Raw genomic sequence first — 288,358 nt, 5'->3', positions numbered from 1 at the left:
TACAAGCCTCCTTTGTAAAACAATGCAGTGTTGGTGCACTAGGGAATGCACGTACCTCCACTTGTATAAATACAGGCCTTTGGTATTTATATAAAAAGTTATATTCACAGAATGAAACCATAATTAAATTGAATCATTGTTCCCTACTGGAAATGTAATTTTCGAAAAATAACTCGGTTAAGCAAGTCACAAAAGTCGAATGAGTAAGTAAAACACCTATAGGTTATACACCCTTTAGACAAGTTAAATTTACTTCGAAAATCTGTTGGTTTTACGCCCCATCAAGTCAGACAGGTGGAATAAGGCAGGGATCGTACTGAACGTGGGCTTCATTAAGAGCCCCTGCATTTGCCTGGTCTGAAAACGAGTAACCACGGGCTGAGGTCAGTGAGGTTCGAGCCCACCGTATCCCGAATGAAATCTGATAGTACACGGCGCGAAATTCGCATCCATCTAGCTCGGTTTATGCAGAACAAGTCTATTTTTTAACTTATGTACTGATACAGGCCTTCACAGTCAACAAGTAATAACGCTGTATTTCCTTCTAATTAGGGACTGATAACTTTTCACGTGATATATACAGTGGGCTGTATCAGTCCGTCTTTCAAGGATAATGTTACCATAACCGGGATGCTTGGTGTTTCTGTAGCAAGGAAGCAGACTTGGAGGTTTTCGTGGCTGTTAATCGTTAGTCTATACCCACGAGACCCTGCACTTGAACATGCAATCCGAACTTTTCAGTTTGGAAGTAACAATGCTTGCCCGGTAGCGTAGGTGATAAGGTAGCGACGCCCATTTCTCTTTCTGGGTACTGGACCCAGAGTGGCCTTTCACCATGTTGACGTTATTTTCTCTCGACGTAGTGACTGCAGTGTTGTCCTAGTCCGGATGTGCATTCTAAAGCTCCCCCCCCCCATACACGGTAAAACAATTTGCGCAACAAAAGGTTTGTGCAACGTCCTGTTTCCTCAAACTTTCGTACATACACGTTGCAATGGTTTGTGCAAACCTCAGTTCATTTTTGAAATTCTCGGTTCTCGGGAGAGGTTGTCCGACACACAAGCTGCTTGCGCCGCGATCGCTTTGTTTGACGGGAAAGAAAACAACAAAAGGAAACACAAACAGAGAATATGGATGAATGAATGGTTGAAAAGGGGGAGTGATTTTAGCCATGACCGTTTAGTAGCAGAGGTGAAAATAAGTTCTTCGAACGGTTGCAGAAACGTTTGATTAGCTACTAGAAATGATCACACCTTTCGTTAAAAAGAAAAGTACAGTCATGAGGGAACCAATATCAGTAGAACAGAGATTTTTAGCCACTTTGATGTACCTTGTAAGCTGCGAATCCTTCGAAGAGCTGAAATTCCTAACTGCCATCGCAGCCCATGCCCTTGGGAGAATAAATTTCGAAGCATGCAAGGATTTGATTTAGGTTGTGAAAGGATACATCAAGGTGAGTGATAACATAGAAAATTTTCAAATAAGTCGCAAGTGAATTGCAGAAAATATTAACAAAAAAAAATTAAAGTTGAAGGTTCTACAACATGACAATGCAAATATTTGTTCAATTTAGTTCAATGCAGAATTTTAAATTCAAAACAGTGTTTACAATTACACTCTGATGAGGAAGAATGAGTGTTTTGGTACGCACTAGGGCCCTACCTGCTTTGAAATCATTTCCTTCATCTTCTCCACCAGTTTCTCATACGCCGCATCTTTCATATTCCTAATTTTATACACCTCACACTTCACTTTCCACAGTTCAGGCAACTGGCGATAAACTGAGATGAACTCTTGCCAGAATTCTTTCTTACCGTTTTTTGCCATTATAAACTGGACTCAGGTATATAGAGGAAAGGTCTTCACACGACCAACTGTCGTCAGGCACTGCCATAGACGTTCAAACCGCTTGTCAAGCAGAAAGTGTTGCGCAAATTATTTCGGTCTCTTCCGATTTGTTTCTAACAGTTGTGCAGCAAGTCAATCCGTGCCATACACCATCAAAATGTTTGTGCAAAACACTTTGTTGCCCAAATTGCTTGACTTAACTTACTGCGCTGCGTAGTCATTAGACTGACATGGGAGCAATGTTTTCTTCTAGGCGACATCACGTGGTTGATTCTAGAGAAAAACACTATTTCATAATATTTCAGCTTAGAACTCAGCATGGCATGAACTATACCAACAGATTTTCCTTCTAAGTGACACATGTGCTACATTGTCACAAGGCGCAATGATGATTAGTTATTTTCTTCCTGAAAGTCATTGTGTCATTCTGGCTGCTCCCTTCTTTCTCCCCACCCGATACCTGAGCTTGCATTCTAACGGCGATAACTCGTAAATGTTCATTAACATTGCATACTGAAAAGAGTATTTTATTTATGTTTTGGCTTTCACCAATTAGCGTGCCTTAATTTATAATATATACATTGTGACGAAGTGAAACTTTTATTGAAATAAACAAAATTGTAATGTTAATGACGACACAAACACACACAGAACCCCCAAGCCAGTGCAATTAAACAATTAATTTTAAAATCCTCGACCCGGCCAGGAACCGAACCCAGGGCTCCTTGAAACAAAGGCTAATGCCCTAATCAAGTAGCCGGACAAAGGAGTATTGTTATCGTAAGAATAAACTGATACCCAATATGTGATTAACGTGGTGTGGTCTGTGAGGCTGAGCAGGGTTTTACGCCCTTCCCTACACCTCATTAGGGCCAGCCATCCATTTGCTTCCAGTTTTGTTGTGCTCTGATCTAGCGAGTTGGCCGTGCGGTGAGAGTCGCCCAGCTGTGACCTTGCGTGCGGCAGATAGTGGGTTCGAACACCACTGAACATGGCTTTCCGTGGCTTCCCACCAGACAAATGCTGGGTCTTTGCCGCAATTAAGGCCACGGCCCCTGCCTTCCCTATCCCATCACCACCATAAGACCTATCTGCATTGGTGCGATGTAAAAAGAATGTTCTGCTCTGAACAACAATTTAAGCTTTGTTGTACTGTACCTCATGAAATGCAAGTACAATCCGTATAAAGATCCTCTCAAATCAGTTTCATGGCGCTAAGTTGTTCGTGTTATTTTCTACCGCTACTGTGTTTGCACTTTCCTTACCTTTTTAGGGATTCAAATTGAGAGTGTGGAGAGCCCAGATACTTCCGTACTGAAAGGTGTCTCAATATATAAATTGATAATTTCATCTCAGTGAAAAGGGAAGCTAGGAATATTAAAAATTCATAATACTGAAGAGGCTTCGATTGTGAAAAAGTGTCTAGTGCAGTAGTTCCCAACCTTTACCAGTTGACGCCCCCCTTTTCGGATAAGGGGGGCATCGCGCCCCCTACCGCGTCGCTTCTATAACCTCTCCGGTAAACTGACGTGGAGGATACGGACCTAACCTAAAGACACTACGTTATGAATTATTCCATTATTCAATTATTTATGAAAAAATTACATGAAGTCCGCGCTTTATATCTATGACGTACTAACTTCATTTTAGCACAATACAAAGAACACACTTTTACAATAAATCCTTAAATTAGTCAACAAATGTCAGTGAGAGGGTTGACACTGTTTTCTCTTGGTAGGATTCGGTATGTTTGGTTTGATATTTGACAGAGCACCGCGGAGATCACTTGCAACATCAAGCCGACAGCGCTGCTTTGTTTTTATGACACTCGGCGTTGAAAATCCTAACTCGCATAAATATGTCGTTGAAAATGGGACAATGACACGCAATGCTACTTTGGCTATTTCAGGATACACTGCAAAACAGTTTACCCAAATGTTGCCCAATTGTAATATTTTGTAATCACCTTTTAGCTTTGAATCACACTTCAAATCTATGGCTTCTTCTTGAAGTTGTGGTGGCAGTGCTTCAATGTCAATGGTGTCCGGCTCCATGGCTAAATGGTTAGCGTGCTGGCCTTTGGCCACAGGGGTCCCGGGTTCGATTCCCGGCAGGGTCGGGAATTTTAACCTTAATTGGTTAATTTCCCTGGCACGGGGACTGGGTATATGTGTCGTCTTCATCATCATTTCATCCTCATCACGACGCACAGGTCACCTACGGGTGTCAAATCAAAAGACCTGCACCTGGCGAGCCGAACTTGTCCTCGGACACTCCCGGCACTAAAAGCCATACGCCATTTCATTTCAATGTCAATGGTAAACGGATTTCTTGTTAACATCCAAGACCATTCATATGACGAGATGTCAGAAAGTAGAAAATGAATTCTTGGGCCAGGGAATCCAAATGTGACTGAATTTGAACCGTAAGTTTATTACGATCACGTTCATTTTCCGACAAAATTTCATTAAGGTGGTGAAAGGATGAGAAGTTGTTCAAATGAAGCCGGCGTTTCCCTAACTGTATCTTTTTCAGGAAAGCTCTGATGGCATCATAAGCAAGCAAAATGTTGGAGTTTTTGTCTTGGAGCTTTAAGTTCAAACTGTTCAAAGCTTCTAAAATATCGCCAAGATATGCCAATGAGACGATAAAATTCGCATCAATAAACACTTCATACAGATCGTTCATAGCTTCACCAAGAAGAAAAAATTCAACTTCAGACTTTAATTCAAACACTGAGAGAACATGTTCCCTTTTGATGGTCAGCGAACATCTGTGTGGAAAAGGAGAGTTTTGTGATCGGCTTGAAAGTCAACACAAAGGGCTTCAAACAATCTTGTCTGTACAGAACTTTTCTTCACAGACTTCACAATTCTTATAGCGAATTTTAGAATGCTATTAAAATCTTGGGGCAAGGTTTTGGCCGCCAAAGCCTGTCTGTGAATTATACAATGGGTTCCCATGATGTTTGGAATTTTTATCTTTGGCCAATTTGAGAAACCCAGAAAGTGACCCAATCATAGCAGGTGCACCATCCGTACACACACCCACTACATTTTTCCAGGAAAGTCCATGTTCATGGAAAAAACTATCGATGGCAAAAAACACATCACAAGCTTTCGAATTTGTTTTCAAACATTGGGAGAATAACATTTCTTCTCTTAAATTTCCACTGTCGACAAATCGACAATATACAGTCTGTTGACAAGAATGGGCCACATCGGTTGTTTCATCACACTGAATTGAAAACACTGGAGATGCTTTCACCTTCTCCAAAATTTGCATTTTAATGTCTTCTGACAGTTCTTGGAGTCTGCACTTCACTGTTTTATCAGAAAGAGAAATTTTAGCCAATTTCTGCCGACTTCCTTCACCCAAAACTATATTTACTGCTAATGGCTTTACTAATGTTTCCCCAATTGTATGTGCTTTTTTGTCTTTGGCAATCAGAAGAGCTAGTTCATATGATGCTTCCGCTGCTTTCTCATTTTCTTGGTTAAAAGTAGCCGATGAATCTAATTTTATACGTTTTTGGTGAGTTGAGTTTAGTTGCAAAAAATTCCGTGGGTTTGTCTTTTAAGCCTGAATGATTCGTGTTTCAATGTTTCTCCAAACGCACAGGCCTCATCGCATCGTTACTCAGAATACGGTGGCAGATTACGCATTGAGGTTGTTGTACTCGGTTCCGTTCAACGACTGTGAAGCCATATTTAATGTAGTCAACATTGTACAGTCTCTTCTTGGACATCGTTATCAATTTTTTAAGGTCACAATATTAAATAACACAATTCACACAGTCGCACTGTTACAGCGAAGCATACACAACACTCACAATAAACAACTTGACAGACACGTCCACCGCGAAAGTATACGAGGCACAGAATTCGCAGTCGAAGGGCCTGGCCACTGATGGTCTATGGGCGATGTGTTGTCATGGCCATTACTGCGCCATCTCTGATAGGACAGTTGTGCTATGTAGCTCCCGCCAATTTGACTGTAAGGGAAGAATAAGAATGTGTAGGGGTGGGAACAGAGCGTTCAAAGACGAGCTACCCACAGAACGAGTGTATATGCCGCAGAGTGAGCGGGACGGAGGAACTTCCACTGCATATGTTGCTTCTGAAACTCCGATATTCTTTGTTCTTCAGAGTTAATGTCGACTCCTGACTGTAGTAACTTATTGCCAGTTAAGATCTTTGGTAAGAAAGTGTCACTGTTTCATTAATTGCTGTGGTTAAACATTAATTAGTTGTAGCCCAAAATACCAGTAGGCCTACATAGGATTTCACGCTAGCCTTGAAAGCCTAGCATGTTGTATTAAATAAATTTATTTATAATTTAGGTTACTATTATTGCCTTATCTCCTGTTGTTCTCGCTGCTAGTTCAATTTGATATAATACCGACACTTATACGAGTACCTCCTTCATGTAATATATTTTATGAGAAAAACCTTGTACAGTATGTAACAATAATACTGGAAAATGAAAGCAACTACTACATCGTTGATGAGTTGAAACTTGTCGCATATGGTCATAGTTTACTTTCAAGCAAGTAGGTCCACAAAGTATGCAATTAAACGTGCGTTGAGTGGTCTTGTTCCCGCACCTGCCCTCATGCTTTATTTTGCTCCTCACAACACAGCAAATTCCTTATTTCACATCCAACCTCGCGGCTCCGCAGAGGTTTGTGCTGACAGTTGACAACTACCAGTGCTTTTCAACGATTGACTTCGCGCGACAATCACTTGGAGAGATTCGACATAAAATTGTAATATTCGAGTTAAAAAAATTAATTCGGAAATCACTTCAACCCCCGCCCCCCAGGTTGGGAATCCCTGGTCTAGTGTTTATGACGACTGCTCTGAAGATTTTTTCGTCCTCTGAGAGACCATGACATCCAATCTTCAACGAGTTAGTTCGTTTGCAAGGCGGACTTAGAATGCAAGACTTCTGTGGACGTTGCGGGTCATAATTCGTCATTTTCCCGGACCTGATGCTATACTCGAGGAAGCAAACGAAGTTGAAGTGGGCCCTGTGTATGTAGTATACGATGATGCTGTATTTATAATATTAAACTAGCAGTATTTCTTGTACTATTTTCTTTCCATGGAATCGTTTGTTGTACTCTTGTTATTGTAGTTGTTGTTGTTGTTGGGTATTTATGTTTAAACTTAACTTTATTATCACTTGCAATGTTAAGCTAGTAGTAAGCTGAACCTAGAGTATTGTAAGCCGTAGTGTCAAGCACTGGAAATACTTAAGTTGTGTGTGAATTTGTATAGGATGATGCTGGATTTATAACGTTCAACTAATAGTATTTCTTGTAATGATTTCTTTACATGGAATTGCTCGTTGTAATCCTCTTATTTTAGTAGATGTTGTTGGGTATTTGCTATTTGCTTTACGTCCCACCAACACATATAGGTCTTATGGCGACGATAGGATAGGAAAGGACTAGGAGTGGGAAGGAAACGGCGTGGCCTTAATTAAGGTACAGACCCTGCATATGCCTGGTATGAAGATGGGAAACCACGGAAAACCATCTTCAGGGCTGCCGACAGTGGGGTTCGAACCCAGTATCTCCCGGATTCAAGCTATCACGCTATTTTCAGTGGCCATTTCCATCGGATATTTCCCAATTGCGATGTTAATACTACTACTACTACTAATAATAATAATAATAGTTAGGATTAATGCACAATGCACGGCAAGTAATATTACGCTTGGGAAAGTGTAAAAGTTGGAAATAAAAATAGGCCCTAAATGGTGAAGTATAGTGCAAAAGCAGACTTCATAGAATAATACGATTAGCATGGAATCTTGGAAAGGTACGGAAACAGTCACTGCACCTGTAAGCAAGTGATCAGGAAGAGTTGCAAACGTTATCGTGGTATTTCATTGATTAATATACCAGCTGCGGTACACAGTGGGTGCGATCGGTATTTGAGAGCAGGTTGGATCACCCCAGGTGATTGATAAATACTATGAAAGGAATAGATAATTACATCTGTGTTTCGTAGATCCAGAGAAGGCATATCACAGAGTACCTAGAGAAAGATGTTAGCCTACCGGGGGATTATGGGGTTAAGGACAGATTATTAAAAGTAATGTATGTTGACAATTGGTCTACTGTGAGAATTGATGGTAGAATGAGTTCTTGGTTCAAAAACATTCTAATAATTTCCGGCACAATATTACATTTACGAGTGCTGAGTTGTTCTTGTCTTAATAACCCTTGCAGTTTAAAAGGTGAGACATTGGTGGTGAGTACCTAACAGCGAACATGACCTAACTGACTGGAAGAAACAGCCCTACATTAAAAGACATTTCTCTCCCGAAGGTACAATACTGAATTTGTATGTGCAGGTAGTACGTCCACTCAATTTTTAGGATTCTCCGGTTTCATACTTTACACTTTATTCTCCAGTTTATTTCCTTTGACCCGGACTTCTCCGTGACGGTTTACAGTCTTAAGGGATAGTTTTACGTGTTGCTTTAAATTCCTTGTGCCCATTTTTTTAACAAGGGTATACGAGTTTGAGATCCCCACGACAATGTGCATTCGATAATTTTATATCAATCAAAGGTATTCAGAGGTTTCCAGCGTTGTAGAAAGGCCTGTTTGTTCAACGAAGGCCTGCAATAATAAATGTAATGTTAGGCTACAGTGATCCTCCGACACTCATGCTCGCCCGCCACTCACTAGTGATAATGTAATTAACAGCTTGCTTCAGCTGGTTGGACCTTATCATAGCAAACTAATGCACCATTAGCTGTCTACTGGCTTGATGAATATGGTGTCCCTAACAGATAACGGAAACATACGAGCTAATACATTCATGAACTGAAGATTTTACAAGCATGAATCTTCAATGATGCTGACGACATGATTCAGTTTTGAAATGTACTTTAAACTGACGTTGAAAGCAATCAATGATGTATTACATAATAAGTAATCCATCAGTTGATTTATGTTCACTCAGAAGGGAGCTTGCACGAGACCAATTTCTATGAAACTTGGTTGGATGATCATTTGACATACCGTACCTTAAGTTTAACGCCAATAATAATTTTGGTAAGAAATGAACGGTAGAGCTGAAAAATAGCTGGGAGTTTAGTTGATGATGACGCCTACGTACTACCGAATTTTCAAGACACATTCCTCACTCGATGGCCTAATAACTATCCATTGTTGTCCTTCAGACTGGTCACGCCTCCCAGCCACATGTGGATATGCAGTGTGTTTGGGAAATGTTTACTTTTCTTGTAAATATGTGTGTTGGTACATGTATCAAACAGTTGAATGTTAATAAATATGGTGTTAGAAGATACATTCCCAACATTGGTCCTCCGGCCTGGATGTGGATTTCAACGGCAAACTCCATGAACATGGAAGGTTTTGTATTTACATGGTATCAAAGGATATAATCTAATCAAATACTATTACTTACTGCATCAATTTCCTGAAACATGTTGATTTTGTGTGTGTTTTCAATGCATTGTCTTCGATATTTCGATGATGACATCTACAGTAGCGTTTACGAACTAACCTATACCAAAGAGAATAAGTGACCTGTACAAAACAACTGATCGCACATCGTAATAATGACAAGTAGCGTCATCTAGTGTGGCACATGAGAACTAATATCCATAGCACGGTAATTCCAACACGGTTACATTCGTGCCGCATAAATTAGAAGGCGTAAAATAGACGGAATTGATAACTTACGTAAAGACGACACCAGTCATAATATTAATCTTTATAAATGCAACATGGATCTCGATAAAAAATAGAGCTCTAATGAAGGAAAGATCCGTTCTTAAAGCCAGTTTAACACGCATACAAAGCTTTGTGAGCTCAGAACTTGATACGGCAGACACAACGTTAATCGAAGTAAAACTGAGTAGGCTACTTTCTCTTAAGGAAGATTTCAAACACATTCAAACTGAACTCGAGCTAAATGATGACAAAAATATCTATTCACATATCGATTACCACCAGGAATTCGAAAATAATGGCAATCTTCTGGAAGCTAAGCTTAGAAAGGCTATCATTTCCCAGACTTCACATTTAGGTGACGAAGTATGTTCTCTTTCAACCAATGATGTAGGAAGGCGAATAAAATTCGCAGAAATCAAGCTCCCTACATTTGACGGTACATTAACAACTTGGCTTCACGTCAGGGACACCTTTTAGAACCTGATAGTTAATAACAATGATCTTTCAAATGTTGATAAGGTTCATTATATATTATCCTCGCTTAAAGGAGAAGCCAAGGATGCTATTAGGAATATTGGCATTTCAGACTCCAATTTTACTGTAGCTTATGACCTTTACATTACATTACTTGTACTTCTAACACGTTAGACAAGGTCCAGATGTATAGTACATTACTTGTACTTCTAACACGTTAGACAAGGTCCAGATGTACAGTACATTACTTGTACTTCTAACACGTTAGACAAGGTCCATATATACATTACATTACTTGTACTTCTAACACGTTAGACAAGGTCCAGATGTACAGTACATTACTTGTACTTCTAACACGTTAGACAAGGTCCACATATACAGTACATTACTTGTACTTCTAACACATTAGACAAGTTCCACATATACAGTACATTACTTGTACTTCTAACACGTTAGACAAGGTCCAGATGTACAGTACATTACTTGTACTTCTAACACATTAGACAAGTTCCACATATACAGTACATTACTTGTACTTCTAACACATTGGACAAGTTCCAGATGTACAGTACATTACTTGTACTTCTAACACGTTAGACAAGGTCCAGATATACAGTACATTACTTGTACTTCTAACACGTTAGACAAGGTCCAGATATACAGCACATTACTTGTACTTCTAACACGTTAGACAAGGTCCATATATACAGTACATACATTACTTGTACTTCTAACACGTTAGACAAGGTCCAGATATACATTACATTACTTGTACCTCTAACACATTAGACAAGTTCCACATATACAGTACATTACTTGTACTTCTAACACGTTAGACAAGGTCCATATATACAGTACATACATTACTTGTACTTCTAACACGTTAGACAAGGTCCAGATATACATTACATTACTTGTACTTCTAACACGTTAGACAAGGTCCAGATATACAGCACATTACTTGTACTTCTAACACGTTAGACAAGGTCCAGATATACAGTACATTACTTGTACCTCTAACACGTTAGACAAGGTCCATATATACAGTACATACATTACTTGTACTTCTAACACGTTAGACAAGGTCCAGATATACATTACATTACTTGTACTTCTAACACGTTAGACAAGGTCCAGATATACAGTACATTACTTGTACCTCTAACACATTAGACAAGTTCCACATATACAGTACATTACTTGTACTTCTAACACGTTAGACAAGGTCCATATATACAGTACATACATTACTTGTACTTCTAACACGTTAGACAAGGTCCAGATATACATTACATTACTTGTACCTCTAACACATTAGACAAGTTCCACATATACAGTACATTACTTGTACTTCTAACACGTTAGACAAGGTCCATATATACAGTACATACATTACTTGTACTTCTAACACGTTAGACAAGGTCCAGATATACATTACATTACTTGTACTTCTAACACGTTAGACAAGGTCCAGATATACAGCACATTACTTGTACTTCTAACACGTTAGACAAGGTCCAGATATACAGTACATTACTTGTACCTCTAACACATTAGACAAGTTCCACATATACAGTACATTACTTGTACTTCTAACACGTTAGACAAGGTCCATATATACAGTACATACATTACTTGTACTTCTAACACGTTAGACAAGGTCCATATATACAGTACATACATTACTTGTACTTCTAACACGTTAGACAAGGTCCATATATACAGTATATTTGGAGGGTCCAATAAATAAAATCCCTAAGTCCGTTTTTTCAACTTTTTAGGAAATGAAATACAATGTTTCAAACTTAGAGAAAATCTATATTTTTCACTTCTGTAATCCAATTTTCTGTTATATGTAAATATACATATCAGCTATTATTTAAAATAACTAAAAGCTCTTATTAGTAGTGAAATATCTATATATAAAATAACTCGTCCTGATTGACTGACTGACTGACTGACTGATTCATCATTTCCAAAACTACTGGACATTATGAAATGACATTTTGAGGATACATTAATAGTTCAATGTAGGTGCTCTCTAAGGGGGGATTTTTTGATATTCCGTCGCTAAGGGGATGGAAAGCGGGGTGAAATTTTAAAATGAGTGTATCATTATCACAAAACTTTAATAAAAGTTTACAGATGTAAAAATTGGTACTTTGAGTCTCCTTTCAACATAAGCATACAAGTATTTTTTTGTTTTCGGAAAATACCAATAGGAGGGGTAAAAAAGAGTGAAAAAAGGGTTGAATGCCTTTATTGAGGACACTTATATCTCAAAAACTGAATATATTGCAAGCCTGCAATATGGTATTTGGGATCTCCTTTAAAAACCAAGAAACATGTATTTTTTTTCTAAAATCCAATTAATGGGAGGGTGAAAAGGGAGGGGGTGAATTTTTAAAATGAGTGTATCTTTACCTCAGAATTTTAAAAGTTTATAGATGTAGAGATTGGTATTTAGAATCTCCTTTAAAAATAAAGAAACGCGTGTTTTTTTTTGTTTACGGGTGTGTGGAGAGATGAAAACGGAGATTAATTCCTTTTACTAGGATACATATATCTCAAAAACTAAAGATCTTACAGTCGTGATAATTGGTATTTGTAAGATCTTTTAAGGAAAGGGGCACTCTTTGTTTCTGGAAAATTCACTTCAGTGGGGTGTGAAAGGAATTGAAAAATGAATCGGTTTTTTCGAGAAAATTATATCTCCAATCTAAAGGTTACAGACATGGAAATTGGTATTTGGAATGTCCTTTAAAAATCAATAAACACGCATTTTTTGGGTGGGAGGGATACCAACTTAACGGGCGGGAGTGGAGTGAAAAAGGAGTTGACTTCTTTTCATGAGGATACTTATATCTCAAAAACTGAAGATGTTGTAGACATGAAAATTCGTATTTGGAATTTTCCTTCAAAGTAAAGAAGCACGTAATCATTTGCGTTTGGAAAATCCACTTAAGGGGGTGAATTAATTGGTAAATTAGTTGAATTCTTTGTATGAGGATACTTATATCTCAATAACTAAAGATGTTACAGACGTGAAAATTAGTATTTCGAATCACTTTTAAAAATAAAGGAACACGTATTATGGGGGGGGGGGGAATCTACTTGGGCGGGGGTGGTGAAAAGGGAGTTTAATTCATTCTCATGAGAATACATGTACCGGTATCTCAAAACTGAATGTGTTACAGTGGTGATAATTGGCATTTGGAACCTCCCTTATAAATAAACAATAATTTTTTGTTTTCGGAAAATTGCCTTAAGGGGGAGGGTGAAAGGAAGTGAAAAAATTAAATCTTTTTATGGAGAAACTTAGATATCAAAATCTTAAGGTTACACACGTGAAAATTTGTATTCCGAATGTCCTTTACAAATAAAGAAACACGCATTTTTGAGGGGGGGATCGACTTAACGGGCTGGGGTTGAAAAGGAGTTGAATTTATTTTTATGAGGATACTTATATCTCAAAAACTGAAGATGTTAGAGGCATGAACATTTGTATTTGGAATCTTCTTTCAAAGTAAAAGAACACGTGTTATTTTGTGTTCGGAAAATCAAGTTAAGGGGGGGGGGGTGAATGAATTGAAAAATTAGTTGAATTCTTTGTATGAGGATACTTATATCTCAAAAGCTAAAGAAGTTAAAGACGTGAAAATAGGTAAAAATAAAGAAACACGCACTTTTGTGGAGGGGGGAATCATCTTAACGGGGAGGAAAAGGGGGGGGTGTAAAAGGAGTTGAATTATTTTTATCTCAAAAAATTAAGATGTTACAGGCCTGAAAATGTGTATTTGGAATGTTCTTTCAAAGTAATGAGACATGTAATCTTTCGTCTTTGGAAAATCCACTTAAGGGGGTGAATGAATTGAAAAATCAGTTGAATTCTTCGTATGAGGAGACTTATATCTCAAAAACTAAAGATGTTAAAGACGTTAAAATTGGTATTTGGCATCTCCTTTAAAATAAAGAAACACGCACTTTTGGGAGGGGAAATCAGCTTAACGGGTGGGAAGAGGGGGATGAAAAGGGAGTTGAATTACGTTTATGAGGACACTTATATCTCAAAAAATGAAGATGTTACAGACGCGAAAATTAGTATTTGGAATCCTTTAAAAATAAAATTACACGCATTTGTTTTTTTTTTTCGGAAAATGGACGTAAGGGGTGTGGTGTTGAGAATAAGTAAATAAGAAGTTGAAATAGCCTATGTTTATGAGGATACTTTGTCTTAAAAACTGAAGCTGTTACAGACCTAAAAGATGGTATTTTGACTTTCCTTTCAAAATAAAGAAACATGTACTTTTTGTTTTCGGAAAGTCCACTTAAGCCGGGAAAGTTGTGGAAAGAAGTGAAGTAGAAGTTGAATTATTTTTATGAGTATACATATATCTCAAAAGCTGAAGGTGTTACGGACGTACAGACATGAAAACTAGTATTTGGAATCTCCTTTAAAAATTATGACCGACCTCGATAGCTGGAGTCGCTTAAGTGCGGCCAGTATTCAGTATTCGGGAGATGGTTGGTTCGAACCCCACTGTCGGCAGCCCTGAAGACGGTTTTCCGTGGTTTCCCATTTTCACAACAAGCAAAATGCTGGAGCTGTACCTTAATGAAGGCCACGGCCACTTCCTTCCCACTCCTAGCTCTCTCCTGTCCCATCGTCGCCATAAGACCTATCTGTGTCAGTGCGACGTAAAGCAAATTGTAAAAAAAGTAATAAAAATAATGAAACACATAGTTTTTTGTTTTCGGGAAATCCATTAAGGGGCTGAAAGGAATTGGAAAAGCGGGTGAAGTTTTAAAATAAGTTACCAGTATATCTACATTATATGTAAAAACTTACCATGTCGAAGACAAGGAACTTGGTATTTGGAAAGTCCTTTAAAATTACAGGAATATGTATTTTTTTGTTTTAGGAGAAGGCACTTAACGGGGTAAAGGAAGTGAAATATAGTTGAATTATTTCTATGAGGACACTATATCTTAAAACTGAAGATGTTACAGACGTGAAAATTGGTATTTGGAATCTCCTTTAAAAATAAAGAAACATGTATTTTTGTTTTCGGAAAATACACTTAAATGGGTGGGGGGTGAGGGGGGCAAGGCCTGAATCAATGGGTTGAATTCTTTTTATGGGGCACCTTACCTACATCTCAAAAACGGAAGATTTTACAGATGTGGGAATAGGTATTTGGAAACTCCTATAAAAATAAAGAATCATGTATTTATATTTTTGACTTGAGAAAAGACTGTTTCTCACATGTACACTTCTATGTCGCGTGGTCGTCTTAGCCGCAAAAGATAATGCCACAAACACTGTTTACAAAGAATTTCTGGTGTAAATGAAGCTCAATTTTTGGGTGAGTTTTTATACTTCAGGAATTTTCGGATAATGTCTAAGTATAATGCCGAGGAACGATTACTTTGATCAAATTACGAAATCCACGCGAGGGAAGCCGCGGGTAATTGCTAGTAGTTTATAAAATGCAAAATATACTCATGGACTTAGTGATTTTTTGGTTTGTATAATATTTTCCTGTTAATTTTTGGGCTACAAATGTAACTCGTACTCATCCACATCACCCATTTCATCAGAAGTATCAAGACTGGAGTCAGTAGTTTGAAACACACCGCTATAAAACAATCGGTCACTTACTGGCACATACTGGAGCATGTGTTTTAATCCTTCACCTTTCCCTCCTTTATTGGCAAGTACGTTCTGTATTTCTGCTTGGGTCTCAAATTCAGCAGGCTATTCTTAGGTACACCATATCTATACAGTGACACCTCCTTAAGGCCTGTTCCGTTGGTCTCTTCAGATAATTGCATCTTTCCCCCTGCTTGGAAAACGACCCGACGACATTTCGATATACCTGGCAAACTGGGCTTTAATATGCCCCTGTACATTTCCTGATAGTGTGGGACAGGAATGACTCTTTCCTCTTTCCTAGGATCTTCAGAACTACCTGTGAGGGATTTTTACACAAACACAACATCAAAGGGGTTCTTCTTCTAACACTCCTTTACCATTTTCACATCAGGACCATACACTGTTTCCGACTTCGTCTTATATCGCTCGATTGCTCCAAAATCTCAATCAGTAGGTACCATACTGTGTCCTGGTACATGGTACACTATTGTTATTTTATCAAAAATCCTCTTAACACATAGCTGATCTAAATAACAAAAGAGATACCTATTTTTGTTTTGTGAGAATGCTTTATCACAAAAAAAACCAAGATTCCTTCCTGTTGACTTGTAAACATTAATGTAATTCCCAAGACAGGTTATTACTTCATCAGGCCCTTTGCAGCAAAATGTTCTGCATACATGTACATAACGGCTTTGTTTGTCTTTATCCACATCTGACGGTGATAATATTCATCTTGCACGTTTGTGACAGGTAAGGGCAAATTCTTCTGGAAATCGAAGCGAATGGCAAGAGTATCTAGAAAGTAATCGTTTTTCGCAGCACTGAGTTGCTGAAAAAAAGTTTCTGCATTTCTCTGGTGCTGCTCCAAGCACTTCACCATATTTTCTGCAGTTCCATCAGTTCCATCATTTTTGGATGATTTAGCTGCATCAATGTCTTTTTTGTATCTTGTGCAGATATTACACATATCTTTTCTAGGCACACCAAACGATATATTGAACTCAGTCCTAAAAACCCGCCGGAAGATTTCGTATGAGATGACATTGTCATTATGTTCTTGATTGTAAGCTTTATGAAGCTTTGAAGTGTTCATTTCTGGGTCCAAGAACTTCCTCAGCCTATTGTCTGATCGTGCGTAGTGTGATTCTCTACAGGGCAGATTGTCAGTAAAATTTCTAACTTTCTCTAGTGTCTTCTCTTGTGTCTTCTCTAGTGTCTTTCTCTTTTTCTCCGATGATGTTGGTGCTTTCCTCTCATGTCTATTACACTGTTATCTGGTTTCTGCACTTTTGCTACCGGACGATCCCGCTTAATAACAAAAAGAGCAGTAAATGCAGAGAGGCAAAATGAAATTGTTTGATTGTTGTCTACAGTTACAAAATACCTGAAAACTCGCCTAGGACGGGAAGGAATATCAGATACCCTTGGACGATGCCTTTTTCGGTTGAATTAACTGCAGACAACCTTGTAAATATATGTTCTGCTCCGTGTGTAATTGCAGACTGTTAAATCTGTCGTACAACTTTTTCCTGTCAAGCACTGATAATTTACTGGCACACTTGCAGCGGCATGGAGGAATGTTCTCCATTACCCCTTTTCACCCATTGTGTTACTGGATATTTTCCTATTTTGTTACCCGGTTTTTACTTCAAGCTTTCTTTGCTTGTCCACTTACACGTTCTTAACACTGAAAATTAACACTGTCGTTATATTCTCCTTCTGTAACGGCGCTCCTCCTCATATCTGCAGTACCTGATGATCTATAATCAACATTGGCCGTCACATATTTCTTGCTTTGTTGATGAACAGGTCTCTCACGCTCTGCAACAAAAGACACAAGAATGTTTAAGCGTAAATATCACAAAAGATAACCCTTTAATTTTGAATTATGGCAAATGAACTTGGGGAGGTAAGTAATGTATCGCTAAGTGAATTTTCTTTACTGACCTGGTAAATTATCATCCTCTCTTTCTGCAGAAAATACACCAGTTACCATCTCTTCTAACACGTCTGATGCCTGGCTGTTTCCTGTTTCAGTGTACAAGAAAGCCACTCTCTTCCATACAATGAAGAAAATGGAAATTGCAACACCAAGAAGGATTGGTGCTATATTGCTGCAATGTAACATGCAGGACGAGTGTTCTGTTGTGATTCGATGATTACACTTTCAGATCCCTCTATACAGGATGTGCCCACCACGAGCTGCAATACATTGGTGGTGTAAATATGGCCCTGGATCGCTTCCTGAGGAATTGTGGCCCATGCTTGCTGCACTGCACAGGTCAGTTTTCCAGAGTTGTGGGTGGCTGAGGACGGATGGCCAGTTGTCGACCCATCATGCCCCACAGATGCTCAATAGGACTGAGGTCCGGGGATCTGGCGGGCCATTCTAAGGTTGTGATGTCGTGGAGAGCTTCTCTGGAGATGGGTGCAGTGTGAACCCGGGCATTGTCCTGCTGAAACATCCCATTAGCAATGTTCGCCATCATAGGGACAACCACTGGATTGAGTACCCTATCAACGTACTGTCGAGCAGTCATATTGCCCTCAACAAGCACTAATTGTGATTTCACATTAAAGCCAATAGCTCCACAGACCATAATGCTTGGTGTTGGCCCTGTGTGCCTCCCGACAATAAGATCTGGGCGGCCCCTCTCCCCGGTACGTCGGCAAACACGATTCCGGCGATCACTGCGGGCAAAACAGAAGCGCGATTCATCACTAAAGACGACCCTATGCTATTCGTCGACCCACGTCGATCTTTCTCGACACCAGGCCAGCCTTACACGTCGCTGTTGTGAAGTCAATGGAACACCTTCTGCAGGGACACGGGTTCGTAAGCCAGCTGCACGCAGGCGATTACCAGCTGTTTGTTGTGTAACTTGAGTCACCACAGCTGCTCGAATTTGCGCTGCTGTTGCATGGGGTTCCATCCGGGCAATCCGAATGATGCGGCGATCCTCTCTCACAGTTGTCTCTCGCGCTGGGCCTGTGCCAGGTCTACGAGTGTGGGTACCTTCATTTGACCACTGCTGCCATACACGTTGTACCGTAGATGCCTGTCGGCCAACACGTGCAGCGACAGTCCGTAGTGATAATTCAGCCCCACAGAGCCCAATTATTCGAGCCCTCTCAAACGGCGACAGTTGTTGATAGCGTGCCCTTCTCTGTCGTCGAGGCATGTTTGACGGGGAACACTTCACTGCACAGACTGCAAGTCAACTACGCTACACCAGTGTCCGTATACTGGAGTTGATTCCTCCGCGACCAATCACGTGAGGAGACCTGTAGCAACAATCGAATGGGTATGAAACTTTGATCCATTACATACCTACATGGCATCGTTCCATAACTTGAAAATCAACACAAACGACCAATGCATTCATGGTGTTGCAATTTCCATTTTCTTAAGTGTATTTCCATTGTCTTCGTGTTACTGAATAACGGTGGATATCTCCGCTTGCTCTGTAGTCTGTCGCACAGATTCATTGCCGTGTTCTTTGAAGGTGTCCTCAAGGTCTATCAATATTCTCTCTGAACATTAAACCGAAAGATGGAATGTGCTTGTATACAGATACTTTAATAGTCTAAACTTTCAGTAAAACCATGCGAATGAAATGGAATAAAGCAAAACTGTGAGTTTCATGTATATACCTATTTCATCTGCACCTAACACTTACTTCGACATCTTCCTCACTACGCATGGGAGTGTTACAAACACACTACTAAGCAATATTTTACCTCTGACTTGATTGCTGAGCAATAAATGAAGTTGGCAGAGTGTAACTGTTGACAAAAATATCTAGGATGGGAAGACGGAAATATTGGATTTATTTCAATGGATTTAGTGGACGTAGGGATTTCTTTCGTTGCCCTGAGTGAACTTCGGGATTTATTTTGCTGCATTTAGTGGACTTAGTGATTTCTTTGGACTTACAGATTTTTTAAATATAATTACTAGAAAGTACGAATTATACATATGCAAGTTACAAAGATATAGGGTTATTTATCGTTGAAACTGATTGGAGAATTGAAAAGAGCGGGAAATCTTTGTCCGGATACATGCATTATCTCCATTTGTCAAAAAATGGACTTAGTGATTTTATTTATTGGACCCTCCATTTCTTGTACTTCTAACACATTGGACAAGTTCCAGATGTACAGCACATTACTTGTACTTCTAACACATTGGACAAGTTCCAGATGTACAGCACATTACTTGTACTTCTAACACATTAGACAAGGTCCAGATATACAGTACATTACTTGTACTTCTAACACGTTAGACAAGGTCCAGATGTACAGTACATTACTTGTACTTCTAACACATTGGACAAGGTCCAGATGTACAGTACATTACTTGTACTTCTAACACATTGGACAAGGTCCAGATATACAGTACATTACTTGTACTTCTAACACATTGGACAAGTTCCAGATGTACAGTACATTACTTGTACTTCTAACACATTGGACAAGTTCCAGATGTATAGTACATTACTTGTACTTCTAACACATTAGACAAGTTCCAGATGTATAGTACATTACTTGTACTTCTAACACGTTAGACAAGGTCCAGATATACAGTACATTACTTGTACTTCTAACACGTTAGACAAGTTCCAGATATACAGTACATTACCTGTACTTCTAACACGTTAGACAAGTTCCAGATATACAGCACATTACTTGTACTTCTAACACGTTAGACAAGGTCCAGATGTATAGTACATTACTTGTACTTCTAACACGTTAGACAAGTTCCAGATGTATAGTACATTACTTGTACTTCTAACACGTTAGACAAGGTCCAGATGTATAGTACATTACTTGTGCTTCTAACACATTGGACAAGGTCCAGATATACAGCACATTACTTGTACTTCTAACACGTTAGACAAGTTCCAGATATACAGTACATTACTTGTACCTCTAACACGTTAGACAAGGTCCAGATGTATAGTACATTACTTGTACTTCTAACACGTTAGACAAGTTCCAGATATACAGCACATTACTTGTACTTCTAACACGTTAGACAAGTTCCAGATATACAGTACATTACTTGTACTTCTAACACATTAGACAAGTTCCAGATGTATAGTACATTACTTGTACTTCTAACACGTTAGACAAGGTCCAGATATACAGTACATTACTTGTACTTCTAACACGTTAGACAAGTTCCAGATGTACAGCACATTACTTGTACTTCTAACACGTTAGACAAGTTCCAGATATACAGTACATTACTTGTACTTCTAACACGTTAGACAAGGTCCAGATGTATAGTACATTACTTGTACTTCTAACACGTTAGACAAGGTCCAGATGTATAGTACATTACTTGTACTTCTAACACGTTAGACAAGTTCCAGATATACAGCACATTACTTGTACTTCTAACACGTTAGACAAGTTCCAGATATACAGTACATTACTTGTACTTCTAACACGTTAGACAAGGTCCAGATGTATAGTACATTACTTGTACTTCTAACACGTTAGACAAGGTCCAGATGTATAGTACATTACTTGTACTTCTAACACGTTAGACAAGTTCCAGATGTACAGCACATTACTTGTACTTCTAACACGTTAGACAAGGTCCAGATGTATAGTACATTACTTGTACTTCTAACACGTTAGACAAGTTCCAGATGTATAGTACATTACTTGTACTTCTAACACGTTAGACAAGGTCCAGATGTACAGTACATTACTTGTACTTCTAACACGTTAGACAAGGTCCATATATACAGTACATACATTACTTGTACTTCTAACACGTTAGACAAGGTCCATATATACAGCACATTACTTGTACTTCTAACACGTTAGACAAGTTCCAGATATACAGCACATTACTTGTACTTCTAACACGTTAGACAAGTTCCAGATATACAGCACATTACTTGTACTTCTAACACGTTAGACAAGTTCCAGATATACAGCACATTACTTGTACTTCTAACACATTAGACAAGTTCCAGATGTACAGTACATTACTTGTACTTCTAACACGTTAGACAAGTTCCAGATGTACAGCACATTACTTGTACTTCTAACACGTTAGACAAGGTCCAGATGTATAGTACATTACTTGTACTTCTAACACGTTAGACAAGTTCCAGATGTATAGTACATTACTTGTACTTCTAACACGTTAGACAAGTTCCAGATATACAGTACATTACTTGTACTTCTAACACGTTGGACAAGTTCCAGATATACAGCACATTACTTGTACTTCTAACACATTGGACAAGTTCCAGATGTACAGTACATTACTTGTACTTCTAACACATTGGACAAGTTCCAGATGTACAGTACATTACTTGTGCTTCTAACACGTTAGACAAGTTCCAGATATACAGTACATTACTTGTACTTCTAACACGTTAGACAAGGTCCAGATGTACAGTACATTACTTGTACTTCTAACACATTGGACAAGTTCCAGATGTACAGTACATTACTTGTGCTTCTAACACGTTAGACAAGGTCCATATATACAGTACATTACTTGTACTTCTAACACATTGGACAAGTTCCAGATGTACAGTACATTACTTGTACTTCTAACACATTGGACAAGTTCCAGATGTACAGTACATTACTTGTACTTCTAACACATTGGACAAGTTCCAGATGTACAGTACATTACTTGTGCTTCTAACACGTTAGACAAGGTCCAGATGTACAGTACATTACTTGTACTTCTAACACGTTAGACAAGGTCCAGATGTACAGTACATTACTTGTACTTCTAACACGTTAGACAAGGTCCATATATACAGTACATTACTTGTACTTCTAACACATTGGACAAGTTCCAGATGTACAGTACATTACTTGTACTTCTAACACATTGGACAAGTTCCAGATGTACAGTACATTACTTGTACTTCTAACACGTTAGACAAGTTCCAGATATACAGTACATTACTTGTACTTCTAACACATTGGACAAGTTCCAGATGTACAGTACATTACTTGTACTTCTAACACATTGGACAAGTTCCAGATGTACAGTACATTACTTGTACTTCTAACACATTGGACAAGGTCCAGATATACAGTACATTACTTGTACTTCTAACACATTGGACAAGGTCCAGATATACAGTACATTACTTGTACTTCTAACACATTGGACAAGGTCCAGATATACAGTACATTACTTGTACTTCTAACACATTGGACAAGGTCCAGATGTATAGTACATTACTTGTACTTCTAACACGTTGGACAAGTTCCAGATGTACAGTACATTACTTGTTCTTCTAACACATTGGACAAGTTCCAGATGTACAGTACATTACTTGTACTTCTAACACATTGGACAAGTTCCAGATGTACAGTACATTACTTGTACTTCTAACACATTGGACAAGGTCCAGATGTATAGTACATTACTTGTACTTCTAACACATTGGACAAGGTCCAGATATACAGTACATTACTTGTTCTTCTAACACATTGGACAAGTTCCAGATGTACAGTACATTACTTGTACTTCTAACACATTGGACAAGTTCCAGATGTACAGTACATTACTTGTACTTCTAACACATTGGACAAGTTCCAGATGTACAGTACATTACTTGTACTTCTAACACATTGGACAAGTTCCAGATGTACAGTACATTACTTGTACTTCTAACACATTGGACAAGTTCCAGATGTACAGTACATTACTTGTACTTCTAACACATTGGACAAGGTCCAGATGTATAGTACATTACTTGTACTTCTAACACGTTGGACAAGTTCCAGATGTACAGTACATTACTTGTACTTCTAACACATTGGACAAGTTCCAGATGTACAGTACATTACTTGTACTTCTAACACATTGGACAAGGTCCAGATATACAGTACATTACTTGTACTTCTAACACATTGGACAAGGTCCAGATATACAGTACATTACTTGTACTTCTAACACATTGGACAAGGTCCAGATATACAGTACATTACTTGTACTTCTAACACATTGGACAAGGTCCAGATGTATAGTACATTACTTGTACTTCTAACACGTTGGACAAGTTCCAGATGTACAGTACATTACTTGTTCTTCTAACACATTGGACAAGTTCCAGATGTACAGTACATTACTTGTACTTCTAACACATTGGACAAGTTCCAGATGTACAGTACATTACTTGTACTTCTAACACATTGGACAAGGTCCAGATGTATAGTACATTACTTGTACTTCTAACACATTGGACAAGGTCCAGATATACAGTACATTACTTGTTCTTCTAACACATTGGACAAGTTCCAGATGTACAGTACATTACTTGTACTTCTAACACATTGGACAAGTTCCAGATGTACAGTACATTACTTGTACTTCTAACACATTGGACAAGTTCCAGATGTACAGTACATTACTTGTACTTCTAACACATTGGACAAGTTCCAGATGTACAGTACATTACTTGTACTTCTAACACATTGGACAAGTTCCAGATGTACAGTACATTACTTGTACTTCTAACACATTGGACAAGGTCCAGATGTATAGTACATTACTTGTACTTCTAACACGTTGGACAAGTTCCAGATGTACAGTACATTACTTGTTCTTCTAACACATTGGACAAGTTCCAGATGTACAGTACATTACTTGTTCTTCTAACACATTGGACAAGTTCCAGATGTACAGTACATTACTTGTTCTTCTAACACATTGGACAAGGTCCAGATGTATAGTACATTACTTGTACTTCTAACACGTTGGACAAGTTCCAGATATACAGTACATTACTTGTACTTCTAACACATTGGACAAGTTCCAGATGTACAGTACATTACTTGTACTTCTAACACATTGGACAAGTTCCAGATGTACAGTAAATTACTTGGACTTCTAACAGTTTCTGGTTCAGCATCTCCAGCAGTTCGGACAGCGCATTCACTATTTAATGTTGCTGACGCGCAATGTACTTTTTCTTAACTTCTTGCTTCCCAGGTAAACTAACATAATCATATATAAGCTAGAATAATCTGGAACGAGGGCTTTCTTATGGTAATATAAATACCAAAATTAGCCGTGTCGTTCCGAGGGAGAGATGCCGGGCTGAGTAGCTGGCCTTCTCAGATCAATTTGTCGGGTTCGATTCTGGCTCAGTCCGGTGGTATGGTAGCTGAAGGTGCTGACATAGGTCAGTCTAATTTCAGTAGATTGATTGGCGAATAACTGAAACCTCTGCGCGGCAAAATTCCGTCTTTTAGAAAAACCATGAATATTATTATTATTATTATTATTATTATTATTATTATTATTATTATTATTATTATTATTATTATTATCTTGACATAGCCAATTAATACGAATAATATCCTAAACCTTCTTTCTTTACAACGTTAGTTTAATATTTCGTCTGTATTTCAATTGTAATCAAAACTATGATGTTCTCAATGTTATTTAAGTTAATCACGTTGTAATTGGCAGCTAATGTAATATTAAGTGGCTTGTAGAAATACGGCTACAGAATATGTATATATATATGCCGTTTAAGAAATCTCTCCACTTAAATTGGATCAATGCATGTAACTAAGTCTGTATATTGCAAAATGATACATATTCTTAGTTGATTCAAACATACACAGATATAAAAAAAAACTTACCTTAACATTTGATCTTTGAACTCTGCATATAATTACTTCATCAGCAGAAATTTATAACTGCCCATTTCGTCACATATTACCTATAACTGGTCGAGGTTTTCCGTAAATGAACACTTGGACCTTTAGTAAACCGTCTCTGTTACTTTCATAGGAGGTTTATAACAGAAGGCTTGTAATAAGGATGCATTTGAAAAGTGCTCTAAATTCACGTTCGAACCTCTTTGTACATATCAGTTTACTGTTTAGCAGAACTCTCCGTTTAAAAGAATGAACCATCCTCCAATTTCAATTGCTATCAGCTCAATTGTTTTCTATCACTGATATCTGAAATGGAAAAACAGTTATGTAGATATGTAGCTGCTGTATTACGCTAATGGCTTTTGTGCAGCCTTGAGGCAACCAAGAGTTAACATCGCGGATAATTTAATGCTGGATAGAACCGTCAAAGACCTATTGTTGCGTGAGGAATTCCATGCTCACCAAGATAATGAATTGCTGCTCGCCGCAAACAATGTACCGTGGTGGGTTGTCTACGATAATATGCGGAGTAGCTTTGTAATGAGTGCAGTGCTATCTCTATATAGGTGTCTAGTTTCCTGATCGAGTTACCCGCCTCGTAATTCGCAAGGTCCATAACTCTCACTACTGCTTCAGAACGGAGAAACAGGTCGCTGCAGCAACGAACCTCAGGTTACGGTAAATATCTCGTACACTTCTAACTAACCTTAATTCAATAAATACACAGCTTGCTCAAAAATTAACCCGTACAGGCGAAGGGCAAATTTAGAATGGAGCTATCCTCAGAAGTCGTCGCGAAGCGAGTAGTCTGAGGGCATGGAGGTATTTTTGGGATTGGACCAAGCAGATTGCAATGAAACTTGCTTGGATTGTCAATTGAACGTTGCTACACGTCAGCTGTTGTTACACAGGATATCCATAGCATGAAAAAAAGAGTGATTCTGAATGAAAACCCGGTAATTTTGCTCGTTTGTGCTAATATAAGCATAAATCAACAGTATGCAGCCTTATATGTGCGCCAATTCTTCCTTGTACTAATGGAACCTCGTACGTATTATATCTTAGTCATATTTTGTACCACCTCTTGTACATATAGCCTGACGTAGGCTTCCTCGTACAAGAAGCAGTACGTGTGGTCCATCTAACACTTTTACGTATCTGTCAATCAATCAGTCACCGTTGATCTGCATTTAGGGCTGTCACACCAAGTGAGTGGGACGTGCGGTTGTAGTCGTGGGGCGCGTCCCACCTTCAGTAGAACTGAAGATGATTTCTCGTCTTTTCCCATTTTAACACCAGCCAAATGCCAGGGTTCATCTTTAATTCCGGCCACGGCCGTTTGATTCCCAATCCTTTCCGTTTCCCATCCTTTCGTCCCCGAAAACTTTCAATGTGTTAGTTAAAGCACCAGCAAGAGAGACGGGCTGTGGTAGATTACCTCTTATTTGTTTACATAGTATTTTCTTAAAGGGACCAGGGTGAGTGGCAACGACGGTTAAGGCGTTAGCTGTTTGAGCCCAAGCGGTTCTGGCTCAGTGCGGTGGTATTTGAAGGCGTTTGATATACAGAATATGTACAAGGACTCATGCGGGACAACATTCCCACACTTCGGCGTCTCCGAAAACGTGTCACCATGGCACAAGATATCTCTCTCTCATCGGATAGACAGGCCTGCACGAGCTTGAAGATATAGAGAAGGAGTGAGGAGGAGGAAGTCTACTTATATATTGGGAGAACACGATTCAGCGAACATTACTAGGCATATCACTTGCGAACAATTTATGGAGGAGTTTACTGTGAATAGTATCTACCTGTCTTTTGACTGTGAACATTAAAGAATGTACGATCGATTATGGACGAACGAAATTGCGTTTTTTTAAAATACTTATACAGCACTTGTGTCAAGGTAATCATCTTGGTATTCATATCTTACGGCAAGTTTCTCCCGGTTCAAGGCATAGATCAATAGCGTGTAAGCGAATGTGTCTCTAAAAGCAAGTGTTGGTGTCAGCGAGAAAAGAGCTACAATTACAAAGTGGCATACCGTGTGTTGATGGTGAGAGCCGGCATTTGTGTTGAAACGGAAACAGTGGAGGGCAGTTGGTGATCGGGCTCACTGCAAATGGTAGTGCAGTCCTTACTGTCATTTTTCACTGCTTTTTCCATAATCTAGGATTACTGAACGTATATAGGGAGTCTTCCAGCAGTTTTCAACACTGATTGAGTGTGTTGTTATCTTATATGTATTGTATGTTGATGAAGTAACAATGTACAGAGCATAGTTAGGTCAGAATATAGAGAGTTTATTTTCAATTAGTGGTAAAGTTATTGGTGAACCTAGTTTATTAGCTTCCTGGGAGTTAGGTAAGGCCCAATCAGCAGAGTTTTACAATTATATGAACACGACCTGAGTAGAACCTTTTATCCTCTACAGTTTTACTATCGTTATTAGTAATATTATTTTTCTTGTTATTAATATTGTAAATTGAGGGATACAATGTGACCTCTGGTTCCCAACAGGAATTTTCGGCAAATTATAAAGTTATTATTATCAGTATTGTCATTTTTATTCATTTCCTTAAGTTTTATTTAATTTGAATTCACCTAGGGATAATTACATACAATTATGGTACGAAAATTAATATTTTGGTCAATGCAATGTTTGAAGCAACAATTAACGCCCAAGCGTGAGTTGAAGAATTATTTCATTTATTGTATTTATTCATATTTTATATTATTAATATTGCAATTGTCACTCGACACTGGGGCAATAGCGTCCAACAGTAGGGCAAAAATTTATTAACGTTACACTAAGGAGAAAGGTAATGTTTATACCACGGCTAGGAATATACTGGACATATTGAGTCAAGTAACGGTTACGGTTGAACAACAACAAAAACGAATAGTCGCAATCTGGAGACGTGAAATATAAAAAAGTCATCTTCGGCTATGTTCGGCTTTGCACAGGCATCTGGATGCGTTTTAAAACACGATCCATAGTTCGTCCTCATGACATGAACATACATCCAGCTAACACGTAACGCAATGGGCCAGTTGTAGGCTTACAAAATTCATGCGAACTGCAACAGCTAAGTCTCGAATCACGGGGTGAACCGTAATGACGTCCAGCAGCGAAAACGCCATGTTTGGCCGAGCTGTCTGCGATGCTAAATGCTTCACTTCATTCTGATATGACACACGCGTCAAGAATGCAACACCGCAATTTTAGCATTCGTGAGCCAGCTATTCCGTGTCGGGTTTCACCTACGGCCCCTCAGGGATGGCAGGGGACACTGGATGTCTTCCGGACACAAGTTTATGCGGGTTTTTATTTGGGAAGAAGACAACAGACTAGTTGAACATTCACAGGAAAACCCATTCTTAACTAGCTAGAGCTCGTGCACAGGATCAATTTTCTTAGATGTTCGTAGATAATTACGAGAAGCCGGACGCCATTGCAGAAGATCTGCCGCCAAAGAGTCCCTGTTCAATGCACAGTTGGTCCATCTGTGCGCCTTTTGCCGAGGTGAAGATAAATCGTATTTGGGATCATGTGATCTTCTCTGACAAGACTTCTTTCAGTTCGGTGGAGGTCGGATCGGTTTATGTTTACGAGGCAAGACAAAGTGTTCACGCAGTGGCCGCATGTTTGTGCTGTGTTGGGGCTGGAGTGCTTCGTCAGATGGATGATCGTCTCACATCGGATCAATATTTGCATACTTTCTTTCTTAATCCGTTTATCATCCAGGGCTCGTTTCTCCCTCGGACTCAGCAAGGGATCCACTACCACCATCTATTTTATTTTGAGTAGTGACGCATCTACACGCAGGGTCGCGAAAGGGCTAGGATAGTTGTAGTTCTTGTCCTTGTGTAAAGGGGGTGAGTATGAGTACTAAGAAGCAAGAGAAGCTTCATGCTTGTACGAGGAACTACCGTCTTCTGATACTTTTCGAAATTGAAAGACGGCTGCGTGAAACCATGTCCCTTAGAAAGGATCTCTGATGACAACGAAGAAGGTGTAAATAGTGCACCTGCTAACGATCCGTCCCAAAGCACATGATCTGAAAAAAAGTAAGACATCTGTACTGCGCATTTCAATCAATCAATCAATCAATCAATCAATCAATCAATCAATCAATCAATCAATCAATCAATCAATCAATCAATCAATCAATCAATCAATCAATCAATCAATCAATCAATCAATCAATCAATCAATCAATCAATCAATCAATCAATCAATCAATCAATCAATCAACACTGATCTGCATTAAGGAGAGTCGCCCAGGTGGCAGATTCATTATCTGTAGTTTTCCTAACATTCCCTTAAATCATTTCAAAGAAATTGGATATTTATTGAACATCTCCCTTGGTAGGTTATTCCAATTCCTAACTCCCCTTCCTATAAATGAATATTTTCCCCAATCTGTCCTCTTGAATTCCAACTTTATCTTCATATTGTGACATTCCTTCTTTTAAAGACACCACTCAAACGTATTCGTCTACACATGTCATTCGACGCCATCTCTCCTTTGACAGCTTGGAACATACCACTTAGTCGAGCAGCTCGTCTTCTTTCTCCCAAATCTTCCCAGCCCAAACTTTGCAACATTTTCGTTGCGCTACTCTTTTGTTGGATAGCACCCAGAACACATCGAGCTGCTATTCTTTGGATTTTCCCATTTGGTGAATCAAGTAATCCTAGTGAGGGTCCCATACACTGGAACCGTACTCTAGCTTCGGTCATACCAGAGACTTATATGCCCTCTATTTTACATCCTTACTACAACCCTGAAACACCCTCATAACCATGTGCAGAAATCTGTAACCTTTATTTACAATCATATTTATGGGATTACCCAAACGAAGAACATTCTTCATATTAACACCTAGACACCTACAGTGATCCAATTAAGGAATTTTCACCCCATCAACGGAGTAATTAAAACTGAGGTGACTTTTCTTATTCGCGAAACTCACAACGTGACTTTTAACCTCGATTATCATCATAACCTTGCCTGCTGTCCATCTCACAACATTATCGAGGTCATTTTACACTCGCTCACAATCTTGTAACTTATTTATTACTCTAGACAAAACAACATCATCTGCAAAAATCCATATCTCTGATTAAACATCTTTACTCGTATCATTTTTTGTATATGAGAAGACATAAACGTCCAATAATACTCCGTTGATGAATTCTCCTCTTAATTATTACAGGGTCAGATAAAGCTTCGCCTACTCTAATTCTCTGATATTTATTTTCTAGAAATATATCAACCCATTTAGTCATTCTTTTGTCTAGTCAAATTGCATTAATTATTTCCAGTAGCCTCCCACGAACCCCCCTATCAAATGCTTTAAACAGCTCAATCGCGATACAGTCCATCTGACCTCCTGAATCCAAGATATATGCTATATCTTGCTGGGAACCTACAGCGGAATAACCTTTCCTAAACCCGAACTGCCTTGTATCGAACATGTTATTAATTTCGTTAACATGTCTAATATAATCAGAAAGAATGCCTTCCCAAAGCTTATATGCAAGGCATGTCAAGCTTACTGGCCAGTAACTTTCAGCTTTATGTTTATCACCCCTTCCTTTATACACAGGGGCTGCTATAGCAACTCTCCATTCATTTGGTATAGCTCCTTCATGCAAACAATAATCAAATAAGTACTTCAGATACGGTAGTATATTCCAATCTATTGTCTTAAGAATATATCCCCAGAAATCTTATGAATTCCAGCTGATTTTCTAGTTTATAACTTATGTGTCTTACAGTAAACGTCATTGTTATCCTAGGTAAATATTAATACTTCTTCACTCTTAGTCACTTCCTCTATCTGGACATTATCCTTGTAACAATCACTGTTTACATACTGATGAATGGATACTTCTGCCTTTTGAAGATCCTCGGATACACACTCCCCTTGTTAATTAATGATTCCTGGAATGTGTTTCTTGGAACCTGTTTCTGCCTTAAAGTACCTATGCATTCCCATCAATTTTTCACTTAAATTTGTATTACTGCCAATTATGCTTGCCATCATTTTACCCTTAGCTGACGTTTTTGCTAGGTTCGGTTTCCTAATAAGTTCCTTCAATTTCTCCTTACTTCCATAGCCATTTCTAAATCTATATCTTTCCAATCTGCATCTCCTTCTTAGTCTCTTTATTTCTCTCTTATAATAAGGTAGGTCTTTACCATTCCTTACCGCCTTTAAAGGTACACATTTTTTTTCACATTCCTCAACAATTGCTTTAATCACATCCCAGAGTCTGTTTACGTTTTATTTACCGTTTTCCACCGATCGTATTTACTTTTCGAAGACTCCCTCTTGCCTGCTTTATCACCCATATGGTACTGACCATATTTATTTTTAACTATGACTAAAACAGCTTCATTATCACAAATACCATCCATTACTTCGGTTTCTCTGTAGATCTCATCTCGTTTTGCGAGCACCACGTCCAGAATATTCTTCCCTCAAATTGGTCCATCACTTTCTGAATCAGCTGTCCTTCCCATATTAACTTATTTGCCAATTCTTGGTCATGCATCCTGTCGTTCTCATTAACTTTCCATTTGACATTTGGTAAATTGAGATCACCAGCTGCAATAATGATCCTTTCCTTATCGTTTCCCACATAGCTGATTACCTTATCAAAGAATTCTAAATCAGTGTCTGCGCTACGCTTTCCCATTCTGTACACTCCATAGACATCAAAGCATCAAGATTAGCCTTACACCTGGAATTTCATGATTGCCATCTTTAACTTTTTCGTAGGTTATAAAATCTTCTTTCACCCCCTCCTACCATTCCTATCCTATCTCTACGATACAGACTCCAGTTCCGTGAGAAAATTTCTGCATCCATTATATTACTTCTCAGCCATGATTCAATCCTATTTCAATATCTTAAAAGCAAAGCAAATCAAAGCAAAGGCATCTCCGTACACGCCATGAAGGCCCTTGGATGAGTGGAAGATAAAGGCTTCCAATATCCGTGACCTCGGCACTTGGTGGGGTAGAGTGGTTAGCTCTACGCACGGCCGCCTTTGCCCTCAAGAATTAACCTGGTACTCATTTTTTATGTAGATGTAGTGTACCTCAGGGCCATATGCACCTCCGGAAGTGGAAATCTCATTTCTTAAAATTGTCGACTTCCTGACGGGGATTCGAACCCACGTACTTACGGGCGAAGCGAGCACGCCTTTACCGACTTGACCATGCAGCCCCTTATTGCAGTATCTGGTATGTGTATCTATATAAATAAAATTGTAGGGGGTCCGCTGTCTGTAATTTCTTTTGTTTTGCCAATTTTTCAGATATTTATCCGTTTTAGGTCAACTCAAGACCGAATCGGTGGTTTTTACGTTTCGTGTCTGTTTGTTTGTCTGTTTGTCTGTTTGTCTGTTTGTCTGTTTGTTTGTTTGTCTGTTCCACCATCACGTCGAAACGGCTGGATAGATCTCAACCAAACTTCATATTTAGAGTAAACTCATCCCGGGGATGGTTTCGATATGCATATCATTTTAAAATCTTTCAATACTTGGGGGGTTTATAGGAAAACCAGAATGGTTTTTCCACCATCACGTTGAAACGGCTGGATAGATCTCAACTAAACTTCATATCTAGAGTATACTCATCTCGGGGAAGGTTTCGATATGCATATTATTTTAAAATCTTTGAATAGACCGGGGGTTTATAGGAAAACCAGAATGGTTTTTCCACCATCACTTCGAAACGGCTGGATAGATCTCAACCAAACTTCATATTTAGAGTATACTCATCCCGGGGAAGGTTTCGATATGCATATCATTTTAAAATCTTTCAACAGACGGGGGTTTATAGGAAAACCTGAATGGTTTTTCCACCATCACTTCGAAACGGCTGGATAGATCTCAACCAAACTTCATATTTAGAGAATACTCATCTCGGGGAAGGTTTCTATATGCATATTATTTTACAATCGTCGAATAGACGGGTAGTTTATAGGAAAACCAGAATGGGTTTCCTCCATTTTCTCTTATACTATTGATTTTCTGTAAACTTCGTTTACCGTACGTGAAACGTCTCTTCATTATAAACAACTTTCGTTATGTTCATAATTTACCTTACTCTTCACATGACGGAGAAATTTACAATTTTCCGCTGGTATCATGCTCTGCATTGAGTGACCGACAGACCGACAACGAAACTACAGGTTACCATGGCAACGTCTCTGACTGCATGCCAGCAGGGAAGTAACGTATTGCCATTTTCCTCATCATGCTTTTAAATTCGTGGTTGTTCCTTGGGTAGAAGGCAAGAGAGGCGTCAATCGGCCTATCTGCGGGATATTGGCGGAATATCGTTGGATATTATAACCGCCCTCGAATAGATTAAGTAATAACACCATTAGTCATCTTCTTATTATTTGTTTACCTAAGAATCACTGACCTAAATTTCTCCTCTGTTACCGCTTTATTATATCCATTACTCACACTAACATAATTTATTGAGGGGCATTTGATTTTCCAATACATTCACTTGGCATTTACATATTTGTCGTTATCCAGCTGTCCGCAGTTATAATCCATTTTCTATTACTTTCAACTTTCTTAACTGTATTATTTCTTCCTTAATTACGCCGTATGTACGCGAGTGCTACAAACTACTGGATGTATTTCCACGAAGACTCATATTTAGAATACACCGGTCCTTGATAGGTTTTAGGGCAAATATTGTTTCTAAATCCCTGAACTGACTGGGGGTTTATACGAAACCGAAACAGTGATTTTGCACTTCCACAAAATATACACAACCAAACTTAATGGAAATCTACCTACCTTGGTAGATAATAATTTCTAAACGTTTTTTCTCATGTGCATCATTTCGATACGAGGATTAATAAGGGAGATATCATTAACGGACCGTTTTTCTGTACAAGTCCCATCGGACTTAACTCCCGAGCGGGTGCGTGTAAAGCGTACTCCTTACAATTTGAAAACTACTGAAGACATTCGAACCAAAATTTATATTTAGCATCCACCTGTCCAAAGGTAGGTTTTAAACGTAAATAACATTTCATGTTCCGGAATGGACTGGCGGTTTATAGGGAACCGAAATGGTGATTTTACTCTTCCACAACATATACAGAACAAGACCAACCTGACTGGAAATCGACCAAACGTGATGGAATTCCACCTCTAAACCTTTTTTTCATGTGCATTCTTTCGTCAGGAGGATTACTAAGGGAGATATCATGAATGGTCACTTTTGCAGGTTAAGTCCAGCGGACATAGCCCAAAAGGTGTTTTACATGGAGCAGATTCCTTATCTATATAAATCAAATCGTAACGACTGTGTGCCTCTACAGTGACTATTTTGGCGAAATTTTCGTACAGCTTTCCGTTTAAGGGGTAATAATGACCATCTCCATAATTTTTGGTTTAGTTTCCTGAAAGTACTAATTTTTACCCGCCTCGCCCAAAATCCAAATTGCGCCATAATCTGCCAGAAGAAAAAGAAGATAATTGAAATTTGACAAAATTATACGTTTAAGCCTGTAACGAACGGAAAACTTCCTAGATCATTAAATTTTTCACTTTGAATCCCCGAAGAATATCGAAATACGCAGGCAATTTTAATGATGGTGCAGACCTTCGGAAATTCCTATCCTATAACGGATTGCACAATCTCCGTTCAATTTGGAATGATCTACAACCGTGGTCTTATGACTTTTTGCCGTATCTGTATCCCTTTTACGTTTGATTTTTCTCTTTAATCGATGTTAAGTCAATTTGGAATTTTCACATGCATAATTCATACTTTCAATTACTTATATGAAATACAGAATCATTAAACTCTTCACGAAAATTGGCCCACCCAGTAGCCATATGTGAGCCAAATGCTATGTATGTATCCGAAAAGTAATGTAATGTGAGATAATCTTACAAAACCTTTACCCTGTTCCACGTTTCTAATTCAATCTGACCCAAGAATAGGTGACATATCATAGGACCAGCCATTTAGGCCAGTAAATCCGGCGTGTCTTATGGTATAATCCTTTGTCGATATGACGTACGTTTAGTAGCAGTTAATCTGTAAATGAAGGTCTTCAATATTGTAAATACGCATATACTTTCGTATGTCGATCTATATATATTCACTGATGTCGATTTTTAGCGATCGAAAAAGGGTGGGTCTGCTATTGTAATAAGTACTCCCCACACCGACTTTGACTGGCAGTAGGAAAGGGTTCCTTCTCCAACTCCTGTGTAACTGTCATTAGTAAGGAAAGCCTACAATTATAATGAATAGTTCCCTTCTCGATTTGACTTGCAGAAGGCAAGTGAGCATGCAGTTTTGTTTAAAACTCCCCTACCCGATTGTGTTTGGCAGTAGGCAAGGGTGCCTATCATTATAAAGAAATGTCCTCACCTAAAATGTGACTGGCATTAGGCATAGTGGCCTGCTATTTTGATGGAAACTCACCAACTTGGTGTGACTGGCAGTAAGCTGGCTGGAAGTAGGAAAATGGGCCTGGCATTATAATGATAACTGCACAACTCAATTTCGAGTGATAGTAGGGTAATTGCCTGCCATTATAATAAAAACTCCTCAACTGAAATCTGTCTGGAAGTAGGAAGGGGGCTGCCATATTAACGAAAACTCCCCAAATCGATTTTGTCCGCGTAGTAGGCAATGGGGCCTGCAATTATTACGTAATCATCCCAACTCGATTGTGAATGGCAGTAGGCAAGTGAGTCTGCCGCTATATCACAAATCCGTAACAAACACTTTACATTGGAAACAACGTACGGGGAACTCCCCATGCTCTTTCTCGGATAACGCTAAGAGACATGCAATTTTAAAACAATCCTATTTACTGCATGTACACTATTTACTTCGATAACCGAATACAATGTAGAATACCGTAGCGAAGCACGGGTACATTCGCTAGTGTCTATTAAATTTCTTAATTCTACTCCTTTCTTTACAATATTTATACAGTTCAACACTCACATTTTTATGTCATCCATACTTGACTTCCAGATCCCTGTACCATTATCACCTGAATGTACCTCCGGATAACCCTTCTAAGCAAATTTCCTAACTTATGCGTACCACTGCGTTTTAATTGAAGGCTATCTGAGCGCAGACCATCAAAAAATATTCTTTAGTCAATCAATCACCAGTGATCTGCAATTAGGGCAGGTGGCAGATCCCGCATGTGTTGATTACCTAGCCTTTTTTTTAATAATTGCAAATAATTTGGTAATTTCTTGAACATTTCCCGTGGTAAAATATTCCAATCCCTAACTCGCCTTCCTATACACGAATATTTGCCCCAATTTGTCCTCTCGAACTCTCACTTTATCTTCATATCGAGATATTTCCTACTTTCAAAAACATCACGTAAACTTATTCGTCTGGTAATGTCATTCCAGACCATCTCTCCGCTGCCAGCTCGGAACAGCTAGTACCTTTCTCCCCAGTCATATGTGCAACAGTTCCGTAACGCTATTCGTTTGTCAGTCACACAGAACAAATCGAGCAGCTCTTCTTTGTATTTCTTCAGTTCTCAAATCAGGCAGGTACTGACATGTTGTTTTCTGTCACAGTTGTCGGATATTCACCACGTATACGGAACAATGACAACAAGTAATCGGTTCGTATGCCGCATTGAATATGAAAAGTATTCCAGGGGACGGTTTGTTCATCAGATAAGTTTTTTAATCTTCCATTGACGTGTGAGGATAACAGACCCACTGGAGTATCACCAGCAGACGTCAATCCAGAAAAAGTGCTCTGGTTGAAACACTGCTGTCCTGTATAGTAAGACGTCAAACGTATCACATACTTACAATGTCTTTTATGCCAGACAAGCATGCTTTTACACTTTGGTAAATTCACATGTTGTTTTCCACAAGAAATTATTCTTCTCATGGTAATGAGTACAGAGAAAGATATCCTTTACATCTAAAAGGGAGGGGTGTACGAACCGAAACCGTTCTCAAACGCATCACTGGTGAAGGTCAACTGATAAATGGTAGGGCTCGAATGACACTCGAAATAGCAGGCTTTACCAAAGTTTGCTTACCTGAGATCGCATGAATAAAATACAAAAACTCTTCATCCTAATTTATATAGCGATGAAATATAAAGTGACAAGTGACTAATCTCATGTTTTAATCCGTATTGAAATCTGTTGATATACAATAATAAAGTTTTATTATGAATCCACCTGTTCAATATAACATAATGTTGTTACATTTAAAATAACTTCATTAGTTAAAAAGTTAACTTATTATATAAACATTTATTAATATATATCTACATATAGAATATATATGTAGATATATACCCCCTACAATGCTAGAAATATCTATAAGATCCTCTTTTTCTCTCTCAAGTATATTTGTTATTAACATTATCGGGGGGTTATATATCAATAAGTTATTATTAATTAATGTACCTTTAACTTTTTAACTAATGAAGTTATTTTAAATGTAACAACATTATATTGTATTGAACAGATGGATTCATAATAAAACTTTATTATTGTATATAAAGTGACTGTACGTAGGGTGGTCTTTCTCCCGAGAGCTATGTGCGACATAATCCACACAATTGTTAACTCAAAGCTTATCACGAACTGGTATTATTAATACAGTGTAAATTATTTTCGAGATTGCTGAGAGTGTAATGATGATGATGATGATGATGATAATATGAATAATAATAATAATAATCATAATCATAACTGGGCCCTTGGAAGGCTAGAAGGCAAAGGCTTCCACTATCCGTAACCTCTGCTCTTGATGGGGTAGAGTGGTTAGTTGTACGCCCGTCCACCTTTGCCCCCAAGAATTAAACCGGAACTCAGTTTTGATGTAGCTTTAGTGTACCTCAGGGCCATGTGAACCTCCGGAAGTGGAAATCTCGTTCCTTAAATGCGATTTCCTGATGCGGAATCGATCGCAAGTACTTCCGAACAAACCAAGAACTTCTTTACCGCCTCGCTGAGGCGGCCCCTACAAGAAGTGGTACCGCCCGATGAACTGAAATCTCGACTTAGCTGTCATTAAAGCAGTAAATTGCTGCCCGAGAAGATCAGTTTTTCGAAAAGTCTTTTAATTCAAGTATGTCGACCTATTATTGCCATAACACCGATGTGATGTTAGGATAAACTGTTCTTGAACGTACGCGAGCGAAAGTGTAATTTATTAAAAAATAACCTGCTTGTAATTGATGGGGCAGGGTTAAATTCCAGTCCCTAAGCTAGTACTAGAAATACCTACACAACCTAGGTTACCTGGAGCTGAGTACGCCTCATTCCAGACTAGCGATTCTTAATGCAGGGTTTTCTTCACGCCAGGTTACGAGTTCCATGAAAATACACGATATTTTTAAGAAGAGTCCTAACTCATCCGTTGTCTTTCTGTAGTGTACGTTCCACATGAACATTGCTGCAATGTGGTGCCACGGACAGAACTTGGTCACTATACTAAGGCCGCTAGATTTCTCCCGGCCTCATTTGGAATTTCTATGGTGTTTCTATTATTGTGTCCAGCTCCCCGGCTGGACATTGGATCAGGGGTTCCTGGATTCGATTCCAGGTTGTGTCGGGGATTTAACCTTCATTGGTTAATTACGATGCCTCGGGGGCTATGAGGCGTCAGCGCGAAAGACCTGCAGGAGGCCACACGTCAGTATTATTGTATCTTTGTTTTAAGTCAGATCTTAAAATTTCGCATTAAGACATAGCAAACTCTTGTGCAACTCCAAGATTCAAGCCCAGATATCACACTAAATTGTAAGTGTCAAAAGAACAGCTGTAATTTTAAACTCGGGGTGTATCCGAAAAGGGAATGCATTGCACAGAGAGTTTTAATATTTATTTTTTATGCGAAATATTCTTGCATAAATATAAAACTAACGTCATGAACAGCTCTTTACTCTAAGGGCGCAGTAACTCAGGTAGGTTTTAGAGGACGAAAGGATGGGGAAGTACTAGGATTGGAAGGAAAGTGGCCGTGCCATTACTTGAACCGCTTTTACATGGGTGTAATAATGGAAAACCACAGGAAAGAAACTTAAGGGTTGCCGATGGTGAGGTTCAAACCTACCATCTCCCAAATGCAAGCTCGCAGCTATGAGACTCATGGCACGCAGCCAACTTACACGTTAAATGAATCCGAAGACTATTAAATAAACACTGCCGTATTGTGTGCCAGGGTTCGGCCGAAACTGTGTGGAACACTGTAATCGATCCGAGGCTCAGAGGGTAATAATGATAACTTTGTGGCAGTTTCAAACACACCAGGCAAATGAGTGAACTCCACTATAAATTCTACTGAATGTGAACGGTTCCTCTTATAGCTACTTATTGGACTCACGATGATTGATATGGGCTCTATTGTTGTACTCTTTATGATTATCGTGTATCTAGAAATATATTCTCAAACATTCAGTACAGTTCTTTACTTCTGACACCATAAATAGTTTGCGGTAAACATCATCCCTATATCATAAATCGTTAATATTTGTGATCACCTTGTTCAAAATGAACTAAATTTCTTTCTTTCTAGTTCGTTTACAGTCCAGGGTTGGTTTCTTTCCTCGGACTCAGCCATGGTTCCCACCTCTACCGCCTCAAGGGCAGTGTCCTGGAACGTGAGACATTTGGTCGGGAATACAACAGGGGAAGAGGACCAGTACCTAGACCAGGCTACCTTACCTACTATGCTGAACAGGGGCGTTGAGGGGGATGGGAAGATTTGACGGGATAGAAAAGGAAGCGGCCATCGCCTTATGATAGGTACCATCCTGGCATTTGCCTTGTGGAGAAGTGGGAAACCCCCGACTACAGATATCCTCGAGCGGAAACCTCTCTCTCCTCCAGAACTACGGGCACACAATCACTACAGCGATGCAAGACACTTAGGGTAAAAATGTCTCAGCATGTATATAGGGAGAGCCCGAAAAATCTGGATGTTTACAATCCAAAGATCCGATTGGACGGTTTCCGTTAACCATGAAAAGACTCAGAATGGTCACAAATATTACATTATAGCTTAATATAGGCTGATAGAATTAGAGGAAGTTAATTAGGGTTTTCCCTCAAGATGTCTCTTATATATGGATGGTAGAACGATCTAAACATCGAAGAAAAAACTACTACATTATATCCAAGTCCAGAGTCATTAGCAGAGATGGACATAGTTGAGAGCAGCTCATGGAATACACAAAGGGAAACACTGTACCCCCGGTAAAATTATTATTATTATTATTATTATTATTATTATTATTATTATTATTATTATTATTATTATTATTATTATTATTCGTTGTGTTTTCTCCTGTACTGCTCGAATCCTTTAGCCTTTGATGACTTCTTCTTAGCCGCCTTTCGACAGAAATCATAGGCCTTTACTCCTGTAACTTTCATAAAAACATTAAGTCTCCTCATTTAATGCATTTTTTTGCAACTTGCTTTACGTCGAACCGACACAGATAGGTCTTATGGCGACGATGAGATAGGAAAGGCCTAGGAGTGGGAATGAATCAGCCGTAGCCTTAATTAAGGATTAGCCCCAGCGTTCGCCCGGTGTGAAAATGGGAAACCACGGAAAACCATCTTCAGAGGTTCCGACAGTGGAGCTCGAACCCACTATCTCCCGGATGCAAGCTCACAGCTGCGTGCTCCTAACCGCACGGCCAACTCGCCCGGTCCTGATGTAATGTTCACCCTTTTCAAGTACTGGTGCACTTCTTGAAGCCAGTGAGGTTGTGATGTCCACTTTGTTCGCCGTTAAACATCAGTCTTCTCTTTGTCATGCCTACTTATATCCCTTCCATCTTATCGTAGAGCTCCTTCCTTGATCTCAGGCGGAATGCTAAACCATCTCTGAGAATTTCCTTTGGCTTTAGAATTCTTAAGAATTTATTTTATTTTATTCTGAGAAATTCTCATTGCAGATAAGGTTTGTAGAGTAGTTCAGTTCCGTGCCACACATTACACCGGATTATGTACAACTTACGTACTTAAAACTTCGAGAATGTTGAATAGTACATTTCGTCAGAAGTTCGAGTCTCGGCTATGGTGAGTACGTTAGCAGTACTGTCGACTTTTCTGTGGAGACAGAAAATCACGAATAGAAACGAAATTAGACGAATGTCCCCGACATACTGGACCTCAAAATCAGTCGTTTTATTCCACCGTATAGCATTACATCCAAGTTCAGAGGTGTAACGTGTTGCCGCTCCAGTGTGGGAGTTAGGTGGTCGTGAAATAGTTGTCATGCGAGATGCTCAAATATACAGCTCGCAGGAATGGCGGGGGATAGGGTAAAGTGGTTGGCTTCGGGGGACTGATTATAAAGGGGTGTACATTGCTCAGGAGGAGAACATTCGGTTCCTGGCGCAGGGAAGCCGTCCCTTTAGCTCTATGGTGCAACCGTTCTCTCTGGCTGCCACATACGCTTCTGTACTCAGTTTACCGCAGTTTCTAAGTTCCTCCTGGTCTTTTTGTTCGGACTCGACCTGGTTTTACGGCCGGACACTCTTCCTGACGCAACCTTTGTGCAAGGATATTTTCGCCACAGGGTGTTTCTATGGCGATTGGTAGTGTAGTGTGTGTTGATGAAAAAATTGTATTAAAACGAACACTAACGCATATGTCATGAGCCGGAATACTAACCATATATAGTGAAATTCTCGACACGCCGCAAATCGAACCCAGGCTCTTCTGACCCGAAAACTTATATGCAAGCAATTCAGCGAAAGAGCCAGACAAATGAGGAAAAGATTATGATCACAAAATACCTCCCGAAGAATCTACAGGTAACATATCGTCGCTGCCGGGACAAAACCTCCTATGTGAAATAATTTTAGCTTAGAACTTTGGCTGGTAAGGTTCTGTCATCTAAGGTGCAATATCGTGTGCATATTGTCAAGGCATTCTCGCTCTTCATAATCTATATGCTGCGGGTCAGTATATCTCCAAAACATATTATCACATAGGAGGTTTTGTCCCGGCAACGACGATATTCATTGACAACATAATAATAATAATTGTACCGGTTGGTACACCTATACGCCGCACAATTGAATTTTCCGCCTTAAAGTACTCCTCTACAGCTGAAACTCTGAACTTTAAAACTGACTTAATTCAACCGTTTATCAGAAGATGTCACTGTGTTAATTTCGAATGGTTTTTGTTTTCTAATTATCAAGAAGTGTGGACATTCCCTCACAGATGTCTCTACTAAAAACTATGATCATGCACCCTGGCGCGAAGTGAAGGAACTTTTCTTCAAGATATTTCGTATTCATAAGTTTGTTCTTTACTAAATGTTGTTCTTTCATTTGTGGGTTGGCAATATTAATATTTCTTTCCGCCAGTTTTGAAATTAGCCAATCGTAAATTTCTGTAGTTAATTTTCAGCCAATGGCGTCTTTCTTTACCAATGTCGATGTGTTACTCTAAGCTACCCAATAAACGACTGTGGGTGTGTCTTAATCATTCATGAAAGGTCTCGAATCTTCCCCGAGAGTATACAAACTGCTGATTTTTCTGGCTCTCCGCCACTCGTACAACATCTAGCTTAGTGTATGGAAGAATAGCAGGAGGCGGGAAGCGCCTCTTTCATCAGTCAGCAGCCCTTCAAAAAGGTAATGGCCGTTTAACATCTTTAATTTCTTGCTAGCTCAGCAGTTTAATCCTTGGGGAAGGTCCGAAACCGTTTTGATGTAACCTATACCATTTCGATGTAAAATTTTCATGTTACTTTAACTGTAAATCGGGGATAGAGAGTGCCTTACCCTCTCGAGCTCCCCTTCATTTTGATCAGAGGTGACTACGTTTTCATTACCGATTTTCTTCTCTTTCCTAATGTATTAACATTTTCTTATACGAGTCACCTTCCCTAGTGTGGGAATAGCCCCTGTTGAATCGGCTTAGCGCTACTTAGGTTTTTACAAGCTTTCATGTAGGAGTGCAAGTACTCGCCTCTATTCATCTTTGTATTTTGGGCCATTAACTTAACCCGTTTTGTTTCCCTTCCTGCAAAGGCCCAGTAGATTGGGTACGAGATACCCCTGTTTATATTTTTAAGTTCTGCCTTGATGGCAGTTAATTGTAAAGTCTGGTATTGCCTTTCATAGGCTTGAAAGATTGAGAGCGGGTCAGCTCTTTCTGGTATTTTGAAAGGTGCCTCTAGGAGGCTTGACGTTACTAGGTGGGAGCAAGTGCTCCATGGAAGTAGGGGTTTTCTGCCCTTTGGTATTTTGTGGTTGTGAGCTGAGAGCTCAAGGATTGTGAAATTGGGGCTTGAAGCCCAGGATTTGTAAGGACCCTTTAACTTGTACTTTCGTTTGTAAAGTTATAATTGTACCTGATTTTCTTCATTGTTATTTCACCTAGTGAAAATTTGTTAAATCTTGTTGTCTATTGAAAATATAACGTTTATTTACATTTTTTAACTCATCTTTCGGACATGTAGTTAGACCCATTCCAGCCCACACCTTCTATCACCTCTGCTGATCCACCAAAACACGGTAACAATAATAATAAAAATAAAAATACTACTACTACTACTACTACTACTACTACTACTACTAATAATAATAATAATAATAATAATAATAATACATCTTCACAATAGATCTTCATATCTTTCTCTGATCAGTCTGAAAGGCTCTGTAAATGAAGTAAGACCCTCACAATACTCTGTTTCCAACTAGCTTTACAGATTTAGAAAGGGTACATTTCAATTTTACATAATTTTATTCCTTAGAAATCTTACATTGGCATTTAGGCGTTTGTTCCGTCTCGACTAGATAGAGACACTTCGAAAGCAATCGTTCCCGGACTTATCCAACTAGCGTCCCTGCTAATCCCATGCCTCCATACCGTTACTACATTTCTTTTGTCTGAAACCATTATATTTGACAGCAATGTAGAACAACGACAAGATTTTTTGATTCACGGTAGCAGAGCAACTCATTTTAAAAACAGCTAGAATGTGCTGAAATTATCATATACCTTGAAATTTATAAAAGTAACCACACATCTATAAAATGTCAATATCAAGCTGCTATTTGGAGGCAAGACTGGAAGAGACATCTTGGGCGAATGGACAGAAGGATGATGGCAAAAGCAAACCTGTCTGCTGGGAAAAGATATATTGGACCTTGGATGAAGAGATAGTATAATACTTAGTTGCAGGATGAAGAAGATTAAAATACACAGGTATAATTCTTTTCATATTTAGCAGGTGTGATTTGTTTTCAATCTCACAAGGATACAGAATGGATCACAAGTTGTAATATTTCAGTTTATCAGATCACATGTACCTTTTTTGAATTAATGGTCTATAACTCTCTTGTAAATCCCTCACACACCCCAGTTTGAACACCGTGCGTCTGAAGCAAGCCAGTTACTTTTAATCGGACTGTACTAAACTTCTGTAAAGATTCAGGTCGAGATGTGTGCAATATTCGCACTGACTATTTAAAGTAATAATTACATGTCGACATTCACAGAGCTATATAAGATCCCATACTGCGATGGAGCTAGGTAATTTCCTGCTTGTCACTAATGAATCACGGTAAGTTGATTGAGGAGCCGACTTATCTTGGCTACGACGCCCAGATGATTGATGCTCCTTAGGAAGACGACAACTTTTAAAATTGTCCTCTCCCGTGCTTGGAGTGGGAGCTCAGAGTTGTAACCTAGCACGTTCAATAAAGGTGTGCTGGTCATTCTTGAATGGCCAAGGGGAGGCCACCGTTTCAGTCAAGGTAAATGGTGGCAATCAAAAGTGAATGCAAAACAATAGGCGTAGGTGTCTGTAAATACCTGAAATCTTTAGAAAAATATTCTTGGAATTCATGTTGGTATCTTGTTCCTCTCACGATCTATGTTTTTCTAAATAATATTTAATTCTAATCCTTGTTCGTAGCCACATTTCCTTTGTTAACCTATCACATGATTCATATCTCACTTCGCACTAACATAGCCTACTTGAAAAGTGTTAAATAATGATTATCTTTACACGAATAATTAATGCAGACTATTCTTTTGTTTCAGAACCACACTAAGGTCAGTACACTCAACTCTACCGCAATTCGAGGAAAGGCGAAAAATGTGAGTTTTGTCAACATACCAACTGAGAGTACTGTATTTCAAACGTTGACAGCTTAAAGGGAACTGTATGTGAGAACGTAAACTCTGGGTACTCTTAGTACCCCACATTCATTTTTGAGTATCATTGATTAACAGTAGATTGTGCAGCTTAGATCAAGTATGTCAGCGAAATCTTCAAAACTTTCAGATTACAGGATCATAATTAGGTACATTTTTCCAGAATGTACTTTATCAAGCCGTAACGGAAAATGCACTGTAGTGTAGGAGCGCCTAAATTCGTCACGCAAACATACATGCCTACAGTACAATAAGGTTCCTTTCCCTTTAAACAGCAGCGTAGGGAAATAAACAAAACAACTGTTCAAACTCCCAGCTACACATGGATATACAGTCCATAAGAACAATTTTCGTTGTGTTCAGATTCCTATGCTCACGTGTAAAGGAAATCGATATACATGTTGAGCGATTCGAGGGTTATATTGGAATATACGTGGAATCTCCTGTCATAACTACCAGGGAATAACTGTAGGTGTCGACCGTGTGGAGAACAATGCTCATTGGTTCTACTCACAGATGAAAAACACTTAGTGCTTTTGCGAAGGACTGGTGAGATATTACGCGGGAGGAATACCCAAATAGTTTGCTTGTCTCTGATCAGCATAATATATTGATTGCATATTATTCCTAATAATAACCTATTTGTACATTTTCTTGCTCCTATAGTATTTAATTCTCAATAGTGATATTAAATACGGGAAACAAAATTACTGCCGTGTATGTCGTGGTTCCGGTAATTTCTCGTGAGCCATAAGCAATGTCGAACTGATTTATAGGATTCCAGAGAGCCAGTTACCATTTACAGAACTGTTCGATTGAGAATTGTGGAGGAGGTGGGTGGTGACTCTTGGTTTTTAAAGAACCAACCAATGAAATAGTCAATCTAGTCTTCATCTTTCTTCCACTCATGTAACTAGGCCTTTCATTCCAGCAATTCAACCTACAATATTGCAAATTTCGAGGCTTGTGAAGTTAATAGTACCAAGTTATGTCTCCATAACTTGTCTACAAAGCTATAATAAGAATGAAAATTACTTCTACAATTTTCGGAAACCTCAAGTTGCCAGAAATTTTGTAAGAGTCATTATTCAACATGCCAAATAATTCGACTGATAAGACGCTATCGTATTTGAGCACCAGCTCCTTGAAAGCTGGAATCGAACCCACCAAATTGGATTCAGAGCTTGAATTCTCAATAGTGATATTAAATGTGGGAAACAAAATTATTTCCGCAGGAAAAAGAACAAAAATGAATATAAAATAGGAATGAGAATAGTATTAATATGAAAAAAGCAATATCGTATGCTTAACCCGGCTAAGAATAACAATGAGATTAAGATTATGATTAAGTATAATGTTATTTGTTCAGTGAAAAAGAGAAGAAATGCAGCTTCTGTTGGCGTTAACATTGAGGAGCACGGATTGGAGGTATTCAAGCATCCGCCAAATAGTCCGGACCTTGCACCAAGTGGCTTATCTCCTCTCCGCACCTCCGATGAAATTCCTAGGTGGTCAATGTTTTGGTTCAAATAAGGAATGGAGATAGATGGTGTGCAGTTAACGGAGAACGACGCAAACTAGAGTACATTCTAAACCACACTAAAAGTAATTATCCCTGATTTCTCGGCAGAAGGAGGTCCCTCATGGAGATTAGGTTCCTCGGCACTACAACGTCGGATGTTTTGAGAATTTACGTACCCACGTAAGAGAAACCACGCTTCGTCGGAGAAGAGAGTGAGATTGCGATCAATTTCTCCTTCATGCACTTCATTCAGGATCCATTTAACTTAATCTAATCCTGCACAGAGAATCACCCGATTTTGTACAGTTCTAGGCAGAAATTCGCGTGTGCTGAGGACGGCTATGAGATTTCTCACAAGGTATTCTCAGGCGCTGTCCATTGTCTTCCAGAGTTTCTTCTGTTAGCAATATATGCCGTCTTCTTCGCCTATTATAATTAATATTTCCCTTTTCAGAAAATGTTAACTAAAATTTAAATCGTCTCCACGACTTGGAATTAGAAAATCTGGGAATTTATCCTGAAATAATATTCTAACTGCACGAGCACATTCCGCACGGGCGTACGATTAGCAAATAAACACTCGAGGTAGACTAGAATAATTAGACCTATCATTAATATTTCCCATTTATTCTCCCTTCACTTTGCACACCGTCATTGCCCTGACTGAAACACGAACCGGTATGCTCCTCCCTTCCGCAGACTTCTCGGCTTAGTCACCCGCAGCCGTGGTCCAAGAAAATTGGATGACCACGTACTTATACTCCCAGACCTATGAGTTCTATGAATGAAACATTTTGGATTCGGTGTCACGATGGAAAAGAAAATTCCTTGGGAGACTTGACTGATATGCTGAAAAATAGGTAAATCGTGTAGTTCTTGTGCCAATTAAGTTCCACCTCATTAATTATTTGAAATTAATGCTACGCCTTCCTTTCCGATGCGCCCTCGTAGATTTAGTGATTTCGGCTATAGATAGAAATAATATATTTAATGTATCTTCGGAGTTGCTCAATAATGCTGTTGCGAACGATAACAGCAGAGATAGTCTCGTGCTACATTAACTACCAGAGTATCATGCCATGATCCTAGAGTCGAATTCTGGATAATTTGAGCTCAGCAGCCTTGTAAATCTGCGATAAATATTTCCAGAAATCCTCTTTAAAACTTTCGTAAGCGAAATCTCTTTCAGCACCTGACTTGTACCTTAACAATTCCACGGAGATAAATATGTTCATTAATTATCAGTCCTTTTGTACTTACAACGCTTTGAATTAATACGATTTAGTGCATATATTATACGTCACGCAGCTCAATGTAACAAGGGCTGAAAGCCTTAATTTGGTTGATGAGACAATGTTCCGAGAGAAGAGTGATTAACCGTATAGTGGCTGGGAACATTTTTTCCTTCACACAATAACCACAAGCGCCACACATAGCTATATTTATAGCCCTGCAGCCTGTGTACGGTGTAAATTGCTACATGACAAAACTGTGTACTAAATGATGATTGATGGCAACTAAACTCATTATGTGAAAAATTACTAATTTTTTCGGAATTAAATGTCACCTTATTGTGGTACGAATAGGCGACGGATAGGAATAGGAATAATTACAGAACACCTATAATTCGAGAACCTGCATTATATGAGGGGGTACTACGCAATTAGTGGAGGCGAAATGTTTCACAGCATGACTACAGTATTTAGAACAACCCAGTCGCAACGTGTTAAGTCGGTCCCATCTTAGCCCCTCGTTAGAACCGTTAACTTTAAGATACTGTGGTATCCCAGAGCATGTAGATGATTTCTTTACCGATGAAATAACGCCGTTGCTTTTCGGATTGCTGACTTCTGTGACTATCTTCTTGAAAACAACATAACTGAAGAGTGTATGCCCCCTAATATTTGGGCAGAATATCGTAGTTGTTACAGCAAAACCTCCTATCTCCCAATGCTCTTCCTATCCATGCTTTTCCTTAAGATTGGTCTCGCCCCCCAACCATATACGGGTATGAAGTCCATCAGAACAATGTTCCTCATGTTAATTTTCGTATGGTTATCTGTATTTACCGTAACGCTCTGTAGGAATGTGTGTTTGCATGGCAAATTACGCACCCCTACAGTATAATGTAGTTCATTATCCTTCACATTAGCATAAGAAAGTGAACCCAATGAAAATTGTACTGATGGATTGCATATCGATATATGGCTGGGAGGTGTGACCAGTCCGAAGGAGAAAAATGGATAGAAAGAGCATTGGGAGATAGGAGGTTTCTCTGTAACAGCGACGATATACATCCTCATCATACAGAACAACAAACAGTGACGAGACACTTCAAAATAAAATGAACGCAATGATTTGTAGCATGTATCAGTAGGGAAAAGTAACCGGAGGTGGCCCAGGGGCAAATGGGCAAAATGGCGATTACACACGGGCTGTTATGGGACTAACTCCTGGGGGCTGGCACAGGGGGAAGTGGGCACGATTGCCGCCACGCGCTACGACCTCTGACACCCACAGACAAAAGGATGTCATCATCTTATGGAATACTGTCAAGAGAGGCTATTAAAGGGACATCTGGCTTGATAGAGCATGGGTTAGCGAACTCGGGGTATTTAGCTGAGTCTAGTCATGATGTGTGCTAAGCTGTCGTCTATCTAAGCTCCTTGGCCAACTCTTGTGAGGCACTTACGCCCGAGGTGTGGTTGAGCAGAGTAAATGCCACTCCCAAGGATTCGAATGTGGTGCTAACAAACTCAAAACGAAAGAGCTTAAGTCCAATTCAAATATACTCACCCTGATTGAAATGTGCATACGATGAAGGTGTACTGACTACAGTAAATATGAAGACATGTACATCTCAGCAGGAAGAATGACTTTACGATCTAAGCTGTATTTTCCGATCTGGTGTGGTAAAGGAATGCCGACAATGTGTTATGACGCAAGACACCTGACTTGAGAGAAGTCGGAGTCTTTAGCTACAGGTCAAAGCTTGTTAGAGGTGACGTTACGACAGCTCTCGCTACTATGATGACGTCACTCCGCTCAGATCTTCATTTCATGAGGTAGGGTGGAGGGGCAGAATTGCACCAATGGTATACTGCTAGTCGTAAGGGCGACTAAGAGATAGGGGTTAACTCGGGGAGGGCTGTGCTAGGGCGCAGGGACAAATGGGCATACACAGACCCTTATGGGACTAACTCGGTGGAGAGCTGTGCTAGGGCGCAGGGACAAATGGGCATACACAGACCCTTATGGGACTAACTCGGTGGAGGGCTGTGCTAGGGCGCAGGGACAAATGGGCATACACAGACCCTTATGGGACTAACTCGGTGGAGAGCTGTGCTAGGGCGCAGGGACAAATGGGCATACACAGACCCTTATGGGACTTACTCGGGGAGAGCTGTGCTAGGGCACAGGGGTAAATGGGCATACACAGCATCTTATGGGGCTTACTCGGGGAGAGCTGTGAGAGGGCACAGGGGTAAATGGGCATACACAGCATCTTATGGGGCTAACTCGGGGGGAGAAACGACTGAAAGTAGTAGCAGTGGACTCCTTATTTCCGAGCGTGGTTTAGCGAATAGAGGACCTCAAGCTGAGTCTGTCATTAATTAATAGTTTTTAACTTCCTCTCAATAGGGAAACGAGGATTTAGCTGGGTGGTAGATTTTAACTCTTCTGACAAGAGAACAATCTACTACTACAATAAAAAGCGGTTTCCTATACACTCTCATGGAGGCAGCGTACTCGAGGACTATTCGTTTTTCAAGTGTGGTATGTTGATGGCGGTGCTACCCCGCCTGAATTTTGTTAGGGTGTAATGAAGAGATGCAATTATGTGAAGGGGATATCCGCATGCTATCTAAAAACATTACTATAATGACAGCCACGAAGCTTCGGGAATCTCCTGGTGGTGTACCGATTATGCTATGTTAGCAACATACTAGTGTAACAGTCTGATGTGGAAAAAAGAAGTGCATGTGATTAGCAATGTATGTAAAACTCCGCTTACAGATATACATTTTATGCTCTAGCTTAGTCAATTCATATCCAATTAACATCTCAAAGTTGGTTATGTAGATGTAAAAACTACGGCCTGAGAGATCACTAACGGTACTAGATCACAAAGGTCTGTCAATTCTTTGTCCAAAACTTTCAAGGGAAAAATTGTTGTATTCTTCCAATCCATACACATTCACGGAGATGTTTTTTAACCTTTTCAAACTTCCCTATCTCAGATACAACAAGTTTTTCTTGCTGCTATAGGAGCCGGTAGGGGAAAGTATGTACTTCCATGTAAGGATCTGTACTTATTTTATTTCCAGTTGAATGCCTTCAACAGCTGAGAGAGCCCAGTTACTGCCTTTTAACTGAGATTCCTCCACCTCTATAACCATTTTTTTAAACTGAGTGTTAAGAAAATCACACAAATCAGAAGTAAAAATTTGGGTGTATTACGGGTTTTGAACGTTCGATCTGTGATATCTCCTGCAGCATTGGTAAATCTACACTCAGACATAATATTCAATTTCAGTGATTTGTATAAAGACAGCTCCTTGTTAATAATAAAAGTAAACCTATTTTTTGCCTCGTTCAAATAAGAACTTAGAACACCACATGCATCACACTGAAGAAAATAGGACTGTAAACGATCTTCGAAAGAGGTTTCGTACTCAATTATTCCTTTACAAAACAGGTTACGGGAGTTCGCATAGAGACAAAATTATTTTATACCAGACAAATCAATGTCCTATAACAGCTAACCTTCTGTTAGAAGTTTAGAGCCTACTAGAATCTCGTTTAGACTTTATTTGCAACTCTTGCCGTAGTTCCGAAAGTTAGCTCTGCAGAGTTAGGCTTACGCCAGATACACCCATAGCTATCAAGAGGACACATTTAGGCAAATATTCATTTATAGGAAGGGGACTTAGGCATTGGAATAACTTACCAAGGGAGATGTTCAATAAATTTACAATTTCTTTGAAATCATTTAAGAAAAGGCTAGGAAAACAACAGATAGGGAATCTGCCACCTGGGCGACTGCCCTAAATGCAGATCAGTATTGACTGATTGATTGATTGATTGATTGATTGATTGATTGATTGATTGATTGATTGATTGATTGATTGATTGATTGATTGATTGATTGATTGATTGATTGAGTGTTTGATTGATTGATTGATTGACTGATTTATTGATTTGTGCCAACAGATTCTGTAGTATTACAAAGCAGAAACGTGCTCCAATTCGACGATTCAAAGACTGTTCGGGTCGGATATTTGATTTATGTCAATTGTAGCCACATGCACTTTTTTCTCATCAGACTGTTATACTGTCACCTGTGTTCAGGGATGTTCCTACATAGCACAATCGGTACACCGCTAGCAGATTCCTGAAGCTTCGTGGCTGTCATTATCACATATAGTAACGTTCTTAGAAAACATGCGGATATCCTCTTCACATAACCTCATCTCCTAATTACATCCCAATGAAATTCAACATACCACATTATACTTGAGTGGGAAACGCCTAGTCCTCGAGCACGCTGTCTATATGAGGGTGGACAGCAGCAACAGTGTATAGAAAACCGCTTGTTGTTCACGAGCCAGAAGTGTTGAAATCTATCACCCAGCTAAACCCTCGTTTCACTATTGAGAGAGTTAAAAACTATAATTAATGCCAGATTCAGCTTGAGGTCCTGTCATCGCTAAAGAATGCTCAGAAATCAGGAGTCCCCTGGTACTGTGTTCAGTCGTTTCTACCCCCGAGATAGCCCCATAAGATGCTGTGTATGCCCATTTACCCCTGTGCCCTCTCACAGCTCTCCCCGAGTAAGCCCCATAAGGGTCTGTGTATACCCATTTCCCCCCGAGCCCTAGCACAACTCTCCCCCGAGTTAGTCCCATAAGGGTCTGTGTATACCCATTTGCCCCTGTGCCCTAGCACAGCTCTCCACCGAGTTAGCCCCTTAAGGGTCTGTGTATGCCCATTTGCCCCTGTGCCCTAGCACAGCTCTCCACCGAGTTAGCCCCTTAAGGGTCTGTGTATGCCCATTTGTCTCTGCGCCCTAGCACAGCCCTCCCCGAGTTAAACCCTATCTTTTAGTCGCTCTTACGACTAGCAGTATACCATTGATGCAATTCTTCCCCTCCACCCTACCTCATGATATGAAGATCTGAGCGGAGTGACGTCATCATAGTAGCGAGAGCTGTAACGTCACCACTAAAAAGCTTTGACCTGTAGCTAAAGACTCCGACTTCTCTCAAGTCAGGTGTCTTGCGTCATAACACATTGTCGGTATTCCTTTACTACACAAGATCGGAAAATACTGCTTAGGTAGTAAAGTCTTTTTTTTTCTGCTGACTTAGCAAATGTGATGGGATAGTCACCTAATAGGGTGAGGGGCCTCCTCTGGCCATGCGAACTGCAGTGAGACGCCGTGGAAGTGAGTCGACAAGTCCCTGGTAGTCCTCTGGACGCAGCTGACACCAAATCGTTTGAGGAACGGCCGCCAATGCTAGCCTGTTCGTGGGTGCAGGATCCATGGCACGGAGCCTGCTTTCCTGAACATCCCAGATATGCTCGATAGGGTTCATATCGGTGCTCCTGGGTGTCCACTGCAGTCGTTGGACCTCCGCTGCATGTACCTGGAACCATTCCCGGGCGACGTGAGGACGATGTGGCGGCGCGTTTTCGTCTTGAAACACCGCAGAACAGTCTGGGCGCTGGAAGGCCAAAAATGGGTAGAGATGGTCTCCGAGCAGCTTAACATACCACGTATCATTCAAAGTCTCTTTCAGAACAACTAGGGGGTTCATTCTATACCAGAAAAATGCACCTCAGACCATAACAGAGACACCACACCTTCGAGGCAGGCGAGATCCATCGCTTCATGTGGTCTGCGCCATACACGGTGCCTCCCAACCGCATGGTGCAGTTGAAATCGTGATTCGTCCGACCATATCACGTTACGCTATTGTTCCAGTGTCCATCCCTGGTGACTAGCGACAAATGCGCGGCGTTGTGCCCGATGACGGTGGGTTAACAGGAGCACTCGTGTGCGCCGGCTCCCATACCCCATAGAACCCATGTTCCTACGGATTGTCCACTGGGAGACGTGTCTAGCACGGCCTGTGTTGAATTGAGGCGTGATTTGTTGCACCGTAGCCGGTCTGCCACTGTTGACAATCCGTTTCAGATGTCGCCGGTCGAGGCAGGTCGTTCGTCTGTTGTAGACGGTGACACCCGCATTCAACCATTCACGATACACCCTGGACACGGTTGATCGCGTGAAGCCGAATTCTCGCACCACTTCCGAAATCGCACTCCCCATCCTTCGGGCACCGACCACAATACCCCGTTCGAACGGTATCAGCTCACCACGACGTTCCATGTTACATCTGTTACATGCACAGCCGCTGCTCACAAGGTCTCCTATACAACTGCCGCTTGCACAGGGGGCGTGTGGTGCGCAGACAACACACCTGCGCATCAGTGCTCCGCTATCCCATGATATTTGCTCAGTCAGTGTACATGTCTCCATATTTACTGTAGTCAGTACACCTTCATCGTATGCACATTTCAATCAGGGTGAGGATATTTGAATTGGACTTAAGCTCTTTAGTTTTGAGTTTATGTTAGCACCACATTTGAATCCTTGGGAGTGGCATTTACTCTGCTCAACCATACCTCGGGCGGTAGTGCCCCACATGAGTTGGATAGGAGGCTAGATAGAGGACAGCTTTGCACACATCTTGCCTAGACTCAGCTAAAGTCCCCGAATTCGCTAACCCATACTCTCTCAAGTCAGGTGTCCCTTCTAGCAGCCCCTTTCGACAGTATTGCATAAGACGACGACATCCTATTGTCTCAGGGCGTGAAAGGTCGTAGCGCTTGGCTAGAGGTGGATTGCGCGTGGCAGCCATCGTGCCCACTTGCCCCCTATAGTTAGTCTCATACGAGCCCGTGTATAGCCGCCATCTTGCCCATTTGTCCGTGGGCCAGCTCCGGTTATTTTTTCCTGCTTGTATCCAATAGGAACGTTTCAGGAGATTCTGTGCCTCGCTTACTGTATATTAAATGTCACAGAGAAGCAGGAGGTAAAGAGGATTTTATTTCGCTTGTATGAAAGACTATCAGTTTGGTTTAATTTCTATACCACCGAGCCAGTTGCTGGTCGGATTCGGTGACGTAGCCGTCAGCTTGCATTCGAGAGATAGTGGGTTCGATCTCCACTGTCGGCAGGTCTGAAGGTGGATACCCGTGGTTTCCTCTTTTCACATCAGGCAAACGTTGCGGCTGTATCCTAATAAAGGGCACAGTCTCTTTCATCGCCCTATGCTATCGTCGCCATAAGACCTGTCTATGTCAGTGCGACGTAAAACAAAACATCTCTGCTTGACTATGTACATGCTGTTACTTTCCAGAGTCTAGCTAATACCACTAATAAAAATAACAACCATTATCATAATAATATGCAGAATGCCATTAATAATTTTAGTTACAAATATTATTTGTTCATCATCATCATCATCATTATCTGTTTACCCTCCAGGTTCGGCTTTTTCCTCGGACTCAGCGAGGGATCCCACCTCTACCGCTTCAAGGGCAGTGTCCCGGAGCTTCAGACTCTTGGTCGGGGGATACAACTGGGAGAATGACCAGTACCTCGCCCAGGCGGCCGCACCTGTTATGCTGAACAGGGGCCTTGTGGAGGGATGGGAAGATTGGAAGGGATAGGCAAGGAAGAGGGAAGGAAACGGCCGTGGCCTTAAGTTAGGAACCATCCCGGCATTCGCCTGGAGGAGAAGTGGGAAACCACGGAAAACCATTTCCAGGATGGCTGAGGTGGGAATCGAACCCACCTCTACTCATTTGACCTCCCGAGGCTGAGTGGACCCCGTTCCAGCCCTCGGACCACTTTTCAAATTTCGTGGCAGAGCCGGGAATCGAACCCGGACCTCCGGGGGTGGCAGCTAATCACGCTAACCACTACACCACAGAGGCGGCAATATTATTTGTTACCATTCATTAACAGTCCATAGTTTTTTACTATAACTCTGCACTTGGGTGTACTTAAAAGCCCTGGTCTTTTAAGGTAGGTAAGGGTTATTCTGCCCGAAGGCAGGACCGAACCTCCGCAGAGGCCAGTTCCTTTCCGCTCCTCCATTCCCTTACCGCCACCAACAGCACTTGGCAACCCATCCAACTCCTCACCACGCCCAATGTTGCTTAACTTCGGAGATCTCACGGGATCCGGTGTTTCAACACGGCTACGGCCGTTGGCCTGGTTAAAATGGGAAAGAAATGTGTATATTGTACTGTTTTCAACCCAATCTATTAACAGGAAACAAACAGGACCAATTTAGGTGATTTGCTATGGATCAAGGCCACATGCAGGATCGTTTCTGGGAGGCGATCAGGATTTTTTTCCGGAAGGGAGGCTTCCATAAATGAAAACTATGAAGAGCATTTGTAAAGCCCTAATTCATTTATTAATAATTGAATTTGACACAACAAACTTTTCAAATATGTTTTGCAATTCAGCGGGCTAAGTGTGAACATCAATTTGTAACGTTCTCTTGGGCGGCGCTAGTAAAAGGTTGAACCAAAACAGTTTGGAATTTTATATCATGATTTGGAGTGTAAATAACCGAACAAAAATATTCAGCTTAACCCAGCTCATTTTGTTTTCGACGGAGACTTTAAGCCAGGATGCCTTTCCTGACACGACGTAAGGCTTGAAATTAAAATCTTAAGCCAGGTGTAACGGTTGAAATCCCGTTACAAGTATTCACCTGTATTTTTTTTATTCATTGTGCCCAACTGTGGAGCGCGTTTGAACTTATTTTGCACAATATTTCTGCTTCTTTTCTTCCCAATATCTCTTCATTTTTTCACTGTGTTCCTCTCTGCGTGTTTCTGTCCTGCCTGTATTTATTCTTGTTGGTTTCTCTGCAAATTTATGTTTGTTTACTAAGCTTCTAAATTTCATTCTATCTTGAATGGTTTCGTCCTCCTCAATACCCATTTCTTGTAGATCTTCATGAATTTCTGCTAACCAATTGTTGCGGATTTTCAGGGTTAGAGCTAGATTTAGAATTTTCTTTGTCAGCCTGTTGTTATCCAAACTGTGTAGGTGTCCGTAGAATTTTAGTCGTCTCTTTCTGATGGTATCTGTGATTTTTTCTGTGAATTGAAAAATTTCGTATGGTTTCTTTTTCATCCAAATTCCATTTTCGAACTTTGGTACTAGGATTTTCTCTGAGAATTTTCCTCTCTTGTTTCTCAATGCTTTTCATTTGTGACCTGCCGCCAATGATCAGTGTTTCAGATGCATGAAGTGCCTCTGGTTTGATGACTGTATTGTTGTGTCGTAATTTTGCATTTTTTGATATACATCTTTTGTTGTATCTGTTCCATGTGATTTTGTAAGCCCTTTGCAGTTTAGCAGTTCTTTCTTTGTTGGCTTCCTGATTTAACCCTGCTGGCTGAATAATTTCACCTAGATACTTGAATTTGTCTACTTGGGAAATTATTCCACATTTGGTGATTAATGGTTGATTGTCGAATCTTGATTTAGTTCCTTCCAAAAACTGCGTCTTTTCATATGAAATTTGAAGTCCGGTTTTTGCGGCTATTTCATGCAATTTTTCTATGGATTGGATTGCTTCTTGTCTGTTGTTCTAAAGGATCGCAAGGTTATCTGCGAAAGCTAAGCAATCAAGGTGAATTTTGTCTTTAAGAAGTCTGCCAATGTTTATACCTTTAGTTTCTTTTCTCCATTCACGAATCACTTTTTCCAAAACTAAATTGGATAATAGTGGGGATAGTCCATCTCCCTGTCGGACACCAGTTCTGATTTCGAACGGTTCAGGAATTTCTCCCAAGAACTTAACTTTTGATGTTGTGTTGGTCAGAGTTTCTTTAATCAATCCACTCGTTTTCCTGTCAACTTGAAATTCCTCTAGTATGTTGAACAGGGTCTCTATTCTTCTTCTTCTTCTTCTTCTTCTTCTTCTTCTTCTTCTTATTATTATTATGGTGAAAGGACGTGTTTGTATACAGTGCTGTGAGAGTTTCATTTTTCAAGTGGAAAGTGACATTATTGAGGTACAGTTCAGTTATATTACTTAATACTAAGTGAAGTTCTTTGAATTGACATAATAAACATTTCACTCGATACCTGTAAAAGAGTAAAAACTGTGTTTGCTTCATTGTTGAGTTCGTTAAAATTTAAGTCGCCATTTAGTTACCGCATGACATCAGAGATTCTAGTGGCGGAGTAAGGAACGAGAAACAAAACACGGTAGTATTGCCAACTGCTGCATACGTCATGGAATACTGCAAAACGTGCGAGTGCGAACTGCCTAATGACGGTGGCTATGTGGAGTGCAAGGGGTGCGGAAGTGCATGGCACTATGATTGCTCCGCCTTGAAAGAAAATTCGTACCGTGCGATGAGCAAGGACAAGAAAACAAAATGGCGATGTGCTGAATGCAGAAATAAAGTGGACACTAGCAGTAACGCTAAAAAAAAAAGCGATGACTTGACGGACATCAACAAAAAATTAACAATAGTTGTGGACTTGGAAGATGCAGTGAATGAAATGAAGGAAGAACTGAGGGAAAGTGTTAAAGGTCAGAAGTTCATTTGTGAACAGTATGAGGACATTAGGACAGGAATGCAGAGCATGATTAAAACGATAAAGGAGTTGGAAAAGAAAGTGGAGTGTTTAACAGATGCATGCAAAGAAAAGGATGATATAATTCATGAACAGGAAATTAGAATACAAGAACTTGAACAATATTCCAGAAATAGAAACCTTCTGCTACATGGTATTCTAGAGAAAGGTGAGGAAGATGTTGAAGAAATAGCATGCAGAATTGCAGCAGAGCTGGATGTTCCTTTGTGTAAAACTGAAATAGATGCAGCACACAGAGTTCCAACCAGGAAAGAAGGAGTACCCAAACCCATCATAATTCAGCTACCAAGGAAGAAGAGAGACTAAAATCTCGCAAGAAGGAAAAGCAAGACCACCCTTAACTCCAAAGTTATTGGACCAACTGAAGGAGGGAAGGTACTTGTCACGGAGCAACTGTCCCCTTACATGGCTAATCTTCGCTGGGAGGCATGGAGACAGGCGGACATCAAAGGATGGAAGTACGTATGGGTGAAGCAGGGAAAGCTGTTCGCTAGAAAGGAAGAGAAAACTACTCCGGTAAGAATTCTTTCAAAAAAAGACATTGAAAAAATCCAGTAACTGGCTGAAAGTATCAATATTTAATTTTACTCTAGTGTATCTTAAATTTAGTTATGGATGTCAGCTATATTGATAGTTGTAGTTTATTACTAGATTCAAAGGTATATAATAATTGTGATGAATGGCTACAGATGACAAACAAACAAGAAAGTGAAATGTCTCTACTTCATATGAATATAAGATCAATTAGAAAATATTGGGATCAGATGGTTATAATATTAAGACACAGCAGGCCACTGGTAGATGTGCTAATATTCAGTGAAATAAATGTAAATAATGAAATGGAAATTGAGCAGTATGAGTTAGAAGGATATAGTATGCATTATTCAATAAGAAATGTTTCTAGGGGGGGGAGGAATAGTAATTTTTGTCAAGGAAGGGTTCATATTTAAAGAAAAGAAATGTATAACAAATCAGTTTGAAAATTTATCAGGGGTAGTTTGGATTAATGGAACACTATATGGGATCATTATGGCAGTATACAGACCACCTGACTATAATCCAAAAGATTTTGTGGAGGAGTTAGATCTTCATTTACACAGTATGAATGCCAGAAACTTAATAATTATTGGGGACATGAACATAGATATTCTGAAAGACAGCAGAGACACATCCTTGTACAATAATATGCTAGCAGATCATCAGTTAGTTCATTGCATTAACAAGTTCACAAGGGAAGAATATGTAAATGGAAAACTAACACAATCCTGCATCGACCATGCATTGATTAGGAATGTGAAAAATGTAAGAGATTCTTCTGTAATTCAGACTAAAGTTTCTGATCATTATATAATAACTGTACAGATATCACATGATACTAGGTGTAATAAATATGTTCCAAGTGAAAAAGTTATAAATAACATACAGGAAAAGGTGAGTAAATCCATGTTAAGAACAGAAATATAAATTATTGGAAAAGAAATAAATGAGAATATGAGTTCAGATGATATATACATGAAGATTTGCAATGCAGTTAAAAAGGCAACTAATGAAACGAAGTATACAAAAAACCAGAAGAGAAGGAAAGACACTCAACCGTGGCTGACGGGTGCTATAATAGAAAAAATCAAAGAAAGGGACAGACTTTTCAAAAGATGGAAAAGTGCATCAAATTGAAATCCAGAAAATAACGAAAATTTAAGGAGGTTATATAAAAGAATGAGGAATGATATAATAGCTGATATTCATAAAGAAAAAAGAAAGTATTGCAGATTGCAGTTTGAAAGTTGTAGAGGGGACATGAAGAAAACTTGGGAAGTATTAAATGATGTGCTAAGGACTAAAAAGAAATGGACACTAGAAGAAACGGTAAGACATTATTTAGGAAGGCAAGACTCACTAGAAAATATAGTTGATAACTTTTCAAAAACATTTTCAGAACAGCTAGACAAGGTAGTACATGAATGTGGGGTTCAACGAAGACCATTACCTAATACGGAGAGACTTTCATCATTTTTCCTACCACTAGCAAGTACAGCAGATATAGCAAACATAATTGAAGGAATGGACATAAATAAATCACCAGGCATGGATAAATTAACAGTTAAACTTCTGAAAGATAACATAGATATAATAACACCAGTAATACAGAAGCTAATCAATAAAATAAAAGAGACAGGTATTTTCCCACAGGATCTGAAGACTGCCATAGTGAGACCTATTTACAAGCAGGGTTCACATTTACAGTAAGAAAACTATAGACAGATATCTATTCTTCAAACTATAGGTAAAGTAGTTGAAAGATACATTGCTGATCACCTAATCTCATATTTAGAAAAATTTAAAGTAATTGATGAACATCAATTTTTTTTATCAAAAACACAAGGGTACAAGTAATCTTCTTGAGGAATTCTCCAATTTGATCAATGGGAAGCTAAATCAAGGTATGCACATTTTAGCTATGTTTATTGATTTCTCAAAGGCATTTGATTCAATTTCCCATGAAAAAATTATTGCAGCCTTAAGCAAAATTGGGGTTTGGGGTAAGAGGAACACCACTAAAAGTTTTTGAAAGTTATCTGACTGACCGAACGTATAGGGTAAAAATTGATAATATATATGGAGAAATACCTTCTATTAAAAGAGGTGTTCCACAAGGAAGAATCCTAGTACCCATTTTGTATATTATTTTTGTCAATGATATAAGCTCATGTTTTTAAAACTGTAAATATTTCATGTATGCAGATGACAAACTAATTGTATCAGTACATAAAAACCCAAAAGTGGCAGAGAAGCATTTACAAATGGAGTACAACTACTTTCAAGAATGGTGCCATGATAAGGGTCTAATAATTAACACTTCAAAAGAAAAGTCTTGTACATTACTACGCCAAAAATGCAAAGAGAAAGCATTAAAATAACAGGCCATTCAGTTCAGTGCATTCATGATGGTGAACAAAAATCATGCAATTGTGACTATGTAATAGAGAAAGTTGATAACATGACATATCTAGGTATAATAATAGATAGACATTTTTCATGGAAGCAACATATTAATAAGTTGTGTGAAAGACTGAGGCTAAGCTTGTTCAAAATGCAAATAGTTAAGTATATAATACCTCATGATAGCTTAAAAATGGTTTATCATTCACTTGTTGAGTCACTTATGTCATATGGTGTAAGTGTATGGGGATCAGCTTCTGTTACAGACATAAAACCGAGCTCGATAGCTGCAGTCGCTTAAGTGCGGCCAGTGTCCAGTAATCGGGAGATAGTGGGTTCGAACCCCACTGTCGGCAGCCCTGAAGATGGTTTTCCGTGGTTTCCCATTTTTACACCAGGCAAATGCTGGGGCTGTATCTTAATTAAGGCCACGGCCGCTTCCTTCCCATTCCTAGTCCTTTCCAATCCCATCGTCGCCATAAGACATATCTGTGTCGGTGCGACGTTATGCAAATAGCAATAATAATAATACAGACATAAACATGGTACAAATGTTACAAAATCGTATTGTGAAAGCATTCTATTGGTATGAAAACAGAGGAATATTTAGCTTAAGTGAGGATATGTTAACAGAGATGTACCAGAAGGAAAGGTTCTTGAGAGTGAAACAACTTTATATGTACAACATAATTAAAGAAAATTACTGGAAGCCTCAATATAGAATTGTAAATGAACATACACATGGAACAAGACTGAGGCATATAAGTTATTTTCAGGTCATGAGGTACTACAACAAATATGGATCCAGAACACTGCAAGTTGTAGTTCCTAAATTTTTGAACAAGTTGCCCTCAGAATTGACACACTTGAAAACCAAATATCAACTAAAAAACATGTGAAACTATGGATCATAGATAATAAAATTAAAGTTTAAATATTTGTTCATGAATGAAAAATGTACCAAAGACTTATCTATTTTGAATGATACTTTCAGGGATTAAGAAAAACTCACACCACAGGACAAAATTACAATGCTAATATAAATATATATACCTTATTAATGTTGTAAACTGTAAGGATTGCAACAATGTACACAAATGTGAAACAACTACACCGGCAGATAAGCACATCAAGTGCTTTGCAGGTGTAAATAACTGCAAAGATAATGTATAATATCCTACTGCATATTTGCAAATGTGTTTTAGATAAGTTATAAAAAAGGTATAATTATGATCATTATTATTGTATCTGCATTATTATTATTATTATTATTATTATTATTACTATTATTGTAACTGTTATTGTTGTTTGATTCAATTCTATAATCTGATTTCGCTTGTATTCATTAATTATCGCTTGCTTTATTGCATTAATTTTTATTGTGTATATATGTGCGTGTGTTAGCATTAAAATGATGAAAAGTGAAACGAACGGCCTAATATCAGATATGGATATGTTTTGTGAAACCTTTTGACATTGCAACACATGGTGAAATAGTGTTACAGTAACTGGTGAGTCATAGCTCCGTCGCATTTAGCGATAAGGTCATATTTAGAGAGTTTCAAGTTCGCTTGAGGCTAGTTCAACATAATATGTAACATTTGTAGCTGGGTGGAAGCGACATCATATCTATTTTGAGCTCTGACGTGGGTGTTATACCATGTGTCAACTAATGGCTATATTGTTCCCGTAACTAGGTCTGCCGGTGAACAAGAGACACCCCAGGGGTGCTCAGTTCGACAGGATAGGTGACTTAATAAATACAAGTGGCAGGATTTGAGATGAGGTTCGGAAAATAAGAATATTTATATATAGAAAATCATATCACACTTTTATTCAAATAAAATAAAATGTTTGCCATCCTGGTATCTCTGATGATGAAAAATGATCGCTACGTTACGTTAATTTACTGCTGAATATTGATGTGACATTAACAAATGGTATGGTACACGTGACTTAGTTTCCCTAAAATTCTAACAGAGTGTTGAACATAACATTTTCGTTTAGTAAACATTAATTTAATAATTTGAAATTCATTAATCTGAAAAATGAGACTGTTGCCTTGAATTCCTCGAACAATCTGGAAAAATGCATCAAATTTTAATGAAGTGTATAAGATAAAATATTCAAGATTAACAAATTTACTTCTTTTAACAAAATATTAGTGAAATAATGTTCATCAGAATTTTATTAACATCTGAATGAAACTTGAGTTTACTTTTGTTTCTGATAAAGTTAATTCGAGTCGTCGAGTATATCTGTTCAACGTCTTTCCCACTTATCTCCTCGTGAGAACTAACAACTAAATTTACTATGGCGTGGTCATCATAAGAAACTGAACTTAGCATTACGACTCCTCGAAAAAATTATTAAATAGAAAAAACCTTCATCAACGTGGAAATCCTGACCACAACTATGAATAAACACCACTAAAGTGTCACAGATTATCACATCACAAATGCACAAGAAAATGCCTTAGCACTAGAAAATCTTACTAAATTGTACAACTAACTACTGGAAAATTCCAAAAGAAGAAATATTTACAGTATCTACAAGTCACATTCAGGTACTATTCAATATCACCACTCTCCAATAAGTTCATTGAAAAGTGTCGTTGAAAATGTAAAGTTTCCACGTGAGTACGAATTATGGCGATGAAAAGTGAGCTCTCCTGGTTTCGAACTATAATATTATTAGGATATTAAATTGAGGATCTATTTTCCAGACTTAAATAGCTCTGGAAATAGATTTACACAACATTAAAACTTCGAATTACTGACTTCCAAGAGCTATAACAGGATAAGCTTATTCCAAAAATATTACGGCTGAATTGTTTTTTGCTAGTTGCTTAACGTCGCACCGACACAGATAGGTCTTATGGCGATGATGGGACAGGGAAGGGCTAAGAGTGGTAAGGAAGCGGCCGTGGCCTTAATTAAGGTACAGCCCCAGCATTTGCCTGGTGTGAAGATGGGAAACCACGGAAAACCATCTTCAGGGCTGCCGACAGTGGGGTTCCAACCTACTATCTCCCGATTATAAGGCTGAATTATGGAGCACATCGATCGACATGGACTTATCCTTATCATCATCGGAAGGCGTAACTACAGTGACTACACCTCGTATAATATCGAAGATTCATTATCTCACTTCTACCATGATTAACATACATACATACATACATACATTATCATTATAGACTGTTATGCCTTTCAGCGTCCAGTCTGCAAGCCTCTGTGAATTTACTAAACGTCGCCACAATCCTCGATTTGCAACTAGTGTTGTGGCCTCATTTAGTTCTATACCTCTTATCTTTAAATCGTTAGAAACCGAGTCTAACCACCGTCGTCTTCGTCTACCTCTACTTCTCTTACCCTCCATAGCAGAGTCCATTATTCTCCTAGGTAACCTATCCTCCTCCATTCGCCTCACATGACCCCACCACCGAAGCCGGTTTATGCGTAGAGCTTCATCCATCGAGTTCATTCCTAAATTAGCCTTTATTTCTTCATTCCGAGTGCCCTCCTGCCATTGTTCCCACCTGTTTGTACCAGCAATCATTCTTGCTACTTTCATGTCTGCTACTTCTAACTTATGAATAAGATATCCTGAGTCCACCCAGCTTTCGCTCCCGTAAAGCAAAGTTGGTCTGAAAACAGACCGATGTAAAGATAGTTTCGTCTGGGAGCTGACTTCCTTCTTACAGAATACAGTCGATCGCAGCTGCGAGCTCACTGCATTAGCTTTACGGCACCTTGATTCAATCTCACTTACTATATTACCATCCTGGGAGAACACACAACCTAAATACTTGAAATTATCGACCTGTTCTAGCTTTGTATCACCAATCTGACATTCAATTCTGTTGAATTTCTTACCTACTGACATCAATTAAGTCTTCGAGAGGCTAATTTTCATACCATACTCATTGCACCTATTTTCATGTTCCACGATATTAGACTGTAGGATCTGCCATTAAGACCAAGTCGTCAGCATAGGCCAGACTGCTTACTACATTTCCACCTAATTGAATCCCTCCCTGCCATTTTATACCTTTCAGCAGATGATCCATGTAAACTACAAACAGCAAAGGTGAAAGATTACAGCCTTGTCTAACTCCTGTAAGTACCCTGAACCAAGAACTCATTCTGCCATCAATTCTCACTGAAGCCCAATTGTCAACATAAATGCCTTTGATTGCTTTTAATAATCTGCCTTTAATTCCATAGTCCCCCAGTATGGCGAACATCTTTTCCCTCGGTACCCTGTCATATGCTTTCTCTAGATCTACGAAACATAAACACAACTGCCTATTCCTCTCGTAGCATTTTTCAATTACCTGGCGCATACTGAAAATCTGATCCTGACAGCCTCTCTGTGGTCTGAAACCACACTGGTTTTCATCCAACTTCCTCTCAACGACTGATCGCACCCTCCCTTCCAGGATGCCAGTGAATACTTTGCCCGGTATACTAATCAATGAGATACCTCGATAGTTGTTACAATCCTTCCCGTTCCCTTGCTTATAGATAGGTGCAATTACTGCTTTTGTCCAATCTGAAGGTACCTTACCAACACTCCACGCTAATTTTACTACTCTATGAAGCCATTTCATCCCTGCCTTCCCACTGTACTTCACCATTTCAGGTCTAATTTCATCTATTCCTGCTGCCTTATGACAATGGAGTTTATTTACTATCCTTTCCACTTCCTCAAGCATAATTTCACCAACATCCTTTTCCACCTCCCGGTGAGCTTGGCTGTTCGCCACACCACCATGATGATTTCCTTTTACATTGAGAAGATGTTCAAAATATTCCCTCCACCTCTCCAGTGATTCCCTGGGATCTATCATGATTTCACCTGAATTACTCAAAACACTGTTCATTTCCTTTTTCCCTCCCTTCCTAAGATTCTTTATTACTGTCCAGAAAGGTTTCCCTGCTGCTTGACCTAGCCTTTCCAGGTTGTTACCAAAATCTTCCCATGACTTCTTTTTGGATTCAACAACTATTTGTTTCGCTCTGTTTCTTTCATCTACATACAAATCCCTGTCTGCCTCGGCCCTTGTTTGGAGCCATTTCTGATAAGCCTTCTTTTCACGTTTACAGGCTGCTCTCACTTCATCATTCCACCAAGATGTTCGCCTTTTCCCATCTTTACACACAGTTGTTCCAAGACATTCCCTGGCTGTTTCTACTACAGCATCCCTATATGCCACCCATTCACTTTCTATATCCTGAACCTGCTTACTATCTACTGTTCGAAACTTCTCACTAATCATATCCATGTACTTCCGTCTAATTTCCTCGTCCTGGAGATTTTCTACCCTTATTCGTTTGCAGACAGATTTCACTTTCTCTACCTTAGGCCTAGAGATACTTAGTTCACTACAGATCAGATAGTGGTCTGTATCATCGAAAAATCCCCGGAAAACTCGTACATTCCTAACAGATTTCCTGAATTCGAAATCTGTTAAGATATATTCTATTATGGATCTGGTACCCCTAGCCTCCCATGTGTAGCGGTGAATAGCCTTCTGCTTGAAGAATGTATTTTTAACAGCTAAACCCATACTAGCACAGAAGTCCAGCAAACGCTTCCCATTCCCATTAGCTTCCATATCTTCCCCACATTTACCAATCACCCTTTCGTATCCTTCAGTTCTATTCCCAACTCTCGCATTGAAATCGCCCATTAGCACTATTCTATCCTTGCTGTTTACCCTGACTACGATGTCACTCAATGCTTCATAAAACTTGTCAACTTCATCCTCATCTGCACCCTCACATGGTGAATACACGGACACAATTCTAGTCCTAATTCCTCCAACTGACAAATCTACCCACATCATTCGCTCATTTACGTGCCTAACAGAAACTATGTTCCATGCAATGGTATTCCTGATAAAGAGCCCTACCCCAGACTCTGCCCGTCCCTTTCTAACACCCGTCAAGTACACTTTATAATCTCCTATCTCTTCCTCGTTATCTCCCCTTATCCGAATATCACTTACTCCTAGCACATCCAGATGCATCCTCTTTGCTGACTCAGCCAGTTCTACTTTCTTTCTTCCAGAAGCCCCATTAATATTGATAGCTCCCCATCGAATTCCATTTCGTTCGCCAAGTTGTTTCCAAGGAGTCCCTCGCCTGTCAAATGGGAGTGGGACTCCGTTACTCCCATAGGTCCGAGGCTTGCTTAAAATGTTCTGAGCTCGGTCGATTCATGAAGCAGGATGCTGCCCTACTTGCACATAGTCCAAGTGAGGATCTCTCCTCTAACGGGTTATGGACCACCAGTGGATTGTATAGTCCTAGCCGCCTGAGCACAAGCAGGACCACGACTCAGAATATGTCCGAGATGCCCACTCCCATTCCATAGCAACTGGTATCCCGACTCTCAGGACCACTTACTAGGCCACTCAGCCGTTGCCCATGGTTCACGAACTAGGACGTGACTACAGTAACCCACAAACATGAACCATCCATGAGTCTTATTCCCATAAAATTTTTCTCGATGACTAAATAAGCCATTAATAATCATATATCACAGCGCATGTACTTTTAATAATCCATAATCTCGATACGGAATTAATATCCTGATGACATGCTATCATTACCGCGAGGCACGAGTATAAGTTCATTTATCATGAAAATGTTAAAAATATTGGGAAAATATTACCTCGATAAATTTATCTGACACATATTAACTCACTATTATAATGTAATTCGTACAATAAGAAAGGATGGTTCTGATAACACATGGATAGCTTCAACTGATCTGTCATTTCCGAACTCAACAACACGTGGTCAGGAATCAAACAAGTACACGAATTAAGTTTCAAGTCCTATCCCACATATAAGGAAATGCTCAAAGAAATATCGTAAAAATGAAATCAACTACAGACTACAAAGGAAGAATAAGAAGAGAAATAAAGAGCAACAGGGAACGGATATAAATAAGACGTTGCCGACTTAACTTGTACTGTAGTCTTCATGTTGAACTCCTTGGGTCCTCAATCACACATTCTAGGACTGAAATCCTTGCATTTCTCCGATGTTGACGCCGGTCTATCGATTTAGAAACTCATGTTTTAATGTGTGTACTCTCGGGCACGAACTTCCATCTTTTGGCGATGAACAATGTAGAGGTCCTCCTCCACGTTTACACTCTCTGATGATCGCTGAAACTTGTACCCGATGAATTAAGAAAAATCCCGAGCACAATCCTGCAAATTATTGTGAAAAGACACGCACATTTATGAGTTATCTGATATTTTCGACGTCTGTTGGTTACACTAATTAGAGTCGTAGGCTGGCACAATCTGAAGTAAGAGTTGAACACAGGAAATGAGTCCAATATCTCTGTCGATGACAGTATCACCACTGACGTTCTGCGAAGGAATAAAGCTGGCGAAGCGAACGAAGTGACGGAAGTGAGGGAGTTATAAGTATGTGAGAGCTGGTATACGGATGACTTGCTTTAAGTACCGTAGCACTGAATTCGTTGTAGGAAGTGGAGTCAATTCATGTACTGAATTCTTATTGGTTTCAGTAAATAAATTCACCTTAATTTTTGCCGAAATATCATTCAAATTAAAATAAAATTCAGTTACTATTTATCACAATTCACACTTGATATCATTAACACTGTCCGGTCAAATATCGTTATTGTACACCTTCTTAGTTCCTCATATCACGCCATCGAAGATATTACAAATATTTCCTTTGCTATAAATCCAGTGTGACTGCAGACGAATATATTCTAGCTATTTTCATCTCTCGACCACTCTCATTTTTATTTTTTATTTCCCGAATCGGCTAAGCTCCCCCTTCAGGTTAGAAACACGCTATTACGTGGCCCATGGACACACGCGCCATGCCGACAAAGCTAGCCTAGTGGCACACTGACCCATATTTAACTAGCGGAGACCAGCATACGTGCTCAATATATATGGGCTGTATTCTATAGCGGCAGTCATTTGGGTGGTGAGGTCGTAGTCGGTCAGATGAGTTGGAAGGAGGAGCCACAGATGGTTAGTCGGAGAAGCAGTTGGATAGTTCAGTTGGTTAGGAGCAGTTGGTTGGAAGGAGATGAATGGAGAGACTTGCCATGAAGTCAACTGGAGTCAATTGGAAGGAGACGAATTGGGAACAGTGATATGACCAAATTGATTGTATGTTCGGAGTGGGTTTCGTGTATCTGTTCGGTCGAGTTCTTGTAACAGTTAGGTGACAGCCGAATACTAAGTCGTCGTAATGCAGACTAACAGTTATCAGTGAGTTGATTGTGAAGAGTGGATATAATTTTAAGCCATACTGTATCTCGTTTGTGAAACTAAAAACCAAATTAGGCTTCAGATACCTATAGCTGATACCAACTCAAAGGAATACGTCGTAATAACACTCAAAGTTTTCGAGGTAGAGTCAATTGAACAGTGAGGGATATATTTCTCCTTTAACTTTTAAATACCCCTCAAGAGGATTTCAGATTTTATGCCAACATTTTCCTTCAGTTATAATTTCAGAGTTGTATATTTTCTTTTGAATTATCGCAGTGAATCTCACTCGTTAAAGTCAATTTTTAAAGAATATATATTTTGTTTAGTATCAAATGTAATTGATTGTTTCATTTCTATAGTAGCTCAGATAACCTCAAATTTGAATGGGGAAACCGAATGCCAATCTCTTTTTCCCAGAATCTATATGTTATGCTGTCAAAGTCAGCTTATTACCTCGCACCCTAGATATATTCAAGTCTCTCTTTCTATTATCGTTACACCTATTTGTAGCTGGTGCCCATCAACAATTGTATGTGTAAGTAATCATGTAAGTAATAAGTGTGTATACAGAGTCCGATGATTGAGCATTTTATTCCATGATTAATTTAATATTGTTTCATATTAATTCGGTTTCGTATTTTTAAATAATGTGAGTAAACTAAGTGACACAGGATCGACCAGGATTGGAACGTCAACATTCCGTTGTCAGCTATCAGCCTGGTCGCTGGGCTAATTACGCTCCCCCGCAAACACTACGAATAAATAATTGAAAAATGTTGCAAACATTTTTGAAAACTTTAAAATAACAACGTTAACATGATACATATGACACAAAAATTAAAATACTGTATAAGATTTGCAGTAAGTTGTTAAGTATATTCAGAACCTATCATAAATATAGCACTCTTTTTATATGTTAAATTCAATTGTTTACAGTTGCTTGACTTCTTAATTTCTTAATAGTTTCGATTTATTGGGTTCAGTTTTCGAAAATCCGTATATGCTCTTTAAATTAAGCAAGTCGACTTTTTGTCGATATGTATTGTCCCCTTCTTGGTAAGTGGAGCCGTATTGGAAAAGAAAAGTACATAAGGGGTCCGAGTTGTTATTTATCCGATCGAGTGAAACTGTGTATGTCAGGACTGACAATGTTGGGAGATCTAGGGAGTCAGCACACATACATTCTCTATGCAGTGAGTTATGCGACGGATCGACTAGAAGAGACCTGCTTTATACTTTCGTACAGATTACTCATGCGACGCCGCAGACATCAAATATTCTTTAGCTAATTGTAATGCGTGGCCAGATTCTAGTATAGGAAATAAGAGAGCTATTGGCTTCGACATTATGAAAGTGACTGAGGCACGAGCAATGTTAGTGCAACCAATCCCTGTGAAGAATGGCTTGTTTGAATGCAATGGGATTCTATAACACTCCCCATTCTTCTAGCAGGTCACCTTACTGAAATCGGAGATTTCTCCAACCGCTGTTATTGATCGCGGGCAACCACTTTGAAACGACCTTGAATATGTTTTGCCACACAATAGAGTTTTTAGTCCTAACAACGTCACTCTTATGTATACCAACCAGATGGGCGACTGTCTACGCAATGTTGCAATGTGCTCTAACTGTCACGTTTACACACTGAACAGGCCATAAACTGCATTTTTACATGGTGTGCCCATTGACTGCCCTTAGACTTCATGACGAACTTTCCCGTACACCTAATAGGTAACGTTACATTGCATAGTATGTCCCTCCTTAATGAGACTACTACCTCAGAGGATGTACTTCAGGTGCACCCAAAATTTAGCTGATAGAGGTTTATATAAAACCAGCTCCTGCCAACAATGTCGTCTGTCCCTCCCTTTGACAAACTGTGCGTCAACAACAGATAGGAGCTTCGCAGCGCTTATACAGTGGGCACTAGATACGATGTGAAAAGTCCTACAGCCTTATGAACACAGACAGCTGCTTGTCATCAGATTGGGTGGACAGCAAATCTGTCAATTTCCTCAAGGCATGTTTTTAGTAACAGAACGCCAATGTACGCTTTCCCTGCTGCAGAATTGTGAACGTAGTACTTGTCTTCAGCCCTCCCTGCCTCATCTGGACTGGCTACGTCTGCTTGTTAGCATTATCCAGCTGATGGGGACATACAGTTATCGTTCGCTTCATTCACCTCAATCAAGTCTCGCCATAAATCGGCTTTGAGTGCCAAAAGCTTTCTTTTAGAAATCTCTGTCTTTGAGGATGAAAGGGATATTATAATGGTAAAATTGAACACAGACATTGGTGTGAATAATAAGTAATCACGCAATAATCAAGCGAAATCTTGAACCTTGTGATTTTCATAGGTTCAGAACATTTCATTTCCAAAATCCCACACGTATTGGCCCGTATATGAACTGCAGTTCAGTTCATTGGAAAGCCCTGGAAAACAACTCGTTCTTGTAATTCACAAAGATCACAGTTCCCTATTGTATTTTCATATGTATTGGAATTGGACTAGGCCTTCAGCATGCTGTATTTTGTTGACAGAAAGTCTTTCTGGACCGCCAATTCCATTTCCATGATTTTTTACCTTACATTCTTCAAATTCGGGTAACAAATCAGCATTTTTGAGAAACTTGATTATTTCGTTACCTGTCCCACTGTATAAACTTTGAAGTGTATTTAAACTAGAAAAATGCAATGGAAAAGTTGCACGATCACCATAAATAGCCTGTTTATCACAGAGTGTAGCTCATCTTACATGCAAAGCTAAGAGCACTGCCGGCGTCAAAGAGGCTCATTATTGGAAGGTAAACAAAACGGTGTACCAGGATATGTTTCTGAATCTACACTTTCTTTTGATTGTGACTGGAAAGCTATACTGTGCACTGTAAACTCAGCATTTGACACAACCAGGTCAGTCGCACTTGTTTAGAAAGAGAGGAATCATCGTACACATCAAACACAGACTGAATTTCCCGCATCCCTGAAAGTGGTAATGAATTATTTACACAGGAAATATGGATCGTAGGCAAAAACAAGGTCATCAACACCACAGGGCCAACATCTGGCCTTAACTGCATTAAGAAACCAAATGTTGCCACCAAGACAAGTGTTCCATGGACGAGCACCAGTTATCATTGCCTCTCCTGTGTATTCCAGGCTTCTTTATTTCAGGTAAGACATTAAACTAAACTAAAGAAACTAAATAGTAGGTACCAATACTCGAAAATATGGAAATAATGAACCTTGAAGTAGAGAGGACAGACGACGAACGTCTACAGCCAATCAGGGGCCACTGGCCACCACAATTGAGTCCCCATCTACAGCAAAATTCCGAACCGCACCATTGGCTTCTCTATATTGTGGCGATGGACTGACGAAGATTGATATTTGTAGACCCTATGAAATGTCTAAGGAGGCTTCCAACAAAATGACAGGAAGTACAAACTCCATTCGACCATGAGATATTTAGCCGAGTCGTGAAAACTGCTAGTCAGCACTCAAGAATGACTTTGCATACACTGAGTCCCTGCCAATGGCTGTAATTTCCGTTTGTAACACAATTTATTAGGGTTAATTTTATGAAAACATACGGCCATATCACCGTTCGTGGCCTTATACAGTATTATCGAGCAGCGAGGAAAACAATAGGGCCGACGAATCATTGAGGATCACGATACGGAGGCTACTAATAAAACCTGGAGGATGATTATAAGTAGTGAGTGCACCCACAACAAGTGGATACAACGAGAGCTCTCTGCAGACAAATATAAAGAGCGAACCCGCCGTGATTGAGACAGCGTTGCGTCACTCACGAGTAAGTGAACGTAAGCAGTCTCTGACTAGTGCGTTCAAGGGATGGCTAACAGGATTGAAGAGGGAAAGACGGCACTGCGCCTTGAGAAACCTCTACTAGGATAGAAGTTCGATGCACGCCGATGTGCAGCGTGATAGTCTATGACCGTGAGTAAAACTGTATCGTTTGGAAATCTCAAGCGTGAGTGAACTTGAAAATAACTGTAACTAGTAGTTCAACAGTTTAGTGGACAGTACAAAAGATACGTGCCCGTATGATGATTTGTGCTTTTAGGACCCTGATAACCGAACACAACATGATAGCGAAGATGATGGATAAGTAATCAATAGCATAAAATTAATTTACACATGGAATGAAAACATAACGCAGATGTGGAACTCAGTCCATTTAAACTTGTACATAGTACTTCAACTTTTATTTTATTAATAGAACTTCCCCCAAGAGGAGGCTGACACAAAGTATATAAACTACATAATTATTATGTATTCCAAGTCAAATGTGAATTTGATAGAATGTCGCAGATAGACTTACAACGATCCCAATTATCAGATATAAATTTGGAACACAGCATGATATACAGCTCGTCAGATGTAAACATATTAGATCTTTCCCAACTCATCAGTCATATTACGGTGGAAAAATTGTTCGTTACTTGGAAGCAGTTTATATGGTAATTAAAATTAAATGTGAAAGAAAGGAAGAGATTAAAATTGGGACGATAAGGCAGTACCATATGGCTGATAAAACAGGCATGAGGGAGTTTTTAATAAGTAACTATGATCAGTGGAAAAAGGTAAATAAAAGTGTAAACAGACTCTGGGATGGGTTAAAAGCAGTTGTTGAGGAATGGGAAAATAGGTTTGTAACTTTAAAGGTGGTAAGGAATGGTAAAGAATCCACTATATTATAACAGGGAAGTAAAGAGACTAAGAAGGAGGTGCAGGTTGGAAAGAAATGGAGTTAGACATGGCTGTGGAAGTAAAGAGAAATTGAAGGAACTTACTAGGAAATTGAATCTAGCAAAGAAGTCAGCTAAGGATAACATGATGGCAAGCATAATTGGTAGCCATACACATTTTAGTGAAAAATGGAAGAGTATGTATAGGTACTTTAAGGCAAAAACAGGTTCGAAGAAGGACGTTCCAGGAATCATTAATGAACAAGGTGAGTGTGTATACGAGGATCTTCAAAAGGCATAAGTATTCAGTCAGCAGTATGTAAAGAATGTTGGTTACAAGGATAATGTCCAGATAGAGGAGGTGACTTATAATAAAGCAGCATTAAAATTTACCTATGACACTAATGACATTTACTGTACAGTAAGATACAAAAGTTGAAAACTAGAAAAGCAGCTGGAATTGATAAGGTCTCAGGGGATATACTAAAGATTATGTGTTGGGATATAGTACCATATCTGAAGTACTTGTTTCATTATTGTTTGCATGAGGGAACTTTACAAATGAATGGAGAGTTGCTATAGTAACCCCCTGTATACAAGGGAAGGGGTGACATAAAGCTGAAAATTACAGGCCAGTCAGTTTGACATGCATTGTATGTAAGCTTTGGGAAAGCATTCTTTCTGATTATATAAGACATGCTTGCAAAATTAATAACTGGTTTGATAGAAGGCAGTTTGTGTTTAGAAAAGGTTATTCCACTGAAGCCCACCTTGAACGATTCCAGCAAGATATAGCAGATATTCTGGATTCAGGAGGTCAATTGGACTGTATCGCGAATGACCTGTCTATGGCATTTGATAAGGTAGATCATGGGAGACTACTGGCAAAAATGAATGCAATCGGACTTGACAAAAGAGTGACTGAATGGGTGGCTCTGTTTCTAGAAAGAAAACTCAGAGAATTATAGTAGGCCAAGCTTTATCTGACCCTGAAATAATTAAGAGGGGAATTCCTCAAGGCAATATTATTGGACCTTTATGTTTTCTTATATATATATATATATATATATATATATATATATATATATATATATATATATCAATGATGTGTGTAAAGAAGTGGAATCAGAGATAAGCTTTTCGCAGATGATGTTATTCTGTACAGAGTAATAAATAAGTTACAAGATTGTGAGCAACTGCAAAATGACCTCGACAACGTTGTGAGATGGACAGTAGGCAATGGTATGATGATAACGGGGATAAAAGTCAGATTGTGAGTTTCAGAAATATGATATTCCCTCTCAGTTTTAATTACTGCGTTGATGGGGTGAAGGTACCCTTTGGGGATCGTTGTAAATACCTAAGTATTAATATAAGGAAAGATCTTCATTCGGGTAATCACATAAACATGATTGTCAATGTAGGGTACAGATCTCTGCACATGGTTATGAGGGTATTTAGGGGTTTTAGTAAGGATGTAAAGGAGAGATCATATATGTGTCTGGTGGGACCTCAACTAGAGTATGGTTCCAGTGTATGGGACCCTCACCAGGATTACTTGATTCAGGAACTGGAAAAAATCCAATAAAAAAGCTGTTCGATTTGTTCTGTGTGATTTTCGACAAAGGAGTAGCGTTGCAAAAATGTTGCAAAGTTAGGGCTGGGAAGGCTTGGGAGAAAGGAGACGAGCTGATCGACTAAGTGGTATGTTCCGAGCTGTCAGTGGAGAGATGGCGTGGGAGGACATCAGTAGACGAATAATTTTGGGTGGTGTCTTTAGAAGTAGGATAGATCACAATATGAAGATAATGTTGGATTCAAGAGCACAAATTGGGGCAAATATTCGCTTATAGGAAGGGGATTTAGCGATTGGAATAACTTACCAAGGGAGATGTTCAATAAATGTTACATTCCATGTGATGGTGTGTGGTAGGTAGTTGTGTGGCGGTGAAGCTCCCTCAAACTGTGTAATTTCAGTGTGTTATACCTTGTGTATGCAGCTAGAAAGGTATGTACTTTTAACAATTAGCATTTTACTATCAGACTGATAAATACGTGTGCATCGAAATTCTGAAAGAACAGTAAAATTCCAAATAAAGTGAGTACGGATTGTGTAGGTTAGATGTAAACAAAGAGTAGTGAATGCACTGTTACCAACAGACAATATCAAACTAAGGGAGTACTATCGCCGTTGAACTATCGATTCACCGTTTCGCAAGTTCTCCGCTATGAATTCATGTGTAAAATGTGGTAAAACTATTGGCAAACGGAATAATTCACAGAAAATTAAGTGCAGAGCATGTCAGGGTTGGTACCACAGCAAATGTGTTGATTTAACAGAACAGGATGTGGACATTATAGAATCGGAGGGACGGTTATGGAAGTGTAAGACATGCCAGGTTGTAGCCAGTGGTGATAAAGCCCAGGCGCCATCTGTTAGTGATATCTACCAACTACTAGCTGAGTTGAAGAATGAAGTAGCGAAAGTAAAAACAGAGATGAAAAGTGTAAAGACGGAACTAGAGAACGTGAAAATAAAGAACATGGAAACAGAACGGGAACTGGGCAAGAGTTTAGAATTAACTCATGAGAAACTTGACACCGCCGCGGAGCTAATTAAGCAACAATCAAAAGAAATAGCGCTGTGCTTAGAAAACATTGACAAACTGAAAGAGGAGAACCTTCAACTTAAAACGCAGCTTAATAACGTAACATTGCAGCTTGACGATTTAGACCAGTATGGTAGGAGGAATTCCATCGAAATTCATGGAATTCCTGAAACGAAAACAGAAGACACGCTGGAATTAGTGAAGGTGTTAGGTCGAGCATTGGACATTGAAGTGAATAACGAAATGATCGACACCTGCCACAGATTAAAGAAACAACCCCATCAGTCTTCAGCGGGAATCATTGTGAAGTTTGTGCGGAGAACAGATAAAGAAAACTTTATCGGAGACGTAAAGTGAAGAGGAATCTGAACGCATCCCAGCTTGGCTTTCCAAGTAATGGAATAATCTACATAAACCAGAACTTAACTCCTTATCGTAAGAAGATTCTTGGACATGCGCGCAGATTGAAGAATGAGAAGAACTACGCGTATTTGTGGGTTGATCCTTCAGGCAACATAAAGCTTCGCAAGCGGGAAGAGGACCAGTACGTGTATAATCTGAAAACACTTGAAGACGTCAGCAGGTTAAACTAAAATGACTTATCTCTCAAACTCATAATGGACTCTAATATAATTTCCATTTATTATCAGAATGTGAGAGGACTCAACACCAAACTAAATGAATTTTGCGTAAATAGTACCGATTCAGAACATGATATATTGTTAATTTCCGAGACATGGTTGAGTAGTGACGTCAGCAATAGTGAACTCTTGGATAATAGGTATAATGTTTATCGTAGAGATAGAATGGGTACCAAGAGGGGAGGAGGGGTACTTATTGCTGTCAATCAGGAGATCATGTCACAGCAACTAGATGTAAAATTTAAGGATATTGAGGCAGTATGTGTTAAAATAGTGTTGCACCATCATACATACTACATTGTATCTGTATACTTTCCACCTGCCAGTGATCTAGAAACATACTTAACATTTTATAATTTATTTGAATCTAATGAAAAACTTCAAAGCCAGGATATCATACTTGTAGGCGATTTCAACCTTCCATTAATAGTTAGTTCAGATTATAATATGTTAAATGGTGGAATCGCATACAAGTCCCTAGCTAATTTTATGTCTCTGTATCAATTGAAATCTCTCAATAATGTTTTGAATGTTAATGATAGAACTCTTGATCTCGTTTTAACTAATGTAAGTGGTGTTACTGTGAGTAGAGAGCAATATCCGTTAGTCCCAGAAGATCCACACCACCCTGCACTAACAATTCTTCTAGAACCAAGAGGTGAACGTGATCGAATAAAGCAAACTCGTACTATAGCGTATGATTTTCAGAAAGCAAATTTTCTTGGTATATATAACATGTTTCGAGAAACGGACTGGTCTGAGTTAGAAAAAATCGAAGATGTAGATGAAGCAGTAGAACGTTTTTACGTGAAAGTAAATTCTGTATTTGAAGCCACGGTCCCCAAAAGACCATTTTTTTGTAGAACTAAATACCCGGTTTGGTTTACTTCGGAAATAATCCATAATATTAAGTTGAAAGAATTGCATAGAAGACGACAAAAAAATTCTGATCATAGTAAACAAATATATAAACAACTCAGGAAATATGTTAAAACCTTAATCAACAAAGCGTACAATCGTTATATCTCTGAAATTCAAAACAACATCACGAAAGATACTAAATCATTCTGGAATTTTATTAAAAATAAGCGAACTCAAAAAGATCCACCCTTACAGAGTATGAAACTTAATAATGTAACGCTAGATAATAGTCAATGTATCTCCAATGGTTTTGCAACGTTCTTTAAATCTGTTTACTCTTCTTCTCCACCTTCTTACGCTATTCCTGATACACCGCGATTACTGGTAAACGATTCCCTAGGAGTAGAATTTATAACCACAAGTGAATATAAAGCAGCTATTATGAAATTAAAGTCCAAAAAATCATGTGGCCCTGAAGGGATACCTCCCTACATCCTAAAAGCATGTTCTGAAGTGTTACTCATTCCTCTTCTGAGACTGTATAATTTGATTCTTAAGAAGCAGACATTTCCCAAAGCCTGGAAAATATCGAGAGTTTGTCCAATCTTTAAATCTGGGGACAATAAGATGATTGAGAATTATCGACCTGTCTGTATTTTATGCGCTCCGTGCAAAATCCTAGAACAAATTTTATATTGTCGTATTTTCGCTCCTGTAAAGAGGGCTATAAGTGAATATCAGCATGGCTTTATGCCTGGTAGATCAACAATAAGCAATCTTGTTAATTTTGCGCAGTATTCTTTTAATGTTCTACATAGGCAGGGAAATGTTGATGTAATTTACTTGGATTTTTCGAATGCCTTTGACAAAATTGATCACGATATTTTATTGAAAAAGCTCTCTGAATTTGGAATGACTTCGCCAATGCTATCACTGATTTCATCTTACCTTAGAGACAGGCAACAGTATGTAGCATATCGCAATTGTAATTCAGACATTTTTTCTGTCTATTCTGGTGTTCCACAGGGTTCAAACCTGGGTCCGTTGCTGTTTAACGTTTATGTCAACGATCTCCCATCTAAGGTTAAGTTTTCAAACTGCCTTTTATATGCGGATGATGTAAAACTTTACAAAGAAATAAAATGTGATGGAGACATCGACAAACTTCAAAGCGATTTAAATCAATTATACGAATGGAGTATAGAAAATAATTTACATTTCAATATAAAGAAATGTTGCTTCATGAAAATTACACACGGAAAATTCCCTAAAGAACACGTGTACTCTATCAACAACGAATTACTGACGCAGGTTAATTCAATTAATGATCTAGGAGTACGCATCACAAACAATTTGTCGTTTAACTCACACATTTATGACACAATTAATGATGCCTACAAAAAACTGGGCTTCTTAATCCGACACACCAGAGAGCTGAATAATATCCAAGCCCTCACACTTTTGTTCAACACACTTGTGAGGTCCAAACTTGAGTACGCGTCGGTAATTTGGTCTCCCATTTACAAATCTTATCAAAACCATGTGGAGAAAGTTCAAAAACATTTCTTACGTTATCCTTACTTTAAAAAATATAACAGGTTTGTTCCTAGCGGCATAATTCACTATAAAGATCTCCTGAAAGAATTTAACATCACTTCATTATTAAACAGACGTATAATAAATGATCAAAAATACCTCCATAGAGTTATCAATAATGTGGTAGATAACAGTTACTTTCTACAACAATTCTCGTTCAATACCCGGAAAGGAAGTTTAAGACACAGACATCTCTTGTTTCTTCCGATTTCTAAAACAGTATTTTATAGAAGCTCACCACTGTTCAGAATGTGCACTACTTATAACGTCACAGTTCAAAAATTTCCTGATCTTGATCTAGACTTTGCTGTTAGATACAATTATTATGTAAAATTATTGAAGAAGGCACACAGTTGAAGTAATGGTCACACTATGCTGGGCACTTTGAGTTCAGTTCACTATTTCTGAAGGTTTACCCTATAGGTGTATATATATACTATATTTATACTTATTTCTTGGTTAATTTGTGTTTCATTTTTGTGTTTTATTTTATTTAAATTCATATAATTTAATATAGATGAAGAAAATGTAAGGAAAACTGCAAACAAATTATCATTACTAATGTCTATTTGCACTTAAGATTTAATGTGCTGTTCATACCTATTGCTACAACTCATCTCTCACCAAACACATATATTTCATGCGTTACTTTCTATGATTTTCTTTTGTATGTCAGTTTCTTTAACTGGTGTCAGTCTAAGATTGGAGTTATTTCTTTTGTAGATCCTAATTCCTAATTTATTTTATGTTTCTGTTTTTCTAATTTTTAATTCATTTTGAGATATTAAGTATTTTAGGTCATAAGTCCACTTCGAACCTGAAAAAGTCTACTTTTTAACTTAATTTTTAGATATTACAGTAAGTATATTTAAACTTGAAAAAGTATTAATGTGCTGTAAATTCTGTTTGCTACTCTACTTGTTAATAATGTTGTATATTTTTATTTTTAGATATTAAGTTCTTTCTAACAATTGTTATTTTTAATAATTAACGCATAATGACTAAGCCACCTGTAATTGGAGAAACATCTCTGTTGGTGGTATGAAATAAATAAATAAATCTAAATAAATAAATCTAAATTTCTTTGAAATCATTTAAGAAAAGGCTAGGAAAACAACAGATAGGAAATCTGCCACCTGGGAGACTGCCCTAAATGCAGATCAGTATTGATTGATTGATTGATTGATTGATTGATTGATTGATTGATTGATTGATTGATTGATTGATTGATTGATTGATTGATTGATTGATTGATTGATTGATTGATTGATTGATTAATTGCGGAGTATGGTTTTTGAACCTCGTATTGCGGCAATAGCGATATCGTGAAGTCTTGTCCGGTTAAGACCAAGAGGATCCCACTGTTGTACAAGAAATTTAGGTATTGTGCCTCGATCTCTGATCATGAGTCCATGGACTAAGATGTACTGTAGGTGATATTTTCTTATATAATAGTTTACGGTTGGCTCGTTAATCAACTTCTTCTCGGCATCCACCTCTTCAAGTTGGCCAATGTGTGACTCGTAGCGTACTGTGGGATCTTTCCTTTCTTGCTAGTTGGTTGAAAGGCTATCACGTCAATACGCGTTTTACTCCTATCGGTAGCTGGGCCAGAAACCTCTGTGAAACCGCGATATCTCAGCGAGTCCGAGATCATGTGCCGTATCGAATGATGGCGGGATTTCCTCAATCTCTCCCCTTGATGACAAGCACCCAGGACATGGGCAAGAGTTTCATGCTCTCGGAGGTAATGCCGAGAGAGGGTGCTGTCCTTGAACCTTCCCGGCACGGAGCGAAAGGCGTACACATTCGCCGTCATCTTGATGGCCTCCGTCCATATCGCACAGGATAAACTTCGAAGATTTTTTCCCTGCAGTGTATTCCTGGAAGAGTCCAACGCCGTTTACTTTGTGTGGCAGGTTCACACATGACTGAAACCCTCTCTCCCGTAGTAACTGCCGGATCTTCCTTACATTGGAAGGATGTTACTTTTGGACATAATTTGATCATTCATTTCAATATCTACATCTTTCAAACAAATTCTTGCTACAAGTTCCTGGTTTATTGATGTAGTTGCTATTTGCAAGCGTTAATTTATTACAAACGTTAATATAATGCAGTTTGGCTTCCCATGTAGCGCGAAACACACCGAGGCCTTTATATTTCCTTCCTGTGTACACCACGTGATTCGAATGTCTACTGGTAATTGTAATATTTCTTTAGTTCTACTCTTTAGTATTTTATTTGCGTCTGTCAGAAACGTTTGATGAATCTTGTTTCGGGGAGTACCTCTTGCCAAGTACAGCTTGTTGATCCAGTTTAAGTTCATTAATGAAGTTCACCCCCAAGTAACGAATTGCACTTCCATTGTACTGTTACTTAATTTCACAGTCATCATTCATGGTGATATTCTCCTCCATCAGTTGACATTTATTCATAGAAAGGCAAGCTGAGTTTGAAGCGCTGATATCCAGGCCGGTTTCTTTTAATATTTCTATCACGATCCTGGCTAGTTCGGCGGCAGATCCGGTGTTTTCCCAAATATTACTGTATTATCGGCGTAACTCATTATAGCGAGATTAGGTTGTTCTTTTGCAAGCGAATGTCCGTACTTCCCTGCTAATGAATATTCGTAAAATTCCTCCACAATATGATTGGTAGCGGTTTTAAATAATGCTGGAGACAAAGAGGAGCCTTGGACCACACCACAATTAATATTGATATGTTTTGTTCCCCTTTATATGGTCTGTATCTGTGTTTCGCTCCATTTTCCAAAGCTACTAGCAGCCTCTCCATGTTTGTCGGGACCTCCAACAGACTCCAATGTGCTATGGAGGTGCGCTTGTCCGACATTATCAAAAGATTTTCGAATGTCCGGAAATATAAGGCATGCATCATCCTTTTCTGGCTTAGTGTGCTGTAAAACGGCTTCCAGATAGAAGTATTTATGTAAGTCCGGTGTATTGGTAAGATGCCTTTAATTTCGTGAAACACAACGTAGTTCCGAAGATGTTTATCAAGAACTTCGTCGATGACTCGTCTAGTAACTGAGCGTACAGTAGTTGAGACGCGGGGATAATTTACATCACCGCGCTTATGGACTAGAATTGTACGGACTACCGCTGTTGTTGATATTCTGGTGGCGATGATTGTGATTATCTCTGAAACTATGCTGTGTATGTCTTGATTTTCTGTGTTACCTGAACTTGGAAAATATTTTCCCGAAGGCCTGCATATTACGAGGTGACTGTTGGTAAGCACAATGAATTCCCTCGTTCGTTATTCTTGGCTTTTCAGACCGGTTCTTTAGAAATTACCGTATTAAATACGTCTCTAGCCTCGATGAGCTCACAGCCAGTGCCCGTTTGAGGGTACTCTGGTCTTTTGTGGTGGTTCGGCCTAGAAAATATGTCCGGAAAGTACATATGCATTACCTCTTCCAGCCTGCAAATTGGTTGTTCATTTCTAAACACGCTGCGTATGGCTTTATGTCACTGATTGTATTAGTAGAAGGAGTTAATTCGTATATGTATTTCATTCGTCTGTTTTCTCTGACCCTTTTCGTTGATATTTCAGGGTTCGAAGAGGTCCTAAATGATTGTTGAATAGAGTTAATTTGACCTTTTCGTCTCAGCTCATGATATTTCTTACCGGAGTGTTTCGGTTCGGGAAGAATATGAGGCACTGAAGCTAAGAAGTGTACAAAAGTCATTACCAGCACTATCGCAGTCGTCGTTTGTTATATGTTCACAAAACTTTGATTTCCATTCAATCAACCATTCATAGAATTGGTGTAGCGGTGGTGTTATTTGTGGTATGATTAAACTGACAGTTCTCTGGGGAATTTCGTAAAATACTAATCTTACTTTTTTTCTTGACCAAAGTATTTCTTTGTACCGTGGTGTACCGTACCTAGGGGTAGAAATCCTTTAGGACGATGCCTCCATTTCATGACTAAACATCAGACTAAGCTCAAGTGGGTAGAGTGTGGGTTAGGTTGTCGCGGGTAGTTTAAAGTCGAATTTTAAACTTATCTATAAGTATCATGACAGGAATAATGGAGATTTATATCGAATTAGAAATACTGATATGGGGTAAGATAGGTTTATTGCACAAAATAATCCGAACCATTCTAATACCCACAAAGTAAGAATCAAATGAAAAGGCATCAAACCGGCATCGAAATGGAATTAAATCCAACAGATTATCACGTTAAAATATAAAAACAAACCTTATCGACGCAAAACTAAATCAAATTTGAGAATGTAAATTTGAATTACAAAATTAATTACTGAAAAACTTAATTATGAATCAACTTGATAGTCCAAAGTTCCTGTTTACATGGAGTAACAACTTAAAATGGATTTATAGAATATGGGATGGTTGCCTAGATAAGTGCATCTACACGTGATCTAATTCCGTAGGTATTGAACATGACATTATGAAATACGATTAAATACTAGTGGCATTTATATTCTCTATATTTACAACAATCATAACGAGCTAAAATAATCAAGTATTTACACTGGATCAGGTGGATGAAAACTTACATACTACTGTGACTCGACATGTGAAACACGGTTCACCAAAGATCTAGCCGGAACTAGAATAACCTTAATCATCAACTCATCACTCGGGCTATTCCCCATTAACAACAAAACATCACACAAAAAAAACAATGATTCACACAAATACACAATCCTCTAAAATAAACAAATAACATAATTCAGTATACACAAGGAACACAACGGGCAACACTCCCGTTCATCTTACTGCATCGCAGCGCAGGCTAGCGCCCTTCGTCAACCCCACATTTCCTGCTTGGAAATGAGCTGTAAAGAATATTAAAACACAAGACTACTCACGGAACTTGTTCACTGTTTTGACAAGGTTAAATTGCGGTAGCTACTCTTCGCTTCACAACAAGGCAATAATTCTGGCTAATAAACTGACCTTCATAGCTAGCTAATATTTCAACAACCGCTCGTAAACTCGCATTCAGACTTACACATTGCCAGCATGCTGGCATATTCCTCATCACATATGTAATAAGCTCTTGGCCTGACATTTCCTTCCCGGCATCTCTAATTCTCAATAATATTTCCCTGTAACAAAATCACAGGCAACTTCTTACTTCACATATTCCTCATAATATTTCCAGGCAGGCATAATTGACTTCACATATATTCCAGCATGCACTAAATTCACATATATATATCCTGTATTCTCATTAGCCCTTTTGATTATAAATCAGGGTTCGATTCCCTGCCTAACCATTGTCCAAGCAGTTTCTAATCCATTTTAATAGGTCCTATTGTAATTCAACGGTGTATATACAGCTCCACACGTCTTACAGCATCTGAAATTCATACACGCAAGCAGCCTATCTCTCGCTAATTTCTCTATAAAAATTAAATAAAAATTTAGTCTCGACGCTGCGAGTGTGTGACCCTGAATGCTGATGATTTCAGCAATCTAATCCTTCTAACTATATCAAAACACACGGGAATATCCTCAACAAAATAAAATGCATAATTCACATAAATAAAAAACATCAAAATAAAACCTGTCATCTCCCTCGGTTTCCCATCTAGTTAATTATAAAGTAATAGAAGGAAAAAGAAAACATGCAACCCAGTTCTGTCCATATTTACAATAATACACATATATAAAATGAACACATGTCCTCTGGCTGAAATTACAACTAAAGAAAATCCCTAATCTAAACCTCACTAGTATTTATTGTATTTCACAAAGCATGCCACTTAAATATTACCTGCAACTTAACTTGGCAACTCCCGGGACATCTTTAGCGAGTTACATCCTCGGTGGCATAAAGTGTTACTCCATAGCTAACACACTTTGCACACGGTGGTCCAAACTTTCTTTAATTATTTATTTATTTCAAAAGGGGCATCTGAGCCAAGGCTCATAATGGTGCAGTACAATTAATTACATTTGGCAACAAAGATGAAATTTGAGAACATCAGCTTCTAGGACAAAAATATACTGTACAATAATTAATAATAATAATAATAATAATAATAATAATAATAATAATAATAATAATAATAATAATAATAATAATAATAATAATAATAAGGTATCATAGTGATAGAAATCAAATATGAACAGCTGTGATATAGTATAATAAATCAGTACTCTATAGGCTTCTCATTTTTACTTTTAGAAAAATAGCAAACTTGGTTTTAAAGATGGGTAATTTAGCGGCTTCTCGAATATGCTCAGGAAGGCTATTGAAAAACTTTACAGAGAAATGAGACAAAGAATTACTGCCATACTTAGTAGACTTTGATGATTCACAGTGAATTTTAGTAGATCCTCTTGTACTGTATGAATGTATATAAGAATTCAAGTTGCAAAGCGTGTTCGAATGAGTTTGTCCATTTTTAAATTTGTAAAACATAATAGCTAAAGCTTTTCTAAAAGACCATCTAGTGACAGCACATTAAAATACTGGTACACCTTCATGGCTGGTGTTAAGGTGGGTAAGTTGAAGAGTATTTTCACTGCTCTTTTCTGTAAGATACTGATTTTTTCAAATTGTTCTTTACTGCATCATGCCCAGATATGAATCATGTAATTCAGGTGGCTTTCAATTAGTGCATGATAAATACTCTCCAACAGTCCACGAGAAACTTTGTATTTTAATTGGCTGAGTACACCAATAGCAGGATTTATTCTATCACACAGCATTGTGATGTGATTCTCCCAAGTTAGCGACTCATCTATGCTAAGTCCTAGAAATTTGGTTGATTGAACTCGAGGTATCACTTGTTCATAGAAACTTAAGTTGATGTCCAGAGGAAATGTACATACCGTAATGGTATGTGAAATATGATATAGTTAGTTTTATTATGATTAATTCTTAGTTGGTTGGTAGTAAGCCAGGTCTGAATTAAAGATATTTCATGTTGCATATTTTCTTCTAGATTATATATACAATTCCGTGTGTAGAAAATATTTGTGTCATGAACAAATAATGACAATTTGCCGAACAGCGGCAAGTTACCAATATCGTTGACAAATACAAGAAATAATATTGGTCCTAGAACAAAACCTTGAGGCACACCAGGTGTTATAGTCTGCAACGTGCTTTCTGCTCCCATACAACTAACGAACTTTACCCTGTCTCTGAGATAATCTCTAAACCAGTTAAGTGAAAAACCTCTAACCCCTGCTGCTTCCAACTTCAGTAGCAAAATGTTATGGCCAACTGTGTCAAATGCTTTCTGAAGATCTATAAAGAGAGCTGTCTAGGGACTCCTCTAACTTAATAATAATATCTTCCACAGCATTGTAGGTACTAGAGTTAGGCAAAATTCCATATTGAAATGGATAAATATAGCCATTACATTGTACCTATTTTAATAGCCTATCGTTGACCACTATCTCTACGATTTTTGATACAATGGGAAGGACTAATATAGGTCTGTAGTTATTAAGATCAAATTTATCAGACCTTTATACACAGGTATGACCTTGGCAATTTTTAACTCACATGGAACAAAACCTTCACTTAACGATTTGTTGATTAACTTTGTAATGCACGGAATTAAATGCACAGCTAGGTTATTGCTAATACCGTACACATCACTACTGCTGTTTTCTTATTATTTCTGCAACTTCAAGGTCATTAGTACTATTCAAGAACAATGAATTACTTGGCCCATTTCCAATAATAGGCGGTAGCTACATTTTTTCCTATATTAATAAAATGGTCATTAAATAATTTTGATATTTCTACTGGACAAGTCACAACATTATCTTGAACTTTGAGTTGGAAATTCCTGTTTATGTTAAAAGTTGATGTTAAGATTTCATTGACGATTTTCCAAGGATTGTTTTTGGCATTACTTTTCTATTTATGAAATATGCATTTTCCAACTGTCTTTTAAGTTTAGTTACCTGATTATATAATAGTTTATAGTCATTTATCAATTGCTGTGATGCATAATCACAGCCCATTTTTACTCTGAGTTGTTGTCTTTTTATTTTACCGTAAAGTTTATTCTTTTCGTCAATGAGGCTGGAAAGTGTCCCATTCATCCATGGGCAATATTGCCTACCTTTGAATGTCTTATTATTTGCTTTATAATTCTGATTTATAGGCCTACTGCTACTATAGGCTTCCTGCAGATCACCTTCACTGATGATCATAGGATTGGTAGACATATAACTATTCATGTTCTTCACAGTACATGTTTTTGGTTTCAAGTGTGAATTTTCTGTACTCACATTCGGTAACAAATTTAAATCGCAGACAAATACATTATGATCATTATAATAATTTTTTAAATATGTACAGTTTGCATCTACACAGCTTATCGACATAATCATGATCTAACAGACTAGCTGTACTGTTGGTAATCCTGGTGGGAAATCTGCTGTTACATGGATTTTGGTTACAGCATTCACATAACCTCTTAAGTTGAGACGTTAGTAGATTCTACTGAAGTTTGTCAATATTGAAATCTCCTACAGTAAAACACATATAATTACTGTATCTATTCCATATGTCCTCAAGTACAAAAGAAACTATTTGGAAAATTTTAAATGGGGATTATAACATCCCAAAATAAGAATATCCCTCTCCAGACCGCTCACTTTAACCAATAAAAAATTGTACGGAGTTCCAGGAGTGTTAATCGAAACTAATATTTTAATTTTTAGGGTTCTTTAATGTATATAACAATCCCTCCCCCTCTATCTTTTTTCTGGAACAAAAACAACCTTCATAACCTTTCAGATTGTAATATTTCTCATCTTGTGGAAATAACCATGTTTCTACTATAATAATGATTTCTGGCATCTGTACATTTACAATTAAACTGGTTAATTTTAACCATTTATTACGGATACTTCACGAGTTAGCATAATACATTCTCAGATGGCAATCTCTGGTTTTAAGTTGTCTTACGTTCCTTAACTGAGCCTCTAGAATTTCCATATCATAATTCAAACTGATTCGAGATTAATAACATCTTCGATATTTCTTATGCGTATCACATTAGAGTTTCCTCCTTCCTAACAAAAATCTTACCTTCCCATGTCCACACATACTTATAACCTTTCATTCTTAAGAAGACCTTTGCCTGTGGGTGTAAGATGATCCTTGACGTAAATCATATGATCTGAAGCATTGGAGCCCACTGCTACAGATGATATCTGCCAGACATTCTTCTTTGCTGCCATAAATTCCTGTTTTTCCGTCTGTTCACAAATTTGACAATGATGGGTCTGGGTAGTATCTTGTTTGCCGAGGGAATTCTATGAGCAATGTCTACATCACACTTATTTAATTCAAATCCAAAAGTTTTACCAATATGTTCTTTTTTGCTAGTTGCTTTACGTCGCACCGACACATACCAATATTTGTCACGACTCTATAAACGTCTTCATTCGGAAGTTCTCGTGCGCCATGGATTTCAATATTGTTTCTCGTTAAGTGTTGGTTAACATTCTGCACTTCGTCGTGGGAATCGGCCTTCATCTTGAAAAGTTCCTGCTGAAGTTCCTTAATCCTTTCATCCCGCTTATTGATTTCCAGTTTTTAAGTCATCAATTACTTTAGTATTGAAATCAATACTTTCCTTCAGCCTGTCAATAACTCTGTCAACTAATCGATCCATAATTGAATCTATAAATGTTGACTCACGAAGTATTTTATTCACAGCGGTCGACAGATCCTATGAGCGTCTGTTTACGTTAAGTAGAGTCCTCACATTCCCATCCGCTGCACTGCGCTGCTGTGGGTGTTGCTGCTCCAAGCTTGCCATCTCCTTGCTCCTTGCTTTTGATTGTTCTTGGACATAACCTCAAACAAAAATTCCGATCTCAAGCACTGTTTCACACTTAGTTCACGTAAAATAAATGTTATTTCTTCTTCTTCTTCTTTTATGACCACATAGGATCACTTTAGTCAGTCCGTCGTTCAGGTCTCTTTGAAGGGATTGTTCGGGCTTTGCGGTCCTCCCAGTACTTCTTCAGACGCTCCGATCTTCGTGCCCTTTCCTCAGTTGAAAATGTGCGTGTTGTTGGTTTGTTTTGTGTAAGGGTAAAGCGGAGGTTTGTATTCTTGAGTTTTGTATTCAATTTTATCTTATTTTTGGTGTCTTCTGTTGTAAGGCCTATTTCCTTCAGATCCTCTCTTACTTCTCTGATCCATTTACATCCTGTTGTGGTATTTTTTGAGACGAGATTGTGTTGTACTAGTTGTTTCAGAAGTCTCGAGTCCTGCATCCTCATGATATGTCCAAAGAATCCCAGTCTCCTCTTACGCATAGTATCTGTAATGGGTTCTAGCTCTTTGTACACGACTTTGTTAGGTATTAACCGCCACTGTCCATCTTTCTGATATTTTTTGTTGATACAGGTTCTTCCAATCCTCCTTTCAATTTTCTGAAGTCTGTCAGTCTTTGATTGTTTATTCAGGTAAAAGAGTGTTTCTGCTGCATATGTAGCTTCCGGTTTTATAACTGTGTTGTAGTGTTTTATTTTTGTATTTATTGATAGACATTTCTTTTTGTAGATATCCCATGTTAATTTTTGTGCTTTAGCTAATCTATTTGTTCTTACTTGGATTGAGATTTTTTCATTTAAGTTATGTGTTATTACTTCTCCAAGATATTTAAACTGAGTTACTATTTTGATTTTATTACCATTTATGGTGACTTCTTTTAGCTGTGTTGGTTTTTGGGGCATAATTTCTGTTTTTTCAAATGATATTTTGAGGCCAATTTTATTTGCAATGTTTTGAAGTTCTGATATCTGGGTTTTTGCTTCTTTTATGTCCACTGCTAGTAATGCTAAATCGTCAGCAAAACCCAGGCAATTTGTTTTGATTTTTCGGCCAATCTTTATTTTGGGGGGACATTTTCTAAACCATTCCCTCATTACCATTTCTAGAGCACAGTTAAATAATAGTGGTGAGAGCCCATCTCCCTGCCGTAGTCCAGTTTTAATTTCAAATGTCTCTGATGTTTCCCCCCTAAACTTCACTTTTGACTTGGTATTGGTGAGAGTCAATTTTATCATGTTTATTAATTTGGGGTGTAGTCCAAGGTGTCTTAAAATTTTAAACAGAGATTCTCTATGGATGCAATCATAAGCTTTCTTGAAATCTACAAATGTTATCACCATATCTCTGTTTCTTCTCCTGTTATAGTCCATTATCAACTTAAGACTCATGATCTGATCAGGACAGCTCCTCCAGGGTCTGAAACCTCCTTGATATTCTCCTAGTTCTTTCTCAAGTTGTAAACTTATCCTATTAAGGATGATTATTGAAAATATTTTGTATGTTATGTCTAGGAGAGAGATTCCCCTGTAGTTATTAGGGTCGGTTTTGTCCCCTTTTTTGTGCAGAGGATGAATGAGGGCTGTTGTCCAGTGTTCTGGTAGTTCTTCTTTAATCCAGATAGAGACAAGTTGTTGATGGAGGGCAACTTTTGCTGAGGTTCCTGCATATTTCCAGATTTCCGCAAAGGTCTGATCTTCTCCTGGCGCTTTGTAGTTTTTTAATTTATTCAGAGCTTGGTAGACTTCCTTTATTGTGGGGGGATTGATGTTTTCTGGTGATGTTTTTATCGGGGTGTTGGTGTCCAAATGAAGGAGTTCTGTAGGTTCCTCACAATTTAAAAGCTTGTTGAAATGTTTAGCCAGAATTTCTGCATTGTTTTTATTGTTATGGGCCAGCTTACCATCTTCATCCTTCATCAGTAGGGTCGGGGGTTCATATTTTTGGAGCTGCTTTCTGAAGGTTTTGTAGTAGTCCCTTGATTTAGTTTTACTGAACTGTTCTTCAATTAACTGCAGGGTGTCCTTATGATGTTGTCTTTTTATTCTTCTTAAGACTTGGGTAGTTTCTTTTCTCTGTTTTACTAGCTTTTGATAGGATATTTCTGTCTTTTGGGACTGATGTAATAGCCATGCCTGATGTCTTTTCTCCACTGTTTCATCACATTCACTGTTCCACCATTGGTGTTTTTTACGTGGTTTAATTGGAGCTAGGTCTTCTGCAATTTGTTTAAGGTTGTGTACTAAGTCTTCAAGTTTGTCTGTGATTTTTATTTTTTCAGTTGCTTTCTGGTAATTTTTGTTGTTGATTAGCTGGGTAGGATCTATTTTTCTTTTAGTTTTAAGGGCTTGCTTTTGTTGTCTCCTCTGGGGAGTGAGTTTAATTTTAATTTTAACTACGTAGTGATCTGAACCTGTGTCTATTCCTCGGAGGACTTTGACGTTATAGATCTCTTTGTGGTGGTATTTGTCCATGCAGACGTGGTCCAGTTGCCATTCTCCTTTAGTGTAGTCAGGGTGTTTCCATGTTTTGAGTTTTTGAGGTTTCCTCTTAAAACATGTAGATTTTGAGATTAAATTATGGTTTCTACACAGGTCAACTAGTCTCTCTCCATTTTTATTTGTTTTCTTGTGTGCTGGCCATTTTCCGATGATGTCACGGTATTTTCTTTCTCTGCCTAGTTGAGCGTTGAAGTCGCCTATTAATAATTTTATATGGTGTTTGGGGATGTTATCTATGGTCTGGTCCAATAGGTCCCAAAATTCTCCTGTTTCCTCCTGGTCTTTTGAGGAGTTGTTTTTATCATTAGTGGGAGCATGGGCATTTATTATAGTATAGATTTTATTAGATGCCTTTAAGGTGAGCGTTGAGAGTCGTGGAGACTGTGATCTGAATTCTTGAACTGAGTTTATTATTTTAAGGCTGACCAAAAATCCTGTTCCAAATTGTGGGACATTCTTCATCACTCTCTTCCCGGGTATACCTTTATAAAGTCTGTACCCTTGAGATTCCAAGGCATCCTGGTCAGTGTTTCTAATTTCCTGTAATCCCATGATAAGAATTTTGTGTTGGTCCATTATGTCGGTGATCACTTTTAGTTTACCGGTTTGCATGAGTGAGTTTATGTTGTGCGTAGAGAAGTATGTTATCTGCTTTGGTTTGATTCTTGATTTTGTCTCATTCGTGTATGTAGTACTGGGGTATTTCCGTGCCTCCGACTTCACGGTATCTTTCAGGTGGCAGCCCACCGTATCCGAATGCTGCCTTCTCTGAACTCTTGGTTCAGCCGGTGGAGTATTCCTTAAAAGACCTTCCATGGTTGACTGTCAAGGTGTCACCTGTGTGGGACTAGGTCCCGAATTACAACTCTGGATGTGATCCAGTGAGGTGATAATGAGGCCGCTCCTCTGGAGTACAGACGCCTTGTGCAGCCGCCCCTAACCTGGAGAACAGACGCTGCATAATGGATTCCAGTGGCATTTCCTCCACTGTGGGGACCATCACCCCACCCAAAGGGGCTCATTCGCCCGAAGCCGTTGGCCCCCTTAGGGAGTCAGGTTATTTCCCGCCGCCCAACACTCGGCGTTGGCAATTTTACAGCTGGGTGCCAGACCAGCAAACCCTCCTCCTTTCTCATTCCGGACTTGGGACCGGACAATGGCGGAGTTTAAATGTTATTTATTATTCACCCGTGACAATTTTCACACACACAGGTCGTTGTTACATATAACTTAGACACCAAGAATCTCTGATAATCATACGAACACAATAAATCTTCAGACTAACCACCAATGCTCTCTTACTCGCTTGGATGATGCCATCTTCTTTGAGCTGGTTCCTGTACAACAGCAACACATAAATATCTGGTCAGTCTCTCTTCGCCGCTCTTTGTGCACGTTGTGCCAGAATAAACTCACTGTCGGCTGTAATGGAAAGCCAACGTGAATAAATTAGTACACACAAACTATTCACCATTAAAAGGAAATGTTCAATCACTGTCTCTAGGAGCGGCCCGCGGATCGAATCGAACAGTCTCTCGCGAAACGCGACCGTCCCGATAGTAATGTATGGAAAAACGTCTCTCGCTCAATTACCAGACTTCGGCAGAAATCACAGTTTTTCTCATTAATGCACGAATTTGTGCTATAGCGCAATTGGCTAATTATCATACATAGTTTAAATTACACTGTTCACAAGAAAAATTGCACTGTCTTGGATCGGTACTGCACCTGTCTAGGGTACCAGTGCATAGCAATTTATCTTAATTGGCTTATAAAGTGGCTGAAAGGATTTATTTGTCGAGACCCTCGAACAGCCCCTGGAGTCGAAGACCATCACCCCTACTTGAGTCTTTCCTCGGCTGGCTGAAGAGCTTGGGTACGTTGTATGTCCGGAAAGGGGCTTAAACTATTTAATTCTAAGTAGGGGGAAAGAGTCTCGGATATCGGAGGAATACGAGTATACTACTAATGAGAAGGAAAATCATCTATGTTTGCACAAACACCTTTAATTAGCTAAGGAAACACGATACACACAGATATGCCGGGATATTTACATATTCAATAACATTAATTCATAAATTATATTTGTGCTTTGAATGTCCTTTTCTGTCTCTCTCAGATTAGCATTTATCACTTCATAACCTTCAAATGATTGAAAATACATCGAAAGGGCGTCCCCTTTCAGAACTATTTAGCACACGGAAGATCTTATCATAATATTAGAACATTTTATACATGTATTTCACAAAGGCATATCTTCTTTATTGTACGAATTATTTCATTCAATTTATTCAGATCATAGCAAACTGCATTAAGGAAGTAACAAATATTTAGCACAGAGCGCACTGTCACTCACTGTGTGTTGTCATTTACCACTACATAACACTGTTCTATAAGGAACCTTCACAATGTGAAACACTGAATATTAAAACTGACTGTTCACTGAAGAATAGGTCTGCTGCTTAGACCGAATGCACTGGATATACTGTGTATATTCCCTTCTTGCTTCTCGCCTTTATAGTGGAAAGCCATATTTTTTGGAGGGGGAGTCAGTCCACGCACCCTTGTCAAACATCGGTCCGTTGGACGATATATTTAGACGTTGAATTTGATATCAAATCAAAGCCTATACATCCCTCCTTCCAGTAATCAATTTTCGTTCCGAGTCCTTCGCGGGTTCGTCTGCAATCATCAAAGCGTCAGTATCAATTCTCAGTAGGTGGAGCCTGACTCCGGGGATATTTCAGTTTTGCTGCTCCTGTCAGAGTCGGGCATCTGGTTTTACTCTCTCCGTGCCATCAACTATCTGCGTACTTTCTATTATTCTTATTATGTAAAATGGTTCTCTGCATGATAAATCCGCATAAAATCTCCTCATTCATCGAAGTCGTAACTCGAAATTATCTATCAAGTATTGAAACAGTTGACAGCTACGCATTGGTGCCACTAGATATTTAGGGGAATACATGGGGTGATATCGTCTCGTATGCTGAGACGACTTCTTTGAGGCTGTTTCATGACCTCACTTCTCAGTTATGTGACATCTTTCTTGTTCCATCTCTCTCGTTCAGAGTGGGAGCGAACTCCACTTACAAGCGCTTGTACTCCCTCTTTTTCCCAATTACGCGCAACGAGAGGAGGGGAAAGCGACTCTTCAGCGAGCAGCTCGAGTCCAGGAACCGTCAAGAATATCCTCTTTTGGCGGCTATTTAACGTAGAACTTCGCGGAAAACGGCAAATTCTCTATACAGGATGTCTCTATATACATATGACGTTGTCCGGAACGGTTACAGTACGACCGTACAAATTTAAACTTCTACCCACGTGGCAGCAACTACACGTCCCGCGTACACTGAAGTATCACACTGTTGCTCACTACTCAACGACACACAAGCAAAAGAGGTACTCACTACTCAACGACACACAGACAAAGGAGGGACGCTCCACCATGTGGTACGCTTAAGTATCTTTGCAGACGCCGTTGTAGCTAGGGGATTCCCCAAAGATTCAACCGCTCAGCCAATCAGAGCTATTGTTTCTCACAATGTCTTTGTAATTAACTGCAATTAATATCAAATGCACTCATAATAAACGGATTACGGCTCAGACAACGTTTCTAATTTATTCCTGAATATTTCTAATTCTCGGACTACCAGGCTCGATAGCTGCAGTCGCTTAAGTGCGGCCAGTGTCCAGTATTCGGGAGATAGTGGGTTCGAACCCCACTATCGGCAGCCCTGAAGATGGTTTTCCGTGGTTTCCCATTTTCACACCAGGTAAATGCTGGGGCTGTACTTTAATTAAGGCCACGGCCGCTTCCTTCCCACTCCTAGCCCCTTCCTGTCCCATCGTCGCCGTAAGACCTATCTGTGTCAGTGCGACGTAAAGCAACTTGCACAAAATAAACAATTCTGAGACCTGTAGAAAAGCCTCAAATAAGAGAACTGACCACTCTCTCTTGCTGAACACACCACACGTAGAACAATGCTGGTCATCCTGAAGTTTCAACTCTGCGCGTACCAGTATTCATAGTAGCCACGTCCTTGCTTTCTAATTGGCTCAGCTCACCTCGTGTCTTAACGTACTCCACACGTGCGCTCTATGCTGACTATGAATAAAATAAGACGCTTCTCACGGTCACTGGAAAGTTTCAAGCAAGTGTCCCACGACGTTCTGTCTCCTAGACTTCAAGTCTCAGCTATAATCTGCTTCTCTTGTAATGTCCAACTGCAGCCCATATTTATAATACGATTTAATATTCCGAATGAGCCTTCAGGATACGGTACAGTAGGATGAGCTCTGCTAATCTGTAGGCTTACACCCTGATCGCAGAGATAATAGGAGGGTCGAATCATAAGTCATGGCAACTAAATTTTCTCGCGAACAGGAGACAACACGAAAAATCTAAGATATGCATTTGGAAATATAGGGCATGTACTTATGCATAGTGCCTGAAGACAAATTTTGACTGCAGGAGATTCTCGTAGGAAAGTGACAGAACACAGGCCATTGGTAAACATTGTTTTATTATGGTATAGACAGCAAATACACAAGACTGCGTACAAAGGACAGGTCTCCACTGGTTACAGGTCTTCGAAATAATCACCCAAAGTTTCCACTGTGCGTTGCCAGCGGTGGGGCAGGCGCTGAATACCATTCGCTGAATGTGTATCGCTAACGTGTGACACATCTCTCCGAATTTCCGTTACGATATCCTCTTTGTTAGCAAACCGTTGTACACGTAATGGCTTCTTGACTTTGGGGATTAGATCATAGTCACACGGGCTCAGATCAGGCGAATAAGGCGGGTGTGGTAGAACCTCCCATCACCACCGTTGTAAGCGACGCTGAACGATGGCTGCTGTGTGAGCTGTCGCGTTATCGTGTAGGACTATGGCGTTGTCCAAAAGACCTGGGTGCTAGAGTCCAGTGCCTGTCCTCATGTAAACGCTGATTGATCACCATTATCCGTACATCTTTGTCCATGAAAACTGGACGGTCTCGAAGAGGCAAATCGGCAGTAGATACTCTACCCCGTTTGAACGTCTCCACCCATCTTGCCACTGATCTATAGGGCACAGCATGCACACCTAATGCTTCCCGCAGCTCTGCATGGCATTGGCGTGCATTTCTGCCGCAGAGAACCGTTATTTTAGTACACGATCGTTGCTCCTGCTTGTTGACTTTCATTTTGTGACGCTCTCACTCACACACTGAACTTGGGGGCATGCTTAGACCCACACTGTTGTTTACATACACCATCTAGTGGCATCATACGCAAGTAAATACCGTACGTTTCCAAATGCATATCTTAGATTTTCCGTGTTGTCTCCCGTTCGCGAGAAAAATATAGTTGCCATGACTTATGACCCGACCTACGTAATTTTCGAGAGTGCGTGTATTGAACGCCATGTAATAGTGGTTCGTCGGAAAGGTTATTAGCCATACTATGAACCCGTATTTTACTACCTTGCTGGTCCTTCACTCGAGTCAGTTAACACGCGTCATGGAGTCTAGACTCATAATTAGGGGCGGAATTCCATGACCTAAAATGTATGAGATATGTATGCATTTATGACCTAAAAAACATAAAAATATGACCCATAAAATTCAAAATATGCCTTAATGAATAGCATCTACTACGTTACATAGAAACACTTTTATCACGATTGCTGGAGGCGGCAATTAATTTAGAGTTTAAAAAGTTTCAATTCTTCGAATTCTTTAACCTAAAATCAACTAAAATGATGAATATTTCATGAAATCGTAAAGGTTACACTGCATACTCCTAGGCAAGGACGGACTCTGTGGAAGACATAAACACTACAGTTACTTTCACTGTTCAATATTCAATCAGTTTTAATTTATACACAAAACATATGTTATTTGAATGAAACTTTCATACCTGATCTATTCTCCATTGTCAGAATTGTTGCAATTTATGACAACATGCATCTTAAGATAGTTGAATGAGAATCCCCTCCTGTTGTCCCTCAGTATCGTCTTGTAGCGAGAAAAACGTCCTTCGACATCACGTGATGTAACTGGAGCATACTTGAGTAAAGTTAAATCACTTGGAGAAATTTCCTGGAAAACTGCAGATGAAGGTTTTCCACAAAGAATATAATTTATTCCACGCAGGTACACAGTCCGCTATATTTTTCCAGTAGATTTTCTATTTTTCACACACCCTAGATGCTATTGTTCCTTTCGCATGCTTTAATTCCTGTTCAGTGCACTCTACAACATCCAGTGCATCGCTTAGTTCTGCACCCCGAACTTCCAGTTGCGTGATTGCTCCAGGTAAAGAATTAATCTTGAGTGGTTTTTATGCAGGACGATTCTGCAGGATCAAAATACTTCACGATCTTCTCCACGACATCTAAGTTTTTGCAATCGTACACTGCGGCATCAAGCCAAGTCCCCCATAGCGTTATAACTGGCTGGAGAGATAGGGGTCCCTTGAAATTTCTGAACGCGAAGTGGAGCTTTGACAAACACTTTCTTACAGTTCGATATAATTTATCAACTTCAGGGTAGCTAATTCTCTAACTTCTTCAGCTGTCCTATGCGACGCATGTGCAAGGCAAGGCAGAGCTGCGGGAAGAATTAGGTGTGCATGCTGTGCCCTATAGAACAGTGGCGAGATGGGTGGAGACGTTCAAACAGGGTAGAGTATCTACTGCAGATTTGCCTCTTCGAGATCGTCCAGTTTCCTCGGACAAAGATGATGAAAAACAGAATATAAAATCTAATGAATCGGGTTAATAAATAATAATAATAATAATAATAATAATAATAATAATAATAATAATAATAATAATAATAATAATAATAATAATAATAATAATAATAATAATAATAATAAATGAAATCTGTAACCCTCTTGTACGGTTACAATTGTAAATTTCGTAAATTAAATGCTTGAACGTCTAATAGAGTTAACAAAATTCTTCATAATGTATATCTTAGCAAAAGAATAAAGATAATTACCTAAAATTTCTCCTCGGGCTATGAGGACGTAAAATAAATATCCTGTCATTAATTTTCGTTGAGAACGTGCCGCGCTGATTGGTTCGTTGCTCAAATACGTTTATCCTTGACGTGAACGCGTCTTTTGTTTTTTAGACATATTAACCGTTCTCCAGTCGCCTGCATTCCACTGTTCGTCATGAGCTCTTGTGGAGATGTGGAGACAGATCTTTGCCATTTATGCTTCGAGATGATTGGTTTGTTTTGCAGCTGTGCCAGTGGAATGTGAAAAATGACAAGATAATTTGTAAATGCTAGGCAATCGTTTGTCACGTTCTTGCTCTTATAGCCCAGTTTAATTCCGTGTTCTATACCTTCTTTACTCAGTTCAGATAACTTTCTGAAGCTCACATCTGAAGAGAAGATGGGAGACCCCTTCTCCCAACCCAACTCCAGTTCTGACTTCTGATGTGCCTGAAATTCCTCATATAAACTTCACTTTGGTTGTGGTATCCAACACGGTCTGTTGAAAAATCGCTCGTTTTTTTGGACCACGCCCAGTATTCGGAATTATTGTTATTATTATTATATTATTATTATTATTATTATTATTATTATTATTATTATTATTATTATTAGTAGTAGTAGTAGTAGTAGTAGTAGTAGTAGTAGCGAAATCTCCCAGTATTGGAAGACGTTAAGCAAATAACTCAATCTGTTCTTCTGTGGGTTCTCCTTGTTGCTCCAATAGGCTTTCATTCTTTCCGAGAAGGCTTGTTTACTTTCTTCCGACCACTTCCGTCTGTACCGTTTTTGTTGTGGTTACTCTACTGTAGCTTCCTAATAGCTTACTTTGTGTCTAAATATATCTCTTTCGAGAATGTCTGTTGAACGTATGTTTGCCTTTTTGAAGTCCTTTCGAAGTTCGTTAAGCCAGGGTGTTAAGTTCTTAAGTGAGGTTATCCTTTTTGTCAATTGCTTTTCTAGTAATGTAGTGATATGACCGAAAAATTCCATTCGTCTTTTCGTAATGTTAATTTCGGTGTTTGAGAACGTTTCTGTTGATTTGATTGGTAGTAATCTGTAACCGTCCTGGGCGTATCTTCTGAGATTTTCCTACCGATCTTCCTCTATTATTATTATTATTATTATTATTATTATTCAATACATCCTTAATCTTGAAGCATTCATAGTCACGTAATGCATTACAACTGTGGAATACAGTATGACGGTCGAAGATTGCAACGAACGCTCTTAACTACACGAAATGATACTTAGAATACATTAGATATGCGGCTTTTCAGGTGTTTGCTCTATAAAGCATCGTTTCGTCCTAGACCCTACACTAGACTCATCAGATTGGGATGTGCCAGACCCTATCCACTGACGCTGGGGTGCATGCGGGGAAATTGTTTTAAAGCACAATCTTATAACTGCGTATGGAAAATGAATTTCCACAATGGAATTATTGCCCGCCTAGCGATTCCTAATGGAATGTCTAAGTTTCCGATGAGGGAAATATATTTTCACCAAAAGAGCATTTTAAAAATTATAGAGCAAACGCATCAAAAGTCCTACATCCAATTTTTGAAATGTTCTATGTGTGAAAACATCTAATTCCGTCATCGGGAAGTTAGACTTTCTATTACTTAGAATGCGTACTGTTGATCACAATAACAGTGGTCTGAGTTCTTCCCGTGCCATGCTGTGTATTCTACCGCAGGAGACATCTGAATAATCATCCATTCAAGCCCTGAGAGAGGAACTTGGGCAACGCAAGTAAAAGCAATATATGATTAAAAACACATATAATTCACTGCCGTGAGTATATTGTTACATTTAGCTGCAGACTTATGCTTAAAGTAAATACGATACCTAAACACATTTATTTACTGAGATGGTAGTGATGATATTAGTCTTCAAAGTGCAGATGTCGGATGTCAGTGAAGTTGTTAAAGATACTTGGCAAGGAACAATATACACATCTCATTACAGCCACATTTTAATATTCAATATCACTTTATCATTCAAGCATTCCATTATCTTTCTTTGAAACATTTAACTGCAAGTGCCTTATGTCCCTTGAAAACAAATATAAATCGTGTTAGTTAATCTGCCACGTCAATAGTATAGAGCTGTGTACAGACTGCAACACACAAGATGCATCTACTCTGTGAGATATAGTGCAAGTAGTTAGCAAACGTCCTTCTGTAGGGCGTGGTCATGTAGGTAGTGTGGAAGATCTGATTAGCAAGCACTCTCTCTGTTCCCGGTTCGCTGTCTCTTACCTCGCTTGTTGACACATAGTACAGAGATTACCACGATGTGTAGACGATGAGTGGGCGGCAAGAAGAGTGGGAGACGAGACAGCCGCCTTGCATTGCCCCTCCCCACACGTGCGGCCGACTCCCGAGCAGGACGTTTACAAAATATTCGGACTATACTGTTGACAGTGAGGATATTTCATAATGAAATTGACTTCGGTCATTGTTTCAAACATTCCACACTCCCCTCTTTTATAAGTATGTTCACTTCTCCATAGCGTCTTGTGTATTTTGTGGATTTCGAAGTATACTATTATCTTATTCTATGTGCTTATGTGTGACAAATGTAGTAATATACCAGGGTGAATTGTAATATTTTGCCTTACGATTGCCATTAGAACGAATCAAAGCTTTTTAATTGTCCAAGCCAACTATTTTAGACACTTCTGGTGCCCACAGTTGCGGATGCCAATAGTAAACTCTTGATCCGTACTCCCTTCATCTGTCAAACTGCGACATTAAATGTCTCTTTAAAGTTTTGTTTCCTTTCTCTTTCTTCTCATTTGCTAATCACACAATTTAGAATTAGATTGCAATTTGATTTTCTCATTAGTTTGCTTTAGGAGTTGAAGCTTTGATTGTAATAATCCCCATAAATCGTCGGCGAAGAAACAATATCTAGTATGTCACAATGCTCTTCCTATCCATCACTATCCTTAAGGTTCGTCACGCCTCCCAGCCACACATTGATATGCAGTCCATCAGAACCAGTTCTGTTGTGTTCATTTTCCAATACATGTGTGCAAAGGAAAATGAATCTTATCGTACCGCACTGCAGGAACGTATGTTTGGTGACGTATTTACTTACTCCTACAGTACACTTTATTTAGGGATCATTTCTCTATACACCGTTCTTTCCTCTAACGATGAAGTGCACTCTAGTATCTTCTTCTCTTCTTCTTCCACCGCTTTACGGCACAGGTGGAGTTACGAGAGTGACCCTGCCGCGCATGTTATATGGCCAGATGTCCTTCCTGACATCAATCCTGTGTGGCATATTTCTGAAGTTGTTTTTTGTGTTGTGTGTTGTCTGTAGACGAAGGGATGTATATACGAGAACCTAGTCCCCAAGTCAAAGGAATTCATTTCGCGCACTTTAAATCTCCGACATAGCTGGGAATCGGGATCCACAACGCTGAACATTCGGTCAAGGAACTGGACCTCATATTATCTGTGCATTATAATATTTCCCCTCTCAGATATAGAGGTCTCTAGTGATAAATAAAACTAATTATGAGGGTCAAATATTGTGACAAGTGCCCGAAATTTCAAATACATTTTGTTACTGGCTGGAAATTTTCTGTCAGTATAGTCACTGATATCTGCGTGATTCCAAAGTCTGACATCAGCACATTACAGCTTCCCGGTCGGACGTGGGCTGGACTTCCGTGCTTATCTAGAAACGAAACTTCCATTACATTAACAGTAACGACATGTTTCGAAGAACATATATATTGAAACTTTTACACGGCGACTCTGCATAAACTTGCTAGCCGTTGATATTCGAGACTGGGTATGTCAAAGTCAATGAAGATGGAAGTGACTGTGCAGGACACCAAATATAAAAATTACATGTAGTAAGATCTCGGGACAGTTAAAATCCTGTTCCACTTCTCGCTAGTTAAGCAAACTTTGGTAAATACAGTTGTCTAAGTGGTGGTCCAAATTATAAATCCGGAAATGTTGAGGCAAAAGGGTGATAAATCGAGAGATGTTTTCCGAAACAAATTGGCGGTCTCTTAACGCTATATTTCATTCCGTCAGTCGCAACGGTTGCCCCGCTCAGTGTGTCTGGTACGTTAAATGGCGCTGATGATGGACCGATGTTCTGAAGGAAGTTCTAATTCACTTAATTGGCAGATCAGGTAAGGAAACACAATTTATCTTCGATTTTTTAGGGTATGTACTACAGTAATCTGAAAACGATGTCGATTGTCAAATCAAAAATCCATCGCATTGTTCCCTTGAATTTCCACACAGGAGGTTTCTCGCAATGACTTTCATTGTCTTTCTTATATCATGTGTGCATCTACTGGACCTTTTTCCAATGAGCATAGAACAGTGTGCGAAAATCTTGTCGGGGAATTTGGAGATGAGTTTAGCCATCGTAATATACGGGGGAACAATGGAGGGAAATCAATGCTCCTGCTACCTAGAAATTGAATGATAAGCAATGAACTTCAAGAGACCTAAGATGTTCACTTCTTCAAATAATTAATTTCATTCCGGTCATAACAGTGTGGTTGCTGAGGTAACCAATTCGGGAATAAAAGTCACTGAAATTGAAATAAAATTTAAAATCTTGGAACTTTCAGGCACAGAAATATTGGCACTGGCTCTAAGTTTATTGACGATGGTTTGCGTTGCCTTCCTCCATATCTTAGATCCTGCTAACATAGTAATATGAAAGGTATGCGGATATATGACTGAAAGTATCTTTTCATCGTGGTGTTATCAGTTGTTGCGCCCGCAAAAATCGCTATGTGAATTATTTTAGCTCAGAACTTTGACCGTTAAGGTTCTCTAATGTGTGACAATTGTCAAACAATTCTCGCTCTTCATGGTGTATGTGCTGCGGGTCAGTATTTCTCCATGCATGTCATCATATAGCGGTTATCTCAGGCGCAAAAATAATATTTATTTCTTAGGATTCTGTCAAATAATATCATGGAAACAGTCAATTTAAGCGTCCAGAGTGGAATTTACCTGGCTCACAAGAGGGAACAGCTTGCTGTAAAATGTCTGGACTTTGCAGGCAACATGGCACTGATGGCTGAATCATTATAAATTGTGGCGGTGTACGTGAATCGTCGAAGAATCACTGGAGAAAGCTAAGTAGTTCACCAATATCAGAGAGGCTAACAAAAGGATGTCAATAAAGAGGGTAAAATAGACCTGGAAGAAAGCTGGACTGAAAGCATCCTTCTCTGCGAGAGCAAACACGCATGAACTGACTCTGATACTGTGGAGTGGCTGTAAATAAATATAAATGGCTTTATTGAAAAACTGGAGGTTGGAGAGACAAGAATTCTCTGAAAGATTCTAGGATCGGTACTGAAAAGTAGGAAATATCCGAGACGTCACAGTTCAGAGAGTGAGGCTCTCTGGGCTCCTAACAGTGGACAAACCCGTAACACTTGGCTGACGGAGACTGAGCTGAAACAGCACGCCCCTCAGCCTGGTAAAGAAAGGAGCTACAATATTGAGCAATAGTTGATCAGGCGTGGTCCCAAGTTGGCCCATTCCAATGAAGGAGAAGAAATAAATGCATACACACTGGAGGAGAAGCACGTACTTTGTGCAGCGACGGAGAAAGTGCGGTGGAACTGTAGTGGTTTACCTCCCTTCCCTTGCCTATTCTCTTGAGTCCTCCTTTGAGTTATATGCAACTTTGTATCGAAAGCTTATTTGTATTCGCAGCACTTACTGGAAGAGCTGGGTTCGAGTCTAAATTCGTGATCCGCATGCTATGTCATATTTTCACATGAGAAATGTAGCTCCGCTGTATGTATCTTTAGAGCAGCACACAGTGGACTGCTTCCTTGTGCGAACGAAACTTATACGTCCAGACAGTTTTATTTAATATTGCTGCAGTCCTCACTAGGTTTCTCCAAGATCCTGACTTCAAAATCGCTAAATATCGATGAACAACTATCAAATTAGAGACCAAGACCTTCACGTCTCCGTCCTTCTAAGTGTATCTGTCTCATTAATTCATATCACATGGCTCCACCGTTTAAGCTGGCGCATAGCTACTGCTTTACATATTTCACACTTGACCCTTGACATTAGCCGAAGCCATTTGTACCAGCAATATTTCCCGTTACTTTAATACTCCCTACTTGCAACTTACCTGAGCCACTAGTTCTTTATTATAGGGACGTGTGTCCCCACCTTCTCGATAAAGCAGCCAAAATGTCACTGCTTTCGCTTTGCTGCACCTTCACAACCCAACTGCCTGGAGAATTCATTCATCCTAGTGTGATTTCTCCTTTCTTAACATTTAATTAAACTCCTACTTGCATACTTTCCTTGAATGAAATACTGATTGTCATGTAAATCTCACCGAGTGTCGTGAACACGCGGTTTCGGTCACTTACCTATGAAATGGCATTTAGGAGACAGTGGGTTTGAACCACACTGCAGGGTGAACTAAAGAAGGTAGTAGTCTAACAGTGTGGGCACAACTTCTGAGTGGGTTCCAATGCACAAGATGGTGGTAAAGGGCTGCCAACCTAAAGACAAAGGGATTCTCTCGCTTCCAACCTGACGGTACGAAAATTCCCTGCGATGGTGGCGACGGCGCTGACGCCTGGCGGCGTTTTGGGACATTAATGCAGTGCGGGTTCTAATCCACAAGACGGCTACAGTCGTATCCATTTCCTCTCCAACCCCTCCTGCTCCACCAGCGCACGTCTATCACATTGTCATTAATTGAAGTTGAGCAAGGCTCTATCTTAAATCGAACAATTTTGCTAGGTGGGGGAGGCTAATCCTTTTTGGTGGTATTACACAAAGTAAAGTGTATGGCATATGAGTTAGTAATTTTAACTGTGGTCATTAAAGAAACGTAGCCTGTTGAATGGAAGTGAGAATGTCTATTATTGTACAGATGTACAGATTGTACAGATGTAAGATGTAAGGTATGTATACAAAACGCAGAAAATGCTTTCCTGGTAGTAAGAAGTATCCTGAACTGAAATAAAAATTTAATTCTACGGAAGCCGAGGATACACAGATAGAATTCTTTCAAATCTGGCTCAGAATGATTGGGAATCTTTCCGACAACGCTTCAAAATCTAGTTTATTTGGAATGAAGCTGAAACTAAAGAAGCCATTAATCACCATTGAAGAAGCAGACAGAATAATTGGCGACCGATGTTGTAGGAAAGAAAGAGGTTGTAAGATAAAGCAGTACTAAAAGTTTTCAAAAAAAAGAAAAAAGGGGCTGAATGAACAAATACTGAGGAATGTATTTATTCTTCTAACAATTTCTTTATTAAGTAGGAAAGTGCGAGATTAGCAAAAGAATGATGATTTTGTTCATGAAACCAGAATATGAATAAATATGTGGCAGTGCTATACGGCAAAGGCCCTTGGGGGAGTGGAAGTTTCCAATGCATCAGCACTATGTAGCATAGAGTGCTTACTCCTACTGCTGGCCATCTTTGTCTTCAGCTACTTTCCTTGTACTCAATTTTGGTGTAGGCTGAGAGAACCTCATGGCCATGTGCCTATCACGCTTCTAAATATTAATATTTCCTGACAATGTGCGTACCCGCAGGTGAACAAGATATGAAAATGAATAGAAATTCAACATTGTTACGAAAAAACCACTGCCATTTTTATGGATCTGATTTAATGTATAGTGACCACACCGAAATACACACAAGAATGGATTTCAACAGTTCCCTAATTAGTGGCTATTTACCTTCTCACAGCAGGGAGTCCGACTCGCTGGTATTACCTGGACGAGCGATAATGTCACAGTAGATTCACACACACACACAGTCCTCCAGCACTCACGAGGCATAACGACTGTTGCTTGGCTCGATTCCAGACGAGTCAGTAGCTCACACAACTCTATACAGTGGTCTACCCGACCCGTAATACTCGGCAGGACAATAACACAGCACCACACTTCGTCACACTCCCTCCAATGACAACTCTAACGACAGCCACACTGTCCAACTCCACAACTTACACTGGCTATGGCGGAACATTCACCACACACTAAACACCCCAATGCAACGACAACTCGGCCCTGTATTTACGTCTCTAGTGGTGAAGTACTGGGATCTTCGAGGTACGGCTAGGTATGGGATATTCTTGTCTTCGAGTACAACAGACGAAAGCACAATGAAAGGAGAATGCAGCTGGAAGGGCGTCTCCCTCATCCCTACCAGGAAATACCGAAGTGGGCTGGCGGCTGGCACGTAACAGTACGCTGACATAACAATTAATCCCATCTGTAAATCTGCTGGTGATGATAGAGTAGGCTGGTTCAGTACATACTAAGGACAATGCTATTCACGAAAGAATCTGTAATTGTAGACATAATAATTTCGTGTGGCTATTTCTAGCCGAGTGAAGCCCTTGTAAGGCAGACCCTCCGATGAGGGTGGGCGGCATCTGCCATTTGTAGGTAACTGCGTGTCATTGTGGTGGAGGATAGTGTTATGTGTGGTGTGTGAGTTGCAGGGATGTTGGGGACAGCACAAACACCCAGCCCCCGGGCCATTGGAATTAACCAATGAAGGTTAAAATCCCCGACCCGGCCGGGAATCGAACCCGGGACCCTCTGAACAGAAGGCCAGTACGCTGACCATTCAGCCAACGAGTCGGACATTGTAGACATGATAATAATCTTTTGTCCTTATGCCGTATCAAGTTGAAATTCTTTACGTATCTCAGAGAACGTTGCTCCGCGTCTTCAGAAGGAAATATCGACTGTTCAAGAGGAAGACTTCCCTAATAATGAAGGTTTGCTTTACCGTGGTCTATAGTAAGTGGTGCTCTCGTTCATCACCAGATGGCTCACACGTCGCTAGTCTTCCGAGTAGGGGTGACGACGTCATGTTCCTTGTACAATCGTGTGTAAGGTCATCAGATGAATCACGGACGGTGTGATAGAGGGAAGAGAACTACCAACGTAAATCTGGCTCAGTTAAGCAATTAACTTCTCTTCCCCGTCCTTTCGCTATTGTTATTTCGTTCAGGTGTTTTCCATATTCGTACTCTCCTCATCACTAGATGGTTCACTCTCGGCTATGTGCTATGGGTCATACTTTTATAACCTGTATACACCTGTTACGGTATTATACTTACTTATTTCACTCTCGTGTCTTAAACCTTATTAGAGTACGTCTTTTTCTCCATCCCCCGGGCGGGGGGCTGCGTAGGGTCAAAGATCAATCTCCTTAGCAGTTCATTATTCATTCCAAGTTCGCAGTCCACAGTAGTTTTCCTTCATCAGTTTTTGAGCCAGCAGAATAGGAGGGCGTCTGCATTTCAGTCGGGTTGAGGCGATTCTTCGGATGTTATGGTGAACTGGATGTGATTTATTGGTCTGTATTTTATTCTCGGACAAGATTGCTCATACTGCCTAGATGTGAAACCAGGATGTGGCAGTGGGGGTGTTCTAATAAAAGGAGTAAATGTTATAATAAACAGGACATTCGTGTTTGTTCACGTACATAAATTATTACGTTGTAAATTATCTTCACTCCAGCAATATCAAACTGGAAACAATTTCTGCGCTGTGACGGATGTGGTGAGCTACTCTAGAGGAAAGTGTAATTACATCCACTTACCCCTTCTTTAGGGTAATAAAAATGTAGAATGATGGTTTGCTATAGAGATTTTCAATTCCGTTTTGTCATCTCTTCCCATATTTAAGTTTGATTTCAGTGACACCGCTCTTTACGTCCAAGTTTAATGAAAACCCACTACTTTTAAGGTTAACTTGACTGACAGTTAGGCTTGGTAACCTCTGCCTCGTCCTTTTTTCTACATGTTCCGAAAATAATCAGTGCCATTGAGGAATCTCATTTTAAAACTAGGATTACTGCATACGAACGGAAATGAATTTCATTTTTTATTAAGCTCATGATCGTTCTATTTTGAAGATGAATATTTGATAATAATTAATTCAACTTCCCATCTAATCTAGTCTACAGTGTGCACTGTGGACTGTTGGACTTGTTCATTTCATCTGCCATTCATAAAGCTCAAAGGACGAGGTATCCCGGTACATTCATATAATAATAATAATAATAATAATAATAATAATAATAATAACTGAGCATAAGTACGTTATACCACTCTCCGGTGTTCAGCCGATTCGAATATACTGTGGCGAGAATTATGCTCCCGCCTATAAAATATCTGAATTACTGACAACATTTCTTTAGTAATTACTCTTATTCCAGTTCAGTACTTTTGTTCTCACGTACTCAGCTTCATTTATGTTTTATTAATCATGTGGGTACAGGAATTTTTAAACTGCATAAAAGTCATGGTTTGGGATCAAGAATGAAAAGAGAGCGTACCATTTCATGTGTTACGAGCAACTAGCGAGTTACTTAAAAATAAATGGCAAGAGCTAATGTTAGCAGTTTTGGCAGATAGTTATAGAGGAATTGCTACAACTAATGTTAGCAGTTTTGGAAGATAGTTATAGAGAAACTGCTACAACTAATGTTAGCAGTTTTGGCAGATAGATATAGAGAAATTGCTACAACTAATGTTAGCAGTTTTGGAAGATATTTATAGAGAAATTGCTACAACTAATGTTAGCAGTTTTGGCAGACTATTATAGAGAAATGGCTAGAAATAATGTTAGCAGTTTTGGCAGACAGTTATAGAGAAATTGCTACAACTAATGTTAGCAGTTTGGGCAGACAGTTATAGAGGAATTGCTACAACTAATGTTAGCAGTTTTGGCAGACAGTTATAGAGAAATGGGTAGAACTAATGTTAGCAGTATTGGCAGACAGTTATAGAGGAATGGCTTGAGCTAATGATAGCAAGTTTTGCAGAAAATTTTAGAGAAATGGCTAGAACTAATGTTAGCTATTTTGCACACGGTTATAGAGAAACGGCTAGTGCTAATGTTAGGAAGTATGGCAGAAACATTTGCTGTTAGCAACTTTTGCAGAAATGGCTAGAGCTAATGTTAGGAAGTTTGGCAGAAAGTTTTAGAGAAATGGCTGGAGCTATTTTTATCAAATTCTTACACCATATATCTGCAGTGTTTGTAAATGTTATGCTAAAATTTCTCACTGCTACCTTACAAGTTAATTAATAAATGGTGTGTGGCCTCCGGAGAGGCCCGGCGCAGGATTTCCTAGATGATGCTTTGTAGGTGACATGCGCGTCCATGAGGATGGTTCTGTACCTATGATGAATTCTAATGCTTAGAGTGGGACGAACACTCAGCCCCTGAGAATTAACCAGCAACTCTGCCTGGAATCGAAACCAGGATCCCTCCGATCTATAGCCAGTACCCTGAACATTTGGCCATGGATCCGAACACCTCACAAGTTTAAGGAGCTCTAGTTAAATATTTGAAACCCCACTACCTCCAAACATGATGGTCTGAGAATAAATCATTCGTTCGCGTCGCGAGATGTAACGTACAACATTACAGATTACTTTTAAACTCCGTGATAATCTTGTGAAGCCATTTCATCCTGCCTTTCGAACGTATAAATCACCACTGCAGGTTTAATTTTATCCATTCCCTATGATTTATGACAATGAAGTTTATTTATTTCACCAACATCATTGTCCTCCCCCACATGAAATCGGTTGTTCGCGAGGTCAACGGAAAGATTTCCATTTACGCTGAGATGATTTTCTAAATATTCCTTCCACCTGTCCAGTGATCCCCTGGGATCTTCTGTGAGGAGTTCACCTGATTTACCCAAGACACTATTCATTTCCTTTTCTTCTCCCTTTATTTTATTCTATGTTACTGCCCAGAAAGGCTTCCCTGCTGCTTGACCGAGCCTTTCAAGATTATTACCGGAATCTTCTGATGACTTCTTCGATTCTATTTGCACTGTTTCCCACATCTAGGATGACTTCTCTGTCTGCATCAGCCAAATATGGTAAGCCTTCTTCTTACGTTTCCAGGGTGCCCTCACTTCATCATGTCACCAATATGTTCGCTTTTTCCTATCTTTACACACAGTCTTTGCTAGGCACTCCCTTGCTGTTTCTACTACAGCATCCCTTGTATGCCACTTATTCTCTATCTACATCCTAATCATATGTTAATATCTGTTGTTTGGAACTTTCCACAAATCATATCCATGTCTAAATTCCTCGTCCTGGAGATTCTCTACCCTTATTCGTCTGCAAAGAAGATTTCACATTTTCTACCCATAGCGTGGAGTTTCCTAACTCACTACAGATGTGCATCATGGAAAAATCCCCTTAATGCCCGCAGGAAGTTCAAAGTCGTTTATGATATAAGCTAGTACGAATCTGGTGCCCCAGCCCTCCCGTGTGCAGTATTCGTCACTGCTAATCCCATTTTAGCACAGAAGTCCAGTGAACGCTTCCCATTCCTATCAGATTTCATATATTCCCAACATTTACCCATCATCTTCTCGTATTCTCCAGTTCTATTTCCTACTATCACGTGTTAAATACACGGAGAAAATTTTCGTCCTAATTCCACCAACAGCTAAATCTACCTATATCATTCGCTCATTTACGTGCCTAAGGGAAACAATGTTGCTTACAATAGTATTCCGGATGGGCAGTCCCACCCCATACTTTGTCCTTCCCTTTTTAACACCTATTAATAACACCTAATAATCTCCTTTCTATTCTTTGCTATCTATCGTTACCCGAATATCATTAATTCCTTCACATCTAGACGCCTCTTCATTGAATTCCATTTCGTTCGCGAAGTTGTTTCCAAGGAATCCCTTGCCTGTGACATGGAAGTGGAATTCCGTTAGTTCCACATGTCCGAGGCTTGCTTAATAATTTCTGAGCGTGCTCGTAAAAATCTGTGAAGCAGGATGCTACCTTACATACACGTAGTCCCAGTGAGAATCTCTCCTCTAACGGGTGTTTGAGTATAGGACTATAGTGACCACCACCTAAGCACTGAGGAACATGACTCAGAATATGTCCGAGATGTCCATTTCCATTCCACAGCACGTGATATCCCGACCCTCAGGACCACTTGCTAGACCACTCCAACGTTGCCCATGGTTCACAAACTAGTTACGACGTGACTACAGTAACCCACTCTACAAACCATGCTGTGGAATGAGGAGAGAAGTCTCAGTTAGAATAAACTCGATGGATGAAGTTGTACTCATGAGCCGGCTTTGGTGATGTGTCATGTGAGGCGAATGTAGGAGGGATGGTTAATTAGGAGAAAAATGGACTCGTTGATCGAGGGTCTGAGATGTAGGATATGAAGACGAAAACCTAATTCTACTGTGTATAGTCTGATCGCGTATTTAATGTGGAATTGCCTACAGCTTTTCGTATAACAACCATTCCTGACAGCGAATTCGTTATGGTAACTGTTAAGCACTGATGCACTACCCTGACCTCCTGCAGAGCACCTCCATGGTCGGAGTTGGGGTTGGTTTGAAAGCCAGGCAAACCACTCTTTGAAACTTTTCAGCTGAACTAGATAATTTTTATTCTTATCAGTTGATATCGATTTTAGTTTTACTAGTTCATAACGAGCTCAGTGGCTTTCCAGAAAGGAGTTCCGATTCCGTAAAATGAACTGACATTTTGGAAATAGATCAACAGAGTCTTGACGTTTGGATTCCTGACAACGCAAAAAGGTTTTTAAGAGGAAATTGAAGTTGAGTGTAGCAGCAGCCTTTCTTTCAATAAGAGATATAAATATATTACTGATCTGCTCAGTTTAATAAATACTGCATACCGTTAATGAGTGGTGAGAGGAGATCGATTTGGCTAAATTTGACGAGAAGAAGGGGTAGAATGTTAGGGCACACCTTAAGACATCCATGTCTTGTTCGGTTAGTTTTGAGGGAAGTGTAGGTGGCAAAGTCGGTAGGGTTAGACCATGGTATGACTATATCAAGCGGATTAGAGCAGATGTAGGATGTAATAGGTATGTAAAAATGAAAAGGTTAGCACAGGATAGGGTGGCATGGATGATGCATCAAACTAATATGTGGACTGATAACCCAACACACGCCGTTAACGAGTAGGACGAAGAGTTCTTTGCTACGACACAGTGCATTGATGGCTCCAATGATAAATAATAATAATCATAATAATACTAATTGTTGCAGACATACGAAGAAGTGCGCATCAAGACGAACACTAACTCGTATGGATTTGGTCTAGATTTACGGTCGGTTGCCCTTGCCGAATGCAAGCCTATATGGAGGAATGTATTCAGTGTTGCGTATCTCTGTGGAAGTTGGCAATGTGATCTTTTATCTGTTTTACGACGAACAAAACCACTCAGTCCCAAGCGAAAAGCTAAATATCCAACCCAACAGGAAATCGAAAGGGGGTCCCATGAACGGAGGTGATGGAGTCAGTTCACGCTTTAGGAGTTGTTTTTCATATTAATCACCAAACTCTGTGCTGCTCTAAGAAAGTATATCCTTCAACTGATGATTAATACTGTGTATTTCAACAACTCTGTCTGAGTGTCGATATACGCTCTCACCAATGGCAAGCACGACAAGGCTTTATAAGAGGCAAAGGGCTCAGTCGAAAGGACAATTATTGATAAAATCTCAGGAGTACTCTGCTATTATGTATTCCATTTTGAGCATGTTATTATGATGGCACTTTTTACACTGCTCGTTTTGACGCGCTTCGGGATTGAGATTTACTACAAAAAATAGTACTTTAAAAATGATTTTCATTTAAAGTATAAAACGTGTGACAAGCTTAAATTGGAATACTCTTATTTGGTTTCGAAAACAAACCGGATTCATTTTATTCATTAAACAATTTTTATAGAAAAATTTCTAAGGATATTTTGCTCGCTCTCTTCACGGAAAGCACATTAATGACCCTTAACCTCGACCACGTGAGAAGTTTACATTCGTTTCGTATGAAGAACATTCGTCACTGGATTTTAATATTATAGACAGATAAAGAAGAAGCTTGTTCCATGGCTTAGGGTATGTGGCTTTCAGCTTGCTGTCGAACCTCACTGTCTGTAGCCCTGCAGACGTTTTCCCGTTATGTTCCAATTTCGCGTCAGGCGTACCTTAGTTAACGTTACGGTCGCATCCTTTCCAGTCCTGGGCCTTTGAAATCTCATCGTCGCCAAACGTTCGTGTGAGCGCAAAGATAATATATATTTATATAGTGCCGTATATGAAGTATTTGTTTGATTATTGTATATCTCCTTCATGCAAACAATATTATCCAACAAATACTTCAGACATGGTACTATACCCAACTCATTGGGTTTAGTATAGGTTTTGATAATTGTTTGCATGAAGGATCTATACCAAATGAACGGAGAGTTTCTATAGTAGCCCCTGTGTATCAAGGAAAGGGTGATAGACATAAAGCTGAAAATTACAGGCCAGTCAATTTGACATGCACTGTATGTAAGCTTTGGGAAAGCATTCTTTCTGATTATATTAGACATGTTTGCTAAATTAATAACTGGTTCGATAGAAGGCAGTTCGGGTTTAGGGAGGGTTATACCACTGAAGGTCAACTTGTAGGATTCCAGCAAGGTATAGCAGATATGTTGAATTCAGAAGGTCAAATATACTGTATCTCGATTGACGTGTCTAAGGCACTTGATAGAGTAGATCATAGGAGACTGCTGTCAAAAATGAGTGCAATTGGATTTGACGAAAGAGTGACTGAATGGGTGGCTATGTTTCTATAAAATATATCTCAAAGAATTAGAGTGGGCGAAGATTTATCTGACCCTGTAATAATTAATAGGGGAATTCCTCAAGGTAGTATTATTGGACCTTTATGACATGAGGAAAGAAGTAGAATCAGCGATAAGGCTTTTCGCGGATGATGTTATTCTGTTTAGAGTTATAAGTTCCAAGATTGTGAGCAACTGCAAAATTACCTCGATAATGTTGAGATGGACAGTACGCAATGGTATGATGATAAACGGGATTACAAGTCAGGTTGGGAGTTTCAGAAATAATAAAAGTCCTCTCAGTTTTAATTACTGCGTTAATGTGGTTAAAGTACCTTACGGAAATCATTGTAAGTACCTAGGTGATCATATAAGGAAAGTTCTCCATTGGGGTAATCATAAAAATGGGATTGTAAATAAAGGGTACAGATCTCTGCACATGCTTTTGAGTGTGTTTAGGTGTTATAGTAAGGATGTAAGGCATATATGTCTCTGGTAAGACCACAACTAGAGTATGGTTCCAGTGTATGGGACCCTCACCAAGATTACTTGATTCGAGAACTGGAAAAAATCCAAAGCAGAGCAGCTCGAATTGTTCTGGGTGATTTCCGACAAAAAAGGAGCATTACAGAAATGTTGCAAAGTTTGGGCTGGGAAGACTTGGGAGAAAGGAGACGAGCTGCTCGTCTAAGTGGTATTTTTCTAGCTCTCAGTGGAGAAATGGTGTGTAATGAGATTAATAGACGAATAAGTTTGAGTGGTGTCGTTAAAAGTAGGAAATATCACAATATGAAGATAAAGTTGGAATTCAAGTGGACAAATTACGGCAACTATTCGTTTATAGGAAAGGGGGTTAGGGATTGGATTAACTTACCAAGGGAGTTGTTCAATACATTTCCAGATTCTTTGCAATCATTTTCAAAAAGCTTGGAATTCAAGAGATAGGGGATCAGCCACCTGAGCGGCTGCCGTAATGATGCAGATCAGTATTGAATGAATTGAAAAATGGAGAAGATTTATTTTACATAACCCTTACCTGGTAAGGGTTCACTTTTGTATCATAAATAGTACGACAGGGTCCGAGGGACCAAGTTTAAATATTGAATTTAAATACAAAAAGTAATTAAATTTTATTAACATACAAATTTATTTGGCTCAATCCACTCTTTACATAAGAAATAAACAACTTTCAAATATTATTAAACTTATTAAAGCAATTAATGACTGACTTTTTTGGGTACATTTTCAAAGGACTAATGTTGCCTTGTCAATTTTGATAAATAATCCAGTATTATGATTCAATATTTTTCAATACAATGACACAAAATGGCGAAACGATGTCTACATTGATTCATAATAATGTTTTATGGTATAAAAGAATTAACACGAACATTCTGACAAACCACCAACTTGTGGTTATAGCTGTCTCTTCATTTCTTACGTCACTCACTATTTGCACATACTTTACACACCTTTTGTGCCATTCATTGCATATTGGTTTGCTGCACATCATGAAATCAATAGCCGTTTTTCTGTCCTTGCTGTATGGGCAAGTGAAACACCTTTTGCGTTTGGATTTATGTGTTTCGGGTGCTTGAGCATGACGTTCCTCTGGCACCTCCATTTGCAGAACTCTTCCATGTCCTATCTTAATTTCCTTTGGAAATATTTTGGTGTAGAATCGTTTCTTCATCCGAAGAACAGTCATTTCACTAGAAAGACCCTTCAAGAATTCAAATCTTGTAATTGGTACTGTGAAGTTCCTAACTCTTTTACTTACTTTCAAATTATATAAATCTGCATTTTAATTGAAAATTTATGAAAATTAATATTCATTAAATAAAATACACAGTCGTCGGACCTTGTACTCACACTTACCTGCTTACTTACACATACGTTATTTGAAGGGCGCCAGCTACAACTCAGTGCAGCAATAAGAGAATGAATGAGATTCTTGAATATCTCTAGGGTGTGGGGTAATAAGCTTACTTGTGACAACATACCATATAAGTTCTAAGAAAAGGAGATTGGCGTTCGGTTTCCACATTAAATTTGAGGTTAAGGAATTTTACTGTTTAAATAAAACGATTAATTAATTTGATAGAACAAAATGTATTCTTAAAATAATTTGAATAACAATAGTGAGAACTGCTGAGATTAAAACAGATGAGAATATAAAATTATGACATTGCAACTGAAAGAAACTAGGCATGAATTTGAATTCTTCTAGATCGGACATTAAACAATTATACACGAAATTTATCCTTCACTGGTTCACTTGAATGTACCTTCAACACTTTGGGTGTAATTACGACGTATCCCTTTGAATTGGTATTTGCTGTAGATGTATCAAGCCTAATTTGGGGATGTATCCTTTTTGTTTCACTGACGACTAAGTATCCATGTGATGACTTCTTGGAAAGTCTATCCTATGATTTCGTGGTAAGCCTTCCCGTCCGTACCTTCAAATAAGTGACCGACCAACTGTGGTCTCAGTCTCTCAATGACCAATGACTAATGACGCACTGAGTCCTCTCCTTCCCGTAGACTCCCGTTGACTTAATCTCCGACTGAGGTCTCTCCATCTCGTTCACTCTCCCACCAACTGTGGCATCTGCTTCCAATTGAATAATGACTGACGCTACAATATGCAGCCACCTTTTATAGACGTTTAATAATGTTACTTGTTTAACGTCCCATTAACTACTTTTACGGTTTTCGGAGACGCCGTGGTGCCGGAATTTAGTCCCAACTCAGTCTCTTATCAGGCTCACAAGCTGCATAGCTGGAAGCAACCGTAATATTTCAGCGGATAACTGGTTTTCTTCAATAGAGCTGGTCAATTTTCTGAAAACGAATAAGCTGATATGTGTAGGAAAAATGAAGAGGAATAAACCAGAGATACCAATCTAGTTCCAGGCTAAACGTGGGAGAACTGTAGGCTCATCTGTATATGGATATACAAATTATATTACCCTTTTATCGTACGTTCCAAAGAAAGGGAAAGCTATCATTATGGTTTCATCCATGCATCATAACAGAGAATTAGATCCTACAACTGGGAAAGAACAGATTATAGCTTTCTATAATGACAAAGGGAGGAGTCGACTCATTGGATGAGAAATCCTCTAAATATTCTACGAGTTGAAGAACTGCTAGGTGGCCAAAGGCAATATTTTTCGCACTCCTGAATGCTGCGGGAATCAATTCGTACATATTGTACAACTGTCTCCATGGTAATGTACCGTAACGGTTCAAATCCCGTTACAAGTTGATATCTGTATTTGTATTATTATTATTATTATTATTATTATTATTATTATTATTATTATTATTATTATTATTATTATTTCATCTGTGATATTAATACTATTATTGTAACTATTATAATTGTTCAATTCAATTCTGCAATGGTTGTCGCTTGCGTTATTGTTGTCAAATTTTTACGTATATATATGTGTGTAGATTAACACTAAAAACATGTACAGTGAGAGTTGCTGTATATCAGATGCGGATGTAGTGTGTGTAATAACTTGTGACATTGTAATATTGAAAAATACTGCAGGAGTTATTGCCGAGTCATTGCTACGTCATCGTGAACATTTAGCGGAGAGCTCACTTTCTGGGAGTTACCCAGGGTGCCGCCGGCGGTTTCACCATACAGTGTAACATTTGTCGTGACGTGGGAGTAGATCATAGTTATTTCTGGAGATTGCGTAGGTGTGTCAACCAACGTCTATAAAGCCGGGCTGAGTGGCTCAGACGGTTGAAGCGCTGGCCTTCTGACCCCAACTTGGCAGGTTCCATCCTGGCTCAGTCCGGTGGTATTTGAAGGTGCTCAAATACGTCAGTCTCGTGTCGGTAGATTTACCGGCACGTAAAAGAACTCTTGCGGGACTGAATTCCCATACCTCGGGGTCTCCAAAAACAAAAATGTTAATAACATTATTAATACATTTCACAATATGATCAGTGAATGTTCTTAAGTTCCTCCGTAAGCGTGTCACTGTCCTCATCATGAAAGTTAAGTAGAATATGTATTCCGGTGAGCGACCACGCTGTACAGATGCTTTACCACAGCGAACGAGTTGGATTCGATTTAGTCAAAATAAATAAATAAATAAATAAATAAATAAATAAATAAATAAATAAATAAATAAATAAATAAATAAATAAATAAATAAATAAATAAATAAATAAATAAATCTTCTTCTTGCTGGTCTCTTCACCAACTTACTGGGATCGGCACTTCATGTTGACGTGGCCCAGTTTCACTGGAGGATTATGTCGTCCGAGCATATGGCTGTGTGGTTTGAGTCACGTGAATCTCAGCGTGCATTCGGGAGATAGTGGGTTCGAACCCCACTGTTGGCATCGCAGAAGATGGTCCCTCATTTTCACACCAGTCGAATGCTACGTCTGTATATTATTTAAGGACACCATCACTTCCTTGCATGGTCGCCATACGACTTATCCTTGTCGGTGAGACGTGAAACAAATTGTAAACAAGAAACAACTATTGATTTGTCTTGTGGTGGTTCATAATGAGGTATGTTGTATTAGATGAAGATAGTACTGAGACGAACACAAAGAACAAGACCCCGAGACAGAAAAAATCCTCGACCAGTCTGGATATCAAACCCAGAGCCCTCTGCGTCGACGGCCAGCTCTTCCGTCATTCAGCCAAGGAAATGGACAAATAAATACGTAAGGAAATCATTCAAATTAATTGCAGTATTGTTTGGGTTTGTTTTAACACCGCGCGCTGATCTATTGATCTCAATAAATAGTACTTACAAATATAGATTATTATTCTATAATTATTTATAAATATTACCTAATGTTCCCACCCACTAGAATGGGGATTTCTTCTTTGTTATCTGCTCTGCTCCTCTCTTCGCCAGCGTTGTTGTGTAACATCAGGACATTTATCCTAGAAATATATCAATTGTTATATAAACTTCTTTCCGTGCCACGTACTTTTCATTCGTTCATAGACTTTGTGATACGAAATGAAATATCCAGTGTGAAGTGGAGTTTCTCTCATTAATTAAAAGGTGCCGATTGTAAGGTAGATTAACCTTCCAGTATCGATTTTCTAGCAGATTAGAGGAATGTATGCGTGTTACTTGCTCTCCTTTAGTAAACATTGTTTTGCTGACGTGAATGCGTTGGAAAATGAATTACCTGCCTTCCAGACTCTTCTATGGAATGGAAGTCAACTTTCGTTGCAAGACATGATTTATGTTAATCTTCTTGAATTCACTCGAAGAAGAGACTTACAATAAAATGAGTCATTCAGTGTCTATATTTATTTGTTATTGCAGTAGGGGAATAATAACTGTGTCTGTGAATCGCAGAACTGACATTTTAAGAGCTTTCCTTTTGTGATTTTAAGTGCACCAAAATCTCAACGAAAAAAGAGGCAGAGTAGAATTGCTTTTATTCCGGAATACGTTAAAGCTTGCAAAGTTAAAATGCAAACACAACTGACGAGCGGAATTAAATAAATTACTTCAAAAATTGATTTGCTCTGTCTCCGTCCCTCTTTATCATTGTTCGCAGGACTAAAGAAAGTCTTTTAGATTACGGTGTTTTGTAAACTGTTTATATAGCGCTGTTTGTGAAGTGATGGTCTTCTTATTAACGCCACGAGCGTATTTTAATACTCAAAGTCTGTTGTGACAAAGCAAATTAAAAAGGAGCAGCAAGACGGTCTTCACATTAATCACGATGACGTTGAAGAATTTGCCATCTTATTCTCAACTAGCTTATGCATCTACTTCGCTGCCGAATAAATTTGTTTCATTATACCAACACGAAACTGCTGAGGTTTCAACTTCGTATTTCTAAGAGGGAGGGCTGGCATATAAACCTTGGTAGATCACTTGTTGTACCCTGCAAGTGGTGTACCAGATTGTTTTAGTTCATTGGGTGTTAAGGACAAGCGGAATGTTGACCATTACCAAATAGCTTAATATGATAATAGTGGACACTCTCCCTTAACACGGAGAGCAGCGGCGTGAGTGCGTAGTGCTGCTATCTAGCAGCTCGAAAAGAACACTAACACAACGCGCTATTAAAACTTCACACATTTCAACTTCGAACCGAACGAAATACAGATTTTAAGAAGTTTGCGTAGTTCTTGTAGCATAAGATAAGGAAGGAAAACGGTGAATATTGGTCCGAAAGAACCAGTGGTAAGAATAAAACAAAAATGTATTATCAAATTACATTTGGTCGCCATTTTATGACTTGGGCCTATAGTCACTAAGAGCAAATCACATATACAATATCTTATTCAACTTATTTTACTGGCAAGATTTTTCTCTGTTGAATCATTATTTCGGGAGATAATTGGTTCGAACCCCACTGTCAGCAGCCCTACGTAAAGCAAATTAAAAAACCGAATCATTGGCTCTGTTCACATGCGCCTTAATAAGAACTTTGAAAAACTTTTCAGTCAGTAATTTTATACAGCTGCTACATATGCCTACACTGCATTCAATCAATGACAAAAATCTGTCAGTCAATTTGCTTCTAATTCCATGTGTGATTTCTAACAAAAACTGGCAAAAACTATCTTCAAATGTTTCTGATAATTTAGCACCTTACTTTCCATCCACACACATTTGGAAACAACATTTTAGAATTATCAATCTTGTTCATTTAGATGTGCAAATTTCCCATGCTGCAATCGTTATCATAAGATGACAATACATCCATACACTCAGCCCATGACATAATGGTGTGCACTTTCCTGTATTATATCATGGTCATAATCAGTTACCTGTTCACTTAACTGACACTGTTGAGTGACATTTACATCAAAATTGCACTTCATCACATCATTATGAGTCAGTAGAAAGTCAGCAATGTCAGCTTCACAATTGCTGTCATCAGAAGAACAGAGCAATAGATTTATCATAACATCCTTTATGCCACCGCGAAATTTTGTTGCATCTGCGGTTACATGTTACCTCCCCTTGCTCTGATGATGGAAAAAATGTTTCCAATGCAGCCCTAAGTGACCATCCTTGTTAGCAAATAATGGAAACCATAATCACTGTAATACGGACCACAAAAGTTTCGGTGCAGAAATGTTGTCTACCCAACCCTGATTACAAAGAGGTTTGCCATAGCGGTTATTCAAAACTTTGATTTGTTTTAGACAATCACAAAATTCATCCAGCTTTTTCATATGCCTTGAGTCATTGCTTAAGGGTTTTCTGTACTCTCTGGGGCTATTGAGATTTGAAGAATTAAGAATATCAGACAATTTATCACATATTTCGATAAACACTGCGGTGTTTGCAGCACCTGATTGCCAGAATTGAATGATACGTGAACTAGTATTCCAAAGGCTTCAGAATGGTTGAAAACCCTGGTGGATAAACATGCCCTCATATTTGAAAATGGGAGACGTGTGATATATTTCTTTATTGATTTTGGGGCTAACATAGGAATCATTTTTGAGTCCTGGTTGTAAAAATCACTTATGCTAGACCAACTATATATTTTACCACTAGAAACAAAATCATATTTTTTCAGATTGTTTCTCGTTGACTTGATTAAGTGAGGTGGATCATGAAAAAATAAATGTTTTCATCATTTACCTCAATGAATGGCTTCTATTCAGTCACACCTGTCAGTTTCCTTACATTCATATTGTTACTCCCTTGATCACACACAACTGCTTTAGGGACTAACCCTATTGCCTGAAGTTGACTGACAATAAATAGCACCAGCTCTTTGATGTAGTGTCCTGCCATAGCATTGTTGTTAGGAAGTACCCAATTATTTGTTTGTAATTAAGGTAAAACTTTTAACCATGAATACCATAGCCTGGTTACATTGTTGGCGGATGGGAGGTGTGATTGACTGTACAGGTGTTTCAACACCAAAATCTTCATAGCCCTCCAGTTGATCCTTCTTAGGATCATATGACAGTGATGAATTCATGGAAATTTCATCAAATACCAGTGAAATAACCTTCTCCTCGTTTCTCGTTTTCTTAGTTTTAATCTCCAGCAATCGTAGATCCATTGTATTTACTCCAGGTTCCACTTGAGTATTTTGTAACCAGCTTCTAAATGACCTGGTACTGGGCAAAGAGATATGCTTTTGCATGAACATGTATGCCTTAGGCGAACAATAATGCAAAACTAAAGCAAACTTTTTGTCATTACTTGAGTAACTTCGGCCCTGAGCTTTACGATTCCCTTGATTTAGTTGAAAATTTATAAAGTTCTGGGCAATACTCTCATCAATAACACGTTTCTCACAGTTACACTTTGATTGATTTTTCTGCACCACACTTAATTATCTTCTGAAATTTTCATTCACTGATCTGTACTTGGATAGAAACTTCTGAGAATTCATATATTTCAACGTTAAGTTTGAACAGAATTTATTCAGTCTCTCTTCTGCAGGAACTTTATGATCTTCCTGGGCGGCACTTTCTGTTGGTACCGGTAACTCATCTGCAATTTCTGAAATAGATTCATGCTCTCTTTTTCTTTTCTTCGGGCTACTCCTCAATTTAGTCTGTTTAATATTGTGGCATAACAGTGATGACACTGCACCAGGCCAGATTCTGTAACAAACATGAAGATTAAATCATCAGCCATTCACTAGTGAAAAAAGTTGTAATGGTGGGAAAATGCATTGTTTGTACTTCAAGCAATTTCATAAGCAAACCCACAAGGAAATATAATTATATACCCACCCTTGGCTTAAGAAATCATCCTACATAGCTTTTATGTAAATATTCTGGTTTTGTGGTCGTCAGAATTTCATCTAAATCTGCCCATCTGTTGTTCACAATCCACTGAGTACAAAAGAAATCGATTAATTCTTAGGTTTAACATAACAATGTCTTAAAGAAAGTACATTCACATACATAGGAAAAAAACTACAGGAACATAAACATTAACAGGCAAGCATATACTCGCAGGACTTTGTTGTTAGAAAATCTGTAAAATGGCTTGCGGTCACGTTGTAATTAAAACACCCACACATAGCACAAATAACTCCTCTTCCTGCCATCTCCAAAATAGTGATGCATGACAAGCACAAAACTATCTGAAATACAAATGTGACACTTCTAACATACGCAGCTGACAGAAGCAGCAAGTGTAGTTAACTCCTCGAACCGCTAGATGGCACGCAGAAGCGGTGTCGCCTGTTTCTCGCAGGAGTTTCCACTATTATCATATTAAGCTATTTGCTATTATCTACATCGAGATCAAGTGTATGTTAATTCTTATCCTTCTCACTTAGACGAAAGTTACGAAGACAACACTTTATTTGCTGTTTCGGTGTTAAAACAAGAGAAACTACGCGCCGCTGTCATTTTATCAGTTGCTGAAGTTGGCCAATCAGGCCCATAGACGATCATGAACTGCCCCTAAGTTGGGCATCAAAGTCATCCGTCAGCTTTAACTACACAGGTAGGTTTGGCATAAAACCATTTGAATATCATGTCATGGCTTAGCTCCGGTAAAACATAAGATTCCTATCTCATATGGGTAGGTTCTCACGACAGACATCACCACTAAATATGAAAATAATACCTGAGACAGACAGGTGCCTCGTGCAATGGTAGAGATTTAATCATAATGAAGGGTTATGAAAGGATTTCCTATCTACAAGTGATAAAATGAAATACGGGATGGCTGGTTTATTTACATATTCTTTTAATTGTCGTGGAGGCGCAACATTACATTGTTGAGAAAGAGGTTGGCTATAATGGCGGCATTAACCTTTAGCAATGGCATACTTAAAATATGACAAAAACATTTCCGTGAAATACAATTGAAGTAGTATAATAGGACAGTTCGGCGGCCTCCTCCTCCTCCCGCGGGAAATTTGAATTTTGGCGGGAAATTTGAATTTTGGCGTGAGATTTGAATTTGTAAACAAAGCCACGTGTTTTAGACAGCCACGTGCTTTTTGACAGACAACAACGCATCGCTAACCTCACTGCTGCCATCTTGACGGGCCTAAACCTCACTAGTACCAACTTAACCTAACTAGCGCGAGATTTGAATTTGTAAACAAATCCACGTGTTTTTGACAGCTGTCATCCGCCATCTTTAAACTACAGAGCACCGTGCTGCCCTCTTTATCGCAGTAGCTGCAAATTCGTCACATGTCATCCGCAGTGTTGCCATCTTAACGGGCCTAAACCTTAGTGCTACCAACTTAACCTCACTAGCGTGAGATAAACAAAGCCACGTGAATTTTTTGACAGCTGTCATCCGCCATCTTTAATCAAGAGAGCGCCGTGTTGCACTCTATGTGGTGGCGGCAAATTCGAAGTGCTTTACAAACTCACGTGCTTTTGTCATCCGCCATCTTTAATCCAGGGAGGACCGTGCTGCCCTCTTTGTGGCGGTGGCAAATTCCACGTGCTCTTGTTTGGGAAACAAACTCACGTGCTTTTTTCTGACAGCTGTCATCCGCCATCTTTAATCAAGAGAGCACAGTGCTGCATTCTATGTGGTGGCGGCAAAGTCGAAGTGCTTTACAAATCTACGTGCTTTTAATATCCGCCATCTTTAATCCAGAGAGAATCGTGCTGCCCTCTTTGTGGCGGTAGTAAATTCCACGTGCTCTTGTTTGGAAACAAACTCACGTACTTTTTTCTGACAGCTGTCATCCGCGATCTTTAATCAAGGGAGCACCGTGCTGCTATCATGCGGGCAATTTCGTCAGCTGTCATCCGCCATCTTTAATCTACAGAGCACAGTGCTGCAATCTTTAGCTGAAATGTGGTGGCGGTAAATTCTACATGCTTTACAAAGCCACGTGCAGCTGTCATCTGTCATGAGAGCGCCGTGCTGAACACTGCATTGTATGACTAGAATCAAGCACTGTTTAGAAAGAAAAAAATATCTTCTCAACATACTTACTAAGCTGCTCTTCCTCCTCTATCAAGGTACATCTCTATCGAACATGCATTGCAAAAGCAAGAGTGTGCAAGTTTAGACTTGAACACATACTACCGTTTATAGTTCGATGTTGTTGAACACTGCATTGCAAGACTAGAATCAAACACTGTTTAGAAAAAGAAAAAAAATTCTCTTCTCAACATGAGCTAGACAATAACATGCTTACGAATCTGCTCATCACCTTCTTTCTTGCTTTTCTTCTTTGAGTAATAAACGAAACTCTATCTTGCAAATAAGGAGCAGGAGGAAGGTAATACCTAACCTAAAATAAAAGAATATGCCAATTCTACATTATTTATTTACATCTTGTATGCACAAGTTTTATCTCGAATTATTTTACCCTAATGATGTTTGCGTACTTCTCCCATTCTCGACACAATTCTTGTATGTACAAGTTTAAACTTGCCGTACTACGCTCTCAGCGTACCTCTCCCTATCTTTATACAATATGTACAGTGAATTGTGATGTAAGACAGCTTAACGTATATATTACAAAGTACACACCTCTAGCATAATGTTTACACACATCTGCTTTATATAAAGTAGTACCTATCAATACTACTATGCCCCCAGGCTAGAGTGTTGGTAGAATTTGGAATGACAAACCGTTTGCAATCATCATTATTAAGGGCTGCCTTACTAATTAAATGAGTGTACAACTGGTGCTTCTTCCTTCTAATGACAGATATTTGCTTATGCAAAACAGGCGGATTACTTTTAATGCAATTGTTATAGTTTTCAAAACTTACCTGATTCTGAACGACATTCTTTTTAACCCCCTTCAATCTCTTTATTTGTAGTTCATTTAAGAGTTTTATGCAATATGACTTGGATTTAGTACCTACAAATGAATCGATAATATTCCCAGCACATTCATCTTTCATATTACCTAGAACCTTTTTGTTCACTAGCGGTAGATGATATTGATTATTTGCAGGATAGTTACTTGTATCAAACCTACCCAAGTCTGGCTTTATATCATTGTAATAGTCATCAGTTTTAATTTGATAAATAAACGAATCGGTATCTGTGTAGAGCAAATGCGCATTATGCACGTACTTCTTCATCATATAATCGTAATGGAATTCATACATGAGTGTTTTAGCCAATTCAAGTACTGCAAACCCGACGTAGGTAGGTTTGTCATACTTAACCTTAACACGATTCATCTGTATAATAACTAAATTCTCATGTATGATAGTGCAGCTGTGGAAATTTGGTTTACTTATTAAATAGTTAGCACCATACCTTTTCTTAATATTTTCCCAGTTTGTAATCAATTTTACATCAACGCGTTTGTCAACATTTTCCATAGTCTTACCAAACACACTGTTATTCATGAGCTTGTAGAAATCTTTTTCAAACTCGTTAACCGCATTCGTTCTTAAATTATTGTTCAGATCGATATATGGCTTTAGCCACGGTGACTGATTAAATTCTAGTACGCGATGAATTTTGGATAACTTCAAACCATGCTGCAAACACTGTTTTAAATTTCGGTAATGAATGATATACTTAGATTTATCACACAAATCAGCAATTAGCATTTTCGTCGTTGATGCGATGTACGCAGGCTTCATATTTTCAGGGCAGAACGGTAGGTCATTATGAGAAGTGTGTAACTCTTTAGGATACTGTAAATCAACTTCGAGGAAATAGCCTTTATCAGATTCATCGCCTAGGGCGTGCAGCTGTAAAGCATCAATTTCGCACTGCGTTAGCCAGCGGAAACCACTCACCGGTAGATGCTGATTCATCGCCCACCCATACTGATTATTAGCATCGAGATAAACAGTATACTGAGATTCCTGACTAGAATCGAAACTCGGCATGTACTTATTATTTGCCTTGGAATACCGCCCACTGCACTGACTTAGACCGCCTCGAATAGACGATTTTATAAAGTGCATCATATCAATATCAGTTAGCAGTTCCAAATTCACCTGCGTGTATTTTAACATGGCATCCCAACTTAATCCAGGCGCAGTAAAATACTGATATGGGTCAAGGCTGTAGGTTTTCTTGCAAACACAGCGAAAATTTTCGAAAACATCAGCTAACAAAAGTACATCCGTCTTTAAATATAAGTCGGAGTATTCACCTAGCGTTTGAATGTGGAACTGCTCCCAGATATGTTGTGCATGTAAATAGTCATCATCACTAATATCTGCTGAATTCAGCGAGCTGTAAAAGGATTGTTTCGATGGTAAAGCACGTTCTTCTAAGCGTTCTAAGCAGTCAAGATATTCATAACAAAAAAACACCCTAACGCCGAAGTAAATTAAACTGCGCTTCTTCAGGAAAAACGCGTCGAATTTCCGTAAATTGTTCCGGCTGTAAATGACTAGAAAGTTTATCGAGGCTACTCGCAATAAAGCGAAACGGGTCAAGGAATCTCAGTTTTATAGAATGCTCCGCATCTACTTTTACAGACTTTGCAAACGCAATGTACCGCTCTTTATTCTGAGGGATTATATCTACTTTTTCTTCTGAAGCTCCAAATTGTGAAATGATGAAATGTGAGTCGTAACCAGATAAGTTATGAAAAATTACAGGGATATATTTAGGAACTCTGTACTTAAGATTACAGCTATAATGAGCGGCACATCTGTAGAAACCAGTTAAATGATCATGATCAAAACTTTAGGGTCATTTTCGGAAAATTCCCCATCACAAATGCTACACTTTGTAGCACGTTCATTATCATTTAACTAAATTTCGGTGAGTGGCTTCATAGGAATATTACTATTTAGAATGCGACCAAGACGATCTGCATCACCTTCAAGTCTTTCTAAAAATACTTTAGCAGCATCAGGTCCTCGATACAGCTCTAAATTGTTAAGCGTACTATCATAACTACATTTGATGTAATACGCGAAGCTATACGGGACATGCATGTGGGTAGTATTATTGAAAGAGTTGTCAGGATTAGGTGAGCATGTGCTGCATGGCTTGAGGATGGCTTCAAAGTCTGCATAAATCACGAAAGGTACCCACATCTGCTTGTCATAATTTGTAAATTTTAAAATATTATTGCCCGTAATAGGTATCTCTGTATATACATGATTGCAGTCATTCTTGGAATGCTTCGTTAACTGATCTTCAGTTTTAAAATACTGCAAACATCCATCACATAGCCACTTTTTACCATCATGTTTTGACAAATGACTACCAACAAGTCTACTCAGATTTTCAATCCTGCAAAAGTGGCTATTTTCACTCTTTTCGATATAGAGTAAGTTAACATGAGTACTCTTCTTATTACATGTATTCTATACTATCGAAATTTAGCTGCGTTGAATAGTGTGGATATGATGATATTCTCTTATCTACGTCTGATTTCGCAGGATTTAAAGCCGACATCACCGCCCATGCAAAACATGCCTCGTTATTGTTTTGGATGTTTACAACAGCTTCTTTTCGCTGAATCCATGACGGCAGCTCGATGTACGATGAACCTCGCATGGGATTATACTTATTGATGTTAACTTCTAGATACATGATTTCAACTAAAGCCCACCCTGATTCCTTTTCCTGAAATTCCTCGCTCTTAGTTGAAATAATGTTCGAGACATCCCTAAGTACATCACCAAAATTAGTTGACTGACTTATGACGAAATTTTTCGTATTAAATGATTTAATGTCCGTTATTTCGGATTCATCCGTGCTTTTAATGTACAAGGCGAAAAGTTCAAAATTAACTTTAAATAAATTTTGATTGGACAAAGTTTTAGCAAGAAGCTGTTGTACATCCGGTTGAATGCAATTTAAAAAGTGTTCAGTACTCTGAAACTTTTGACTAACACGAATTCTGTAACTAGAAATCCTACTTTTAAATGCTGTATTAATTTCCTCGATGTTTGTGTTACTACCACTTCTACACGCATTATTTTTATGCGCATTAATCCGTAAGTGTCCCTGAAAATGTGAAGATGGTACATCAGTGTTACAGTGCTCTCAGTGAATAGTTTGAAGTTCATGATTTTTTTCTAGGTTTTTTACTACTAGTACTTTCTACAGCTACATCCGTTTTTTTTACACTTTTCTCCTATTACCTGAGGGTTATAGTTGCAAGTAGATACCTGATGCGCTTCTAGTAAGTGAGCCTCGTATCGCTCTACGTTAGCGAAATACACACCACAAACTTTACATAAAGCAGATGTTATGCTAGGGTGTTTTGATTTCATATGGCGCATGAAGTTATCTCGCCTTGCAAACGTTACATTGCATTCCTCACAGCAGGGGAACATCTGAAAAGAGAACAACCAATAGAGATTAGACGAAAGTTACGATGTTCGAAAGAAACCAAGTTTCAACCTATAGAATTCAGACATGGCTGAAAGTTTGAAATTATAAGATTAACCTCTTCTACAGCACGTCGATTAAAGAGAACAACTATTTATGATTAGACTAAAGTTACGATGTTCGGAAGAAACCAAGTTTCAACGTATAGAAGTCAGACATGGCTGAAAGTTTGAAATTATAAAATGAACCTCTTCTACAGCATGTCGATTAAAGAGAACAACTATTTATGATTAGACTAAAGTTACTATGTTCGGAAGAAATCAAGTTGCAACGTATAAAGGTCGGACATAGCTGTGAGTTTGAAATTATAAGATTAACCTCTTCTATAGCATGAGGATTAAAGAGAACAACTATTTATCAATAGACTAAAGTTGCGATGTTCGGAAGAAACCAAGTATCAACCTATAGAGGTCAGACATGGCTGTGTGTTTGAAATTATAAGATTAACCTCTTCTATAGGATGAGGATTGAAGAGAACAACTATGTATCAATAGACTAAAGTTACGATGTTCGGAAGAAACCAAGTTTCAACCTATAGAGGTCAGACATGGCTGTAAGTTTGAAATTATAAGATTAACCTCTTCTACAGCATGTAGATTGAAGAGAATAACTATTTATCAATAGACTAAAGATATGATGTTCGGAAGAAACCAAGTTTCAACGTATAGAGGGCGGACATGGCTGTGAGTTTCAAATTATAAGATTAACCTCTTCTATAGCATGAGGATTGAAGAGAACGACTATTTATCAATAGAGATTAGCTTAAAGTTACAACGTTCGGAAGAAACCAAGTTTCAACCTATACAGGTCAGACAAACCTTAAAATCTTCGCGCTGCAAACTGTTACTCGGATGAATAAAATGCGTGCGTTCAAGCCTGAACCTCGAATGATAATATTCTAGTTGTACCTAAAAAAGAAGAAACATATATGAATGTAGTGTAGGGTACGTCAGCTAGCCTAGCTATCTTTACAACTCAAAGTTCGAAACATACCTTAAAAATGCACATGCTGCAGACTGTTGCTCGGATGAATAAAATGCGTACTTTCAAGCCTGTAACTCGAATGATAATATTCTGGTCGTACATAAAAAGAACAAACATATATGAATGTAGTGTAGGAATATATATAAAAGGGTACATCAGCTAGCCTAGCTATCTTTACAACTCAAAGTTCGAAACATACCTTAAAATGTTCGCGCTGCAGACTGTTACTCGGATGAATAAAATGCGTACTTTCAAGCCTGTAACTCGAATGATAATATTCTAGTTGTACCTAAAACAGAAAAGAAAATATATGAATGCAGATGTTTATTACCTAGCGTAGAAGTTTCTTCGCAAACAGTAACTAGCAGTTCAGGCTTACCTTAAGTTGAAGGCTGAAGAATAATATTCACAGCAAACAGTACTTAGACGGGGGATGTGCACGTAATAAACACACACAAAGAACTGTGAGCGCTTCACGCAGACTGCAGCGAGTAAATATGCTGCTTGTTACCAAGCGGATATCAAGAATTGCAGACGTTTGCAGTACAGTTGGAACGAAATGTTTATGCAACAAGAGCTCTCCTGAGTGCCTTATGCTGAGTTCTGCAGGCTGACGTATTTAAGCCGGTATCGAACCTGCTGTTGATGCCGAGGTGTCAGAATTTAAGAGTTCTGCAGCGGATCGAGCCTTAGAAAGTTAGCGCGCGATCCTCGACCTCTGGACTTAAACGGGAGGGTACTAAGCTAAGCAAGAAGCCGACATCCGCGGTATTCCTTACCTGTAGGCACTTAAAGGTATTGAGCTAAGACCACATCCGGCTAGATCATGTAATTACACGTTATGACGATCGCGCAGGTCCCTCTCCTAGCATTCGCTATTTTTACGGCTTCCGACAGTAGGGGTTCGAACCCGCTATCTCCCGAAGTAGCGAGAATGATTGCGGGTACAAGAGTGTTGAGGGTGATTCATTTGTCGAATGGAGGCGATCCTACTGTTGCATATTACATTCTCAGGTAGTTTCGAATAACCAGAGGGCGTGCGAAAAGCCCGCATTAAGTAAGGGCATATAACGCCGTTGATGGGGACGTTAAACCTTGTGCAGACTCCTTCGAAAATGATTGTGAGTACAAGATGTTGATGGTGATTCATCTGTCGGATGGAGGTGATAAGCTATGTGCAGGCTTCTTCGGTAGGAGTAGGCTATGTGCCGGCACCGAGTTTTACCCTCTCCCTACTGTTGTATATTACATTCTTAGGCAGTTTCGAATAACCAGAGGGTGTGCAAAAAGCTAGCATTAAGTAAGGACATATAACGCTGTTGATGGGGACGTTAAACCTTGTGCAGGCTTCTCCGAAAATGATTGTAAGTACAAGATGTTGATGGTGATTCATCTGTCGGATGGAGGCAATAAGCTATGTGCAGGCTTCTTCGGTAGGAGTAGGCTATGTGCCGGCAGCGGGTTTTACCCTCTACCTACTGTAGTATATTACATTCTTAGGCAGTTTCGAATAACCAGGGGGTGTGCAAAAAGCCAGCATTAAGTAAGGGCATATAACGCTGTTGATGGGGACGTTAAACCTTGTGCAGTCTCCTTCGAAAATGATTGTGAGTACAAGATGTTGATGGTGATTCATCTGTCGGATGGAGGCGATAAGCTGTGTGCAGGCTTCATCGGTAGTTAGGCAGTTTCGAATAACCAGAGGGTGTGCAAAAAGCCAGCATTAAGTAAGGGTATATAACGCTGTTGATGGGGGCGTTAAACCTTGTACAGGCTCCTTCCACAGGAGTAGCCTATGTGCCGGCGCCTTGCAGGCTCTTTCGATAGGGGTGGGCTATGTGCTGGTACTGGGTTTTAACCTCTCCGTACAATCATAATATTTTATCTTAGGAACTTACACCAGCTAAATGCTACACGGCTAAGAAAACGCTCTTTGAGTTACAAGTAGCTTATCAGCACGCAGTGTCCTCGTTCAAGGTTACTACAGCCGGAAGACGAGTGTGCAATTTCAGTCAACGCATGCATTCCTCACTTCACTCTGACTGACTACACAGGTGCAACTTCAAAGACAGTGTTCTAAGCAGTGGAACAAAAATGTAACCTGGTGTGACACATAGCATGTTCCTAAAGCTTAACACTGTAAATGTTTGGAGCTCCTTTTTTACAGCTAGATGTGGTTCCTAACGTAACAGGGCCGGGATTAAAAATATATTTTACAGCCAAGTGCCCCTTCCTAGCATGAGATTTTAAATCGCAAGAATCTGTTTTAAGGCCGGTTGCCCTTCCTGACGCTGCAAGACCAGGATTTAGCCAGTTACCCTTCCTGATGTAACAAGACTAGGATTTATTTTTAGACTGCACTTAGCTGGAAATAGCTACACGAAATTATTATATAGAAAGAGAATTGCCGGCTCCTACAGTTTGGTTTAATGTGCTTGCCTCTCACCCGGCAGTCTCGGGTTCGATTTTCTTGGGATTAAAAGTATGTTTTACAGCCGAGTGCCCCCTCCTGACGCAAGAGTTTAAATCGCAAGAATCTGTTTTACAGCCGATTGTCCTTCCTGACGCTGAAAGACCAGGATTTAGCCAGTTACCCTTCCTGATGTAACAAGACTAGGATTTATTTTTAGACTGCACTTGGCTAGAAATAGCCACACGAAATTATTATATAGAAAGAGAATTGCCGGCTCCTACGGTTTGGTTTAGTGTGCTTGCCTCTCACCCGGCGGTCTAGGGTTCGATTCTCTTAGAACGAAGGTGCAAAAGAAGACATCATTCAATGTTCTGATCAAATGTTGTATCGAGTACAGTGTTCGATTATATTCTTAAGCACTTCTTTTGTAATATAATCTTCAAGTATTCGATAAAGCTATGCCTTAACAGAGCAGGGAAAAGGAGGTTAACACAATCGCTATCTTAGGCAAGCCGTTCAGAACTGTAGTCTTTTCTTCTCCTAGAACAAAGGTATTCCTTGACATGTTCTTTTTAAATTGTCCGCTACTACGATCAAGAGCGCAGCACGGTGCTCTCAGATGGCGGATGTGGAATTTGCCACCACCACATGTCAAAGAATAAAGATGCCAACACGATGCTCTCTTGGCAGCTTTTCAAATTGTCTGCCACCACATTTCAACTACAGAGTGCGGCACTGCGCTCTCTTGATTAAAGATTGCGGATGACAGTTGACGGAATTGCCTGCAAGAGTGCGGCACGGTGCTCTGTAGTTTAATGATGGCGGATGAAAGCTGACTAAATTGCCCGCATGAGGGCAGCACGGTGCTCTGTTCATTAAAGGTGGCGGATGACAGCTAACGAAATTACCCGCATGATAGCAGCACAGTGCTCTGTTGGTTAAGGATGGCGGATGAGAGCTGTCAGAAAAAAGCACGTGGCTTTGTTTCCAAACAAGAGCACGTGGAATTTGCCGCCACCACATTTCAAAGGTATCTAGCTAAAGAGTGCAGCACTGAGGTTTGTGATGCAAGATGGCGGATGACAGCTGTCAGAAAAAAGCACGTGAGTTTGTAGAGCACGTGGAATTTGCCGCCACCACAAAGAGGGCAGCACTGTGCTCAATGATGGCTGCTGTCACGTAGAATTGTCTGCCACCACAGGTATCTAGCTAAAGAGGGCAGCACGGTGCTCAAAGATGGCTGCTGTCAAAAAGCATTTTTCAAATTATCCGCCACCACATTTCAAAGGTAAGTAGCTAAAGAGGGCAGCACTGTGCTCTCTTGATTAAAGATGGCGGATGACAGCTGTCAGAAAAAAAGCACGTGAGTTTGTTTCCCAAACAAGAGCAATGGAATTTGCCACCGCCACAAAGAAGGCAGCACGGTCCTCTCTGGATTAAAGATGGCGGATGACAAAAGCATGTGAGTTTGTAAAGCACTTCGAATTTGCCGCCACCACATAGAGTGCAACACGGCGCTCTCTTGATTAAAGATGGCGGATGACAGCTGTCAAAAAATTCGCGTGGCTTTGTTTATCTCACGCTAGTGAGGTTAAGTCGGTACCACTAAGGTTTAGGCCCATTAAGATGGCAGCACTGCGGATGACATGTGACGAATTAGCAGCTACTGCGATAAAGAGGGCAGCACGGTGCTCTGTAGTTTAAAGATGGCGGATGACAGCTGTCAAAAAACACGTGGATTTGTATACAAATTCAAATCTCGCGCTAGTTAGGTTAAGTTGGTACTAGTGAGGTTTAGGCCCGTCAATATGGCAGCAGTGAGGTTAGCGATGCGTCGTTGTCTGTCAAAAAGCACGTGGCTGTCAAAAAACACGTGGCTTTGTTTACAAATTCAAATCTCGCGCTAGTTGGGTTAAGTTGGTACCACTGGTTTAGGCCCGTCAAGATGGCAGCAGTGAAGTTAGCGATGCGTTGTTGTCGATGACAGCTGTCAAAAAGCACGTGGCTTTGTTCACAAATTCAAATCTCGCGCCAAAATTCAAATTTCCCGCCGGAATTCAAATTTCCCGCGGGAGGAGGAGGAGGAGGAGGCCGCCGAACTGTCCTATTATACTACTAATTGAATTTACAAAATTATCCTAACGTTAGTCTATATGAAAGTTTAAATGAATGTTCATATTATTAATTTAATGAAATAGGACAATATTAAACAGAATATTTAAAATCTTATAAGAAAACCTTGAAATGCCATCAGAAATCGTGGCGTAATTGTTTATAAATATACGACTTGAAACATAATATATGAGTTGTATGATTTATATGATTGAGTGAGTTATTATGCCTTTGCCCACGGTTCCAAAAAAAAAAAATCCTCACGTCAGATAGTACTCACCTTCATGTTGTTCAATTAACATAAATTTAAGTTACCATTACATTAATGACAGCAACGTACAGACATTCGTTAAAATTAAGCGGATGTTTACCTACTCGTTGGCTTAACGGTCAGCGTAGTGGCCTTCGGTTCAGAGGGTCCCGGGTTCGATTCCCGGCCGGGTCAGGGATTTTAACCTTAATTGGTTAATTCCAATGGCGCGGGGGCTGGGTGTATGTGTTGTCTTCATCATCATTTCATCCTCATCACGACGCGCAGGTCACCTACGGGTGTTAAATAGAAAGATCTGCATCTGGCGAGCCGAACCCGTCCTCGGATATCCCGGCACTAAAAGCCATACGACATTTCATTTTCATTTTTACCTTATATCAAAGCACACTGAGCCTCCGTGGATCAGACGGCAGCGCGTTGGCCTCTCACCGCTGGATACCGTGGTTCAAATCCCGGTGATTCCATGTGAGATTTGTGCTGGACAAAGCGGAGGCGGGACAGGTTTTTCTCCGGGTACTCCGGTTTTCCCTGTCATCTTTCATTCCAGCAACACTGTCCAACATCATTTCATAGCATTTATCACTCATTAATAAATCACCTTGGGAGTGGCGAGCCCATTGTAATAACAGCCTATATATGTTCCATTCATTACATTCCTGACCCGGTCAATGACTGGAAAACAGGTTGTAGGTTTTCATTTTCATTTTCATTTTTCATCAAAGCACACTATTCAATGAAATGCAGATATCGTGAATGTGAAATAATTAATTTTGAAGATATGATATGCAAGTAACACAATCTCAAATAAGAAAAAGTTTGAGCATTAACATGCGAATAGGAATACAATAACGTGGCATCAGCTCGTCCTACAATGGATAAAATATATTCCCAAATATATCTCATTTGCATAGCCACACAGAATCTCTGTTTCTGGATCAGTCCCACATGAATAGCTGCAAGGCAAGAAAGTTAACAGGTACACCTACAATCTACAATGATTCTGCTGGTCACCGGATCTGGTCTAATTCCTGTAGAAGTGTATCTAGAATAAATAACGTGAGCAGAACTTAACATGCGGCTTCTAATACTTATTTGATTCATATAGAAGATCGCTATATCCGTCACCTTCGTATTAATGCATTACACTGAACGACCTGTTCATTCTCATGTGCAAAGATCCTACATTCAACAAATTCCTCGCAATCTTCATAAATACGTAGACTCAAAATAAACAAATTGCTTCACAATGACCCGCAGTTTCACAAAACACGTAGCTAACACTGTCTTCGCCGTTCCTGTAATAGAATTACCGCACAATTCTATCATAATCCAGCTACGCTGCACTGAAATAAAATTCCTGCTCTACAGCAATACAGGTACGATCAAGTAATTCTCAAATAAATAACTATTATCTCGAAGATCCTAATAATATTGACCACTGTAACACCATTAACATTCATATACGTTGACAAATGACTTCCAGAAATTCAATACTGTGAATTGAGGTACAATCAAATGATTGAAATCGCATGTCTTTAAGTTATTAAACTAAGATTTACATCAATGGAGATTCTTTTTTACTCGATGACACGATATCACTTTCATATTTCCAAACATTCTATATGTTCAACTCATTATCACAAAATATATTGCACCTCTCCAAGGCTACAGTGCACAATGTTTTATTTATTTCTCAAATGCGATGGCAGAATTGATTATTTAGATGAGACCTTCGGAAATAACCACGGCATCGAAGTCCCATCACTCCTACTTGTGTAGTATGCACGGCTAAACTCGGGAGCATACGGGTCAATGGTCTGTCCTTAGAATGGGCACCAAATTAATTCTCTATGAAGTAGGAGAATTTGATTATGAGAAGAATACGACTTCATTACCAAATGAGAAGAATGGTTTTCCATATTCTAAAACAAAAACTTTAATAAGCTGAGAAAATGCATGTCAAATTCTATGCGAAAGATATGCCATGAAATTTATAAATAGAAAAAAATATATATCTGTTTTATGATGAACGAGTCAATGTCTTTCAGTCTAAACCTGATTTGCACTTTTCATCTTCATAAATTTACGATGTCGAAAAGGCGTCCCCCCTCGGACTAATTAACACTCGCAGACACTAATTATATAACATACTGTGATAAATTTAACAAACGCAATTAATAAAAAGCATATCACGCAATGGTTTGTTATCCTTACATCATGATTTTATATAGTACAAATTATGATTTTATGATGTCATAATATCATTGTGATTGAGGCGTTTAACAAAGCTTTCTTAAGAGCACTTCCTAGACATGTGAAATTCGTATCACAAAATTACCTTATCAAATCATATCTGAACGTGTTATTAAGCATGAAACCACACACAACGCTTGTTTCACCAGAATGTCAGTAAGCACTACTTGACAAGACACATTTCAAACAACGTTGCCTCCTTTGGGACGACATATTTTGCAAACAATATCAAACACAATATACGACATAAATATTAACACTCTCTGAAGGAAAATACAGGGAATACTACACTTTATATTTACAAGAAAGCTGGCAGTAAGCATAGCCATCACGGCCGCTTGGGATTAAACCCACGCTCCTCTGACATACAGGGTACATTTCCTGGAATTCCCTATATCGGTTTAATTATATCTAAAGTGAAAATGGGAAGAATTCTCTCATCTAAAGAAATCTTGAGCCTACACGAAGTGCATGTGATTGTTATATCGTAAAGAGGCAGAGTTAAAAACTCGCATAATTTTCCCAAATAGCGGTAAAGCAAAACTTCGCTAGGCCGTTCCCGTCTTCCACAAGGCCATAGATCCGCAAGGCGCGTCCGCTAGTGGCCCCTTTCACTTTCATCTCCTGAACACAACGGAGCCGTTTCCGTTTCTATTATTCTCGCGGAAAATTCTTTCTCCCCTTTAGGTCTCCGAACGCTACCAGCATTAATGTCATAACCTGTCCTTATTTAGCCTCAATACGATTATTCTGGTGCGGTATACTACATCGCACTTAACACACAATCATTTGGGGAGATTCACATTTTCATCTACAATCTCAGCATTCCGAAGAGTGACCTGCGAGTTTATCCCTCGGGATTAAAATCCACTAAAGCGTTCTAGGTAACACATGGTTCACACCCCGCTGTCGTGTCCCTGTCATCTTGATCAGCAATTTTAAAACTACAGGTTGGAGGAATTTCCTACATTAGGTGTGAAGTACAAAATAAATAACATAAAAACGTTCTGACGATTCGTATTAACTTATAAATTGACGGTGACCGGAAGCATTATAATGAACATTAACCCCTTTACATTACGACACTTCACACGTAATTAGTTCTAGGATCTTACGAATACATCATGCACTACATTTCACTGAGCATAAATGAAATAAATGGTTACCCAGCCATGAAGAAAATTTCCCTGTGAAACATAATAACTAAAATATATCATCCCTTTGAATAGCGTAACAGTTATCTGTATTATTAATTATTTACATGCATAAATTAAGTGTTTGCATTTATAGTGTGATACAACTCCTCATGCCAAAATTTGGAAATGTACTTATCAATTCAGTAAATGCGACCAGTTGTCATCAGGCGGGCACAACCATGGCGTCTTAGGCTGGCATCATGATGGCTTCAGTGGTGTGGAGTACTAGGTTCGTCTGCTTCTGGATCACGTTCATGTTGGATGGATTTTCAACCCGCGTCGGAACTTATAGACGTTCTCTGCTGCGTTGGGATGGAATACAAGGCAAACGGCTCTAAGACTCCTTCTGGATCCGACGATCTCGCTGGTTCGAGGATGGTTGCCTAGTTGTACCTCCTCCTAAAACAATAAACACCACCACCATCTTGCTGGTTCAAATATGCAAATAAGTAAATTGATTTGTTATAAATGCGTTAATTTTATGCCACATATTATAAATTGTTGCGACTAGAACCACTCATAGACTCGAGTGCACTAGCCCAGTAACGATATTGTCCTGTAGCCCATTACCAATTTCCTCTTTTTTTCTCATCACGATTATTAACAACTATTTAGGCCCTGAAGTACCATACGTTCACCAGGTCACAATCTCAGCATGTACAATGTTTAGTTTACGTGTTAATTATATTACATTCGCCTAATTCACGACACTGGCTAATTGTAGGACAGGTTACTCACTGCATTTTCATGGCATTCTGCAGACGCTGCCCGTTCTATTATGTTCTTAAATAAGCCATTCATTCTTTCACCACGTTCACTTCCTGAATATGCTATCCCAAAGTTATAAATATTCCTATACCACTCTCCACTCTTTGTCTGACCTACACGTTCAGTTACATTATGTACATATTATAATATAGGCAGCCACTGCAGTATCGTCGGCATAGATGAAAAGCCTGGTATGTTCCGTTACGGGCTGACCATTAGTGTAAATATTAAAGAGCACAGGGGATAGCACACTGCCTTAAGGTAAACCGTTCTTTTGTATGCGCCATCTGCTCTTCTTACCAAGGAGAGAGACTTGGAATCTTCTATTCTGCAGGAGAATGAAAATAAGATATGTTAGTTGATAATCATTAGTGGGCTGGTAAATTTTCCTCAGCAATTTTCTGTGGCTGATGGTGTCGTAAGCAGCTTTTAAGTCAAGAAAGGCTACTTCTGTTACCTTACGCTGTTCAAAACCATCCTCGATGCGTTCAGTAAGGTTCAATATCTGATTGCAGCATGAATTTCCAGGTCGAAAACCAGCTTGTTGAGGAATGAACTTTCCTCCGAGGATGCCACTAATTCGGTTAAGGATAATGCGCTCGAAGATCTTGAAACAATGACGTAACAATGATAATGGGCCAAAGTTTTTAAGATCGTCTGGCTCCTTACCAGGCTTAAGTAGTGCAACCACACGAGCATTCCTCCAGAGCCCTCGAATATAAAGCTTAAATGCACAATCATTTATCATTGTAAGCAGCCATTGCAGAGTGGTCCTCCCGAACTTCTTGATCTGTTCTACTCGGATATCATCGATGCCAGCAGCTTTATTAAATTTCAAGGTGGAGATGGCAGACTCTAGTTCATTCAAGATGAAGGGTTCTCGGAGTTTATGGTTCTCCCTTACTGGGGTTCGTTCCTGTTGATCCCGTGTACTTCTAGCTTTAGTCTTCCCGTTCATGAGTAATTGGGTTGTAATCTGGTCTGCTGTTATTGTGGTGAAGTTTCTAGGTTTCGTTGGGTCACCGCTGAGGTTTTTCAGGAGATTCTAGGCTCACCTACTGTTCAACTTCATGTCGAGATTCTGTAACAGTGAGGTCCACTTATCTTTGCGATTTGCTGATGTAGTTTGCAGCAATTCTTCACCAACCTGGACAGTATCATCAGCAAATGTGTCAGCATCGAAAAGACCTTTGTAATGGTTCATCAGCTGTTTGCTTTCATCAGTCAGTCCTGGTATGTAACTTGTTCTACAACCTGTTGGAGTGGTCCTTCCAGAGGCTGTCTGGAGGCATTTGACAAATGCCTCGTACATCTCAGGTTGCGGTGGGATTTTGGCAACTTCTGTATCAAGCTCATTGGTGAATCTTTCCCAATTGGCCTTCTGAAAATTAAACTTTGGCTTGAAAGGTACCTCCTCTGGCACTACCATGGCATTCACTTTTCAGAATACAGGTCTATGTTGGGCAAATTGGATGGGCTTACCCATCATCTTCACACAACTCCCAGCAACTGTTGATGACACGAAAACATTGTCAGGGTTGTAGCCTCTCTTCCACCGACCACTATTGAAGGATGCTGATACCTTTGGATCATGAATTACATGAATATCATGATTCTCTACCCAGGTTTATAGTTAATCTCCATTGGTATCTGAATCTGTGCTTCGGCAGTTGAAGTCGCCAAGGATGAAATTTACGCCCTGGTACTTAAAGTTGGTAGGTTCTTCAAACGTGAAGTGAGCTATATCTCGGGTTACGTTCTGCTGGCCTACTCTGTTCTCTTTTCCACAGAAATAGAGCGTTTTCAAAGTACGTGCTAGCTCAAGCCCTCCTTTCTCTAATTGCGCGTACTGAGATCCTAGTCTCGTCAGCCAGCAGAGAGCCACTCGTGTCCCGGAACAGATAAAATATGCTGGTTTGGACACCATTTGTCGTAGAATTGCGCGGAAAAGGCATACTTTATTTACAGGGTATTACGACATGCTCCTGACGATGTCGTGAACGGTTACAATATGCATATATTCAGAAAATCATGGCCTGAAGAAGAGAACTAACTACAAAATAATGAAGTAAGGACTTATCTTTTGATGAACCGGCCACCACCGGGGTCTGATTATGTGTTATAATCCATCCTGGTGTTGTCCTGGCGCCTCACATGTTCACTTTATCTTGATGTTGTACACACAGATTAAGAAAATATTCATATTCACTGCGCACTACAAAATAACATTACACATTATTATGTGAGCCTAGCACGTACAAATTAGTTATTGATTGATATAAGACACACCCGGTCGAAAATTACTGAGATATAATATTTGAAGTATCACAGTTAAACACATTTCTTACTATAAAAAATTCAGCAATCCGACCGAACGACAGTCGCGACCCGTTCTGTCCTATACGCGATGATATGTGCTCGAAAAACGGCGGTTAAGAATGCAAATATTAAGGCTCAGCGTTCGCGTCTGATCACCTTCACGTCCAAAGCAAGAGTGAAAATTAGCAACAATAGGCGATGTCTTCTTGCTGCGTTTGTAGCACTCCAGTCGGGTTGTATCTTGAATTCTGAGTTTCCATAAGCATTTTCTGAAGTATCGGTGTGGTGACGTAATAAATTATGGTAAAAATTATGAGATATTTTTCCAACTTCTCAAGCTCTATTGTCAACTACTTCATTTTACGAAATTTGTCAGGTTGACATGTTGTTACGTCGCATTCAAAGACTATTATTACTATAAATTGTGTTCTCCCTGACTCAAAGATTACTTAATCAAACTCTTAATGAGGAAAATGTCACAAGAGTCATGTCGAGAAATCAGCATCAACCGTGGGTTTCAGCCGGTGTCCTGTGATCCTGTCAGCTCGGAGCTCTGCGTAAAAACTCCTCCGCTGGCTAAGTGCTCAATTACACGTACACATCTAGCAACACTTGCTCCTGAACCCTGAGTGATCTGATTGGCCGAATTCAGCAGCTGATAAAATGACAACGGTGTGAAATATCGAACTATTTTCCTCGAATTATTCATCAGCATGACGAACCCCCTAATGCTCACATACACGGTTCACGACCAACTTGTATAGCACAGATAATAGAGCTTGCGTATGCTGTAATGTGAGCACCGTCTTCAAGTCTTGGCCTTTCTCAAATTTTCTTGTCTCTCACATTTCGCTCAGCACAAAATGAATGGTTTCCTAATGTCCTTGACTATAATAGTGAATTATGCAACAAACCTATAATGGCAACTATTATAGGCGAGTTGCATATGACTGTTTATAACTCTATTTTTTAAGTATTCATAAATTTCTGACGAGATGTCGCTAGACAGTTGCCTTTACTGAACAGAGCGCAAAGCGCATGTGCTGGGTTTTGATTTTCTGTGAATGGATCAGAGACATTGACAATGTCATATGTTTTCAAATATTTGATAGACAGTCATCATAACCTAGCTTTATCTCAAATACAAATTGTTTATTGTACAGTTGGTGAAGTGAATTTCGGGCAATGTTCCGTGCGGTTTGGAATATTTGAAGTACAAGGTGCATTGATGTTAATATGTGTGTCCGACATGTTTGATTTTGGAAACAAGTGTGAAGCTAGTGCACTGAGCGCAGGCGCAGTGCTATCCATAACCTAATTGGTCAAACAATTGTGTCATAATTAAAATCTGAACTCTGATTGGTGGAAAACCTGTATCTTAATGAAACTCTGAACTCTGATTGGCGGATAACCTGTATCATAATGAAACATGAACTATAATGAGCGTCATTAAGATTCAGTTTTCTGCCATTTAATATTTATATTTCGGCATCGTCGGGCATAAAAGTTATTGAATATCGGACTCGTTGGTTGCTTTGAGAATTCAGGCCCAGTTCTCGGTTGGACGTTGGGTTCTACTAACCCAATTCGATCACGACATGCCCGGAAAATAATGTGTTCTATATTCATTGAGACTTCCGGCGTAAAAGCTAAAATATACTGTATTCCTTATTTTGGTCATTTTCGCTGAAATTCTCCCTTGTCAACAATTTCATTAAGCGTCTTAAACGTATATTGCTGAGGATGGTAACTTTTCGAAGATGTGAATGAGAGGATTATTTTAGCTTGGATGAAATTGTAATCGATGTCAGGAGTCAGCTGCTATAAATAGACGAAGGATCACCTGAATTCGAAGATATATCTCACCGTCGTCGGTCATGTTGCTTACTGTGGTACCAAATAGTGGGCAACTACGACACAGGAATATCGTTGACAAAGTATCAAAGAAACTGTAACACTCAGATGGTCAGTTGGTATCAGTGGATTGAATCGTGTTTCCAGAGTATAAATAAGAAAATGGTTTGGCATTGCTCCAATCCGTGATAAAATGTATGAAAGTTGACTAGGATGGTTCTGATACATGGCTGAACGCGCTGGATGTTTTCGGGATAGGATTCAAGGTCGACCTAACTAAAGAAGGACTGATACGGCGATATGAAGAGTGTGTCCACTCCACACATGATGCACGAATGAATGAAATGGAAACAGTGGGTCCACGTAGCGGACACTGCCTCAAGATGGGACCAGCACTAATGGAATTTCTGATAATCTTTAACATCTCTTAAAATTGATCTTCTCAATATGTATACAACCACACACATCTATAATTTAAAATCGGATTTTTCGGACAGATACTACCACCTATTAACTGCAAGAGCAATATACTGATTCACTAAAGTGCCCACATATTTCTATTTAGAACATGTGTATTCAACCAGTCCAATTTTTTCAACACTCATCAGTTTGGGGAGAAATGGATTTTGTGGAGCAAAATGAATGAAATACGGGTCAATGACCAAGTTCTCTTAAAATAAAAAAGCATTATCATCATAACCATCCAATGAAATACGGGTCGATGGCCACGATTTTAGATCTCTTAAAATAAAAATCCTTGGAACCATAATCATGAAATGAAAATCACTTCACAACGGCATCTGTTGTGAAAATGAATAGATTTTATTTCCGATTCCCTTAAAAATGACCCCGTCTTGCCTTCTTGGCTATTTCGCACAATCAATTTCGTCATTGTTTGTTCCGGTATCCATTACCATTTTACATTTTATTTGAAACGTTAATCATGGATTCCGATCTCTTACGTACAAAATATTTATATTTTTACCATCTGACAATTTCAATTATTGTCTTTTACGATCACACACCGAAACAAATTTAAAAGAATGTATTTATTGACAGGTTGAAAACAAGGTGTTAGTACTTTGAAATTACTTTATGCAAGCCTTAGAGAAAAATTGGAGTAATTTATGAGATATCTGGACACAACTGATTTGGGAGAAGATCAATTTGGCTTCAAAAATGTAGGGAAACATAAAGTAATCCTGACTTTACGTCTGAACTTAGATGATCGAATTAAGGAGAACAAGCCCACATACATGGCGTTCGGAGATCTTCAAAAGGCATTGGATAATGTTGATTGGACCAAGCTACTTCAGATTCTGAAGGTCATTCGCATCCTATACTGAGAACTAAGAATTATCTACAATATATGTAAAAATCAGTCTGCAGTGATCAGAATCGAGAAGCAGCTATCCAGAAAGGTGTGAGGCAAGGTTGCAGTTTGTCCCCTCTACTTTTCAATGTTTATGTAGAACAGGCAGTAAAGGTAATCGAAGAGGAATATGGGAAGGAAATCACAATCCCAGGAAAGGAAATAAAAAAACCTGTGATTTGCTGATGACTATGTTATTTTACCTGTGACTGCAGAAGACCTGGAGAAATTGCTGAATGGTGTGGGCAGAGTCTTGGATAAGGAGTACAAGATGAAAATAAATAAGTCCAAAACAAAGGTAATGGAGTGTAGTCAAACGAAGTCAGGTGATGCAAAAAATATTAAATTAGGAGATGAATATTTTTACTTGGGCAGTAAAATAACTAATTATGGCAGAAGTAAGAATGACATAAAATGCAGACTATCACCAGCAAAGAAGGCCTTTCTTAAGAAAAGAAATTAGCTAGGAATGAGAAAGATGTTTTTGAAGACATTTGTTTGTAGCGTGGCATTGTATGGAAGTGAAACATGGATATTGACTATTTCAGAAAGAAAGAGAATAGAGGCTTTCATAGTGGGGTGTTACAGAAGAATGCTAAAGGAGAGATGGATACATCGAATCACGAATGAAGGGTTACTGAATCGAAACGGTGAGAGATCGATTTTGCTAAATTTGGCTAGAAGAAGGGATAGAATGATAGGACACATCTTAAGACACCCAGGACTTACGCAGTTAGTTTAGTAGTAAGAATGGTAGGGGTGGACCAAGGTATGAATGTGACAAGCAGATTAGAGCAGATGTAGAATGCATGTAAATGATAGGGTGGCTTTCAGATCTGCATCAAACCAGTCTGTCTACTGATGACACAAACGACATCATGGACACTGAATTATATAAATATTTACTATCATATACTATAATCCTTATGCTTCTTCTACTTATCTATTGCAACTTTTATATTTCCCTCCACCTAGCAAGTTGCCTATGCGATCAGGAAGACAAATTGGGGCAAATATTCGTTTATAGGAAGGGGAAATAGGGACTGCTATAACTTATCAAGGGAGATGTTCAATAAGCTCTTCGCAATCATTTAAGACAACGCTAGGAAAATATCAAGTAGGGAATCTGCCACATGAGCGATTGTCCTAAATGCAGATCTTAAGTGATTGCATAATTGAGAGGATAGTACCCTGGAACCCAAGTATCGGCAGCTCTGAAGGTGTTCTTCCGTGGGTTCCCATTTTCACACCTGGCAAATGCTTGCGTTTTACCGTACATTAAGTTACGCCATGGTCGCTTCCTACCCAGTTCAGCCATGTCCTATCCAACGATCGCTATATGACTCGAGTTGGAGCGACGTTAAGATATATCAAGGTGAAAGTACTTGTTTACAGGAAAAATATGGCTTTAATAATAATAATAATAATAATAATAATAATAATAATAATAATAATAATAATAATAAAAATAATAATAATAATAATAATAATAATAGCAAAAAGGTTTGCGTGTATTCAAGTAAATTCTCTAGCATTGATCAGACTGTTTCATTGGCCATGATAGTTTATTCCGATTTTGAAGGATATTGAGTTTGTCTAATCTACGGTAAGCTTGGACAAACAGCGCTCCTGCCTTGGTTAGGTCAAATGATTTCATGGGGTGAGGAGATAAGGGAAAGGATATAAGTCCTGCCACGTGACAGCAGCACAGTCGCCTTGCCAGCTTATCAGGCTTCCTGCCTACAGATAGCTCCCAGGACTTCGAAGGAGTGAAGCCTAACTTCGATTTATTTATCAGACCTAACTCGCTTTTGGCTTTTTACAGTGCAACACTCGACTCAAAGAGAAATTATTCTTATTCCCAAGTGTTATTCCTTTACCTGTTAGCCTGACGTTGTACCGACGCAGACAGGTCATATGGTGACGGTGGGATGAGAAAGAGCGAAGTACAGCCCCTAAATTAGCCTAATGTATAAATGAGATCCCACGGAACACCTCCTTCAGAGCTGCCTAAAGTAGGGTTCGAACCCACTATCTGCCTAATGCAAGCTGACAGCCACGTGAACCAAACCACATAACCAACTCACTCATTGATTTTTATACACTGCGCAGGATATGCTGCTAAATTTCTTTCAGTATTCGGTTCCTCGGACGTAAACGTATGATTTGTTTCTCATCTTTTATCGGTTGTTACTGCGATCAAGTCCTCAACTCAGCTCGTTTGACTGTATCGCAAAACGTTGTTCTAAAGATAAAACATATTGTACTGTACCTTATCCTGTCCATTTGCCTATGGCCTAGCTTCAGCGGAGAGATGGGTGCGTTGTCCGGTAATAAAAAAATGGGTGCAAAGCTATCTAGAATATTAACCTCAGAACGAGGACAGGGTAAGCACATAAGATTTACTTTAAATTAGAAGTCAGCGATTAAATTAAACCCAAAACCTTTAATAGATCAAAAGTGGCATGGTATATATCTAAATTAACACTCGAAATTCATGAACTATACACTGTAATATACGAAGTGTCACCATTCGATGATGGGTAGAAAACCCATATTAAATTGTCCTATAAGTGGATGAGCACTGGGTGTCTGTCTGTTAGGTCATCAGCCCAGAGGCTGGTTGGGTCCTCAAATAGCACCACCAAAGGTTATGCGGTTATCAGGAAACCGCAAAAACCAATGGCAGCACCAAAATGAGGCGTACTAGGCAAGACGAGGAGTGAGGTAGTTTGCCATTGCTTTCCTCACTGGGTCAGAAAGTGCTATTGCAGCACGACTGACCCTATGAGCAACACCTTTCATAACACTCAGATGCACTAGTCGTGCTCTGAATGCCATTACTCAGCACTACCCATACCCCAGCAGCTTCCATATTGTCACAGCCATGGATGAGACTGGGACTTCGGTGAAAGCTACACTTTACTCTGGCCTGTGCCAAGAGATGGATAAAGTAGTACTGTATCCATCAAGAAATGGCAGCAGGCAAATGCAGATTAAAATTGAAATACGTTGAACAAAGGAAAATCAAGTAAATTTAAGTAGATCTATAATTCGCAAAGCCTTACGGAAGTTTATATAAACAAAATGCCGATAAACATATATCATTCGCATTGCTGCGCCCCATAATTACATATGCAAGTAATCCGCAACGGATGGTACAAAAATACACTTCGTCAGCCTGGAGACTGACGGCATTAACCCCAACATAACACAGAAGCAAAAATACGGACCGACCGCATGCAAAAGAGAAGACAAAACTTCCATCCTGGATAAAAACACAGTCCGTGCTACCAAATCCCAAATTAGACAACGTTGATCATATACACAAACACGTGACAACCATGGACATAATCACACAAATATAACACAACAAAAGCCTGAAATAAAATATGTACATATACATTTGCATATCGCCCTGCACGTTATACTGAAGCATTCCGGGACCTCGAAGTGTGTGTGTGTGTGTGTGTGTGTGCACTCCCACTTGACGTGGCTCGTGTTTACAAAACAAGCCCTCAGCTGGTGAGCAGGAATGAATGGACATATTTAGCGATATTTAGCACAGCTGACAAGACTCTCACTTTCCTCAAGGACCTACATAACGGGACTCCGTATTCCTACCCTCTGCGCGCTGGCCTTTGTACTCTGCCGTTCCATACAAATACGAAGCTAGCCTGCGTGTCTGTCGAAACCATTCGCTTCCTGCTCCCAAGCCAGTGCGAAACGTACATAACACAATTCATGTATGTGTCAATATACATGTATACGTATGGGCCACTTCAATCCTCCCTTTTACATCAACACTCGAATTAGCTCTCATGGCTACCATAAAATCCCCAGCCGCACTCACGGCGCTTCACATAACAGTACACAGATTCGTACCCTGGGCCTTCTCAGCCTCTGAGTCAAATGCCTCGCAATTCTTCTATCTACTCAACTCCATGGCAATACCAATGCATAAGGCGCTTCTCGCCATCATCATGTGTACCAATCACATCGTATCTAATGTCCCTGAACTTAGTTTGGTCTGTCGCGTGACATTTCAATGAACTTGCCACGACGATGAAATGACACACTTCTCTCTGCTTCAGCTCCAAACTGTAAATCATGCAAAATACCCTCCTGTCTTGAACTAATTGCTATCCTATCGTTGTGTCGCACACAGCTATAAGGTCCAATTACCTCAATATTTAAATGATCTGAACGCCATTAACACCGCACCCGCAAATGGTGCCATAAGAAAATACGAAACAGGACACAAATTTCTAAGCTAGATTTCCCTCATACCAAACTATACAAATCTAAATAAAACACACAGAAATGATTGTCCGCCCCAAAAACTACTTCATATGCGAAAGGCACATAAATAAATCAAACTGATACAAACATTTACAGTTACATTAACTGCAGAATGAGGGTGAGTAAGGTCGCTCCTCATATTTATTACATCTGGCTAGGGACGCAAAGCTCAGGGTATACCCCTACCCGTTTGAATTCTTCTTTGTGCAGCGACCGTTCCTAGACCAATGGATTCTGCAACTTGAATGACATTCCCTCTAATCAAATTCCATAACCTGGAGGTAACAAGACAGGAAAGACAAAATTTATATACTCACACCTGGTTCACATATGTGCTAACTAAAGCTTCAGTGAATATAAATCAAGAACAAGTGACAGTCGATTGGTTGTTACCCTGTCTACTACGTCACGACTTCCAATGTTCCCTGTGATCTCACTCTCGCCAGTTTGGTTTGAAATTGTTTTGAACTCAATGAGCTCGGAAACGTCGGTCTACCACACCTTCCTTGTACCGTTAGCATGTTACTGCGTAGGAGGCACTCCATAATTCACTCAATGCAAGTCTTACTCAGCCTCTCTTCACTATTCAGGATGATAGAAACCGGTGATTAAAATTAATATAGATCCCATTGCTCTTATGATAGCTATATTAATTGAACCGCGAACAGGTGATATGATTCGGTACGTCTTATCTCAAGTCACAGTATTCATTTCCTGTCAGTGCTGTAAAGTATCCTTATAGAATACAAAATATTATTTTATTACCACATTACCTTTGATTACGAATTTTACCTCATTCAGTCGAATTTTACCGCAAAACATCTCACACCATTCGCTGCTCGGACCCTGGTTGTATAAATGTGCCCATGTTCTTGATTGTAAATACGTGTAAGTTTGGAATGCTTCGTCCACTGGCTATCCTCGTGCTGCAGGAACCTGGTGGCTTTCCCTGTTTATGGCACTGGGTAATTTTAAATGAGATCCAAATATCGCCGCTGTCTGTGGTTTTTCATAAACGTTTTATAACGCCTTATAGGAGTCAGGTGAAGAATTTTTTTCATTTGAATCATACTACTGCATCTCTAGCGTGTTATTACTCATACTGAAAAATGGAATTTTGTGATTTTTTTTTTGCTAGGGGCTTTACGTCGCACCGACACAGATAGGTCTTATGGCGACGATGGGATAGGAAAGGCCTAGGAGTTGGAAGGAAGCGGCCGTGGTCTTAATTAAGGTACAGCCCAGAATTTGCCTGGTGTGAAAATGGGAAACCACGGGGAACCATCTTCAGGGCTGCCGATAGTGGGATTCAAACCTACTATCTCCCGGATACAAGTTCACAGCCGCACGCCTCTACGCGCACGGCCAACTCGCCCGGTATTCTGTGATTTAATAAGAGACGTATTATGTAACATATTTACAATCATTTATCAATGTAGTATTTGAGAGGCTCAGTGCCATCACGGCTCATTTAGTAAATTTCAGTATAATGAGTAAAATAGATCGTATTCTATCTATGCCACTTACGACAAACAACCTTACTGCAGTATGCTTTCGTTAGCCCACCAGGTAGGTCGTACCTGCTGAGCTTCCCGCAAGTGGTTATGTATTTCACTCGGGCGAACGGAACACAGTGTAGCAAGCGTATTATTTGTTTATGCTACGAATCTAGGACTATTTCTGTTATTTACTACAGTGTATTATACTTAATTGAAATGTGTTTTACTGAGGGACATTGGAACATACGCAGAGGGAGGCCCTTTCCCTATTCAACCGAACAATGCAATAGAGGATCTTCCCACGCCCTCTTTACTTTCTACGATAATGACCAGCATTACGACGTAGAATTGGAGCTTGGAAGCAATGCAATCCAGAAGCGCCTGAAGGATCACCAGCCACACAGAGAAGAAAACAAGAAGTTCGCGACAACCTCTCCTCAATTAAAGGTAAACATATATCTTTGATGTCATCAGAAAAACTTCCGAGTACCGTTAACACGCTTCCTTCCCCCTATGCGAACAGCAAAACTTTAGATACAAGGACGATTCTCCTGGTCTATTATATATTTTCGTAGATATTGGAAAATTTCGTCCCATGGTATTAGGGAAATTGCTTTACATTAGTATGCCTTAGGTCTAGCATTTTGAACGACTGCATAAATTACTGACCTATTGGAGATCCCTCCCATTCATCATAAGTTCTACAGAAATTTGACAACAGTGGAGGCAACAGCAGATCAACTTAATTCCTGTGATAGTGTATGTGCAATTATCCCAAGAGCAAGACAAAAATCTTGCCATTATTTTGACACCCTAAAACATGCTGTCAGAGGGCACATTATTGTTATTTATTTGAGGGCATAATTTTTAGAATTTGTAGTACTGATACACATACTAGCGTAAGAGAAAAATTGGAGTACCTTTAATTATGAAAGAGGCTACTTTTCTCATTGTCCAGGTGCATCAATAAACGATTTTGAAAGCTGTTCTAATATTAAATCCCTTGTTGACTTAATCCTTCATTCACTCAAAATGTGGCAGATGGTGCTTAGTAACCTCTGGCACTGAACCCTCCATTTACGATTTTTTATTGCTGTTGTTTGGGTCATAAGTCCACAGACTCGTATGACATAAACTCCATGTCACTCTATCTTTTCATTTCTAGTTAACTATTATATCCCAAACCTATTCTAATCTATTTGCACTATTCATGCTTTGCTCTATCCCAAAAGGTTCGTTATTCCACTACCCAAATAACAATGATCATCTACTTCCGTAAGGACTTCATTTCCTAATCTCATACTTCATGCATCAGCTGACTGCTCAAATGGGAATGTCGATCATGTCGATAATGTAAATGAGACGAAGTTCGGTTGGGGAGCGCGTTGCTCTTCCAGGGTACAACGTCACACAGCAGGTGGCATTTCTCACGCGCTGGCTAAGATGTGCCATAAGGCCTTCAAATCCTTCTCTCAACTTTGTATGTGTGCGTCTAACTTGTACGATTCCCAGCACACGAAGCGATGCGTTGCGTCTTACTCATCACTCACTCATCTCCGTTTGTATGCATCAGGGAAGATACTAAATGTTTAATCCTGTGTGAAAATACTGGAGGGTGTCTATAGACGTAGAGACACGCAACATTCTCTTGACATACGGTACAATACTTCCTAATTCACTCTAACTAGATAGAAGCTATGTGTCTCTCAGCAGTCAGAAAATGTTTCCAGGCATTTGAGTAAAAAAATAAAATATCTGCATGAAGAAAACCGGTATTTTTCTGCACGTTCGAAAATTCTATCTTGCTCCTTTACTTTCAGGAGCGTCCGAATAAAATGCGAGATGGTTCGAGTCACTGGTGATGTTCTTTTTAATTTCTATTTTCGTCGCCATAAGACCTGTCTGTGTCGGTGCGACGTAAAGCCCCTAGCGAAGGTAATTTCTATTTACTTCGCAGGCATGCTGTCTCACATTAACGCATCGTTCAATTGCAAACTCCGCTGAACGCATCAAGATTTTATCGGAGAAAATTCGCAAAAACATGTTGTGCCTAATCCCCAAAAGATAAATCAAATATTGTTTCTATAAATCAGGAAAAATTTAGTTTCAAAGTTCTACACAATATCACCAAAATGCTTTCAAATAATAAGATGGTTCATGGTGTGGGTTACTGTAGTCACGTCCTAGTTCTTGAACCAAGGGCAACGGCTGAGTGGCCTAGTAAGTGGTCCTGAGAGTCGGGATACCAGTTGCTATGGAATGGGAGTGGGCATCTCGGACATATTCTGAGTCGTGGTCCTGCTTGTGCTCAGGCGGCTAGGACTATACAATCCACCGGTGGTCCATAACCCGTTAGAGGAGAGATCCTCACTTGGACTACGTGCAAGTAGGGCAGCATCCTGCTTCATGAATCGACCGAGCTCAGAACATTTTAAGCAAGCCTCGGACCTATGGGAGTAACGGAGTCCCACTCCCATTTGACAGGCGAGGGACTCCTTGGAAACAACTTGGCGAACGAAATGGAATTCGATGGGGAGCTATCAATATTAATGGGGCTTCTGGAAGAAAGAAAGTAGAACTGGCTGAGTCAGCAAAGAGGATGCATCTGGATGTGCTAGGAGTAAGTGATATTCGGGTAAGGAGAGATAACGAGGAAGAGATAGGAGATTATAAAGTGTACTTGACGGGTGTTAGAAAGGGACGGGCAGAGTCTGGGGTAGGGCTCTTTATCAGGAATACCATTGCATGGAACATAGTTTCTGTTAGGCACGTAAATGAGCGAATGATGTGGGTAGATTTGTCAGTTGGAGGAATTAGGACTAGAATTGTGTCCGTGTATTCACCATGTGAGGGTGCAGATGAGGATGGAGTTGCAAGTTTTATGAAGCATTGAGTGACATCGTGGTCAGGGTCAACAGCAAGGATAGAAAAGTGCTAATGGGCGATTTCAATGCAAGGGTTGGGAATAGAACTGGAGAATACGAAAGGGTGATTGGTAAATGTGGGGAAGATATGGAAGCTAATGGGAATGTGAAGCGTTTCCTGGACTTCTGTGCTAGTATGGGTTTAGCAGTTATGAATACTTTCTTCAAGCATAGGGCTATTCACCGCTACGCATGGGAGGCTAGGGGTACCAGATCCATAATAGACTATATCGTAACCGACTTCGAAATCCAGAAATCTGTTAGGAATGTACGGGTTTTCCGCGGATTTTTCGATGATACAGACCACTATTTGAACTGTAGTGAACTATGTATCTCTAGGCCTAAGGTAGAGAAAGTGAAATCTGTCTGCAAACGAATATGGGTAGAAAACCCCCAGGACGAGAAAATTAGACAGATGTGCATGGGTATGATTAGTGAAAATTTTCGAACAGTAGACAGTAAGCAGGTTCAGGATATAGAAAGTGAATGGGTGGCATACGGGGAAGCTGTATAGAAACAGCAAGGGAATGCCTAGGAACAACTGTGTGCAAAGATGGGAAAAGCCGAACATCTTGGTGGAATGATGAAGTGAGAGCACCTTGTAAACGTAAAAAGAAGGCCTATCAGAAATGGCTCCAAACAAGCACCGAGGCAGATAGGGTTTTGCACGTACATGAAAGAAACAGAGCGAAACAAGTAGTTGTTGAATCCAAAAAAAATGTCGTGGGAAGATTTTGGTAATAACCTGGAAAGGCTAGGTCAAGCAGCAGGGAAACCTGTCTGGACAGTAATAAAGAATCTTAGGAAGGGAGAGAAAAAGGAAATGAACAGTGTTTTGAGTAATTCAGGTGAACTCATAATAGATCCCAGGGAATCAATGGAGAGGTGGAGGGAATATTTTGAACATCTTCTCAATGTAGAAGGAAATCATCCTGTTGGTGTTGCGAACAGCCAAGCTCATGGGGAGGAGGAAAATGATGTTGGTGAAATTACGCTTGAGGAAGTGGAAAGGATGGTAAGTAAACTGCATTGTCATAAAACAGCTGGAATAGATGAAATTAGACCTGAAATGGTGAAGTATAGTGGGAAGGCAGGGATGAAATGGCTTCATAGAGTAGTAACATTAGCATGGAATGTTGGTAAGGCACCTTCAGATTGGACAAAAGCAGTAATTGCATCTATCTATAAGAAAGGGAACAGGAAGGATGGTAACAACTATCGAGGTATCTCATTGATATATCAGGTATACCCCTGCAAAGTATTTACTGGCATCTTGGAAGGGAGGGTGCGATAAATCGTTGAGAGGAAGTTGGATGAAAACCAGAGAGGCTGTCAGGATCAGATTATTAGTATGCGCCAGGTAATTAAAAAATGCTACGAGAGGATTAGGCAGTTGTGTTTATGTTTCGTAGATCTAGAGAAAGCAAATGAAAGGGTACCGAGGGGAAAGGTGTTCGCCTTACTGGGGGACTAAGGAATTAAAGGTTGATTATTAAAATCAATCAATGGCCATTATGTTGACGATAGGGCTTCAGTGGGAATTGATGGTAGAATGAGTTCTTGGTTCAGGGTACGTACATGGGTTAGACAAGGCTGTAATCTTTACCCTTTGCTGTTCGTAGTTTACATGGATCATCTGCTGAAAGGTATAAAATGGCAGGGAGGGATTCAGTTAGGCGGAAATGTAATACGCAGTCTGGCCTATGCTGACGACTTGGTCTTAATGGCAGTTTGTGCCGAAAGCCTGCAGTCTAATATCTTGGAACTTGAAAATAGGTACAATGAGTATGGTATGAAAATTAGCCTCTCGAAGACTAAATTGATGTCAGTAGGTAAGAAAGTCAACAGAATTGAATGTCAGATTGATGATATAAAGCTAGAACAGGTCGATAATTTCAAGTAGTTAGGTTGTGTGTTCTCCCAGGATGGTAATATAGCAAGTGAGATTGAATGAAGGTGTCGTAAAGCTAATGCAGTGAGCTCGCAGTTAGGATCAACAGTATTCTGTAAGAAGGAAGTCGGCTTCCTGACGAAAATATCTTTACATCGGTCTGTTTTCAGACCAAATTTGCTTTACTGGAGCGAAAGGTGGGTGGACTCAGGATATCTTATTCATAAGTTAGAAGTAACAGACATGAAAACAGCAAGGATGATTACTGGTACAAACAGGTGGTAACAATGGCAGGAGGTTACTCGGAATAAGAAGGTAAAAGCTATTATAGGAATGAACTCGATGGATGAAGCTGTACGCATAAACCTACTTCGGTGGTGGGGTCATGTGAGGCGAATGGTAGAGGATAGGTTACCTAGGAGAATAATGGACTCGGCTATGGAGGGTAAGAGAAGTAGAGGTAGACCAAGACGGCGATGGTTATACTCGTTTTCTAACGATTTAAAGATAAGAGGTATAGAACTGAATGAGGCCACAACACTAGTTGCAAATCGAGGATTGTGGTGACGGATTTTAAATTCACAGAGGCTTGCAGACTGAACGCTGAAAGGCATAAAAGTCTATAATGATAATGAATGTATGTATGTATGTATGTATGTATGTAACAATTTAAAGTTTACGGATAGCAGGTTTTGCAGTTGGAAGTTAACTTTGCGGGTTTTTGCATGTATATCGGCGACGATCTTGATAAAGTTAAAATTTGCAAAACCTGTCAAATTTGACTTCCACTTGCAAAACCTCTCAGAATGTCTCACTTTCTCCTTTTCTACGTATTTTGAACTCATTTTAAGTGTTTAAATATAAAGATCCCAAGTAGAGTATGGTTCCACTGTATGGGACCCTCACCAGGTTTAACTGATTCAAGAACTGGAAAAAATCCAAAGAAAAGCAGCTCGATTTGTTCTGGGTGATTTCCGACAAAAGAGTAAAGTTACAAAAGTATTGCAAAGTTTGGGCTGAGAAGAATTGGGAGGAAGAAGACGAGCTGCTCGACTAAGGGGTATGTTCCGAGCTGTCAGTGGAGAGATGGCGTGGAATGACATTAGTAGACGAATAAGTTTGAATGGCGTTTTTAAAAGTAGGAAAGATCACAATATGAAGATAAAGTTGGAATTCAAGAGGACAAACTGGGGCAAATATTCATTTATAGGAAGGGGAGTTAGGGATTGGAATAACTTACCAAGGGAGATGTTCAATAAATTTCCAATTTCTTTGAAATCCTTTCTGAAAAGGTTAGGAAAGCAACAGATAGGGAATCTGCCACCTGGGCGACTGCCCTAAATGCAGATCGGTATTGATTGATTGATTGATCTGCAAGATTATAATATTTTCGAACACGTAAACGGAGAGTGTCAGCCAAATGAAGTAAATTAAAATAACTTGTCACAAAATATTTCGTCCTACGTAGATGACAGCTTGCATTTGTGAGATAGTGGGTTCGCACCACTCTGTCGGCAGCCCTGAGGATGGCTTTCCGTTGATTCCCATTTTCACACCAGCCAACGCTTGGGCTATACCTTACTTAAGTCCACGGTCGCTTTCATCCCACTCCTAGCACTTTCCTATCCCTTCGTTACCATTAGAACTCTCCGTGTGTGTGTGGGGTAAAGAAAATTGTAAAAAAACGATATATACAGTATATTAGCTCCTCCACCAGCTGAACTCGAAAGGATTTTAAACATTCGATGGAAAAGTAATGGGGTATACGAGTCTATTAAAGTAACTAACAAAATTAACTCTTTTCATGGCGAATTGACAATTTAATAACACAAATCGTGCTTACCATATATATGAGAAAAAAAGTAATCGTTGCTTTTATGAACGCTAACATTTTACAATCATTATGGCCAAAAATATTAACTAAAATCATAGTAAATGTTTCCAAAAGAACGATAGCAGGAAAAACGTAGATGAAACTGCAAATGCAATGAATTCAAGCATTTTCTTTATTGTAAAAGCCAAATCTTCATTCTAAAAATATACTGACAATGTTAAAAATGAAAAAGTAAATTCAAGGTCTTAAGCGTCCATCATATCAAGCACCTATGCATCCTAGTAAAGGTCTAAAAGGAACTTGAGTTTTTCCAGCTCCGCCACCTGTCACTTTCTTATTTTGTTATTGCCTTTACGTCACATCGTCACATACAGGTCTCATGGCGACGATTGGGCAGGGAATTGCTAGGACTGGGAAGGAAGCGTACGTGGCCTTAATTGAGGTACATCCCCAGCATTTACCTGATGTGAAAATGGGAAACCACGGAAAACCACCTTCAGGGCTCCCCGTAGTAGGGGTTCGAACCCACTACCTCCCGAATACTGGATATTGGCCGCACTTACGCGACTACGGCTATCAAGCTCGGTACTTGTCACCTTAGTGTTTTTGAGTAATGTTTTGACGTCAATCAGGGGAATGCTCCCGGAAATGGAATTAGGAATAAGTTTGTTCTTGGGATTTTTTAAAACGATTCTCTTTGAACGAGTCAAAGGATCTTATTTTTATTCTTCGTTATCGTAACTTTCTCAGCTTTGCGGTTCCTTTCAAGGTACTGTCTGACCAATGTCTCCAGTCTCGAACAATTCATTCTTGTCCTCGATTTATTAGCATTTCTTCATGATAATTATGTAAGTATCAGGATGCTTTACGCGGTGTTAGAATGTAATGAAATGAATAAATTAGCAGCTTTTGCATATGTATATCAATGAGTGGCCATGTCGCTTTTGTAATTTCGCAGGTTTTGCAAGTGTACCTTCTGAGCAGGTTTTGCATCTGCAGCTATCTCAGTTTTACAATATTTTGCAACTTGACGGAACATTCTTTTGGCCATTTGAATGTATTTTAGCAGGGTTTGCAAATGTAAAAGGGGCTGCCTGCTGAGGCGGTAAAGGCGTGCTCGGTTCGCCCGGAAGGACATGGGTTCGAATCCTCGTCAGGAAGTTGTAAAATTTAAGAAACGAGATTTTCACTTCCGCAGGTGCATATGCCCCTGAGGTTCACTCAGATTACACCAAAAATGAGTACCAGGTTAATTCCTGGGGGCAAAGGCGGCCCGGCGTATAGCTAACCACTCTACCCCACCACGTGCCGAGGTTAACAATGGTGGAAGACTTTACCTTCCACTCCTCCAAGGGCTTTCATGGCCTGTACGGAGGTGACTTTGCTTTACTTTGCTTTGCTTGAAAATGTAAAATTTTAGAGGCATGTGCTAAGAGCTTTACATATATCCTTATCATTTTATCCTCATCGTTACCTACACCATCAACTGGAGTTCCAAATTCATTGTATCCTCATTGTTAATAGGGGTGAAAGAGTTCCAATATCGGAGTAAACTCTCTGTTAGCACTACCATTAGCAGTGGTGAATGGTCTCTTATATCAATTCATCAAAACTCTAAATAGCACCATTAATAGTTGTGCAATGAGTAATAATATCACTGTCATTCCTGATACAGTTAAATCGATGCCATTATGTGAAACTAGCAAGAACTGCAAACTTGATCATTTTCAAGAGAGATATAATAATCATTTTAAACACAAATTTGTTTATTATCCACAGATGAATGGAAGAAAACATATTGCTTTACGATCCGAAACATCGCATATGTAGCTATTTCAGAATTTTCCGTAAACACAAGGAAATTCGTTTCTTATGTCCATATTTAGTGCCTTCGTGTCTTAGGTGGCAGAGCTCTGGCCTCTCATCGCTGGACCCGTGCTTCAAATCCCGGTCACTAAATGTGAGATTTGAGTTGGACAAAGCGGAGTCAGGGCAGGGTACTCCCGATTTCCCTGTCATCTTTCATTCCAGCAACACTCTCCAGTACCATTTCATCTACCATTGCCCCAAAGGATTGCGACAGGCTTCGACATCCGGCAGAGTTCCTACCCACACCACTAGATGGGGACTTCACTCATTGCATTTCCCACCCAGTTTAAACTGGAAAAAGGCTGTGGACTTTCATTTTCATGTCCGTAATTAGCGATATATATATTTATGTTACCAAACAAAGCGAAGAACGCATGTGAAGTTGTAGTAAGTTTTATTTTCTTTTACATGGAAATACAGTAGAGTCTCGTTAATCCGAACTAATTGGGACCGGAGTCGGTTCGGATTACGAAATTTCCGAATTAATCGGAAAATATTTTCTCATAATAATGCTATTGTTTTTTCGTCCCGCTGTCTACTTTTACGGTTTCCGGAGACTCCTAGGTGCCGGGATTTTCTCCTGCAGGAGTTCATTTACGTGCCAGTAAATCTATCGAGACGAGGCTGACGTATTTGAACACCTTCAAATACCACTAGACTGAGCCAGGATCGAACCTGCCAAGTTGTGGTCAGAAGGCCAGCGCTTCAACCGTCTGAGGAAAATAGTTTCTACAATACAGTACATACTGTATTTTGAAATGTCCTTTCTTTAGCAGTTACATTAATTAAACACTGTATAACATTACAGTAGGTTAGTTAAGAACCCGTAGAGGAGAAAACGACTAAAACTACGTTAAAAATTGTCTCCTAAAACTGCTAAAATACGGTAAGGGTTGCATTGTGCCCGCGATGCGATGTAATGTTTATTTAATAGTTCCGCCGCTCTCACTGGTAGTGGCTTAACACTGCATCTTCACTACGGCAAAATAAACTTACAGACTTTGTAAAGATAAACGACCAGTGATTGATGGTGTATGATGTGTAATTATGTTTACATTAAGTTATTCTATGACTGATAAAGTGCAAGTAAACCTTCATTATATAATATGTTCTTTCATTTCAATAAGGGGATATTTAAAAAATTGAATATTTCAGTTCGGATTAGTTGGACTTTCTGATTAACGGGGTTCGGATTAACGGGACTCTAGTGCAACTTACTCTTAAATGTATGATTATTATTATTATTATTATTATTATTATTATTATTATTATTATTATTATTATTATTATTATTATTATTATTATTATTATTAATATACCGGTGGCAATGGTCACTTTCAGTAATGTAATAATAAAGTAAAGTCAACATAATTACCCAACAAACAAACAAATAAACAAAATGCAAACAAGAGTACAGCAAACAAATATATGGAAAGAAAATCTAGCATGCTCGGGCAAAAGAGTATAAGTCAAAAAATTGACAAAATAAGATACGTGCAAATTCTGTGAGGTAGAGTCGTCACACAACTATGGTAAAAGTGATATACGTCTGAAGAGAAGCAATGATCTGTAAGGGCACATGGTAGAAATAGTATAACTGAGAAAGGAATTTATTTGCTCGGTCAGAACAGTATATGAAACATGTACTGTTTATACCACTGCCCTTCCTACAAGACATACTGAGTAAAATAGTACAAGTCATTTCTCTCCTTGACTACGATTGTTGGATACAATTCTGTGCACATATTGATACATTAACAACACCAAATAACAATTCCGGTTATTTTTGTTGTTCATTACAGTGTTTAAAATTTTCAGAAGGATTAGTTCAGCTGTGACTTGCTGCTGCAAATAAAGTAGTTTTTCCTGCTGTATGGATGGATATTTTGCGATCCAACATGGTATCAAGGGCTAAGAAGATACTGGAGTTGGTACCTGCTCCTTTTTCAATTTTACAAATTCTTCGCCTTACATTATATTTTTAGTGACAGGATGTTGGTTGTTCTTGTCACTTCACTTCAACATAAATCCAGTGGAGTTTCCACACCTGAACTCAGAGAAGTCGGTTCATGGTCTTCCACGGAACTTAACTATGAACAGATGGAAGTAGCAGAAGAAGTTGAGAAGCTCCTGAACAGTGACAGTGAAGAACAGTGTGCCATAGAATTCAGTTCACTGACTTCGACCACTCCTAAAAATGCCAGCAACTTTTGTACAGAACTGGTTAAAAAATATAATGAAAACCACGGTGAAATATCCGACTTCGACGATTCTAATCGTGACAAGACCTATATACACCCGAAAGCAGTGATTCAGGCAGTCCGCAAAACGAAGGCACTTCTAGCTCGCAAATTCATACAAAAAAGTGAGAAATCGTGTTGCAGTGTTTTCCAGAATACTCAGAGCTGAGAGAAAATTGAGTAGAAATACAGGAAAGGAATGTGTAACCGCAAAGCGTAATGCTATAAGAGCTAAGAGGTCAAAGCCACTTAAGAACTGTCCGATGAAGTGCAAGAAGGTTCTGGAGGCGATCACAGGGAGAAACTTATCAGGGAAGAGCTGTTTGATGAATTTTGGTCTTTGGGTGACAGAAACAAAAAAAGCTAATTGCATCGTTCAACTGGTAGAAACAAACCAGCCAGCTACATCCAGCAAGATGTAGCAGATATCTTGGATTCTGGAGGTCAAATGGACTGTATCGCGATTGACCTGTCTAAAGTATTTGATAGGGTGGATCATGGGAAACTACTGACAAAAATGAGTGCAATTGGACTAGACAAAAGAGTGACTGAATGGGTTACTATATTTCTAGAAAAAAGATCTCAGAGAATTAGAGTAGGCAAAGCTTTATCTGATCCTGTAATAATTAAGAGGGGAATTCCTCAAGGCAGTATCATCGGACCTTTATGTTTATATATATAAATGATATGAGTAAAGGAGTGGAATCGAAGAAAAAGGCTTTTTGCGGATGATGTTATTCTCTATAGAGTGATAAATAAGTTACAAGATTGTGAGCAACTGCAACGTGACCTCGAAGATGTTGTGAGATGGACAGCAGGGAATGGTATGTTGATAAACGGGGTTAAAAGTCAGGTTGTGAGTTTCACAAATAGGAAAAGTCCTCTCAGTTTTAATTACTGCGTTGATGGGGTGAAAGTCCTTTTGGGGATCATTGTAAGTATCTAGGTGTTAATATAAGGAAAGATCTTTATTGGGGTAATCACATAAATGGGATTGTAAATAAAGGGTACAGATCTCTGCACATGGTTATGAGGGTGTTTAGGGGTTGTAGTAAGGATGTAAAGGAGAGGGCATATAAGTCTCTGGTAAGACCCCAACTAGAATATGATTCCAGTGTATGGGACCCTCACCAGGATTACCTGATTCAAGAACTGGAAAAAATACAAAGAAAAGCAGCTCGATTTGTTCTGGGTGATTTCCGACAAAAGAGTAGCGTTACAAAAATGTTGCAATGTTTGAGTTGGGAAGAATTGAGAGAAAGAAGAAGAGCTGCTCGACTAAGTGGTATGTTCCGAGCTGTCAGCGGAGCGATGGCGTGGAATGACATTAGTAGACGAATAAGTTTGAATGGCGTTTATAAAAGTAGGAAAGATCACAATATGAAGATAAAGTTGGAATTCAAGAGGACAGACTGGGGCAAATATTCATTTATAGGATTGGAATAACTTACTGTGACCTTTTCAAGGCACCCAATGCGGTGGTCTTCTTTCTTGATATGTGCGCCGGCTGCTCCTGCAAATAATGACATTTAAAAAAATACCTACCGCCTCAAGTAGACTCTTCTTCTCAGACGTGGTGCATTCTTGGATCCCTCGGGTTGATGGGCCACACGTCGATCGGGCGTGAGGAAATGAAAGATGGGGTAAACTAAACTATTAAATGACGGTACCCAAAGACTGAATTACATTTAAATAAATAAAATGATTTATTTAACAAAATTTGCAAAGTGAAAAATGAAAGTAAAACGGTTTAAGATAAAATAATGTGAAATGAAATTAAAATTGAAAACAATTAAAAGATCTGCATTACAATAAGTTAATTATCTGCCTTAATAAATTTCGACTAAAGGTCGATTAAATTTAAATATTCTGGATTACATCGAACCACTGTCTCCATGACGATGACGTGACCACATTTAAAACACTGGTCAGAAATACAGCCTCATTTGAATAAATGTTTTGCAATACCTTGCAAAATGTCCTCTCAAATTAAATTTGAGTAATTAATTAGTTAATTTGTTAATTCATCAAATTGACATTGACTTTGAAGTGTCTATCAAATATTTAACCCATATTCAAATTCAGTTGGGAAACACCCAACTGTAAAATGATAATAGAATACCGTAGCCATGTGTAACAATTAAAAAAGAAGAGAGAAAAACAAAACAACCATGAACATGGTACTTTATCCGTTATATAACCTTTGCCACATACTTAAACTACTCGTGGCTGAAAACAAGAAAATTTATTGAACCAAAAACCTGAGTGCTACCACCACTCATTTAATTACTTAAACCTTACTTATTTAACTGTGATAGTCTGGACGCTTAAAGTACTTAAATTAATTAGGCCAAGTGCCTCAAGTTTCCATCTTAAATGAAAGCGATCCCTTTACATCGTTAACTTTACCTAGTTTGCCGCTGCCTGCATTTTCATTGCGAATGCATATTTGTGTGGTACCAACTCTAGATGGAGGCAGATTCCATCTTATTTATGTAACTTATTTGCGGCACTTGTGATACAACTGCTTATTAAAGATCGCTTCATTTGCCTAACTGAAGTGTAGTGGATTTCTAAGGCTTGGTGATTACTAACTGTCTTCTGGTGTGAGCATAACACTACTATGGTTTTGACTATGAACTAATCGACGATCTATTACCCTAGCACATGAAATCTTATTTACATAAATGAACATGTCAATGGAGAAACACTGCTCCCAAGAAATAATGAAATTAAAATAACCTGACTACATCAATTTATTTACATAAATTAAATACAAACACTTTTCACGTATCAACAGATTCTAAAATAATACGGTGACAAAATATATACAAAGAAAGGATATTATAACAAAAATCCAGATCCCAAAATCGCTGCCTAATAAAATTTTAAAATAAAAATGCGCAATATCGACGTATAAAATATTACCCGGATTCAAGGCGCAAAATTATGTGAATTTGATGGCAATTTTCTAACATCAGACGAAAAATGTCTGGACATGACACTATTCAATCTTTACGGACAATAATTATTGGTATTACATGTCATCAATGATTATACATGACTGTCGAAACACACATTGATCGGTCGCTCTGTTCACAATTCACCTCGGACTCTAACTTGCATATTTTCCGAGTATCAATTTTCCCTGGAAACTATTTGAAACAATACAGGCTTTTCGCCTACAACCATCACACATGTCGTCACATATTTAACACTCTCGGTTAAATTATTCATCTCTCAATTCTATTTATTCATCAATATTCTCAACGTAGTAACTCATAATACGGCCTAGCTCGTATCAGGCGGGCGAAATAACTGTGTCGTTCACTTATCCATTTTTACGACATTATTCATGACATGGTCCAAATATCACATTTTCCAGTTTTCAACGCAGATCATCAGGGATATTACTATTACTTTGCTCGTTATTTTGATCATCTACCGTTTCACATATTGTGAAATATCAGAGCTAACTTATCAATGGCTTCCTGTCACTAATTATTTAACTGAAATAACGAGATTGCCTCTCAAAAACACGGCTATCGAAATGTGTAACCACGTTTGCATAAAGAAATTAACTTTTGCGTATCAACCATATCGTCGCTAAGTACAAAGTATGAGAGCTACCGGAAACGGTCATCTGAATAATGATTACATAACATGAAATAATAAACTGGATGCACTAGTAGCAAAAGTAAACATTTAAACTAACATGGCGGCATCTGCAAAATCAAAACGTCAACAAAAATAACACTCATTACCATAGTTATTATTATTATTATTACTATTATTATTATTATTATTATTATTATTATTATTATTATTATTATTATTATTATTATCACTTTAAAATCTGCCCTACACTGCATGTACATTTCTTAGTAAAATAGGATTCTCATATATCAAAATGACTTACTTCAAAATGATCCAGAAATAATATGAAAAACTATTACTTAAGAAACTACGCAAATAACACTCACTAACACTTATTTATTGTTATTATTATTATTATTATTATGATCATAATTTTTATGATTACTATCATTGTGACCTATGGCATTTATATTTCGAGTCATCAAATATAATTGTCGTAGTCTCATGTTTAACGCAAAATGAAAATGATATCAAACTATAATTAATACCATCCGACACGTGAAGTATTTACAATCCTATCTAAAATTCTAAACTACATTTTTGATCATCGATTGTTGATAGTCCTACATATTTACATATTTATATTCTGCTCATTTAGCTTATTTGTGCTGGAGGCAGGTCGGATCACCCTCCGGCCTCCGTCATGATGAATTTAGTACTCCATCTTCAAGCTGATGTGGTTATCCGAGATGTCACACGCACAAACTTGATGCATTTTTACGATAGCGTTGCACACGTCCACATTTATATTATCACTCGCATTTTAACACTCCTATGAAGATTATTCAATGACACTACATTGAGCATCTGACGTGAAGTTGAAAGTCTGGACTCCGCTACCTGCCTAGCCTCCTACTGTCGTCTCTCTCACCCCTCTCAGTTTGTTTGTGTAAAGGATTATTGGTTATTCACCTTCTCTGACCATAACACTGGACTGAAGGTCTTAGTGCCGCAGCATTCCGCTAGCGAAAACAAAGTCCTTCTCCCTGTAACTGGCTTGACTAATTCTGCTCTCAAATATCTCACTAGCAATAATAGTTCTATGAGAGTGTGGAAAAAGTTAAATGTAGTGTTCCCGATGATATGTGGAGAATTTTATAATAATCGTCCTCCAAAATATGATTTTTCCACGAAATATACAAGCTACACATGAATTAGGGAGAATGTTATGCAGCTACGTGTTACGAAGAGATTCATTGTTCAACTCGGTCCTAGCATGTTATAAGTTCATTCATGGCAAGTGTTGAGAATATAACTATCATTGTCATTCGTTAATTTAATTGCCTGATTATCTCAGCATAAACTAAAGTTGAATAAAAGTTTGTCAAAGTGTTCATTTCGGCTAAGATATTACTCACACAAGTAAATACATTACTCACTCGAATGCCAACAACTGTCTCTTATCGCGTTCCGTAGAGTCGCCTCCGTGCATTTAAGTTCTCCCGCAAGACTGTCGGTTCGGACAAGAGTGAATTCTCAAAAAAGACTGAAGATTCGTACAAGACTGAGGATTCTTACAAGACTGAGATTCACCACAATGGTGTCGTTGGTTTTGTAAACTGTCCTCCCCCCAATTCGAAAATAGTTCTGTGGAAGGGATGTGGCGTAATAATCCTGCACTTGGGACCGATTTATCATACGTCCGTAGGTTAGAATTCTAGGAAATATGTTCTAAACATTCCTAATTTTGGTCCGATTTACGTGTTACATTGCGGTATGAGAAACGATCACAGTTTAATTTATATGATGACGCGCGTCACTGGCTCTATTTTCTGCAAGAGTATGGCACCTTCGCGGCATGACTGTTCATTTCCTGGGCGATACCACTCTTCCATGTAAAATTGAAAATTTCTTATTTAACCACTGATTAACCACACATTTGCACTGATAAATCCTCAAATATTGTTTGGAAGTCAGGACAAAATCTTTCACAGCTTCTTCGGGCACCAAATAGCGAAATACTAGCTGTAGGTTCCCGCTATGACAAGACATTAAAATTTGCAATTTTGTGATTGGCTGAGAAGTTCGCGCTCTTAGTAGCTTGGATTCTTCCACTTTCTGCTGAGGGATGACGGGCATTATTCGTTTCTCTGCCGCACATCTAGGTAGGGCAGATTCCGATGTGCGGATTCACGTGGGAACTGGATAGAAAGTTTCCACTTCTCGTCGGCATCATAAACATAATTGGACGTACCACTCAGGCCAGCTACTTCCTGTTCGTGCCTTAAGACGTATTCTGTGGATATATTTTCAGTCTGAACGGCGCCTGAATGTTGCTTTGTGAGACTGCAAACTTTTCCCAGCCTTCTGCAGTATTCCCATATGCGAATTATTAAACATTTAATTTATGCACCTATTATGCACATTCGCTTATTGGTGCATTACCAAGGGAGATGTTCAATAAATTTCCAATTTCTTTGAAATCATTTAGGAAAATGCTAGGAAAGCAACAGATAGGGAATCTGCCACCTGGGCGACTGCCCTAAATGCAGATCAGTATTGATTGATTGTTTGACTGAAATGCTCAAATGATCCATACAGACAAAGAACTAGAAAAGCGACTCACCTGTTTCATTTCAGAGTTGATGGTGAGAGATTTAGGGTTTGTAGAGACTGCTTCATGCGGACACTTGATGTGTCACAAATGTTCGTTACAGTTGTTACCGCAAATCAAAAGGCTAGTGTGTCCGGTTCAATCCAACCAGATCAGAGGGGGCGACACCCACCAGCTAACAAACACGATGACAGTACATTAACAGAAGTTTAGCAGCACATCTCATCTTTCCCAGCGTACGAATCGCACTACACGAGGCGGAAAACCAGTCGTCCATATCTAATGTATAAGTTGTATTGTGAGAACACATGCGACCCTGTATCCCGTCCAATATACGAAAGAGTTCCATAAAATGAGCATTTCTTTTAAGAAACCCATAGTAGACACGTGCCACAAATGTGATGTTTTAAACACTCACAAAACGGACTCGAGGAAGACTAAGAAGAGAAATTAAAACTGGAAGATGAACTTGCACTTCATCATAAAGGAGATGCAGTTATTTAGCAAAGGACGAAGATAAACAGCTGTGCAAAGAAGACCTTACAGCCCGGTGATACTCGTTCGATATGCAACAGTGTTTACCACAACCATTTCTTCAGACATCTGTTTCTTTTTTTAAACGACGATTGTTGATCTTTAATCTCACTATGTACGAAACAAGCAAGAAAGGTGTAACATGCTACTTGTGGAATGAGACTGAAGGAGGACAAGGGGCAAATCAGGTCGCAACCTGCATTTAGGAACAATTTATAGGCCTTCCATCAGAGGTTAAGAAGGTTACCATGTACTCGGACACATGCAGGGGGCAAAATAAGAACTCCCATGTTTCCGCTATGTTTTTCTGTGCACTGAACGATAACAAAAACTTACAATTGATAGATCATAAATTCATGGTTAGTGCCATAGCCACTTAGATTGTGATGTTGACCGCGGGCTCATCGAGAAACAGAAGAAGAGAGTGCAATTTCCTGTCTATCATCGCCATGACTGGAGCCAGCTGATACGTTCTGTGGGAAAGAATGAAGTTTAAGATCATCGAACTTTCCCACAAATACTTTCTGGATTTTGGAGGCACCGCAAAAAGGATACTGATGGCATAATACTTTCAGCTGGTGTAATGTAAAGTGGATACGCTATACCAGGGATTGGGGTGTAGTGTACTTCAGAACTACACTGAAAAAAGAGGACTCGTCTAAAACCTTGGACCTCAAATGAAGAGGGCGCATGGAAGTGCTACAACGGCAAACTTGGCGTTTATAAGGAGAAGAGAAAGGATATTTTACACTTGCTTTCTCTTATTCCAAGTACTTTCCATCAGTTCTATAAAGATATGCAAACATCTAATATTGCAGACATTTATCCAGACGGGGAAGAAACGAGGATGAAGAAGCTAGAAACAAACATTCAGTGATAGGTGATGAAGGAAAGCCAGTTTATAGATCGAGTTCGCCGAATGCCTCAGAACGCTTACGGACAGCATTTTTAGCATCATGCTTTTAATTTCGTGACTCTTGTTATATCTCTTGCTTGAAATTAGTGCAATGTCATCATGTTTATATATAGGCCTACAATTTTATGTACTTTTAATTATTCTGAAACTGAAAACATGAATGGTCCAAACAGTATAAGTGAGGAACTGTAGGTAGTAAAACTAGTATAAGTCAACAGTTTTCTAGAATGTTTCATTGAAATCAATTTTCATTTTCATTTATTTTACAGCATTTAGACTAAGAACCTAACATTTTTAAACACTTGCATGCTTTTGAGAGGTATAATCTATATGTATATAAAGTAGCTTGTCCTGACTGACTGACTGACTGATTCATCATCGCCGAGCCAAAACTACTGGACATAAAGAAATGAAATGTTGGGGATATATTCATATTATAATGTAGGTGATCACTAAGAGATGATTTTTGGATATTCCGTCGCTAAGAGGGTGTAAAGGGGGGTGAAATTTTAAAATGAGTGTGTCTATATCTCAAAACTTTAAAAGTTTACAGATGTGAAAATTGGTATTTAGAATCTTCTTTAAAAATAAGGAAACACGTATTTTTTGTTTTCAGACAATCCCAATAGGAGGGGTGAAAAAGGGTGAAAAAGGGGTTGAATGCCTATAATCAGGATACCGCTACTAATATCTCAGAAACTGAAGATATTACAGACCTCAAAATTGGTACTTTCGATCACTGTCAAAAATAAAGAAACACGTCATTTTTTGTTTTTGGAAAATCCAATTAATTCGAGGGTGAAAGGGGGCTGAATTTTTAAAATGAGTGCATCCATATCTCAAAAGTTTGAAAGTTTGGAGATGCAAAAATTGGTATTTAGAATCTTCATTAAAAATAAAGGAACACGTAGTTTTTTGTTTTCGGAAATTCGTAATAGGAGGGGGAAAAGGGGTGAAAAATGGGTTGAATGCCTTTAAAGAGAATACTTATATCTTAGAAACTGAATATATATCAGACCTGAAAATTGGTATTTGGGATCTACTTTAAAAATAAAGAAACAGATATTTTTTCGTTTTGGGAAAATCTAAATTATGGGGGTGAAAAGGGGGATGAAATTTTTAAAATGAGTGTATCTATATCTCAAAACTTTTAAAGTTTATAGATGTAAAATTTGGTATTTAGAATCTCCTTTTAAAATAAAGAAACACGTATTTTTTGTTTTCGGAAAATCCTAATAGGAAGGGTGGAAAAGGATGAAAAAGAGATTGAATGCCTTTAATGAGGCTACTTATATTTCAGAACCAGAAGATATTACAGACCTGAAAATTGGTATTTGGGATCTACTTTAAAAATAAAGAAACAGGTATTTTTTCGTTTTTGGAAAATCCAAATAATGGGGGGTGAAAAGGGGGGGTGAATTTTTAAAATGAGTATGTCTACATCTTAAAACTTTAAACGTTTACAGATGTGAAAATTGGTGTTTAGAATCTCCCTTAAAAATAAAGGAACACGTATTTCTTTGTTTTCTCTAAATCCCAATAGGAGGGGTGTAAAAGGGTGAATAATGGGTTGAATGCCTTTAATGAGGATACATATATCTCAGAAACTGAAGATATTACAGAACTGAAAATTTGTAAATGGGACCTCCTTTAAAAATAAAGAAACACGTATATTTTTGCTGTTGGAATATTCAATTTATGGCGGTTAAACAGGAATGGCAATTTGGGGTGAATTTTTTGAAAGACTATATCTACAGAATATCTGAGAAGCCTAAAATGTTACAGACGTAAAAGGTGGGTATTTGGAATCTCCTGTAAGTGTAAAGAAACATAGGTGATTTGTCTTTGGAAACTCCACTTTAGGGGAACTAAAAAGGGGTGAAATTTTAAAATGAGAATTTCTACAGTATATCTCAAAAAACTTAACATGTTACAGAAGTGAAAAATGGTAATTTTTATTCTATTAAAAATAAAGAAACGTGTATTTTTAGTTTTCGGAAATACCACTTGGGAAGTGGGGGGGGGGTAAAAGTGACTGAAAATGGTGTTCAATTATTTTAATTAGGCTACTGATATCTCAAAAATGAAGATGTTACACACGTGAAATTTGATTTTTTGAATCTGCTGTAAAAGTAAACAAACACGTATTCTCGGAAAGTCCAATGAAGGGGGTTTGGGGGGTTAAAGGATTGAAAAAATTAATTGACTTAATTGTATGATAATACATACATCTAATAAAAACTAAAGTTGTTACAGACGTGAAAATTGGTATTTTGATCTCTTTTAAAAACAAAGAAAAGCGCGTTTTGGGGGGAATCTTGGGGGGTGGGGAGTGAAAAGGAGCTGAATTCCTTTCATGAGGACACATAAATCAGAAACTAAAGAGGTTAGAGTGGTGATAATTGGTATTTAGAAGATCCTTTACTATTAAAGGAACAAGTATTTTTTGCCTTAATATCACTTTGTGAGGGGGGGGGGCGAGTGTGAAAGGAAGTTAAAAAAAGTGAATTATTTTTAAGGGGATACTTATATCTCAAAACTGAAGGTAATAAACGTGAACATTGGTATTTGGAATCTCCTTTAAACATAAAGAAACACACCTTCTTTTAATTTTTTGGGGGGTGGGGGTAAATAAAGTTAACGGCGGTGGGGTGTAAAAGGCGGTGAGACCAATTGATTTTACTGTTCATAATGTACTTATAAGGAGCCTCCGTTGCTCAGGTGGCAGAGCGCTGGCCTCTCACAGCTGGGTTCCGTGTTTCAAATCCCGGTCCCTCCATGTGACATTCGTGCTGGGCAAAATGGAGGCGGGACAGGTTTTGCTCCGGATACTCCGGCTTTCCCTGTCATCATTCATTCCAGAAACACTGTCCAATATTTCATTTCATTTGTCACTCATCGATCATTGCCCCAGAGGGAGCTTCGGCAGCCGGCACACTTGATATTGTCGCCGCTAGATGGGGCTTTATTCATTCCATCCCTGATCCTGTCGAATGATAGGAAACAGGCTGTAGACTTTCGATGTACTTTTTCTGATCATAAACTGATCATTTGTAATCTTTCCTGGATTCTTTTTCAACTGCCATCTTTTCCTTCGGAGAACGTTCTTAGATTACAGTAGATTCTCCTGGCATATAAATAAAAATTTAAACACATTTGAAATAAACGATAGGAATGATATTGACCGTCAAATTGTTCACCTCTATAATAAGGTCAATAATACACGGAGGTATGTCATTCGTATCGCCTGAAATCCCGCACACTTGCCTACGCGCGACAATGGTGCTGGTCACATTGTCAACAGTGACAATGGCAGCAGATGTAATTTACCGCCAAGTAGCGGTCTTGCATATTGCTGTGGGGTCCAGAACATATAATAATAATAATAATAATAATAATAATAATAATAATAATAATAATAATAATAATAATAATAATGTTCTGGACCGTCGTCATATGTGCGGACCACGCTGGAAACGGGTCCTGGACGGCTAATGACTAAGAATGCAGTCCGGCCGCGGGTTCAGTAGGCTACCGCCAAGACACCCAAGACGACACCACGACAGATCCCCTGAAGGATTTGATCCATATTAAAAATGCTTATAGGAAAAGATGGCAAAGATTTAGGGACCCAACTAACTGGGTGGAATACCTGGACCTAGCCCGGGAAGTACGAAATCGATTGCTGGAAAGAAAGATTGAAAAATGGGAGGAAACTTGCCGTAATCTATTAGAAAACTAGTCAGATCGCTAATTTTGGCGGATTCTCGCAGAAAACGAGCCAGATCGCGAATTTCGGCGGATTATATATCTTAAACAATAAGCATTCAGTTATAAATTTCAGTATAATACCGTAGCGAAGCACGGGCATCTTGCTAGTACTTGAATAAAGAAAAAATGCTTCTAGTGTAAAGTTACATTTTTGGCTTATACTCTTTTGCCCGAGCATGATAGAAATATTGCAAGAATTTCTATTAGTTTAACATTCTAAATCCAGCTTCATGTAGAGTTTCATACACAACTTAATTATTGCCAATACTCAACACTACAAAACTATAGGCTGAGCTTACTACTACCTTAACGTTACAAGTAAGACTAAGACATAATTATCCAACAACAACAACAACAACAACAAGAGTACAGTAAGCAATTCCATGGAAAGCAAATGTTACAAGAAATACTACTAGCTAACTTTCTAAATCCATCATTACCATATTCGAAATCACACGCAACTTAAGTATTTCCAGTCCTTAACACTGCGGTTTACAGTACTATAAGTTGAGCTTATTACTAGCATAATAAAGTAATATTAAAAACATAATTGCCCTACAAGAACAACAAATCCATCATCATCATATACAAATTCACACAAAACTTAAGTATTTCCCAGTGCTTAACACTACAGCTTACAGTACTATAGGTTGAACTTACTACTACCTTAACATTATAAGTGATAATAAAGTAAAGTTAAAAACATTGGTAATTACCCAGTAACAACAACAACTACAACAACAGGAGTACAACAAGAAATTCCCTGGAAAAAGAATACCACAAGGAAAACTCCTAGTTTCACAATCTAAACCAAGCAGAAAATCAAAAATTCAGTGTCCGTGATTTACAATTTTTACTTTTCACTTTACACAAGCTCTAATGGTCTTCTTAAATGACTTGATACTGGGAGGGAATCTATCAAAGATTGCTGCAGGTAATTTACTCCAATCCCTTATGGTCATTACCCACGTCCGTATGCTGGTCTCTGGCCATAATTTTATCTTTATGATCATTTCTCGATGAGTATGAGGGAGGTTCCAATATATTCCTAATACCATTCCAAGCAGCCCTTCCCGTATATAGGTCTTATAAAGACCACACAGGTGAGTTCTAGTTCTTCTAGATTCGAGACTTACCCAATTAATCGCATTCCTCCTAATCCCGGTTAGGAAACGCATCGCTCTTCTTCGAACATTCTCTAGGAAATTTTTTAAACCCACCCTGTGCGGATCCCAGCATGCAAATCCATATTCGAGAATCAGTCTTATCAACCATTTATAAGCTTTTTTTTTGGCAACAGAATTAGCTTTTTTGAGATGTCGCATAATAAAATGTAACGATATCCATGATTTCCTAACTACATTTTGCACTTGCTCTGACCAGTTCAAGTCTTTTTCAATAGTAACACCTATGTACTTACAACTATCAACTTCAACAAAATTTTCTCCTCCGATTTTGTAATCCCTCCCTCCTGTCATTTTCTTTTTATTGAAACACAATTGATTGCTTTTTCACCTATGGATTTTCATTAGATTTTCACGCGCCAATTTTTTCCCTCGTATCTAAATCCTACTGAAGCAATTGTTCATCCTCCTCTGTCTCTATCTCCCGATATATGACGCAATGATCGGCAAAGAGGCGCACTTCCGATTATATAGAATCAGACATACCATTCATGAAAATTATGAAAAGAATTGGCCCAATAACGCTACCCTGAGCCACACCACTTATTGGAGAAGATAGCGTTTCTCTCACCGCACCCTCGAGTTCTTCCATTGAGGAGTTCTCCGATCCATTTCACAACTCTGATGTCAACGCCGCCCTAACTTGTTAAGGAGGAATTCATGTGACACAAGACAGAATGCCTTAGCAAAATCAATTACTATTGCGTCAATCCTTGACCCACTGTCGAGCTTATCCGATATGTCTGGGTATACGGAACAGAGCTGACTTTCGCAGGAGAAGCCTTCCCTAAAACCATGCTGCAGTGGCGTGCGGTGGTTTTGAAAAGTGGGTATGCTGTCCAAGGTAGGACGTACTAATTACCGGACGTAGGAAGTATAATTTAAAGAGCATCATTATATAAGCGAATGTAACCAAGCTGTAACCATATAGACTTACCTATGTGTAATCTCATGAAAATTGAAGAACTTCTAACCAGAGCGTACGGTATCATGTCAAATCCTTGGCTCTTCAGGAAACACAAAATAACTAGTGACTTCACATCTATAGATTTAAAAAATCAATATAATTTTTAAAGCTGCAATTAACTTATTGAGATATATAGAAATAGTTTATTTATGCGCAATGACATTGCATAATCCGTTTAAAAAAAGGAAGACAAACGTATCATTCTTGCATTTTTGTATAAAAATTGTTATTTTATTCAGTTTCCTACATCAAAGTACATACCGTAAACATGGGTTCCTTTGGCCCGAAAATACGATGTTTTTGACATTTTGCTTCGTGAATCGAACCTTACTGTAACAGATTTCTGCATTTAATATTCTTTACAGATAAACTAGGAGCTAAGGAACATTCCTAAGCGGTTTAGTTCTAATATTTCGTCATATAGGCTGAATAATGAATTTTTGAAATAATGGGCTAAAGTTAAACTCATTTTGGGTTACTTTGACCCACACATCTATATGTACATCAAATGCTGCTTTTGCGAGTTTGGGACAAAGTAGGACTGAAGAACATCACATTTAGGCATAGCATATCCTGAGAACAGGGGAGAAAACAACATTTATTGAATGGTACAACAATATTCAGACACATTTTGTAATATTTTCTAAGAAATGTCCACTGTTTACATTTTTTGTACAAGCACTTAAATTTTTAGTCCAAGAATTAACTCTGTAATGTTAATAAGCTTACGGAATGAGTTCCGTCACTGAAAAACAGCCTCGTCCGACTCGTTTTGGGGGGTAAATCATCTTTTTGACATCATTCCATTTGTAAAATAATGTGTCCTTCACTACAGGCCACTTCCAGCACTTTTTCACCCTCTCCATACACTCAACTACTGCTCCTTCATTGTTCATGGACACAATAATTCCAGGATATTGCTGTTGTTGCCATGTTAAGATAACATAGTCCCCTGTCTGAACCAAGTGCATTAGCTCTCTTTGACGTTCTCCTGACGACGAGCATGGAAGAGATTCTTCCGGCGCACCTATTGGAGTCAGAGAGGTGGTGGTTTCATCCATTTCCTCTTCATCAAAGCTGATTTCTGGTAGGCTGTTTCCTGAAGAAGCAATGCTGAAATCCGATTCATCTTCATCTAAAGAGGAACTTGATACAACAGGTCGTTTTGGCCGGCATCTTCTTTTTGATGGCTGTGCCCGTGTTTCACATTTGGCAGATTCAGCTTCCTGAATGTCACTGGGGCAGATGCTTCTTCCAGGTGGAACATTAAGCTTCTTCCTCCGATTTATCTTGGGGGTAACAATTTCATTTCGCTTTTCTTCAAGTCTGCGTAGAAAAGATTCCTCAAGCATGGTCATGTCAGGATTACGATCTTGCAGTGGCAAGCGATTCGAAATTTCTTCTTTGTTGATCGGTACAATTCCGGCTTTTTTAAACCCAGAAATCAAATTCTGGCTGACAGAGGGTTCCAACTCATCAAGTGCCCGTTTCAGTAATGCAGGAAATTCATCCTTTGGTAGAGTGTTGTACCTTTTGCCTTTGCCTGACTCTTTCCACTGTGTTAAAATGGCTCTCCATTTCATTTTGAGTGGCCGAAAATAAGCAATGTCCAGTGGCTGAGTAAGATGAGTAGAGTTAGGCGGCAAGCACACGAATACTACGTCATTCTCCTGGCACATATGCAACACATTCACATTGATGTGCGAACTTAAATTATCTCCGATAAGGACCTTTTTTCCTGGCTGTCGCTTCAAGTGAGGCATGAGGTGTGAAGAAAACCATTCCTGGAAAGTTGCCGCGTCCATCCACCCATGTTTTGTCCGGTTGTGAATAAATAAATATGGATAAATGTGGCCTTCTGAAAGAGTTCTTGTACTTGTGTGGCCGGCCATCACAGCTGCTCCGTCGAACGTTTGTGCAACCAACATGTAGTTTAAGTCAAACTCAGTAACAATGCTTTTCACATCTACAAACAAACCACTGGCTGTTCGATCTGCGCTGACATCAGTGAGAGAAATGAACCTTTCGTGAACTTCACCACGTTCAGAATCAACGTATCTCAGAGTGGTTGATAGTTGAGACAAATTCATAATGTCTGAAGTCTCGTCAAGAAGAAGGGCAACGAAAATAGCGTGTTTTATTTCTGACATCACTTTTCCAAAACTACATCACTGACTGCCCTTATTAAGTCATTTTGTATCCTGTTTGAATTCCCGTGGAACACGGTCGATGTTTCTAGGTGTGTACTTAACGTCGCATCGTAAGCGGCGAGTAAGTTCAATGCACCCAATGCACCCCTGTTCAAAGAATCTTCACCCTCAGAATGTCCACGGAATGGTGATTCGTGAGTAGCTAAAAAACACACAACATCAATCAATCGCTTGAGCACCTTCCTGTTTTTCCGAACGGTCTCATTATATTGTACAGTGCTTGCACGCAATTGAGCATCAAGCTGAATACCAATTCCAGATTTTCCAAACGTAATAGTGCAGAAATGTGTGACTGCGATTGCTCATGCTTTTGAATGGCATTGTGCAAGTTACTCAGATTATCCTAACCAGTGTCAGACCAAACAGTCCGGTCTCTTGCAAAGAGTAAACATGGCCAGCAAACAGTTTATTCAATTTGGAACTTCCAGCAATCCATTCTGTTTTACTGTACTGTGAAGTTTGGAAGTGACGAAGGTACTCTTGACTTTTGTTTTTATGCTTCCCTTTAATGTTGGGCATATCTCGAGAAGATTTTCCAGATTGAACAATTTCTAGTTTCTCACATTACGATAGTTGAAACTAATAAGAAATTACCGTACCATATATTTCACTAATACTTCTACGTAAATACACAATTATGCACTCACGACACAGCACTGTCCACGTTTCATGTTATTATTATGAAAATTATTAGAACGTACGCCCCTACAAACACGCCACATGGTCCACAACAATGCTGGTACCTACTAAAGAGTAGGCAAGTTTTTCTCACACTGTTACATTTAAGAAAAAATAATATTCAATTCTAAAATGAACTGGGTATTCGTACTTTTAAAACGTTCTTCACTGCTGTCAGTTATCACTCGCAAGAGCTGTTTCAGCAATAAGCCAAATTACAATAAATAAACGTATCATAAACCAGCACAAAGTTGCTTCACACTGGTACACTATGCGATCAAGCCGGGCAGCGTTGAGCTGTCGGCTTACCAAGCTCGCTTACTGGCGCGGTTACTACGCATGCGTCACTTTGAACTCAACGCTGGGCGAGCCAAGCGGTAGGTGTGTCGCGTACCCTCGCTAATGCAGAAATTCGTACTGCAGAATAACCTTCCAGCATAGCCTACTGCAGAAAACCATACTGCAGCAAATGCTCTTAGTTAAAAAAATAGTATTGCCAACTGACAAGATAAAATTATTTGTTACACTTACAGTTGCATTATTGCTTACTTTGCATCTCAAGTCCAACGGGTAAGCCCGGCTTAGCCTGCATACCCACAATGCACGCCACTGCCATGCTGCCCCTTAAATAACATTCCAGAAGAATCGCACTTTAACCTCAAATAATCTACTATTAATTGCTCCATTTGTTTGCATACGATTGACGTCAAACTTACCGGTCTGTGGTTATTCAAGTCGCTCTTGTCACCCCTTCGTGAACAGGAACTACAATGGCCGATTTCCAATCTTCTGGAACCTTCGTCTTGTTCAGTGATATATTAAAGGTTCTTATTAAATATGGTAGGATCGCTTCACCCCTGAGTTTAAGTACCTCTCCGGAAATGGAATCTGGCACACAAGATTTATGTATTTATTCATTCTAAGTTTAGAAAGACGTTTACGCAGTAATGAAGCTTTAATTTGGAAATCATTATTAGTTCTCGGAAAATTGTCCCTGAATAAGTGTGCCGCCGGATTAAAAACCTTTCCGTAGTGCTTACTTAATGCTTCCGCTTTATCTGTATCTGTTGTCGCCAACAAATCGCCTCCTATACAAAGAGAAGGAACTGACTTGTTCTCCCCCTTCAATCTTCGTATATATATATTTTTTTAAAGGGTTCCAGGAATTCCGATTTTCATTTAGGATAATGTCCAGATATTTCTCTTCAGCCATTTTCTTTTCAGTTAGCAAAAGCTTCACCTAACGTCTATACTCCGCTTTGCACGCATCGTTATTATTTCTTCTGTTGAACGCTCTGCTAGTCTTACGTGTAAGCTTCCTAATAGTCGCGGTGTACACCGAGCTCGATAGCTGCAGTCGCTTAAGTGCGGCCAGTATGCAGTATTCGGGAGATAGTAGGTTCGAACCCCACTGTCGGCAGCCCTGAAAATTGATTGTTTTCCGTGGTTTCCCATTTTCACACCAGGCAAATGCTGGAGCTGTACCTTAATTAAGGCCACGGACGTTTCCTTCCCACTCCTAGCCCTTCCCTGTCCCATCGTTGCCATAAAACCAATCTGTGTCGATGCGACGTAAAGCAACTAGCAAAAAAAAAACAGTCGCGGTGTAGTACGGAGGATCTGAATTTACCCCAATTACCTTTTTGGGAACGAATTTAGTCAGTTCTGTATTTAAAATGGTTTTGAAGTTCTCCCAAATGCCGTCCGTCCCCTTGCCCTCCTTTAAGCAATTAGTATAACACAACCTGAGATAGTTTTGAAAACCTACGGAGTCTCCCATCGCATAGAACCAAATAGTCTTAGAAATTCCCACCTGCCTCGTATCACAAGTTCCCCAAGAGAGATCGAGTACCACAGCACTGTGATCACTAATCCCCTGAATTACGTCACAAGAGATAACTATGTCTTCCGCTCTGTCAAGAAAAACATCTAAAAGTGCTCGTTTAGGTGTTTTCTTTATAACAACTTTGAAAAAGCCATTATTCCACTCTAATAAGTTAACTGCTTCTTGTGATAGGGCTCCGTAGTTGACCCAGCCCAGTTTACTGACGGTAGGTTTAGATTCCTTGAAAATGAAGTTCTTTTTCCGTAGCTTATATTTGCACATGCTCCTTCTGAAATACAAGTGATCGTGTTTAAACCTGATGTCAGCGGGCGAGAAGCTCCAATAATGACTATATTTTGTTTACTGGATGCATTATTTACCTCCACCCCAATTATTTCGCAGTCATCGAGAGCACATTTAAACGTGCTGCTTAGCTCTGACCTAACACAAATGAAATTCCCCCTCCTTTAGACCCTACATCCCATCTAAACGTCACGAATTTTGACCTAAATATTTCTGAATTATATATATTATCCGATAACCAACTTTCCGTTCAAATTATATCACGGTCACTCGCATCAACTAAGTTTTCGAATTTTGCGATTTCATTACCAATACTTCCGCAGTTTACCTGCAACAACCTAAGAAACTCACCCGATCCGGTATCACTGCCTCTCACAATGTCCTGTTGGTGGCCCCGATGTCGTCGTAATTGCATCGAATCTGCTCCCGTCGTGGATCGTCATTCGGCTTCCCGTTCTGCGCCGTCATCCGTTTGGGTAAAAAAGGACTCGGTAACCCTGGAAAAGAGTTCACCTAGTCTCGCCACTCCTCGCTGGTTCAGACTAAGTCCATCTCTGCTGACGTCCCGGTCGTCGAACCAACTGTTGCTGTCTACAAATAGTGATCCAGAACTTTCGGCCACCCACTGAAGCTCTTCGTTCAATCGGCCGATCTTCTTCCATGATACATCTGGTCTCCTTAGTGTACCACTAATTACAACATTTGCCTTAGGGAACTTCTTCTTAGTCGAGTTCACTAGATCATAAATGTCACCCATTATATATTCAGTCCGTTGCCTTTTAAAGTCATTAGTTCCTACGTGGAGAATTATTTCTTTCTCATTCCCGCTACAATTGTTCTCTATTTTCCTGTTCAACTGTTCCGCTCGTATTCCCTGCATGCACACCACTTTCACTGACCTATTCTCCTGTCGTATATGCCGCACGATAGAATCGCCTATCACCACACAATTTACAGGTTTCATATTCTCCAGCGATGAATGGGTGCCTACATTTCTCCTATACACTTCCTGTAACTTCTTTTGTAGCTCTGCAATCATGAGATTTGCTTCGTTTAATTCTTGTTGTAGTTCGTACTTGGCACCAGATCTTAAGTTCCTCTTACATCCCATACACTTCACGTTCACTACCTCTTCTGAAGCTGGTTGAACTCCAAGTCTCCTATAACAAGTAATGTGGTAATGAGGGCCAGCGGTACAACACTCCCATGCCCCGATTGCTGCTCGCCAAGCTGATCAGGAAATACCCATCACTGCACAAACACGTCTGTTCCCTTCAACAGTCAACTAGCTTTCACCACACAAATCATCCTTCACATGTCTTTGATTCCATTTTAGTTGACATGCAGAAATTATGGTAGTGGGTATATAAGTATGTCACAAAATAAAATGTCGAAGTTTTATTCGCAACAAACATATTCACACGTAATATTCCATCATGTTTTGCAGCTGAATTTTACTACATTCAAGGCTCTTTTGAACCGGCTTGTAAACTTGTCCTCAAGCAGAGGAAAAAGTACTTCCTATTGAAGTAAAATCGTAAAAATATATAATTTTAAGTTATTCAAGTTTCAGACTGCCAAATACTTTTATTTACCCTCTTTATACAACATCCATGGTGAATATATTTCTGGGCCACAGATCCAGGAACGAAGCCACTCATTTTATTCTAGGGCGGCGAAATTGTAGCTGAACTGAAATCCTATCTACTGATGAGGACGCTTCCAGAATAGTTTACCGGTCACATCTGTCGAACTTTAACTATGTCCTTTCACGAACTGATTGAGTTCATGCAGGGTAGCGTTTTGACTTGCTCGTCCAGGCAAACGCGTGTTCTTTACCGGTCATGTATAACTGAGTGAGCTTTTGTGAATCGCACTGCAAGGAGCATGCCTTCATTCTGTTTGTAACTACCTAGGGAACACCGCATGTAACGCATAACTGAAAGGAATTTTGTAATTTGGCTATTAAATTAGGTACAAAACGAGATGGGGAATTATTTCTGGTCTTTTGTATTTCTTCTCTGTTGGACATTTCATAAGAAGAACAGGGTGGCCTATTCTTGTAGAATCTAATTAAGATGTTAATTGAGAATCTCATGGCACACAGGAATATAATTTCCTTGCAACCCAGTGGAAAATGTGCATTCACATTAGCACGCGTGTTCTGGAAAAGGAAATTTCTTTTGACAAAAGTTACGTGGCTACCGTTCATATTAGGGTGCGTGTTAACAATTTAATAATAATCACGGTTTTTGCTGTCTGACAAAACTATGTCGACGTCAATATTTGTTATCAGGTGATCGATTTTATGGTCAGATAAAGGAGGAATTATTCTGTATGCAAGTTCTCAAGTATTCTTGAACATTCTATTACGTACGATTTTATTCTTCCTCAGCAGCCGAGACCAATTTTGTCAGTAGTGTGAAAATCTTGGTGCATGCATTTCCGTCTCTGTGCATCTCGGTGTTTCATTGATTCTAGCCGTCTTCCACGGTAGTTCCTGGCATGCAGAGTCTGTGTAGCACTGAACTGCCTTTGTGAAAGTTGTCGCGATGTTCCCAAACATCTCTCTGTATGGTACTCAAGTCACTGTAAGTCTCTATGTAATTTAATCCAGGAACAGTTTTGGGCTCATTACATTATTTTAGCACACTATTGCTTTCAAACTATCCTAAACTATTCTATTCCCCTTGCTTCGTCAAGAGCAAACATTTGTTTTACTGAAGAATTTAGTTTAATTCCACGCCAGAAGTAATTTAAAACGTTAATGAAATGTCAAATTGTTATGCCAGGCTATCTTACATGTTTTATTCTAATAAATATGTTTTTACAGAACGTTCCTAGTATCTTCGACTTGCTTTTTGGGGGGCTGTGTTGTCAAGGCTGGGGGCATGTTCCATATGCCACCTCCTCTTGACAGAATCTAGAATCGATCCGGGGTCAACAGTCCTTCCAAACTAACATTACACAACAGCCTAATAAGGAGTCATTCTTAAACTAACACCCCAACACGAATTGTTGTGCAACTGCAACTGATTTACAAGTTTTTATTATCGAGGTTTTTGATCGCAAATAACGGATTTTCATAATCCCTTGAGGTTTCGTTACAAGTGAATAACTAAAACAGATTATGAACTAATGCAACAGAGCTGCAAATACACAGTATCAACTGCAATTGTTCTGATTACATCAACAAGTCTACTTGCGTGAATTTCATTTATTGAAAGTTTGAAATGAATACATATTTCCTATTGACAAAGTAAATGAATACCACATATCTGACAATTCTCTTTCTATCCATTATTCCCCGTAAGGGTGGTCACACTTCCCAGCCACATATGGATATGCAGTCCATCAGAACTATTTTCATTGCGTTAATTTTCCTATGCTAACTTTTAAACGACAATCAACTTTAAATACATAAGTGCGTAAACACGTCATGCAAGCAAACATTCCTACAGTGTGGTACTGTAATTTTCCTGCAATATAAGCATAGGAAAACGCATTTTTTTCTGATGGACTGAATATCCATATGTGGCTGGGAAGCGTGACAAGTCTTAAGCGAAATAATGAAAATCCACGGCCTGTTTCCAGTCTTTCGACCGGGCCAGGAATGGAATGAGCCGAGGATAGGAATCGTGCCAGCGGCCGAAGCCTGTCGCACTCCTCTGGGGCAAAGATTAATGACACTGGGGGATGAAATGGAATGATACTGGAGTGTGTTGCTGTTGCTGTTTGCGGTTTTCTCCCACATGGAGTGGCAGCGGTGAAAGGCCATCGTGCCACGGAGGCTCACCTTAAGGAATATAATGGGCAGAGAAAGCATTGCCAGATACACGATATTGCTCGCGAGCCAGGATATGAAATATATCGTCGCTTACATGCAAGACTGGTCACGCCTCCCAGCCACATATCGATATGCAGTCCATCAGAACAATTATGTTATACTCATTTTCCCACGCTCGAGTTACAAAGAAAATTGAAACGGAATGCGTAAATACTTCTTGCAAATAAACATTCTTACAGAACGGTACGGTGCGAGGTTGTTCCTTAAGTGAAGATATTCGTTTCAAATTAAGCCTACTTCCAAGGCTGAATATTCAGAGTTTTCAACTTCGATAGCTTGTGCCGGGTGTTTGATTACCGCCGGCCCACACGGGGATTTTAAACTTAAATGGTTAATTGCGTGCGATCGGGGCTGGGTGTTTGTGCTGTCCGCAACACACAGCACTATCCTCCACTACACAAAGCAGGGCAGGCGACACCTACACTCGCCGGAGGGTCTGCCTTGCAAGAGCTGAACCACGCTAGCAAGATTGCTCTGATCCATCCATCCATCCATCCATCCATCCATCCATCCATCCATCCATCCATCCATCCATCCATCCATCCATCCATCCATCCATCACCACTGATCTGCATTTAAGGCAGTCGCGTACGTGTCAGATTCCCCGTCATTTGTTTACCTAGACTTTTTGTAAATAATTGCAAAGTATTTGAAAATTTATTGAACATCACCCTTGGTAAATTTTACAACCCCTAACTCCCCATCCTATAAACGAATATTTGCCCCAATTTGTCCTCTTGAATTCCAACTTTATCTTCATATTGTGATCTTTCCAACTTTTAAAAGCATCACTGAGAGGTATTCGTCTACTAATGTCATTCCACGCCCTTTCTCCAGTGATAGCTTGGAACATACCACTTAGTCGACCGGCTCGTCTCCTTTCTCCCAAGTCTTCCCAACCCAAACTTTACAACATTTTCGTACCGCTACTCTTTGCTTTCGGAATTCAACCAGTACAGATCAATCTGTTCTTCTTTATATTTCTTCTAGTTTTCGAATCAAGTAATCCTGGCGAGGGTTATCAACACTAGCGGGGGTCAACGCTGCGGACTGTCTTAGCTTGGTTGTGCCGCAAAGTTTAGACTCATTGGATCGTGATGTACTCAATTTCAATAAATTCGTTACATTGGGTTGGTATTCCACTCACGTATATCCTCGTGGTGTGGCTGCCTCTTATCTAAAGGCTTCTGTTTCGATAACCGCTGCATTGAAGGAGTTTAACTCTGGACTGAACGGGGTTCACTGAAACTCGCGAGTCCAACTGAGTAGCTGTCTAATGTCAGACACAGTGGACTAGACCACGTTCATCTCAAATCTAGAGTGTATCAAAACTCCAGAAGTGGTTTCCCTTATAGAGAGAAGATAACATACGCCCGGAATTACATAACTTACATAATATACTGCGCGCTGCAGGCTTTATAACATTATAAGGAAGTATGGAATTGTTACGTGGAATTCCCTTCAGAGGAGAGATGTGTTCATTGCGAAGTCCACGAACAAAATAGCCCGCCCCCAGAAGTACATTTACTTTTATAACCTAACAAGGAGAAGCGCACGGCATTCACCATTGCTGAAGTAGCTACTTACATTGTTATTGGCCAAGACGTCATTGCCTGCAATGATACGTTACCAACTCCCGCAGAATAAAAGCGCAAGGAAATAGAACCTGTAAAGGAGCATATTGTCCGCGGCCCATACTGCCCACACGTCCGCGAGAAGATATTCCTCTTCTCTCCATATCAGCAAAGTTGATTAACCTTGTATATCCTAGCCTCTTCCACAACCTCACTACCGACTTTCCGCCATGTCGTCACAAACAAACAGACGGAAAAAGACTGAACTAAATATATTTTCAAATTTTGCACCTAATTCGAGACGAAAATGAACTGCAAAACAAAAGTCAAAAGTTTACCGAAAAAAATTATAATTTAATTAAACTAGTTCATATGAAGGCGGTGCTTCAGTCCTGCACTATCATCTTGATCATCACTTTCCTCCAACATCAAAGTTATGGAACTTGCAGTTAGTCGTCCAGTGCCGGATTACCCATTAGGCCCTCAGATTTAGACCCTATACAGTATGTGCAGCCCACTTCGTGACCATGATCGATAAGGCGTTGAAATCTAAACGGTCCGACACCGCGGTTCGAGTCCCATTGGTCAAAAACATTTTCACCACCTGAATTTTGGCCGACAGGGTAGGGGAGGGGGTGGTATACAATTTCTAATCACTGGATTGCGTGCCAAAAGCCTGTATTAAATTCGAAACTCCACTGCAGTGCTCAAATGGAGTGAAGGTGTGATTAGCCTTGAGCAGACCTCTTGGTGCTATTCGACAGGAGTAGGCTATGTGCCGGCAAATACTATCATACATCACGCCATTCGTTTCATCTCATTAACTCCTCTGACGAGGTTGACGTCGGGAAGAGCATCCGGTCATATAAATCCGCCAGGACATATTCATCTCACCTTATACACGACTTCGTAGAGAAACAGCACAAGGGTTGGAAAAGCATAGTAAATTTTGTTGTTGTGGGAACTGCGGATAAGTTTACGAACAGATTTTCCAGTAGTTACTGAATAACAAGGACGAACTTAGTTTCTTTATAATGATTGCCGTGCGAGTAGCACTTTCATACACACAGTTCATGAAGAGTGAGAAGCTTGCAACTTGGCACCTGTTTTTTCTGTCCATATTTCCTTCGATGTCATAGAGCCTCAGCGCGATAAGTATTTCCAAATGTCAGGACAGCATTTGGGATTTATAGGAGTCTCATGATAACAAATACTTCTGTTGAACGGATGGTTTTCAATTAAAACTACTTAAAGGTTGTCATGAAACTTCAGTGACACAAGAACGACCAAATTTTCATGTCATTATTCTCACTGAATATGAAACCTTGGATAAAGGGCCTCTTGAAGTAATCCAAACGATGCCTTTGCAAACATTGAAGGAAGCAGGTTGTTCAAATTGATGCCAGTTTGTTTAGATTTAACATGTTATTTCCTGTTTTCTGGAACAGTATTACTGTATATTACCCAAACACGTTAATATTATGTAATAACTTACTGTTTGCGTCTAAAGTAACTATTTATTATTATTATCACCCCGATTCTGCGGCTCACGGAGGAATAGGAATCGCCTGGGCTGAATGGTTGGAGAGAAGATCACTTAGAGCAAACATTTACTTTAAGAACATTTGGAAATATTACTTCTTTCCTTTCTTGAAATTGACAGGGAGTAATTTAATGACACAACAAAGAATAGTTGAAATATGGCTGGGGCATATTTACATAACAACGAGCTCATCAGCACCAAGAATGCTTTGGACCCCTCAGGTGACTACCATTCAAAGTGTTGATACCCTGGTGGCCCCGTAGTGGGCTCATCTATTAGGAAGTTCCACAAGTAGTATAAGTACTGATCCCAAAGGGAACCAAACGTAGACGCGGTTACCCTAAGAACTTTAAGGAATAAACAGGCACGTAATTACAGGACACAACAGTTACAGAACTCCCAGTCGTTAACTTACATATGAAAGAGCATAATTGCTCCTAACAGGTACAATGTTATAGGAGTTTCAGCTCCAAAAATACAATAGAGGCTAGCAGTTGCTGTTTACAATCTCAATTACACTCGAGGATCCCTAGGGTGACTCCACTTCAGATTGTTCATACACTGGTTGCCCCATGGTGGGATTACCTATTACAAAGTCCACAATTACTTTAATTACTGTTCCCAAGGGGAACCAAAACGTAGACACAATTACCCTAAGAACTTTAAAGAATAAAGAGGAGCGTAATTATCTATACGTCAAGCTCTTAAGAATAAAAAGGGAAGGTTACACACAACAGACCATTAACAAAAGGCAATGACGCGAAACATGAGCACTCCTTAAGGAACATTACGGAAGAGATGAGAACCTATGTGGGATTAACGCGCAATGATTCAGAGGCAAATACCACATAAAAAGGGTGACTAAAGGTGGAAAATTTAAAAGCCGAGACAGGATATTCAAAATTTAGAGGTTGAAAATTTCAGTCACCCAGCTCGATAGTTGAAGAGGAGAAATCTGAAAGTTACCACTCGTACTCCCTTACATTACATGTTTTCCCAGCAGAAGGTCCTACATTTCATCCCAAAAGAAAAGAGTACATATTAGAAACCTTCCTCTCGAGCCACCCGCATTACCTTATAGCGCTGAATCTTCTTCAAGCCGACTGCAACCCAGCCTTCTGACCTCTCTAACGTCCGTCAAGAAGCACTCTCAATACCTGGAGTAAATCATACAAGACTACCCTAAATCCACAGAAAGAAAAATATTACAAGAGATACTACTACTTCAACATTCTAAATCCGGCATCATCATATATAAATTCACACACCACTTAAATATTTCCAGTACATAACGCTACGGCTTACAATACTACACGTTGGGCTTACTACTAGCTTAAAATTACAAATGATAATGAAGTGAAAACGTAATTAACCAATAACAACAACAAGAGTTCAACAGACATTTCCGTGGAAAAAAATATTACTATAAATATTACTAGTTTAACATTCCAGCAGAAAATCACAAATTCAGTGTCCGACAATTACAACTTTTACTTTTTACTTAACACTAGCATTGATGATCTTCTGAAACGTTTTGATACCACAAGGGAGTCTATCATAGACTGCAGCGGGTAATTTATCCCAATCCCTTATGGTCCTGTTTACGAACGAAAACTTGCCCAATTCCTAATGCCGGTTTCTGACCCGGCTAACTGGAATGTATTATAACCTTAATGATTTGATAATGTTGGGCTTTGTTAGCTATTCTACTAAAATTTGAGGATGAAATTAAATGCTTGGTAGTATTTGTCAGGGGGCTTCGATGATTTCGTCTGGGTATGGCCCCATGTAGGGTTTAATCCGCCACTGGCCGTCTTGTCTCGCTAGAAGAACATACTTGCAGCTTTGTATTATTCAGTTTAAAATCAATTGTACACAAAATTCTACTGACGTAGTGTGCTAATTGCAGCTCGCTGACGGACGTGGCATTCCTCAGGCGCCTTCTAGACCACTAAGGGCACTACAAAGAGAAGTTTGTGACACAGCCAAGTGGAGGGCTTCAAAGGAAATTCTGCAGCAGTAAATCATTGAAAGAATTGAGGACGCAATTACGTGAACAACACTGTTAAAGTTCATCAAAGCTTTGTGGTCTATCCTTGCTGAAGTTAAGGCGTGTGAGATGTGCACCTCTAGCAGTGATCGATGGGTTTAAGCAGTCGCTCAGAGGTGCACGATAATTAAGTTTATGATTGACAATCTAAGGAGTAACGTGATCACTGTATCAGGGCAACAGAACTAAGACGTAAACCACGGACTGGTGAAAAAATTATTTTGTCTTCAGAATTTCTGTATTTAGGAAGAGACGTGTTTGGTTCGTGGAATGTGACCTAGATGTCTTGTCCCTTTAAATATCAATCATCATCAATTATCATCAATTGGCTCGTAGACGCCAGGTCACCTAAACGTCGTCTAATTCCTGACACAAAATCTCAAACGGACTCTCATAATCACTGTAATTTTGTACACCTCGTGGCATAATATGGGTTTCATGATCAAATATTTATTTATCTATTTTTTTAAATTTATTTATTACATATAGCCGATGGAGGGCCATTTTGCACTAGTAATATAACAAGTTAATATGGTTCATGTTTGTGGGTTACTGTAGTCACGTCCTAGTTCGTGAACCATGGGCAACGGCTGAGTGGCCTAGTAAGTGGTCCTGAGAGTCGGGATACCAGTTGCTATGAAATGGGAGTGAGCATCTCGGACATATTCCGAGTCATGACCCTCCTTGTGCTCAGGTGGCTAGGACTATACAATTCACCGGTGGTCCATAACCCGTTAGAGGAGAGATCCTCACTTGGACTATGTGCAAGTAGGGTAGCATCCTGCTTCATGAATTTACCGAGCTCAGAACATTTTAAGCAAGCCTCGGAATTATGGGAGTAATGGAGTCCCACTCCCATTTGACAGGCGAGGGACTCCTTGGAAACAACTTGGCGAACGAAATGGAATTCGATGGGGAGCTATCAATATTAATGGGGCTTATAGAAGAAAGAAAGTAGAATTGGTTGAGTCAGCAAAGAGGATGCATTTGAATATGCTGGGGCTAAGTGATATTCGGGTAAGGGGAGATAACGAGGAAGAGACAGGAGATTATAAAGTGTACTTTACGGGTGTTAGAAAGGGAAGGGCAGAGTCTGGGGTAGGGCTCTTTATCAGAAATACCATTGCACGGAACATAGTTTCTGTTAGGCACGTAAATTAGCGAATGACGTGGGTAGATTTGTCAGTTGGAGGAATTGTATTCACCATGTGAGAGTGCAAATAAGGATGAATTTGACAAGTTTTATGAAGCATTGAGTGACATCGTGGTCAGGGTCAACAGCAAGGATAGAAAAGTGCTAATGGGCGATTTCAATGCAAGAGTTGGGAATAGAACTGAAGGATACGAAAGGGTGACTGGTAAATGTGGGGAAGATATGGAAGCTAATGGGAATGGGAAGCGTTTGCTGGACTCCTGTGCTATTATGGGTTTAGTTGTTACGACTACATTCTTCAAGCATAAGTTTATTCACCGCTACACGTGAGAGGCTAGGGGTACCAGATCCATAATAGACAATATCTTAACAGACTTCGAATTCAGGAAATCTGTTAGGAATATATGAGTTTTCCGCGGATTTTTCGATGATACAGACCACTATCTAATCTGTAGTGAGCTATGTATCTCTAGGCCTAGGGTAGAGAAAGTGAAATCTGTCTGCAAACGAATAAGGGGAGAAAATCTCCAGGACGACGAAATTAGACAGAAGTACATGGATATGATTAGTGAGAAGTTTCGAACAGTAGACAGTAAGCAGGTTCAAGATATAAAAAGTGAATGAGTGGCATACAGGGATGCAGTAGTAGAAATAGCAAGGGAATGCCTAGGAACAACTGTGTGTAAAGATGGGAAAAGGCGAACATCTTGGTGGAATGATGAAGTGAGAGCTGCTTGTAAACGTAAAAAGAAGGCTTATCAGAAATGGCTCCAAACAAAGGCCGAGGCAGACAGGGATTTGTACGTAGATGAAAGAAACAGAGCTAAATAAATAGTTATTGAATCCAAAAGAAGTCATGGGGAGGTTTTGGTAACAACCCGGGAAAGCTAGGTCAAGCAGCAGGGAAACCGTTCTGGACAGTTATAAAGAATCTTAGGAAGGGAGGGAAAAAGGAAATGAACAGTGTTTTGAGTAATTCATATGAACTCATAATATATCGCAGGGAATCAATGGAGAGGTGGAGGGAATATTTTGAACATCTTCTCGATGTAAAAGGAAATCATCCTGGTGGTGTTGCGAACAGGCAAGCTCATGGGGAGGAGGAAAATGATGTTGGTGAAATTATACTTGAGGAAGTGGAAAGGATGGTAAATAAACTCCACTGTCATAAAGCAGCAGGAATAGATGAAATAAGACCTGAAATGGTGAAGTATAGTGGGAAGGCACGGATGAAATGGCTTCATAGAGTAGTAAACTTAGCATGGAGTGTTGGTAAGGTACCTTCAGATTGGACAAAAGCAGTAATTGCACCTATCTATAAGCAAGGGAGCAGGAAGGATTGCAACAACTATCGAGGTATCTCATTGATATACCAGGTATACCAGGCGAAGTATTCACTGGAATCTTGGAAGGGAGGGTGCGATCAGTCGTTGAGGGGAAGTTGGATGAATACCAGTGTGTTTTCAGACCACAGAGAGGCTGCCAGGGTCAGATTTTCAGTATACGCCATTAAATTGAAAAATGCTACGAGAGGAATAGGCAGTTGTGTTTGTGTTTCGTAGATCTAGAGAAAGTGTATGACAGGGTACCGAGGGAAAAGATGTTCACCATGCTGGGGGACTATGGAATTAAAGGTAGATTATTAAAATCAATCAAAGGTATTTATGTTGGCAATTGGGCTTCAGTGAGAATTGATGGTAGAATGAGTTCTTGGTTCAGGGCACTTACAGGGGTTAGACAAGGCTGTAATCTTTACCCTTTGCTGTTCGTAGTTTACATGGATCATGTGTTGAAAGGTATAAAATTGCAGGGAGGTATTCAGTTAGGTGGAAATGTAGTAAGCAGTCTGGCCTATGCTGACGATTTGTCTTAATGGCAGACTGTGCCGAAAGTCTGCAGTATAATATCTTGGAACTTGAAAATAGGTGCAATGAGTATGGTATGAAAATTAGCCTCGCGAGGACTAAATTGATTTCAGTAGGTAAGAAATTCAATAGATTTGAATGTCAGATTGGTGATACAAAGCTATAACAGGTCGATAATTTCATGTATTTAGGTTTTGTGTTCTCCAGGATGGTAATAATGTAAGTGAGATTGAATGAAGGTGTCGTATAGCTAATGCGATCAACAGTATTCTGTAAGAAGGAAGTTAGCTTCCAGAAGAAGCTATCTTTACATCGGTATGTTTTCAGACCAACTTTGCTTTACGGGAGCGAAAGCTGGGTGGACTCAGGATATTTTATTCATAAGTTAGAAGTAACAGACTCGCAAGCAGCAAGAATGATTTCTGGTACAAACAGGTGGGAACAATGGCAGGATGGTACTCGGAATGAGGAGATAAAGGCTAATTTAGGAATGAACTCGATGGATGAAGATGTACGGATAAACCGGCATCGGTGCTGGGGGTCATGTGAGGCGAATTGAGGAGGATAGGTTACCTAGGAGAATAATGGACTGTGTTATGGAGGGTAAGAGAAGTAGAGGTAGACCAAGACGACGATGTTTAGACTCGGTTTCTAACGATTTGAAGATAAGAGGTATAGAACTAAATGAGGCCACAACACTAGTTACAAATCGAGGATTGTGGTGACGTTTAGTAAATTCACAGAGGCTTGCAGACAGAACGCTGAAAGGCATAACAGTCTATAATGATAATGTATGTATATATGTAATGTGAATAAGGATCATAAAGTATTAATCAACAATATTAACTATCAACAGTAATTAAAAGGCAACAAGAATTGCAAACCTAACTATCAAGGTTCAGTTACAGGGTTAACAGGAGGAAAGTTAATGCTTTGGAAGGACGGAGGGAATTGGAAACCTATAGAGGACTTCAGGGAAATCTTCTAAAGGATTGTTATGGTGTGAATATGTCAACATGACGTAGTGAGTTACCAAGAGCTTAGAGACGGTGGGAAATAGAGCGTGTGAACATAGTAGCTAGTATGAATGAAGTGTCGGACGGAGTGCTCAGGTCACTGCCGTAGACAGTTGTATCACTTGTAATGATATTTAAATGAGTGATTGGAATATATTAAATTTAATAAAGATACGGAGAAAAATGGAGAAATCGTGTAAACAGATTAAGTGGAAACGTACACGATGGTCACTCATAATCATGGCAGACCCGATGAAGTTACGGAATGGTGAAAATTCAGGGAAACGATAAAATGACTTTCCCGTTAGTGAGGATAAAGTGACCGGACAAAATTCTTCTAATCCTTCTGGTTACGGGTCTTTGCTAAAGGCGATGCATTAGTGGCAGGCCTTGGTAATTTAGGGGATACGTCCCAGGTAATAGTAAATACCGCGAATAAGAGATGGAGCCTCACCCCATGACTGTTATATTTCCCAAAATGAACAATGAAATGTTGTCAGGTCATAGACGGACAACTGACTGCTAGTGCAACTTGTAAATCTTGAAGCTGATAGCATCCAATGTTTATCGGATGTGCCTGGTATATGTAAATTGCCCAGCCCATTTAGGTCGGGAAATCGGGTAACATTTAATTTGACAAAGGGCTACAAAAAGTTATTTTGTAGAAAGTTCCGGTAAAATATTTACGACTGATGTATGGGCATACAAAGGAACCACTTGCAGTTATTAGGAGGTGTGACGTAGCTGTTGTGAAGCCAATTTTAGTATAAGGTAAATTCCGTGTTTCAAAAATTAACACACCTACCTATGTTTAGGAAAATAAATCATGTAACTGAGGATACTGCGATCAGCCTGATTCAGGGGGTACACGTTCTCCAAAAATAATTGTCAGTATGAACGTAGAGGAGATTAAGGAGATGATGGCCAGTCTATTGGCCAAAGAGAAGGAGCAGATCAGGATCGATAGTGAAAGGCAAACATAACTTTTGAAGAACCAGATTAGGGCCGATAGTGACAGGCTTGAAGAACGCTTTGTTGGACAGGAGCAAGCGAACGCTGGAACCAAAGAGCAACTTAGTTAGATGAATGTTTGAACCAACAGACCAGTCAGGTTTCGCAACCCACTGAACGCTTAAAGATACGAGGCGTCATGTAAGGCCCAGGCCGCAGAACTTAAAGATCATTTCACTTCCCGTGTTGATGACTTAACCATTCATATAGATTCTTTGACACAAAAATTAGACCAAACAGGCATCCGTCTAGAGGGACAAATAAAGGAAGTAGATGCGAAATTTATCGCTCAGGAGAATAAAATCGATAGGTTGGAAGCAATGGTTAATACCGGAACGGAAGAGGTCTTAAATTTACGAACTCAAGTTGAAGAATTGTCTGTGAAATCCCAAGACATCGAGGTGCAACTGATAATGGTCACCGACAGTACAGAGACAAAATGTAGGGAGTACCTCGACCAAGAGGTGGACCTAATGAAAGTCGAGCTGAAAACCAACGTCGAGGGAAAACAACGGGAAATTCAAAGCAAGTTGAAGGAAACGAAGGACGAGGTTGATACATTCGAACTGAAGGTTCATAAAGCAAGTATTAAGGCTGATATCCACGACAGATTAATACTGGAGTTACAAGATGAAGTCGAGAACCTTAAATCTCAAGAGTCTCGAGGAGATGGAGTATTAAAATCCGCCTTAAGGAAGCCAAAGAAAGGTGAACACGATATTGTAGGAAATCGCATCGAACCAGATTAAATGGAGGATTCACCACAAAAAATGAAACGAATCCAATGCGTCTTCCACCCGGACGTAATTCGGCACCACAAGATTGTAGTTCAATGCCAATTTACAACTTTCTTCGCATGAGTTATGATGAACCAAAGAAGTTCGGTTCGAACGTTCACATGACACCAAGAGGGTTCCTTTCTGAAATGGATCAATACTTTCTTGATCACAATATTCCAGCACACAAGCGCCTAAGAAAGGTGGAAAGTACCTAGTAGAACAGCCACTCATTTGGTTCAAGGCGTTCAAATACTGTTTCGGAAGCTGCGAGGAATTCTGGTGTCGATTCCTTGAGAAATAATGGTCGATTGAAACTCAACAAAATCTACGCTTGGAACTGTATTCTCGACGATATTCGGCCACAGGACACACACGATTCTGTGAAAACTTCCTGCACCAGCTCCTGAGGATGAAGGAACTGGATAGTCCACCATCGAAATTGGAATTAGTGGTGGCAATAGGGAAGCAGTTACCACTAGCGGTGCAGAAATTACTTATCTCTGCCAATATTAGGACAGCGGTCGAAGCTGAACACGTTTTGCGGCAGCTCGACCAAACAACTAACCGGGGGATATGTTAGACAGAGGCACCATGAGGCCACCCACACGGTCAATGCAAATCGAGAAGGAGGAACGCCTCAGCTCAGAAATCAGGGGACTAATACAGAAGAAAGGAGAGAAATGTATTCGACACCGAGGGCAGAATATAGGGTTACTTCGAAGTGGAATAGACCAAGAGAACGGTATCGTGAAAGATGGGGTTCTCGAAATTACAAACACAGAAGACCCTACGAATGAAATGGACTCATACACAGTCAAGTCGATCGTTATCGAAGACCGTACACGAAATGGAGAAGTGATAGAGGACGGTCATGGGAAAGATCTAGAGGTTCAGACAGCCAGATACGGGATCGTCAGGCCGAGTCTCGAAGATATGTCGAACAGCTCGGAAGTCAACCTATCATGAATGACAAATCGCAAGGACCAATTCAAGAGATGGCCGCGATGGAAGAAAGTAGGGGGGCGAAAAGTCTCCAGCTTCAGGCACAACGTAGACAGGATTCCGAGAATCGACTCAACCCTCACGCGAATAAATATCATGCTGGAGGTGGAGCTGTAAAGAAATGTGAACTAGGTAGCGAGGAGATAGTTTTTCCCCATGCTAACAACCACCAAAACTAATTAAAATGGACCATCGTCACCGTTGATACCTGGGTGATGGAACCAGAGGACCTGATAGAAGACCCAAATCCATACAATATAAAGATAATTAGAGAATTACCGTTGATTTACGTACGTGTTCACGGACTGTGCGTACGTTGTTTAGTGGATACTGGAGCCAGCGTTAGCGTGGTATCGAGGAATTTTGTTAGAGAGATCCAATCAAAATTTAAAATTCTTACTTTGCCGGTAGCTAAGGTAAAGGTGCGGGGCATCATTCCGGATCGCACGACTGTATGCGATACGCAAGTATATCTAGACCTAGAGATAGGTAACGCTACGCTCGCACATCCATTCTTGGTTTTAGACAAGATGGAATACAACGTGATTGTGGGTGCGGATCTTCTACGTGATTATAGAGCGGTTATCGACACGGACCAAAACCATGTCAATTTTTGTATCAATATGAGCCGAGAGGATATCCAGTTAAATGATAGGCCAGAAGTAGATGATGGAGAAAGGACCTGGACAACGCAGGTACTCCATAGCGAAGAAGATAACCCTAGAGAATTTTCCAATTGAAACGCTCAAATGATGGAAGAAATCATGGAGAAATTTGAGATGATGGTTGTTGATTTGGAGAGAGAAGAAGGAGAAGAATCTGGATTTGAAGACGTATTGCAGATTAAATTAGATGAGGCAAAAATCAATGAAAATGACAAAGATAAATTGAAGGGAATCCTAAAAACGCATAGAAATGTTTTTTCTCACAACGTGGGAAAATTTTAAATTACAAATATAATTTTGCGGTGACTGGTTGGGAACCATTCAAGAAGAACTCTTATCCTATCCCATAGAAACATCACGCGAAGGTGCGCGCGCTTATTAAAGAAATGGAAGATCATGATATCATATCCAAGGCTCCAACACCATTTTAAACCCGTTGGTCGTTGCAGCTAAACCTAATGGGTCTCTGAGAGTGTGCCTGGGGCTATAGCCATCAATGAAAGCCTCGTGCCAGAGTGTGATATGGCACCAAATATTAAGAACATTTTAAAGAAATTTCAAAATATACAATTGTTCTCAAGTATCGATTTACGATCTTCTTATCACCACTTGGAACTAATCAGTGAGTCTAATGTCATGACGGGGTTCTTATTTGATCAGCAGACCTATGCATATAAACGATTGCCATTTGGACTTAAGAATGCTGATTTAGCCCTAATCAGAACACTCGATAGGAACCTGAGTGATAAAGTCAAACAGATAACGGTCCCTACGTGGATGATATCTTGATCGCAACGCATACATTAGAAGAACATTTGGAACACTTGTGTCTTGTTCTCGAAGATCTGAGTCGGAATAATTTCAAAATTAACTTCGAGATATCGCACATTTGCCAGCGCAGCATCCTTTTCCTTGGACATGTACTCGATGCAGGGGGTATTTCTCCAAAATCCAACGAAAATAAAGGCGATTCAGAATTTTCCGAAGCCCACGAGGGTCAAGCATGTCCGACAATTTTTATGTTTATGTGGGATTTTTGCGGACCATTGTCCTGCATACACCTCCTCAGTTGCGCCATTACAAGACTTGTTAAGGAAAAATAATGGATGGAAGTAGGATGCCACGTGTGAAGAAGCTTTCAATAGGACAAAGGAGTTAATGAGCCGGAGTGTGAAATTGGGATATCCTGACTTCAGTCAAAAATTTGTCACCGAAACGGACGCGTCCATGATTGGGGTAGGCGCCGTACTCTGTGAAGAGAGGAAGGATGCTGTGCCACCAATAAATTAATTTGCTTTCATGAGCCGCAAGTTGCATGAACATGAACGTCAATACACACTAACTGACATTGAGATGCTTGCGATCGTCACAGCTCTCAACCATTGGCGGAAGTATATCTATGTCTGTCCCATACTTCTGCGCACAGACCATCGAGCTCTCACATTCATGCTTAAATCCACTATGCCATCGGAAAGAGTAAACCGCTGGACTTATTTGTACAACAGTTCGATTTGGAGTTGGAACATTGCGCGGGCAAGGAGAATGTAGTCGCTGACGCACTTAGCAGAAACCCGGATTCTGAAATTGAGACTGTGCAACAATTACAGCTTGTTGAAGATGACCAAGGGATTCTTGACAGATTGAGGCAAATTTCGGAAGATCAGGAAAGCTGGCCTGAAACCCGTCGTTTGATCCATTTCTTTCGCAAGGAATTACAACCAGGAACACCTGAGTTTCAAGATGCTGAGAAGCGCGTTCCAAATTACAATTTCATAAACGGAGTCTTGTACAAATATGTGGACGAAGCGCACACTCGTCTTGGAGGGGTCGTTCCACCTGCTCTGCAAGTGGATTGAATATGGCTTGCGCATCATTCCGTAGGGCATGGAGGAGTTGATAAGGTCATGGCTACACTTAGGGAAACCTTCACATGGCCTCAGATGAGGAGAATGACGCGCACAGTCCTGATGACTTGCGACACTTGCCAACGTGTTAATCCAAACGCATACTTGCTCAGACAACCGCCGAAGCCAATAATACCTGAGAGGCCACGTGAGTTATTTTCGATGGATTTTTACGGTCCCCTCCCCAAGGCTACCATAGGGCTCCAATACATCTCGGTCTGTATGGATGTATTCACTAAATATGTTGTTTTATGCCTGGTGCCAAAAGCGAGCACCCGTACAGTTATTATTCAGATCAGGAAAAATATCATTCCGAAACTGGGCCAACCGGAAGAGGTTGCTTACCGATCACGGGTCCCAATTCACGCCTACCGCATTTCGCCGTACTATGGAGCAAATGGGAACCCAGCACGTCATGGGTTCAATCAGACATCCAGAATCCAACCCAGCAGAAAGATCATGCGGGAAATCAGTAAATTCTGTAGGATATATTGCCCAAGGCAACACTGGCGATGGATTGATGTTATTCCGATTATCATGGAATGCATCAACTCCACAATCCATGAATCAACGGGGCAGATTCCTAGTGTTGTACATATTAATGAGCACCGTGACAGGCCGTGGAAGAACATCGTACCATGTCCAGAGGACCCAAGGCTTTCAGCAGAATTAAGAATACGAGATACCTTGGAGTCTCTCAGAAAACAGGCAGACAAACGAATGCGAAGACACCGGAATAGGAGATTTCACAGATATTTACGTGTGGGAGAGCTCGTATTGGTCAAGCGTCCTATTAGTTCAGACCCACCATGTGAATGTTATCATAAGTTCGCAGAACTATACGTTGGACCTTATAGAGTAATTCGGAATTCAGAGACAAATTCATATACGGTTCAGTCAATGGATGGCACCAATGAAGCCGTATACAATGCAGGGAATCTGAAGTTATATCATGCGCCAGGACAGCCACCAGCAGGAGACCCGGATGATCATAATGATGGGGAACCATCGGGAGAAGAAGGTGAAGCCGACGTTGAAGATGACCCTGAACAGGAAGAAGAGGGTGATGATGTCAACTGTGTGCTGATGGAAGAAGATGGCCGAGATTCAGAGGATGACGGGGGTTTCTCAGGTGAGGTTAATTGTATAGATTGCGCGGAAAGACGTAATAAGGTGACTCAGGAGTGCTTGCGCATCCTCATGACCGGATATGAGTTGAGGTTGGAGAATGCCATCCTCCGAAATAGTCTAGTAAAAATATCATGATGATGCATCTGGTTAGTAAGAAAAATCCCTCTTTTTTGTCTTGATTTTTCTTAATCCAAGTGGGGGAGGGATGTAATCGTTCATGACATCGTCATATGTATATAGAGACATCCTGCATAGATAATCTGCCGTTTTCCGCGTAGTTCTACGTTAAATAGCCGCCAAACGAGGATATTCTTGATGGTTCCGGGACTCGAGTTGCTTCCCGTAGAATCGCGCGCCCCTCCTCTCGTTGCGCGCAATTGGGAAAAAGAGGGAGTACAAGCGCTTGTAAGTGGAGTTCCCTCTTTTTCTGAAACGAGGAAGATGTCACATGACTGAGAAGTGAGGTCACGAAACAACCTGAGAGAAGTCGTCTCAACATATGAGACGATATCACCCCAATTATTCCCCTAAATATCTAGTGGTACCAATGCGTAGCTTTCAACTGTTTCGATGATATTAATATTAATAACTCGAAAATTCTTGATGGATAATTTCGAGTTACGACTTCGAAGAATGAGGAGTTTTTATGCGGATTTATCATTTTGAGAACCATTCTACAGAATAAAAATAATAGGAAGTACGCAGATAGTTGATGGCATGAAGAGAGTGAAACCAGATGCCCGACTCTGACAGAACAAAGACAACTGAAAATTCCAAGGAGTCAGGCTCCACGTACTGAGAATTGATACTGACGCTTTGATGATTGTAGACGAACCCGCGAAGGACTCGAAACAAAAATTGATCAGTGGAAAGAAGGATGTACGGGCTTTAATTTGATATAAAATTCAACGTTTAAAGATATCTTCCAACAGACCGTTGTTTGACAAGGGGGCGTGGTCTGACACCCCCTCCAAAGAAATAAGGCTTCTTACTATAAAGGCGAGTGGCAAGAAGGCAGTATAGACAGTATATCCAGTGCATTCGGTCTAATCAGCAGACCCATTCTTTAGTGAACAGTCAGTTTCGATATTCAGTGATTCACATTGTGAAGGTTCTTATTGAACAGTATTGTGTAGTGGTAAATGACAACACATAGTGAGTGACAGTGGGCTTAGTACCAAATATTCGTTACGTCTGTAGCTATGACCCGTATGTGATAAAAATTACTTCGATTATGTGTCACAGCGGCACGGGGTTGTAAAGAGAAAATAAGTGGTCGATTGAAGTGAATTATTACGTGTGCACTTATGAAATTGATCTGAGTGAATGTGGTGGATTACGCAAATTATACGAATTATATAAATGAGGTTAAATGAAGGAAGTAATTAAATACAAAGACAGTTCAGTAGCAATGTTACAGTAAGGCTTGAACCTACAAATGACAGAGAGCGGGTTATTAGCTTTCATTTTAGTAGATCAGACGGCACCCTCCGTATTCTCTCAAACGCAGTGAGTTGTATATGGTATCAATGATTAGTGAAACGGAGTGAGTCGACCAATGACCAGTAAAGAACTATGAATACCAAACATTCATAACCTGTGATGGTGACCGGCTAGTGTGTGATGCTCCGAGATTAAATTACTTGTGGAGAACTAGAGTATGCAAATGAAAGTATCGATATCCGGCTACAGGACAAATACCGAGATAGGGCTAGCGTCCTTGAGTTTATAAGTATCCTAGTCATAACAGAGTTATAATGCATGACATAATTATTGCATTTTTGACAAATCATTTCTTCGTCATTTGCATATGTGACCTCCGAGAGCGCCGGGTTTGAAGACGTCTTGTGAGCAGTCCGCCCTACATTTACGCCAACGCAGCATTGATATTCAAGAACTTCCGAAGGCAGACGAGGATTTAACCAACATGCAGGAGAATTGACAGAGAACGATTCTGGGAGCCACCGCAAGTGAAGGCATGCTGATGGCAACTTAAATACATGGCTGTACTTCCTGAGGAAAGTTGATGGCTGATATATGAGTGCTAACTAAATTTTTGAACATGTGAGCATGATAGTCACATTCACATAAATAAGTAGCTTGCATGTAAATACATTGAATGCTATTTGACCATGACGGCGTTTCAGAGGGATTATAGTTTTGTAAGATTTTTCTGTGAGATTTTCTTCGTGGTTTGAACGACTTACTTCATTCATTATGGGGAAATATTGCATGATAGTTATAAGACCCTAGCAGGATTTCCTAGGATTTCGAACCCCTTGGTTCATGATACTTTTGGCCTTTTTCTGAATTTATATTTGCCCTTTTTAGTAAATCTTCTTCTAGGCATGTACTTCCGGTGTATATAAACAATTAGGATACTTCTGGCTGTGACTCTCCTGGTCTATTTTAATGAAAGTAACTGAATGATGACGTTCAAATAGCCCTATGGACAATTTAAAATATGTATTGTAATCTTGCGATCCTATATTCTATTACGTAATATTACTAGGTTTGCATGCTCATGCATGAATGGTACTTCAGTAGTTATTTCAGTGGGATTTCACTTGTCCGTTTTTCGAGACTTTCACATTCAATTTACCATCACCTATATTACTGTTAAGGTCAGTTCTCCAAATATGAACTCTGTGAATTATTATGTGAAGCGAACATTCAACTCCTTATCAGAACACTGACTGATGTTGAAAGAACATGCATCTTTAAATAGATGATCCTAACCTTCAAAGAGGGAAAAATCACGGCCAGTCGCGATCTACATAATTCACTTACACCCCCACAGTTGACTTTTGCTGTTGTGTAGTTTGCAGTCTTAAATCTAGACAGGAGGAGTTGATACCAGTAGGTGACGTGCAATCAAAAATGAATAATCGGAAACTCCTATGATGAATCATAGTATTTAATTGTAACTTCGAGACGAATGGATCATACTACGAAATTTTATCCCTTTACATTACGTCACGTCACCTATAAGTTGAGAAATTCATTTTGTTCCCGCCTAATTTCTCTTCTTCGATAAACAATAAAGACGGGTCATAGTAACGGCCAATAAAACCAGCAGTTTCTCACATTCACTTGTTTGTTTAAAGAATTTAGTGATTATCAGCTCCATGATATCGAACGAGATACTTGAAGTAAACATTGGAAAGCTAACCTGTAGACCGTGGCGGTTGGCTTGTAAATCAGAACAATCGCTTACTGCATCCCCAGATGATGATGGTAATAATAGTAATAATAATAATAATAATAATAATAATAATAATAATAATAATAATAATAATAATAATAATAATAGTAATAATAATAATAATAATGCCCTATGGCTTCCCTTCCCAATCCTGTCAGTTTTTCATCCTTGGGATTCTCACTCGTGCAATGCCATACACGTAATTTAATAGTTAATAGTATGTTAAGATTTTACTCCTGTGACCACGTCATCGTAATCTAAATGGAAATGGGATACACGTGATGGCTTCATGACTGTAGTGAAGTTGCCAAACTGAGCGCACATTATTCTGCAGTTGTTCGTTACCTGTAAGAACTAATAGATGTCAAAAATATTAGTAACTGTGCTTCCCATGGCCTTATCGAAATAAATATGACGCGAGGCCTTGAAGTTTGCATTTCTCTCCTCTCCATAGAAAGGCACATGCGTAACCACTCCTAACGAACAGCTGTACAAATTCGAGAATCCCGAATGGTTGACCATCCAAATGAGTTCATTTCTGCTTAGATAGATCCAACTTCAGAGATTAGAGCAGTGACTGCCCTTGACGCAATTTATTAGTATGCCTTGATCATTCTGTGATCTCCTACAGATCATGTTCCCGTTCATGGGCACTTGATTTTAATAACATTAAAGGGAATGTACAGCCGTCGGGAAAGATATGGAAGTCATCCTTGGGGTAGAGTCGTTCATACCACCTATGCTCTTATAGAACAATACAAACTTGACATCGTGGTGTAACTCCATCATCCTAAGGAGAAGTGTTTCCTGTTTTTCTCCAGTAGCAGGTAAAATTTAGAGCATATGAACTAGACGTGATGTAATGTTTTCCTGACCTCGTACTGAGACAGCATTCTCGTTAGTAGGCCTCAGTTATAAAATGAAAATAAGATTTTTGTAAGAATATCTCAAAATGAGTCAGTTCACGCTGGCATCTCCGGTAGTACCGTATCAGTGATTCTGTGCGGTCTCCTGATATTAATGGCGTCGGACGTTTATCTGTGGGAACACATAAAATGTGTGCTGTAGACTCCTCCGGTTAAAGACATCATCGACCTTGCCTGTGAGGCTGTTCGGAAGGCTTCGCCAGTCCATGTAGAGTCTTTGTTTAAAACAGGCTATACATGATAACAAACGCACTTCTGTAAGTTATATGTGCAATCAGCACACACGCAAGAATATAGAATTGAATAAAGCACAAGCATTGTTTCCCTTAAGACTGGTCTCTTTTCCCTACGTGATGCTGAAACGATACTTTCAGTACTGGAGAGAATTGTATGGACTTGGAGTCGAAGACGCGTATAGGGTTAACCACTCTGCACAAATGTTAGGATTGGTATACTGCATGCCTCTACGCTCCATTCTCCCACGGATTTAAAGCTGCTTTTTCAAAGACTGTCATTAGCAGCTTTCGTTCTCGTTGTGCCACAAGCCTGTGCATCATAACTCTTCATGTCCAGAGTTTCGCCAAGCTAGTTGTGAAATGGGAGTGAGTGGAGGTTCTCTCTACTGCACAGTTACAGCCCCATGTTGCGTGTGTCGTGTGCCCTCACACTGTACCGGAACAATCCACTTCAAGCTCCTAATATTCCGGAACAACTGACTGTTCCGGTCTGCCCAACCCTACTAAGTGGTTCCTTTGATGTTAGCCAGACTTCTGGTCAGTGAAGAGGCTTCCGCAGCGGTAAAATGACTGCGTCTCAACCAGAGCATTGAAGACCATGATTTCCTTCACGTTACTGCTGTAATGAAAATCCACAACCTATTTCCAGTCATTTGACAGGATCAGAAATGGAATGAATGAAGCCCCATCTAGCGGCGAGGATAAGAATTGTGCCGGCTGCCGAAGGCTGCCGAAACGAAATGATACCGGGGAGTGTCGCTGGAAGGAATGAGTACCGGACTCCACTTTCTCCTGCACAAATCTCACATGGAGTGAGCCGCGGTGTCCAGCGTCGAGAATCCGGTGGAGAGTTATTTACTGATGTAATAATACTAATAAAATAAGAAGAAGCGGAGGAAATGTGAATTGTTATGAACCAGAGGTGTGTTCCAGTTTCGTGGACAGTGTGTGTATATTATTCTTACCGATGCTGAGCGAGCTGTACCGCGTACTCGACAATTCTATTCTTCTCCCAGTCACATATGTATATGCATTCCATTACAACCATTTTCGTTCTGTTTATATTCGTATGGTAACGTGTAGGGGAAAATGAACTGTAAATACTGTAGGGGTACGTATGTATATCATGCAAAGGTACATTCCTACAGTGCAGTATCGTAAATTTCTATTTCCATCAAACATAGACATAGACATCGGAAAATTAACACAATGAATGACATTTGCTCTGATGGACTGCATATCCATACCTACCTAAGAGGCGTGATCTTCTTAAGGAAAACAACTTGTAGGAAGGGCGTTTTTTTGCTAGTTGCTTTACGTCGCACCGACAGAGATAGGTCTTATGGCGACGATGGGACGGGAAAGGTCTAGGAATTGGAAGGAAGCGGCCATGGCCTTAATTAAGGTACAGCCCCAGCATTTGCCTGGTGTAAACATGGGAAACCACGGAAAACCATCTTCAGGGCTGCCGACAGTGGGGTTTGAACCCACTATCTCCCGGATGTGAGCCAATAGCTGCGCGCTCCTAACCGCACGGCCAACTCGAACAGTAGGAAGAGCATTTGCTCGAGCTGTGACATTATTATGATTTTGGGTATTCATAATTATACCGTAAAATATGGTTAAATATCGTCGCTTAAGAAATAATACCATGTACCTGATATTGCTCTTCCTATCCATTATTTCCCATACGACTGGTCACATATCCCAGCCACATATGGATATGCAGTCCATCAGAACAACGTTCGTTGTATTTAATTTCCTCTTCATACCTGTAAAGATATGTGGTATTTTTTCTTAAGCCACAATATACCAAATGGGCCCTAGTAGGTTTTGTCCTCAGTTGCCTTATTCTATAATTGTTATATTTTTATTATTAAGCTTTAAGAGTTGTATCTATGTAATTTAATGAATAATTTAGTTGTTATTAATTTTATTCTTAGTTATTAAAGTCTAAGACACGTATCAATGTAATTGTATTCATAATTTAGTTATTAAAAATTGTTTTTTTAGTTATTGAGATTTTTGTGTGAATGTAATATAATAAGTACTTTAAAGATTTTAAGTTTTACTGCAATTGGGGTTTACGATCCTATTGAAAACGGGCAAATAAGTATATACATTTTTTAGTAAAGTTCTACATTGAGACATAGCCACTGCTGTACTCGCTGAACCTGTATTCGTTGCGTCATCACACTTGCATTGCATGTGTTGCTTTTGAGATTACGTTACCAATACGATTACCGGTTTACATTTGTTTACTAACTCATGTTTTTGGTGTTACAGCTCCTTAGATTGTGTGGTAAATTTCACTGGTTTCTAACCGAAGCGGCTGTGGAATTTCCAAACATAGAACGTCACAACCCGTGCTTCGGATAACACATAAAATTGGAAATTTGTTGGATATATTCGCAAAGTCGTTAGTTATATTAAAGTACAGGATTCCTTTCTTTCAACAAAACTTGAAAGCCAACATAAAATACCTTCAATTGAAACTGCGATAAATGTGTTCTCCTTCCGTTCTATCGGACTGCGAAGTCACTACAGTTTCCTTATCACTTGTTTGAATATTGTTTATGGTGACGTGAATTTAAAACAAACAACAAACTCTGCTGCACTCAGCTGCTACCTAATAACATTCCATTTTCTCCATGCCTTTTTCTGTAAATGCCATCAGCATTTCCATTCAATTCAAGCACATGTTTCTGCTCGCATCTTTCTCAGTCGCAGGGATGTATTGAACCTGAACTGAACAATTGGCAATATGAGACAAGACTTGCATTACGTACTAGTATAAAGGAAACTGAGAGCACTAACTGAGATAATTTTGCTCATGTAGTAATTTGCGTTATGTCATTGCAGATCAGTGAGTGACTGACGTTCCTTTAACTACTATCCATGTGTAGCTGCTGCGGTGTCTGTTGGAAAGGAAATATTTAATATATATTCAATGTGTTTTTGTTTTTGACGGGCTTCAAATTTATTTACGTCGTTAATGGAAACGTAGGATATCTCGTCCTGTTCCACGTGTCCAAATTCACTTTTCTAGTACCACTTAGTCCATGAAGGCCCTAGAAGTGGTGGGAGGTAAAGAATTGCACCACTCGTAACTTCGGTACTTGATGGAATAGAGTGTTTAGTTCTAAGCACGAACGCCTTAGCACGCAGAAATTAACTTGGTGTAACCTGCGGTTAATCTACAATAGTTCGGATACGTTTTAGTATCCCCGGAAAACTCTGATATTTACATTCGAAACATTTAGAAAATGCCAGATAAAAACCACCTTAGACATACAGGGGCTCAAAAAAAGGTTCTACGTCAAAAATTGATAGAATTTGATTATCAGTTTTAAAGGGCCATCCATTGCTCAGTTTGAATCATCTATATTATTGGTGATGTCTCTCTTAATTTTCATGTTGTGGGATTTTCAATTTGAAGCTGTAAACTTTCTACTTACTGAACCCTTTAGGGTCCATAAAGAATACCTACCTTCCATACCTATTAGCAATCTGCATGAGATCTCTCTTGTGTCGGCAACGGGTTCTTCATCACTTGCGTGGGTAAGAGGCGGGTTTCGATAATATTTAATCTATCAACGAAATGAAAATCAAATATATAAAAATCGTGGTTTATTCAATAAGTAATTTACGTTGGAAATTAAACAAATATAACCGAATTTTACTTGTTCGATCAACATAATCAACAATAATTACAACGCAGAGGAGAGATGTACTGGTTTTAGGAGATTTAACTTAACTGTCTGATAGGCATTCTTACTAGAAACCACTGTCAAAAGTTAAGAATGAAGAAAATAAAGTATGAAAATCATTAAATTCGGCTTCCATGTGAGACTGCATGTACCATCATTACAATTCATGATTATCAAGCCCTCGTAACACGAACTTTGGACTCTTGGTGTAATTAAGGCAGTCCAATCGGTATGTTCCACACGGTGGTTGTACGGCATAGACCCTTATTTGAATCGATGTGACCTGCGACTACGTCATGGACCGACATCTATCTTTGCAATTTACTTTAAAGTCATTCTGGATGACGCCCGCAAGGAAAATTATGCTATAATGATATATGGCCTTAATCTAAGTAACTGAGGTTGATGACCCCATGACCATCCAAGTTTCTACGCTGAAGGCTAAACACAATTAAGTTACAGTAGTTGATGACCAAGGTTTCCACTTTACGAATCCCAGCACATTTAATGCTCAATCAATGAAAGACAAATAATCCAACAACAGCAACAATAATGCTCACATCACTTTGTGGCAGTAAGAACCTTTACATTCAGACACGTCTCCTTAATCGTGACGTTATCAGTTGAATTTTCCTAAAATAAACTAAGATTTCCAGAATAAATTTTAATTTAATCACTTGGTTTTAAGTTAATTCTCAAATACGGTTTCCACTGAGTTTAATAATTTAATAAGTTGAAATGATTTTTATAAATCCTAATTAACAATAAATTCTATCTCCGCGGACGAATGGTTTCTTTAACAAGCCCCTACTCAAATTTATTTACGTCTTATTATAATACTTTATCGTTACTTCGTGGAGGGTGGAAACATACATTTTTATTTCCAATATTATTTATTTCATGACGGCACAACAGAAGTTTAACACTAACAATTAACACTCGCTTGAATCTCCCTAATTCTTAAGTACTCAAAACTGTAAAAGTGAACACAATATAAAATAAGCTAACACTTTGTCACATCCCAACATGACATTTTAAAATAAGGCTTTTGTGCATCCCTCAAGAATAAAAACAATAACTACCACCAATACACATTACTCAATGATAAGAATTTGTAATAGTTTCTTACAAAATTGCGAGCTCAATTCTAAAGAACACAATCTGACTTTTAACACGTTGACTAAAAAAAACGGTAAGTTACTGTCATCTTCCGAGTAGCGGTCTGCCTGATCAGCTACCCTGGAAATGGTTAAATCCGCTCATTATTGTCTCATTTCCGTCGCTTCAAATATACGTCCATATCTCGGCTGAACAAATTAATATTAAAGAATGCGATCTAATAACATACACATTACTCAATGATAAGAATTTTTTATAGTTTCTTACAAAATTACGAGCTCCATTCTAAAGAACACAATCTGATTTCTAATACGTTGACTATAAAAAACGGCAAGTTACTGTTATCTTCCCAGCAGTGGTCTGCCTGATCGGAACAAGCTACCCCTCCCAGTCTTCGCTTTGACGGGAAACATCTGTTATACTCACCTTTTAACTGGTCTTAAAAGAATGATATAATTGATCTCGGTGATAAAATTACAAATACGACATTCCTGGCCCAAACAGATTATACGCAGAGATTTACTTTAAGACGTCACTAAATATTCACACATATCCCGAACCTAAACTTTAACGTGGAATCCGATCCATATTCCTCTCTCAAAACATATACGAATACATCCCTCGTGTTCACACAGAATCTCCCGGCATCATTTAAAGGCTACCAACCACCTGATTCACTAAATCCTACCTCAACTCACATTTCGCGAGACCTGACCACTTGCTTAAACACTACCAAAGTCTCGACGACATTTAAATGGAATATAACTCTTAGGACCCACAGTGTTGTACACACACCAATACTATGGTAATGAAACATCTCCGCATAACGTGACGGCGTATTTCTGAACTGGATTTCACAAAAATGACTGACAAAATTTACTGTTATATTCCATCGTCAGTTATACACAGTTTAAAACTGACATAAAAATAGCAATCACTTCGTAACAGATATTTATCGATCTCGCCTCGCAACTTTCCTTAATAAAATTTTACATTGCTCCACACGACATCGTGCCTTAATTCGACTGAAAATGAGTAACCATGGATTTCTTATACCACTTTCGTCATAATTTCATACATAAAAAATTCACATCAGATTAAAGATCTTAACTTGACATCACAAAATACCGAAAAATATGAACGCACGGAAATGACAATCTAATTCAGACATTATATCGTTTCATAACGATCAATTGACTATTTTACAACACTTCACACGGTGCTTCGCAAACTTTCTCATTTTTTCCATGCGTTAAAAAACAATGAACTTTCGTCATATTTATGACATTTCACCAAAGTAAATGGGTGAGCGAACTGCGTCACAAAATACAGAAAAATAAATGGTGACATCATGAATCAAACACACAAGTGGTAACGGTGATAATTGACCTACCTTGGACGGACGCCAGCTTCCATCGTGTGAGTTCACCAGCAACTCTCTGGTATTTATTTAGCCATTTTAATACTTTTGGCTTCACAGGTAATTTTATTCATCTTCATTCAGCTGAAATAACGGCACAAAAAGTAATACCCTTCACCCGATATTTTCGCGACTGTTGTAATCTCGATCGCACACGCAATACTTTCAACACGACATGATTAAAATTTCACTTGTAAGACTGCGGCCTACAATGACCGTCCTTTACATGTTTATTAAATAAACGTTACTTAAAGAAAAAGACTATCTCCACTTGGAGGTGATACTTCAGCCACCTCGGCCAAAATCTAAGTACTCAATTGGACTTAGTCTGATAATCGCCGGTAAAATGTGCAATAGTACGAGGTTCCTCCTCTAGCTCCAATGACACAATGCAAGGTGAGAGTTTTAAGATGGCACTACCCTTTTTATATTCTTCATCCCCACTCTTAAACATTTTTTCTTGTCGCCAAAAATATTACACATATTTTCCGACCTACTGGAAATGTATTGAAGGCAGGTTTTACAGTAACTCAGTACTTGTTAATTTAATAGTGACATTGTTTATGAACATTTACGATTATCTCATAAAAATTGACTGGTTAAATGACCTCGTTTGATAGGCACTATATTCTGACGACGTGACGAAGGTTGAAGAGCCACGTGCATCTTTCTCCAGTTTCCCTGGAAAACTAAAATCTGTATTACTAAAGACCAATTGTCTCACATATAATTACAGGACACTTATTATATTAGTTTAGCTGCTAATTCCTTTTAAACAATATATTTAACCAACCAACACTTCGGTTGTATCAATGCTCCATTTACACGTGCGACTGACGTCATTTTTCTTTAGCATGAGAAAGAAAGACATTCTCCTCCATGCCACGTATTGTTCAGGTGAGAAAACATGTATCTGAGCTTCTCATTGCGATTAATATGGAGCCTCATGTGGTAACTTTAGGACTCTAATAATTTTTTATGACACAAAGGTCATGGGTCCAATATTTTACTCCTTATTTTCCAATGTTTACATTTTTCGTACAAATAGTTCTGTGAAGGTATCGGTTGAAACGTAGAGCATGATTTTTTTTCATGGCTGCTCATCAGTTTGAAGTCAAATGCCAGTGATGTGATAAAACACTACCTCCCACCCAGCTAAACATGTGTTGTTAATTTGTTGAGAATCAATTTTTCGTATACATTATAATTAGCGTTTGAACTTTAGCTATGTCAAAATGCAAAGTGAAATTATTTATGTTACCGTCGCATTCCTCCGTGATTTGTCTGATGATCTCGCTGTTTACTTCGCACGCAGATACGTTGGAACAAGAAACATCTTAATTGGAGCTCGGAAGGCTAGCGTACAGTAAGCCATCTGCTGACGGACGAGAGTACCACTATTGTAGACCACGGTTCAGCATTCATAAATTCACACCTTCATGATTACAGAAGTCTCGCTCGTGAACAGACGACATTTCTTTCTGAAGACACGAAACAAAGTTCTCTGCGAAAGGTTTTCTGACACGTAAAATAAATTCAGATCAGAAACAATACACCATAAATAGCTTCTGTAACTCCATAGGAAATGAAATATTAAAGGAATACATTGTAAGGATATAATTCTACGCGTTAAGCTACTAACTGCTGAATAAATACACTATAAGTGGTAGAAATATATTTATGTCAGTTTTTATCGTTCTAGATTTGTTAAATGTTCTTTTACACCAATGTCAAAATGTATCTATAGTATTTAACATGCCCTTAAAGCTGCTAACATTACAAGGATTTGATCATATGACCGCATTCTCCTCATTATACTAGCCTTCACACGTACTAATGCATGCAGTTATTTTCCAGTGGGTTTTGTAATTTCAAACTAGACCCATTTCCTATAGATTACATAATATGTTCATTGACCTGAAACCTGAACTCAATCCCAGTATTTAAAAGTAAGTCGTTCCTCTGTTCGAAAGGCTTTGTTCCGGTGTTCACTGTCGTCTTCCATATGGTTTGAAATTATTCATTCATCAAGTACATTGGAAATATTGGAATGCGATCAAAGAGTTAATCATGGAGTCTTTGCTAATGTCTCTATGCCGTACTTTGAAGTTCACTGCGGGAAGGGAATTAAAATGTTCAATTTTTAATGGTATGTAAGCACATGCATCCAATTAATATGCTCGTGTATCAAAGAGATGTGTAACAGGGGAGTTTAATGAAAAATGAAATTCTTCGTCAACATCAATATTTGTTATGTTCGCGGTAGCTTTACCGCGCCTTTCTTCTCTTAGGGAACATATTGCACAAGCCATACCCAACGATGCTACAAATAATGCAAGGTTATAACAATTTACGCTCAACCTGTTTTGGTTTTAGGAAGAGCGTCCAATCCGCCGATGGTGACTGATGATTCCTTGCGCTATAAGTATTTACCATTGCCTTTCTGTGAATTGCGCTATTCTCCACAATACTCGTATGCTGAATCTTTTACAGTTTTATCAGCGCCTAGAATCTGAACGTCCGTGAACAGGCAGTGAACTCCTATGATCTCAGTTGGCTATTCCAGAACGACTGACCCTGTACGCAATCCAGCCGCGGTAGTCGTGCTTTGAATACTTGTAGTCGCCACTACCCATACGTCGGCGACTTCCATACAGTCACAGTCATAAATGGGGCTGTAGATGCTCCGTTTTGCTCTGGCCTGGGACGAGAGACAGGCTCACAGAAGCATCCATCACGAGATAGGTAGCATCGGGCATTTTCATCTACAAAGGAAATATTTAACTAAGTTTTATCTGTTCCGTCCAGTCCATGGTATTTGACGATCTAGTGTGCCATATTTGGTTAAACAATTGAGGGAATCAAACGAATTATGATTGATTGATTGATTGATTGATTGATTGATTGATTGATTGATTGATTGATTGATTGATTGATTGATTGATTGATTGATTGATTGATTGATTGATTGATTGATTGATTGATTGATTGATTGATTGATTGATTACTAATGAATATATAGGAAGAATTCCGTGTGAGGAGTCAGTAAAGTGAATGAGAAACTGAAAGGTTCCTAGAATCGTAACTCAAACTCTATTGTGAATTACAGAAGAAGAATTGACCAAGAAATGTCGGACTTAGTAAGTATAAGCAGAGACAGACTCAACTGTGTAGCGATGATGTTTCTCATATTCTGTTTCCTTTCCGAGGCGATAAGCATATCCAGAATAAAATGGGAGATGATGGTCATTAAGTCACATCTCTCAAAGGCAAAGGCTTCAGAACAATTTACTGTTTCAACTTTGTTTATTATCATGAATTATTCCAGAATCTTGCACGATGTGATACGATATTTGTTACAATAGAAATCAGATTTACCTCTTCAGCGTTCGATCTTCATAAAGAGGTGTTAATATTAAGTTACCGGGTAAGAATTAAGCTCTGTTCGACTGCAAGCCATCAAATCGGCTGCAAATTGAACGTTCCACAAATTTGACTATCGGTTCCTCGTGTATAAATAAGGATCTTACACACACATTTTTGCACACGCTTCAAAAGGTATGGAGGTACCATTTTGAGCCAGTACATTATGGAAAAGTAGCATTGCACAAGGAATTATGAGAAATTGTAAAAGACGATACCCAGGAGTGCTTTTGCCAGCATACTGCCAAAGTATACAGTCACCCGCGGAAATAACTTTCAAAGATTTCGTCCATTCATGTTCTTAAGTACTCACGGTAAGAACCTGTACTCCAAATCCCCGACGTTTAGACCCTAATTCGTATGACCGTGGGGACTTCTAAATACACTGTTAGAGTGTGCTCTCCCAAGATCTGAATATTCTCCGCATAAGTATTTTTAAATTCGATACTAATATGCATACTGCCGGACATTGGTATCAATTTAGTGGATTACGAGGTGTAATGGGGAGTGTTTTCATTAATTCTCACTCGTGCAATGCCATACACGTAATTTAATAGTTCATAGTATGTTGGATTTTACTCCTGTGACCACGTCATCGTAATCTAAATGGAAATGGGATACACGTGATGGCTTCATGACTGTAGTGAAGTTGCCAAACTGAGCGCACATTATTCTGCAGTTGTTCGTTACCTGTAAGAACTAATAGATGTCAAAAATCTTAGTAACTGTGCTTCCCATGGCCTTATCGAAATAAATATGACGCGAGGCCTTGAAGTTTGCATTTCTCTCCTCTCCAGAGAAAGGCACATGCGTAACCACTCCTAACGAACAGCTGTACAAATTCGAGAATCCCGAATGGTTGACCATCCAAATGAGTTCATTTCTGCTTAGATAGATACAACTTCAGAGATTAGAGCAGTGACTGCCCTTGACGCAATTTATTAGTATGCCTTGATCATTCTGTGATCTCCTACAGATCATGTTCCCGTTCATGGGCACTTGATTTTAATAACATTAAAGGGAATGTACAGCCGTCGGGAAAGATATGGAAGTCATCCTTGGGGTAGAGTCGTTCATACCACCTATGCTCTTATAGAACAATACAAACTTGACATCGTGGTGTAACTCCATCATCCTAAGGAGAAGTGTTTCCTGTTTTTCTCCAGTAGCAGGTAAAATTTAGAGCATATGAACTAGACGTGATGTAATGTTTTCCTGACCTCGTACTGAGACAGCATTCTCGTTAGTAGGCCTCAGTTATAAAATGAAAATAAGATTTTTGTAAGAATATCTCAAAATGAGTCAGTTCACGCTGGCATCTCCGGTAGTACCGTATCAGTGATTCTGTGCGGTCTCCTGATATTAATGGCGTCGGACGTTTATCTGTGGGAACACATAAAATGTGTGCTGTAGACTCCTCCGGTTAAAGACATCATCGACCTTGCCTGTGAGGCTGTCCGGAAGGCTTCGCCAGTCCATGTAGAGTCTTTGTTTAAAACAGGCTATACATGATAACAAACGCACTTCTGTAAGTTATATGTGCAATCAGCACACACGCAAGAATATAGAATTGAATAAAGCACAAGCATTGTTTCCCTTAAGACTGGTCTCTTTTCCCTACGTGGTAATGATTGCTGAGTCCATTGCTTCACATATCGAACATTTCCTTGATTGTTCGTATGGAGCACTCATCCCTTGTATGAGTTGAACACAGACACCTCGGGGTTGCTTAAGTTCACCAAAGTGAAATAGAACATTTTTCCAGTACATTGTTTATAACCTTGAAATGTGTTGTCAATTCTAAAGTTTAGCTTTCTTCCTTGTTTTCCTTTTCTAACTGTAACACATGGTCCGTATCCTAAGCTCATTGTTTAGCATACCAGTCTTCGGCTTAGAGAGCGCCAAGTTAGATTCCCGTATTGTTAATTACTCCGGCTTGAGGACGAGGTGTTTGTATTCGTCTTATCACATTTCCTTGAACACATCGCATGGCCCAGTGTTTAATATCACCCCACAGATGCTTTGAGTTTAAATCAGGGTGGTATGGAGGAATGCTTGGCCAACCTCTTTTCGAAGAAGTTTACGAATTTTAATGAAATCATGCTATTAATGTTGAAAAGTAGGTTAGATGTCCCCATACTACGACAAACGTAAAATTAATCGATTTCCTCAATTGTGCCGAAGTTGAAAGACTAAAGGCGCCCGGAAAGGTTTCAAGATAGCTCTATCAAAATAAAAAGAAAAAATTCGAAAATCACTTCCGGCGTGAATGCAGTTCCGGAAAAAGCCTAAATCGCTTCTTTCTTTACTCGCTTTCCTTTGGATTCAATTCATAGCCAAAATAATGTATTTACATAATTCTTTCTGTAGTGTGTTCCTTGGTTCAATACCCTCAGGCGTTTTTGATTTTCTGAAAAATGTCCACACCAAATGTGAAATTCTGCATCGACTCACATTAGCGCTCGTAGTGTATAAAAAGGCAAACTGCTAATATTATCAACCGGATAACGATGATTAAGGAAAGGATTGTCGTTTTTAAAAATAAATAAAGAATATATAATAATACTTTATTATATTTTATTTATCTAAAATTCTTAGTTCATATCCCTAGGGTGTCTTCAACATTGAGATGCTTCCCTGATAGGCTAGAACTGTGAATTTTTCGTATTATTTCTCAGCAGCAACTCTTTCATGATAGCCTTCGTGCGGCTACTGGTTATCACTTTATCGGGCTGCATATCGTGTGACTAGGTCTGAATTGGGAGGCAGGTTCAGAACTAGTCTGTTAGTTAGCGACTTTTGATACTTGATGGCGTTCATCTTTCCATGGCAGTGTCTTGTTTTCTATTTGGATTTAAACAATAAAAATACTCCAGGAATGAAACATCTCTGTCCTCCTGCAAGAATTCTGAACCTTTCGTAACTTGCTGTGGAATTATCAGCCCCAGGCCTGGCTGCCAAAATCAAATTCGGGCCCCGTAAACTAAAACTAATATGAATGTAATTACATCAGATAAACGTAATGCAATATATTGCGAAGTTAAATAAAAAATGAAAAGGCGATTATTCGTTATCGTAAGATCATTTAAAAATAATGTTTAATAGGTTGTGTTTGACTAAGCTGTTAAGTTTCCAATCATGAACCACTTAGATGGTCGTACTTAACTTTAATTTTTTTTTATTTTTCACTGATTACACATCTATACCCTGTAATCGATACCGAAGTCTCGGTTTTAAAAAATTTCGATTGAAAAAAGAACAAAATTTAAATAAAATTTAAATAATATTAAACCGCACAACTTATAAGCCTTCAGGCAGAGAGGCGTCGTTCGAAACTGACTTCACTGATTAATACTACACTAACTTCTTACTGCCATGTGTGATCAAAGTTAAATGTTCAGCAACATTGGTGCGTAATATGATGTCAGCTACAATACACAACAAGAAGTATCATTTTCTAACTAAAATATGACATTTTAGTTTCAATTTTTCATTGCTGTAATTATTTGTCAATCATTTGATGCCGGTCTTTTATGAAGAGCCGTGTTGTGGTGTTGTGAGAGATGGCAAGGCCAAACATCCTGCTAGATGCAACCAAGTCGCAATTCGCCTACGTACAAATTGTAAAAAACAAACAACTATTTCGACTGATTCTGCAGAGTTCCGTGCAGAGTGATATTAGGCAGCATTATTTGTCATTTTGCGAGGATTGTGCAGGGCCCCTTAAAGGCAGGCCCTCATCAGCCCAGTTCTTTGCTTTAGCACGACTAATGTAAAGGTCGCCCTTCCTCGGTGTATCTATTAATTACAAGCAAATACGCTACACGTTGCCCCCTCGTATCGTCGTTTCTTTTCCACGTAAAACACAAGTTGTGGTCAGAAGGCCAGCGCTTTAAATGTCTGAGCCACTCAGCCCGGCACTGTCAGGAGAAACAGTGCCATCTAGAAGCGCGGGAGGCCAACATCAGAGAAACCGGACTGTTTATTTCTACCACCTCGATCACTGGATATACATGGGCCGAGTGCTATGGAACATACTGTAGCTGCAGGAAGTAGGCTCGGCACAAACAAACAATTTGAGTGAGGCTAAAAATACAACCCATGAGGTGTGTCCTTTTAATCTTAGAAATGGCTCTGTTGCGATTAAGGTCGTACGAAGCTTGTTTCTTTCCCTGCCTCCTCTCACACAAGCGTCACTTCGCAGATAAAAGATTACGAGACGTACATTGTGTCCGCCGGGTGCACTCTTAGTAATACGTAACAAAGATCCCTGTGTATCGCTTTCATAATAATAATAATAATAATAATAATAATAATAATAATAATAATAATAATAATAATAATAATAATACTATAATGTTGCAGGTGGAATTGGTTTTTGTCTCCACATCAATATGAGATAGAGGATCCCTCCAAGAATCAGTTTCCGTGCAATTGTAATATGTTATAATCAACTCCGTGTAACTTTATGGTTATATCTTCTCCAAGTTTATCGCTGCTTGAACTTCGCCATCATGTTCGACTACAACGCCTCACATTGTATGTACACTGTTGTGCTTTGAAGGATCTTCCGAGAGGTATATTTACCGGATAAGTGATGAATCTGTCTTCACTGTCACCTCAGTAAAAGTATTTTGTGGCTTTCATTTCCAAGCGAAGAATATGTGTGGAGAAAGTGCTTTGGTGGCTTGGAAACAATGCCTGGAATTTACTTCTTCGTATTTTTTTAGAAGCAGGGAATGATCTGCCTTTTGGAAATTGTTTCGTTCACATGGTGTAGTGTGATCTGGACGCAGGCGTTGTTCTTGGAGGTGTAATCTGTTATTGAACTCCCCGACTGATGTATTTGCTGGATACAATTGTCAGCTCTGTTATTCTACAAGCGTAATCGGCTTCCAGATATCCAATAGTGTACTCGAGGTACTGATTCCTGTGAATACTTCTGAATATTTGATACGCAGTGTTCATTTTAGTCTAAGTAAAGTCACTAATTCCGCAGAGAGCCTGGGTATTTTGAAATCTGGATTATTTTGTTGCTGTTATTTCACGGATATCCTGACCAGCTTTTCTATTTACACAGTCAGTCCCATAACCTACGTCAACCTTGTGCCTATACTGGAACTTGTACTCGTATTTGTGGCTAATAAACCCGGACAGGAATCCGTTGTGGTCTATAGGCTACATTTCGCAACATCCCGGCATTCTCTTAGGGTTGGAATGCGTAAATCACTCCTACGATGTTCGATAGTGGGATTTCCTTCAGACTGATTGTATCCCACTCCCATCCCCCAACAAACTGAATAATTGTGCTTGCGCTGTCCGAATTTCTTCCACCTTACGCGGAACGGAAGCATATCTCCGCTTACGAACTATACCACATATCTCCCAATGATCTTCCTATCCATTATTTTACTTAAAACTGGCCACGCCTCCCAGCCACATATTGTTATACAGTCCATCACAACAATTTCCGTTGTGTTCGTTTTCCTATGCTGTCGTGCAAAGGGAAATGTGACAATACTTGATGCCAACAGACATTTCTACAGTGCCGTACGGTAAGATTCATTTTCATCAGCGTAGGAAAATAAGCGCAACGAACATCGTGCTGATGGACTGGCGTGGCCAGCCTTAAGGAAAATAATGGATTGGAAGAGCATGGTCAGAAAAGCGCCATTGCTTATTAAGCGACGGTAGAGTGAGGTGCTGCGAAATACGCCGTGTTCGAACACTAGATCCTTTGCAGTCTATATTTGGGTTATTCGAATGTATAAAAGTAATAAAACTGTTCTGCTAACCAGCCCTTGAGCTATTCCTGATTTATCCTCGCTAACCATTTTATCATGATATAATTTAAAATGTCAGGCAACACTTCTCCAAAGCGCAGGTCTCGTTTCTGCTACTGCTGACGCTATTAGGTCCATTCCCTCCTTAAACGTTCACAGTGCTTTTGTTCAGAACAACCACCCAATTCATTGAACGAATTACCTGACGAGGATGATTCCGACTCTTCTACGATTTCTATAATAATCATATTGATATTATGGTTCGTTTATCGTTTGCGGAGGTGACAAAGTGCCGGAATTTTGTCCCTAAAGAGTTCTATTCCATGCTACTAAAACTACAGACACGAAACTGGTGAATTTGACCACCTTCAAACTAAGCCACTCAGCTAGGCCATTTAGGGTGAATGTTGGGGAATAACTTGCGGTAAATGCCAGACAATGCATGAAGAGTGACACGAAATGTATCCATCGGGTTAGTCATCAAGTAATACTACATATCACTGAAGAACTAAGGAAGCAAGGAAATGTAAACTTCTAAGTGTCTAAAACGAACAAGAAGAGGGCTGAGATGATTATGGCAACACATCAGACAATTTCTGGGTCCATGTGTGCATTAATTATATATCTTACTGTGGCAAATTACCTGCATAACATCTGTAAACCATTAACACAGGATAATCAGCTAGCGGCTTTCTATGCTTCGGTTTCTACTTCAGAGCGATTTTCATACGTTATATTTCTTTGCGAGGAATGGAGTATGAGAATTAAGAACTCTACCGTTGTTTATTCAGAACACAGATGTATTTCCAGAAGCACTAGATATTATAGTTCATGGTATAATTCGGCAATGTTTTTAAAAATTGACAGTGTCGTGAAAAATTTCCCCCGCTAAGAATTTGTAATCCATTAAAGTTCAGTTCCAGACGAAATGAAGCACAACAATGCTCCTTCCATCTGAAAAGGGGCAGCGTAAGTGAATCGAGGAAAATAAAGCGTTTCACTACTATGGTAAAAGCAGGATATTGAACTGTATAACGTAGTTTCGTTATACGGCATAAAATTCCATATTTGAAATGCAAACTTAGCATTGTCCTCTTTCCACGTTTTACGTCCCGCTACAATGGCTCTCAGTGTTCAGTGGAATATCAATTACCCTTGATATTATTAGAGCCCATTTTCTAAAGCGTGAAAGGCAGAATTATCTTTATAATAGTGTATAAAGAATTGCTCGACATCCTACAGCACGGAAGAAATCGAGATATATTCGTGTCACCAGATAAATTTACACTGGAGGAAATAAATATCCAGACACTAAGAAGGGGTTGCACCAGATTAATGAAGGTTGGCAGGCGTGTTCATACATCTGAAAGATGACGTTGATGCAAACTTCCAGCAAATCACACTAGAGTGGCGCTAGTAGCGGCCCCATGCCGTTGTACGTCAGGTTTCCTTTAAAAACGGGCTGTACTGTGCGAGAGCGTTACTTATCTGTGTTATTGGACGGAGTGACTGTGAGTAGGTCAAGAACGCCTTTACGATGACGAGGAGAACAGCTCGCTGCGGTTGAACGAGGCCGTATAATAGCGCTACGTGAAGGTGATTTTCCTTCCGCGTTATTGCAGAACGACTTGGCAGGAGTGTCTACACTGTGCATGCGTGATGGCAGCAGTGGTCATGAGAAGGTACGCTCGCAAGAAGACTGGACTCCGAACATCCTCGTGGCATCACTGAGAGGGAGGACCGCCGTATTCGGCGTATGGCCATGGCGCAGCGGACTGCGTCTGCAGCAAAATTTCAAGCGGCAGTTGGCACCACAGTGACGCAACGAACGTTTCGAAATCGGTGACGTGAAGGACAGCTCCGAGCCAGACGCCCTGCGGTGTGCATTCCACTTACCACAAACCACCGTCGTCTGCGACTTCAGTGGTGTGGAGGTCCGTTGTGTTTTACGATGAAAGCCGGTTCCACCTTGGTGCCAGTGATGGCAGTGTGTTGGTTAGAAGGAGGACAGGTGAGAGCCTGCATTCCACCTGCGTGCGGCGTCGATACTTTGGACCATCACCGGGAGTTCTGGGCTCGGGAGCAATTTTCAATGACAGCAGGAGCATTCTCGTGGTTATCCCACGCAACATATCCGTCTGTTGTGCTGGATCTTCATCCCACAAGCTGACGTCCGACACCCGTTCGACACAATGCATGCACATTTTCATGCCTGCATTCAACAGCCAGGCGATTACACCAGTTATTAAGTATGTTACCTCGACAAATGTATTGCCAAAATTTCCGTATTCTAATTCCTTATTTCATGATGTTTGGATATTTTCTTCCGCAAGTGTATATATCGTCTCTGCGCGAGCAATACCGCGTATATGACAATGCTCTTCTTATGCATTATTTTCCCTAAAACACCCCACGCCTCCCAGCCAAATATGGATAGTCAGTCCATTAGAACTATTTTCGTTCTGTTCATTTTCTTATGCTAGGATTTGAAGGAAAAGGAACCTTACCGAACCGCACTGTGGGAATGTATGTTTGCATGAAGTATTTACAGCACAATACGATACGGTCCATTACCCTTTACACGTTAGTGCAGAAAAGTGAACCCAACAAAAATTGTCCTAATGGATTGCATCTGCATATGTGGCTGGGAGGCGTGACTAGTCTTGAGGAACATAATGGCTAGGAGTGTATTGTCTGTCAGGTAGGCGTCATTGCTCGCCCAGCGACGATATAGTGGTTTATACTGTGCGGCCAAGAAGCAAATTTGGGAGTGTCTAGTTAAAAATCCCAGATCTGACTAGGAACGAGAAAGAAGAACAATATTCGTGATGAAAACCATTTATTGAGTTAAAACGAGCCCTTTATGCATGTACAGAATCATTTTTCTAGTTGCTATTCCCTTCCTCTTGAATTGTCCTCATTTCTTCCGGGTGTATTCCCCTCTGTATTATCATCAATCAGTTCAATCAATCACTACTGATCTGCATTAAGGGCAGTCGCCCAGGTGGCAGATTCCCTATCTGTTGTTTCCTAGCCTTTTTTTAAATGATTGCAAAGACATTGGATATTCATCGAACATCACCGTTGTTATGTTATTCCAATCCTAACTCCGCTTCCTATAAAATAATATTTGCCCCAATGTTTTCCTCTTGAATTCAAAATTTATCTTCATATTGATCGTTCCTACTTTCAAACACACCAATCAAATTTATTCTTCTACTGACGTCATTCCATGCCATCTCTCCACAAACAGCTCTGAACATGCCACTTAGTCGAGCAGCTCGTCTCCTTTCTCCCAAGTCATCCTAGCCCAAACTTTGCAACATTTTTGTAACGCTACTCTTTTGTCGGAAATCGCCCAGAACAAATCGAGCTGCTTTTCTTTGGATATTTTCCAGTTCCTGAATCAAGTAATCCTGGTGAGGGTCCCATACACTGGAACCATACTCTAGTTGGGTTCTTTTCAGAGACTTACATGCCGTCTCCTTTACATCTCTACTACAACCCCTAAATATCCTTACAAACATGTGCAGAGGTCTGTACCCGTTATTTACAATCATATTTGTGTGATTACCCCAAAGAAGATTTTTCCTTATATTAACATATAGGTACTTGCAATGATCCCTTAACACCTTAAGTGCCACGTATGCAGTAAAAAAAAATTCCATCCAGGCCATTCTTTCTTTTTTTACTATAGAGTATAAAATGGTGCACCTTATGACAGAAATGTACCTTTTAGTCACCTTGGGCCAAAATTGTAGTCATAACATTGTGTTGAAATTGTGGTGACACATTGGTCTCACGCGGCCACTGACACTACTTTCCAGCTGTATAGGCCGCGTGAGACCAATGTGTCACCACGTATCCTAGCACAGTTCTCACCTTCCTGACACACTGGTATACGTCTGTCTCATTAGCTCATGAATTGCTAAAGAATAAAACTCTTATCTTTCGAACACTGAAATATAATCGGAAGTATAATCCAACTGATGTTACTAAAAGGAAGTTAGCAAGAGGAAAGACAAGAGCCCGGGAAAGTAACACTGATGTGGTTGTTCAGAAATGGCACGATAAAAGAGACGTCTTAATTTTGACAACTAAACACACTGGTGAGTTGGTCACTATTCAGAGGAGTGTTATAGAGTATAACAAATACAAACCGTACATTGATTTATCAGATCATAAAAAGAGCTATAGTACTCCCCCGAGACGGGGTAAAATGGTACAAAAAATAGCTATAGAGATATTGATCGGCACAAGTATAATAAATACCATCTATATTTCCAATCAACTTGGGAATGAGAGTATATCTGTTACCCAGTTCAAAGAGGACATTGTTGAAAAGTTAACAGGTACCGGTATCAAAAATTTTCACATTCCCCCACAAGCACCAAAGAAACAGGTATTACTCCACCGACTGGAGGATGTAGGCCGGCAGGGAAGACAGAGATGCAATAAATGTTATGAAGAGATCCATCAGAAATCAAGAAGGCCATATGCCATAAGGAAGACTCTACAGTCTAAGTTCAAATGAGCAACCTGTGAAAATTTCTTCTGTTTGGACTGTTTCTTCAAAGTACACAGATTTGTAGTGTGATTGTGATTGTAAAACACAGTTTGAATCATATTTCTTCAGAAAGTCTCATTTGTTGTACTTTGAATTCATATGCAAAAAGTGTACCAATTTTGTGATGTGATTGCGAATGAGACAAAGTTACAAATATTTTTTTCTAGAAAGTTCATGTATTTTTTTGTCCTATGTTTTCAATTTGTCTATAGGCCTAGACCCTGATATGAGATAATGAACAATGAGTACACTATACAGTACAATATTTTGTTATTTGTACACATGACACGATCAGAAAACAATAAATAATGTCATAATTTATTTATTGTGGGTGATATATTACAGTGACGTACAGGCTACGTGGTGCCACATCGGAGTCGCAAATGGATAGGCCAAGAATAGATTCATGACGTACTGGTCTCCTATTTTCATTTAACATACGTTTACATGTCAAGTGTGATGACAGTATGGCACCACGGGGCCTGAGACTTTGAGAGTGCGCGTGAGTCCACAGCGGACTCACGTGGCCCGAATGGCATTAAGCTCTGTGAGTCAACGTTGGTCTCACGTGGCACTCAAGGTGTTAAAGGAACTTTTACTCCTTCAACGCAGTAATTTAAACTGATAGGACTTTTCCTATTTGTGAAACAAACAACCTGACTTTTAACCCCGTTTATGAACACACCATTGCCTACTGTACATCTCACAACATTATAGAGGTCATTTAGCAGTTGCTCACCATCTTGTAACTTATTTATTACGCTGTACAGAATAACATCATTTGCAAAAAGCCTTATCTCTCATTTCACTTTTTTGCATATATCATATTTATATATATGATATATAAGAAAATTCAAAGGTCCAATAATGCTGCCCTGAGGAATTCTCCTCTTAATTATTACAGGGACAGATAAAGCTTCGCTTACTCTAATTATCTGAGTTCTATTTTCTAGAAACGTAGCCAAACATTCAGTCTCTCTTTTGTAATGTCCAATTGCACTCATTTTTGCCAGTAGTCTCCCATGATCTACTCTATCGAAAGCCTTAGACAGGTCAATCGCGATACAGTCCATTTGATCCCCTGAATCCAGGATATCTGCTATTTCTTTCTGGAATCCTAAAAGTTGAGCTTCAGCGGAATAAACTTCCCTAAAACCAAACTTCCTTCCATCGAAGCAGTTATTAATTTCGCAAATATGTCTAATATAATGAGAAAGCATGCATTCAGGAAGCTTACATGCAATACATATGAAACTGACTGGCCTGTAATTTTCAGCTTTATGTTCATCACTATTTCCTTTATTCACATTAGCTATTATAGCAAATCTCCATTTGGTATAGCTCCTTCATACAAACAATAATCAAATAAGTACTTCAGGTATGGTACAATATCCCAACCCATTGTCTTTAGTATATCGTCGCTGCCGGGACAAAACCTACTATGTGATATATTTAACTTAGAACTTAGGTCGGTAATGTTCTGTCATCTAAGGTGCAATATCGTGTGCATATTTTCAAGGCGTTCTCGCTCTTCATAATGTATGTGGTACGGTCAGTATATCTCAAAAATATTAACACACAGGAGGTTTTGTCCCGGCAACGGCGATATCCCCCGAAACCTTATCAATTCCAGCTGCTTTTCTAGTTTTCAACTTCTGTATCTTACCGTAAATGTCATTGTTGTCATTAGGTAAATTTGAACACTTCCTTAGTATTAGTCACCTCCTCTAACATGGGAGTGATGAGAACGTAATTTTGGAGACCAGTATTGTCTGTGGTGATTCCTAAGGCCTCTTTTGTGAGTTTCTGAGCACTGCATCTGGTGACGCTCATGAGGCAAACGCAACTCCTGTCTGGAGATTATTGACTGACAAGAAGTTATATCCGTGAATATTTGTGAATGCAAGATGTCAAAGTTTATAATCGGCCATGGCTCATCTTTGTAATAGCTTGTTAAAATTCACGTTCTGGCCAACATTTCAGTACATTGAACTGAATGCTTGTTTATTCTGGAGTTTTTGCTATGCTTGGTTGTTCCAATATCAATTTGACAGCACGAGAAATGGTTCTTGCATACGTAGACGGGAGAGTGTAGGGTCCTTGAATTTGATGAAGGTCTGCAGACGAGTTTATCCGACAACGTGGTCTGGGGAAGTATGCGTAATTCTTATCAGGAGAACTCAGTTTCGATTTCCGGCCACATATCTGGATGTAAGGTCTGCCTCGAATGAGAATGATCAGAAAGCTATCTGAACGTGAGAAAGCCAAGTCCCATCACCTCATAATTTGCAGGCCTTCAGGGCTGATCAGCGGTTGCTTGGTGGGCCAAGGTCAATAAGGGCTTCCGTACAGCCACCCAGTTTGAACTGTTACATGGTTAAGGGAGACACAAGTGCTATTTAAATCAGATGAAACCATTTTTGAAGGTATATTTCAACTAAATAGAAAACATTGCGCGAGCAATATAGCGTATTCCCCAATGCTCCTTCCAGCCATTATTTTCCTTAAGACTTATCACGCCTCCCAGTCACATATGGATATGTAGTCCTTCAGAATAATTTTCTTTGTGTTCAATTTTCAATGCGAACGTGTAAAGGAACATTAATCTTGAAATTATTATAGCGTAAATACGTCATGCAAACACACATTCCTACAGTACGGTACGTCAAGGTTCCTTTACACATCGGCACAGGAAATTAAACACAACGAATATTGTTCTGATAGACTGCGTATCCATATGTGGCTGGGAGGCGTAACCGGTTTAAGGAAGATAATGGACACGAAGGACCTTGTCAGGTACTCGGTGACGATAATATTATGTTTCCTACTTTTAAAACTCTACTCTACTTTATTCATCACTAATGTGGTTCCATCTGTCCACCGATAGATCGGAGCATTCTGCCTCCTTCCTTCTAAGTCTTCCCTGCCCAAAGCCTCCAACATTTTCGTTACAATTCACCTTGTCCCGTGCTGCTTTCCAGTTCTCGTATCAAGTAATCCTGGTGAGGGTCGAATGCACTGTAATTGGTGACTTACGCCCTCTCTTTAACCTCCTTCTTACAAACCTTAAATACGCTCATACTCGTAAGAAGTGGTACGTACCTCGTTAATGAGATTACCCCAGTGAATGTATATCCTTATATTATCTCCTAGGTACTTATACTAATGTAATGAGGTAAACTCGCGCCACATCACAATATTAAAAACTGAGAAGTTTTATCGTCTTGGTGAATCTTTCAACCTGTTTACCGCCGTACCAACATAGGCGAGGGTTCACAACCATTTCTTTACTTACATCATGTTTATCGACATTTTACTTTACAATTTCGTTTCAAATGAGATAAAACGTCATACTACGTTCTTCTCGGAACATCATATTACAATACTCGATGGGCTGTGAATCTCGGCCTTACAGCCTCGTTTCACAACGTGTTCATGTCTTCCTTTACTGTAATAATAATAATAATAATAATAATAATAATAATAATAATAATAATAATAATAATAATAATAATAATAATAATAATAATAATAATAATAATAATAATAATAATCTCTTGTGTGCGGGGTGGTCTAGTGCTGTCTCCCATTCTGTAAATTAGTGCATTTCCAGTCCCTAATTAATCTCCCTATAAATGAACATTTGCCCAGTTTGTCCTCTTGAATTACAACTTTACATTGCACGAGCGTATCTGACAATAACTTTCCTTTCCATTATTTTCTTGAAGAGCAACGACCAGCGTGCCAACCATTTAGCAATGGAACATGACCTTGCTATTATGTGGAACAAACGATCATGATATTCTGATTTTTATTATTATTAATATTGTTATTATTATTATTATTATTATTATTATTATTATTATTATTATTATTATTATTATTATTGTTGTTGTTGTTGTTATAGTCAGTTGACTTTACACATCCTCCAATTCTTCAGTATATGGTAAGAGGAAACGGTTTCTTTTCACGTTACCTTCAACTGATAAGAGTTAATCGGTTTTGAAACATGATTCATTTCGCTCAACTTCCTTCTACATTTAATGTGTGAGTGAGTTGTGTAGATGTGGTTTTAGTACAAGTGCGTGTATTCGTTACACAGTAACTGGTATTTAGAATCAAGCCGGTATCATTTTAGTACAGTATTCCCCTACAGTAAAAGTAGATTGATGTGTCAGGGGTTGAACCGAGAATCGAACGGACGCATTACTCACACTAGATGAAAGCTGGTGCCTTCAAGTGGAAGACCTAGCGAATTGACGTATTCATTTCCCTCTCATTTGGCAGGAAGGCCCCTTGCGGTAACAGCTGCCTACACTGGCGCCGCCTGCTGTTCCTGACGTCACATATATCACCGGCCGAGTGTTCTTGTTAACATCACGACCGGTAATGCAGCAACGAATACAATTTCTTCCTCTTCCCACGGGAATTATATGAATGTGCATTTTTAACGCGCGGGATGTGCGTGTGTTTATGATACCGTTCAGATTGGCATCGTGCCAGGGTGTGCATGTTCACGAAACAAGTCTTCCTTTACAAATACTTGGCTGCTTTTAATCTTATTGTAAAATATCTCGCTCGGGTCAAAGTTCAACATCCTGTTTAGTGACCTGATCATAATAGAAATATGTACAAGCTTAGAAGAGTTGGCGGCAGCAATGCCTCGTGCATTACGGCAAGCTGAGGATAGTGAGTCAACCCCACATGGGTCGGCGTTTCGATTCCAGTTATTTATGAAATACTGTATTATACCAAATTAAAGTTATTGTGGAACTACCGGCCCCGTATCACCATATCTATCGGGGTAATATGGTAATTCTAAAGCAGTGCAATCTCTCTAACCACAAAGGCACAGTCTGTTTCAAGTTTTAGCCACGTCGGGGATGGAATGAATAAAGCCCCATCTAGCAGTAAGGATTGGAACTCTGCCTGTCGCACTCCTCTGGGGCAATGGCTAATGACTGAGACATGAAATTAAATGATATTGGGGAGTGTTTATTGAATGAAAGATGACGGTACCTGTCCCGCCTTCGCTTTGTATAGCACAAATCTCATATCGATTAACCGGGATTTGAACCACCGGATCCAACGGCGAGAGGCCGGTGTGCTGCCCCATGAGCCACGGACGCTCCCACATACATACACACACTAATTGCGCACGTTGAACGAATTGCGGGAATACAATGTAGGTTGCATTACTGTATCGTATCTCATTTGCCCAACGAGAGGTGTCGTGGTGATGGATGGAACCCTGGCCTCACACAGAGGGGTATCAGTGGCCACCGAAATCTCCAGCAATCTCACACATCGACAACATTTCGGACCAGATTGAAGGACAAGTGCGGCATATCTGGAGTGTCACTTGCACCAGCTGTTGGTGAATCTTCCTCAGAAGAACGTCCAACGTCTGTATGCTGTCTGCAACACCGCACTAAGTGCAGCCTGCAGTTGTTTATTATCTTGGTGTGGTGGAATATTTGACATTTTCTTTGTGCCTGTAACTACTCAAGTACCACTGAGGCAGGTCCTTTATGGACTGCAATTTCCTTTGATGACATATATACTACATAGTAAGGGTGTGTGGCCCCCGGAGAGGCTGTTGTAGGCGACCTGCACGTCTATGAGACTTGTAATGCTCAACACGGCACACACAGCCGCAGTCCAAAGAACAATCGCAATGAAGGTTAGAATCTCCTACCCAGCCCGCAAACGAACCCTAGGCCCCTTGTACCGGAGGCGAGTACGCTAACAAGGGTGCACACACAAGTAAGCGCGATAAACCATCCATTTCTCAATTCCATGACTCAGGGTGTAAGCATGTACTCGGTTGTTATGTTATTTTCACATTTGTGGTCATCGCTTGAAAAGTTCTGTATTTATTTCAACGTTTATATCGTCATTGATGAAACAAACCCTCGTATGCCAGCCATATACAGATGTGAAGACCATCAGAACAATTTTCGTTGTGATCATTTTCCTATGTTGATGTGTAAAGGAAAAGGAACCTTAAATAGATTATACTGTACGAGTGCGTAAATACGTCATGCAAACAATTATGTCTAAACTGCGGTACGGTAAGGTGTAGGGGAATGAAGAGAATGGAAATGGCGCGACTAGTCTTAAAGCATAGTCACATACTCGTTATTGCTCCTGCAGCGACGACAGTTAATGGTCCGCCTCTGTGGTGTAGTGGTTAGTGTGAAAAACTGCCAACCCCGGAGACACGGGCTCGATTCCCGGCTCTGCCACGAAATTTGAAAAGTGGTCCGAGGGCTGGAATGGGGTCCACTCAGCCTCGAGAGGTCAGCTGAGTTGAGGTGGAAGTGGTTTCCCGTGGTTTGCCACTTCTCCTCCAGGCAAATGCCGCGATGGTACCTAACGTAAGACCACGACCGCTTCCGTCCCACTTCCCTGTCTATGCCTTCCAATCTTTCATCCCTCCGCAAGGCCCCTGTTCAGCATAGCAGGTGAGGCCACCTGGGCCAGGTACTGGTCATCCTCCCGGGCTGTATCTCCCAACCCAGAATCTGAAGCTCCAGGACACTGCCCTCGAGGCGGTAGGGGTGGGATCCCTTGCTGAGTCCGAGGGAAAATCCGACGCTGGAGGGTAAACTGATAAAGAGGTAGAAGAAGAATTCATACTGTGGTTAAAATATGAAACTAACACACAGAATTGGCATACAAAATTTCAAAAATATATTTCCTGTTGTATGTAAAATTTTAGCTATTGACTCTGACTGTTTGTAAAGATTATTGTGTCCTGTGGTATTATTAAGCCAGCCCCGTGGTGTAGGGGTAGCGTGCCTGCCTCTTACCCGGAGGCCCCGGGTTCGATTCCCGGCCAGGTCAGGGATTTTTACCTGGACCTGAGGGCTGGTTCGAGGTCCACTCAGCCTACGTGATTACAATTGAGGAGCTATCTGACGGTGAGGTAGCGGCCCCGGTCTGGAAAGCCAGGAATAACGGCCGAGAGGATTCGTCGTGCTGACCACACGACACCTCGTAATCTGCAGGCCTTCGGGCTGAGCAGCGGTCGCTTGGTAGGCCAAGGCCCTTCAAGGGCTGTGGTGCCATGGGGTTTGGTTTGGTTTTTTTGTGGTGTAAGATGTTCCAGACTCTCTTACTAATTTTACAAACATATAAAACTGCATTTAACTTGAAAATCTGAATATCTGCATTTAAAATGGAAAATCTGAAAATTAATATTCATTATATAAAATACACACTCGTCGAACCTTGTACTCACACTTACTTGTTACCTGCTTACTTACACATACGTTATTTGAAGGGCGCCAGCTGCCACTCAGTACAGCAATAATAGAATGAGACTCTTGACTATCTCTAGGGTGTGGGGTAATAAGCTTACTTTTGACAACATACCATATAACTTCTGGGAAAAGGAGATTGGCGTTCGGTTTCTCCATTAATTTTGAGGTTAAGATATTTTACCGTCAATGAAATGAAACTATGAATTCGTTTGATAGAACAATATATATTCTTTAAATAATATATCAAAAAATAGTGAGTCTTGTTGCGATAAAACAGATGAGAATATAAAATTATGACATTGCAACTGAAAGAAACTAGCATGAATTTGAATTCTTCTTGACCGGACATTTAACAATTTATACGAAATATTTCCCTCACTGATTCACTTGACTGTACCTTCAACACTTTTAGTGTAATTACGACGTATTCCTTTGATCTGGTGTTTACTGTAGATGTGTCACGCCTAACTTGGTGATACATCCTTGTGACTGCTTCTTCTCCATATCATCTGACTTCTTTGTAAGTCAATATGGTATGACCTCTTGGCAGGTCCAGGGTTGCCCTCTCTGACTTCATGGTAAGCCTTGCGTCCGTGTCTTCAACTAAGTGACGGACCAACTAACTTTTGGCCTCACTCTCTCAATGACCAATAATTAATGGCTCACTGAGTCCTCTAAATCTCTCGTTCACACTTGTTGACTGACCGACTGCGGCCTCTTGATCTAGTAGACTTCTTCACTGTACTGCATCCGTATAACTAATGACTGACGCTACAATATGCATCCACCTTATATAGACGTTGGTTGACACAGCTACATAATCTCCAGAAATAACCATGACATACTCCCACAACGCGGCAAATATTACATACAGTGGTGAAATAGCCCGGAGGCGGCTAACTCTCTGAGCGCATATTCTAAATAAATACGATGACATAGCCATGGCGCGGCGATGACTTGGCAGAATCGCCACTAATCTTGCACAATGTCCCAACGTCACACCCAATCTCTGATATATACAACAATTCTCACTGTACAGGTATTGAGTGGTATACTACACATACGTTTGTATGCATATATCTAAGTACAATCTTGCAAGCAACAGGCAACTGCAAAATCAAATTAAATAAGACTGATAATTACAATAATAGTGACAATATCACAGATAACATAATAATAATAATAATAATAATAATAATAATAATAATAATAATAATAATAATAATAATAATAATAATAATAATAAAATCATACAATAATAAAAATACAGATATCATCTTGTAACGGGATTTGAACCGTTACAGTGGTATTATTAAAGAGTAAAGTCAGAGATAAAGGACGTAGTGGTTTGTGATTTACTGCACTTGATATCAGTATTCTCATCATACAATAGTAGTACTAGCCTCCAGATGATGTGACTTACAGCATTTCCTCGGGGTGAGAAGCAGAAAAAGTGAGAAGTGGGAAAATACTCCAGGATGCAGGCTTGCAAAGGAACTGATAAAAGGAACAAGCAAAAGGACTATTGAAACTCAGCAGAGAAAATATAAGATGTGTAGTAGGACTGTTGACAGGACACTGCCATCTGACAAAACACCTACCGTACATAGAATTGGAGTAATAAGAGACAATATATGTAGGAAATGCAATGAAACAGAGGAATCAGCTGAACACATATGTTTCGAATGTGAGGCGCTGGGTAGAATCAGACGCTCCACTCTAGGACTACCAGGTGAAGAGAGAGAAAAAATCCAAGAATACTCCATAAGAACAACCTGCAGCTTTTTGAAGGGAGCAGGTGTTTCTAGTTGGGAATGAAGGAGAAGCATGGTAGCAAAGATCTTAGAGGTCGATGCTAATTAGGAACTAATATTTAGAGGCCCCACGAAGAAAGGAAGAAGAAAAAGAAGCAGAGAAAGTGCTCTAGTCCTTCGTTCGCCGGGCTGAGTGGCTGAGTGGCTTCCTAGCTCTGTCCAGTGGTATTTGAAGGTGCTCCAATACGTCAGCCTCCTGTTGGTAGGTTTATTGGCACGTAAAAGAACACCTGCGGAACTAAATTCTGGCACCTCGGCGTCTCCGAAAGCCCCTAAAAGTAGTTAGTGGGTCGTAAAGCATATATCCTTCGTTCAGTGTACGGCGAACGTCCAACACACAGTCACTAGATATATTCTAGCATGTTTTTACGATTTTCAAGGAGCGTTACAAAGTCGTACCAGAGCAAGAGGATGCTGGTGAGGCAGTGGGATTAAAGTCTGCTTAGCGGTGACTCAAAGTTTAATCTGATTTAGTGGACTTCTTAACTCATAAATACTACATTTCTCACACTTTGCACCACTTCTATGTACAAAATTGTAGGGTTGTCAAGTTCTTGTAGTTAAAGGAATACACTCTCTACGTCTTTTGTAGTTAGAAACGCAAACAGTTTTAATCCTTACTGACAATTACCTTCCACGTCTCTGTGTACCTCTTCAAATAAATATGTGGGAGTGGGGAGGATTAGGAAATGGAACTCCCAGCTCAGTAGCAAGTTAATTGAAAATGTCCCACCCTACACCACCTCCCTCGTACTCCTCAGGTTCAACACAAAGTTAAATTTAAACTTTTAAATTGGTTTTCTGTATGAGAACGGGCGCAATAAGTCTGTCCGAGAGGTGTGGCAAACAGCTTGCTGTGTATTCATGTGACCTGCGCTGCACATTATTATTATTATTATTATTATTATTATTATTATTATTATTATTATTATTATTATTATTATTATTATTATTATTATTATTATTATTATTATCATTATTATTATTAATACGAAAATTTCGTGGATCGCAGAGGTGTAATAAGGTGAATGGCCGGACAAGGAAGTGACCAGAGCGTACGTTAATGCCCTAAACTTTGAAATGTTACTTCTTTCCTTCCTTTTTTAAAATCTGATAGACAATCTTAATAAACAATAACAATGTAATAACCCTCTACTCTACGAAGTACTTTTTGTTTCCGTTTGGTGTAGAAAATTTCATGTTTCGAAGTTCAACTTACTTTTAGTGTTATAGACTTACCAATAATTCTTAACTGGGCCTAATTCCTTAACAATCGTATATGACGTTGTTTGCCATAATGGGATATATATACCAGTTTTCGCGAATTTTACGCTAAGCTTTTAGCATTCGAAGACGGAACATTACTGCCTACTGGCCATGAGTACGTAAATGCAATGCGCAAGTATACTTGCACGACCGCACTTCGGAAATGTCTTTGAGCGTTTTTTTTTTTTTTGTAATTTTGTTGTTTTGGTAAGGGAGGAAAAACTTGCTCATGTGGGAAGCCTGTGGTAATGTGATGGGTAGGGCCCACGTAAAATAAACGGTGGTTGGTACGCGTGGATTTTGACGGGGGTGGCAGGAGTACCTTGGATTGTAGGGCTGTTTTGTCATTTGTTGTGTAAAAAAAAAAAGGCAAGGCAACACTGGTGTATGTGTTCGATTGACTGTACAGTTGAAGGTGTGCCGAAAAACTAACTTATCCATATCTATCCATTTACACAGGTGAAATATTATACTGTGCAGTAGAGGGATAATGAGCTCATCAGCTCCAACTTGAAGTCTAACAATTATCAACATGACAATATACGAAAGGTTGAGCATTATAGCTCTGAAACAGGCACACTATTTTATAAGAGCAACTTTCCTCCATTGACTTACACAGCCTAGGAGTATGAGCTCCAAAATTACTACAGTCCAGCCACTCAGAAGCCTACATTTCTTATAGCGCACAAGGTTATACCTGACAGTCTTCAAATAAGGTATTTACAGTCACTTATCTGCTACTCAACACATTCTGTTCCAGAATCATAAACAGGGGCAATGAGTGCGCATACTAAATGGCCAGGAGGCGAAACACTTAATGCGCCTGGTACGACGGGGCCTAGCCAATACCAGCTCAGAAATGGCCAGGAGGTGAAACATCGGGCGATGCGCCTGGTACGACGGGCCTAGACAATACCCAGCTCAGAAATGGCCAGGAGGTGAAACATCGGGCGATGCGCCTGGTACGACGGGGCCTAGCCAATACCAGCTCAGAACCTAATTGTCGGTCTCTAATTCAAATTTAACATGCTGAAGGTAAAGACGGAATTTTTCTAACGCAAATAGGACGGCCAGTCCTCCTTACTCGTTTATAGAGTACTTGGCCTCTAGGGGTGACAAGGTTCCAGACGCATAAGCAATTGACTGCCTTCCGAGTTCAGATTCCAGAAGAAGAACGGTAGCGACCATGGATGAAGAGCCGTTTATCTGTGCAATGAACTACTTGGAGAAATCTGGCATTGCCAAGACCTAAGCGTTACACAGAGCTAATTTCAGATCCTCGAACGTAGCTTGCTGCGACGGCCCTAATTCAAACTTGACACCTTTCCTGCGGAGAATGTTTAAGGTTGCCGCCATATTAGCAAACTTGGGGAAGAATTTCCTAAAGGAATTCACCATGCCGATGCATCTAGCAGCCCCTTTAACATCTTTGGGAGGCTTGAAGGTACGGATTGCCTGCGTTCTGGAATGATTGACTGAAACTCCGTCAGGTGACACAATATGCCCAATAGATGGTTTAGCAAAAGATACCTTTGACAAATTGACCATCAATCCAACTTTAGAAAGGCGTTTTAGAGCTTCCTCTAGATGAGCTAAGTGTTCTTCAAAGGTCTCAGAGAAAATAACATCATCTAGATATTGGTACAGATATTCTAATTTAATATCGGAGAATACCCTATCTAGCAGAGGTTAGGTTCATTTTCCTTTACTGATAACTATGAGCAGGGAAGAATTGGTAGTAAGGGGACGAGCTGCTCAACTAAGCGGTATGTTCCGAACTGTCAATGGAGAGATGACGTGGATTGACTTTAGTGGACGAAGGGTCTTAAGGATATAATTTGGAAATCAAGAGGACAAATAGGGCAAATTTTCATGTGTAGGAAGATGAGTTAGAAATTGGAATAGGATAATAAGGGAAATGTTCGATGTATTTCCAAATTCTCTGAAATATTTAAGAAAAGGCAAGGTAAATGAATTATGGATGTGTTGACAGACAGACCTACATTTTGCTCTAAGCATGAAGGGGAAAATGAAATTAAACAGAGTGAAGTAGTATAAATTTTAACATTCCGTGCATTCTTCCTCTAATACACAAGACGACGCCGCACTTGTTCGCTTCTGGAACATTCTGGTATACAACTCTGTCTCGATGACCGTTCGCTAGTACAGAATGTGCTGACCTCACTCTCTGCGCGCTTTTCCTTTAATTGAGGGTGCATGATATATCTCTTCAGGTCAGAACAGGACCATTTCACCATAAATTGTTTTTGTAATTCTATTTCCTGGAATTAGAACTTGAACTATATAAGCTATACTTTTATGGCCTTTTGGGGATGCCTGTGCATTACTTCCGAGTTGACGTACGTCCGTGAGGATAAGGTACCACCGGAGATCAAATTCCAACATGGAAGACGATCACCCAGTCCCCGAGCTGGAGTATACATCCATCTCAGGTTTAAATCTCCAACGAGGCAGGGAATCAACCCGGGACCCATTGGAACCGAAGGCGAGCGTGGTAGCGAAGTAGTGACAGAGCCAGTCGGAACTCCAAGTGTACCTGAGCCTGAATTACAGGTTAAGATAGCGCAGCATTTACGCTCCACGAACACGACATATTTACCGTGATTAAGTAGCGCTTCCGAACATAGCTCTAACGCAACGTCCATTATTTTCAATAAGACTGGTCACACCTCCCAGCTACATCAGAACATTTTCGCTATGGTCATTGTCCTATGCTAAAGTGCCGTACTGTGAGATATTTACACACTCCTACAGTATAATGTACTGTATTTACTTTACGTACAAGCATAGCAAAATGAACGCACGGATTTTTTGGTGGATTGCCTATTCATATGTGGCCGGGAGGCGTGCCCAGTGTTAAGGAAAATAATAGATAGACAGTGCGTTGTCAGGTAGGCGGTATTGTTCGCGCAAGGACAATATTTTCCATTCATTAGAGTAGAAAGACCAGGAAGGGAACTGTTTGGATTGGGCCGTCCCGAATGCTACGAAACATGTTAGGATGTTTCATCATGTAATCATAAACTTAAAGGCTATAGCCGCTCTGCCGTGGTATAACATTTATCTTCGTATCTAAAGAAAGGCAGCTTTTCGCTGTACTTTGAAATTGCATCGATTGCATTGAAACTTGTTGGGGGGATTATAGACATCAGGACATCGCCAGTATTAAATCAGCACGACAAACATAGTGATTCTGAACAGGAATCCGGAAGTTGGTACTCTTCTGAAATACAGTAATAAAATATCTCAGTAATAGGCCTATCATGCGCGTGGGTATACAGACGACCAATATTTCGTACTACATGATGATTTAGTTTTCATTATACACGATACAGGCGTCTACCTATAAAACTACCGTCATCATCAACTAAGAGCCTGCTGCCTACTTCTCAGCTATTAATTATCGCACTTGCGGCAAAATTAGTTTAAATTTGCGACAGGTTAGTGAATTATTCACACATGTTTTATAGAAGTCTACCTGGGCCACCCGGACAGCTCCCGGTTTCAGACAGGAGCCATGCACAACATGCTGTATCGTAATCAAAGATTTTCTTGTCGTACATTCAGGGAAATGTGGCAACGATTCTTTAAAGGGGAAGCTCTCTTTGGTGTCATTGCATTTTATTGCCATTTATTTAGCTCACAACCGAAAACTTTCCCAGTTCTCAAGTAACAATAAGAAAACATGAACTTGAAGTGGGGTAGGAATAATAACAATTAAGTAGGAAGTTCAAGTTCTCTTAATGGCGTCTTCTCTTTGAGCGCGAATTTAGCGCAGTAGCTGGGACGAATGCAGATTGTTCAACGAAATGTTTTGATTTAATTTTACGAGTTTGCTGCTGACGTCTCTGTGTATACTGGTTCATCCGAAGCTTAAAAATGTATTCAGGCAGGGGTAGCCAATCTTGGAACGAAGATTCAATTCCTCGGGAAAAATTTGTTGAACGCCGTATTTGGAAGAGAAGTATTAGTAATAGATTAGAATGGATCGCCTGCTGGGCTATGGAAACTCTCCCACTGTCAAAGAGGGCTTTCGGCAAACAATGAAAAATGTCACTATACAATTTTGGCGTTGAACATCTTAAATTCTGTGTAGCATATAATCCAGATTTTAAGAGGTCTTTTCAACTTCATTATAATATATACTTATGTGATCATCTCTACCTGTCTTAGGCAATGTCTGGGAAAGGGAACTTGAAATGTCTGCGGGAAAGGGGATTTATTGTTATTATTATTATTGTTATTATTATTATTATTATTATTATTATTATTTTATTAATCATGAAACTACAAACCCCTGGCATAATAGTCTATTAGCACTTGACTCAGATGCTTCGCAGCATATGACCTGAAGTTACCGGAGTGACATGTGATCAACGTCAGGGCAGCTTCAGTTGCATTTCTTGGCTTTCTTGATGGAGTCCACTGCCTGTAATATTAGGCAGCTCTTCAGTTGGTCTCACGAGGCTGAGGGAACCCAGTTCGATCCTTTGGTCCAGAATTTAAATCACGTGATTGGCCGGGAATCGAAACTGGGGCATTCGGGTAAGAGACAGGCACGCTATTTCTACACCACTGTATAATCTAATAATAATAATAATAATAATAATAATAATAATAATAATAATAATAATAATAATAATAATAATAATAATAATAATAATAATAATAATAATAATAAATAATAAAGAAATATGTTTTCAGAAGGAACTAAATTTATGCTAATCTTGGACTCCAGGTTGTTTCAGGGAATATTTATTCCTTTATAAACGAAGCCTTTGTAGTTCCAGTTTGATAACTCCATGCGTATAATTGTTCAATTCTGGCAGCTAGTCGCATTAACACTAATTGTTTATGGAGGAATAGAACGACAAATTGCAAACAAATAGGCATCAGATCACTTTGGTATCTGAACAAATGTAGGAACACGCAGAACTGTTCTATGTGCCCAAGCGTAAATGGCCCAATAAGGAAAAGATATCCCATATAATTGCATTCGTGGATCTGGGAAAGGCATTTGACAACTTTGGTCTGACCAGAAGATCAATGAAATTAAGTGCAGTGGAATGAAGGTTATCTGTCGTCCGTACAGAAATCAAACTGCACTGATGAGAATACGATCGTCCTGCAAGGAGAAAGTTTGTTCCTCCTTCATTTGTCACGTTGGTATGTAGCTCGCCATGTCTGACACCTTGGTTGGCCTGTTCGAGCCCCGTTGTTCGAAAAAATATTCACCATTGGAATGTTGGCCGGCAGGGTAGGACAATAACATTTCTAATCACTAAAGCCTGGAATCAATTCCAAACCTGTCTGCAGTGTTCATATGGAGAGAGGGCATATCGTTGCAGGTGTGTCACGCCCCTCAGCCATATATATTGCAGTCCATCAGAACAATTGTCGTTGTGGTTATTTTCCTACCGGTATGCTAATGTGTTCAGGAAACTGAACCTTAAATACAATATACCGCAGGAGTGCATAAATACGTCATGAAAACGTTCATTCAGTGCGGTACTGTAAGGTTCATTTTCCTTTACACATACGCATAGGAAAATGACCACAACGATAATTTTTCTCATGAAGTGCTTATCCATATGTGGCTGGGAGGCGTGACACACTTAAGTATAATAATAGAGAGGAGGAGTATTGTCAAGAACGCGCTTTTGCTCGCTGCTGATTGTGATTTGTAGGTCGGATGGAGACGTTAAGGCTTGAGCAGAACCCCTTGGGGCTATTCGATACGAGTAGAAAGTTTGGTGGTACAGAGCTTCACCCCCTGCCTTCCTAGTATCACATATCACGTGATTAATTTCATCTCAATAATACCTCTTCATGAGGATGAAGTCCCAGCTGTAAACACTCGATACGAAGTTTCATCTCACTTCATATCTGACCCCGTAGAGCTAGGTGTCAAGGGTTGGACGTAGAACAGCTGGTAAAGAAGTTTGTAACATGGCTCATGGTTCAAAGAGGGAAAGTCAAACCTCCGAAGTTTATGGGCGATATTCATTCAGTAGTATGGATAGAGACTTGAAGAAGGTTAATAATTCTAAGTGTGAAACTAATGTAATGAAATGCAGTGGAATGAAGTCTGCGAAGTGTAAGTTCACATGGAGAGCTGGACTATAACAACCAACACTTATGGTTGCTCCTGGAGCAATATTCCGCGTCCCACAATGCTCTTCTATCCGTACCGCGCTCTAGGAATGTGTATTTTCATGAAGTATTTACAGTATAATGTATTTAAGGTTAATATTACTTTACACACTAGCAGAGCAAAATTACAACGGACGTTATTCTGATGGACTTCCTATCCATATGTGGCTGGGAGGCGTGACTAAGTCTTACGCAAAGTAATGGATAGGAAGATCATTGTGCGATACACAGGATTAGAATTAGGCCATCGATGTGTTTCTCATCTGGGAAATTGGTTTTTGATGTCAAATATAAAGGTAGGCATTAATTTTATTGACGATATTTGTCTTCTCTACTGCACTGTCCCCTGCGTTGTCCTACAAAGGAAGCCCGCACTAGCAGTCAGCGTCTTGTCAGGGTGCGGCAATCCACTGCCACACCGAGGTGAAATGCTGGTAATTGAGAAGGACTCACTTTCAATATTCCCAATCGTTGAAATTAAATATCTATTCTTTCTTGGATCTTTATTTTTGAACAGGAAAGTTTACAGTTCTCAGTGCAAGTCTCAAAATAAATGATCATATGGGGCTAGTATACATTAGTAAGTCAGTGATTATCGCTCCTTTGAATTAAGTGTTATTGTTTACGTGCATAACATTTGTATGGAATTACTATCGACATCTTACTACTGACCATTATCCATAAATATTGCTCTAGGTTTGCTCATTTCCGTGGAAAAATAGGCCAAAGGGTGCCAACGTCAGTTGCGTAATTGATTAGTCCTTGAACATCTATTTCCAAGACAACTGGTTCTATCTCAGGTTAGGTCGGTAATATCACAAGGATTTTGTGTGCAAACGCTGTTTCATTCTCTTACAATGCAGGAAAATAGTATTATAATTCTGTATTCTTCAGTATATTACCCGTCGCTCTGTGCCGTTTGGTTTTAATTAGCATTACATTTAACAGGGGCTGAATGTTTGAGTATTCCAGTGCTATGGTATTATCATAAATTTGTGTTTAGTGTTCGACAGGCTGAAGAACTAAGTCACCACTGGAATGAATGACTTCCATTTTAAGAAATGAGACATATACAGCGTGATTGAAAATTACTTATAGAAGTGGGAAGTGGTCTCAATAGCGAATTCCTTTCTGTCTATAGTAAACGGTCATTTTGTATACTAAAACGATTACAAGAAATATATAACTGAAATTCTTTCCCTGATATTCATTTGGATTCAAACATTCGATATGAAAGACGAACAGTAAGCATTCCAAACCACGCGGTGTTCGATGCACCAGTATTTGAACGAAATGCGGAAAAAAAGGAATTGGTAGCTGCATACGAATCAATTTTGTGCTTGGTACATTTCTTTAGAATTGATTTATGTTTTAGTGGTTTGTACTCAACAGTCAGCAATGCTACCTGAGTAGAATTTGTTAGCTTCTAGATAAAATGTTAATGTCGTTTTCTTGTTCATTGCAGGTGAGTTCTGGCGCTACGTGACTTATTGCCCAAGAATAGCCCGTAGCTGTGAGGTAAAACTCCCGGCCAGTATGAGATGAACGTAAGGGATGCATGCTAATTTCTAATAAACATTGATGGTTTTATGTTGTTTTGTCCACAGTAGCTTCCTTGGCATTCATCTCCATTGTCACATATTGCATGGTAATGATTATTCGATACATTGACAATGCCTTTGTTGTTTATTGTTATCTACTTTGAAATACAAATCTTAAGCGTACAACCTAAATTAATAATTTCATTGAAAAAATAGTCTAAGGGTTGAATGAATAGCGTGATTTCTCCCGGAACGAGTTTTGCATATACAGTACCTGAACGAATACTTAGGTAAGAAGAGACCCCCCCTCCTCATTCATGCCACATTAACAGGTACTCTTTTCCTGCCTTTTTCTTCCCCCTTTTGCTAGAATCTAAAGATGAAAATGCTTTCTAATTTAAGATATTAGCGTACCAATTTCTTGAATGTGTCTTGAGCGAAGTACGTATTCCCATTATGTACACTTCCCCTGTCATGGATTCCCAAATCTTTACAATATCAGTATTTGTAGAGAATACGTTTATCTATCATGGGAGTGGATTTTCTATATCCTCACTGATAGAGAAGTGTTAAAAATTTCTTGCAATGCCATTTTTCACATCCCGGGTTCAATTTAAAGTGTATGTCCTAATGTCACTTACTCCTACTACATGTCGACCGCCAGGAATTGAGTATTACACGCATTATACTAGCTTGTGGCCGATGTCTTATTCTCATTGTCCTGTTGTCATTATCGCCGACACGGTACGCTTACCTTTCCATGATACTAATTATTGATAATTGACTTCACTTGTTGATATATTTAACAGTTTTCGAAGTTGGAAAAAGTAATCCAGAAACTATGTATACGATAATTTTGAAATGTTAAGCTTTCAAGAAGCAGGATATAAAAACGTCCTGTATTGAGGGACGCTTGTGGCAGGTGAGGGTTCATGGTTAGAATTACTGAAATACCCCACCGTCCCAACACCGACAATAGTTCCACGTCGTTTTCCACCTTCACACCGTGTAAATGCTCAGGATGAACCTTCATTAAGGCCATGGCCGGAATCTTTCCATATCCAGCCATTTCCCATCTCACTGTCCACGAATCTTGTATATTAGTGCGAGGTTGAACCCCATAAAGAGAACGTACCATGGATCAAAATATGAAATTTCCAAAGACGCCTTCGTCACGCTGAAATCCGTGACGGTAAAGAGAAATGAAGCAGGGGTTGTTGGAAGGTACAGTATATCGGCTGTCGGTCGATTACTTAATACTGTGCAGTGGTAGAATAAGTCTCTTTTGTTCTGCTTTGTTCTCTTGTGTCTGACACGAGAAAATGAAGAGTTTAGACACTGCACATGGCGTTTTAAACGAACGGTAGAAGAATTTATGTGAAATAAGAATTGTTGAAGTGGTAGGTATGTTGTGCCAGAAATGTGAAGTGTGATGCTGGTCGACGTGGGGTTGGGAAGTAGAATAATGGCACACGATCCCGTGGTCTATGTTGGCCATTATCAGCCTTCTAAAGTTGTGTCAGAGCAGAAAATATTTCGTGAACACAAGAGTGGACGGAGATTCAGTTTTGTTAAGAAATGGTGTTACTGTGCAACACACAGAGGAATGATTGTATCACACAGGAGTTGTTTAGACAATAATCATCAAGATGCAAGAGGCACTAAAATGATCTGATAAGACAAATTTATGTGATATCTATGAATCTGTACATATAGTCCTTATTGTGAAGGAACCTTATGTGAATCGGTGACAAATATCAATTTGTTATCGAACAGATTAGCCAAATCTCTTTGCTATATTTTTTCATTTTCATGAGGCCCGTTCAAAGGACGATATTAATAGAATATACGAAGAGTACTGCGATACTGGGGAACACTTCGATAGGCTTAAGAGGCCAAAGGGTTCAGAATTCTGATGAGAAATCCAGGTTATTTTGTAACTATACGTATTTCATAATCAATCAATCAATCAATCAATCAATCAATCAATCAATCAATCAATCAATCAATCAATCAATCAATCAATCAATCAATCAATCAATCAATCAATCAATCAATCAATCAATCAATCAATCAATCAATCAATCAATCAATCAATCAATCAATCAATCAATCAATCAATCAATCAATCAATCAATCAATCAATCAATCAATCAATCAATCAATCACTACAGATCTCTATTTACGGCAGTCGCCCAGGTGGCAGATCCCCTATCTGTTATTCTCCTAGCCTCTTCTTAAATGATTGCAAATAAATTGGAAATTTACTGAACATCTCCCTTGGTAAGTTATTCCAATCCGTAACTCCCCTTCCTATAAACGAATATTTACCCCAATTTGTCCTCTTGAATTCCAACTTTATCTTCATAATGTGATCTTTCCTACTTTTAAAGACACAACTCAAACTTATTCGTCTACTGATGTCCTCCCACGCCACCTCTCCACTGACAGCTCGGAACATGCCACTTAGTCGAGCAGCTCGTCTCCTTTCTACCAAGTCATCCTAGCCCAAACTTCGCAACATTTTTGTAACGCTACTCTTTTGTCGGAAATCGCCCAGAACAAATCGAGCTGCTTTTCTTTGAATTTTTTCCAGTTGTTGAATCAAGTAATCCTGGTGAGGGTCCCATACACTGAAACCATACTCTAGGTGGGGTCTTATCAGGGAATTTTATGCCCTCACCTTTACATCCTTACTACAACCCCTAAATACCCTCATAACCATTTGCAGAGATCTGTACCCTTTATTTACAACCATGTTTATGTGGTTACCCCAATGAAGATCTTTCCTTATATAAAGACCTAGGTATTTACAATGATCCCCTAAAGGGAAATTTCACCTCATCAGGGCAGTAATTAAAACTGAGAGGACTTTTCCTATTTGTGAAACTCACAACCTGACTTTTAACTCCGTTTATCATCATACCATTGCCTACTGTCCATCTCACAACATTATCGAGGTCACTTTGCAGTTGCTCACAGCCTTGTAACTTATTTATTACTCTGTAGAGAATAACAACGTCTTGTCTCTGATTCCACTTCTTTACACATATCATTGATATATATAAGAAAACATAAAGGTCCAATAATTCTGCCTTTAGGTTGTGGTAGGAAGCAATGAGAGGAACTTAGTTCAGACAGATGAAAACATCTTGATCATATCGTTCATTAAGATGAAGAATAGACATGGTCCTAGGATACTTTCGTGTGGGGTATCATAGATGTCAAATGTGGCAGAAGTGAAGATCCTTCCAATACTCCTCTATTTTCAACCAAGTGATGTTTCTAGAAATGTCTATTTACATATCTTCGAAGCATCTATTGAGCCAGAGATTACTCAGAAAGTCTTCTGAATGTTCATCGAAATAGCTTGTAGGTAGAAAACCAATGTAATGGTCTCGTTGGCGATCAGTCCAAATCATTTGAAAGTGGCCTACGTAATGAACGATTCAGCTGAAATATGTTGCACATGCTGAGATAGGTGACGTCATTACAGCTCTCTCCTGCTCGTTTTTCATTACGCGGGATTGCTTTGCTTCGTATCGTGTTGATCCGACCATTTTCATTAATATCTCTGCATACCGGAACTGGAGAGGATTGGGCTGATTGTTTCAATTGCATACATTCATATACTGCATGAAATTGCTTTGCTTGAGAGGTGTAACATTGTTTGACTGAAATGTAGCTTTGTTGGTAGTTGAACTGTAATTATCTGTTCTATAGCTCATACACGATGGAAAAATTTACCTTTTCATTGTGAATGTAATTACCAGGCCTCTACGAGAGCTCCATCGTGTCATTCGTATTCGATTTATAAAGTATGTTCAACCACAATTAAGCATCAAGGGCACTGGGAGATGGGTTCACCACTTCTACCTTGAAGGGAAATGTATTTAAGATATCCTCAGTTTATAATCATTTATTAATTACACACCACGCACCATCGAACATAATAGCAGGGGAAGGACTTGCTCGCAAGAAATCTTACGGTAGCTCAATATCTGAAGATTCCGTCATTGGTCGTACTGAACTAACAAGGGAACTCACTGATTGCAGTGAACTCGGTAGAACAACAAAACATCACTGCATCCCTAATGCTGCCTTTCCGCACCACAAAATAATAGTGATTCTGATGAGGTATTCAGCAGCTTCCTCGTTTATGCTAATGATATCTAAAACAATTAACAAAAGTGGGAGGGGGTGATTCCTGGAATTAAAATGAGATTATATGGCCTTATAAGAATATGTCCTACGATGTGTTCCTTTTCAGGTACAGGGGTTGGACATGTTTGCTATCATACTGATGTTTTATCGTCTGTCATTAATTTTGTTCACAGACAAGCTTCACATATGGAAGAGATTGAATTATAAACTCGCTTAACAAATACGGACAGATAAATAGATAGATTATAGATAGATAGATAGATATCTTTACAGGCGTAGTTATGGCCTCTGGGCCTTCTCTTACACTAGTATACCGGTACGTGGTCGGTTGAAATTCCCCATGATACGGTTATCGCAAATCCTTCATAGCCCTTTGGACGGTGCTGGTCCATGTTCCCCGCACGCTACCCCGACGGCTGAATGGACCAGCTTATATTATCATATTGAGGGACATGTTGCTTATACTAGTGGAATATGTGCCCCTAGCATTTCACCGCACCATGTGGTTCACGCATCATGGGGCTCCAGCAAACTTCAGTGACCATATAAACCAAGTTCAGGGCAACACCTTGCCTCGACGTTGGACTTGATGTTCTGGCACAATGCAATGGCCTGCCCGGTCACCTGACCTTAATCCACTGGACTGTTATCTGCGGGGACTCATGAAAAGTGTGCTATACGCTACTCCGGTTAACGATGTCAACGACCTGGAAAGGCGTATAATTAACGCCTGCGCAGCTGTTCAACAGCACACAGTGTAACGGTTCAAATCCCGTTACAAGGTGATATCTGTATTATTATTATTATTATTATTATTATTATTATTATTATTATTATTATTATTATTATTATTATTATTATTATGTCCGTATTATTATTATTATTTTATCTGTGAGATTACTATTATTATATTATCATTCTTATTCAATTCGATTCTGCAATGCCTGTCGCTTGCGTGATTGTAGTTAAATGTATGCATATATACGTGTGTGTAGATTTACATTAGAAACATGTACAGTAAAGAGTTGCTGTATGTCAGATGTGGATATGACATTGCTACATTTTGCAATACTGGTGGAGTAAATGCAGAGTAATCGCTACGTCATTGCTACGTCAACGTGCTCATTTAGATATTTAGGGAGCCCTGGGCTGTTTCACCATTGTATGCAACACTTGCCGCGAGGTGGGAGTCGATAATAGTTATTTCTGGAGATTACGTAGGTGCGTCAACCAACGTCTATAAATGGTGGCTGTATCTTGTAGCGTCAGTCATTATTCAATTGGAAAGAGAGGCGACAGTTGGTCGGAGTGTGAACGAGATGCAGAGGCCTCAGTCGGTCATTAAGTCAACGGGAGTCTACGGGAAGGAGAGGACGCAGTGATTCATTACTCATTGGTCATTGAGAGAATGAGGCTAGAGTTGGTCAGTCTCTTAGTTGAAGATACGGACGGAAAGGCTTACCACTAAGTCAAAGAAGGAAAGACTTACCAAGTAGTCATATGATACGGAGAAGAAGCAGTCACATGGATACATCACCAAATTAGGCGTGACACATCTACAGTAAACACCAAATCTAAGGAATACGTCGTAATTACACTCAAAGTGTTGAAGGTACAGTCATGTGAACCAGTGAGGAATATATTTCGTATAAATAGTTAAATGTCCGGTCAAGAAGAATTCAAATTCATGCCTAGTTTCTTTCAGTTGCAATGTCATAATTTCATATTCTTATCTGTTTTATCTCAACAAGACTTACTATTTTATATATAATTTCAAGAATATATTTTGTTCAATCCAATTAATCTTTCGTTTCATTTATACAGTAAAATTTCTTAACCTCAAATTTGATGGGGAAACCGAACTCAAATGTCCTTTTCCCAGAACTTATATGGTATGTTGTAACAAGTAAGCTTATTACCCCACACCCTAGAGATAGTCAAGATTCTCATTCTATTATTGCTGCACTGAGTGGTAGCTGGCGCCCATCAAATAACGTATGTGTAAGTAAGCAGGTAAGACTTAAGTGTGAGTACAAGGTCCGACGATTGTGTATTTTATTCAATGAATATAAATTTTCATATTTTCCATTTTCAATGCAGATATTTCATAATTTTCAATTTAAATGCAGATTTATATATTTGTAAGGCTAGTCAAGTAGTTAGGAACACTACAACAGGTATCGCAGGTCCATGCTGAGCCTAACCTTGCACGTCACATGACACTCAGTTACAACTCGCTTTAGGATCTAGGTACATTCTTTTCCGCTTTGATCTCAGAAATATTTATTAAAAATATATAGATAGCCATGCGGTTAGGCGCGGGCAGCTGTGAGCTTGCATCTGGGCGTTAGCGGCTTCGAACCCAACTGTCAGCAGCTCTGAAGATGGTTTTCCGTGGCTTTCCATTTTTACACCAGGAAAATGCTGGAGATGTACCTCAATTAACGCCACGGCCGCTTCCTTCCCACTCCCTAGGCCTTTCATCTCCCTTCGTCACCATAAAAGCTATCTGTTTCGGTGCGGCGTAAAACAAATTTAAAAAAAGGTAATGTATCGAAACACCGTGTATAAAGTATTTGTACAGTGTAGATGTCAGTAAAATAGGTTTCTGGAGCGTGAATTCTGTCTAGATTCACAAAATCGTATTTTCGATGCAGTGTTTTATGTTATATTGAAATAGAACTCTCGGTATAAGTCTACGTCATCATCAGCTAACTGCTTTGAGATCCCCCGCTATTTTACAACAATACCGTTGTTTTACTGAAAAAAGTTTACTAGCATTCAATTTAGCAAATATTAATTTGCTTTCCACTCAAGTTCCATTGAAACCTGTCCGGTGCAGTCCAAGCTTTTCCCTTGTTTATTGTTATGAGTGATTATAATTTCTAGCGAATATTTCATGTTGTCATTTCCTGATTTGGACGTCATGCTCATGAGCCTCACCACGTTGTTTGTTAACTTATACGTGTTTAGTTCTTCCGTTGGGTGTTTTGTAACAATTTAAGACTCAGGATGGGTTGAAAGTGACCATCCAGCCTTTGCTACGAACTGAAATGACAAAAGCATAGAAACTTGGATGAGTTGAGAGATTTGAACCTACATGCGTGTATAGTTACACTGGTAAGGGCTTAATTAAACTGTAAAATTTCTCTTTGAACATGCGTACTTGAATTAATAAATTATCTGTCGAAGGATGTATACACACATGCTATCCACTTCGTTGCTCCTGAGAGTTTCGTGACTCATCTGCCAAATTTATTATAACTAGAGAAGGTTTCGGTCGCGTAGTGGTGAACTTGTGTGTGTTTTCGATTTCCACCGTCGGCAGCCCTGAGGAAGATTTCCCATTTTCACTCCAGGCAGATGACCAATACCTTCTGATACATAGTTAATCCCCACCCCCGTGTCACCGAAAACTTCTATATTATTAAAACGTCAAACCAACGGTAAGTTTCGCTGTTGAAAACTTGTAAGTTTATCATGTAAAACCGCTAAACTGGGTCTGATTTTATCGAAAAATGAACCTAAGAGTTTATTTAACTGTAGCTTTCCTCCCGTTCTGTAAGCAGACTGCAGCTCAGTCCTACTACTGTACTCAGCGCTGCTTATTCCCATTTTTAATTACCACTTCACTCCAAAATATCGTAACAAGTGCATTTCTCTCAAACTAGCTACCACTAAACTGACACAGCCATCTGGCACGTATTTCACCAATGTAAGCACGAGATTTCGAACTCATTCCCCTTCACGGTAGTGATAATTTTCTCCCAGTGGTAAATATGCCGTCACCTAGCATCTCTTATGGAGTGATGGCATTCTTCGAGCTTTCGTCTTTTTAATTCCGTGTTCTGTAATGTTCCTCTAAGTACGGCTCTTTTGATGAATAATCAGCATAATAGTTGTCAGGTACGATTCCCTGCCGGGTCAAATATTTTACCTGCGAACAGTTAATTAATCCAGTTCGGAAACTGGATGTTTGCTTTTACATACTGTACAACACGTAGCAGCAGATACGCCCAAGTAATGTTGATGTCAGAAAAGGCAGAGATAATAAAACTGGACAGTACCGGACAGTACCTCACTGCTTCCTGATTGCGCAATAAACAACACACAGCATTTCTGAGCCCATTGTGGAAATACTCCATACGTCCACGTCTTGTAATGCCACGCCCTCTCTTCGTTTTTCCGTAAAATTTCATCTTCTACTTCGTGTAACTGAGAGCGGTAAAGTTTGCTGTCTGCGGGGATTATTCTGTTCGTGACGTTGGCTAGCCTGTGTCTGCTTTAACGATCTTCAATTGTTTCTTGCCTTCCTAATGTTCACGTTCTCGTTGCGATTGTGTGCAGTAATGAAATGTATCTTGCATGTGAATTATTCTTAAAGTGTAGAAAATGTTTTTCAAGCGTAAATTTCGTGGAAACCAGACTGTACCGTCTAGGAAGAAACAGGCAAGTGAAGAAGCTAGTTTTGATGAAATTACTGAGCAAGTTACAACTCCACCTGCGTTCGCTGGCTATGAACGTCAGAAAGAGACAAAGAGAAATCGACCGACAACGCAAGTACTCTGCCGACAGAGCAGCGAAGGCAGAATGAGAAGAAGACAATGAAACGGAAGCAATGAAGAGGAGAAGGAAGATTAATGCCCTGAAATGTTTGTAAATTTTGGGCAAGTTCATACTCGAACTTCAACCTCATTTTGTTCAAAATACCAGTTTTTATTCGGCTATGCACCTTTCTTCTGAGAACTACAAAGTGTACAGACGAGAAATATCGTTCACACACTGAGCAAATACCATCGCATTCTTTGTTGCAGAATGCGTTCGATTCATTATTAGTTATTGAGATAATTATTAAACATGAACCAAATTGTTTTAAAAGGCTCAAACAACTTGCTCAATTAGATTTTGTTTATCAAATCAACCATTAAATCACTATACATCTGATACAGAGTATTAAACACATGTATTTAGTTGAATGTACAAATATTCATGACAGTGTCTTCTATATCACAAGTAAAAGGTATAAAAAATGCAGTATGTTGAAGCTTTAATGAAAGTGTAACCTTCCTTCACTGCTAACTCGATGAATCAATCCCTACTAAATTCAACAGACGTGTACCCATAGGTCATTTCAACAATACTTCAAAATCTCACAATTTAGATTATATTAAGGTTGCTTCCGTGACACACGTTGCACTACAGTGAGCACATTCACGGAAGTTTACAATTAAAAAACATTGCTTTTTTGTGTGCCATTTTCTTGTGAAGTAGATGACACAGAGTCATGAATATTGGTACACACAATCAAATACACGGCATTAATACTAAGTAGCAGATTTATAGTGATTTCTTTTATGGTCGATTTTATAAACAAAAATCTATTCTTGGAGACTTTTGAGCCTTTTTAAGACAATTTTTGGTTCATATTTAATAAGAGATAATGAAATGAAACCCATTCTGCTACGGTGAATGTGTTGGTATTTGCTAAGTATATGATATATAATTTTCGTCTGTACACTCCGTAGTTTCCAAGGAAAAGGTACATAAGTGTGGATGTACGAGTAAGAACTTGCCATGATTTTAAAACATCGAGGCCAATAATCATATTCCTCCTCTTCAATGCTTCTCTTGTCTTATTCTCAGTCTGCCTTCCTTCGTTGAATAATCAGCTGCTCTGTCGGCATTATGTATACGTTCTCGGTCTATTTCTCATTGTCTCTTTCTGACGTTCATCATCTCCGGATGTAGTTGAAGTTGTACCTTCATTTCTTGCTCAGTAATTTCATCATAAATAGCTTCTCCACATGCCTGTTTCTACCTAGATGGTGTATGCTGGTTTCCACGGAATTTCCGTTAGGAAAATAGTTTTTACACTAAGGAAATAAATTACAAACAAGATACACATTAGTGGACAAAATCACAATGTAAACCAAAGGGGATATGCCAAGTAAACGTTAACTGGGTGGGAAAACAATTGAATATCTTTAAAGTACAGTAGACTCAGGCTCGCAAATGTGACGAACAGAATAATCCCCGAAGACAACAAAACTTACTACTCTACATTAAGTAGAACATGAAATATTGCTGGAAAAAAAGAGAGCGTTGCGATGCAAGACGTGACGTATCCATAGTTACATTAAAATATCCGTAATGACCTCAAAATGATCGTAACAACAATGTGTTATATACTAATGTAATCGCGAAAGAGATGAGAATATTTTGAGCCCAAAAATAAAACTTTTCGTCATTTCACGCCACCCGGTTCCCTGAATGCTTTCGCCTTCTTTCTGACATTTTACTTGTCATTGGGTTGGCTCTTTGTATGCATTACACTTGGATGCCAACTCTATACAGAGGGACGTAGTGCACTCAGACAAACAAAAACACCCCGTCCCCGAAACCAAGGAATTAATACTCCACCGGGGTGGGAACTGAACCCGCAGCTTTCTGAATCTAAGACCACCACGCTGGACATTCAGCCCAGGAGCCACACAAATTGGCATATGCGGCCGATCCAATTTACTGAGAAAAAGTAACAGAGCATCCATCACACGTTTCTCTACCCTTCAAGGTTTGTAAAACTACTGCGATGACCCCTAGTCAAACAAAGATGCGATCTGTTTAAAATACGTATGTTATTCGTATGATACACGGTCAAGAATATCGTTACTACATTATGTCGACCTTTACTGAAATACAGTAAACATATGATATATTTCGGGAAGAAACACCTCCTTTCCAAGCAACTACTGCTGCCGTTGCTGTTGTTTAAGGCCCATACCATTGTATTACAGTCCAAAACATCAAGTTAGCTTGATGTATTAATTTTAAAACGACATAGAACTGGATAAAGCACAGCATTCTTTACAATCTCTGCTTGCAGATTCCTCATAATGCATATTATTTGATAGTTTCTAGAGAAACGAAGGATGCCATTGCAGTACGTAAATACCGTCAGCTATCCCAGTGACTATCCTTGATTCTATTAATTATTATAGAATAAGCAGAATAGAAAGCATCTATATTCATCTGTAATATTCAAATAATTCTCCAGAAATATACTGAAAAATGAATGCTAGAGTGGAGAATTTTTTGAAGACAATGTTAGTCCCTTGCAGTGTTGCTAATACGGCGGTTTTACCACTAAATCTAGGTTTTCTTACTCCTCGTCACTGGGTAAATTTTAACTCGCAGTTGGCAATGGGAAATCTAGTCTATCCATGCATATGTCCGTGGATATTTTGGTGTTTCTTTGAATTAAAGTATTATGTAATATACTAATGCAATATTTCAAATCTAAGTTCTTGACACTTACAGTAGTAATGCCGTCAAAAGCTGAGACGGGGCAACCTGAACTGTAGGCGTAGCTTATATGCAGGGCATTCCACTAAAAGTAAGAAAGGAATAAACGCTTCAGTGCGTGTTTCTTTCAATGGTAAAATGTCACTTCTTCTTCAAGAGTCAAATGCACTTACGGTTGTTATAAAGTCACACATTCTCCTTCTTGAATATAATTTTGATTTCAGCACAAATTTGAATTATCAGCCGAATAAATGTGTCCTTTGCCAAATGGTGGCGGCCCCGCGGGGTAGGGGTAGCGTGGCTGCTTCTTATCCCGAGTCCCCAGGTCAGTGATTTTTACCTGCATCTGAGGGCTGGTTCGAGGGCCATTCAGCCTACGTGATAACAATTGAGGAGCTACCTGACTGTGAGGTGGCGGCCCCGGCCTAGAAATCCAAGAATAACGTCCGAGAGGATACTTCGTGCTCTCCACACGACACCTCATAATCTGCAGGCCTTCGGGCTGAGCAGAGGTCGCTTGGTAGGCTGTTGCGCCATGACGGGTGGCTGTGAAATTGTCTCAAGCCAGGTACACCGCTAATTTCTGATGAAATTCTGCGATGTAAATAACACCAATCCGTTTCTGCAGCTGGCACCTTTTGTATTGCCCCGGCTAGTATAGCCAAGGTCAAGTGAGGAATTGAAGATCATGTTTAGTTATTATTAAAAAGTACAAAAATAAAATGAGACCCGAAAAATCGATTCCAGCAGGACAGAGAAGAAGCAAACAATGCTGCCTTTTGAGTTACCAAACGTACTATTACAAAAATTAGGGACTGTGAAAACAGAGCAGATATATTTTTCCTCCGTGCCTTCTATCGAAGTGTTAGGGTAAGAGCTCAGCTCACCTTCAAATATAGGCTATTTCGAATGGTTTAACCTTTTTTATGATTTAGTACTTTCGTAACTCAAGAAAGCTTAACGAGAAGAAGTTTGTGGGGGGTGGGGGAGGGAAGGTAGAGATTTCTGGTGGTTTTCAAGCAGCCGTTTAGTGGATAATCTCATTCCATTGTTGGCAACATTGGTCCCTCAGCTTGTTAAACTACGATGAAGTCCCTATCCGTCACCAAACGAGAGTAACGTAAAAAAAAGGAGTATCATAGTAAACATTGGAAAATTGTAACCAGTCACATGACTCATGAAGTGGTCCTCAGCTACCATATGTTTATGGACTATTGAAACGGACAGCCAAGCATCTTAAGTAACATTTCGTCATACCGCCCATCTGGTATCGTCTCCCAGCCATATATGGATATGCAGTTCATCAGAACAATTTCCGTTGTGGTCATTTTAGTACGCTTGTGTATAAAGGAAAATGAACCTTAAATACATTAATTTGTAGGAGTGCCTAAACTCGCAATCCAAAGATGCAACCCTACAGTAGGGTACAGTAGGGTTCATTTTCCGTTATACATCAGCGTAGGAAAATGAACATTGCGAAAGTTGTTCTAATTGACTGCATAACCATGTACGGCTGGCAGGCATTACCAGTCTTAAGGAAAATAAAAAATAACGGATAAGAGCGATGGGACGTACAAGATATTGCTATTTCACCGATTATATCATTTCGTGGATAGTGATACGACATGGCAGAAAATGACCTGGAACACAAAGAGCATTAACCATCCAAGACGACTGCTGCTCAGCTAGATGGCCTGAAGATACTGGAGTGTCACGTGATCAGCGTAAGCCTCATTGCTTGACTTTCTTGACTGGAAACAGAAACTAAATAAAGATCGCCATCTCGTCGAATCTTCGTTGTTGGAGTAGATAATAACGTGTCACATACTGAAACATTCATGTTGATAATACCGAAGAACATATAGCCTCCGTAGCTCAGGCGACAGCGCGGTGGCCTCTCACCGTGGAGTTCCGAGGTTCAAATCCCTTTCAATCCATGTGAGATTAGTCCTGGAAAAGCGGAGACAGAACAGTTCTTTTACCGGGTACTCCGGTTTCCCCTGTTATCATTCATTCGTGCAAAACTCTTCAGTGTAATTTCACATCTCAGTCATTAATCATTGTCCCAGAGGAGCGCAACAGATGGGGGCTTCCTGCATTCCAATCATGGCCTGATTAAATGACTGGAAACAGGCTGAGGAAGAAAATAAACTGTTTAGTGTGAAGCATATTGAACAGACACTGAATCCTTTAGGTCCTTCGTAGGATACATACCTTCCTTACCTATTAGCAAATCGGCATGAGATCTTTCTCTTGGGTCGTCTACGGGTTTTTCGTCACTGGCGTAGGTAAGAGGTGGGTTTCAGTAATTCAAACTATCTACTAAATGAGAGGAAACGAGTCAGAGATATGGATGTTTTGTTGACCATTGACGATGAAATAAAAGAAAAAACTTGTGACATTTTACCATCACTAAACAACGAACTCAGTCTTGTCCGTTAGAAAAATAATAACAGCAATAACGATGATGAAGGATACTCTCTTTGGAGATTTTAACTCAACTGCCTGAGACGCATCCTTACTAAAACCAAATTCTTAATTTAAGAGTGAAAAAAGACAATCTGGAAATCCCTAAGATCGCCTTCCATGAGAGACTGCATGTACCATCATAATGATTCGTGATGTCCAGCCCCCGTAGCACAAGTTCTGGGCTCTTGGGTATAATTAAGGCAGTCCAATCGGTATGTGCCATACAGTCGTTGTACGGCATGGACCCTTAATTTAAGCGAAGTAACCTGCGACTATGTCATGGACCGAGATCTAACTTTGTAATTTATGTTAAAGTCATTGTAGATGATGACCGCAAAGAAAATGATGCTATAATAGCAGATGGCCCTAATGTAAGTCGCTGAGGTTGATGACCACATTACCATCCAAATTTCTAAGGTGAAGGCTGAACACAATGAAGTTACAGTAGTTGATGACCAAGGTTTCCACATTACTAAATCCCCAGCACATCTGTTGCTCAACAAATCAAAATCAAAAGTAATAACAACAATAACGAACGCTCACAACACTTGTGGCAGTAAAATCCGTTTGCCATATCCCTTAATTGTTACGTTAATAAGTTAAGATTTACCAGCAAATAAAACTAAGGTTTCCAGAATACATCTTCAAGTTAGTCACTTGGTTTTAAGCTAATTCTCAAATACGATTTCACTGAATTAAATAAATTAATAAATGAAGTAATCTCATAATTCTAATTAACAACAAAATTACATCTATCCCGGACGAATGGTTTCTTTAGCCCTAACTGTTTAATTACATTATTGTTTTATTTCTCATACTTTTATTCATCGCTGCTGAAAATGGGATATATTTTTATAATTACCAGTACTATTTATTTATTTCATGACGTCACTCACTAAGCTTATGTTATAACACTAACAATTATCTTAACATTAAATCTTACTATCTGCACAAATTAACACACAACGCAAAATATACACATCCCTGTCACATCACTCCGTGACATTCAAATAAAACTTTGTACACGCTCAATTGATATCAAACAACGTCACTACCGATTCTCAAATTTGGACATCCCTGAAAATGGTCATTTCCAACCTATCATATCATCGTCTAACTTCCTTCGCTTCAAAAATGAATTCAATTCTCTACTAAAACGAATCTCTCTCAATAATGACATCTAATTCCAAACATTTTACTACAAATGACAAATTTCAGTTACAGTTAGTTTCTTTCTAGTAGCGAGCTAAATCGGCTACCTTACAGCTGGATTGAGTAACGGAACATGAGAGCACCCAACGTTATCTCGAGACAAAACACACATGTTATTCGTATTTTACCCTACGTCAAATGAAAGAAAAACTTGCCTCGCTGGCAATCCACATGCAATATAATACTTGACCCAGGTAGATTATGCGTAGAGATTTACTTTAAAACGTCACGCAATTATTCTTATCCATCACGAGGAATCCTAATCATAGACTCTCCCTATTCCCATCTCAATAAATTACACAAAAATAACTCCTCGGGTTTCCTACACTGAACATTCCGGCATCAATACTGCAGGATTTCAACAACCTGTTCCACAATCCTTCCTTCGTTTCCTTTTTCGCAAGACCTGAAACACTCGCTATCACAAATTCTCTGCAAGACAATAATACGGAATATGACTCTTGGGTGACCCACAATGCTGTTACATAAAACACCCTGTGACAACTATCTCTCCTTGCGTATCTGACTTAATATTTCCTAACCGAAACTCACAACTTGACTCACAAAAGTTTTACCGTTATTTTCCTCGCATCAATTCTACACAGATTTCAACAGACTTTGGAATAGCAATCCTTGTAGCGAATTGTATCGGTCTCGCCTCGTAACTTTCCTTTGATAACATTTTATGCCTTTATGCCAACTTTAACTGAATAACCACGTATTACGCTTACTTGAATTTCATCTTTACACTGAACACAATTTTATGAAAAATTCATATCTTATGACAAACCACAAATATGGAAAATAAGCGTATGGAAATGATACTTTGCTTTAGACATTATATTCGTTTCTCAACCATCAAATAACTACTTAACAACCCTTCACACGCTCGTTTCGCGACTTTCCTGATTATCCAAGAACATAAACAAATGACCTTTTGTCATATTGCTCTGATATTTTCACAAAATAAAGGGGGGACCAAAATGCGTCATAAATACACACAAAAATGGAGACATCATGAAATAAATAAAAGTACTTATAAATGTGGTCATTCACATACCTGGAGTCGTACGTCGTCTCCCATCATTACAGGCTCACCAGCCTCTCATTCTTTTATTTAGCCATCTCAACAAGTAGTGGCTTTACAAAACAAATTTTTAATTTCTGTTTTTATTTTCATTTACCTGAAAGTAATGACATATAAAATATAAATACCCTTCACACGTTTCTTCGTTGCGCTGACCGAACACGTTTGTCGAACCACCCACCCGCACACACGATACTTCGGAATAATACAACTATATTTACGGCTTCAATTGCTAAACTTTTCAGTAGCACTACGAAATTGTGATCGTATACATTATTTCGTCGCTGCCGGGACAAAACCTCCTATGTGGAATATTTTATCTTAGAACTTTGGCTGGTAAGGTTTTGTTATCTAAGGTGCAATATTGAGTGAATATTGTCAAGCCATTGTTGCTCTTCATAATGTATGTGCTGCGGGTCAGTATATCTCCCAGTATATGTCTCGGCAACGACGATATATGTCATATAAAAATAAAAACGAGGAAGATAAAAATCCAGTTGAATGCGGGATCAAAATGCAACTCATACGGTCTCAATGAAGAAGGTAATAGATCATATCCAATGATTCGGAAGCACAATTTCGATGATAGACCACACGGTGAAACGTGCTCCTGAGAACAGGCAAACTCGTTACTAATAGCAATATAACTTGATACAGAAAGTAACACGAAGTAAAAACAAACTAGTCAGTATGAAATTTATATCGTCACTTAAGAAACAATTCCCCGTATCTGAAAATGCCCTTCCCAACCACTGTTTTCATTAAGACTGGTCGCGCCTCGCAACCACATATGGATAAGCAGTCCATCAAAATAATTTTCGCTGAGCTCATTTACCTATGACAATGTGTTAAGGGAAATGAACATTACCGCATCGTACCGTTAGGAGGGTTTTCTTGCGTGGCACATTTACGCACTTCTACAGTAACATATAATGTATTTAAGGTTAATATTCCTCTACACTTTAGCACAGGAATATTGAAACAACGAAAATTGATCTAATGGACTGCATATCCATATGTGGCTGGGAGGCGCGCCCAGTCTTAGAGCATTGTCAGATACGCGGTGCTCTTTCCAAAACGATGATGCACCAGTAAGGTACTTCTGTATAGATAATAACTCTTATAAAAACATTTTGAGTGAATTGTTTACTGTGAATGTAGCGTGGATAACCTCGTACGCATACGAAATCTCCTGTCGAATTCGAGGATATAATACCATATCTTCCAATAGCCTCTCATACAGGACGGGTGTCGTTCCTCGACTTGATGTTTCCTTGTGGATGAGGAATGATTATTTATGATAAATGATAACTTATTCCCCTAGGATATCAGTACATTTTTGTAATCATCAAGGACTGATAAGTCTGTATTATCCTTAGCTGAAATTTCTGTGCAGTTTACATGTTGCTGTTAACGCAAATAGGGAATTTAATTTATGTATTATTTGAAGTAGAGGTTCATTGGCTTATCTACACATTCTTGCACCAAAAATATAAAATCATTATTACGTTGATTAAAGAAATTGTTGTTTTGATTTTGAAGACCTGAGCGAAACGATCGTTCAATATTATAATAACATTAGCATTGTTTTGGCTGGAAAATACATTGCTAAGCATTTATTTTTGTGAAAGCCACCCTCTCTATGGCGTCGAACTAACTGCAGTATAATGGACGCATCAAACAAAACATAGAGACACTGTCACAGCTGCGTACCGCTTCCTCGTAGTGCACTAACTCAGTGACACAGTAGCCGAACACGCTGCGAGATAAAACTGGGAAGTAACATCACATATATTGGATACCACATTCATCCTCCTACTGGATTTCCCGGAGTCTCTTCAAACTCGTAATTACTAATCCGTTTCCACAGGCACCACATGACCGGGTGAGTCGGCTGCGCAGTTCGAGCTGTGCAGCTGTGAGCTTGTATTCGGGAGATGGTGGGTTCGAACCGCAGAGCCGGTATCCCTCAATAATGTGCTCCTTGAATTCTCATTTTCTGATCAGGTAAATGTTGGGGCTGTAACTTAATTAATGTATAGCGACCTCCTCCCCAGTCCTAGCTCCGTCCTATTCCCTCGACACCATGAGATTTGTATGATTCGGTGCGACATAAAATCAAGATCTTAGTCATTCCAGTCATCTCCATAAGACATAGCAAGATATATAATATACATAAGTTTTCACTCTCTCTTGTGTATTAAATAATGCAGTGTCAATATAGCCAGGGCAAACTTTTCGCTGGATGAACACGCGGATGGTGATTTTCCCATCTTGCAATTACTGTGAAGTTCGCCCTTCAAGGATAATTATGTTTTTGCTAAATTTGAGTAAACCACAAGTTTTAATTCGCTCGTAGTTTTCACCTATGTGGAATATATATTTGAAGAGTAATAATTCATTTATGTTATATCGAAGAAACCCGTTATTCATTCTGTTAAGAAATTGGAGTTATCCTCCTGGTGTTGAAGTTGGACTTCTGCTCTTGTACTAATTTCGATCACTGGTTTCTATAATGAATAAAATAACTGTCCGAAGTCCATAACTAGAGCTAGGAATTTTAGATGATCCACCTTATTAAATTTTGACAGTTTTTCTAATTGACTTGTCTTACAAGGTAAACATGAAATATACAATATTAACCGTGTTCGGTTGCACATTTTAGCACCTTTCCTCAATACAAGCGCCTTTCATTACTCTCCCCCAGCTCATGTTTTTGTTCGTATGCCGCCTTTTACCCCCATAAAATTCCAACAAAGGAAACCGAACGTCCGTGGCTTAATCTAATGTTCTCCCGTTTACTATTTTATAAACGGGCAAATCTCTCACTTTCTGTATGCTTTTGTTAGACTGTTTTCAGGGTGGTATCACATTACTTTCGCTTCAACACAATCATGTTAGGCGAAAACATTCAGATTAATTTGAGCCTCAATGAACACCCATGAGGCAAAGTTCGCAGATCAGTTAGCGCTTGATCGCACTACATTTATTTATTTATTTATTTATTTATTTATTTATTTATTTATTTATTTATTTATTTATTTATTTATTTTAGAATCACCCAATGAGCTAGTCGCTCAAGGAGGGACTGCCCTTTACAACCACAGCTTCCATTTCTTCAGTTTGAAAGTGTTACTTATGCTGAAAATTTAACAAATAATGGATACATACAAAAAGAATGTTTTTAAAATATTTATTGACATCATAATGTTATAATATATATCAGCTTGCCTTACGTTGTTGGTACCAACGTGAAACACTACCACCTTCTCCTTCCCACCCCCCCCTCTTTTACCTTCCTCAACATCTACCTCAACCTAATTCATCTAGCCTGGTTCCCTTTCCTCCACCCACTTTCCCCACATGTCTAACGATGGAATACCTCATGACAAGTGCCTCAACCCTACTCACCTAATTTGATCTCCTCCCCTCCTGATCAGCCCTGTCTTTTCTGATAGCTGCAGAGGCTACTTCCTCCTCCCTTTTCTCCATCCCATGACCCGGTTTCACCTGTCTTTTCCTATCCTCTTCCCTACATTTCCTTTTTCTACCTTTTCCCTTCCTCCTACTTCCACACATTTCAGCCACTGTTCCATGTTCCTCACCTTCCCTCTGTTGCTCTAGCTGGAGTGACTAGTACCGATTTCGCACAGACACCTGTCCTGAATTCTGATCCTGCAATCTCCTTCCTCTTAGAACATTAGACAACCCCTTCTACAACTCACCCCATTCCTTCCACTCCCTCTTGTACACCTACTGTAAACTGTACATTGTTTGAGGTAGGCCTATCTTCATTCCTGTCTTCTATAAGAATCCTAATTGTTTCCCTCAAACTCTCCAACTCCTCTCTCATACCCCTCAACGCCTCGCCACACCCACAGTTCCTACACTTGCACTCCTTAGCCATTCCTTACGGAAAAATGAAATAAAAATTAAAATAAAATAACTAATGTTTAACAATGAACGGAGGGATGTATTGTATGGGTAGTACTCAAAGATACGACTACACTACAATACTACTTAGTCGTACTCTATTTTTATACAACAACACACTAACAGGAAAAAACTGCTGTTAATTACTGAATACCGTAAGCAATACACAAAAATTACACTATTCTAGGATGCAATTAAGTTTATCCTAATTGCAACAACAGAATTTTAGTAAGAGAGTTTCTACGGATACCTCTACCATTCCGGTACTACGCAAATATTTTATAGGCCGATGACCTTCGATGTTAGGCCCGTTAAAACAATAAGCAAGCAAGCAAGCAAGCAAGTACTTTACAATAATAAAATATGCATGCTAAATTCTAATAAGATGTAACTCTTATACTACTGTACAGTACACTACAATAATTTTAAACTACGTTCAAGACGTATCCTAATTACAATACCGGTGCCGTATGTCACTACTAAACACAAACAGAAATGAAAACTGCATGTTTGAAATTTGCATGAACTACTGTACTCAAAGATTACCAACAACGGTAAATGCTTAGACAGATTATTATTAGTACTATGCTCTAATAGAAACACACGAATATAGCAGGCAAGATACGGTACTATCTAAATATACTGTATCTACACTACAATTCTCAGCTGAAATGTGTTTATATGAATTTTTACCGCTTGTGGATTACTATTATTTTTTCCTGCTCCGCTCGACGGAGAGTAAAAGTTTCCTTAAATGCTCAAAAATAAGAGGTTGTCTACTATAATTTCTGTCAAATGTACGCCGGGGGCTTGAACTGCAATATTGTTGGGATATAGTAATTTGATAATTAACGTTTACTCGATGAATAAGCGAAGGTGGAAAGTAAAAAGTATGCAGGGAACTAAGACAAAAAATTATCGGAATAATGAAACAACTGACTTTGTATTTATTTACACAACTACCATGTGCATGTAGCAACAATCCAATAACTGTTAAGTACCGTAATTATCCAGTGAAATTACCGTGTATTATCTTTAACTGTTTTTAAATCGAAGTTTACAGGCTTAATGTGTTATTTAATTTAATAAATTATTACCTTAGTGATAGTTTCAACGGATATCTGTACAAAATATCGGAAAAATTGCGGCGGAAGTAACAATGAGTTACGACTCCTTTATGATAATCTGCCTTTGTAAGTAATATACCAACAAACCTACAGATATCTAAAATATTGTTTTAAAAGTTAATATTATTACCTAAAAATAAATTCGAAACAAGGTACACCTAGCTAGCCTACTTAACCTAGAAAACGTAATCTACTGAACACCAACTGAATTACTTGTTTTAAAATTCAAATGAATATCACTACTCCCAATTTCTACCAACAAGCACTAAACACCAATATATAAGTAGCGCTAAATGGAACACACACACACACACACACACACACACACACACACACACACACATACACACACAATTTAAAGAATTTCAATAGGTTTTAACTACCTTATGACTACAATAATACAAGAGCTCTCTCAACAGCCAACCATTTACAAGCGCATCCAGCAATGTAATGACGTGTTTGTGTCCCTAAAAGATCTTCCTGAATGCAAGAAAAAACAAAGTATGTAAACAGACTTCTGAAGGCTATTGATAAGTGTAATTCAGATGAAGATGAAAGTGTAAGTGAATAAGAAAGTGTAAGTGAAAGCAGCGACGATGGAACTAGGGACATTTTTAATACTTTAAAACATGGAAAAGCAAATAACAGTGAGTTACCTAAAATGAATTATGTGCAAAATAAGTTTTTATGGAAGGAAATAAATTTGGGAGTGGTTTCCATTGTCGCCGAAAATTATGGATTTAGAATGCATTTAGAATGACTGTAATCCAGTATCGAACACAGGAATGTAGGGTTTCTCAAATTCCTGAAAAATGTGACCGTACTTACCGATTCTGAATATTATTCCAAATTTTGTTCAAATTATATTTCAAGCTTTCTGGGTTTCTCTGCAGCGGATGCAAATGGAACCGCTGGAAATTATTATACACAAAAGGAAATACTATTAACTTGGAGATGTACCGAGCTGAGGAAGGTATTGAAACCAACTCCATTTTCGCACTGGAATGCTTGGTCAAGGTTAGCTGACGCAATGACATAATATTGCAATCACTTGGCACGCGCCAAAGCGAATAGCCTCTTTATGCACGTTACCAACAGAGGTTTCCTAGTTCAATCCCCAGCCCATAAAAATAAAATACAACCAAAAAGTTTGAAAGAGCAGAAAACTCATATTAAAAACATCTAAATTATTCCTTGTCAGCCAAAATTTTCTGCAACGTTTTAAAATCAGAATTATTGCCTACTATTGCACTGCTAGTACTGGAAATTTGCTGCAAGAGTCCAAGGCTAATCTGTTGCAACTTCTCTATTAGCGATTTACGTAATTGCTTCTAGAAGGATTCTCTCTGTCCAGAACCGTATGTAAGAGTCGAGGGAATTCTGTACCACTCACACACATTTCGCTGCGGGCCTAGAACCTCCCTATACTCTTAGTGGAGTGTTAGGCCTCATATTTATTTGTTACTTATTTTCCAAAAAGTGTTGGAAATTTATCAGCGCGTACCGTATGCAAATGGCAGAGATCCAACTTTTCCTTTAGGTTGCCTTAGTACTAAAAATTCTATAAAATTCCTTCCTGAATAAACTATTACTTAGATATCTTGTGATGTTGGAAATTAGATACTGGCGATGACTTAGATAATTTCAATTATTCGTTTTTCTAGCGTGTTGTAAGTTTCTGTAGTTGTACAGATCATCTAGATGTAAAATTTCAGGAATTTTATGTGAGAAAATTACTTTTTTCTGATGATCTAACAATGGTTTAGTGTTAGATTCACCCCAGATTTTCACAGCATACCGCAAATGGGAGTCGAAATAAGCAGTGTACACAGATTTCTTAAAAGATTCTTCCTTTATAACTTTAAGCGCACTTCTTCCTTTTTGAACATTTTTCTTGACATTTTCAACATGTGGTTTCCAATTCAAGTCTCTGTCGACAATTATACCAAGATATTTGTAGGAATACACTTGCTTGATCGATGGACACCCGTTTGAAATTCTACAACTGCACTTGGATAACATTAGAGAATCAGATTCACATACCTCTTTCGGGAAATATATGTATTCCGCTTTTCCTAGATTTAAAGATAATTTATTATAAGCAAGCCAATGATTTATTCTGGCCATATCTGAGCGGGCATTATTGTGCAAATTTTCTTTACTCTCTTGAACCTCTACTAAAGCCGTATCGTCTTCTAGTAACAAATCTTCACCATGCAAGTCCAATCTGCTAATAAATTGATATAAATAGTGAAGAGCATTGGTTCCAGGCAACTACCCTGTGGAACTCAACAGGCAATGCTTAATTCTTTCGAATAGAGATTTCTTATTCTCGTTGTACATTTCCTGTTGTCTAGGTGTAATTTAAACTAGTCCAGTACAACTCCTCGGATTCCCATTTCCTCCAGGTTTCCAAAAGGATGGCGTGATCAGCTGTATCAAAAGCTTTTTGAAGATCCAGAAAAACTACCAATTCATATTCTTGGGTAGAATTCAGTTTAGATAACAATTCACTAATGGCGTCCTCCGTGCAAGTTTCCTCTCTGAAGCCAAACTGATTTTTAGAAATTAAATTATACCTTGTGAGAAATTTGGATAATCTCTCGTGAATGCAACTTTCGAAAATCCTGGAAAAAATTGAAAGCAAAGAAATCGGTCTATAGCTATTTGGGTCTGAGATTCCACCAACACCCTTGTAGACTGATACTATAGTTGCTTGTTTAATTCCTATAGGAAAATAGCCATTGCTTACGCCAGTGGTTTTGAGATGTATGGAGCAAGGAGATATTTTACAAGCTTTACGGTAATCTTGTCTGGTCCGGCAGCCTTCCCTAATTTCAACTGAGCAATCTTATTTACAATTTCTTCAGGGTGGATGGGTTCAAGGAAAATAGAAGAACTATTCCTTTGTCCAAATGTTCTCGGAATGAACGGGATCTTAGATTAAAAATTGGGTCCTACATTCACAAAGTGAGAATTTAATTTGTTTATATCCACTCTGTAGCCTGCTGGTCTTATATTGCATTTCATATACCCCTTCGGCAACTTCCATTGTTCTTTGAAATTTCCAGAATTTAGAGAAATAGTTTCTTTAATGTAATTCTCACGCAAAATATTTATGTCGTGTTAAATTTTGGACTTGTAAAAGTTAGCAAGATGGGAGATAGTTAATTTCTTAGCAAGATGATTATGAACTTTAATATATATGATAATGCCCTTGGTAATCCCTGTCGTGCAATTTTTAAATGGAAAATATTTAGTTTGGCCTATATAATTATCAGTCAGAATTTTAATTAATTTGCTGTATGCTATCTCTGGGTTAGTTTCTGAAAATATAGCACTAAGGCAATCTATCTACTGTATCCATATACAATACTGTTAAGATACCCTTTGTCCTTGGGCAACCTGCAGCTGTTGCAGGAAGATTGTATAATAAATAATAATAAATTTAGCTTACAGTTTTTCTTCCCGTCCGACGCAGAAGTTCTAGAAGGTCTTGGAGTCGAGGATGGTGGTCTTGCAGTCCAAGGCGGCCCCCCAAAATTTCTTGAACCAGGAACTGGGACTCGAGGTGCTTTCGAAGTCAAAGATAGCTCTCCAAAATATCTTGAATCAGAAACTATTACTAGAGGCAGATTTTAGTTTGAAATTAGCACCCCAGCTGGGTTTGGGATCTCAACAAAACTTGATGGAGAATTTGGCTCCCCACATTGATTTGGGGTTGAAAATGGCTTACCAGAAGATCTTCAAGTGAACCTTACGAGATGTGTTGACAACGTTGCTGTTGTTGTTGTTGTTGACTCTGTTGTTGTTGTTGCTGCCGCTGTTGCTGACACTGTCGTAGTTGTTGTTGTTGTTGCTGTCGTTGTCTGCTCTAAAGATGTTCCGGCAGACTGCTGCCCGCAGATGTTGGAGGCAGTGATTACAGTAGGAGAACTAATGTTAAGCTCACCATATTCCTCACTTAACGTCAATCTGTTACTTCTGTGGGTAATAGGCGGCTGTTGTTTCCAAGTTACTTCGCTATACTTATAACCATTCCTTACCTCCAAGTTGGTTAATAGGTTCGAGCTCATAAATTTCCGTCACTTGTTGGAAAATAAATTACAAGTATATGGGGCCGAACACTCCACTAAGAGTATAAGGAGGTTCTAGCCCCGCAACGCGAAGTGTGTGTGAGTGGTACAGAATTCCCTCGGCTCTTATATACGGTTCTGGACAAAGAGAATCTTTCTAGAAGCAATGACGTAAATCGCTAATCGAGAAGTTGCATCAGATTAGCCTTGGACTCTTGCAGCAAATTTCCAATACTTGTAGTCAAATTGTAAGCAATAATTCCGATTATAAAACGTTGCAGGAAAATTTGGCTTATAAGTAATAATTTATGTGCTTTTTTTAAATATGAGTTCTCTGCTCTTTCAATTTTTTGGTTGTATTTTAAATTTTATGGGCTGGGAATTGAACAAGGGAACATCTCTTGGTAACGTGCATAAGGAGGCTATTAGCCTGGCGCGTGCCAAGTGACTGCAATATTATGTCATTGCGTCAGCTAACCTTAACCAAGAATTCCACTGCGATAATGTAGTTGAGTTCAATACCTTCCTCAGCTCGGTACATTTCCTTTTGAGTATGATAATTTCCAGCGCTTCCATTTGGATCCACTGCAGACAAACCCAGTAAATTTAAAATGTCATTGGAACAAAATCTGGAATAATATTCAGAATACTTAAGTACGGTCACCTTTTTCAAGAACTTCAGAGACCCTAGAGTCCTGTGTTCGATACTGGATTACAGTCATTCTAAATGTATTCTAGAGCCATAATTTTCGGCGACAATGGAAACCTCTCCCAATTTTATTTCCTTCTATAAAAACTTCTTCTGCACATAATTCATTTTTAAGTAACTCACTGTTATCTTCTTTCCCATGTTTTAAATTCCCCTAGTTACATCCTAGCTTTCTTCATTTACACTTTCTTCATCACTTTCACTTTCATCCTCATGTGAATTACAATTATCAATAGCCTTCAAAAGTATGTTTACATACTTCGGTTTTTGTGTTTAGGAAGATCTTTAAGGGACACAAACGCGTCCTTTTGTTTCTTGTAAACTGTAATTTCTGTGCAGCCATATTTTAAAAGAATCTAAACATTCTATTTGGTTCTCCTTGTCCAGTAAATCGTTTAGTTTTCCTAAAAATATATCAGAGCGATTACATATTTGGGCCCAGACGTTTCAGGTGGACTGAAAATTTCATATGTTTTTGTTTCCTCGTTTTGATCTTGACTTTCACTTTTGTCTTCGATGGTTAGTTGGTTTTCCGGTTTCAGTACTGGAAGATTTACAATCATAGCTAGAACTCTGCCAATAGTCACATTCTTCCTAGCTGTAGTTTGAAAATATGATCCAAATCAATTTTCTTATGTAGCACTTCCCTCTCAAACAAATAATTTGAAACATAACTGAAATCACTGCTTTCCATGTAAAATATATATCGAATTTTACCCCTATAAATTATTTCTTTCAAGTATTCCACAGCACATATCATGCCCTCTTCTAGAGTTTCCAAACCACTCCAATTTTTCCCTTTATCACTCCCATTTTACTTTCCATCCTCAGATCAGTGCAGATACACGCTTTTAAAATTTTTCCGTATGTTGATCTATCAAATGTCTCTGAAAAGATTAGAGTTTCAGCTTCCATTTATAGAAGCCAAAGTTCAGTACCTGAAATGGATCGTTGTTTTGTTGAGGTAGCAGATATGGAGAATGATTAATGCAATCGTGAAGGTAGCTGAAATTGTGAAGAGATTGTAAGTAGCTGAAATGATGATGAGTTCGGTGGTAGCTGAAATGGTTCACATTATTGTAAATAGCTGAAACAGGTGATGAGATTGTAGGTAGTTGAAATTATGACAGTAGCTGAAATGGTTCATATTGTAAGTAGTTGGAACAGATGATAAGATAGTTAGTAGCTGAAATTGTGATGGAAACTGGTAGTAGCTGAAATGGCGAGGAGATTGTAAGGAGCTAAAATGATGATGAAAACTGATGCTAGCTGAAATTGTGATGAAGTTGTAAGTATCTGAAATGATGATGGTAGCTGAAATGGTGAGGAGATTGTAAGTAGGTGAAAGATGATGAAAATTGATGGTAGCTGAAATAGTGATGAGGTTGTAAGTAGGTGAAATTTTTCACACAGGTTTGCAATGGTTCACATGATTGTATTAAGTATCCAAAATTATTCATAGGATTGTAAATTCTGTTGTGAAGGAAATAATTTGTAGATTATAATGGCGGTGCTGGTCCGCTTCTGGAGGTCCTGGGTTTTGTGTGGGAAATAGCTGTACCCTTTTTAATTGCTATAAATATATTTCCCGCTTCTTCTTCCGGTTCACCAAATATTTCTTTAAGGAAAACTTGAATAAATAAGACTTATTAATATGGCCTTACTCAACCTTGTATAACATTTTTATTGCCGCTGTTTGGCTGTTTCTCTCAGCTCAACAGTTTTCACATCGTGTAGGATTTCCATTTAATACACAAATTTAATTTCAAGGATTTTTTATGTTTTCGAAGTCGAAAATTATGGGGTCTGCCCCAACTTTGAAAAATACTTTGGGTAAATTAACGTTGTTCTTCTCAGGTTAAAAAAATAATTGGTGTAAAAAAACTAATGTTTTTCTTAGGAAAAACTTCCAAAAATTCTCTTACTCGTCTGCCCAAGTTTCAACAAATATTTGAAGTAAAATAAATACCGTTTCTTTCTTAGGAAAAAATGATAATTTAAAAAATGCCTTTTTTTCAGTAAAAAATATACAGGGGACAGGGGGTTTATAAAATGTCTGTTTTTTCAGTACAAAAATATACAGGGGACAGGGGGTTTATAGAATTTCCAGTTTTTCAGTACAAAATATACAGGGGACAGGGGTTTTAAAACTTTCTGCCTCTCCAAAACAAAAATATACAGAGGGGCAGGCTAAACAATTCTTGGAAATGGAAAAAAGCCGTGCGCATTCCGTCAACATTGGGGAAAAATATAGAAGCAAATACACTTCGATATTCTATGACTATAGCATTTTCCCATATAAAAGCACAGGCTTTCAAATTTGGGGCCGTATCGGTATTAAATATCTACTCAAGACTCACAAGGGGAGGTCACGATGTCGGCATCACCGATTATGTTCAAATTGTTTGTAGGTTGGTAGTACTGCATCACAAAAACACACTGGCAAAATAGTAGCACGCAACTCTCGAAAAATTGCGAGAAAAGCGATTTTCAAGATGTCGAAGGAAATTACGTTAGGTTTAGCGTGCCAGGTATCAGCAAGCGAGAGACTGTGTCGAGGTGGCCGAGTGGTTAAGAATCTCCATTGAGTTACGAAGATGGTGAGTTTGAGTCACTCTGCTACCAGCCTTTTATCCCCTTTCACTTTCCCAAATTTTTCATCTATTTCAAATTTATTTTCTTCTATTACTATCAAAGTAGATTGAAAAAATTATTTTCCCAATAATTCGGCCTCTTCTGTTATCTCAACACATTCGTCGGAATCCAGTAAGCGATTTATAGAAAGAAGGTGCTCGACGTAAACCATGGCCTTTTCAACTGTTTATTTGTTGTTTGCTCTCCCGAGAACTCGTTTGCACTTTGCGTAGCTTCACATTCAAAAACACTTCCGTTCGAACATAACATTCAACATGCGAGATCTCCATGCCGATCGAACTTATGATGAGCACGTCTGGTTACATCGTATACAACCGTTAAACGACACAACGCGGTCAGACAGCGACTAACTGTTGCTCTCATTCACACCGCGAGAAAAGAGGGGATAAGAAATGTCAGAAAAAATAGTTGAGACGAGCGTGACTCGAACTCGCCATCCTCATAACTGAAGTGGAGAACTTAACCAATCGACCACCGTGCCATAGTCTCTCGCTTGACGGTACCTGGCATGCTACACCTCGCATAACTTTTCTCGACATTTTCAAAATCGCTTTTATCGGAAATTTTTGAGAATTGCGCGCTACTACATTGCCAGTGTGTTTTCGTGATTTAGTACTACCAACCTACAAAGTTTGAACTAAATCGGTGATGCTGACATCGTGAAATTCCCTTGTCAGATTCTAACGATTGAAAGATAAGAGATATAGAACTAAACGAGGCCACAGGACTAGTTACAAATAGAGGATTATTTCGGCGTTTAGTAAATTGACTGGGTCTTGCAGACTGAATGCTGAAAGGCACAAGAGCCTATAATGAAGATGTACGTATATATGTACGTAGTGTTTAAATTTGCACCTTTTATGCATACTTAAAACTAAATCAGTGCACCTAATATTCATAGCTCCACTCACCTTTTTGAGGAAATGTGTGATATGAGTGGCGGAGTGTACCAGGACATGAAATCCAGTCCATATATCCAAGGAGACTTATTTACAGACCATTAGCTGTGCAGCAGTCGTCGTAATAGGTTGTAAGAACGACAGATGCGTTTCCAGCTCCACGTGAAACCTATTTTGAGGCCCATTTCGAAGGCTCATGAACATGAACACCTACAACCTGTTTTCCGGTCAATGACCGGTTCAGAGATGGGATGAATGAAGCCCCCAACTTGTGGCGAGGATAGGCATTTTGCCGGCTGCCGCGGCCTATCGAACTCCTCTGCGGCAACGATTAATGGCTGACAGATGGAATGAAATGATGGTGGAGAGTGTTGCTGGATTGAAAGATGATAGGGAAAACCTGAGTACCTGGAGAAAAATCTCTCCCGCTTCCGCTTTGTCCAGGACAAATCTCATATGGAGTGACCGGGATTTGAACCACGGTATCCAGCAGTGAGAGGCCGACCACGGACGCTTCTTTGAAGGTTCATATCCATGAATATATTTGTTCCAAAACCACCAACCTTTGATAACATTCCAAATCAACTAGTGTGAAACAGCATATTCATTATGAACTATCTGTCTTCCATAGTTTATCAGTGGGGGTGCAAATACCAACATACATATTGCAATCAGAATCAAATTTTTGCCACAAGGCCAGGTACGATTTACACAGAAGTGATCGCTTTGTGAGTTATAATTGCTTTTGTGCAAGTCAACTACACTAGTTACTACTAACGATAACACCAATGTACCACAATAGTTATTTATCGATCAAAACAGGCTCCAAAATCATTTTTCCAGAACATTCTTGATGTTGTTAGAGCCATAACCTTACACATTGGGGAAAATATACAAGGCGGCCCGCGAGCGCCGTACTTTCTACATGTAAATATCCCGCATGCAGTAATGATGAATGGGATGTCCACTAACTGATTTTCACAGGGGCACTACTGCCAGCAGGCAGGTTACGTCAGAATATGAAGAGATAACAATCCGACGGTCGCCGCAGCATGTTCCGGAGTGTTACCCGTCTAATGAAAAACACAGCATTAGCAAACCTCGTTTTGGACCGCATAGTATACTAGCTTGGTGAAAGGTACAATACACTCTACTGTTCTGTCTGCATATCGACAATGGCAAAGTTGTTCATCAACGACGAATACACAGACATCATTTTAATCTGTGGATAATTTGGTCGGTATGCAGCCGGTATGCGCAGGAGATTTCAAACAGAAGCCTGCCTTCTACATATATATTCTTCCCAAAAGTATTAATTTCATGCACACAATACTTTATAGAGTGGTATGTACAGCAGGGTTACGGATTTAATTCAGCATTTATTATTATTATCATTAATTGACCCGATTCATTATATTTTATATTCTGATTTTCACCTTTTAGACTGTAATATATTTAGGTATCACGCATATTATGTCATTTAACCATAGGATAAGGGAATTTTGTTTATAATTATTCTCTACATAAATAAGTAAGTTTTGTTGATTTGAAATGGTCATGCTGTGACTTATAACTGTGGGTAGGTGAGCTTGCATGATATTTTGCAACCGAGGCTATGTTTAACCAAGGCTGTATTATGCAAGTAAATTTTTCACTGACACATCATTGCGGTCATCGTTCGGACGCGTGGGGAATCGATTAAGACACATGACTACTTTGGTATAGTGCGTGGCCACGTGGTTTCGATAGTGTGTCCGTATTCGCCAGCTACCGTGTGTCGATGTGGAAGGGATGACCAGATATTAGGGAGATGAGTTGTCATCGCGAGTTTATATAAGTCGATGTAAGGGTGGTGTTCAGTGCTAAGAGGTGTGCTAAGTGGTGTTCGAAGAGGTCTAAGAATCGTCGAAGAGGTCTAAGTGGAGGGGTCTGATCTGAGTAGAGACTTGTACTGGGCTGATAGTGAAGCAGCAACATCTAATTGCAAGGTAGAACTTTGAAATGTAAGTTTATTTCAGTAGATTTACCAGAGATTTAGTGCCGTGGTCTGCAGAGATATAGGATATATATATATATATATATATATATATATATATATATATATATATTTCGAATTTAACCGATGCTAACGTAGATACATCTAACAACGCATAAAACTGTTGTATTTATTTTAACAGTCTCTATATTAGCTATCGGGACGTGTGAAACTAGATAGTATGCCTGGATATTACAGGTTCTTTCAGTAAAGTTTTCCAATTTCTAACAATAAATATTGAGTGGACCTAACCGCAATGGAGCTTACTACACTGGGACAGGGAATGTAGGTCAACTCCAGGTTTCATAAGAAGATAAGATAACAGCAGACGGCTTCCGACTTCAAACAAATGGTTTTCCCAGGAATTTCAAGTCCAACAGTGGTTTGTGCAGACATCAGGTAATGACAGCATCAGACATGTTATGCATAAATAACATGAAGTAGAATGTAATCCGCGGCGATATCATAGTTCAATTCAAGTTCATGCCAGTAGCTTTCTTTATTTAGATCAAATTTTCTGTATACGCAACCACAAATCTCACATGGTATGTTTTTAGTGTTAACTTATAGTACGGCAATGCTTGTGAAAAGTATAGTCATAAATTGAGTTTCCTTTTAATAATAATAAGTGATTCTATTTCCTAGTACAATCCTCAGTGGTGGAAATGCAACCGTAATCTAATTTGTGCTTATCCTTATACCTGTATATTACCAGATGTGTGAGTTTATCACCTCACGCCTTGAGAATAATTGAGATAAGTGGCAGCTCTCCGAATTTTGTTGCTTATTACAGCAACTGGCGCCCAGACAATGAATAGTATATTGTGTGAAGGAAATTAATAGTAAGAGGAGTTGTAGGAGTTAGTCACATTGTCTGCACGTGTATAAATTAATAACTTTTTACATTTTCTTTGCTGCATCTTTGGCGTATTGACAAATGCTCCCTGTTATGGAACGCGCGCAGTAAAATGACTACTATTTGTTTCACAACATCCGAAATACATCATGCTTTAGCGCTCCTTCCAAAACAAGTAATCAGGCATCCAATACATCACTAGAGCATGCGGGACATTTGTAAGCAGAAAGTGCGGCGCTCGCGGGCTAGTCTACCTTGTAGGAATTACAGGAGTGTACTGAGTTAGCTAATAGTGGTGGTACCACTCCATTTAAGTAAACATTTAGAATACACCGTGTTTGAGGAACATATATAGCTTACTCTGTTCTTAAAAGTAATAAACCATTATGTGATTCTTTGCATTTCACATCCAGGAGCCCTTTATAAACTAAATTACTGGATTATTTCATACATTCAGATTATTATTAAACTGAAGCATCATATCTTGAATACTATTGGTGAGTGCAATTACCTCCTTTTGCGAACAGAATGACTCTCTTTGGCGACTCTGATAACAGCGGCGAAGCTTAAATTCCATATCCCTAAAAGAAGTACCGCCTTCATCTGTCGTTAGCTTACTGAACAGCTTGTTCTTGATCAACTCAACACCACGTACAGTACGTATCATTACGAAAACCTAAAGTTAGTAACAGGCACGCCTGGTATTGATCTGCGCTAGTGACCAATATGAAGCCCGCCCGAACCCACAATCTATTGCATGATAATATATCACTAGGCCTTTCCGTTAGCCTGCACCCAGATCGTCTATCCTTTCTCCCGCGAGCTGAAACTTGTCCGACGAGTTGAACTATTACTATGTCTGTAGAAAAGAACTGTAGTGAAATAATCAGAGAGTATCAGCATTTTGTTATCCACACGACAAATACTCACGGTGTTACCGGATACAGGTTGTGAACATTTCCAAAAATTGCAGTATTTTATTTTAGCACTATGCTGGACGATGTGTAATAGATTCAAGAAAAATGGCCTTGTGATCGCATAATAATAATAATAATAATAATAATAATAATAATAATAATAATAATAATAATAATAATAATACTAATAATAATAATAATAAATCGTTTCCGAGTTGTTGCAGCTCATTTCAGGCGCCCCGCCATGGAGGTGACCGCGTGTACCATTTTAACCACATACCAGCTCTCCTGTTATTCGTAAATTTCTGACCGTACCGACAATCGAACCCGGGCCCCCGACGACGGCAGCTTATGGTGCAAACCATTACGTTACGGAGATGAAAACTGAAATGGCGTATGGCTGTTGGTGCCGGGAGTGTCTGAGGACTACGGAGATGGAAAACAATCAGAATAATAATCATGGTTTTGCCCACACCTGTGGGGTCGCGGCTGCAAACAGTGTCGCACAAGTAAATTGCGCCCCATTTTACGGCCGGATGCCCTACCTGATGCCAATCGTATGTGGAGGGATAATGTGTTCCTGTAGTGGTTTGTATTGTGATGCGTTGTGTCAATATGAAGGGAACAGTGTTGAAACAGACACGAAACACTAGTCGCCGAGCCAGAAAAAATAATTAGACGAGATTAGAATCCCCGACCCGGCCGGGTAACGAATCCAGGAGCATCAGAACTGAGGAACTCAACCCGGTACTTTCAGCGAAGGAGTCAAGTAATAATAATAATAATAATAATAATAATAATAATAATAATAATAATAATAATAATAAGGAGAAGAAGAATATAAGCTTTATAATTGCATTAAGTAAACAATTGTGTCAACGTAGAGAAACACGTGGAATGAAGTGGAATGGTAGCAATCCAAACCTAATGGCGCAAGATCCCGGAAAGGCTACAGCCTACAAAGCGGCCGCTGCTTATTCGAGAAGCCTGTAGATTACGAGGTGTCATGTGGTCGGCACGACGAATCTTTTCGAAAGTTATTCTTGGCTTTCTACTGTAGACCAGAATGAAATGGTTCAATGAAAACATAATTCGTAACGTATGAATAGGGGTTTGAATCCGCCAGCGAAATACTGCTCTATAGACAGATGACATGTAATCCACGGATTATATACTGTAGTCCATGCATTCTGAGCACTGATGCTTTAATGATATCAGGTTCCTGTTTGACATTCTAATGGCAAATAGCATTATTGATCTTTATGCTTAACAAGACAGCGATCAAAAGAAACATATGAAAATGGTAATACTTTTAAATGTAAATTCTCGAAGTACCGCCATATATATCGTCGGTGAAGAAATAAAACCTCGTATGTCACAATGCCCTTCCTATACATATACTCCATTAACCAGGTCACGCCTTCCAGCCACATATGGATATGCAGTCCTTCAGAACAATTTTCGTTCTGTTCATATTCCTACGTCGATGTGTAAGGGAAAATGAACTTTACCGTACCGACTGTAGGTATGTATGTTTGCATGACGTATTTATGCACTCGTACATTTTACTTGTATTAAAGGTTCATTCTCTTTTACTCATTCGCATAGGAAAATGAACACAACAACAATTGTTCTGATGGACTACATATCCATATGTTGCTGGGAGGCATGACCAGTCTTAAGGGAAATAATTGTTAGGAAGAGCATTGTCACATTCGCAGCGGCGGTATCATATATTTGACTTTTCCCGTCTGTAAATACGTAATAAATCTCCTAACTAAATTTCGGGTGGGTGACGAACGTTATACAGCAATGGAGTATAAAATTGACAAGTTCAGTTATCTAGATAGTTGACGGGAACTCGAAGGTAATGATATAAAAGGGTATATTTGGTTAAAATGGCAAGAACCTGGACAAGAAAGGCTATAAATGAGTTGGCTATATTTATTAGTTGTTGAAAGTCACCTTCATACCCAACAAAGTTAGTTCTGATATCCTTTATAAAATTAATTACCAAATATTATTTAAACACTTTACAGTTTACTATATTAAGATGGATTAACAATTATGGAAATTTAAATCTCCCTTAAATACCTGAACACCTTCGATATGTCGAGTGTGAAACAACAGTCAATACGAATAGTACATTTTAACCATAATTCTTAAGCTTATATTCAACTTAGTTACAGTAACTATCGATTGTTGATTTGGGAGCACAGGCTGGTGACACAGCAAGCCCCGATATGTGTTCATCCCAGAGAGAGCTTAGGTAGAGTTTTGAATGTAAATGCGTTACGTCATCAAATGCCAGTCCATGTCTATCAGTGTCAACACCTGTTAAACGTGCGATAACTCATGTATACAAAGCTATTTCAGATCTCTTACCTTGTGTTCTGAATTAATGTTGGTATTTAAGGTAATATCATAAATTGTGATTGAAACATCACTCGTATTACAGTATTTTTGATAAATGGACCCTTGATGACCTATCACAAAACATGAGAAGTAAGGATGCATTTTTCATGAACGTTTACTGGTCAGATATGTAGGTTACTTAAGTATAGATATACTAAGTGACATTTTGATTGCTATTAATCAATAGCAAATCCCTTGTGTACTTCCTTTCATACATTGTGAGAATGGAAGGTAGCTCGAGTGACACTGATGTAGGCCGATATTAGTAAACGTAGTGAATTTTGTTCTGGTTGCACAGGTAACTGGCTGAGGTGGTGTGATTTTCAATAATTGAAATAGTTTCGGCCCAAAATGATGCTTAGGGCCATTTTCGAGCATTATATTCGGGAGCGATTACTTTGAAATGGACATTTTAGGTATACCTCATTGACGTTGTCCCTGAAGAAACGAAACAACCCATAAACGAAAGAGTTAACTTCTCAATCAGTACTCGTTACCATTTATTTACTCCCCTGGAAGTAAATATTACATCGAGGGGCATCCTAACCTACAGTAAGCCGTATCATAAACTAAATTCCCCGCACAACTAGCACCATCATCACCGCCATACATAACTGAGAAGTTCAGGTAAAAAAAAATGAAAGGTGCAAGACCTGATCAAAGTCCAGACCTACATTCCTAACAAACACAAGGATTTCTACACAGAAACATTTTCTTGGTCAACCGAACATGAAAATTACACCGAAAAAAAAAGCGTAGCGTGAATGAGTGACGTGTCTCAGCGGATGCAATTATATATCATTATTCATAGTGAATGTGGTTCATCTAGATTAATACAGTGAGTGATTTATGAATATAAAGTGTTAGTTTCCCACATTATAATCTTGTCGTAGTGGTTTGTAGAGCAAGAAAGAATTCCTAGAAGGAAAGACGGTACTATCTTTCCTTATCTTGATACTTTTCCATACTGAATAACAGCACAGACTATTTCTTCAAAGAATAAACAGAACACGTAATTGCCTGTTCACTGTCATCTTTGTCAGGAGGCAGGAAATTTAGCGCATCAGAATAATAGCACAGAGATATACTGTGACGTCTTTCCAAAGACACTCAAGAGGTTAGACATGACCAAGGACGATAAACAACCAATCACGCCAACCCTCGATAGCTCCAACAAGCAATCTATATTTCCCGTCTGTGACAAGAAAGTAAGTGAAAATGACACAGCCATATCGTGCGACGGCCTATGTCAAAGGTGGCACCACCTAGCATGCACGGAACTACAACATGGACAATTCAACGCTCTGAGATCGACAAGCAAAAAGAAATCGAAACTTCTATGGATGTGCTATAACTGCGAACAAGACTTCACTTTATATAAAGCAGGAAATAGTATGCGAAAAGAACTGGAAGGCATGCGAACTGATTTTAATAAGAAACTGGGAGACATGATAGAGTCTCTTGAAAAAATGGCAGAGGAGTGTCATATGCAGAACTTAGTATGCAACACTTTCATAAAGGAACCTGACAAAATTCGGGAAACAAATGCAACCAACTACAAAATAAGAGAGAAAACATTACCAAGAGTACAACCACTCACCCAAGAATCTGAAGACTTGGCCATTAGACGAGGGAAAGATACTTTAAGAGAAGAAGTTACGCAAGAAGAACCCATCCGAGAAGAGTCAACCGAGAATAGTCATCAAAACACAGAATCCTCCAGACAGGACATACGAAATTCAGAATTAATTAAAGAATACATGGAGGAGAATGTGAATATGGATAGTTTTTCCCAAGGAGAACGTAGAGGTCAAAGAAGACGGCAGCGAATTATAACAGGGTCTTCGGTTGAAGGAAACGACTCCATTCAAGCAGGAGTAAGAATGGCATGGCTCTATGTCGGAAGACTAGCAAGACAAGTCACAACTGAAAAACTCCAAAGATACCTTAACAAAAAAGGAATAGAAAATAATATAGAATGTGAAGAACTGATCACTAGAGGATTAAATAAAGCTTTCAAGATAGGTTTCCCGATGACACACCTCAGGGAAATTGAAAGAGCAGATTTCTGGCCTCAAGGAGTGGTAGTAAGACCTTTTCGTTTCTCATGCCGCTATTCAAACGGACAGATCAAGGGTGTCAACCTGGACTCACATATGTAAAGAAAACACGCCAAAGAACATAAAGAGAACAATTCATGAACGTATAACGAATCTCCAAAAAGAATCGGTGAGAATATTATTATGGAACTCTGAAGGAATTAGAAACGCCGTCCAACTCGTCCCAGGAGACCTCTTACAGACATACGACGTAGTGATTCTAACTGAAATTTTCCTCACATCAGAATGGAGCCACGGAAAGTTTTATTCCGTACACTCTTTTGCGAAACAAGGCGATCGAGGAAGGCCAAAAGGCGGCATAACTGTTCTTCTAAAACCCAAACTAGCTCCCTTTAAAGTGATTCTAAGAACAAACAATATTTTAGCTGTAGAAACAAAGTCATGCAAAATTATAGGTGCATATATTCAACCAGAATATAAAGAAGAGGATATAATAGATGAACTAGCAACCGCCTTCTATATGTTATCCAGTACAGACACAGTCATACTAGCCGGAGATCTGAACTGCAGAATCGATTTAATGCAAACAAAATCAGAAGCAGTAATAAATTATATAAATGCGGAAGGACTAAATTTAATTAATGAACGCAGCGAAAAAACTTATATTGGAGTAAACGGCACTAGTACAATAGATCTGGTCTTTAGCAACGCAAGTAAGCTCAGCGAAACATCATCACGAATGTAGTTGCGAGAAAACATCTGCCTGTGGATACTACTATAAATCTGCCAGGCATTCACCAAGCGAATGTCCAAATAGATAAGACGAAATTCAGCAGAAGAATAGACACGGATTCAATTGCCCTCATCGACACGCGCTATATACAGCAGGAAATACGGATGGGGAAGTTGGACTCAGCAGTAGCAAAAGTGGAAAAGCTCATCAAAGATAACACTGTAGACATTTCTCGACGAAAACAGACGAAAAATCCGTGGTTCAATAAAAGATGCATCCAAGCAAAGAAAGAGGCCGTAACAGCGCTACATAGAGCTATAAAACAACCCAATGCTATTCATTTACAGCATTACAACGATGCCAGGAAACAATACAGAGAAAACGTGAAAAGGGTAAAAGAAGAATTCAAAAAACGCGAAGAACAGAAGATGATAGAAGAAGCTACAGAGAAGTGGTACAAGGTACTTAACACAAAACAGCCTCATTTCCCGAAAGATATACCAATGAATGTATGGGAAGACCATTTTAAAAAAGTCCTTCAAGCACGTGAAACACGGCCAAAAGCGATAAATGATATGGAAATGCATTTTGCACCTTTCACTCGAACAGAAATAGATAAAGCAATTAAGAACACTCAGAACAATAAAGCATGTGGACCAGATGGAATTACTATGAACATATAAAAAGCACGGTACCATACTTTTTAGACTTATGGAAGGACATCTTTAACGAATGCCTGAAACAAGGTACAGTGCCAAAAATCTGGCGGCAAGCCACACTGAAGCTGTTGTATAAAGGTAAAGGAGATATTGAAGATCCGAATGCATACAGGGGTATAGCATTAGAATGTACAGCCTTCAAAATCCTAACGAGTCTCCTGAATAACCGCCTATACAAAATGATAGAGGAATTCATCCCTGAAGAGCAGTTCGGTTTCACCAAGGGAAAATCGACTTTACACGCTGTGAAATGTCTTATGGACGAAATTGAGGAGGCCTTGAGGAATCCGAGAGGAAAGCTCCATGTGACTTTTGTGGACTATACCAAGGCATTTGACCTCATAAGCAGATCCATAATAATAGTAAAGCTGGTAGGGTACATAGGGGAAAATTACATCACAAGAATTATTAGGAATATTCTTGGGGATAGCCTGGTACAGATAGACGACAGTGTTGACCGATCCAGACCGCTAGAACAGAAAAATGGCGTGCTACAAGGAGATCCACTTAGCCCATTATTGTTCAATATAGCCACGTCAGATATCACTAAATACATCAAAGCGGACGTCAAAATACTGATCTATGCTGACGATATGGCTCTTATGTCACCCGAGATAACAAAACTTCAAGAAGCCTTCGACCAACTGGAAAAGTGGGCCACCAGAAATGAACTGCAACTTAACGAAAAGAAAACCGTGACAATGACGTTCAGGAAAGGAGGCAGACCAGCAGCCAATGACAAAATCACATACAAGAACGAGCCACTATCAATCGTCTCTTACTTTAAATACCGAGGGATCACCTTGCAGACATATGGTACTGTTTTCACGATACATGTCCAAGAAAGAATAACAGCTGCAACCTTAGCCATGACTGATATAAAAAACCTTCCAAAGATCTCGCTGGCAACCGCAATGGAAATATTGAAATTGAAAATTACCCCCGTAATACATATGGTATGGCATTAATTTGGGAGTATCTTACCAAAAGCAATCTAGCAGATATAGAAAAAGTGAAAGGCAAATTCTTAAAAAAAGCTTTATGTGTATCAAAGTACACCCGATCGCGCCTGGTATATGTGCTGGCATGAGAAACTTTTTTCATAGAAGATCTCCGCCTACAACTGCAACTACCCTCTACACCGGCATACGAAAATTTGCTCATTGACCTTCAGAGAAAAAGGGAAGAAATATGGCTGGATTTCTACTCTACAGACGCTATGTTAAACAGCGAATGGAAAAAGCCCGGTTATCAGCTTAGACATGTAATGACGCGATTTGCTATTCATGGATTTCACCACCGGTTATGCAGCAGAACCAACTACCATGAACCAAACGATTCACAGTGCTTCTGCAAATTGTGTGGCAAGGGCTGTGAAAGGTACCACGCAATGTCATGCAGGAAAAGATTGGTGTCACTGACTAATTTCTGCCTCGATGAAAATGAGAGCTAAAATTATTTTCTTTGCACATTTTGCGAATCTTTACTATTAATAAAAACACTGAAAAAAGAGCAGTTTGGGTAAAAAGTATTGACGTGAAAGATATTATCTTGCTTGTGTAATTTGTTCTATACTGTAAGAAGCAAGAGTGATATAAAATGATTAGTTTTTGCTTGCTGAACTTAAAACTTAGACATCTTTTCAGAAAGATTGTCGTTGAAGAGAAGTATGTTTCTAAGTACTATACTTTGAGACTAAATAATAAACTTAATATTGCTTAGAATAATTATCATACGTAGTTCCAGAATATAAATTAAATTCCTTTAGTTACAGTTAATTCTAACCCAATTTCTGAAGTAAGATATTGTATTTTTTTTAAATGTTGTAAGTCAGTAAAGATTATAATTAAATAAGAAATTGGATGTTTACTTGAAGGTGAACATTTCTTTGGAATAACATCACTTTATTACTTACCAAAGACAAGAATGAATATATATTGTACTTAGTCTTCACGCAGGTTTTGTGTTTTCTCATAAGTTTAGACTATATGACATATGGTCCTTTAAAAACTTCAATTCATATAGTCTACCGGTATATAGAAATGAATGCCTATAAAAACGTAGCGAATTAAGGAATGAAAACTAGGAAACGTAACAATGTAGAAATACATTTATTTCAAGCGGTGTTCGCATTTCGTTTCCTTTTTCTAATGCCTGCTAATGATACTTATCGCAGACATGAATATCATTAGAACAATAATTAATTAATAATACTTTTTCACACTGCGCACACATTGTCATAGATTGCTGCTCGCACAGTGCGCACAGTGCGCAGGCTATAATAACATCACTTGATTTGAAACAAAACTTGGCAGCGTTATCAAACAACAGACGGGAGTTCGCAGGGAGGATAGGTATTTGTTGCTTTAGACATGTCATAGGCCCCATGGTATCGCCTCCTCGTTCTTCCAGAATCTTCGGAAGTCCACCGGAGTGAATGTGCCAGATCAAACAGACAGATGGCTAATATCAAAGGGAACCTGTGCCAACAGCTCCTCTGAAATCGCACCATAGGGCAGCTCGAGTGAAGTCGGCAACAACTCACAGCCCATGGCATCGAGCAAAGTAGAACCTTACTCTGCTACATGATGAGAACATCATGAGCTTGCACCCACACAATCGGAGCATTAGAGTCTGGAGATGATTGGGTCGGAGATAGGACGTCCTATTCATCCTCGAGGGCCATCAGTAGCACCTGGCAACATGTCTGGTCGATGCACGCCTCTAGTGTTCAGGGACAGTATCATCTAACTTGTGGTTTCATGAATCGTGAGGTTGAGGGCTTGACACTTCTTTCTTTCCCCATGACACAACAGCCCCGAAGGAACTTGGCCTACCAAGCGACCGCTCTTCAGCCCGAAGGTCTACAGATTATGTGGTGTCGTGTGGTCAGCACGAGGATTCTACTCGGCCGTTATACTTGGCTTGCCACTAGTGGATGATAGTACTCGGGTGGACAGTCAGTTCCTTAAGATGCATGGCATACGACGAATTGTGTGGCTGCCATATTCTGTGGTCATGGACTGTGTTGGATGTTCACGGTGTGAACTGAAAAGAACAATTGCTACCGCCTAAATCCTCCGGCTCATGTTCATCAACTGACCGAGAGTGAGATAATCTGTCACAAAACAAGTTGGATTCTTCATGTCCCAGGGGAAGGTACTGATCTGCCGCGCAATGAGCGGTATATGCGACATATATTTTGTTAGAAATTTCACATTATCATCTTCCTGCTTTCGGCGCGTGTCTGCGGCTTTTGCACAGCAGACGCATGCTATTTTCCTTTGTATATGGCCTTTGCAGTGTATAATATGTATACACACACATATACAGTATATATATCGAAATGAGAAGTGCACTCATCTTGAATATGTGAAAACACTTTTTGAGCACTGTGTTTCTCATTCTCAGTTGGATTAGAATCGACTTCAATAACTTTTCCTTCCCAAATCGTTTATTAAGTCCACTACCAATGACTTAAAACTAATGACACTAATAGTTTTGAATTTTGGAGAGAAATTATCTGTATTCGACACATCGCCGTTAGTTATTGATAACAAACGATTTGACTCTTTACTTCTGAGTCAACGCAAATATATGTGTACAAACATGAGTGGGATCCCGCAGCTCACATACTAATATTATCTTGGGAAATGTCAGGAAGGCTTGCTCAGAATGTCAATTATGAAATTAATGTATCTGTGAGAGAGGCCAAACTGTGGTAGTCCTCTCTGCTAACAAGAGAGGAATTTGTAACACTGTAGAGCAGTTTTAAATCCTGTGCATTTCAGAGGATGAAATAAATCCACGTTTACAGCTGCTATACGCGATGGATATCGGCAATTCAGGTCCGCGTATCATGACAACTATCTCATATTGATGAATGTTGAACACTAACTCGTGCCTGACTTCAGCAACATTTAACAAATATATCAAGTTACGTCGCAGCACGCATCTATGACGTTCTTCTGCAAGAAGTAAATTTCGCTAAAGACAGTTAGCACAGCACTCGAATATCGGCCACAAATATCGGTTCATAAAACTAAAACCAATGACGTAGCTTTGTTAAGATTTCCTTGAGGTTTTTATGCCCCATTCATCGCACGAAATGTACTGTATTGTCAGGAATTAAAATGCAGGTGATTGTATACTAGGATGACTCATATCTCTCCTATATTCGCTCTCATGAGAGGCAGATAGTAAGTAAACTGAAGTTAAATTGGTTCGAAATGTAGGAAGTGGTTAACACCCGATTAATAGACACGCTTATCACCCAGTCTATGATGCTTGTGCACAGCGCTGTCCGTCAGTTGTAACATTATATTCGGAGAGCTGACAAGACATTTTAATCCTTTAATCACTGGAAACAGTGGAAATTACCTGATTAGGTGCCAAAGCAAATAACAGTGGTTCAGCCCGGATGACGAGATAAGAAGCAGTCTCATGTTCAAATGATGATTAATTGTTCTTTTATACAACCTAGAAGCTTCCAAGTCGTTCTCTTCGTATTGACATGCACATTTAACTACTAATGAACCCTTTTAAAACGTTCGCAGGTTCTAGCATGTTATGCCGCGACGCAGTCGATCCGACTCCAAGAAAATGGGTAAAGTCTTATTTAATTTTATGCGTAACGCACATACACACGTACATAGAGATAAACTCTACCTGTATAAGTAGGTCGATTCGTAAGTCATAACCAACTATTTTTTATTTCCCAACAGTGTGCCAACACCCGAAAATAACTATATACCTTGGAGCTTTTGTTACATTTCATTCATAATTTTGCCACCAGGTGGGCTCCGAGTGCATCGGTTTGGACATGATCACCATCCGTGTTGACAGCTCTGTGTAATGGAGGTAACCAAAGGCGAACAGCCTTTCTGCACAGCTGTAATGCACGAGAGTCCGACTCGTTGGCTAAACCGTCAGCGTATTGGCCTTTGGTTCAAGGGTCCCGGGTTCGATTGGCGGCCGAGTCGGGGATTTTAACCTTAATCGGCTCATTCCAATGGCTCGGGGGCTGGGTGTGTGTGTGGCGTATTCAGCATTAGAAATCATTCTAGGTAGAGCCCTCATCTTCTCCGACAGGCAGGTAGCCGAATAGACCCACACCAGGTCTCTCCGGAGGCCATACGCCACTAATTAATTAATGAACGAGAATGCCATGCAGAACTACGGCAAGCTTTGGATAATCGTGCAATAGCCTATTGTACAGTGGCGAGGAGGGTCGGGTCCTTCAAACAAGGGTGAGAGTCAACTCGCAGTGGACGTCCTATGACAGCTAAGGAAGATAGGTCGGTGGTTGTGACCGAACAAGACACACGTCGGACAGTGATCGTATTGTCACAGCATATTGGTATTCCAGCTTCTTCAGTGCCCCGAATTCTACAGCAGGACTTCATGTGTGGAGGATCGTTTCAAAGTGGGTGCCATATCACTTCACTCATGTACAGAAGTGGACGTGCATCTATCTGGAGTGATTCTACCATGAAGGAAACCGCATGCTGACCGCAACGATGAAACATGGTCAAGAACATACCGTCGTTGAAGAAACCAAACTTCGTAGGCCTATGTCAAATTGCTCTTCTTACACATTATTTTCCTTAAA

This window comes from Anabrus simplex, chromosome 2 (assembly GCF_040414725.1).
Source record: "Anabrus simplex isolate iqAnaSimp1 chromosome 2, ASM4041472v1, whole genome shotgun sequence".
Lineage (NCBI taxonomy): Eukaryota > Metazoa > Arthropoda > Insecta > Orthoptera > Tettigoniidae > Anabrus > Anabrus simplex.
Note: the sequence above shows the minus strand (reverse complement) of the source record.